Source organism: Gnatocerus cornutus, chromosome 1 (assembly GCF_029298725.1).
Source record: "Gnatocerus cornutus isolate USDA-ARS CGAHR chromosome 1, icGnaCorn1.1, whole genome shotgun sequence".
Lineage (NCBI taxonomy): Eukaryota > Metazoa > Arthropoda > Insecta > Coleoptera > Tenebrionidae > Gnatocerus > Gnatocerus cornutus.
The window spans coordinates 37,545,339-37,817,735 of record NC_142233.1 but is presented as its reverse complement, the minus strand read 5'-3'; the positions used below and the strand labels follow the sequence as shown (position 1 = coordinate 37,817,735).

General features: G+C 33.6%; 7 protein-coding genes and 3 long non-coding RNA genes across 14 annotated transcripts; 8 read left to right on the top strand and 2 right to left on the bottom strand.

Moving 5' to 3' along the window:
- Positions 1-43,226: 43,226 nt before the first annotated feature.
- On the bottom strand, positions 43,227-44,170 carry LOC148182290 (uncharacterized). Its single transcript, XM_088041609.1, has 4 exons — positions 43,877-44,170; positions 43,639-43,821; positions 43,479-43,589; positions 43,227-43,429 (listed from the first exon to the last, which is right to left on the bottom strand). Exons 1-4 carry the CDS (start codon positions 44,024-44,026, stop codon positions 43,280-43,282), a joined length of 594 nt encoding a protein of 197 aa, XP_087897735.1. The 5' UTR covers positions 44,027-44,170; the 3' UTR covers positions 43,227-43,279.
- A 5,343-nt stretch (positions 44,171-49,513) lies between these two features.
- LOC148182289 (uncharacterized) lies at positions 49,514-52,245 on the top strand. Its single transcript, XR_015770863.1, has 3 exons — positions 49,514-49,694; positions 49,741-49,988; positions 50,056-52,245. It is a non-coding gene; the product is annotated as an uncharacterized LOC148182289 (long non-coding RNA).
- Positions 52,246-52,932: 687 nt separating this feature from the next.
- LOC148182288 (uncharacterized) lies at positions 52,933-53,446 on the bottom strand. The gene is made up of 3 exons (XR_015771712.1): positions 53,349-53,446; positions 53,208-53,294; positions 52,933-53,147 (listed from the first exon to the last, which is right to left on the bottom strand). It is a non-coding gene; the product is annotated as an uncharacterized LOC148182288 (long non-coding RNA).
- Positions 53,447-62,205: 8,759 nt separating this feature from the next.
- Gnpat (dihydroxyacetone phosphate acyltransferase) lies at positions 62,206-65,468 on the top strand. The gene is made up of 10 exons (XM_088041011.1): positions 62,206-62,590; positions 62,637-62,813; positions 62,865-62,994; positions 63,044-63,399; positions 63,452-64,088; positions 64,165-64,244; positions 64,311-64,472; positions 64,518-64,690; positions 64,737-64,798; positions 64,854-65,468. Exons 1-10 carry the CDS (start codon positions 62,405-62,407, stop codon positions 64,928-64,930), a joined length of 2,040 nt encoding a protein of 679 aa, XP_087897137.1. The 5' UTR covers positions 62,206-62,404; the 3' UTR covers positions 64,931-65,468.
- On the top strand, positions 65,366-67,803 carry PpD3 (protein phosphatase D3). The gene is made up of 9 exons (XM_088041020.1): positions 65,366-65,468; positions 65,644-65,885; positions 65,932-66,079; positions 66,128-66,249; positions 66,300-66,570; positions 66,722-66,864; positions 67,101-67,408; positions 67,460-67,541; positions 67,594-67,803. The coding sequence occupies exons 1-9, from the start codon at positions 65,375-65,377 to the stop codon at positions 67,651-67,653; spliced, it is 1,470 nt and encodes a 489-aa protein (XP_087897146.1). The 5' UTR covers positions 65,366-65,374; the 3' UTR covers positions 67,654-67,803.
- A 267-nt stretch (positions 67,804-68,070) lies between these two features.
- LOC148182285 (uncharacterized) lies at positions 68,071-81,159 on the top strand. The gene is made up of 12 exons (XM_088044171.1): positions 68,071-68,641; positions 68,693-68,839; positions 68,914-69,137; positions 69,189-69,659; positions 69,709-70,063; positions 70,116-70,496; positions 70,544-70,666; positions 70,720-71,492; positions 71,541-71,656; positions 71,703-71,971; positions 72,026-72,175; positions 80,942-81,159. The coding sequence occupies exons 1-12, from the start codon at positions 68,198-68,200 to the stop codon at positions 81,080-81,082; spliced, it is 3,594 nt and encodes a 1,197-aa protein (XP_087900297.1). The 5' UTR covers positions 68,071-68,197; the 3' UTR covers positions 81,083-81,159.
- Positions 81,160-102,784: 21,625 nt separating this feature from the next.
- On the top strand, positions 102,785-103,583 carry LOC148182284 (uncharacterized). 2 transcript variants are annotated; one of them, XR_015770907.1, is made up of 3 exons: positions 102,785-102,879; positions 102,930-103,050; positions 103,099-103,583. It is a non-coding gene; the product is annotated as an uncharacterized LOC148182284 (long non-coding RNA). The 2 variants fall into 2 exon arrangements; XR_015770906.1 differs by having other exon boundaries at positions 102,930-103,583.
- A 29,746-nt stretch (positions 103,584-133,329) lies between these two features.
- On the top strand, positions 133,330-135,396 carry LOC148182283 (insulinoma-associated protein 1a-like). Its single transcript, XM_088038077.1, has one exon. It carries the CDS (start codon positions 133,386-133,388, stop codon positions 134,187-134,189), a length of 804 nt encoding a protein of 267 aa, XP_087894203.1. The 5' UTR covers positions 133,330-133,385; the 3' UTR covers positions 134,190-135,396.
- A 5,230-nt stretch (positions 135,397-140,626) lies between these two features.
- LOC148182282 (uncharacterized) lies at positions 140,627-159,875 on the top strand. Its single transcript, XM_088048962.1, has 14 exons — positions 140,627-141,139; positions 141,185-141,328; positions 141,412-141,474; positions 141,528-141,593; positions 141,643-141,966; positions 143,815-143,913; positions 143,970-144,080; positions 144,142-144,261; positions 144,314-144,658; positions 146,798-146,962; positions 150,799-150,861; positions 152,322-152,492; positions 152,550-152,612; positions 159,661-159,875. The coding sequence occupies exons 1-14, from the start codon at positions 140,848-140,850 to the stop codon at positions 159,795-159,797; spliced, it is 2,163 nt and encodes a 720-aa protein (XP_087905088.1). The 5' UTR covers positions 140,627-140,847; the 3' UTR covers positions 159,798-159,875.
- A 3,240-nt stretch (positions 159,876-163,115) lies between these two features.
- Ppn (proteoglycan-like sulfated glycoprotein papilin) lies at positions 163,116-268,733 on the top strand. 4 transcript variants are annotated; one of them, XM_088049470.1, is made up of 31 exons: positions 163,116-163,298; positions 222,011-222,068; positions 238,336-238,572; positions 243,147-243,226; positions 243,274-243,424; positions 243,473-243,850; positions 243,902-244,037; positions 244,085-244,422; positions 244,470-244,655; positions 244,702-244,875; positions 246,856-247,186; positions 247,236-247,432; positions 247,485-249,543; positions 249,589-249,945; positions 249,998-250,174; positions 250,222-250,401; positions 250,489-250,659; positions 255,025-255,261; positions 255,317-255,487; positions 255,534-255,743; positions 255,790-255,990; positions 258,944-259,141; positions 259,205-259,393; positions 259,518-259,745; positions 263,052-263,261; positions 263,314-263,447; positions 263,495-263,645; positions 263,750-264,238; positions 267,866-268,021; positions 268,071-268,184; positions 268,232-268,733. In XM_088049470.1, the coding sequence occupies exons 1-31, from the start codon at positions 163,270-163,272 to the stop codon at positions 268,429-268,431; spliced, it is 8,127 nt and encodes a 2,708-aa protein (XP_087905596.1). In that variant the 5' UTR covers positions 163,116-163,269; the 3' UTR covers positions 268,432-268,733. The 4 variants fall into 4 exon arrangements, with proteins under 4 accessions (XP_087905596.1, XP_087905598.1, XP_087905599.1 ...); XM_088049472.1 differs by lacking the exon at positions 250,489-250,659; XM_088049473.1 differs by lacking the exon at positions 259,205-259,393.
- Positions 268,734-272,397: the final 3,664 nt, after the last annotated feature.

Below are 272,397 nucleotides of genomic sequence, written 5' to 3'. Positions count from 1 at the left end.
AAAATCATCACCAAGAAGTAATAATCAGTGAAATGGAATTTGATTAATTTGTCTATTTATTAGTTAATAAATTGTATATATCTAATTAGTTAATAAATTATCTCGTAATTTGTTGTTGATTTTTACATATTTTTTTATTGGTACAAAAATAAATTTAATCTGATATGAATCCACTTAATTTTGAAACCTAACATTTTAATGTATGTTTGACAACTTAAACCAGTAGAAATAAATACCTAAATTTTTGGCCCCCCAACCGTACCGTCATAAAAACCCTTAAATGTCATCTGAGCAGGTCAGCGCTACATTATCTTGACGGCTGCTATAACAGTTGTTTCGCGTAGCATCATTGTAACATGTGCCATAATTTTTGATGTTTTTCCACAGGCAAAGATATGGTCAAATCTTTAGAATTAAATACAAAGCCAAGGTATTTGCTTTGTTGTTCTGGTTTAAGATTTGATTTTTCGTGATTTATGATGAATCCTAAGGATTCTAGTAAGCTTTGAGCTTGTTTGACATGGTAATTACATTCGGTCAAGGGACGGCCGAAAATGATTATATCATCAAGATGCATAACACAGGGAATATTTTTGAGTCTCAAATCTTTAGTGATTGGTTTACTCAGTTTTGTAAAGATGTATAGCGCTGTGCAAGCCCAAATGGCATACAAGTAAACTCGTATATTTTTTCCTCATATCGAAATTTGAGGAATTTTCTTGAGGACGAATGTACAGGTTCGAGCAAAAAGGCATCGGTCAGGTCTATAGTGGACTCTGAGTTGAGTAGAGTGCGGTAATCCTCCATTTTAAAATGGGAAGGTTCATTGAAACTGTTTAATTTCTTGAGATTGAAGATGAATGGAGACTTTCTGTTATCTTTAAGAATAAGGAAGTACGTTGATAGAAATTGGCCTTTACAAGAAGAGCATTCAATAATTGTTCCCTTTCTTACAAGAGACTGAATTTCGTCTTCTAGGGGCTGTTTTAACTGCTGCTTGACTTTGGGGACGACTGGCTCCAAAGTCTGGGTTGGTAGAGTCTTAAAATCAAGTTTATTACCCTTTACCCAACTTAAGATGCGAGGATTTTTGGTTATAACAGTCCAATTCTTGTGGTGATGGCGCTTACCTGATTTATTTCCACAGAAAACGTCTCCGGGATTTGTTGTCCTTTGGTTTGGGGGTTGTCGTTGCTTGCCCCTGGTGTCGAGAGTACCCCCTTGACGGCGACCGGGGCTTGGAGTTTAAAGACTGGATCGGAGCTTCAGAGCGAGATTTGGACTGTGTTGAACTTCCACGTGAAATTGTGGAAGATTCCACAGTGGTGAGACTGTAACGGTACGAATTTTTGTAAGGGATTTTTAGTGCTATTTTAAGTTTAGGGTGGTTAAGCTCTGTTGGCGGGGTTGGAGAATACGCCGACGCTAAACTCTGGCGGGAGTAGAAGTCTCCCAAAGTAACACTTCTTTTAGAGGTCCAGCATCATCCAGGAATCTACCAGCGCTGAAACAATGCGTTTAGTTTTGGTTTGGTTTAGTTGGGGAAGTTGTTTGTTGGAGCCAAGCAACCACCACATTCTTTTTTTTCCCGCTCCAGGGGTGGCTGCCTGGACACCAGTCACCTCAGTTTTAGTGTCCATGACGTACTTCCCCTTTTTTATAGAGGTTTTCGGAGGGCGCGAAATGAGTACCGGATCGGCAGTCATCTTTGTTCTGGTACTCTGACAAGTGAGACGGTGGTGATTGTGGGTGCAGAAATAGGTGCGTGAAGTTAGCGGATTTTTGTAAGCAGAACATTTTTTAAATAGTGCAAAATTTCCTGCTTGTGTCCTGCCTTAAGCTGCTTTATAAAAAAAAGTCAGCGGATGCCCTTAAAAAATGTTATTAAGGATTTTTTTTTATTCTGCCAACTTCACACCTAGCGAAAAATTGTAAGCAGGACATCTGAAATTAGTGTCAATCGATAGAGTTTGCGTCCTGCCTAAACCTGCTTTGAATGTTTTTACCAGCGGACTTTCATAAACAAAATTACAGCATTCCAAAAAATTTCCGCTAACATCACACCTAGCGGAAAATTTTAAGCAGGACATGTGAAATCAGTGTCAATCAATAGAGCTTAAGTCCTGCAATCACCTGCTTTAATTGTTTTTACCAGCGGACTTTTTGAGAAAAAGTTGCAGCACTGTCAAAAATTTCCGCTATCTTCACACCTCGGAGACAACTTAATACGGGATATCTAAAATGCATGTCAATTTATGTAGTTTGCAAAGCTTCCGTCCGCTTTACTTGATTTTTCAAACAACCTTTTGAAAACAAAATGAATTATTTTTAAAAATACCCTGCAACTTCACATCTAGCGGCTAACTTTAGGCAGAAAATTTAAGACTAAAATCAATTGAAAATATTTATAATTTTCGTTTTTCTGCTTCATTGTCTGTAATAGCGGACTTTTCGAAAAAAAATATTGCAAGATTGAAAAATGTACCAAGAACTTTAGTACTTTGTTCAGTATAAGTACCTGAAATTGCTGTCAATTGATGAGTTTGAATCAAGTTTTCACGCTCGTTAACTATTTTTACTAAAAAACTTTTCGAAAAAAGTAGCACCGTTTTATAACAAGTGCAGTATCTGTAAACGCTTATATTTTTTTCTCGTAGGCAACACATTCATTATACTAAGTTAAATACTTTATATATTTATCATTTTTAAAAATGACTAATTAAAGTAGAGGGTATATTCAAGTAAAGACAAAATTGACATAGAAGACATCAAACGCTGTGTTCCACCTAGATTGAAAGTGATCAGTGAGCATCTATATAAATTGGTTTTCTCTAAGTTTTTTTTAACTTTAACGTCATAAATTGATGAATTGTTGAACAAGACGTTTAACGAAAACATTGAAAACCGAAGCAAAAGAAGACCAGTCACACATTGGACCGACTACATTAAGCGACTTAATAAAAACTGGCAACGAATTGTACTAAGACTAAAGCAAACGAATAACCTTATGAGAGATTTTTTGTTTACCAGGGCACAAAAATAATAATTACACTGTTATTATAAATGTCTATTCAAAATTCCAAGGCCTACTCCAAATATAATAATTTTTGTACACCTGTTATATTCCTCTCTTAACACAGAGATTTTGTTTCAACATCATTTTTGTCCTTTCATTTACAGTAATTATTCCATTGACATATTTGCTGTTTTTCCAAATGATTTTTGAATAAATAAATTCTTATGCATTTTCAAAATAATATATCCCACTTACATTAAAAAATGTAATTACTGCAAACATAAACGTATACTCTTTTTCAAAATAATAAATCCACCAACATCGCAATTCCTTTGAAAATACAACCAACAACAGTGTCTACTGAAAAATCTGGTGGCAAATCTAGTGACATTCGAGTTGAAGGATCTAGTTTATTGCAAAAAAAAAATGTCTAACAAGAATTAAAACTGTGAAACATCGTGATGGAGTCTGACAAATAAAAGGACATGCGGTAATGTTCGTTGCATCCATTTTAAAATGTCGTTGAAGTTAGCTTGGGATTGGCTTTTTGGTTGCGCCGTAACATAGGCAACACAACATGCACTCGGTTTTTTTTACAGTAGACCAGACAAATACTGGAATTTCGTGAGTATTTTCATGTTTTCGCTACTTTTCTTTCAAATTTATGGCAATTTGACTTTGGAATAATAACCTCCCATTGTGACAATCAATACTTTGGTGTAAAATATACAGAAAAGGGATAATCAAAGGGGGTTGTGCTGTCGCCTTTTTCATCACCGTTATCGTAAAAATCCAGCATCTACCCCGGTCGCAGTAATCCCAAAAAATAGAGAAAAATTCACTGATAAATCTCCCATATCAAGTTTGTCTCCACCAGCCGTCAGAGGGTTGTAATCTCGCCCCGTTTAAATTCACCCTGTAAAAATGTAAAAAATCGAAAATGTACCCCAATGGCATTAGACCCAAAAAATAGAGAAAAATTCACTGATAAATCTCCCACATCAAGTTTGTCTCCACCAGCCGTCAAAGGGTTGTAATTTCGCCCCATTTTAATTCACCCTCTCAAAATGTGAAAATTTGAAAATGTACCCCAATGGCATTAGACCCAAAAATTAGAGAAAAATTCACTGATAAAGCTCCCATATCAAGTTTGTTTTCACCAACCGTGAGAGAGTTGTAATCTCGCCCAGTTTAAATTCACCCTGTAAAAATGTAAAAAATCGAAAATGTACTCTAATGGCATTAGACCCAAAAAATAGAGAACAATTTATCGAATAATCTCCTATATCATATTTGTTTCTATCAGCCGTTAGGGGGTTGTCAGGCTTATTAAATAAATTATTTTTTTTTTGGCAACCCATAATACACTATCTGTGTATTGTATAGTGCTTATTTAGATTTTCGGAATTTTGAATTTACCGGCACATCGTTATTTTCTATTAATTGAATTTAGAATTTTTAAATTATCTCACAAGTAGATAAAGTTTGGCATCTGAGCATATTTTTTTTAATTCAGAATCAGTAAAATGTGTACATATTCTGTTTTTTTCTCGGAGGAGGCCGTTTCAGTCATCTTAGCTCTGTGTTTTTTAAAATAACTGGAAAACGTAAAAAACACAAAATTTAGAATATACAGTAAAACTCAGTACAACATTAGCATAAAATTATGGCTTATCACTTATCACTAATTGATTGTGTTTTGTGATGCATGAAACTCATACCTGGCGTAATTTTGTATTTAATTTTTGAAATACATTTTTTGAAAATAAAAACTGAACAGAAATTGGAAATTGTAGCTCAAATTTACACAAAATTATGAAGTTTAAACTTATTTTGCGATCCTCGAACTGGACTCACCTAAAATAAATTTGGTTCATCTCAGTTTTAAACCCCTCATTTGTGATTTTTTTTTTAAGTTTTTAACCAAATATGTAATTTTTCTGATAAATTGGTGTTACTCTATCCTGAAGAAAAAACAATTTGCCGGTAAATTCAAACTTAAAAAAAATGACACTGCAACTTATTACAAAGAAAGGTGTATTCTGGGTTGCCAGAAAAACACTCTCTCTTTTGTTTTAAAGGTAAAATAATTAAACATTACAATCTGATAGTTTTTGGAAGCAAATGTGATTAATGGAATTAATTAGGATTTTTTTTTCTATTTTCTAACATTAATTCCATTGGGGTACATTTTCGATTTTTTACAATTTTAGAGGGTGAATTAAAATGGGGCGAAATTACAATCCTCTGACGGCTGGTGGAGGGAAACTTGATATGGGAGCTTTATCAGTGAATTTTTCTCTATTTTTTGGGTCGAATGCCATTGGGGTACATTTTCGATTTTTCATATTTTTAGAGGGTGAATTAAAATGGGGCAAGATTACAACCCTCTGACGGCTGGTGGAGACAAACTTGATATGGGAGATTCATCAGTGAATTTTTCTCTATTTTTTGGGTCTAATGCCATTGGGGTACATTTTCGATTTTTTACATTTTTACAGGGTGAATTTAAACGGGGCGAGATTACAACCCTCTGACGGCTGGTGGAGACAAACTTGATATGGGAGATTTATCAGTGAATTTTTCTCTATTTTTTGGGATCACTGCGACGGGGGTAGATGCTGGATTTTTACGATAACGGTGATGAAAAAGGCAACAGCACAACCTCCTTTGATTATCCCTTTTCTGTATATTTTACACCAAAGTATTGATTGTCACAATGGGAGGTTATTATTCCAAAGTCAAATTGCCATAAATTTGAAAGAAAAGTAGCGAAAACATGAAAATACCCACAAAATTCCAGTATTTGTCTGGTCTACTGTAAAAAAAGCCGAGTGCATGTTGTGTTGCCTATGTTACGGCGCAACCAAAAAGCCAATCCCAAGCTAACTTCAACGACATATTTTAAATTTGATAATTTAATCGTACCGCTCTATTATATGTAGGAGATTTTTATTTTCTACCAACGTAATTCAACAGATAGTGGACTTATAATTTTAAAAAAGGGTATACTGTTGTAGCACTTGTAGTACCAGCAAGGTGCGACTTTTTTAGAAATTGCCCCAGCACCAAATTGGTCAATATTTAAGTTTTCTTTAGCTTTCCGCTGGGAAGACACTGGTCACAAAGAAGCTGGTGCCAACTTTTGCAACTACAAGGATTATAAGTTAGCTTTCCGTCTATTGATATTACACACTTAAGGGTCAATTTCAAGTTATTTAGCGACGTCGCAAAAAGGTGTTTGCGCCGTAGCAACGCCAATGACATCACGGCTACCTTAGTAACCCCTTAGGGCCCAATTTCAAGTCAGTAACGCAAAATTGCGTTCACCCTGTTGCTAAGGTAGCATCAGTTTGATTGGGGTTGCTAAGGCGCAACTCTGATTTGCAATGCCGCAAGACAACATGAAATCAACAATCAAATCCAGAAAAGTCAAACTGACATCTTTGGTCACTTCCAGTTATGAAGTGAAAGTAACACTTCTTCGTATGCAATTTTTGACTTCGTAGAAAACAATTTGGCTCGCAATTACGAGCACCATTTTGAAATATTTTACATCAAATAATCTTGTAATAAAATATCAGTAAAATCAGATTTCTAGTTAGCAGTCTATTAAATCCTCACACTATTCGATCGTTTGGATTTAAACTGAGACTTTGTCTTTTAAACTGTCTATAAAACACCTAGTTATCCTAATAGCTACAATTACAAGGTATGGCTAAAACTAAGCAATATTTGTTAAAGACTGAATCATTTCAATAACTCGACTTTAAATATAATGTACTTTTAAAATTCCAAACATTGATTAGTGAAAAATTAATTGGTAGAAGTAAATTGTCACTGACAAAATGTTTTGTGGAATGTAAAATGTGTTGCCTATTCAAAAAGATTTGGCGTGAACAAATTTTTGGACGCTCAGTAGTATACTTGTTGATTTTTTTTGTCAAGTTGTTTGGTTAATCTTGGTTAAATAAAGGTATGTTTTGCTATTAAATCTCCAAAATACCATTTGATACTTATGACTTTCTTTTCGGCAGCAGTGTGAAATATGGCAAAATTGCCATTTTGTGATATATTGGAATGTCTAATGGCACCATTGACTTTAACTAAATAACCTAGATGGTGCAAAGTACCCGCCATGATGTTCCTACTCATCAGCCATATTGGAAATAGTGGATTCAAATTTTTAGGCAACCCGCAATTTTCAAGTGTAATGTTTTACTCTAAGTTTAAATAAACAACCGAAAAAAGTCTAAAGAAACATGCAAAATTTGATAAATTATGACTAAAGTGGTATACCAAACGACCAAAATTATAAACAAGAGCTTTAATTAATAACTAGGTTTTATTTAACCATTTTAAAAATTTTCAAAACTGATCACTCCTACAATTTTAAACTATTTTTATACATTAAAATTATGCATTATACATTATAAAAACTACAGACCATTTAGTATTTACACTCATTATCATTGGATTTATCAAAAATCACTGAGAATTCTACAACAAAGAAAAGAAAACAGAAAATATTGACTTCTTACAAATAAATTATTATTTAACTCATTATTTAATCAATAACGACGCTTGTCAACTTATTTTAATGCCATCGTTGAATAAACATCTTAGAAAAGTTATAATAACATTTTTTTTACCTTTTAAAATGTAAAACAAATTTTGCAATATAGGCAACATTTGATACGCCGGTGTATCAGATTTATATCATTGCATACACAAATGCTATTTCCAAGATGGCCCATGCCAGGAACACGGATTTCTACCCCCACCACTAGCTTTTCACCGTCTAGGTATATTATAACATGTCACTGAATGGCACATAAAGACGATGTAAAGAAGTCCGTCAATTCGTCTACCGCAGTCATTTGGAACGAAATTCAAAAAAACCTTTCTAACAAAATTACAGCTAAGGCATTATATACATTAGTTCGCGAAAACAGGAATAATTGTTAGGAACATTTAGATCTAATATATGAGGATTTCTCAAAAAGACTTCGCCATATGCACGATAATGGTGAAAAAGATGAAGAGGTGCAATTGGTAATGGAAGGATCAAAATGGGATGAAATTAAACCTCTCGAGCATCAAAATCATCTACAACAAGGTTGGACTGATGTACTTAGCAATTTGCTCCTTGATCAGGATTTGCATTGTATATGGGCTTTCAAAGAAAACTATTATAGCCATGCAAAAAGCGCTTTGCGATTTCAAGGGCAGTGCAAAGAGTGTAAAGGTTTGATAAAAGGTTATGGAAAACTGGTAAGGAGTGCAGATTGTGCTGAAATTATGAAGATTTCTTGCGTTGTTAAGAATATTGACATTATGTTACATACTGGTACCAAGAAACGGCAGTTGTCAAGACAAAGGCGTACCGTAGTAGGTAAACTTCTTACAAATGAAGTTCCCAATGTTTGGAAAGAAGTGAAGACGATAATTTTCATTATTGTCCTGAGTTTTCAAGACGTCTAGAAAGATTTTTACAAACATACGTCATGTGGTCTGCAATTCTAAATCCAATTTTTGGTTACGGAAGACCAACGGAAACATCGTCAATTGTTGAAAGTTATTTTAACGATTTGAAAAATAGGACGCTGCATAGCATATGCAAACCTCTAAGTGTTGACAAGTTAGTCATGGCTCATGTCGAATCAATTAAAGAATTAATCCTCGTGTCCAAATCAGAAGTCTTAAAAAGTGATCGCATTTCAATTGGTAAGTACTTTTATAAGCCACAAATATAAAATATTTTTGTTCGCATTTATTACGATAAGTACAGGGCGTTATTAAAATGTACGCACAAAATTTTTATTTGATTTATTGGATACCGATTAATTGATAGGCAAGAATGTTTATTTTTATGCAATCAAAAACAATTACATGCAATTCTTATAATTTGCATTTGTGGTATAATAGTGATATTTTTTCTAACTTGCAACCAATCGTATCAAAAGTGAGATACCTTCCTCGTACATGACATGTGCACTTGATGATTTTTACTTTGAATTTGTTTTGCCAACTGTGTAAGTTTGTCAAGTTAATTGTCTTTTTTTTTTGTTTTTAAAATTGTCAATTTGTCAAGAAAAATCTTTTTTTTAACTTGGAATATAAATAACCATTTTGTTCTTAGTTTTTCCAGAAGTGAAAGTACAAGAAGATGTAAATAAGAATAATGATTTTAAACTGTGCCAAACTGAAGATCCGCATAACGATCAAATCTTTGAAGTCGTTGCAAGAGAAGAAAATGTAACTGAAATATGCTCAACTAAAGATCAGGATGACGTTCAGACTGTTGAAGGTAAAGACAATATCTTACTCTGTTGAATTACTTTTTTTATAGATTTCTATCTTTTGGTCTGCATCAATTTCGCTCTTTTTATTCCGTTGCATTAAAACAATTTTGCCGTCTACAACTTTCATCACTTTTGTTGGAGAATTAAAACTGGAATAGATAAAGTCAACCAAACAGATTCCACCGATTCTAAAATATTTGAACAACAGTTAAACTTTTGGGAAATTCAAAATTTTGTCAACGCGTTATGGTCAATCATTCTTCTGATTTTTTCTTGACTTATACAGGATGTTCCAGAACTCAAAAATTTTCTAGCTCAAAAAATAATTGAGTTAAGATTAAAAAACGGTAGTCAATCCGGAAGCTGAACAAAATTTGAAAATCGGTAAACATGGACACATACTATCGTCCATTGGTCAGGTGAACATTACATTCTCATTGCCTAGGAAATTGGGATGGCCTTTTACTACACCTCTAGAATACCCTTTCGGGCTTGGTTGCTAATTGTTTATCCTTTCTCGAATACTTTTATAGTATCAATTAATCAATTATTGTTTTTTGTTGAAATTTACCATCTGTATAGGTGTCGGCACCTTCCCTAGCTCTCTGGGTTATGAGTTCTAGGACACCTGTACAGGTGTCCCAAAACTCGCGCCCCAGAGAGAAAGGGCTTATGGAGGCAACAATTTGGAACCACAATTTTGAAACCATAATTTTTTAACTCAAAAAATAACCGAGATAAGACAAAAAATTATAGCCAATCCCGAAGCTGAACAGAATTTGAAAATTGGTAACTATGGACACATACTATTATCCATTGGTCAGTTAAGCATTAGACTCTCGTTACCTAGAGAATTGGGATGGCTATTTACTCAATTTTTGTTTTGAAATTTTTTTTCGAATACTATTGTATACTATTGTATTTGAGAACTGATAAAAAGTTAAGAAAAAAAAAGCTTATTCGAGAAGTGGAGTAATAAAATTTTCAAAACAAAAATTGACTAAGTTTAATAGAACTTAGTCAATTTTTGATTTGAAATTTACAATATGTATTGATATCGGCACCCTCCCTTGCTCTCTGGGGCGCGAGTTCTTGGACATCCTGTATAATGGTTCCTTTGTTTAAAACACATTGGTTTGGAAAATTCATTCAAATCTGATTGAATTGAATTTGATTTGGTGTACATTTCGGAAATTAGACCTATAATACGATTTAATTAGTAATCAAGTTTAAGGATGCTTTGTTCTGTACCAACTACTAAGAAGTCTTTATTAATAATTTTTTATTTTTAAAATTTTAGATAAATGGGAAGAGAAATGGAGGGGTCTTAACTCTAAACCAAACACAAAACGAAAGAGAGAGCGGTATTATGGAATTCCATGGCCGGAAGTTATGTTCTCACAAGATGAGAAAAAAATTAAAATATCGCTACTGCAGAATGGCAACCTAAAAAGTGGTTTAACATTTGCCAGAGAAAAAATTGTTTTTAGAAACACTTGTGCGTTTGATGCTGTACTCCAGTGCGTAGCATCTATTTATTGTGATAGCCAGGAGAGCAGGGTATACATAACTAACGGGGCCACATCAGACAATAATCAATTGCTCAGTCTTCTTCGAGTTCTTCTCGAACAAGGAGTAAAAAATCAAACCTACCGACTTCGTGGAGACATGTTGGCTACTCCAGGGGTATTTACACGAAAAGTCTTAATTGACAAATCAATCCAAATAGATTGCGAGTGTAATGTCTCCCATATAATAAGAAAATTTTTGGTTAATTATCCAACAGCACACGAGGTCTTTTGCTGCCCATCAATAAACCAATGCAACACTCCAAAGGTTGAGTCAACCGTGCCAATTCTGTTTGTCAATCTTAACATGGCATCGAAAAATGATATTTTATCCAACTTAGAAGCATCTATAATTGCTGGACATGGAAGAAACATGGTATGCCAACAGTCCCGTTGTAAATCCAAAATTCAAGGTAAATTGGTGACACGCCCAATGATAATCATCGAATTGGATTATGGAACTATGCATTTAAATGAAATTCCCATCACGATTAAATTATGTAATAGAAGTTACATATTTCGGGGGATAGTTCATTTTGAAGCACCTCTAGAAGGAACTATGGGGCATTATACTGCTTTTTGTAGAAGGTTAGATGGAAATTTTGAAATTTATGATGATTTGAAAAAAGACACACAAAATGCCAACAAGTTTACAGAAGTTCGACCACATTTGCTTTTTTATTCAATTTAATTTTTTTATTGTTTACATTAACTTTTGTCAATTTATTTGTAAATAAACTCTTCCTATTCTATGATTTCTTTTGTAATTGTAAATTATTGGAATTAATAACGGTGTCATTTATGAAAATAATTAAATCAGGTGGAGGCAGGCAACTCCATCAAGTGACACAACTTTCGAATATCCTGCTTAAAAAATAGTGTGCTATGAAAGAAACGATAAACAATGCGTTCATTTTTTGACAGTAATTTAACCCGATGTGATAATATGTAAAAAACGCTAAATGACAAGTGACTTTTATGGTTATTGAAAAAATATTTAATAAAGTTGTGTATGAATTGTATAATGTGTTGCATCTAAAAAAAATCTGGCGTAAACAAATAAAATAAACACTCCATAATAACGACGATACAATTTATTTTAAAGAATAAAAACAGTAGAAGTTAGAAGGAGGCTTCAAATTCTATCGATTGATACCCATTTCAGATACTGATTAAGGTCATCGGCTAGGTCTCAAATTCTAGGTTTTTTTAATCCTGCAAGTTTTCAAAGTGCTCACTAATAAAAACATTTGAAAGACTACAATTTTTTTAACACTATGCCTAAAATTATCCTCTAGATGTAAACTTAGCAAAAGTTTTTTGAGGGCCCTAAGATGTTTTTTAAATACCCTGGTAAAAACAATTAAAGCAGACCGCAAACTCTATCGATTGACACCAATTTCAGATATCCTGCTTAAATTCGTCCGATAGATGTAAATTTTGCAAAATTTATTTTAGAGAGCTCTAATATCCTACATTAGGTTATCCGCTAGGTGTTAAGTTTCAAAAGTCCGGTGGTAAAAACAACTGAAGCAGGTGAAGCCAAGAGTTAAGTTATTGAATGGTATCAATTTCAGTTGTCCTGCTTAAAATTTTCCGCTAGATGTAAAGTTAGAAAAATATTTTGATAATGGTGTAACTTTTTTTCTGAAAATCCGCTAGTATAAATATTTAAAGCAGGTGAAGGCAGAACTGAAGCTCTATTAAATTAAATCGATTTCAGATGTACTGCTTGAAATTCTTCGCAAGGTGTGAAGTTAGCGGATATTTTTTAGAGCGGGGTAATTTTTTTTTAAAAGTCCGCTGGTTAAAACATTTAAAGCAGAACGCAAACTCTATCAATGGACAGTAATTTCGGATGTCCTGCTTAAAATTTTCCGCTAGGTGTGAAGTTAGCGGAAATTTTTTAGAGCACTGTAATTTTGTTTATAAAAGTCCACTGGTAAAAACATTGAAAGCAGGTTTAGGCAGGAAGCAAACTCTATCGATTGACACAAATGTCAGCTGTCCTGCTTAAATTTTTGCGCTAGATGTGAAGATGGCGGAACAAAAAAGAATTCCTAATAACAATTTTCAAGGCCGTTCGCTGACTTTTTTTATAAAGCAGCTTAAGGCAGGGCATAAGCAGAACATTTTGCATCATTTGACAAATATCCTGCTCAAAAAATTGCGCTAACTTCACACATACTTGCCTCAAGGAGTTTGATGAATATTACGTACGTATCATTATCAGCACGATAACGGTAACGCCTGCTCGAATTAATAGGCGATAAATTTTGGAAACACAGCGTAACTAAATACTACCGACTGAATTTCTTCAAGGAATTGGTATTAAAATACGAATTTGTTATGACTAAAAGAAAAAAAATATGTCCAGAATACCTTCTTCTCACTTAGTTCTTCGCAGGCCGTGCTCGTGTAATCATTCTAATCGAACAAAACTTTACTGATAATGAGTGCTAAACGCAAAATACAGGATTACTTTAGTCAATTGACACCCAAAAGACAAAAGGGTGAAAATGAACCATCTACATCATCGAGTTTCCTCGAAGAAAACGAAACTGATGAGAGTGAGAGAAGCTTCGAAACTTCGGAAGACGGATTACTCTGACTTCCAGAAATGGATGACTGAAAAGAGCACCGAAGCACCTTTATTAAAAGTTGTCAAGACACCTGCTGGTCCGACAGATATTTCGCAAAGTCCAGCGGATGGTCCCTAACAACCTGAATTGAAATTGTTTCCGAGAACAAAATTTGGCAAAAAATTTAGACAATTTAGTAGTGCGTGGTTCAAACTGTTTCCAAATTGATTGGAATATAGTGTAATAAGTGATGATGCTTTTTGTTTCGTCTGCAGACATTTTTCTATTGGGAACCAAAGTGACTCATTTGTGGTAAGTGGATATAAAAATTGGAAACGGGCGTTGGAAAGAGATTCTGGATTTAAAAAACACGCTGACAGCATTGAACACAAAAATTGTTTAACTCGGTGGATCAACTATTCAAAAACTAAAGTACATCCGGAACTGTCAGTTGTGTCGCAGGTCAACGAAGCCCATTTAGCTTTGATAAAAGAAAATCGAACTTATATTGAAATAATAATAGATATACTAATTTATACAGCAACTCAGAATATTGCACAAAGAGGACACAATGAGAATGAAGATAGCAGTAATCGCGGGAATTTTTTAGAATTGTTGAATATGTTTGCTAAACACCATCCTGTTCTTAAGAAGAAATTGCTTGAAGAAGTTCAGAAGAATGCAAAATACACAAGTCCTCAAATACAAAATAAAATTTTGTTTATTTGCTCACGACCAAATAAAATAAACCAAATAAGTTCGGAAATTAATCAGTCGCACTGTTTTGCCATCATGTGTGATGAGACAAAAGATATTGGAAAAACGGAACAATTATCAGTGGTTTTGCGTTACTATTTTGGAGGAACAATTTACGAACGGTTTGTAGGATTTTCAGCTGCTCATAAACTTGATGCTCAATCCTTATTTTCGTATGTAAAAAGTGTTCTGGCCAAATGTGATGTTGATATCAATAAGTGCATTGCACAGACATATGACGGAGCAAATGTGATGAGTGGGAAGTCAAATGGGGTCCAGAAACTTTTCCGAGATCAAGTACCAAAAGCAATCTACGTACGTTGCTACAATCACCGGCTGAATTTAATTACTGTTGACGTATGTAAAAGCTTGGATTCTGGAAAAATGTTTTTTGATTTAATAGAGTCTTTGTACATATTTTTGTCAGGCTCTGCAATACATAGTAATTTTATAGACACCCAAAAGAAAATACATCCCAACAAAACACCTATTGAACTAAAACAAATTTGTTACACCAGATAGACGGCTCAGGTTTATGCGTGTTCAGCTCTGAAAAGCCTACTCCCAGAAATACTTGCATTTTTTCAAGTCTTGATTTCACAAAATAGCAACCGAGCAACGGAGGCAATCGGATTCCTGCACCAAATTGATTTTACATTCGTTTTTAATCTGTGTATGTACCATAAGATTTTGAGAATAATTAAAGCAACAAGTGATTTTTTCCAAAAAATTACATCAAATTTAATCGAGGCGAACATGTTAATAGATCCCATGGAAGCAACATTTTCAAAAATGCGGAACAATGACGATGAATTTTTTGATGTATACACCGTGGTCCCCGAGTGATAATGAGCCTGATTAAACTCAAACTGCAACCCAACATACATTTTCATAGCTGCCGTAGATATTTGAAATGAACGTCAAAGTTGACAAATTTTTCAGAACAGTCTACTCACGCTATTATGCCTTTAATTTATGAAGACTGCTAAGTTTTAGCAACGCTTTTACCTGCTTAAGGGTTCAGAGATTCCACATGCGATTAGAAACTGTCTTGAGTGAAAGAATTTGTCGAAACTCTGTCTCTGTCTTATTACTATATATATAAAACGTGTACAGTAAAGTAAGTAAGTAAAGATACTAAGACATTTAGAAAATTTTTAAAATCATTAGTTTATAGTAAATTAAAAACCATTTAATTTGCTTTTTAAATTTTTGAAATCGGTTCATAAATAAAAATTCTACAACGCCTGCCGTTTTAAAAAAATCACCCTGTATAAAAAAAATCCAAGCGCAATTATTTCTATCAGAGTTTCAAAAATCGAAAGACCTTTAAACATCGGAATCATATTTCTTTGCTAATTGTTAAATGAGAGTTAACTACAATCGTAGTAAATGCAGCCTGTATAATTTACCCATTTTCCTGTTCATTTTTTTATAGCGAAGCCCGTTGGTTTTTAATTTATTTATTTTTAGTACTTCTAAGTATTTATTTATTTTTAATATAAAGTTAAAAAACATTGCCAAACGCAATTATTTATATCGATGAGAGTTTCAAAAATTAAAGAACATAACCAACGAAGTTATATTGATTTGTTAAATGTTAAATGAGAGTTAATTAGATGCCCTCGGTAATCTAGCTTTTCTGTGGCCATCTTTGTTTCATAGTATATTATGCATTAATTTCAAATCAAATTTCAAAGCTAGGGAAAGCAAGGTTTACAAAAAAGACGAAATTTACCGATTTTGAAAGGCGACCTAGGTCCTAATTTTGGTAAAAAATTATTGTTTTGCTAGGTAACTGTGGAATTCCATGAAATGAATTGTCACAAACTCACAAAAATTATCAATAGCAGTCTTTTGGCATTGTTGAATTAAAAGTTATAAATTTTCCGCGTACGTTTGATTTTTTGTAGCAAAGCCCGTTGGTTTTTAATTTATTTTCTTTGATACTTTAATCTATAATTAAAAAAAATGTCAAGAACAATTATTTTTATCTATCAAAGTTTCAAATATTGAAGGACATAAACAAGTTTGCTAAATGTAAAATGCGAATTAACTAGGTGGCCCTCGAAAATCGGTAAACCTCGCTTTTTCGTGGATCTAGCTTTTCCGTGACTATCTTTGTTTCATAGTATAACAAATAAGAAATCAAAGGCCACGGAAAAGCGAGGTCCACGAAAAAAGCGAGATTTACCGATTTCCGAGGGGCACCTAGTTGTAAATATAAATTTTGCAACGAATGCTATGAAAATGTATGTTGGGTTGCAGTTTGAGTTTGGTCAGGCTCATTATCACTCGTGGACCACGGTGTATAATAGTGCGGTAACATTGTGCGAAGAAAACAACATCGATTTGCCAAAGCGCTCTTCATCAGCATCGCAAAGAAGAAGAAAAGTGCCAAAACAATTTGAAAATTTTTTTCATAAGTGAAAAAGTGAGTACTGAAGCCGAAGATGAGGATTTTAAGCAAAAGGTGATTTATGTGACAATTGATCTAATTTTAAGGTTAATAAATGATCGTTTCAAAAAAAAATAAAAATATAACAAATTCTATGTGCGCCCTACATCCAGGACAACAAAGTTTTTTAAAATTCGACCAGATGAGACCACTTGCCGAACATTATGAAATTGATTTGGACACTTTAAAAGCAGAACTTAATTTTACCAAAGACGATAGAACAATATGAAAAAGACAAAAGCACGAAGATCACAAACATTATGCAGTTGATTGATTTATTGGAGATTTACAAAATTGTTTTTAATGAAACTTATAAACTCTGTGTGATAGCTGTTACGATTCCCGTGTCAAGTGCTGGTTGCGAACGGTCATTTTCGTGTTTGCGAAGACTTAAAACTTACATTAGGAATAGAATCAGTGATGAAAGACTAACTCATTTGGCAATAATGAACATTGAGAATGTGACTGCGAAGGATCTGGATCGCGAAAAAATTATCGAGCAATTTGACGAAGCACAGGCGTATTATTTTACATTAGTAAATTTAATCTTTGGAACTGAAAAAGCGCTAATGTTTACAATTATTTTTGTGTAAGCTTTATGTTGGATTATTGATGTCGGTATTTGTTGCACATATTATATTGTACATATATGGGCCCACCTTAAAAAAAGTTGGCCCAAAGTGGGCCCACCCGAGTTAAATGTTCTAGCTACGCCACTGGAAGTCAGGGTTATCTTTATACCCAGACCGATAAGCCTTTCCTCGTTTTGACTAAAAACCATGGAAAGACTGATAAACAGACATGTTAGGGAGGAGTTGCTGTGCAATATGCCACTACATCCTAACCAGCATGCCTATCAAAAGGGCAAATCCACAGAATCGGCTCTGCATCAAATCGTAATGAAGATTGAATCAGGGCTAACTGGAGGATATTACACTCTTGGAACGTTCCTAGACATTGAGGGGGCATTTGACAATGCAACCTATGACTCTATGGAATTAGCTCTAAGGAATCATGGGGGAAATCAAACATTAATAAAATGGATCCTAGCCATGTTGACAAACAGATCAATCAACACAAATCTTGGTAAGTGTTGGGTTAAGGTCACCGCCACACAAGGATGTCCACATGGAGAAGTTTTATCTCCACTTCTGTGGCACCTGGTAGTGGACGACTTAATACATAAACTTCACATGGAAGGGGTTTATGTGCAAGATTATGCTGATGACATCGTAATCCTTGTTCAAGGCAAGTTTCTTGACTTGGCTAAAGAGCTCACACAAGGGGCTGTAAGGCTGGTCGAGAAATGGTGCACAGGACAAGGACTATCTGTAAACCCTGACAAAACCAGTCATGTAGTTTTTACCAAGAGAAGAAAGGGTCAATATACGGCCCCAACACTGGCTCGTATGAATAAAGTCGAAGTAAATGCTAATGCTTCAAGTATGTAGTATAGACTTGGCAAATCGAAGTATAAACTTAGTTCCGGTAGAATCTGCTACAAGCACATACTTCGACTGAAGCAAGATGCTACACGGACCAAGCATCCACTTCTACACGAAGTATATACTTTTTTAAATTAGCAATAAAAATGTATTAGAATAAAATATCGTTATTTCACGTTTGACGAGTTTGAGCATTAAATACGAATTAACGGAATATTGGAATGTGTGCATTATCGAAAATAAAGAGTAAAAATGAATAGTGTAAGAGAACAAGTTCGACTTTAACCTCCGTATTATAATCATCAATTCTTGTAATAACTCTAATAATTTCCTATTTACATTTTTTAATATACATCGTTAGTTAAATTTACAGTGTTTTATTCATTAAACAAGAACTTCAGGAAAACTGTCTCCGGTAAACGTACAATTAGGATCCAACTTTAGATCAATAAATTCACCTTTGGTGAAAATAAACACTCACTTCTTTTTCTCTTATTTTTCTTAACCTCTCTTCGTTTCGCATTTAAAAAGTAAAAAAAGGAACTATACGGGGTCCGGCAACACTTGTGTCCACCCCCAAAATCATCTTTAATTTTAAAGATAAAACTTTCAAAATTTGCATACGCTCACAGTTAACAAAGCTCTAGAAGCTGACGCAAAAATTTGTTTTGTATCACTGATAGTTTTGGGGTCGCGACGCTTTGAAAATGTAATTTTTAGGTAATTGTGAGGGTTTGTGATATCAACCCCTAATTTAATTTTTTTTAATATAAATATGTTTAAAATATCTCAGTTGTTATTTTAGATTCAATGCAAATTGTCTTCAAAATTTGAGAAAAAAATGCTGTTTTATCAAGTTAGTTTCCAATTTCATTACGTCAAAATTGGGAACTACGTTGACACCCATCTGTCAACATCTTGTGTCACAAATGACATCTATTCTTTGGCTCGCTTTAGATTGTAACAAAAGTCTTACTTGGTGAAATTGTCGCTTTGTCGATGTTAATTAACGATTTCTGGTGTTCATAAAGTGCAACATGCCCGTGTTAATCAAAATTAACCTTTATAAAAGTGAATGAAGTGACTTGTGAAATTTTGGTGTAAACGTAGTTTGCCACTGCGCCGTCATAATTTTGAAAACTAACTTGATAAAGCAGCGTTTTTTTCGCAAATTTTAAACACAATTTGTATTTGATTTAAAACAGAAACTCAAATATTTTTGTTACAGTTATGTCGAAAAAAATTTGAATTCGCGAATATTTCCGCAAAAACTCAAAAATCGCTAAAAATTAGACTTCTTGGGCGTCGCGACGCTAAACAAACCGTGATAAAAAAAAATTTTTGTCAGCTTCTAGAGCTTCGTCAACTGTGAGCGTATGCAAATTTTCAAAATTTTGTCTTTAAAATTAAGGACGATTTTGAGGGTGGACACAAGTGTTGCCGGACCCTGTATATTCTTTTTTAACAAGAAATACAATCAAATTTGCTTATGCAGGGTGTGTAAAGTAGTATGCAGTATATGTTCAGAGTGTTAGGAATTATGTAAAATGTTTATGTATACGCAGCTTCTGCCCCATAAATGGAACAAAAAAATCCCAATAATATTTTTAACAAAAGCGAAAAATATAATTGGAATGTGAATTGAAAAACTTGTTACAGATATCTAGCAGAACCGACAGTGTAAAAAACTAAAGATGAACAGTAATTTTGGATTTTTTAAGCTGTCTGTTAATTCAAGACGCAAACAATGTCCAATGCAATGAACGCTGTACCAAAACTATATTCAAAATGCTTTTTTGTAAAAACTAAACAGTTGAGAAAAAAATGACGTTTGAAATTTCGATTCCATTTGTTGAGACCAATACATTCTAAACGTCATATATTCTTTTTAGCATATTATATACAAAGAAAATGTTGTAGCATTTGCCTCGAAGTTGCTTGCTTACCAACTTCAGAGAATGCTTCATTTATCGGCCGCAAGTGTAGTAAATACTCCTACTGCATCAAAAAGTAAATACTAAAGCAATGCGTAGTAGATGCTAGACGAAAAGCAAGTTCCGGTAGTACATACTTCATCGTCAAGAATATTCTTCGCGGGTGTAGTATTACCTACACTTTCTGCAAATGCTTGAAGCATTAGCATTTACTTCGACTTTATTCAAACGAGCCACTCTTTGGCAAGACACTAGAAGTTCAAACAGTGGTCAAGTATTTAGGCATCCACCTAGATTCTAGACTCACATGGAGAACTCATGTGCAAAATAAAATTGGAAAAGCTACAGCAGCCCTGTGGGCGTGCAGGAGGACTGTGGGAAAAACATGGGGAATTACTCCCAGAATATTGCATTGGCTGTACGCATGTGTGGTAAGGCCAATGATAGTCTATGGATCCATCGTCTGGTGGGGCGGGACGTCAAGGCTTTGGGCCAAAACTCTTTTGGCTAAAGCTCAAAGATTAGCGTGCCTTACTATAACAGGAGCTATGAAATCCACTCCCACATCGGCCATGGAAATACTGACGGGGCTTACTCCCCTTCACCTCAAAGTGAAGGAGTCAGCTGCGGCGGAATTCTTTAGGTTAAAGAGTACAAGGCAGAGGAAAAATACAACAATGGGCACAGGGCATTGGGCTATCGCCCAACTTGTGACAGACATCAACCCCATCTTCAAGATGAGGGAAGATTGCATGGCTCCCAGTATTGTGATCAATCACTCATATGAAGTGATAATACCTTCAAGAGAAGAATGGAGTGAAAGAGCAAGAGCCATAACTCAAGGGGGTTGGACCATCTATTATGCAGATGGCTCGGTCTCACAAGAGGGCTTAGGCTCTGGAGCTGTTATTTGGGGCACAGATTTCGGTGACTCAGCATCATTGGGTAGATATACCAGTGTGTTCCAAACAGAAACCTTTGCTGTAATACAGTGTGTTGCAGAATGTACTCAGAGAGCTATTGTTAATAAGCACATCTGCTTCTTTACTGACACCCAAGAAGTTTTGAAAGCTCTGCAGTCATGCAGACATACGTCAAGACTTGTCAGTGAATGTCAAATTGTGCTTTGCTGGATACCAGGACACACCGGGGTCGAAGAGAATGAAAGGGCTAACCGATTAGCCAAAAAAGGCTCTGCAAAGGGCTTCTTTGGACCGAAGCCGGCTCTTCCAATTCCGAAAACCCTCCAGAAAAACCTCCTGAAAGAGTGGATTGAATCACTCCTCAGGGAAGAATGGCAAAAGCTTGAACTGCGACAGTCCAGACTTCAAACGCAGTTAAGAACTATTGAAACTCTGTAGGAAAGACCTCAGAATATTAGTGGGACTGTTTACAGGACACTGTCCCCTTAACAAACACATGCACACAATCGGTCTTAAGAATAACGACATGTGTAGAGCGTGTATGGAGGACACGGAAACTCCACTACACATATTATGCCTCTATCCAATTTTTCTGAACTGAGGAAGGAACATATGGATTTTCATATTTTGGAACCATGTGAGATTCGGGAAGCACCTGTAAAGAGCATCCTGGCGTTTGCAAAGACAACAGGGCTCTTATAGGTCGCCCCGTAAACGAGGATTGCACACAATAGGTCAATAGACCTCAGCGTGCGGCTCTTAAAGGGTCTCCTCGGAAAAAAAAAACATATAAGCAAAAACTCGCGCAAAAAGTGTCTCAAGATTCTCTCCAATCTATTCCAGGCTTTAAAGTGTTAAAAACTGACACGATTAGATTTTGGACATTGGAGGTTTCATTACACCCAACCTACAGTCACAATATTAAGACTGGAATGTTCATGTAACGAACAACATTGACGATTAGTCTCTAAATTTGTGCAAAATCAAAAATAATTTCTGGTTTCTGTCAGGTTGACGTGTTTGTCGATATTTCAGATATCAACAGCAAACTCAACAAAAGTAAAAATATAACTAGGTGATACAGTCCTATACACAATTTCGTGTACAGTCCCAAAATTTGGGCATGTATTGAAGTTTGGACCACAGATTCAGTTGAAATATGGTGTAAAACCTCACTTAGAATTTCTAACCTTAATTTTTTGCATTGTCAATTTTGACAGTATTAATTTTTTAATTAAAATACCGCTTGGTACTAAAGACATTATTCTAATTTTACCGACTTTAAATACTTCAGTCATGATAATTCTTAATTGACAACTTGTCAATACTTTGGTGTTTTAAACGTCAGTAATAATAATGACAGTAATGCATAGACTACCTATTTCACGTAGTGATTTATTACCACATAAAAATACTGTCATTAGTTGAGCTTCTTTATATTGGGGGAGGGAGGGCCTCAAACGGTATAGTTACGCCACTGAATTCGTCTATGACTGTAACGTCCAATTCTGTTTCATATTTATTCGAAATAACAACTCGATTAGAGCTCAGTTCCATAGAGCAAGATTTGGCATCTGCTACTTTGATTTCTAGCCGTGGTTTGCCACAAATCACCTTTAACAAAAAAGATAAAAAGATAAAAATTACGTATTTTTGTCCAAACCTGTAGTACTTGTTTCACAAGAGGTACAGGATTCATTATAATAAAAATCTTTAGTAGGAAATAAACAAGTAATTGACGAGAAAAAAGTGATTTTATATTTTCCTACCTTGGTAATGACACTACTTCCATGACTTTTGCAGTTGGGTAAAGATGATGCAATACTTATAGTCAACTTTACGTTGGTAACTGCTGTAACATCTTCCAAAGGCACCACGCTTAAATCGGTTACATCCTCAGCTTTTTGCTTCACTATCCACAGTTACAATTTTTTGATGGTCAGATTGGCGGTCTATTTGAGGCCTAGGTCCACTAGAAAATTCTAAATGAATAGAACTTCCGACAGCCAGCTTCATGAAGTGGAGTCGGATAAATCAACTTGAGTGGATAGTAAAGGCTAATCGTTACAGAATCCTCAAGATTAATCCCATCTTGATAGAAGTCACTGTAACTTTACAGCAGTACCAATCATGGCAATTTTGTGTGATTGAAGCAGTTTTGTTGTAGATCGTCATCGGTTTTCAGGGCGTATAATGCTATGTGGATATAGATTGGTTCCATAATTTCAGCTGCCATGACGAAGTCAACTATTTCTATTCTTACAGGTGGTAATATCGAAAACTTGCAAAACTGTCTGTTGTGGTGATTCGGCGTCATTGCTGGGGAGACCAAAAATGATCCTTGCCCTAAGGTTCTTACGTGTCCCCCGCTTGACTGACTAAACCAAGTGAGTTGGCAGTACTTGACCACAAAAAACGACCATCACCTTCTTTCGCCACCAAATCTATTTCATACCTAAAAGATATCACAAAAGCTGTTACATTTCTACTTTCTTGAAATCATGTAGTTACTTTCCTTGGTTTTGTTTGAGGATGCCATGCCAAAATCAGTCCAGAAGACAGAATTGTTATTCGAGGATAAAAGTTCTCCTTGTGATATTATAGGTTCTAGGAATTTTAATGTAATTTAAGATGAACGACTGATTCTAGTTTGGCAGATACTATAGTTCTACTTTCTTTCAGTCCCCAACCTGAGATCCAACTTCCATTTCGCGGTCGCGCTTCAATGTGGAAACCATCACCGACCTGTGTTGATACCGCAACACCAATGCCCAAAAAAAGTTTATTGTCCTTGCTGTTACAAAAAAAGTGATTAATAATTTAATTATTATTAATGAAGACGCCATGTAGGCCCCAAAACAACATTTTTTTATTATTAGTCGTAGCTGTTATGCAATTGTCGATATAGCTATTAACACACCTAGACACTGTTTACAGCCGCAGATAGCAGTTAGCCCGCTCTTCAAATTTCGGTTTCGGCAGGGAGCTGTTACAAAAATGACCAGGCCAGAGCTTGGGTCTAATAACCGCCATTAAGGCTCTACGCTACGCATATACCTGGTATATGGCTTACGATTTTTCGTTTTTGAAGCGCATTTTGGACTTTGAAAAATCGCTCAACCTCTGTATTTATGTGTCTCAGGTAGAGCTATGGAGGTGACATCTTCGAATTTTAAAAAAGTGAAAAATTTGACTTTAATTAATTAAAAACTGAAATTCCCATTTTTCGTTTAAAGTTTAAAAAAACACCAACATGTGGAGAATTAAAACTTCTATGGAGGTGACATTTTTGTTTTTGTCATTATGCTATAATTTTGAAGTTATTAATAAAAAAACAAATCAAAAATAGGCAACCAACAACTAAAAAGAAAATTTATTGGATCAACTCTTGGTGTTGATATATTATTAAAATTACAATTTTTTCCAAACATCAAATTTTTACAAAAAATGCTGACGCGCGTTTCGATAGCAATGCTATCATCATCAGAGCGATGATTAAACTGAAACTGAACTAAAGCTCAACTAACGCAAATCATCTTCTCCACTAGGGGGCCACTGACGTTCCGTCCAATTGTAATAAACTGCTATCGGGTATAAGCAGGTAAAGACCCAACTGGCCGCTCTCGGCAACAAACATCGAAGACACTTGTAGCAAGTGTATTGAGAAATAATATTTTTTTATCTCTGATACAGGGCCCGGCAACATTTGTGATCACCCCCAAAATTGTCTTTAAAGGTAAAATTTTAAAAATTTACATACACTAATAGATAGTCGAAGAAGATCTAGAAGATGACGCAAAAACTTGTTCTTTATTACCGATAGTTTTGGCGTCGCGACGCCTTAAAAGTGTAATTTTTATCTGTTTGTGAGGGTTTTTGGAAGCATTCTATATAACAGATAAAAATATATACAGGGTGGCCCATCTAAGACTTTCGGGCTCTCAAAACAGCGTTTTTTTCGCAAATTTTAAACACAATTTACATTAGATTTAAAATAAAAACTCAGATATTTGTATCACAGTTATGTTGAAAAAAAATTGAATTCGCGAATATTTTCGCAAAAACTCAAAAATCGCTAAAAATTATACTTCTTAGGCGTCGCGACGCCAACCAAACCGTGATAAAAAACAAATTTTTGCGTCAGCTTCTAGAGCTTTGTCAACTATGAGCGTATGCAAATTTTCAAAATTGTAACTTTAAAATTAAAGACGATTTTGGGGGTGGACACAAGTGTTGCCGGACCCTGTATATACAGGGTGGCCCATCTAAGACTTTCGGGCTCAATATCTTTGTTGTTTATGAACGGATTTTTCCAAAATTTAAAATATAATTTCTTGAATAGGTAAGGATGATGTGACATTACCAGCGTCATCCTTGTCTTAAAAATGTTAATTTTACTTGTCTTATTTTAAATTTTAATTAGTTAAAAGTTATGTCATTTTATAAAACAGCAATAATTATACGCGTGTGCCAAAAATCAACCGTCTAGCAAGTCAAGTTGCCGAGAAAAAGACAAAAAAGGACCTCAACATTTCCAAAAGATACTAACTGATAGTCGGCTATGAAACAATTGACTTCTACAGCGAGTTTAGATTTTGGACATCCCTGACTTGTTGATGAATCCGTGACATTCATGACATTTGTGACATTCATTTGAGGTTATGTTTATTTTTGAGCATTATGATGAGGACTATTGATTTAAACATGCACATTCACGATTTTTTATCTCGATCTTTTAGTAACTAATCACAATGCATTGAACCGAGCATCGTTTCTCGACATTTGTGAATTTCTCGTTTGAGGTTATGTTTACTTTTAAGCATGATGATGAATATCATGCGCAGAACGATTTATCCCGATCTTTTGAAATTGAAAACTAATCACAATGCATCAGACAGCGTTTTGGTGCAAAAATTTCATAGGCACAAGGAAATGTGAGCGAAAAACTTGTTGAAAGTTGGTCGTCACCAGAAAAATGATTGCAGAATGGTTCGTTATGAGGTGCAACTAGTATTTACGACTTCTTTAGCACTGTCACAGGTTTATTGGAAATGGAAATTCAGTGACACGTATGCAGTGAAGCGATTTGACTCATTTATGATTGCATTTGCGTTAAAACAGTAATCTCATTTATGATGAAGACAGAATTAGATGATCACAAGATTTCGTCCTTTTTCAGGAAACTACTTTACTTTGATTAACAAATAATTTGTTACAAGGTATTTTATTGTAAGGTACAAAGTTTTAACACTGAATAAACTATACCAGTGACAATTATAGCAATGTAACACCATATTTTCTACAATAGTAATGAACGAATGTACAAAAATTTACAAATGTATCAGATATTTACACTGTTACAACATGTGTCTGTACTTTGAACATTTATAACAAGTGCAAATAATGCTGGAATATTGTAAGCGTTTGGTCACTGTCATTTTGCTTGTTGGCGATGCGATGAGATTTGGCTTTTTTTTACTAGCAACTCATTTCTTGAACTTTCTTGTAACGAAATGGACTCAAACAATTAGAGGCAGCATAAGTTTTTGGATATGTTCTGTGATGGCGAAGAATGAATTTGAGGCCCCTTGGTTCGAGCAAATCGCTTGTCGCTTTCAACTGGAACAATTGCTTCGATGATACTAGTCATTTTCCTTCGCTGAACACTTACCATGTAATGTTGCGGCGACTCTTCATCGAATTCATCAACAAGCAGGGTTTTGCACTTTTAGCAGCTTGGTTACTGTCCGTCAAACATATCCACCCATGTTAGAAGAATCCAAGTGGCATAGTCGTTCATGGTGGTCAACAACACCGTCCAGAACGTTCTGCAATCGTTCTTAATGCTTGCAGCAGAGTACGATAGGGTGTCAATAAGAGTCCTTTACATGTTTGCATCTTTTGGCGGTTCATTGAGAAAAAACAGGTTCAATATTGAAAGTAACAGTCCGTGTTGAAGTACTGCATCATTTTCAGTCTTGTTCGTCTTTTTTCAGTCGTCCAAGTTATTTATTGGTTGTTTAAAGAATTATCTCATTGAAAGAGTCGACCGACGATACTTTGTTAGAAATATCATGTGTGCAATTTTCATTAGAACGCAGTTATAAATGATGTTCATTGTCATTTTGTTTCATTTTTTTCTTGCACTACTTCTTTGACTCGTTATTCTTTCTTAGTGAGAAATTGTCTTGATACCGTGCAAGCACATTTTTCATATGATAATAGAGGGGGTATAGTGGTCCTAGATCGTTAGGTAGTTCGCAAGGTTTGTTGAAGCAACAAATACAACTGGCAACATCATGCACCATATTCAGTTCGAAAACACGAATCTGAAATATCAGATGTAAACAGTGTTCCAGTGTTCCTACAATTTGCAATGACCTTAGAAAATGTAACTCACTATTATGCGATTTTGGTGATCCAAAACCGCTTAGTTGTCGGTAAGTACATGTATCTGATTTCTATATTACTTATACGTCTTGGTATCATTAGTTGGTTTCCTATTCAAAGTTTCATTTGCTAATCTTTCGAAACGGAATATTAATGGTACTGTACGACCAATTTGGACTTGAAAAAACTTTCATGATAACACCTTTTAGCATGGCGGTCTTGAAAGTGTGCAGAATTGTGCCTACATTTGTCGATTCGACTTTGTTTCTACAAATCATAATTGAAACATACGAATTTATTAGTCGCATAGCCATTAAATACCACAAAACTCCGTTTTGATATGGGTAAGCTTGTCTTTGCCGTTGCTCTTGTAGGTTCTAAGCCACTCAACGATACAGCATTCTTCGTTACTTTTGCATACCAACTATACCGACTGCACCAGCATTTTTCGACAGCAGCACTACGTCCTAGATTTCATACGTATTGTGAACCAATTTTGACTTCTTGACTACGGCAGTTCACATATTGGAGCTTTGAGCTTAATCTACTTTGGATTAATGACATTATTAAACAAAAGAAAAATGTTAAAAGTATCTAGTACCATACATTTTATAGGCGCAGTAAAGAAGTTTGCCGAAAAAGGATGAAATCAGCTAATTCTGTCTCCATCATAATTGAAATAACTGTTTTAACGTAAATGCAATCATAAATGAGTCAAATCGCTTCACTGCATACGTGTCACTGAATTTCCATTTCAAATAAACCAGTGACATTTCTAAAGAAGTCGTGAATTCTAGTTGCACCTCATAGCAAACCAATCTGCAATCATTTTTCTGGTGATAACCAACTTTCAACAAGTTTTTTTACTCACATTTCCTTGTGCCTACGCATTTTTTGCACCAAAACGTTGCCTGATGCATTGTGATTAGTTTCCAATTTCAAAAGATCGAGATAAATCGTTCTGCGCAAGTTTAAATCAATGATTTTTATCATCATGCTCAAAAGTAAACATAACCTCAAATGAGAAATATTACAAATGTCAAGAACGTCACTGACGTCAGCGATTATTGACAGACCGAACGGAGGAGTGCGTTCATAAACATCGCTCGGGTCACCCGAGTTACTCTATGAGCGTTCATATTTTAAAATATGTTACCCTGAAAGAATACTCCACACCGTTCATAAAATCTTGGTAATGGGAAGTAGAGTGTACCCAAGTCTCCTATCTCACGACATGGTTAAGAATCACCCACATCTTTTCTGTGCCCGCGAAGACACAATCTAACCTCAATCAACAAAACAATAATTGGTGCCTTCGAGTTATTTAACGCTAATTATGGATAATTTACCCGAGTATGTGATTGTATATGATAGTGACGGTGCACAAGTGTGCAATGAAAAAGGGGAAGTATTAGTTTGCAATCAAGCTGGTAAGTAACTTTTATACATTCATTATACAAGACAGAAAGTAATTTAAACAAACATTTCAGATAATACTGTAATGTGGACAGTTATTCAACAACCAGACAATGCAGATACTGCGACAGTGTTTACAGAAGACCATGAGCCAAACACATCAAATTCTGTTGACCCAGATGCAAAGTGTAAAGCTGTATGGAATCGACAAAGTACTTTACAATTACTTAAATTCTTTGAAAAGCACAAAGCTAAATTTTCATCTTCTACCATGAAAAACGATAAAGCTTATGATACACCTCATTTATTTTGAATACCACATTTCAAGGTCATTATTCGTCCAAATTTTGGGACTGTACACGAAATTTGACAGAATTTATGTATTGGGTTGTACTGTGAAAGGGTAGTTTTACGACTGTATGTTGGCACTGGTGTTGTCATCATCTTGTCATCAGATGACAGACACTTGACAGAAATAATAACAACGATGAAGTTTATCAATTTTCGATGAATTGCATTACAAATAAAGTGGTATTGCGTTTTATTCCATTGTGATTAAAAGTTTAGGACTTTAACTTCACAACAAATTAGGTAGACGAGACATTTATTAAGGATACAAATGTAGTGGTGCTATTGTTTACAATGAACAGTTTGAAATGTGACAATGCCCGTTAATACAAATTAGGAAGTTCTGAATTTTGACAAAAACTTGAATAGTTGCATAGTTTTTTGTTAAATCTAGAAAGTGTAAAGTAGCTCGATATACGAAATGGTTATCATCATCAGCAAGCTCTTCTAGTTCGTTGTTCGTATTAATCGCATGAATCGAATGAAGATAGTACCAGCAGTACCTTGGTCGTAATTTCAAAAAACAGTCCTCGTTTTTGTAAAAGACATCGCTAGAGTCAATAGATGATGTGTTCAGTACAACAATAAATGAAAAATAATGCTTTTCTTTAGGCGCACGTGCCTTGACTGTATTTTTTCTACTTGTAGTGAAACTCCGGATGTAGAAAGGCTCTACCGTGGATTGTTTTTGAACCAACTTATCAGAGTGTATACGCGAAGTCTACGTGAAATTACATAAAATTAAAAACTTTTCAGGTTATAGTAAACAAATTTATTTTGACGGTGCCCCACTCCACCCCAGTTTAAACGTATTGCCAACGGCCGCTAATTACCCTAAAGTCTACATACACTGCGCGCTCACATACACCTTCCGCCACTAAAATTTGCACGGAGGTATAGGTTCTTAACAAGGAGTAGTACCATACATTTTATAGGCGCAGTAAAGAGGTTTGCTGAAAAAGGATGAAATCATCTAATTCTGTCTCCATCCATCGCCGACTCCATCTTATACCAAGCCTGTTCAATAGCTTCCGAGATCTGTTCCCGCGAAGTAGGCCATGAGTACGTAAGGAGTGCGTAAGCTAGCGCCACTCTCGACGATTTCTTGAAACACCGTTCTGGCATTTTTTGATTTTTAATTTTATATTTCTGATTAGTAGCCGTTTCCGCGAAGAGAATGATCTGTTTTCTTTATGGAAGTTCGGAGAAATCGCTTTCCTTGCATTCCAGATGCCGTAATTTTTGATGAATTTACACGACATACCTAACCTATCATCACTTCAACTTTCAAAGTGACGGAAATGTCACCAAAATGAAAGAATTATCACCAGAATTTGATACGTTTTCTCGTCGTTGGGGTCGCTGGCGTATGTACGGCGATGACCTTGAGGGAACTTTTTGCAAAGGGGAGAAATCAAAATTGAACAGGCTTGGTATAAGATGAAGTCGGCGATGCTCCATCATAACTGAAATAACTGATTTAAAGTAAATGCAATCATAAATGAGTTAAATCGCTTCACTGCATACGTGTCACTGAATTTCCATTTCCAATAAACCTGTGACATTTCTAAAGAAGTCGTGAATTCTAGTGCATAGCGAACCATTCTGCAATCATTTTTCTGGTAATAACCAACTTTCAACAAGTTTTTTACTCACATTTTCTTGTGCCAAGCATTTTTTTGCACCAAAACGTTGCCTGATGCATTGTGATTAGTTTCCAATTTCAAAAGATCGAGATAAATCGTTCTGCGCAAGTTTAAATCAATGATTTTCATCATCATGCTCAAAAGTAAACATAACCTCAAATGAGAAATATTACAAATGTCAAGAACGTCACTGACGTCAGCGATTATTGACAGGCCAAACGCAAGGATGTCCAAAATTGGGCGTGGGAAATTATTTTTTTCATAGCCGACTATGATTTTGCATCTTTTGGAAATGTTGAGGGTCTTTTTTCTCTTTTTCTCGGCAACTTGACTAGCTAGACGGTTGAGTTTTGACACACTCGAATAATTATTGATGTTTTATAAAATGACATAATTCTTAACTAATTAAAAATTAAAATAAGACAAGTAAAATTAACATTTTTAAGACGCTGATAATGTCACATCATCCTTACCTATTCAAGAAATTATATTTTAAATTTTGGAAAAATCCGTTCATAAATGACAAAGATATTGAGCCCGAAAGTCTTAGATGGGCCACCCTGTATATATACAGGGTCCGGCAACACTTGTGTCCACCCCCAAAATCGTCTTTAATTTTAAAGTTACAATTTTGAAAATTTGCATACACTCATAGTTGACAAAGCTCTAGAAGCTGACGCAAAAATTTGTTTTTTATCACGGTTTGGTTGGCGTCGCGACGCCTAAGAAGTATAATTTTTAGCGATTTTTGAGTTTTTGCGAAAATATTCGCGAATTCAATTTTTTTTCAACATAACTGTGATACAAATATCTGAGTTTTTATTTTAAATCTAATGTAAATTGTGTAAATCGCTTTTTTACGCTTAAATGCTGAATTTACGAAACCAACCCTCATTACAGGGTTGTACTCATTTTCTTTCCTTGAAAGGGTACTTCTAACTACCAACACAATGCTACTTGACTCACCCCTTCCGGAACACCCTTATTTAGTCAGGTCCGGGCTTAGCTCGACTGGGAAGTCACGGAATTCTCGCAACAAAACATATTGCCACCTGCCTTATCGGCCTTAATCATTTATTAGTGAAATAACTTACCGGGGGAGCTCCGCCCCCTGCCCCATCGCTGGATAGCGGCTCGGATTACTGGCATTGACCCCTTTTTCTGCAACTGAAGGACACCCATGTTCTCACTCCGACCCTGGTGACATCTTGATATCTTTTTCTTTCTTCGAGTACGGCAAAGTCAACCATTACCGTACCCACCCGCGTACTGGAAATTAACCATCCAGCACGCTACCTGGAAGTCAGCCATCCAGGCCTTCTGGAAGTAAACCATCCAGGCCCTCTGGAAGTCAGCCATCCAGCTCTCTGGAAGTAAGCCATCCAGCCCGACATGTAGCCCCTCGCCTTCTGGAAATCTACCATCCAGAACACTTCCTGGAAATCAGCCATCCAGGCCGCCTGGAAGTCAACCATCCAGACACCACATGTCCCTCACTCAGCGCATTCTGGAAATCTACCACCTAGAACACTTCCTGGAAATCAGCCATCCAGGCATCCTGGAAATCAGCCATCCAGGCCCCGCACCGCGCACAACACTCAATTTCCACCTTCCTCTCCTACGGTCAATTCTTCACTGCCTTAAGCCACACATTCTGACGTCATTCACCCCAACCCGGGGTGCGCACAAGTTACTGAGCCAATCCAAGGGCTCTTAATTACAACATTAATGACTCCCAGTTACGTCATCACCATTATTACAAATACCATATTTTTATCGTCTTACAATTGTGTTTAAAATTTGCGAAAAAAACGCTGTTTTATCAAGTTAGTTTTCAAAATTATGACAGCGCAGCGGCAAACTACGTTTACACCAAAATTTCACAAGTCACTTCATTCACTCTTATAAAGGTTAATTTTGATTAACACGGGCATGTTGCACTTTATGGACACCAGAAATCGTTAATTAACATCGACAAAGCGACAATTTCACCAAGTAAGACTTTTGTTACAATCTAAAGAATAGATGACATGAATAGATGTCATTTGTGACACAAGATGTTGACAGATGGGTGTAAACGTAGTTTTCAATTTTGACGTAATGAAATTGGAAACTAACTTGATAAAACTGCATTTTTTTCTCAAATTTTGAAGACAATTTGCATTGAATCTAAAATATAAATATAAAAGATATTTTTAACACATTTATATTGAAAAAAAATAAATTAGGGGTTGATATTACAAACCCTCACAATTAACTAAAAATTACATTTTTAAGGCGTCGCGACGCCAAAGCTATCAGTGATAAAAAACAAATTTTTCCGTCAGCTTCTAGAGCTTTGTCAACTGTGAGCGTATGCAAATTTTCAAAATTTTATCTTTAAAATTAAAGACGATTTTGGGGGTGGACACAAGTGTTGCCGGACCCTGTATATATTTTTAATATAAATGTGTTAAAATATTTTAATTGTCTTTTTTGCTTGTACAAAAATTGTGTTTAAAATTGTGGAAAAAATGCTATTTTATCAGTAAGCGTAGTAATAAGTTATTTTTCAAAACTCAATAACGTGAATTTGTTATTTTCTTGGGTAAACCTAATAATGTGTAAATTATTGATTATTCATTGAAAAATGAAAAAGCTCTTGCGAAAACACTATGTCCGAATAATTGAGGTAAAGTTGAGCTAAGTTGAACAAAGTATCGGTTTTTTTAATTCTCTGTACAAAATGATAATACATAGTTATTTAGGCAGTAAACCTTCATATTAATCCTGACATTGTAAATGATTCTTTAGCGATGGTAGGGAGCAATTTTGCGCCACTGATTTGAAATCAGGCCCAAAGTTCTTATTTTTCAATGTAAATAATTAATGATTATTAATTATATAAATAATATTTATTTAGTGTACAAAAGGTGCAACAATCAACGTTAATCAAAATTGACTTTTATACCATAGAATGAAGTGACTTGTAAAAATTTATTAAAAGTAGTTTGCCACTGCCCGTCTTACTTTTTAAAACTAACTTGTTAAAACAGCAATTTATGCTCAAATTTTAAACACAAGTTGCATTAAATTTAAAATGAAACTGGTCACAGTTATGTTGAAAAAACAATTCGCGAGTTTAACGCAAAAACTCAAACATCGCTAAAAATTACTCTTCTAACGCATCGCAAATTTTTGCTTTAGATTGTTAAGCTTGATAAAGCGAATGCAAAATTGCAAATATTTATTTTTTAAATTAAAAACGATTTTGAGGGTGATCATTACTGTTGCCGGACTTGGTATAGAATTATACACAAAATTATTAATTTTACATTTCGTATTTTCCAGTTTTAAACTAAAAGACTTTTTTTCCGCAATTATAAAATGTGTATTATTGGCAACATTTTCTGTTTCAAAAACTTTAACTGATAACTTTGACTTAAAACCGCTATTTACATTTTCACTTTCGGAACTATTCCTAATATTTTTCATCACCGTTTTTTAATAAAATTGTTGGCTCAAATCTTGGTGTTGACAAAAATTATCAAAAACACAATTTATTCCCAAACACCAAATTTCGTCAAAAACTGCTGACGCGCAAGTTTGATAAAAGCAACTGACCAACTTTAATAGACAAAACTCAAGAAATTTTAAAAAGTACATTGATTTACAAGTCGAGCACAGTCAAAAATACAAGTATCCAAAGATTGAAAGAATTTGAATATTTTTTCAAGATATTTATTTATAGGTTTTCCGAAATACATTTTTAATTGCTTTTGGATGATTTGAAGTTTTGGGTTCTATAATGTTTTCTTGAAATGAAAATTATGGTGTTAGCTTCGACATTTTTGAAAGCAAATTGTCTTATTGATAACGTGTAAAATCTACCGGTAACAGGTAATGATTAGCTTATTAGAGACGAGGATTTTTATGTAAAATTCGTACAATTAAAGACACAAGTGGATACAGGTTTTTAAAAAATAGTTTTTTGCATAATAACATTAAACGCCAATTTTGCTTTTCCTGAGTGGTTCTGGCTTAAAAAATATTAACCAATATAGAAACTATGATAATTTAAAATGTTAAAAATGAATTAGGGCCACTTTTACAAATCAGGTATAAACCCTGTATAAGCTCAGGGTAGTTATCCTAGGCATAATTTTATACCGCCGGTTAAAAATTCCTGGTATAAATGGTGAGCAATTTTACAAGTACTTTTTCGGTCTAGGTTAGCTATACCGGAAATAAGCGAAATTGGTTACAGTGGAAACAAAATTCCCCAAGTTTTATTTAATTTTGTTTGTCAAATGAACGGGACGAAGACGATTTACGTTGTGGTTTGCAATTATTAAAATCACAAAATGTTGATAAATGATGTACCAATATTTGATTCGGATGATGATGAGGAAATTGTCGAACAACTTTTATAAGTACGAGGCTCTAAATGGTTTGTAGATTGATTTTTACGTATGTATTTATAAGAAAAACTAGTTATCGAAAATGATAAGAAATTTGAAGGTTCCGTTTAAGTAATGAGACATTTGGAAATTCGTTGAAATTAAATCAAAATAAAATTCGTTCTACAATAGGCTACCGGACACAAGAAAAATCCATGCATTTTATTATGTTTATGAGTTACGTATACGCATGAATCAATTACCAAACAGATTTTTTGTTCTCCAAAGGTCGGAATTATTAGCTAAATATTCGTTTGAAATCCAGCTTCGCGCTGTTAGTTTAAATAAGTCTTCAATGACTACGTCATAACTCCTTTCTATGCATATGAATTGAGAAAACGCATACGTCAACGGAATGTTGCATTGGTGAGAGTGAGATAGAGTAATCGTTATAATTCCTAACTGGTTTCCGATTTATAGCACACTTGCGTCAACCAATCAGAAGTTTTGTTTTCATAAGTCAGCTCAGGAATCATCTGCACCGAACGTCATCTGTCTATTTTCGCTTTTCGATTATTGCAGCACTAAAGTAAGAAAGATACAAAAACTACAGCAATTCGCGTTCTGCACACACATTTTATGCATTCATAACCTCAATTCAAACTCAACTTCATCGTTTTCACCAATGACCTCGGCATTACCTGTACAGCCAATAGGCGTCGACTAAGAAGTTGTTACGTCACCAAGGCGCGTGTTTGAAACTATCCATTTTTTAAATATTTTTTTTTGGTATAAATAAAGTGCGCAAAAAAAATGGACACTGATTTTTAATGTTTTCAGACTGGACAGATTTATTTTTTGAAATAAAAAAAAAACAGTCCGGTAGCCTATTAATCGTATTCACGTGATGCGACTGGAACCATGATTCTAATATGTTCTAGCAGACTTTTGTAGCTTCAGTGAATCAGTTGTATGTAATTAATTACACTGTTCGATAAATTGAAATTAATTTTGAGTACCTTTTTTGAAAGTTGGTGTTTTGAAATCTAAGTACTAAACAACACCTTTGTCTCAATAACATCGTAGCACGTATAATTTCTTTTGTTATGTAAAATTAAAAAAGCGTAAAAAAATATAGAAAAAATATTGTTAACATACCTTTATTCAGATTTATTTATAATATTAACCTATTTATGGCTATAAATATATTCTTAGTTTCCTCCTTTTTTAGAACTTTTCAGATATTATTTATCAATCCAAGATTATTTAGAATTAAACAAGTTTTCTAACTTCCACTTTACTAAATTTATTCTTTAAATTTAAATATGATTAAATTTTTTCCTAATTTGCAATTTCAAATCGTACATACATATTTTACACATTTGTACAAAACTTACTAGATCATCCATCTTTTTTAAATTCGTTTACATTCTCTATTTGGAGTTTATCTTCATTTGCTTTAGATAAAGTTCCTCGAAATTTTTGAGTGTTTGTATCTTAATTTTTCTAATAATTTTTGAATACAGGATGTCCGGAAAGTCGCGCACCACCGTGATACTGTATTATCGGACCATGCCATAGATCACAGGAAGAATGTTAAAAAAAAATCCATCTCTTCAATTTTTCGAGATAAGATAGATTAAAGAGTAAAAGTTTAATGTGAAAATTAAAGATTTCTGTGCAATAATTTTAGGTTCAAATAAATTTATTACCTAAAGGACATTTTGCGCAAAGGCATGGTGCAAAAAAAATCGGAAAAATCTTGCAAGAAATGCCTGAAAACTGTTAACAAAATTTGAGAATCAACAATCTCGATTAGAGTTGCATCGTTCACATGAAACCATAGTTACATTACTCGTTCATGAACCGACTTGACTAACGCCAACAATACAACAGCAACGTTACTATGGCTTTGAATACTGGAAATTTAAATTATTGGGAGAACAGTTCAGCAATGTTGCCATTCTCCTAATTTTCTTTTGATTCTTCCGCGAAAACAGAGAGTCTGGAATTTTTTATAACATTTTTTGGTACTCTGGGAGACCACCCAATTGCCTCCTTTCAAGGTGGCGCGCCACTTTCCGGACACCTGTATTTAATTTTTTTAAATTGCTGTTATTTTTGGTTTCTTTATACATTCTCTATTACATTTTTTGGATAAGTTTATATCAGAAAACACAAAAGTTGCAAAAAAATTTAAAATTTCTCATGCAAATCATTATTTTTTAGCCGCCAAATTTGATGCAAAATTATAGAGGTTTTTTGGACTTGCCGCTTGTTTGAAGCACTTTGCAAAAATTTTTGAAGTGAAATATGTTAATTATGACAAGTAAACACGCATACAATTCCCACTTTTACCAGGAATAACTCACTATCCCATCACCGGTCGACCGAATAAGAAATATTATACCCAAGTTTATCTATTCTGCGAACTAACCACTGATTGTAAAACCCATTTCCAGGGTTTATCTAAAGAATAAAGCTATTTTCAATTTATACCTGCTTTGTAAAAGCGGCCCTTAAGGGCCCCACAAACCTCGTTCTTGAACGACGTTTCTGAACGACGGTTTCGACGGTTGGAACGAACGGTCGGAAAAACCGAGGTCTGTGGGCAAAAACCGTCGTGTTGAACCGTCGTTCCAAAATATCAGAAATCTTTGAAATCCGTCTGTCTTCGTTCCATCGGTTCGGGCAAACACGAGGTGTGTGGGCAAAAACCGTCGTGCTTTTTCAGTGTCGTTCGTGCTATTTTGCTTTCAACAGTCTTCTGCTGCTGCCTATCTCAACTCTTCTATAATAATAGTTTAACTGGCCAACAGTCACTCGTTTTGTTAACTCTTTCGTCCATAATTTGGAATAATCCGAGTGCGTTTCAGAAAATATCAAGCGTATTAATTGAATATGTACTCATTATTTAATTTGATTTCGGAAATCATCAGCTGTGATTCAAATTAACCACTTTAATTTTGAAAAACGTACATTTAACTCACCCGTCAAATTAATATCAGAAAACACTATTTGAAAGTCAGATTTGATCATTTGCACATATTTTCTTTCGGATTGCAACTGTGGTAAGTTTTAATTAATTTGATTAGAAATTTAATCAGACTCATCATCACTTTATTTAACGACAAATTAATGAACGAATAATGATAAATTAATTTGACATCAAATTAGAAAGCCCTAATTAATTTCTAATCGAATAAATTAAATTTTGCCATTAATTAATTAATTAATTAGATTAATCTTTGATTGACCTTGAATTGATCTTTGATTAATCACTAATGGATTCTCTTACTACTAGCTCATTTTATATTTTCCGAAATTTATTGATTCATTTTTTTATAATTTGGTTACATTTCACTTTATTTAATTTAATAAATAAATCTTGTTAATCTGAAGTAAAAGAAATCAACGCATTCTGAAATTATAACAATTGGTATTTTCTGGAATTTTTTAAAAACATGTAGGAGCCACGGCGCCGCCACTGACAACACTATGATTCTGTTTATCGCTTCAAAACCGACTAAAAATTACCGAAGGTGTGTGGCGCCGTCCGGCTTCGTTCTTCGTTCCAACAGTTTGAACCGTCGTTCAAAAACGTCGTGCACGAACGAGGTTTGTGGGGCCCTTTAAAGGGCACCACAAACCTCGTTTTTGAACGACGGTTTCGACTGTTGGAACGAAACGGTCGGAAAAACCGAGGTCTGTGGGTAAAATCGTCGTGTTGAACCGACAGTTTTACCCACAGACCTCGGTTTTTCCGACCGTTTCGTTCCAACCGTCGAAACCGTCGTTCAGAAACGTCGTGCAAGAACGAGGTTTGTGGGGCCCTTTAGGCGAGTGCCAAGACTCGTCGCTGGTCAGAATTCGAGCTGAGCTGTCACATCGGGAAGGGTGTCAAGCGGTACCTCTGTTTACAACACCCCATACTGTGCTATCGTAAAGTGATTGTAAAATGATAAACGCTTTCCCTCTGTCTGGTAGAAATACTTTTTCATGGGTAAAATAATATGAATCAAAAAATTTTATTTTAAAATTGAAAGTACATTAGTACGTTGTTGAAAAATAATTTAACTAGTCAAATAATAAATAGATTAAAGGATTATTTAATATTAGAATGCCAAACAGAAATTTTCTAAAAAAAAACTGAAGTTACCTGTTTTATGTTTAATTTTATTTGTTTTCAAATAGATACGTATTTGGTATGAAGGTATACTCAAAAGATACAAAATACATAGTATAATAATGTGTATAATATGTACATGTTACTAAGTATTTATAAGAAAAGTGGTATTTACATAATAGGTACTTATTTACAATATTGACAATTAACTAATACATAGGTAATACAAACTCAGTGACGGCGGATCGGAATATACAATGGAAAATAATTGAAATGGAAATATGTATAATATAAAAAGTGTAGACAAAAATATTAACATTATGTACATAATTTAGCTATCACGAATTGGCATCGACCTTTGTTTCCTAGAGTCAATTAATTCCGGCAACATATGATCAAAATAAAACTTAATCAATTTTGGTTCAATTTTTTCTTTCCAAAAAGTCGTGTCTTCATAAATGTATTCATATTTGATATCACTTTCTTGTCTAAACCAAACACCCAGAATGCACATTTTTTTTCGTGTTATTCTTAACTGCCCTTGGATTTGGTAATACCAATTATGATTTGAATTTATAATGTATGTTCCATTTTTTTCTAGTTTCCAAAAGTCAACCTTTTTATTCTCCACCGCATCTTTAAAGTTTGAATTGAAAGCTTTATACGGGCATTTTATTTCAATAATTCCGTCGTCCTGAAAAAGACCGTCAGGTGTGGCTCCCAAAAATTTATATTCTTTGTCGATAAATAATCCACATGGGCGAATTTCAATATTTAATGCATTACTCAATGCGTTGCGGGCAGTTTCTTCGTATTATTTCCCATGTCTTATTGCAGCAACTCTCTCAAGATTTTTGCTGGAGTATAAAAATTGAGCAACCAACTTTCCCAAGCCTGTGTTTTTTCTACGTTTACAAATTGTGGGAAAATTGGACGCCGTTATTAATTTTCTCCTTTCCTCTCTCCAAATGGCACTATCTGCTTGTAGTAGCGTGGATCGTTCCAATTGTTGAAGTTGCTCATCAGAGCGATTTAGATTTTCCAAAAAAGCTTTTTTATTTTCTTCAAAAACTTGCGTTTCCATATCCGGTTTTTGGCAACTCACGCCATAATCTTTATCTTGGATGTTATTCTTTTGTCCTACTTTTTTTCTTTTGTACGCCCTCAGGTTATTTTTTAAAACTCTTAAATGTCGTCTGCTTTCAAATTTGTGAATTAATTTATTTCGTTTATGAATATTTTTTCGCAAATATGTGTGCGGCTGTCTAGTATTGAACGAAACTACTGCTGCAAAACATCTAGCCTCGAATGAATTACCCAACGAAAAATTAATTCTTTTTCCACCGACGATTTTTGCCACAATTGAATTATATCTCTCTACGGCATTATTATCTACGTCGTGAAGCAAACTTTTTGCATGGTTTGCTGCAAGTCTGATTATAAATTTTAATTGATTTAAAAAACCTTCTGGTAGATCCTTATACACATTCGGTTCATCCTTCTTGGAACAAAGGTAAGTTGGGCAATTCGCATGTTCTCCAAAAGCATGGCATATTGAATTTAAAATATCTTTTTTTAAACTTTCGGAAGCTAGATTTTTATTAATTTCTTTTTTTCTGTAAACTATGGCGAATCGAATTCCAGTGGAAAGCCTTAAAATTTTTTGTTCCAATATTTTTCGAAATTTTATGGGATACCGTTTGTCATTTACTAAGCCACGTAACTTATTTCGAAAATTTCGCAATAAATGATTTCGACATTCGATTTTTTCGACACCAATGTTTCCATAAGGATTCGCATCAACTATCTTCTTGTAAGTACTGCTGTCCCCATCTGCGATTAATATGTTGTATTTAATTCCCTAAAGCTCGACACTTCTTCGGAAGCCTTCCACTATTATTTCGGATTCCATGCTGCTGGAACTGCCCGTATGTGTTATCGAGCAAACATGTTCTTGATCTACATTTTTCGAGTGTGCACATACAAAACAAAATTTGTTTTTTACTCCCAAATACAAAACTTTTTTGCTGTGGAAACCCACAATAAATTTTACGTCCAAACCGTGAAATAGTCGAGAAATTAATTCGTGTCATTGAAAGACTTTAGTTGAAAACATGACTATAAATTGAATGAGTGTTCATAATACATAGTCGTTTCTATAATTTCATACATCAAGCATTATGCAACTTCGATGTGCTTGTACTTATTAGCACTTTTAATAACGCTCTTCTAATTGTAACCATTTTATTATCCTCTGTGCGAAACAAGCAGGTAAAAATTTTAGAAGAAATCCCTTGATTTACAACTTCCAAAGCTGGTCAAGAAACCGCAAATGAGGGTACGCTTATAAATCACCCTAGTCGTAAATTATCTGGAAAGTTCAGAGCTTCGATTGAAAAATTTTTAGTTTATCTCTCTCATAACTAGACCAATTTTAATGATATCGATTTAAATTTAGCGGGAAAGTGATTTTGAAAGTATTCTCTACTAATTCTAAGTTTAAAAATTCACAATAATCGGACATAAACTTCTATTCGTAAAACTACCCCTAAATTATCGAATTTTCAAGTCATTTAACTTTTAAATTAAATGTTTTTTCCAATGTTTGATTCTTAGTTTTAGAAGAAAATGTGAATACAAGCAGTTGAGAATAAGAACGAAACTGATACATGAAAAAATAAGCGAAATATTTAGACGATACTTTACATGGGATTCTCCATAAGAAATATGTCTTGGCACTCGCCTTATTAAAGAAGTAGAACCGCTCGGTTTCTTATTATTAGGTCAAGCGACCTTTTCCATAAAGTTTATGATCCCCTCATTACCAAATCCTCGGTAATCCCTTTTGGCAGCTGTCAATCAAAGGTGTTGTTAAAGTTGCATACTTTTCAAACACAAAATTTACCACATTTGCCACATTCTACGTTGCATAAACCTTTCAAAAACGTTGCATTTGAAACGTTTTAATTCGACTATTATTGCAACATTTCTGAAACATTACATTAAAACGTTTAATTTTGAGTACAAAAAAACATATCTGAAACGTTAACTAAAACGCGCTATTTTGAGTTTAGGTTTGTTATGCTTTCTGTTGGCGGGGCTGGAGAGTACGCTGACGCTAAACTCCCAAAGTAACACTTACTTTTTGAGGTCTAACATTATCCAGGAATCCTGTTGCGCTGAAATAATGCGTTAGTTTGGCTTGGTTGAGGAAGTTGATTGTTTGGAGCCAAGCAACCACACATTCCTCTTTTACCCGCTTCAGGGGTGGCTGCCTGGACACCAGTCACCTCAGTTTTAGTACAGGTTTACGAAAGCAGACTAATACAGACAGAATGAGATTGTTCATAAAGACAAACAGACAATAGAATAAACAAACAACAAACGAATCAAAGAAGAGAGCTTGAAATCCAAAATGCATTGAAATTTTTCAATTTATCGAGGGAAATCGGGAAAAAACTTCAAGTTATCGAGGTTCAAATTGAGAGTCTACTGTATGATAGGTAAATTAAAACATTGTAATGTGATCTGTAAGGAATTTAGGTGCCTTGAAGGATATTTTTGAAATATTTCGACATAATCTTAAGTGCTTATGGAAAAACCTTAATAAAAGGAATGTTCTGATACGAAAGATATTATGTTTTTGATTGTCGTTTTAGACACGAGATAAGATAAAGGAATCATAGTGAAAATGCGAAAATGCTTTGATGTAGGTAAGTACCCAAACTCCAACATTTTGAAAAATCGTTTAATACTAGATAAAGAAATGAATTTTTTTACACTCTGAATCACGAGAGAATGCGATTACGTCATCAAATTTATTTGCAAAAAGTATGTCTGAGTGTTTTGAACAAATCGATTCTCTCGTATTTTGGAGTGTAGTAGAGGGTTTTATTAATTTTTGTTGTTAAAAGGCTAGAAAAACTAATTTAACTTTATGTTGGTGATTTAAATAAAAATTTCGAAATAACAACTACGTATTCAACTTTATGCATGCATAGACTTTCTGAGATCTATATTCCTCTCTAAGGGTGTTTGAGGGACCTCTGGTTCATCCTCTTCATCAATATACCGATACATTAAAAATAATCCCGCACAACCAACTACAGAAAGTACCCCTCCAGCTATGCCTAAAGGCTAAAATAAAATGTATAAATATTATAGCTTTAATTGCTACTATTCTTACCCCTGGTATTTTATGCAAGCTAACATTTTCTTTGCAGTCTGTTTTTGCAACTGTACCAATTACCGCACCAATGATTCCAACGATAGCAAAAATTAGATTTAGAATAATGTCCTATGAAACAACTTATAAATAAAAATTAACCAAACCAAGTGGAACTTACTGCAGTTACCCATTTTCCTGGATGCTTGACAGTACCACCACATGAAAATATCAAGTACAACAAAAGTTCTGCTCCTAAATTACTGCCTATACACGCTATAAATACTGTGTTATACCAATCAGGTTTGGTGCATGTATCCCATGTTTGGGCTAAAAATAAGGCCAAACTGGCTGCGGATACAAGCTGAAAATTGTAATATAAGTAAATTAGAACAACAAAAATGGTAGGCATATCTTACCATTGCAACTACTTTTATCCATCCTGTTATTGTTAAAGGAAATTTTCCACTTTCTAGTTTTTCTCTAATTAGTTCGTCAAGAGTTACACTCACGGGAGCAAAATTACTTAGAAACTGGGCTTTTCGTTGGTTAACTGCCCTTTCTGCCATTTCAATGGTACATAGTTTACAATAACATCGATATGACTGGTACTACTATGTAATCAGTTGAACAGATTTTTATCACTGGAATCAATAAACTTATCAGTGCTCAGCAGGATTCAAATGTGATAATAAAAATTGATAACAAAGTGTGATTAAAATTATTATTGATCAATTTCAGTTTTTGAACTTAATCCTCTAGAATTGATAATCTCATGAATTAACTACTTAAAATTTTTTCTGACAAGAATATGGCAAAGTTTTTCACATTTTTGTAGGAATGATCATGTTTATTTTTGATAATTATAGAATTCCGATCACGAAATTTTCGGCAGTTTTTTGGGCACTTAAAAAAATTGGATGTACTTTAAAGTTTATTGGCATTATGACTTTTGTTTAAAATAATTTTGAAAAAGTTATGCCTATTTTTATACTTTCCAACGGAACGGCAAAAAATTTTAGAGGTCAAAGGGACTGCCATAAATGACATCAATGCTCGAAATTTCGGGACCCGCAAATGTACAATCTATTTCACGAACTTATCCCGATATCTCATAACAGTGTTCAAGGCAAGAAATGAAGTACGCTCATAGTTTTATCTCTTTCTACTCGATGACTAAAGCTGAAGCAAACCTAGAACGTATCGTAAACTTCATTTATTAGTCTTATTACCTATAAAAGGTCCCAATTTTAGTGGCGGAAGGTGTATGTGAGAGCTGAGTGTATCTGGCAAGTTAGGAGTTTTCATCAAAGTTGGTACTAATTTAGCGTGGGGGGGTGTCAAAATAAGTTTGTTTACATTTTGATTGACACTTATGGTTAAATCAAAAAGATTTAAGTCCAATTTGATGAAAAGTGGATAATAAAAAATTTGTACTACGTGATGTGGCTGTTTTTATGACTAGTAAACATGTTTGTAAACAAATCGCCTATTTTTCCAAATTAAACCGTTGAGTGAACATTTTGCATTCTTTTAATCGAATTTGGGTTTAGATTTGAAGCAAATGCAACTATTGACGTTCAGTGAGCAAGATAAGACGAAGTTATCAACGTTTAGATTCTCGGAAGTTATATTTTTCTCCTTTTTTTTCTCAAAGGTCTCAAAGTCAAGGTTTTAATTTGAGGATCTAAACATGTTAAGCCAAAAACTAAACATATTACTTGCACCCACTGCACCCTCTCATGTTAATTACAGTTAAAAACTAGCACGATAGGTTATGTTTAATTACAACTCTTGTTTTTCAGTCTCACTGTGAGTTATGGATATCATCTTTTCATCTTTTGAAAGAAGTTCTACACATAACGAACAAAAACTTTGACGATTTTTGTCTGAGTTTTGAGAAAATGAAATAATTTCTTATCATTGCTAATATTGTTTCTGTCTTTTCAGTTAATTGTAAACAAAGTCAACTGTCAACAAGACAATGCATGCGACCTAATAAACCAAAAAATATCACTGGAGGTATAGTTCAGCCAAGTTGGTTTGAGCTACCATAAAAGCATAAAAATTTGCGGGCTACCGCAACGGGACAGCTTCAAAAAATTTTCAAGTGCACATAATGAGGGTTTATTTGCTCAAGTTTGCACCCTGCGATAAGAACAGCATCCATAAACAGGCCAGATGTCTCGTCATAAATGACAAAATACCGCAAACTGTCCGGTTGCGGTTGCCGACTAATTTTTATGATTTTATGGTGGCTCAGACTATACAGGGTCCGGCAACACTTGTGTCCACCCGAAAAATCGTCTTTAATTTTAAAGTTACAATTTTGAAAATTTGCATACGCTCATAGTTGATAAAGCTCTAGAAGCTGACGCAAAAATTTGTTTTTTATCACGGTTTGGTTGGCGTCGCGACGCCTAAGAAGTATAATTTTTAGCGATTTTTGAGTTTTTGCTGAAATATTCGCAAATCCAATTTTTTTTTTCAACATAACTGTGATACAAATATCTGAGTTTTTATTTTAAATCTAATGCAAATTGTGTTTAAAATTTGCGAAAAAAACGCTGTTTTATCAAGTTAGTTTTCAAAATTCTGACAGCGCAGCGGCAAACTACGTTTACACCAAAATTTCACAAGTCACTTCATTCCCTCTTATAAAGGTTAATTTTGATTAACACGGGCATGTTGCACTTTATGGACACCAGAAATCATTAATTAACATCGACAAAGCCACAATTTCACCAAGTAAGACTTTTGTTACAATCTAAAGCGAGCCAAAGGATAGATGTCATTTGTGACACAGATGGGTGTAAACGTAGTTCCCAATTTTGACGTAATTCAGTTGGAAACTAACTTGATAAAACAGCATTTTTTCCTCAAATTTTGAATACAATTTGTATTAAATCTAAAATGACAACTAAGATATTTTTAACACACTTATATTGAAAAAAAATTAAATTAGGGGTTGATTTCACAAACATTCACAATTAGCTAAAAATTACGTTTTTAAGGCGTCGCGACGCCAAACTATCAGTAATAGAAAACAAATTTTTGCGTCAGCATCTAGACCTTTGTCGACTATGCCCGCATGCAATTTTTCAAAATTTTATCTTTAAAATTAACGACGATTTTAGGGGTGGACACAAGTGTTGCCGGACCCTGTATAATACTGAATAGGTGTAGTAACAAAATCAATCAAAAAATATGTTTAATTACAATCATCACAATTTGAACTTGATTAATCGCTCTCATTTTCCGTCGAAATTATAAATGGTGTAATTTCGCCTAAATCTAAAACTTTCTTCCTTTCCCAATACTTCAAAATTTCGGTTTCGACGTGGTCGATTGTTTTTCTCCAAATTTCCGGCGTAATTCTATTTAGAGCTTCTTTCCACATTTTAAGAACACTTTCATCGCTGTATCCGTCGCGGCCAATATGTTTATCGTAGTAATTTTTACTTATTCCCCATACCATTTCTATAGAATTAAATTCACAATGGTATGAGGGTAATCTCAAAACTTCATGTCCATGTTCCCTTATGATTTGGTCTGCTTCGAATATTTTTTCTTCTTTATGCCTTCTTGCTAAATCCAAAAGCTCAGGTTTTAATAAATAATCTTTAAACTGAATGTTTTTTTGACGCAGCCAGTTTGCAATTTCTTGTTTCCTCCATGCACTCGTTGGCTGGCGATTTGTAACTTCGGAATGGTAGGGCGCATTATCCATGATGATAATTGAGGACTGTGTCAATCTCGGTAAAAACAGATTTCTTAACCAATTGTTAAAATTTTCAGCATTCATTGAGTCATGATGACTTTTGTTTGTAGATGAAAAAATTAAATCTGCTCCATCCACAAAGCCATTTCTACATCCTGCATGTAGCACAATGTATTATACCTTTTTCCTTCTCCACCTGTATTCTTCACAGATCTTACATCCTGATCGTGCCATGTTTTTTTATTCGCACCTCGAGCAAAGATCCATGTTTCATCCAGGTAAACAAACTGCCTAAAGTTTTTATCTGTCATTAGTTGAACTTAAAAATTTGGTTCTGAGGGCCACAACAGAACTTTTCTCACAAAGCGCTCGTCGATTGTTGTCCACTTTGAATCGGAATCCCAAGTTTTTTAAAAGTCGCCATAAGCTCGTTCTGCTAAAGTCGTATAACCCTTTTTCTTTTAATGAATTTAACAACGTATTATGACGAATTTAGATCCTTATTTGTTGGACACTTACGTTTCTTCTGTTCATTTTCTTCAATATTTTCCTTGTCAACGTCCTGTCTTTCAAGAGCATTTTTTACTATTTTGGCATCAATTTTTAGCGCTTCGGTCACCCGTTTCATGACAGAACTAACAGGTACCAGTGGTCCATAATTCTTTTTTTCCTTTGTGAAATATTCCACTAAATTGGAAATCAATTATTCAACACACAACTTTCTTCGGGGCATTGTAATGCTGAATAAATCTATTAAAAAAAAACTTGTTTAATAGTGTAATAACCCAAAAGGCCCGCCAAAAAGACATTAACATGCACACAAAACGTATTTATAAATGGCGCTAAAAGACCGCGAAATTTAAAAATCCAAAGTTTGGCTGTGATCGTCAAAAACGGTTAGGACCTACGTTGTGTTTGAGAAAAACAAAATTACTAAAGAAAATTTAGAAAACGGACCTCGGTTCTTTAGTGTAACGGGCAAAAGCGACACAAACGGAAGGGTGAAATAAAACAACAAATGGGTTGGAGAGCTGGATTAGTAAACGTTGATCTTTGATGTTATTTGCTTTGCAAAATTAGTGTAGTTAGTGACTTAGAATGGAAAATGAAAAACTAGTCATGCAACGGACCGTTAGAACTGTAGTGAGTGTGTTTAGTCAAAACGTGCGAAACTCGCCTACAGTCATGAAAAACAGAAAGCAAAATTTACATGAACACTACCACTCACTACAGAACCGGCTGGACTCAAAACCCAGTGGGATAAAAACCTAGCCTTCACAGTCAACTACTAGCTACCCATAATCCTCGATCTTTTCAAAAACGATTACAAAGATTACAATGATTTGAACAAGAAAATTACAATTATGAAAGTGTAGTAACGTGTCTGTACGATTTGTTTTGGATTTGCGAGAAATTTGGATTGAATTGCAAGTTGATTGTCGTATTGCGGTTTGCCTGCCTCTTCTTCTCAGTTTTCGTCCAAATCATAGCACTGTAGCATCTTCTTAATCAGAACTGTGCAAACACAAAGCAAACGGCAGCTTTTCGCCGGAGAGCAGTCAGGTCGAAGTAAGGACTCTTATAAATTTCCAAAACAGGCCGATAAAGATAATGGGCGCCACTGCGGTTTAACACTATCAGCAACCCCCGCAGAAGGTCACTGAAATAAGACTGAATAAAAGGAAAATTACTAATACAAAAACTGTCTATTAATGAACTCTACATATTTGGTTAAATTTGACTAATTCAAGATAATGTGAAATTGCTAAGTCAGGACATCTGTGAAGCAGGTCCTGATCGAACAATTTATCTATTAACTAAAGACTCAGATCTGTTTCTTTTACAAAATGAAAATAAAAAGAAAATACACAAAAGACACGAGCTTAACGCTACGGCATGTGTCGCTCACTCACATGTCGGTAAGGGCATTGAAACTGCCTACCAACTCGCCCTTCTAAGTCGATAGGAACTTACAGATACAGGTAATTAAATCTCAAGAGGCGTCGATGCAACTTAACTCGACTCGAGGTTCTTGAACGTAAAACTAAGGGGTATCACTTATCTGGATCGCTGGCAATGGGCCGAGGACGACGGCATCCGCAAAAAGGAACGGGACGCCCGAAAAGGTGGACGATTGTCCTACGTCCTCATGGCGCTCAAGGTGGTTTCAAGCGGTATTGTGGCTAGCTAATATTGGGACTCTCCCAAAGAATGACGGTGATTGGGACTCTCCCAAAGAAGTTTCTCTAATCTAGAGAAACTTCTATTCGGTACGCTACGATTATATTGACATCCACTGGCGGATCGACGATAGAAATGAGGATGACTCTTCGCACCTCGTGGTACGATATCGAAAGTCACAATCGGTTATGCGCACTCTCGACGCTTGTCGCCAACACTCATCGAAGAAAGTACCAAGATACTCTAACCTATGACCTGACAGGTGACAAGCCGGTACCTTGTTTACATTTGAGGTTAGATTTTGTAAGGTGCGACTGGACCGATATTAAGAGATGGTAACTAAATGCGCTAACGGGAGATAATGAAATTATAAAATTTTAGATGGAGATAGAAAAGGAGAAGAAGAAGAAGAAGTTCGGACCATTGTACTCGAATGGGACCAAAACATAAACGTTGTGAAGAGATAAGAGAAGATAGGAAAGTTGAAACGGGATTACCGAACCCAACGTGAAGTTCGGGTGGAAAGTTGTAGCACTTCCACTAGCTGAAACTCTGAGGCGGTAACACGTGGTTGATCCGCTGCCTCAAGGCGGCCACAATAGAAAAATAATTCCTAACACGGATGTAAGGTTAGATAAACGGAATGACGGTAATTAAACAAAAATTCATCTCATACTGACAAAATTAACGTTTCAGTTTTGAGATGATAGCTCTACTCTGGCTTCGATGTTAACGCCGTGATGTTATGAACCCAAGCATCTGAAGAAGTCCCTAAAGTATTTCGTTATTAATTATGCCCTTCTTCACCGGCAAATTTTGAAACGCTACAGCACATTAGATTACATCTTTGAAATTTTCGGATAATAAAATACACTCGGGACTGGGTTTACGGGCGACGGCGTTTCCGGGCGAACCCGGCAGACTAGCACCCGCAACACTCCACTGTGGGAGTACCTCAAAGGCCTCCAGTCAGAATACGGACACCCGAAAAGATAAAGCGTTTGAATTTGCCGCTGAAAACCGAACGACCAGTGACACTCATTCCCTACACATTCTCACTCTCGCGGGAAACAAAAGACGGTTTTAGCAATCATACTCTATTATCGACCGAGGATCATTACGATAAATCACCTAAATCAAAGTCCCGCGTGGTATCGGCTGAAACAGACAACACATACATATGACGACTTGGGCCCTCTTCTTCTTTCTTCATTTCTTGAACGAAAAAAAAAAGAACAAGAATTTTGAATCGCGGCATCGTACGACACGTTACGGCTTGTCGGAAAATATAGAAAATAAAAAAAATACAACAACGTTTTAGGATGCGCTCAAAATGGCGCCCCCACCCACCCTAATGGTCACCGAAGCGACCCGCCAGAATTTGCGCGCTTTTTCCCACGCCCATTCTGAAACATGCAAATTTGGAAAAGTCCTCGAAAACCGACATGCGCCCCCCCAACATTAAGTATTTAATCACAAAATTACAAATACAAGAGAAAGTAACAAGTTTCCTGGGAGTACCACCCACGCTTCAATCCTATTTCCCTTAACATTTGAACACGAAAAACCTCCCAGAAACCTGCTAACAATCAAAGCTTTCTCGACCGAAGAACAAATTAATATTTTATTCACAATCAGTTAATTATACATAAGTTTCCATTCCTTTTAAAAGTTGGGAAATGAACCATTACCATGACAGTTTACTTCCTCGCGGATTAGGAAATACCTATTTCCCACCCTCAAAATGCTAGATATCTAGATTATGATTAAAAAAATAGGAAAAATTCTGCAACTAACATTTCTGATAAGTGTCAAACGTAAATTAAATTGGGCTAGCATTGTGCAGATCTTGACTTGTGATGTCTGATTTTCATAAATCAAACACTTTAGATGAGTAAGTACGGTGTAGTAGGCGGAATGAAAACACTAGCGCCAAAGTGTTTGTGGGGAGAATTAAAATTGAATTACGATTAGTATTACTATTATTTTTATTGTAGTTTCACTTAAGATCAAATAACCCAAAAATCGCTGTTGTAATTTTTATTTCTTAGTAGTACGTACACTGCACTTTAACTGATGTTCTTGAATAGTTTTATGTATGTTGGGAACAGCCAATCTTGTTTATTCTTTATAGCTGATGATGGTACCTGGACCTGATGTACGTAATGTAGAAAATTGATGTCCTCTGGCTTCAATTAGTGTTAAATCAATTCTTGGGCTCGGATTTACAACTGATTTGAACGTTTTGGAGAATGATAATGTGACAACACCACACATTTGTCTGCGCAGTTTGTAAGTTTGTAACAACCATAACGACTTAATGCTCCTAGCAACCAGTTCGGCCAATCAGAATCATTAGAATCATTCACGTGGCATTTGCAGCGACCGCAGCGGTATCTCACAATTGTGGGGGAAAGTTTTAGCAAAGTTTCAAACCTTCCAAATTTAATCCCGGCCCTCTTAGGGGAACTTTCTCATCTAAAGTGTTTGATTAATGACGATAGTATCGTATCGTGGCACCAGAATCCCCGTGCTGGTACGCCAACTCGGTAGCCATTTTGTGTCGTAATTTTGGGCCCAGGTCAAACACTCGCTAGGTGTCGCTAGGATAGGGTAGGACTGTCATCGTACTGACAATTGTCAATTAACTGTCAATTTTAAACTGAAAGCCGTTACCTCAACCCGTAACCTAACCGTTACTAATAAAGGACACAGTTTTTGAGTTCTCTGTACGGTGATTTTGTGTTTAAACATTAAACAATAACCATTAACCTTTTCACTGCGCAATGTTTTCATGGATCATGGACGACCCAGGACCAAGAAGAGAACAAATGGTTATTGATCTACTTTGTGACTTTTACTGGTCAGGTGTTATCAAAATTAATTGCAAACCATAATATTATAACTAATTACATGATTTATTAATGATTGTAACTACCAAAATGTTGTTGTGGTCCCAAAATTATACTCCTAATAATTACCGAAAGAATTGAACACTGTTGCCGTTTTTCGCTATATTTAAAGTTATTTTGCTCCCTTAACAAAACTTCAAATAAAAATTTTAAACAGCATTTCCAATTCACAGCGTCTTAGAGTTTGACGTTCTTATTAGTTGGTCCGCTATTTTTTGAACAGCCTGTATATCCCTAAAAGTATTTTTTCTACAGCCAGAATTTTATAACTTTGGTTTAACTCCGCCTACCTTTTGAGCCAATTGAATTTTAGCTGGAAGTCTTTTACTCTGCAACATTTTGATAGTTCGTTGATATTTGCTAGAAGCTGGGATAGAAATGTCCACACATTAGAAGACGAAACACAATCAAAATCGACAAAGGTTTCACGATTAATTGAATTCTCGCAAAACTGCGAATCTTTTTGACAAGTGTGACACTAGAGTTGTCAAATTTTTGATTATGTTGTGTAAAAGAGGTTAGCTATGCCTCGATTCGACAAATTCAAATCGTCATTTGTTCATGTGGGCGGTGTTATAAAATTCCTACTATAATCATTTTCTGCACAAATTTTTTGCAAATAAAAGTAATGTGTTGAGAAAAAATTTTGAAAGAAAAATAATGATTAGCCATTTAATCTATTTAATTTGTTAAAAGTTAATACATTGAAACTCCAATAATTGAAACTTGCGAAAAATTATCTTATACATAGAACATCAAATTGCTGTTAGTTTTCCGGTTGGTTTTAAGTTGATCTATCGTCAAGCCAAGAACAATTTGTGGCTGCTCCATCAATTGTTCCGTCACATCCCGATGTAGTAGAATTTTGACCATCATCTAACAAATTAAAAGTTAACAAAACATTACAAAACCTTGCTTATATTATGATATCATTACCATTGTTCATAATATTAATCTCTAAATTAATATTAACTCCGTCTCCATCTTTGGCAATTTGGACAACTTTTCCAAACACAAAAGGAGCTAGAATTGGAAAGTACAATGCCTAAATGCATATTACGATATTTGCTCACTTACCACAAAGTGCAGCAAACAGTATAAGGCTTTTGAACATTGTGTCGCACAAGTAATGTTACTTCAAATTGTTTACGAGAACTTAACCCTTTTATACTTTTATACTCGATTATACTATCAAGCATGCGAATCCCACTAGTTTAAAGATAAGAGAACCATTATATTTTTACTACTAACGAAAGCGTTGGATTAAAATCCCATTTTTTCCAAATTTGACAATTTTTATCTATGTTGGACAAATTACCTATACCTTTGTATTAAAATCTCTTTTTTATCTAAGTACTGTACTGAAAACTTGTCATAGGTATTCCCAGACTTGGATGATGATTAAAATCATTAGTTACATTCGACAGCTGCAAATCTAGTAACATTGCATAAATTTTGCATCTGCTTTATGCCACTCGGTTATAAGTTCAAATGCTTGATATTGTGCTTCGGTATTTACAGTGAAAGAGTTTTAGAATGTTGAATTTGATCGGACATAAAAGACTTGTGTTGATTCAACTGAATTTGCGTTGTTTTGCGTATTTATCGTTTAAAAAGGCTAGGATAGTGTACTTTTATCATTTGAGGCATTGATTTGTAGTTTTTAATTTAACAGAATTTTATAGAAAGAAACAATTTGTTTGACAGAGAATTTGTTAGTTTGGGATTTAGATCTTGTGTCTTGTAGCACAATTTTTTTTTAATTATATTTGAGTATAGCAGTGGGAAATTCAAACGGTTTTGACGTAATAATGCATTGAAGTAAAGAATTATTTGCAATGCTAATAAATTTGAGGAACAAAACAAAAGTTTCAAATTTAATTTCTGTAATAATAGTCCTCAAATTTTAATTTCGTCAAAGCATTATAAATTAATTAGGAACGTAATAACCAAACAAAATCGGAAAGATAAATGTTTAATATTTATTTTGCATAGCAATAAATTTAGCCAGTGTTTAGATACATGGATTTTTGGAATAAAATAATATACCTACTTAATATCATTTAAATCAGTTTATCGCAAAATAAATCAAATTTATCATTTGAACAGATTTTCTATTCTTAATAAACTGACAGGAGATATTCGATATTTTTTTTTTTACTTTTATTTCATTGTAATCTTAAAAATGTTTAATTCTATTTTGCGATTTCGTGGTTATTTCTGCTAATTCTGTGGTAAGCGATAATCTTTGCACGCGTTTCCACACCTAACTTAACTTTCTTCACCATTTCTGTACAAAACTGTCACTTTTTTTTGAGAAAAACTTGAAGAACAATAAACTTCCGCAACCAAAAATTAAAGAAGTTTTGTTGACAAAGACCTTCACGATATTAACGGTAAACGTCAATCAACACTTTCGTTTTTACATTTATAGACTGATGAATTGTGAAAATATGTGAAACGATAACTTTTTTTAAATTTCTAAAAGTACATTAAAAAAAATTGATATTTTCTAAAACATCAAAAAAAGAAAAAAATTGCTGTTAGCATTGATGGAGTATATAAACATGAAAACAAAAAACGCCAAACAAAAGCGGTAGAAAGAAATTATTTTGGAGTTACATACTTAAAAAAATGTTAGTGGGCAAATACTTTTGAAAGGGAGTGTATGTATTTTAAATATTGATAACCATACATAGGTACATTAAAATCATATAAGTAAAATAGAAAAAGAATCTCTTTTCTATGTTTTTTTAACTACTTATGTATGTTAAAAATTGACATAACAAAAAGAATGTGAAGGTTTCGAGGTAAGGATGTCCTTTGAGTATGTACTTTGTTTGGAATACATAACACATTCAAAATTAATTTGAATTTGTCGCACAGTCTAATTTTGAAAATAAAATTGTGATGGTACACATTTTTAACGAAACATTTTTCACTTGAAACATAAAGTTTTTTAGATCATGCCATCATTTATTATTTCTCATTCTTATATTATTATTATGCCATCATTATATTATTTCTCATTTCTTTTATTATTTTCGAGGGACATAATATTTCGAAATCAGGAAAACGTTCGAAACAAATTCCAAAGCAAGGCAAATTCATCTATACTGTTCCAATTCTTCTAACGTTTTTATGGCAGTACCACCCTTATTAGAAAAGCTAATAACCCACACAATACCCCTCATAAATAGGCTACCGGACTGTTTTTTTTTTATTTCAAAAAATAAATCTGTCCAGTCTGAAAACATTAAAAATCAGTGTCCATTTTTTTGCGCACTTTATTTATACCAAAATAAATTATTTAAAAAATGGATAGTTTCAAACACGCGCCTTGGTGACGTAACAACTTCTTAGTCGACGCCTATTGGCTGTAGGTAATGCCGAGGTCATTGGTGAAAACGATGAAGTTGAGTTTGAATTGAGGTTATGAATGCATAAAATGTGTGTGCAGAACCATCGCCGACTCCATCTTATACCAAGCCTGTTCAATAGCTTCCGAGATTTGTTCCCGCGAAGTAGGCCATGAGTACGTGAGGCGTGCGTACGCTAGCGCCACTCTCGACAATTTCTTGAAACACAGTTCTCGCATTTTTTGATTTTTAATTATATATTTCTGATTAGTAGCCGTTTCCGCGAAGAGAATGATCTGTTTTCTTTATGGAAGTTCGGAGAAATCGCTTTGCTTGCATTCCAGATGCCGTAATTTTTGATGAATTTACCCGACATACCTAACCTATCATCACTTCAACTTTCAAAGTGACGGAAATGTCACCAAAATGAAAGAATTATCACCAGAATTTGATACGTTTTTTCGTCGTTGGGGTCGCTAGCGTATGTACGGCGATGACCTTGGGGAACTTTTTGCAAAGGGGAGAAATCAAAATTGAACAGGCTTGGTATAAGATGAAGTCGGCGATGGCAGAACGCACAAGGATAGTAAACTTATAGAGGATTGCTCAGGCGCACGAATCTGTCAGCCACATGCTATGGTTAACGTGACGTCACACGGGGACCACCGCTCAACTGATTTGTACTCCTTGTTAAGAACCTATACCTCCGTGCAAATTTTAGTGGCGGAAGGTGTATGTGAGCGCGCAGTGTATGTAGACTTTAGGGTAATTAGCGGCCGTTGGCAATACGTTTAAACTGGGGTGGAGTGGGGCACTGTCAAAATAAATTTGTTTACTATAACCTGAAAAGTTTTTAATTTTATGTAATTTCACGTAGACTTCGCGTATACACTCTGATAAGTTGGTTCAAAAACAATCCACGGTAGAGCCATTCCACAGCCCGAGTTTAACTACAAGTAGAAAAAATACAGTCAAGGCAAGTGCGCCTAAAGAAAAGCATTATTTTTCATTTATTGTTGTACTGAACACATCATCTATTGACTCTGGCGATGTCTTTTACAAAAACGAGGACTGTTTTTTGAAATTACGACCAAGGTACTGCTGGTACTATCTTCATTACGAACAACGAACTAGAAGAACTTGCTGATGATGATAACCATTTCGTATATCGAGCTACTTTACACTTTCTAGATTTAACAAAAAACTATGCAACTATTCAAGTTTTTGTCAAAATTCAGAACTTCCTAATTTGTATTAACAGGCATTATCACATTTCAAACTGTTCATTGTAAACAATAGCACCACTACATTTGTATCCTTAATAAATGTCTCGTCTACCTAATTTGTTGTGAAGTTAAAGTCCTAAACTTTTAATCACAATGGAATAAAACGCAATACCACTTTATTTGTAATGCAATTCATCGAAAATTGATAAATTTCATCGTTGTTATTATTTCTGTCAAGTGTCTGTCATCTGATGACAAGATGATGACAACACCAGTGCCAACATACAGTCGTAAAACTACCCTTTCACAGTACAACCCAATACATAAATTCTGTCAAATTTCGTGTACAGTCCCAAAATTTGGACGAATAATGACCTTGAAATGTGGTATTCAAAATAAATGAGGTGTACAACAAGGCGATTCCAAGAATTAAAAATTTAACTTTAACTGTAAAGTAGCCAAAAATTATGATTTTCTATATTTTTATTAAAATCAATTCTACGGAATTACCTAATTTAACTTTATTTTACTCGGTATTTTAGAATTTTATCTTTTAGAGCTCTCGACGATGCGTCACAAATTGTGTAATTGGCTTCAATTAAATGAATAAATCAATTAATTAATCAACAATAGAATTTATCAATTTTTAGGCATAAATTAAACACTTTTACGAATAATAAGCATTTTATTAAAAGTAATGGATTGAATTTAAATTATAGTCGAACAAAAGTTACCTTCATACAACATTGTTTAATTAATAATTTTGGACATCTTTCTTCTTTTTCCACGGTTTTGATCGCTGATGTTCGTAGTATTTACATTTTTTCTCTTTGTTGCATTCTTCTTTTGATGTTGTTTTCTATTACAAAAATTTATTCCGATAATGGGCCTTAGCTTGCAAAAACTTCTAATTACTTCCACAGGCAGATTAGAGCGTTTTGCTATTTTCTCAGTTATTTTTTTAACAACACCCGGATTAGAGGTAATTGAGGCTTTCTTTCCATGTGCATATTCAAAATAAGTGTTCCATTTTTTGATAATGGATGTCCATTCTTGAGTTGGTTTTATAAGACCTCCGTAAGATAATTGTTGCACCCACGACGGCAAGCAGTAATTGTGCACATCTTTAAATTTGTAAGTAAAATCTCCAAAATTAAACTCTGCCAACACAGTTTTGTGTTTCTTCCTGCTATATATTCTAGGGCATCGTGGTTTACCTCATTTTCTATACATTTTCTATTCTTGCACTCCTTGGTCTTGGTCTTGCATTCCTGAAGCACAAGATTCGAATGATGTGCTGTTTGAATTTGACAACTCTATAGAATTTGATGTCAGTTCAAGTCCAGAGTTAACTACAGTAGCCACCACATATTGTTCCAGGTCAGATGTGCTTGGTCTACTGTATTTGTTGCAGATTCCAGAAGTCCTGGATTTTTTCCAAGCATTATAATTCTAATTCTTTGTAGTGCTTCTAACGGTGACGGATGTTCGTTTGGGCCCCTGCTTCTGATTTGAAAGAAGAAATTTTCTAGTGAATCCTGATTCAACTTATGTGTGCATATACAGGTGTCCCAGAACTCATGCCTAGCCGAAAACCGGGGATATCGGGAAAAGGTGTGAATGTGTAAATTGCTGAAAATAAAGTTCCAGCTCCAACAGAAACTGAGAAAAGACATGACAAAGTTGACCAATCACAAGGCCGCGTGGAGATGGTCTGGAGGATACACTGGCGTGTTGCTAAGAAACCAGTTTAAATTTTCTCCTTTGAATTTTGTATGAACAATCTGGTCCACTATAAATTTCACTGACGTTAGAATGACAAGCTTCAATAAATCTAACTCATATTGAACTTAGTGTGCAGAAACGGCTCAGCGTACTTTAGAAATTGACTAGAGGGTTGAAGACTACTGGTTGACGAGCGTTGAATGACAAGAGACACACATGGAGAACAACTGACACAGTGAAAATCGAAGTGGAGTGTGAAATGGCGTTTCTTTTGGTTTCCCTTGCTTGCTGGTTTCCTAGTTGGTGTTTGGTGGTAACAAATATCCTAAAACGGTTCAGGAGTACTCGGCGGCAGAATGCCTCGAAATGCGTCTTATTTTTGAAGAGTGCTATCGAAATTAGTATTAGCAGCAAGAACGTACCGAGGACGTTTTCCAGGTCGTGATTATTATCCGGACAACAAAACGATTCTTAGTGTTGTTTCTCGGGCTGGACACACTGATCAGTTATTAACAGATCGGCGCGAAGTTGGTGGAGCACCAAGACAGGCCAGAACTGTTGAAAATGAAGAAGCCGTTTTGGAAGCGGTTGATGAACACTCCACGCAAAGTATCTGAACTGTGGCACGCCAGTTAGAAATCGGAAAATCTTCTGTACAAAAAATTCTCGCCACAGATCACCGGCACCCGTACCATGTCAAAGTTTGGTTAGAAGAGCTCATCTGTGTGTCCAAAATAATGGTGGTTTGTTCAAGCATTTGATTTAACCATTACATCATGTGCCTTGTTCTGTTTCTTGTTGTAATAAAAGGGTCTTTTTAGAACCGTCATTATGTGGTTTTTATCTGTCAAATTGACATTAGATGTCAGTTATAAAAATGTAGTGGACCAAATCAATTTTCCTTTTTAGGATTTAATTATGAAACCTAGCAACGTTAATATTATTTGTGCTTGAGCGTCTGGGATTGGTCAGTTTCGTTAAGCAATTTCTCAATTTTAATGCACATCAGGACAAAACAAATTGCATTTTTGGCGTCCTGATTGCTGTCGGCATCCGCCCTTTTTCGGCTAGGCGTGAGTTCTGGGACACCCTGTATAGGTAGCGTTGAATCTCGTTTTCATGTCTTGGAACAATAATTTTAATGAATTAATTGACATTATTATCCTTTTTAATGTTTGGAGACATTCTTTTCCAATTGCTCGCATTTTCAATACAATATTTGAAACTTGGTCCAAGTGTGAAATTTGCGTATCCAAATGAACGCCAAAAGCACTTTTCGATGGGATATTTACATCTTTGGTATAGTATTATTATTATAGTATTGAATATGTCAAACCAAGTATTCATGATAGACAAAAATGTTCCCAATTCTTCTGCTTTTTTCTGATCTATTCCTGGCTTGTATCTCAAAAGTGCAGAACCAACTGTGTTTGAAGTCAGTTGAGCAGCCAGCCTAACATTTTGTCTTTCCGTTTTCTCGCAGTAAAGATGTTTTTCTGTTAGCTTATAACAAACATTCACTTCGCCTCTACATAGGTGGAGTAAAGCTTCTAAAGGAGCTTTGTCAATGACTGAACCATTTTCTAATTGAAAACCTTTATCAATGAGCCAGTTTCTCAATAACTTCAATAAGTGCGGGGCGTCGGCAAACATGTAAATATTTTTGATGGTCAACGGATGAATGAAGGAAGTTGTTTCATAAGTGATATTCAGTTCTTTCCATAACCCGACATTACTTCCCCCATAATCGCTCACACAAGCTACCACAGTAAAACCAATAAAATGAAGTTCCTGAATGATTTCCATTAAAATCTGTTTTGTCATTTTCTGATCGAATCCAACAAATATGGGTTGCTTCCAATTTGAAAATAAAGCCCGATCCATCACAATCTGCATATTATTGTATTTCTTGGAGTGATTTTACTTTAACTTCGTCAAACTGTAGAACTACAGATTTTTCAAAATCAGTCATTTGTTCTCCAGCTAACTTGAGAAACAACAATACAGTCTTCAAGATTCCTGGTTGAAGGTCTACATTTAATGCCCATCGTCTTAACGACGACAAACCAGGGAGAGGATAATGTAGTGTGTTTCTCAAAAAAAGATAACACTTCTTGCTATAATAACGCAAAGTAAATGCAATTGACATCTCTTCCTGATTCCACTTGACCCATTTTTTTTGTTGCATATTATGGAAATTTGATTTTTTGTTAACACTTTTTCTAACAATTTTATTTTTTTATCAACATTTTAAGAACTTTTTTGCAACTACAGATATTTTGGTAATATTTAAGTTTTTCATTCAGGGACTTCACTTTTTTCCTATTGAATAAGCTATTTTTCTCATGCTATTCCTTCAATTTATTGTATTCTTCCAAAAAATTTAAATATTTTTGTTCAAAACTGTGAACTTTCAATTGTTCATCTTCCAAATTTTCTCTCGAAGGTAAAGAAGATTCTATCACATTCTCTCCTTGGTTAATAATTTCGCACACTTGTTCCTTCTGTTGCTTTTTTATTAGTCGTTCAGTTCGTAAAATGCTGTTTTATCAGTAAGGCTAGTAAGAAGTTATTTTTCAAAACTCAATAACGTGAAATTGTTTTTTTTTTTGGTAAACCTAATAATGTGTAAATTATTGTATTGTGTAAAATTATTGTTTATTCATTGAAAAAGCTCTTGCGAAAACACTGTGTCCGAATAGTTGAGCTAAAGTTGAGCTAAGTTGAACAAAGTATCGGTTTTTTTAATTCTCTGTACAAAATGATAATAGTCATATTAATCCTGACATTGTAAATGATTCGCGATGGCAGGGAGCAAGAGTATCTTCAATCGAGAGATTTATTTATTTCAGAAATGAATACAATTTTTTTTTAGAAGAAAAGTGGATTTAAAGTTCTTAAAAATAACTCCCCAAGTTAGATTTTTAATTTATTACGTCAAAACTGGAAACTAATGGCCTAATTTCATGTTGACTTGCGGCATTGCAAATCAGAATTGCGTCTTAGCAATCCCAATCAAACTGTTGCTACCTTAGCAACTGCGTCAACGCAATTTTGCGCCACTAATTTGAAATCGGGCCCTAAGTTCTTATTTTTCAATGTAAATAATTAACTATTTCTATTTGGTATCCAAAAGGTGCAACAATCAACGTTAAAATTGAAGTGACTTGTAAAAATTTGATTTGTACGACGCAAATATATTATTATTTTGTGAACACACTGATGCATACATGTTTTTTTTTCTTAAATGATTAGGTAACGATTAGTAGTAGCACAAGCAAAAATTACATTGACCTTCTTTTATACTTGTTGTATTTTACATATTACATGGTAAATTACCTTTGTGTGTATTTACTTGAACTCTTGGAATTGTCAATTATGCAGTACTTAACAATAGAAAGTTTACTCCAAATAACTGTAGTTATTTTATTTAACAAATTACAAAAATTATGCTTTTTTGAGTTTCTACATTTTTAAGATTTATAAAAATTGATTTAAATACGTGATAATTGCACGGTATTAATTATAACCATAACGGTACCTAACTCTCTGTGTAATAAAGGAAGACTCCCTTTCATCTCGCAAAAATTTGAATATCCCATTAGTTATAAAACGCACGAGATATAATAGTCCCTTGTCAAAAACCTGTCACGGTCATTGTAAACTTGTAAACAATGGTTGGAAGTCAAAGTTTATTTACTTTGTACACTTAAAAGCGTTTATCTCTATACATGTACAGAATGTTTTTCAGTATTATTAAGATTAACTTTACGATGTAATGTACTTGTGTGTTTTAAGTGAGTGAAAAAGTCAGGTTAGAAACATGGTTACTCCTTCAAGAAAATTTGAAGATATGTTGGCTCCTAGAAGAGAGGAGACTAGTAATTTTATGTGGGCGTCAAGACAATTATATCCGCAAGTTGCATATAAACAACCAATGAAACCCACACCACAGTTCCACAAAGATGAAGTATTAAGGAGCCCCAAAATTCAAGAATTGTTGCAAACAGTAAGCTAAAGAAATTTACTAAAAGTGTATAAAATGTTTGTTTTAGATAAGTCAGCAACAAAATGTGACCAAAGAAGCTCTAAAATTACAAGTTCAAAATATTTTAGACGAAATAGGGTTTAACAGGAAATTAAAGGTTATTAGATGGCTTGGTTTAGTTCTGGTGAAAATTTGTAGTAAAATTTGTTCTGGAATATACATAAATCGAAATGATTTAGCACTTGTGAGTAACAACATAAAGTTCAAGTATCTACTTATGATTGCTTGTTGTTAGATGAGATCTCAAATGGGAAGTTGTCCTGTTATCTTTGTCCCTAGCCACAGAAGCTATGCTGATTTTATTTTAATGTCATTAATTTGTTTTTCTGAAGAACTTGCAATACCTGCCATTGCTGCAGGAATGGGTAAAAAATTTCTCATTTCAAACTGAAATGCTCTCATACTCCATTATAGATTTCCATGGTATGTGGGGAATGGGGACTGTGCTTAGAGACACAGGAGCATTCTTCATGCGTCGTTCATACAACGATGATAATCTTTACTGGACAACTTTTAAACAATATGTACATCAGCTTGTCACTAAAGGAGAGTTACCAATAGAGTTTTTTATTGAAGGAACTCGAAGCAGAAGTAACAAGTCACTGACACCCAAATATGGCCTGATCCTGATGATTTTGAAGGCGTTTTTCCTTTCTCAAGTTCCAGATATTTGGTTTGTGCCAATCAACATTAGTTATGATCGCATTCTAGAAGAAAAGTTGTTTGCGTTTGAATTGTTGGGTATTCCCAAACCCAAAGAATCCACTTCTGTAATAACACCCTAGAGAATTATGAAACAAAAACTTATGAGTGTGGTTTTAGGGCTTTTTCAAATCTCTGAGCATTGTTAAAGAAAAATATGGTTCTATCTATTGCCATGTAGCTGAACCAATATCAGCAAAACAATTTTTTGGTGATTCTCTTGATAGAACTGCACATAGTTTACAACCACTTTATCAACAAGAAATCACGGACGATGAAAAGAAACTAATACCACAGTTGGCCTATGAAATTATATACAGACAACAAAAGCATTGTGTTGTTACAACTTTTAATTTGCTGGCGGTTCTTTTAAACAATAACTTATTCAATGGAAAGAATCTGTTAAGTTTAGATGAGCTCCAAGATGAGATTTTTTGGTTGAAAACAGTCATTGAGACTCTTGGAGGATATGTGGAGGAAGGTGACCTCCGCTCTAACATTTTATCAGCTTTAAAAGTGCACGGAAATGTTGTACACTTGAATGCAGACGGAAAAGTTACACTAGTGTGGAATAAAATAGTGTTGGATAAAGTAAATGCTGGGAAACTTAAAGCTCATGATCTTTCTGAGAAAACTTTAACTTTTTCTGTTCCATTAATCATGTTACAACTTTATATCAACCCCGTACTTCATTATCTAGTAAATGTGGGAATATTGGTCACAATTTTAAGACACACTCTTCAGGAGCTGACCCAAGGTAATTGACATTAATTTGGAATTTGTGGTGGATGACCTCTAACAGCATGTTGGGTAATATTTTTATTTCTGTGCAGATGAGCTTTTTGGGCGGTATCATTTTTTGAGGGCTCTATTATCCCAGGAATTTGTTACTTTTAGTACCAGGGAAAAAATGGTGTGTGGGATTTTCTTTTCTCCTGAAAATATAGTGTAACTAGATTTTAACAACGGTGTCTTTTAGGAATTTGAAGCAGCTTTAGAACATGCACTAGAATTGGATTTATTGGTAAAGCATGATGGGGTGTATAGATTTGGAGAAAACAAAAAATGCGAAGATGTAATTTACAATTGTTTTGATGGATTTGTTTTCACGTATTTTGTGGTGTGTTCAATTCTTCTACAGGTACTTAATGGTTTTGTGCTTTCTAAGCTTAATTCGGTTTTTTAGACTTCGGGTGGACTTGTAGAGGAAAAAAGTATTCTGACCAAAGTTCAAGCAGAAGTTGAGAGGAGATTAAATGAAAAAGGTTCGTTTATTCATCCTTATTCACTGAGTTTGGATACTATTGCGAATTGTTTAAACAGCTTAGTTAATCAGAGAGTATTACTGAGGAGCAGAAAGTACGTTTTTTTTAATATCGTATATTTTTTACCATTGTTTTTGTAGCAAAAACAGTATTTTATATGAAATTAATGTTAGCAAAGTATTATCAGTGAAGACTACATTGGGTGAGTGATGTTTTCCCGTCTGAAAACGGTATTTTACTTGTTTTTTTTTTCTCAGAACAATATTTGGTGCCCATTCAAGATCTCCAGAGAAAGTTAGAAAGTATTCAGCTTCATTTAAAAAATAAGCTTTAATTGTAGTGTTATTGTGGTTTTGTATTATTTATCTTTAGACCGTTTTAGTCTTCATGCCAAATGAATAGTTGTTGTCAAGGGAGTTTTTAATAAATGAGTTATTTTTCAAAACTTAATAAATCCATTTCATAAATTTTGACAAAAGGTTAATTAAAACCATAATTTGTTCAACTTTGTTCATAAGAGGGTAACACAATGTTTTTGCAAGATGTTTTTCACTGAATACACATTGTTAGATACTCAGTGTCAGCCAAAATTGGATTTATTGAGTTTTGAAAAATAACTCAAATATTTGTGTGATGACGTAATTTTGAATTTAGCGGGCAAAGTTATGTTGGTAGTAACGAGAAACGAAATTCCTCTTTTTTTACCTTGATAGTAATGAAGGGTTTTTAAAGACTTTTTCATTAAATTTCTAAAATTAAGGTGCAAAATTAAATAAAAATGAACACTGAAGTTGCGGAAAACTGTGTAGTTTCGCCAGAAAATATCGAAACCGGTGAGCGCTTAAAAACTGAAGCGAATGAATACTTTAAAAGTAAGTTTCCTCTTTATTTACTTAAAAACCCACATGATTCAACAAATAACCACTTCATGGTTAATCCGCTTAATTACAACATGAAATGACATGCTAATTTCGTGAATGAAATAGGAGAATCATAATGTTCTTGCCGCAAAGTGAAACATAACCTAAAATCTGTTGTCAATTTCAGAACAAAATTACAATGACGCTATAGAATTGTACACTAAAGCAATAGAAGCCAATCCTACAGTAGCGATTTATTACGGTAATCGTAGTTTTGCATATTTGAAGACGGAATGTTTTGGATACGCGTTGGCCGATGCCTCCAAAGCTATAGAGCTTGATAAAAGTTATGTTAAAGGCTTTTATCGAAGGGCTGCGGCTCATATGAGTTTGGGAAAATTCAAAGAAGCTCTCAAAGACTATGAATATGTAAGTTTTACACTGGTTTGGTGTGTTTTTTATTATTTTTATTCAGGTGATGAAAGTCAGGCCTAATGACAAGGATGCCAAGTCTAAATTCACTGAATGTAATAAGATAGTGAAGAAACTAGCTTTTGAGAAAGCCATTTCTGTTGAAGATACCAAAAAGAATATTGCCAGTACCATTAATTTAGATGCAATGAGTAAGTTTTGTGCTTTTCTTTGGTCATTGATTTAATGTCTGTTTATAGCAATAGAAAATGAGTACACCGGTCCTGAACTTGAAGACGGAAAGGTCACTTTACAATTCATGAAGGATTTAATGGAACTGTATAAAAATCAGGGAAAACTGCATCGGAAATACGCATATAAAGTATAACTCAGTTGCTTAAGCTTTTAAATATGTATGTTGTTTTTTTGTAGATCCTTTTAGATGTGAAGAATTTTTTCATGAAGCAGCCTTCACTCATTGATGTGGAAATAGGCGCTGAAAATAAGTTCACCGTCTGTGGTGATATTCATGGTCAATTTTATGACTTGATGAATATTTTTAATTTGAATGGTTTACCTTCAGAAACAAATCCATATTTATTCAATGGAGACTTTGTTGATCGAGGTTCTTTTTCCGTTGAATGTATTTTCACATTGTTTGGATTCAAGTTGTTATTCCCCAACCACTTTTTCATGTCTAGAGGTACTTTGTCGCTGAATAAATAAATTAATTAGAGTAGACAAAGTAGAAACGTTTGGAATTGTAAATGCTTAAAAGAGTTTAATACCTTCTGCTTTCTCTAAGTTGATATTATTTTTGTTGAATAACGCAACTGATCATTTTTTCTTTACAGGGAACCATGAAAGCGCAACAATGAATCACATGTATGGTTTTGATGGTGAAGTTAAAGCCAAATATTCAGGTCAAATGGCCCAATTGTTCACCGAGGTCTATAACTGGTTACCACTGGCTCATTGTTTAAACAAGAGAGTACTTGTAAGTGGTTTTTATGCAGGCGTTGACATACAATTTTGATAAAAACAATGCGCTGATGGCAGTACAAACCAAATTATTAACAGAATTTTTGAACGCAAAAGAAGTTTTCAGTCATTTTACTTTCCACAGTCAGCGAATTTATTGTTTATTTCTTAAAAGTAAGAGAATTATGTAGTGCCACTGTTCATTTCAAAGTAATTAATTCCTACAAAATTTAAAATGTACTAATATTTCAGGTGATGCACGGTGGACTGTTCACTAGAGACGACGTGACTCTCGGTGAAATCAGCAAAATCGACCGCAACAGACAACCTCCAGAAGATGGTCCAATGTGCGAACTTCTATGGTCAGACCCGCAGCCTCAAAACGGTCGTGCCCCCAGTAAGAGAGGAGTCGGCTGCCAGTTTGGACCTGACGTAACAAAGAAGTTCTTAGATATAAACAAATTAGACTACATTATCAGAAGCCATGAAGTCAAAAATAATGGTTATGAAATCGCTCACGATGGAAAATGTATTACTGTGTTTTCCGCTCCTAACTATTGGTAACTAAAGTTGTAAATTTTGTGAAAAAGTGATGACTGGCTCTTTTTTAGTGATACCATGGGTAATCAAGGTGCTTTCATTAATTTAAAGGGCAAAGATATGGAGCCTAAATTTACTACGTATGAAGCAGTGGTAAGTTTCAGGTGATGTTTATTTGAAGGGTGGTAATTTTTTTATATTTTAGCCCCATCCAAATGTGAAACCAATGGCGTATGCACACTCTTTACTAAGTTTAATGTGCTAGTACCTGCCTTTTTTAATGTAGTTAACATAGGTATTTCATCACTTATAATTTTTGTATTAAAATTTAATTTTTATTGTTCTGTTATTTAATTTTGTATGATAATCGAAAAAATACCTCTAGAACTAAACTAAATAAAATATTTATTTATTACCAAGTTTCCTTCATTGTTAGCTACGTTTATTGGCAATAAAGACTTCTACACTTATAGAAAAAAACGTTTATTAATGTAAACCCACAATAAAAGTTAACAAATAAGATTTGAAAATTTAAAACGATTTAATTAATCAGAATTAATTTATATCCCACTCATCGGCTTTCAATTCTATATTTTAGTTTTAAAAAAGACAAAAAGCGCGTTTTTTTAAATATTTGAGTGACTTTATTTTTGTCACCAATTATTGAAAATTGACTGTCATTTTTAACTGGCGCGAAATGTTTTGGAACAAAATGTTAGGTTAAGGAAAGTTTATAAGTTGATTATTTTGATTTAAAGCAAAAAGTAGATAAATTAAATTATTAGTTATAGTGTATGTGAAACAATAAAATGGATATCACAACAGACGTGTTAATATCGAATTTAGAAGAAGAAAATGAAATGAATTTGATTAATACAATACAATCAACCCATGAAAAGAGCGAAAGTAAGGACAGTGTTCCAGAAAAAGAAATTGTCCACATGGAATTAAATGTAATAGATAATGAAAAATCGAATGATTTTAACGAAGACGATGACATCACATTTAAAAAGAAACCTAAAAGATTTGCACTTTTGGACGATGATTCTGATGATGAAGCCCCAAAAAGTACGGAAAACAAGAACACTCCAGGAAAAGACTCCGATATTGTTGAAAGTGACACAGATGTGGCTGAGGAAGAAGAAGTGTGCCCTCACAACAAAAGTTTTCCCAATGAAGTTGCAGCAGTTGAGGCAGTCATTTACACAACAAACAGTAAAGGGAAATTAGTTGACGAGACTGCAATGTTTCAGGTATATTTTTGTTAAAGTGGCTAAAATATTGTTGAATTATTTTAATTTTAGAAGTCATCTTTGTCAGCCTTATGTGATTCTGAATCAGAAGGAGAAGTAGAAAAGGTTGATATTCTAGATACATCAGTTGATCCTGTTGTGCAGCCGAAGTTATACAAACGACTTCGGAAAAAGAATGCAAAAGATAATCCAAAAAAAGTAAGATTATTTGCCTATGGTAGTTACAATTGACTTAGTTTTTATATACTATCACATATTTCTGTTTTATTTAGATGACCGTTCAAGAGGCAGCTAAACAAAGAACTGAAATCCGTTCAGAATCGCAAAGAATGTTGCGCGAAACTAACGTTAGTTTGCCTTACCACAAACCAAAGACTTATACCATCAAAGAATTCTTACAAAAACGTTCCAAGCTACCGTCTGCTGCATCTTTAATTCCGAAAGCGCCGCCTTCTTTGGCCATCAAGATGTCCAAAGACAAACTTGAAGAAATTTCGTAAGTTGTGACTACTTTGTCGCATTCTCTTCTAACAAGTCTCATTTACAGCAAAAAATTAGATGAAAGAATAAAAGAAGTGAAGGAATTTTACAAATCTGAGAGTGAAGATGAAACAGAAGAAGACGTAGATGACCCATCCAAAGACATTAAATGCTGGCTGCACTTACTTGTGGACAACGCTGTGGATGCAGTGGAGGGTAAAATTAATGATGTCACGATGGAAGAAATTCCCGAGCACGAGTCTGAAGAAGTTGAGGTTCCCACAGCGGAGATTAAAGATCAAGAAACTATGGACTACGAATTTAGTCTGGACGATATCAATGAAGATCCCAAGAGGCCCAAAATTGCAGAACTAATAAAAGACAAACTGAACATGCAGCCAAGATTATCTGGAGGACCTGACGAAATCATAGACTTAGAAGAGGGCTCAAACAAAGTCAGCGCTGTTAAAAAGTTGGTAGAGAAATTCTTTCAGCACTCTGCTAAGAAGATTTCACACAAACATAAAGTCCAGTTGAAGTATAATTAAATAAACAATTGTTTCTTTTTTATAACATCTTCATTTCAGCGTAATTGGCGTCAATTCCGGTGGTGAAATCACTTCAGAAACTGTATGTATGAATGTCGACGAAGACGATGAACCTGCAATGGTTGAAACGCCAGGTGCCAAATTAAAAAGACTTAGAGAAGAACTACAAGTGCAAATGGCGCAGAAACGATTAGAATTATGGAAACAGAAGCACGAACAAGGAGATATTTTTACGGTTGAGAAGAAACTCGATGAAGGTGACAAAGAAAAGGATATTTTAGACGACGAAGAAGAATATGAGTTGACGGAAACCGAGTCTGAAGAAGAAGATGAAGAAGACTACGAGTTTTTACCCGAAAAAACAAGAAAAAAATCGGCTTTTGTGGATGAAGAAGTCAATTTTCACATTTGTTAATATACCTGACGTTACATTTTCGGTTTTGTAGGCTGAGGAAGACGAGGACGCTCTTGAGGAGGCATCAGAAGAGGACGATCAAGATGAAAACGATGGCGACCAAAATGATGCAGATGTTGAAGAAGAACCCGAAAAAGATGAATTTAAAAGCCCCAAAAAGAGAGTTTTGAAGAGAATTCTGAAACCATTTTGCGCGGATTCTGATGATGAAGATGACCAGAGTCCGCTTCCTGCGTCTACAAGGATAGTGAAATATTACACGGATGCTAACGACGATGATTTACCACCCAATCTCCCAAAGGTGGGGAAGACTCCTCAAAAACCTCAGGCTGAGAAAAATAAGTCAGAACTTGACTTTTTGACTCCGGTTACATATTTAACAGGTCTTCAAAATTTGAACTCAGACTCTAAGGTAAGTTGATATGATTATTTTAACAAAATAATTATTTCTGGTTTTAGTTCCTAAGAGACTCGCCAAAGTCTCCATTTTTACCAGAACTAAGCTCATTTGAGTCCGAAGAAGGCAATGTGCGTTCTCAGGTACAAAAGAACCTATTCGTGGAACAATCTCAGGATTCACAGGTGTGCTCGCATGAACTTTCTTTGTATTATTTTTAATTTGTTTATGAATTTAGACAAACTTAGATGATTTGGCACAAATGTGCTCAGGAACATTCTCCGACACTCAAAACCAAAAAATGGTAAAACCATTGCTTGAAAAAGAAGTATCCGATGAACTTCCTTCCACTCAGGATCTTGTAAATTTGTGCACTGGTGGTTTCTCCAGTTTCTCTACAAATAGCACTGATCAGACTCCTTCTGAAAGGCCGGTGGTTTACATTCAAAATAACACTGAAAACGAAATCAAAAGTCTAGACGAAGAACAAGATCAAATTATTTCCCAACTTCTCGACGAAGCCGAATTAGAACGTTTCAAGAAAAAGTTCGAATCGCCTCTCAATACTTCCGTGCGTCAAATTCAAGTACTCGAAGAAGTTGAAGAGGTGAATGCTACCGGTCGTATTCATTCTGATGATGAAAATGACGAACTTCAAATAAAACTTAAGAAACGCAAAAAGTTAGTTTTTTCCGACGATGAAGAAGAAGAAGCGGATGAGAAAGATGAAGATGATGAATCCGATGATGATGAAATAGAAGAACAAATAGACTTGCATGCTAATTACGATGAAGATGATGAAGAACAGCAACTAGAGAACGAAATCGTAGCTAAAGAATCTTGCAATTTCAAGTTAACAGACTTTTTGGATAAAGAAGCAGAATTGTCGGAATCAGAATGGGGAAGCGCAGATGAAGACGAGAAAGGTTTAGATGACATGGAATTCGAACAAGCGGACGAAGAGAAGTTTAATGAGAACAAGATGAGGAGCGAAATTGAAAGGATACACATGTTAGTATGCTAAAACTTCGTTGATTTAGATTGATAGTTTTGCTTCAGGCGCCAACTTTTGGATGAAGATAACCGAGAGGTCAAACTTCTTCAAGAGCTGTTGTTGGATGACGGGGAATTACATGGAACAGGACGCAAAAGACAATTTAGATGGAAGGCACTTGGTATGACCGAAATACAATTTTATAATATCTTAAATGAAAATTTCAGACTCGGTGGATAATGGCGAATTTGACAAACGCGAGGATGATGACATATTTTTGGATGAAGAGGAAAATGAAGAGGAGTGGAGAAAAATGAGGCATAAGAGGGAAATGTTTCTTAAAAAGAAGTCAGTGACGGAAAATGATGATCTTTTAAGTGATAGTCAGATTTTAAAAATTGGTAAACAGGTTTTCAAACAGAAATCTTTTGTATCACAAAGCAATACTGTTGAGAACAAAGAAGAAGAAGATTGTAAAACTTCTTTTACTTTATCGGTAAGTTGTCCCCGTTTGCCATTAAAATTTTAATATTTTATCATGTTTTGTTAGAATAAAAGAGGCTCTTTTCTGACTAGAAGTGATGAAGTCTTACAAAGATTAGCAGAGTACAATAAAGTAACCACAAATGTAGGAACCACGGTAAAGAAATCTAGAGGTTTTGTTTTTCAAACTGTGGAAGCCAGTACAACAGTAGTTAAGGTATGTATTTTTATTGTTAGTTTTTTTACACTGATACTTTAGCGGACTCGATTGAGCTGCTTGTACTTTAGCGATTTAGCGGTTACTCCTTGTCCGGGTATTATAAAACGTTATTTTTCGAATTTGCCGCTTTAATAGGTCCATTAGAGTACTCAATTTGAAATCGTTTATAGGTAAAGTCCGTTTTTTTATTAAAAAATCAACAACACCGCAGTCTCCCACCACTTTACAACCGGCAACATCGTCGATAGTGACTTTTTGGTGATAAAATCAAATAGGTTAACTTCCTAATTGACAATTTGATTACACAAAGCGGTCTTTCAGACTGTGCTGAGTCTTTTCACTATTAAATCCTTTGATTTGCAATCTAACAGGCTGTAAAAGAAACATGTTTAACGGAAACACTGCCAAATTTTCAGAAACGTCAAAAATTTTGACAACTATTTTTTCAGATTCAGAAGATTGCGGTGTTGGTGTTTTTTTTTTTTTAAAAAACGGACTTTATAAAAGAACTCAAAGCAGGAAATTTTGTTTTTTTAAGAATTGACAGAAATAATTAGTCTGGCTGTCACTTGTTTCCTGTCAAGTTCTTGGTCAATTTGGATTTTACGATTCGTGTTTAATAAATTGCTGCGTGAATAAAAAATGTATCAATATAATTGAATTGTCCTTTGCGGTCAACAATAATTGTACTACTGCCTGTAAAGTATGCAACCTCCCACTCTGGAGGATCAACAAACCGTGCCAGTCTATTTAAATACAATGGAAAGCGTTGTTTAGAGAATTTAATTATTTTTTGTATTGCAGTTGGATTACAACTTCTTAAAATGTATTGCCTTAATGATAATTTTGATCAGTGAATGGTAAATGTTAAATTTCAGCCAGAATACAAGCTGGTATCTGTGTTAATTTTTGGCATATTAAGTTAAATTTCGTTAAAATCGTAAAGTTCTTTTTTAGGGATATTTTTATGCAACTTGCAACTTTGCAAAATTCATGACGAAACAAAATACAGCAGATATGGTAAATTAAATCCATTAGGATTTTTGAATAAAGCTATTTTCTTGTAATTTACTTCGCGCTAAGAATATCTCTAAAAGTTATGTATTATTCTAAGAGAATTAGAAACGAATTTAAATTCATTTATACCAAATGAGAAGTTTTTAAACGAAAAATTCCCAATTTTTATTTTGTCACATACATAAGTTCTTTTAAGCAGTAATACATTGTATAATAAGAATTCGCAAATCAAAATCTTGAAATTTTCAGTTTCCATTAAGTATAATTTTATGCGAACTAAAAAAATAAACAAAATCATTTGTTTAGCAAAAATGAACAATATAATAATATTTAATTATCAATAACATTATATAACAACAAAAATTATTATGTTATTAAAATATTTTCAAAAATTTTTGTTTTCGCTGTTTGCCTCATTGCGAATTAAAAAGTGACAACAAAAGATGACAATGTAAATTATTTGCGGATCTATTTATCTACATAGGGGGATGTTATATAACAATTAAATAAGAAAAACTCAAAATAATTTCTTCGACGAAATTTTGGAAAGCGTATAAAGTCTATTTTGGCATTAAAATCTTCATAACTATGTCAAGGGTTCTTTTTTTTTGTAAAAATCGCCCCTCGAGTCTAAAGACATGGTATCGGTGAGTCTTTGAAGACAATAACATTTACAAATTCCAGTGTCTTTACAACTTCAAGATCATTTCAGTAACTGCTATTTTGGGTTGCTGTTATTTTTCATTTGCTAACCAAAAAGAAAAGAACAAAGGTCGTGTTTTGAATTTTTAACGTAAAACCGCATTTTATTTTAATAGTTTTTTTAACGCTTTTGTTTTATTTTATGAATATAATTGTTAATTTTCCAAAGCGAGAAACAAATGAATTTATATTCTTTAAAAGAAAGCCAAATTGCAACTATATTAACAAAAAAAAACAGACAAATATGACTTTTCTAAAATTTTGTTACACAGTGTAATTAACGATAAAATTTAAAGATTAATATTAAAAAAAATCAAAATAAGATTTTTAAGTTGAAATTTTGTAAGCAATGTATTCTGAGCAACTTTTCTTAAAAATCGAACATGTCCAACACAAAGGAAAAGTTCACTTTATTCAAAAACTCGTAGACAATCTATCATTTTCAAATTCTTTCTTCTAAAATTAAGGAAGATAAAAGCTTATTCATTTAAAGTACAAAGCACTCTATTACTTTTTCGTTTAATCTGCAGATATTTTAATTTTATTTTAACTTTCATAGTCAAGCGACAAACACCTGTATTTTTTTTGCAATTTTTAAAATATCAAATTTGGAAAGTGGTTTTGATCCCCTAATTAAACCAAAAGTGTCTTAAAATAAACAAATACTACTCAATGGCAGTATAGATAATACATACTAAAAAGTTTCAACCCAACCATAGTAAAAACACAGTCAAAAATAATTAAATACTGCATTTAAACAACGCTCTCAATGGTATTTAAATGGACCGGCACGGTTTGTTGATCCTCCAGAGTGGGAGGTTGCATACTTTACAGGCGGTAGTGCCCACGGTGAATCGAGTAGATACGGTGGCCGCATCTCTCTAGCCGAGCAGAATGATGACGTCACAGTCGCCCTGAAGAGAGGCGCTTGCATGAACATTTTACGATTATTTCAATAAAATTTCGCAGAAATAATGTTTAAACTTTTATTAACATATCAGAAAATTATACAGCGATTCCTTTCACTTTGGGGAAATACATTTTTAACCATATCTTAGCTATAATTTAGCAGAAATATTATTCCTAGTTTTTTAACTGTTGTTACAATTTTTGTTTCTGTAACATGTTCTATCTGTTTTTTGAATTAAATATAACAAAAAAGCACGTAATAATAAAAAAGAAAAGTATGTATATAATACTAGTGTTGGTTTTTTCATTTTTTTAGCATTTTTAGATTTTATGTGTGTTTGTGACTTTCTTTTTGCCCTCGCATATTCTTCTTGACTCGTATTTAATCTTTTTACCTTCATATATGTGCGTTAAAAATATATTGTCAGCTTATTAAGTCGTTAAGTTGCTAAGTCCATTTCGAATTTTTTTAACCGAGGTCGAGATATCTTTTTTTTTGGGGGGAACGAAAATAGAATGATCCAATGCTGTACTATTCTGTTATTCTTTTTATAAAATTGAAAACGCATTTTGTTCAAAAATGTACTTAGCAACTTAACAACTTAAACCGACGATATGTGGCAATAATGCTTTACAGCTTACAGCAGTGAATAATTTACGGCGTACAGTACAATATTTTGTTACAAAAATTATTAACAATACGTCGTACGAAAATGAGGCCAAAATGCATTTTCTAACTTGATAGTTTTGTAAAATACAATGAGTACGTTTTAAATGACCAACCGTTCTGAACTCTATTGTGTTTATTATTTTTTTCTATAGTAGCTTTTAAAGTGTGCTTTATTTCTCAAAAAATGCAAGGCTAACTTGCGTTTTAACATCAAGAGTAGATAAAGTGCTACTTTAACATCAAGGGTAGATAAAGTGTTTTAAATTTTATTTATTTAATTTTTACATTAATTTAAAGTAATGGTAACATTAATGGTACAATTTTCGTTTCCTCAGACGTTTAATATTTTTGAAATAGAACTTGCATTCATGATTTCGTCATGGGTTATCTCTATAGATGACGAAGTCGTGTCTGAATTTGTGACTAAATCTTCGCAAAGAATCTGATTCGAAACTGCAATTTTTCTGGGTACGGACTCTTCTATGTAGTTTTCTGCTACCGAGGATGATTTCCATCCGCCTATTCTTTTGCCGGTGATGAGATCATCACCCTTGTTGGCTAACATCATAGCGGCCGAGCGGCGAAAGCAATGCTTCAGGGTCTGACAGCTTTAGAAAATTAGCAATCATCTTCGAAATCTTGTATAATGTATTGGCTGAACGATACACTTTTTCTGTCTGTAGTTGACGAACAATTTGTGAGGAACGTTTTTAGGACGCAAGCTTGAATATTTTCGTACGATTTCCAAAAAACTAACTCCTCATTCTTTATCGGTTACACAAAACGACCGATCATTCTTGGTGTCAATAAGTGAAACAATAATAACTGACTGCCGATCCTCAATGTTGGAAACTTGTAACTTGTACAATTCATCTGATCTGCAAGCCCCGTGCAAAGCCATTACAGCAACAACCTGTAAGTTAAGGCGAGTGCCAAGACATTTTTCTTATGGAGAATCCCATGTAAAGTATCGTCTAAATATTTCGCTTATTTTTTGATGTATCAGTTTCGTTCTTATTCTCAACTGCTTGTAATCACATTTTCTTCTAAAACTAAGAATCAAACATTGGAAAAAACATTTAATTTAAAAGTTAAAGGACTTGAAAATTCGATAATTTAGGGGTAGTTTTACGAATAGAAGTTTATGTCCGATTTTTGTGAATTTTTAAACTTAGAATTAGTAAAGAATTCTTTCAAAATCACTTTCCCGCTAAATTTAAATCGATATCATTAAAATTGGTCTAGTTATGAGTGAGATAAACTAAAAATTTTTCAATCGAAGCTCTGAGCTTTGCAGATAATTTACGACTAGGTGATTTACAAGCGTACCCTCATTTGCGGTTTCTTGACCAGCTTTGGAAGTTGTAAATCAAGGGATTTCTTCTAAAATTTTTACCTGCTTGTTTCGCACAGAGGATAATAAAATGGTTACAATTAGAAGAGCGTTATTAAAAGTGCTAATAAGTACAAGCACATCGAAGTTTCATAATGCTTGATGTATGAAATTATAGAAACAACTATGTAGTATGAAAATTCATTTAATTTATAGTCATGTTTTCAACTAAAGTCTTTCAATGACACACGAATTAATTTCTCGACTATTTCACGGTGTTGGACGTAAAATTTAGAAAATGAAATTTAATAAAATACTAATTTATTATTATTTTTCTTATTACATATTTTATTATTTATGTTTATTTTTTTCTTATTTCACTAGAATTTGAAAGTTCATCAATGAATAAAAAATGTTGAACGAAACAAAATTGTTTTGAATGGTATGACTCTATGGAGCAACCTGACTGGATGCAATTTACCTGATGTTTGCAATATTGGATTAGAGTTTATCTAAGAAACTGACCGGAGTTTTACTAGGTGATGACAATTTCTTTCATTTTGCCGCCGGCCGGTTCAACTTTTACTGAAAAACCCACTAAATCTTGTTCCTTTGAGAACAATATAAATTTTTTTTGGGAGAATAAAAAGGTTGACTTCTGGTAACTAGAAAAAAATGGAACATACATTGTAAATTCAAATCATAATTGGTATTACCAAATCCAAGGGCAGTTAAGAATAACACGAAAAAAAATGTGTATTCTGGGTGTTTGGTTTGGACAAGAAAGTGATATGAAATATGAATATATTTATGAAGACACAACTTTGTGGAAAAAAAATGGAACCAAAATTGATTAAGTTTTATTTTGATCAATGTTGCTGGAATTAATTGACTCTAGGAAACAAAGATTGTCTATTCCGATCCGCCGTCATTAAGTTTGTATTACCTATGTATTAGTTAATTGTTAATATTGTAAATAAGTACCTATTATGTAAATACCACTTTTCTTATAAATTCTTACTAACATGTACATATTATACACATTATTATACTATGTATTTTGTATCTTTTGAGTATACCTTCATACCAAATACGTATCTATTTGAAAACAAATAAAATTAAACATAAAACAGATAAGTTTAGTTTTTTTTTAGAAAATTTCTGTTTGGCATTCTAATATTAAATAATACTTTAATCTATTTATTATTTGACTAGTCAAATTATTTTTTGAACAACGTACTAATGTACTTACAATTTTAAAATAACATTTTTTGATTCACATTATTTTACCCATGAAAAAGTATTTCTACCAGACAGAGGCAAAATAAGCATTTATCATTTTACAATCACTTTACGATAGCACAGTAAGGGGTGTTGTAAACAGAGGTACCGCTTGACAACCTTCCCGATGTGACAGCTCAGCTCGAATTCTGACCAGCGACGAGTCTTGGCACTCGCCTTAAAACCCAATTTTACATTTTATCCTATCCAATAAATCTACTACCTTTGCTAATAAATAGTCATCATCTGACGCATCTACCAAGAATTTAATATTCTCATTTGGCTCAAAGATCTTGGATTTCTTGGGCTTTTAGCCTTCACTTTGCTTCTTTAGTAGTGAAATTAGTTTGCAATATCTGAAAGTTATTATGACATTACGTTGACACTATTTTAAAAACATCCTACCTTGAAATGTCGCAGTTTTCATTTACCAACAATGTGCTTTATAGCATTGAGTAATAACACCATAAACTTGAAGGTTTGACTTTTTTAGACTTTTGAGAAAAATGGGCAAGGAGCACTTTCTCGCTAACACCACTGATATTTTTTTCTACTTCTCCATCTTTTTGGGGCAACAGCTTAATTACAGCAGTTGCAGCTTCTTCCTCTACGTCTGCAGGAAGTTCTAATTCGATCTCGCACATGGTAGTTTTCGTGATTTTTGAAAATGAAAAATTTGTTTACAGCAACAGTTCCATAACAACCAACATTGGGTATTATGATACATTTTTTTTAATTAATAAATTTAAATTAGTTTTTCTTTAAAAGCTGCTATAGAAAAAAATAGTGTATTATACACGACGATAAAGGATCTTTAACCATCTCGTGAAGTTAATCCACTCGTGGCTGCGCCACTCGTTTATTAACTATCTTCACTCGATGGTTAAAGTGGTCCTTTATCGTCTTGTATAATAAATAACTATTATTACGCGTTGATAAAAAATGCAAGGTGGCGTTTGATCAGACACCGACATCAAAAAGTGCCGAGTGTCTTGGCTTGAGACTGCAAATAATTTTAAATCTTTTCACAGTAAAGCCGTAAACAAAAATAAAAATATTGTTAAATCTATTACTAATGAAATAAAAAAAAATTAAAGAATTTCCAGAGGAAATTATTGCTACATATATTCTTCAACGCACATACAGGGTGATTTTTAAAAAACGGCAGGCGTTGTAAAATTTTTATTTATGAACCAATTTCAAAAATTTTAAAAAGAAATTAAATCGATTTTAATTTACTGCCGATTTTAGAATTTTTCTAAATGTCTTAGTATCTTTTGGGCGATACTCAACTTTCTTATTTTAAATTGGCACGCATATTTTTTTTTAGATTTTTTAGATTTTATTAACTTTAATTGCCTAATTTTTTCGTTTTTGATAATTTTTTTAAAAATATTTTTGTAAAAATAGAACATGAAAATTAATATCTTCCAAATTATGAAAAAAAAAATGACTCCCAATTTAAAATTAAAAAGTTGAATATTGCCCAAAATATACTAAAGGGTCGATTTCAAGTGTGACTTGCGTTACTGCAAATCCCATTTGCAACATAGCAACGCCAATCACATTGCTCATACCTTGGCAACGGTTGCAAATTTGCGTTAACGCAGTGACTTGAAATCGACCCGAAAGACATTTAGAAGCATTCTAAAATCATCAGGTTATAGTAAATTAAAAGCCATTTAAATCAATTTTTAAATTTTTGAAATCGGTTCATAAATAAGAATTCTACAACGCCTGCCGTTTTTAAAAAATCACCCTGTATATAAGAGTTGAAAGATTAAATACGAGTCAAGAAGAATCCGCGGGGGCAAAAAGAAAGTCACGTACACACATAAAATCTAAAAATGCTAAAAAAAAATGAAAAAATTATAACCTAATATATTATCAAAACTTTTTTGTTTTCTTGTCAAAGCTGACATTTTTGGTTTAAATACTAAATAAACTTTTGTTTGATGAATACATTAATTAACAGAAACATTTTTTATTTAAGGTTTTGGTCCACTTTTTCTCTGAACCCCACAATTATAATGTTTTGTGTATTTCTCTGTGTATTCTAGTTTTAGGTCTTATATTTATGTCTTGTATAATCCTTTTAATTCATGGGTACCAACACTAGTATTAGCTACATACTTTTAATTTTTATTATTATGTGTTTTTTTGTTATTTTTAATTAAAAAACAGATAGAACATGCTACAGAATTAAAAATTATAATAACAGTTTAAATAATATTTCTGCTAAATTATAGCTAAGAAATGGTTAGAAAATGCTTTTCCCTAAAGTGAAAAGAATCGTTGTATAATTTTCTGATATGTTAATAAAAGTTTAAACATTATTTCTGCGAAATTTAATTGAAATAATCGTAAAATGTTCATGCAAGCGCCTCTCTTCAGGGCGACTGTGACGTCATCATTCTGTTCGGCTAGAGAGATGCGGCCACCGTATATACTCGATTCACCGTGGGTAGTGCCCGCACTCCACTGGCTGTGAGGTTAGGTTACGTTATGTCAAAATTCAGTGATAATGAAACTCAATAAATGTCAAATTTTAAATTAAATTTGAAAATCAAGTGGCAAGTCGTGGTTACAAAACCATTACCAATCGTGTAACACGAAAACTCTTAGAATTGGAAAATTTAAATGTTTTATTTAAAAAAAGGATGCAAATTCGAAAAAATAGTATAACGGACTTGTTTTATAATGGCATTGGTGCACTCGTCCCATACAAAACTCGCCTACGGCTCGGGAACTCGTGCACCAAATTGGCCATTATAAAACACGTTCTTTAATATACTATTTCCTTACTTGAAACATAAAATATATATTATAATGCAATTTTCCACACTTTTAGGATAATAATAATAAGCGAAAAGCGACTGAAGCAACTCCCAAAGTTCTCAAGAAACTGAGATTGGACAATATTAGTCCAGCTGTTGGAAAAAATAATCCCTCGAAAAGTTCTCGAGCGAAAAAACTTTTTGGAAATTGGTGATATTTTAGTTTTCTATATACATAGTAATTACAGTTCATTTTGTAGTCTTATAAGCAATAAAGTGTCATAAAATTAAATTATTTACTTTTGCACGTAATTAAATGTGAAGGCGTTGATGCCTTTTTCGTTCTATCAGAAAGAGGATGCCAATTCAATTATCCAAGGTGGATAACGGGCTTCACGATTCTCAGAGGATTTGATATAATTGTGGGGACTGTCCAGTAAATGGGATTAGTGTCGACTTATCGCGAAATTTCGTTTTGATGAGAGTAATGCTATTTTGTCCGTTATTAAAAATTAACTTATTTAAATATTTGTCTTTAATCTATTGAGTTTTTATGATTGTTTGTTTTAACAGCAACTTTTACACTCTAAAAAGTAAGTTTAGTCCGTCTTCCAGTTATTTCCCGTAATGGGTTTCTTGTAGTGTCAAGAACAATCGGAATCAACAAGTCCCGCCCTGATTTTCCAACCCAATTATCAATTTGTCCTTTTCAAGGCTTCACAATTTCCACTTATCAAGCGAAATCAAACACTCATCTGTCCGAAAATTGCAGTGTCAAGAGGCCGCTTCCCATCATAGACATTTTAATTAGCAGGGAAAAACTCAATGCACATAAAACGAATCTTTGTATCGATGAGTACGGCAGATGTGAAAGACAAACATCATCGGACATGTGCTTTATTAAATCTGGCGTGCTGTGACCACTGTGTAAACAAGAGACAATCTCCGGTTGCCGACGATGGCAATGGTTTTTTATTTGACGACTTTGTATACCCGTTCCGATTTCACCCAGTTAATGACGTCACTTAGACGCCCCTTATTTTATTTTATTTACTGTTACACTAACTGACCGCGTCGTTAGTAGAAGTTTGCTTTGAAGTGGTTGCGGCCATTTTTATAGACTCTGGTTTTGCATATCCGCATGGGTGAAGGAAATAATGATGGACAAGCTAAAATGTAAGGAGGATGTTTTAACAGTATATTACGTAACGTGTAGGGTAAAAAGCGTATTAAGCACGAGGCGTTAGCCGAGTGCGATAATTCGCGAGTGTACGTAATTCGCCTTACCCTTGAGTTGCATACTATACTTTTTCTACGATTGCGGTGGAAAATTACAACTAAACTTCAAAAAATGCTTTTATTTATTATTTGTGTTATAACAATTATTGATGTTTATTGTAACATTTTTGCAATTAGTGAAGGCAACTGGTGCCGCGTGTGCGAGTGCATTTCCCTTTCAGATAGTTTTAAAAGAGAACTGTCATCATTTGCATTTGCTTACAAATATCATAGAAATGCCCAGAAACAATAAAAGATCTTTCTGTTTTATTTTTACTCTCAAGAATTTTGATGTAAAGTTCGTTTCCCATGTCTTTCACATGATGTACTTGCATATCTTTTAATTCCTTTTTGCGACATGCACCGGAAACAGCAATAATCAGTGCAACCTACAAATAGATAATTATAATAAAATGTCGCGTTTACATGAATGAATTACCTTTGAAAACAAATACTTTTCGTCTAGAGCTTCCTCAATAAAACGTTTAATTTGTTCAGAAGTAAACGTTGACGATTTTTTTTGCTTTATATCTATCTGAGGTTCGTTTCAGGTATGCACGTAATTTCAAATATTTGGTAATTTCAACATTTTCCTTGATGTTAAGAGTACTTCTCATTTGCAAATTGTCACCCCACTAGATTTAATGCCAATCCACAAACCATACACAAATAAATTCTCTAAAAATTGGATATTTAAATCGATAATCTAGCTGATTTAAAGCGATTTTTCTTTTAAATATCTCTTCCGAACACTTTAATGAACTGACCAAACTGAATTATCAACCAAAATTTTTCTTCGGTCGCCATTAATTTAGAATACACGTGTAGTCTAAATAAGCCATTACTTATCTGCTGACAAATACGTAATGAATAATTTATATTAGAAGGAGTAGAAAAAAAATATTAATTGTAAAGAACTGCGACATTTAAATGTTTATTTTCTATTTTTAGAACCATACAGGGTGTTAGGTAACGTTACGGCCATAGAAAAAGGGGTGATGAAGGCAGCCATGAAAAGTAATGTTTCGAATTTTTTTTCGGGTTTTCTTGAACCGTTTAAGAGCTGGAAAGCTTTGAATGTGACCAATCAGGGAACAATTTGCATAAGGTTACAAAAATTTGAATCAGAGTTACTGAAGGAAATTTTTTGTTTGACGTCAAACTGACAGTTCTTATTTTTTATCAGTGGCGTACTTGTTCCATTTTGTGGACATCACAAATCAAGTTCGTCAAAACGAAAATGTGTTGGGTACAATAAAGGAAACATTGTTGCGTCGTTTACAATTATGTATTCAACAAGATGGTGGCCATTTTGAACATCTATTGTAGTGTTGCTTTATTGCCTGTTTTTTGAATAAAATTGCGTTATTGTTTTTCCCTTTTATTGACGCCACTGATTTAAAACTTCAAAAGTGACGGGAAAGTGACATATTATTCGTTTGGTCCGAAAGCTACTTGGATTTCTGTAAAATTGAAAAATTATTTGACGCCATTCTATTGGTCAACTTTAAAGCCTTGTAGCTTTTTAACTAAAACGAAAAAAATAAAATTAACTGCGGATTCCAAGACAGTTTGCCTTCCTTAATTACCCATTAGTCTATATTTTGGGCTTTTCTATAATTTTTTCTACAACCGAAAGGAAAAAAACGCGAACGTCAAACAACTAGCGAAGTTATTTAGCAGCGGAATTAAGTTTAACTGACGACACTCCTAGATTTGCAGATATGTGATAGTGTTAAAGTTTCCGATAGTTTCTATGCAGTTAAATTTATCATAATTGAGCTATTAACGCCCCATGCGCAAATATGAAATATATGCCAATATTGCAGGACGCAAATGCTTTATCAATTAGTGAAGCTTTGAGTCATTACAGCACCTACAAAACACGCACCGTTAAACATTTGGAATTTCATTATACGATTCTTCCGTCCTGATTTAGGCAAAAACATCATTATTTATATTATTGCTAGTTGTAAATTTAATTTCTGCATGATTTATATTCGCGCTCCGCATTACAGCTCGGAAAGTTATTCGTAATCTAATGTCCGGATCAGAGTACAAAGTGAATTACAAACTGATGAAAGCAATAATCAAAAGCTCCTACGTCTCTTTCATTTTAAAGAAGCACACACAAACCAAATGCAATTTCCGCTCCGCGGTTTTGATTAAATTTATGAAAGATGACAATGGAAACGACATCCTTGATGCGAGGCGTCCACAGGTCATTCTCTGATCCTGCCGAGTCCTGAAAAGGACTTTATTCAGACGCGATGTGGTCGTGATCCTTGACGAATATTAGCAGGGTACAGTCGGAGGGGAAAGCTTGCGTGAAGTACGGCGAAAAGGATTTTTTAATGACTTATTTAAGCATCATTTTAATATTAAAGCATATTTTAATTGCTTGCTGCGTAATTGTACGTTTCATTTTATTAATCTTTTCAATCGGTTCTGATAAGAATGAACCGAATTCAAGTCGTGAATTTTATGACACCTACGTAAATTTTACAGCAATCGTTAACCACAACAATCGGATTCCTTCATTCTTAACTATAATATCTACATGCAACATTGTTTGAAGGAAAAAAGTTCTGACTATTAATTTCGGCACGCCGGGTCTGGTTTCGTGTGATAAATATTTAAAAAGACAACATAGACTTTGTCTATAAGGTGGGGATATTTTTTCTTTACTATAAAGTCAGATGAAATGGAACCAAGTTATTTTTATGAGTTTTTTTTAGGTTACACAACCACATTTTTTCAAAAATTAAGCTGTGTAAAACAGGCTTTCGAAGTAGGCATAATGATAAATTCTTTCTACTGTAAAAAATGTAGTATTTTCATTATGTTTAACTTTTTAACACTAATTTTGTCCTGCTATGACCCCCCAACAAGGGGGTCGCCAGAATTTTTAGCCTGAAAAGGAGTCGTGTATTCAAAAAGTTGGAAACACACTGCTATAGTTTATCCGGTGAGAGATTGAGAGATTTCGACAGTTGACATATGGGTTGGTAGCAAATTATGCTACAAAATACACTAAAAACACTAAATTTCTACGCAAAATGGGTTGACAGGGTTGTCAGTAGCTGGGGTTATTTTGTTATTTTAAATTTCGCGCGTATGGTACACTTTTTATCGCGTAGATTTATACAAACTATAAAGTCCGTTTTTTTTTTAAACCACCAACACCGCAATCTTCCCCTGCATTACAACCGGCAACGTTGCCTAGGGAGATTTTTGGTGAAAAAATAATTGTCAAATTTTTGACATTTCTGAAAATTAGACCGTGTTTCGTTAAAAACGTTTCTTTTACACCCTGTTGGCTTACAAATCAAAGGATTAAATAGTGAAAAGACTCGGCACAGCCTGAAAGGCCTTTTTGTGTAATCAAATTAGCAATTAGAGAACTAACCTATTTGATTTTTTCACCAAAAAGTCACCATTGGTCACCGGTTGTAAAGGTTGTAAAGGAGGTGTTGGTGGTTTTTTTAATAAAAAATGGACTTTATATCAGATCCATGCCCGCATCATATTTGAATTCATTGGGCATAGCTTCACTAATAATAGCCCGTTTTAACTAAAGTTTTGTAACTATCAACAAATTAGTTTTTATTGAAAAATATTTTGAACAAAAATTATACCGTTTTTGAATTTATCGGTTACATTTACAACTGGTTCCTGTCGATTTTGCCGAAACATGTTTAATATTCAAAGTGGCATTGTCATAAATTTGACAAAATAAATAAATATAAAAAAAATAATAGAAAATATAAAATACGTAAAATTGACATTTCAGTATGGTATATGTATATTAGAATACATTTTGGCGCCAGACTGTCTTATGAAACGCGTTTTTTATACTCCTACTGTTTTTTTAGTAAAAGTGTTATTTAAACATTTTTTTTTAGAAAAAGTATGAAGTTTTCATTTAGAGACATTTTCCTAGAACGGTTAAAATGGTGAAACGTTTCTAAGCAATCAAGGTTATATTGTTTAATCCAGTGGCGAGCTGGAAATTTTGGCCAAATCTTCCATTAATTTTTTTCTCGAAAACGAACACTTTTACTTACAACATTTTCTGTCAATTGAGTTTATTTGTCTTCACCAATTACCGTGTTTTGTTTGGTAATGTATTTCAAAAACACCCTGTATAAACTGCATTTTTACAGAAGCAAAATTTTAACAAGAGAATTCACGACTCTCCACTCAGTTTGCACATTACGCTTTTCGTGTCAGGTTCAAATTTTTTAAATCCTTTGGAAATATTTAGGAACTTTTGAAAGACTGGAACTGAAAATTAAACAGTATCTTAATAAATCGGTGCTTGCTCAGTCAGTGAAGAATATGTATAAGACAAACTACACTTGATTCTTACTCCCTAAAAATAGTGACTTAAAATTTTATAGTGTAATAAATTGGCATTTTTTTTGTACAAATCAGTATTGCTTTATTTAAAACATTCCCACTTTTGAAATAAATCAGTACTTAAAATATAAATTAAGAAAAAAACTAGCGGAGAGTCATTTATGACCCGGCGCATCCACCAAATTTAAAGTTTACAACCAATAACAACTTTATTCTTGACATTAAAACCAATTGGACCAAATTCAAATTTTATTGTAAATTACCGGTACTGGAGCTTGCACGGATAATCGAGTTGTTCAATAAACATACGTTTAAAGGCAACTGAATTATTTGGAACGTTTTCTTAATTCAAAATATATGAAAACTTTAACAAAGTTTATCAACATCTTAACCACAACAATTTGAAATATTGAAAGAAATTGAAACAATCAACTCTTATCAGACATATTACATAAAAGTAACTATTTTGTAATAAAAAAATCTGGTACTTTCATTTATTTCTTTTTTGGTTCTAAAATTTTCTCTGCCACTTAACTTTTCAGTTTCCTTAATTATGAAGGATTTCATTGCAAAAGACTTTGTTTCAAGCATTTTTCTTAATGTTTGCGAACACAACTATTTAATAACAGAAATTTTAACTCATAATTTTGTTATTGCTTTTTTCACTGACTTAAATTTCATTAAACTACACTACAACTACAACTGTTACTCGTGAAATTCCAAATTGTAACTTTTCTAACATTGGAAGCAAAAATACGAAATAGTTGGTCTTTCATTTGGGCGTTTTTGTAATGCACGGATAATCGAGACACGTATAATCGAACGAACACTCTTGCACGGATAATTCGCACCCGGATAATCGAGGTTCTAACTGTATATGTCGGTACCTCAGAAGCATGAGGGTTTATCTCCATAAATTATAGTTTCGAGAAAATTAACAAAACAGGTATTCTAAAAGATCAGTGGTGTTATTAATCTCTTTTGAAATATGCAATTTAAGAGCGAATTGCGAGTTATTGATGACTATTTATTTTAAATCGTGCGTAATAGTCGTAACCTTTGATCCAAAAATAATTTTTTGGGCATATTTTTACACTTGGTTCCTTATGCTTCTAAGAAAAATTAGATTATCTGTCTCACTTACTAATAGGAACTTTAAAGAAAAATTAACAATGTTTTTACAAAAAAAATGTAATAAGTTATTAGAAATAATGGCTAACAAAGATACAGGGTGTCCCAGAACTCGCGCCCCAGAGAAAAAGGGCTTATGGAGGCAACAATTCTGAACCAAAATTTTGAAACTATAATTTTTTAACTCAAAAAATAACCGAGATAAGACAAAAAAACTGTAGCCAATCCTGAAGCTGAACAGAATTTGAAAATTGGTAACTATGGACACATACTATCATTCATTGGTCAGATGAAAATTAGACTCTTGTTGCCTAGGACATTGGGATGGCCTTTTACTCCACTTCTCGAATAAGCTTTCGGGATTGGTTATTAACTTTTTATCAGTTCTTGAATACTATTAATCTTAGTTAATTTTTGCTTTGAAATTTACCATCTGTATTGCTGTCGGCACCCTCCCTTGCTCTATGGGGCGCGAGTTCTGGGGCACCCTGTATATTAAAATTAACCCAAATTCAGCAACTTCTATGTACTATTTAACCTTAAAAAACTCCCGCAAATTTCGTTCTTGTGACACCAAGAATGTCAAAATTTAAGCGCGTTCAAGTTTTCTTTGTGATTTTTTTTAGCTACTCGAAATAATTTTTTTACAAATTCTCCTTTTTGCTCTAAATTTTTGTAAATCGGTACTGTAAATAATACAGTCAAGAGTGATAATCTCTACAAATTTCGTTAAAATCACATACAAAATAGAGAAATTACAGGATCTTAAAAAAAATTGGTGGCATTTTTTTGGTCTTAAAACGAAATTTTCTAAAAATTCGACTTTTTGATCTAAATTTTTGCATATTATTAGTTGTTTTAGTAATATAAAACTAACAAAAGAAACAACATGCATAAATTTTGCCAGTTTTCGTATCCAAGAAACGTTTAAAAAAGATAATGTCAAATTGACAGTTTGTCTTAAGTCAATTAATTTAAACATGTAACAAAAAGAAAAATGGATATGTACACTGGCGGCCTTTAGTTTGGAAACACCAAAATTTTTCTAATGTAAAAACGTTGGTTACTTGTCAAGCTTGTCAATTTTATAAAAATAAAAATTTTATAAAAATATGCCTCGAAACCTTACAGAAGCAGCAAAAGTACGAGCCATCAGTAAATCAGAAGAAGGTTGGAACTTAAGACGAATTGCAAGAGACCTAAACGTTAGCCACAGCTGCATTTCAAAAATCATAAAGAAATGGAGATTACAGTATACAGTGGCACGTGCTAGAATTCCTGGCAGACCAAAAATTTCGACCAACGTGGAAGATGCAGCCTTGGTTGACCACATCGACCAGGAGCCTTTTTCAAGTGCTGTAAAAGCTCGCCAAGAAACTAATTTTCCAGGTTATGTAAGAACCGCTAGAAAAAGGATTAAAGCAGCAGGTTTGGCTAATAGGGCGGCAGCTAGAAAGCCATTTTTAACTGAGGCGCATAAGGAAAACAGAGTCGGATTTGCTCTTCAGTACTTGAATGAAGGTGTAGACTTTTGGAACAGAGTAGCATTTTCAGACGAAAAGGTTTTTAAATCTTTTTATGATGGTAGAGTTCGGGTGTACAGACCGAGAAATCAAAGATATAACGAAAAATATACGCATAAAATAAACAACTGCGGAAGATTTTCAGTGAATGTATGGGCCTGGATTAGCGCTGATGGTAGTGGGACATGTGTAAAAATCAACGGAAGACTTACTGGTGCTGTTTACCAGAACATATTAGAAAACACCATGTTACCAACCGTCACTGAAAGATTTGGCAATAGAAATTACATTTTTCAACAGGATAACTGTCACACCAGCCGGATAGTGCAAGAGTAGTTACGGACCAATAATATTGAAGTATTAGATTGGCCGTCGTGAAGTCCTGACTTAAACCCAATCGAAAACATATGGAGTTTAATTGTAAAAAAAATTAGAGAATTGAACATCATTCCTAAAAACGCGGATGAATTGTGGGCAGGAATTCAGCAAGCATGGAATGCAATAAGTGAAGATAGTGTAAGAAATACTGTTGAGTCAATGAGCAGGCGATTGACACAAGTGGTAGAACAAAATGGTGCTGCAATTCGATATTAGTGCATTCTTATTGCTTGACGAAAAGTAATATTAATAATTTTAATTTTTTTATTGTTGGATTATGTAATTTAATTAAATACTGTATTATTCCATGTTTTATTAAAAATACAAGAAAAACAATTTTGCTCTAATTTTTTACGTTCAATGATAAAAAGGCTACCGATACTTATACAATAGAGAAAATTCAAAATTTCCAGTGAACGCGATTAGCTTGGTGTTTCCAAATTAAAGGCCGCCAATGTACAGGTAGTTTGTTTTTATTTTTAAAGCAACTGTTCAAAATTTCTACTTACCACTTCAAGATACACTGTTGCTCTTCGAACTAAATTTTGTTTGATTCTTTGAAGCAAAGGACCATTTGTGGTAGCAACGGCTAGATTTATTCTTTGGATCAACTCTTCAACAGTATTTACTGGTGTGGCATAGACAATATTAATAAGGTGACCCCAAAGAAAAAAGTCGCAGGGGTTAAGGTCTGATGGCTCATACACTTAGCCTTAACAACTTCTGTTATAATGCTCACATGGTTAAGAAATTGGGGATACTATAGGAGGTGCAATTAAACGTATTGTTCACAGAACGGCAATAATCAATTCTGCAAAGGATTTCTTCTTGAAAGTAAAAAGAGTTAACTAAAAACTAAAAAATTAACCACCTTAAGGAACTTCCTATAAAAATAACCAAAAAAATTAAACCAGTCATTCAAACCATTCAAGCCAGAATCAGAAATTCTTGATAAACTTAAAAAATTAAAAGACCCTACCCAAGAATAGTAAACCAACCGAACTCTATAACAAACTGTCAGCCCAACTGAAATATAAAAAACCAAATAAATATAAAAATTTAAGTAACTCATAGATATATAACCTCTAAAATTAAATCCTTAGAATAAAAGCCTCTTAAAAATGGAAGCCCACACAAAGCAAGTCTTCTAATATTAAAATATTCGCAAGTTAAAGGTATAAAGTTTAATAACCCACCCATGTACCGAATATTTTGACAATTAAGTAAATTATGAATCATATTTCCAGCACATATGAAAAGTAAAGCCTTAAACAACGCATGAGTTAACAAGCGGAAATAAAACAACTTTTACCTCCCCAATGCCAAAATTCTCATTATTAAACCAAGCTGACTTAAAGTAGACAAAGCAATAATTTTTTTAAATCAAACTCTAATCTAGCACCCAACCCAGATATAAATATCGTTATAGACATAATAAAAAGTAAAAATAACCTCAAAGAACCTCTAAAAGAAAAATTAAAACGAATTAATAAATACACCCTTGCAGTTACTAAAGTAGAAGAATAAACTAAAGAAGATACAGGAGTAGGAGCTGCTGTAGCAACAATTTTGAACCAAAATTTCAAAACAAAAATTTTTTTGCTCAAAAAATAATCGAATTAAGACCAAAAAACGGTAGCCAATCCCGAAGCTGAACAGAATTTGAAAATCGGTGACTATGACACATACTATCATTCATTGGTTCGATGAACATTACACTCTCGTTGCCTAGGATATTTTACTCCATCTCGAATACCATTAAAGTTTAATCAATTTTTGTTTTCAAATTTACCATCTGTATTGTTGACACCCTCCCTTGCTCTATGGGTCATGAGTTCTGGGACACCCTGTATATCAACATTTCTTTCTGTTATATCCAATATTTTTTATAATATTAGGTAAAACACATATTTAAGTTAAAAAAAGCTAAGGTGTATTGAAACTAATGGACGGTAGTGTATACCAATTTTAAAACAAAAGTTTGTGGGTACATAATAAATTAGTTCTTGTGCGTGAACACGAAACTTTTGGTGTAGGTTACATTGTAATTTTGCGATGTAATCTTTGCTCTATTTGTTTATCTGCAAACACAAACAGTGACACGGTGAAAAATGGGTCTTTATTTCTACATATGGCGTGGACAAACGCAAGAAATAATCAGTTATAAATTTCAAACAAATAACCTTCGTTTTCTGAGATATAATTGTTATTAATTATTTAGTTAGTAATAATTGGAGAACTGTAATATAAGGTTACGCATTCTGACTTATTATATGAAAATTTGTCATGTTAGTAGTTTTTTTAATTTCCAGTTCCATAATTTTTTTTAGGCGACTTAAACTGAAAATGAAATTTTTAGGCCTTAAAAGCGGCCTAAAAGTGAGTCTTTTCTGGCCGCAAACATTTTCGGCCGATCTATGGTGGTGCCATCTATCCATAGTTTTGCATATTACATCAAGATACCGATATTACTATCGCGGAAACAAAATTTCGAACATCAAATTGATTTATGTTTAAAAATTGTAAACTGCCCTTTCTCTTTATAACCTTAAAGTTTATAAAAGACTCAGTAAGTGTCAGAAATTTACTTTGTATGTCAGTCACAATGACAATAAAGCTTGATTTACATTGCCATGTCAAAAAGTGATGTTCGAAATTTTGATTCCGCAATAGTACCCTCAATTTTATAATTATTTGGGTAAAATCAAATGGACAAACTGCTGTAAAGTGCAACAAAGACGTGTTGAATTATTGAAAATGAACATGTGTAGCAATGCTGCTGCAACAACATCAAAAAGCATATCAAACCTAATTCATACAAATTGTGAAGCTACACATGCCGAAACTACAAATGTAAATAAAAGAAATATGAACTTTTCTGAAGGATTCATACATATTTACAATTATTCAGTTGTTATAATTGATTAAATCAATAAATCATAATTAAAAATTAATAACTTGTAAATTTAGTGATGTCGTCTAAAAAATCTTGTGTGTATCACGGCCAAAAAGTGCCATTTTGCCCTCGCCTTCTTTTTGGCCTCGGCTAGCGCGTCGGCCTTTAAAAAAAGGCTCGGCCAAAAAGAAACACTTTTTGGCCTTGGTACACAAATAGCTATTTCACTATAGCTAGGCTACTATCGCTAATGAATATTTAAAACGTTTAATTTGCTTTATATCATGTGTACACCTCCCCAAGAATCCCCATTCTAACATTTCATTCCCTCATTTATGCTGTCACAACCTGTCGTTAATAGATTTTTTACATGAATCATTTCAACCATGCGTCATGAAGTTTTAAAGGGTTCGAAATGTGGTATGATCACCTACACGTCTCTATGTAGTTTGCAACATCGACTGTACCGAAACCGAAGGGATTCTGTATTTCTTTGGCGGCTTTGTTAAGAGATCAAGATATTTAGGGGGATTATTGCGTCCCATGTTCGTCTTTAGGGTTTTAGTTTTTGTCCGATTAAAACTATTGAGAGAAATAATTTCGTTTCTTTCTTCCAAGACGAGTGGAAATACTTTTGATATCTACGTGCGTAAAAATCTTATCAAATAATCTCAAGAATAAAGCATAAGCGAATCTCAGCTTCCCCTAATGTAATTCCTCATGTGTTCAAAAGAAATAGTCCTTGAGAAGGAATCTAATAAGTTGCGGGAAAACGAACTGAATAAAATGCTTTCCACTACGGAGATGGGAACTTGTTGAATGTCAACTGTACTTATTTTTCAAAGTGGAAGATGCAGGGTGAAAAAACCTCTTCTAGAGCCTATTTTTCACAATAAATATTTAACTTTATTGAAATTTTAATGTTTTATGCATTAATTCTCTCTTTTTGCGATAACAAACGAATATTTGAAATTAAGTCATAAAATACTCACATATCCCCTACCTCACATTTCGGAAACATTTAATACCCACAAAGTCTAGCAAAGGCGTCGCGACGGGTGGCATCGCAATGACTCACCATAACGACGCCACGTAGGTGACGCCAAGCTCACAGGCGCCAGGTAAAAACGCAATTATGAGGGTGTTTTTATATTTTATTGCAATCACAGCGGTAACGAATTCAAATTTTGACCGTTGGCAAGTGTTGGCTTTTCGATGGTGTTGACGCTCAGATGATTCGGAGATAAGAAATTTGGCGGCGGTGAAGCGACAGTGCGTTAAGAGAATGCAGGAGCGTCGCATCGCGTGTGGCGTCATTCATACCTGCGTCGTGACGCCAAGGTTTATCTACCACTACATCGACGATTCTACTACAGTAATTTGCATAACGCAATCGAACGAATTGCTCTTTAATTTCGCTTTCGATGGCACGAGCTTGAGAATTGTTTTAAATTTTTATGAGGGGTCAGGTTATGAGGTAGGCGGGGACTTGTCTGTGCGATTCATAAATTTTTTGTGGTTTTGAGAAATTTGGTTTGGGAGGTCCATTTTGATTTGAATTTTTTATGGGAAATGAAACAAATATTGGTAATTTTAGCACAAAAACGGAACCAGATCTTGGAAACATAACGCAAAAAGTAAAGATTTAACCCCCATAAGAGAACAATTTTTCCAAATTTAGATTTGTTGAAAAAAAAAGTCATACAGAATAATTTTGAAAATTAGGGTAGTACAGTCAGCAGCAAATGTATTGAGCTCATGGGCGGAATGGGTCGTAACGGGGTGCAGTAAACTCTCAGCGGGTGGTGTTCGTAATCTGCTCCCTCATAAATCAAATTTGCGGGGCCGAAGAAATTTCGAAGCTTTGTTGTTGAAAAACTGACCAGGGATATTTGTGAGGTTTTAATTTACCCAGTCGTGAATTCATGAACGACGAATTTCGCAATTTCGACCGGCAAGTTTTAATTGCTAAAATCTCACGATTTAGTTTTGAAAAACGCAACTTTTAAAATTTTTATTACTTATGATTTCAAAATCCCAAGAAAACATAACCGAAATACTCTCAAATAGAGTTTGCTACATGAAAATTAAGATATAAAGATACTAAAACTTTGTGCAGTTTCAGCACTTTTTTTTCATTTCATTGCTGCGCTAAATTAGCAGAGAATGCATTTAACACGTCAAAGTAGACAATAAGGGCCCGATTTCATGTTGACTTGCGGCATTGCAAATCAGAGTTGCGTCTTAGCAATGTGTCAAGTGCAAAATAAAATTAAACACATGGCGCTAAAGCATGGTCGAGCGTCAATATTTAAAAAAAAATGGGGAAGACAAGTAGTTAACGAAACGACTTGCAGCATTTCATTCTTGTAGTGCTAACCAATTAAGCAAGATTTAACTCCAAAGTTTGGGTAAAATTAATTTGAAGTCAATTTCAAGTTATTTAGCGACGTCGCTAGAGGTATTTGCGACGTAGCAATGCCAACCATATCACGGCAACCTTAGCGACGTCGCAAACGACTTGAAATTGAAGTTGAGCTGTAAAGATGAAAAAACAGTATACTTCACTTAATTAATTAATTAAGGAATTTTATGGTAAGTAAATAATTTACGGTAAATTTGAAAACGCTTGGAACTGTATGACATCAATATGATTGAATATGTTGAAAACAAAATTGTTGGATCAAATCTTGGTGTTGGCAAAAATGATCAAAAATACAATTTATTCCCAAATACCAAATTTCGTCAAAAATGCTGAAATTTGAGAATAAATTGCATTTTCGATAATATGATAATGTTCAGAAATGTATAAAAAATTTATTGTACCGAGATGATTTTGAAAACTACTTTGATGAAACAGCGTTTTTTCTTCTCAAATTTTAAGCATTATTTACCTTTAAGGTTTAATAAAAATAGAGATGTCATAAAAAAATTTAATTAGCGAGTGTGTTCAGATGGGGAATGGATAGGTGGTCGGGCAGAGTGACAGCGTAACGACTTGATTATTAATACTGTCTATTTTTCTAAATTTACACAAATATATACATAATAATAATTAATAACTGACCAGTGACTCTAAAAATTGATGATCCTAACGCTAAAAGCTAACGCGCTATTGATGATGCTGACGGTTTGATTGTTTGGTTGTCGCTGACGGCTTTGGAGAATTTGCTGATTCTTTTCCTGTTGACGCCTTTGATTCTTGATAACTTGCAATTTCATTGAGTGATTGAACTTCTTAACAGGAAATGTCGTAATAGAATCTTTTTACATTGACTTATTTCAGATAAAAAAATAAATTTACGTTAACATTGACTTTCACAAAAAACATTAAATTATTGAAAAGTTACAAATTATACTATTGTTCATCGAAGATTGATTTTCTCAAAAACTCAAAAATCGATAAATATTCCAATTCTTAGGTGTCGCTAAACTTTTACACTAGTAAAAACAAATTTTTGCATCCGATTCTGGAGCTTGATCAACCGTAACGTATGCAAATTTGCAAATTTTTGTCTTCTAAATTAAACACGGACTTGGGGGTGTTTATAAGTGTTAATAAGAAATTATTAAAAAGTCAAAATCGAATAAGTATATTTAAAATTTTTTGTCAAACGACCTTTCAAAAATTCCAAATAGCTGCAAATTATTCTGAAATTCTTAGGAAGGAATACAATGATCCGTTTAGTGGAAATTGGATTACCTGTGTTTAACCTAACCTAATGACTTTACTTTGACTGTTACCGACTGCCGCTGTTTGTCAAATTTTTATACTGTGTTCTGCAACTGATAAACACCCCCAAAATCGTGTTTAATTTAAAAGATAAAAATTTGCAAATTTCCATACGCTTACGGTTGATCATGTTCCAAAATCGGATGCAAAAATTAGTTTTTTATCAGTGTTAGTTTGGCGTCGTGACACCTAAGAATTAAAATATTTATCAATTTTGGAGTTTTTGAGAAAACACTCGGTAATTTAAATTCTTTATGACATAACTAAATAAAAATTTCTATTTTTAATCTAAACCTGCAAATCATGTTTAAAATTTGAGAAAAAAAACGCTGTTTTATGAAGGTAGTTTTCAAAATCATACAGTACAGTAAATTTTTTGTAGTAAAGCTGACCTGACCTGACCGTACAACATCTCAATTACCATTTCAAAATGACTCTGTATGTTGACTTGTTAATATTGTTTTGTTCACATTCACGTGCTTAAAAATAGCAAATGAAAAATATAGTTTCGTGCGCTTTATGAAAAAAAAAAAAATCCCTTGGCGGAGCGTCTGGGGGATTTAATAAATTCTTTGTTATGTCATCAGTAAACTGTTATTTCTAAACGATTTGCATCCATCTCCCTCCTGACCTATCATTCACTGTAATTAATATTTTGCCCAGTTTGCTCCCTTTTTACAAACTCAGTGTTCCATAGACAAAAAGTGCTCCCCCTTTGTCAAAAAATCCGCCGCAAAGAGCCAACACTAAACTAAACAAGGGCGACGTTAGGTAAATGTGTGGGAACGGCTTCATCAGCCACCGTCCACGAAGATTACAACACTCCCGGGACGCCGACGCACGTGCTTGACGAAGGGCGTCATGTCGAAGGGCACGCGTACGAGCTTGCGTTATCGAATTGCGACAAAAAGCCCTTTGTACAAATTATAATAGCGATACACCCTAACCAAAGAGATTCTCATGGTCTGCAATACATTGCTAGGAAAGTATAAGTAGGAAAATAGAGTAACTGACGTCGAGTTCAGCGTCTTATTTGGCTTGCAAATCGATCTGTCGTCACAACAGATTTTTGTTGTTGAAAAGAAATTTTCCAAGATTTATTTTGTGTGATCGCGCACACATCAAAGGACCAATCTGATCGGCTTTCGGAGCGAGCTCTTGATAGATATTTGATATAATTTATTCATGGGGCGAGTGCAGCAGCAACAGCACCAATATGCCACATAAGAGGCTTACGACTCTAGACACATTAAAATCGTATCAAATATGCATATCGCTGGCTGCATTTACCTCAGGATTTGGACCGGGACTGGCAGTTTTCAGACCTAGTAGACATGTATTTTGCAGGAAGGATCGTAATGGAACGAAAAGACGAATCCAATACCATTTATCTTTAAATAAAACGACCAAAATGTACAGTGATTGGGAGAATTAAGCTTATCTAATTTCGAACCATAATTCGTGTTGATGTGTACTTCGAAAATTAATAACGCAAATACATAAATTGATACATATTCGATGAGATCATATAAATGGTATTATAATTTTTTTTTCACTTATCGTAATAACATATGTTTGCATCAAGGATTTAATATAACTAACAAAATTGGATCGAATTATTTTTGGCTTATTGACTAAAGGGTCATAAATTTAAGGTAAACATGATTTTGAGTTTTGTACATCATTTTTGGGTGATAGTGAAGGGCATACATTTTTTTATTTCTTATTTAATTTATGATAAAATTAATTCTCATAATTTTTAGCGTATGTAGATGTGTACACTAATAATAATCAAACTCTTTATATTTAAAAGCTAATAGCAGTCAGATTGGGGCTCTTTATTAAATTGCCTGACAAAGGGATAAATAAATTTGATGGATTAGAGAATTTACTTAAAACTAAATTCAACAAACTATTGCTTCCTGTGATTTACTCAAATTTATATACTATTTTTAAATGTAGATGATAACAATACCTACTTGTTGTCTGGATCAACTTGGAACTAGCTGGTGCAGATGATAAAGTTGGTAGCTTACGAAGAAGTAATCGCAATTTTTTCAATTAACTGCCCTACTAAGCTTTACAAATAGCTTTATAATTATAAAAGAGGTTTGACACGATCACATTTATTTGCAAAAAAAATTTAAAACATGTTTTAAAAATTCACAAATTTGACAATTCTGCGCAGTAACAACGCGCCAAGTGAAGAGAATAAACTCCCAAACCGCCGATTTTGGAGGTTAGCGAACAAAAAAAAATTCTGCATTAATTTTGTGACAAATCTTGAACGTCAATTTGAAAGAAAAATTCTCAAATTTTTACGAATAAAAATCGTGTCTAACCGCCTTAACATAGAATGAAAAACATGAAACCGAAAATTTCATCTTTTGTAATTTTGTAGAAGTAACCTTTTGTTACATTCATTCACAAGTAAATAAATGTCTTATTTTGTCTTGTTTTAAAATTACACTGCCGCTCAAAAATATTTGCCCACTTAAAATTATTATTAATTCTTTGGCGATTTCGCGGTTATTTTTGCTGATTCTGTGGTAAGAGGTAATTTAACTTTCTTCACCATTTCTGTACAAAACTGTCACTAATTTTTTGAAAAAAACTTCCGCCACCACAAATCAAAGAAGTTTCGTTGTCAAAGACCTTCACGATATTAAAAAAATGGTAAACGTCAATCAGCACTTTAGTTTTTGTATTTATAGGCTGATGGATTGTGAAAATATGTGAGACGATTACTTTTTCAAAATTTCTAAAAGTAGGGGAGAGGGGGCATAGGGGGGCAACTCCTGCTGCTCAAATTAAACACCGTGAAAAAAGTCGAATAGCGTGTTTTGATTGGTTGTCAGTTGACACTTGACCATGTGTGTTTTATAAAACAAAGTGTGAAATCTAGTGTTTTCATTGAAAAATTTGCGAAATTAGTTTTTTTCAAATCTAGTCATACAAATGTAGTGGCTAAATATGATGACCAAGTAATTTTAAAATGTTACTTTTCCTAAGTAGGTAACTACAAAAATATTTAAAAATTGGATTACCTCATAGGGTACCCCACTTTACGCCTGTATACGGGGCAAAGCGGGGCAAATCCCATTTTTCAAAATAATGTTCACATGTCATAAGTTTTTTATTGTAATCAAAAAAAGTACATCAAAAATCATCCGCAATACATTAGTCTATGATATTTAGTAAAAAAAATTTGTTAATTCCTATTATTTTAGGATGCGTGACTAATTGATTGTTAAGTTCCTCACTATGCCCCCCTCTACCCTACATTAAAAAAATAAAAAAAATGATGTTTTCTAAAACATCAACAAAAGAAAAAAATTGCTGTTAGCATCAATGAAGTATATAAACAGGAGAACAAAAAACGCCAAACAAAAGCGGAAGAAAGAAATTATTTTGGAGTTACTTAAAAAAATGTTGGAGTGCGGGAGTGTATATCTGACTTTGGATAATCGGATAACCGGAAGTCTAATTTGAGATCGATTTCGAATTATGAAGAAGTTGTCACAAAAACATAACAAACAAACGCAAATCATTAAGGTATATTTTTTTCATCCCATTTCAGAATTACTCAATGGGATTTAAGTCAGGACTGTTGGCTGGCTAGTTCATAACAGGAATAGCCACAGATTTCAGGTAATCTATAACTGTTCTCACTACGTCAAGGCCAGCGTTTCCTTGCATGAACAGAAAATGGGGGGCCGCAAATAGAGCAAAAGGCATTACATGTTCAACAATTATGTTTTCTAGGTAATATGTAATTTGTATTTATAATTTGCGTTACGAATCGGAACTAACTATGTGTGACTCTTGAAAAGGATCCTCCCTCAAAACTTTAAAAAGCCACAGCAAAATAGAATTTTTGCTCATACATACAGGGTGTCCCAGAACTCACGCCTAGCCGAAATAGGGCGGATGCTGACAGCAATCAGGACGCCAAAAATGCAATTTGTTTTGTCCTGATGTGCATTAAAATTGAGAAATTGCTTAACGAAACTGACCAATCCCAGACGCTCAAGCACAAATAATATTAACGTTGCTGGGTTTCATAATTAAATCCTAAAAAGGAAAATTGATTTGGTCCACTACATTTTTATAACTGACATCTAATGTCAATTTGACAGATAAAAACCACACAATGACGGTTGTAAAAAGAACCCTTTTATTACAACAAGAAACAGAACATGGCACATGATGTAATGGTTAAATCAAATGCTTGAACAAACCACCATTATTTTGGAGACACAGATGAGCTCTTCTAACCAAACTTTGACTTGGTACGGGTGCCGGTGATCTGCCGCGAGAATTTTTTGTACAGAAGATTTTCCGATTTCTAACTGGCGTGCCACAGTTCAGATACTTTGCGTGGAGTGTTCATCAACCGCTTCCAAAACGGCTTCTTCATTTTCAACAGTTCTGGCCTGTCTTGGTGCTCCACCAACTTCGCGCCGATCTGTTAATAACTGATCAGTGTGTCCAGCCCGAGAAACAACACTAAGAATCGTTTTGTTGGCCGGATAATAATCACAACCTGGAAAACGTCCTCGGTAGGTTCTTGCTGCTAATACTAATTTCGATAGCACTCTTCAAAAATAAGACGCATTTCGAGGCATTCCGCCGCCGAGTACTCCGAGTACCACCAAACACCAACTAGGAAACCAGCAAGCAAGGAAAACCAAAAGAAACGCCGTTTCACACTCCACTTGGATTTTTACTGTGTCAGTTGTCCTCCAGGTGTGTCTCTTGTCATTCAACGCTCGTCAACCAGTAGTCTTCAACCCTCTAGTCAATTTCTAAAGTACGCTGAGCCGTTTCTGCACACTAAGTTCAATATGAGTTAGATTTATTGAAGCCTGTCATTCTAACGTCAGTGAAATTTATAGTGGACCAGATTGTTCATCCAAATTCAAAGAAGAAAATTTAAACTGGTTTCTTAGCAACACGCCAGTGTATCCTCCAAACCATCTCCACGCGGCCTTGTGATTGGTCAACTTTGTAATGTCTTTTCTCAGTTTCTGTTGGAGCTGGAACTTTTTTTTCAGCAATTTACACATTCACACCTTTTCCCGATATCCCCGGTTTTCGGCTAGGCAGGAGTTCTGGGACACCTGTATATCTACCTACAAATAGCTCTCAAATTTTGCGACACACTCTTGTCTCATCTGAGAATAATAAGACTGTTTACTATTCGTCAATAGTTCAATTTTCATAGTCTCCACTGAAAGGTAGTCTTGCATCGTTTTGCTCCCTGGTGAGAAATGGTTTTTTTACTGGTTTTCCTGTTGCTCAATCTTGATTTATTTAAACGTCTTCTTGCTATTCGAGACGATATTCCAACATTCTTAACAGTTGCGAGCTCATTTTTGAGGGAATTACTTGTGAGTCTTTGATTTCTGGGAGCGGATTGTCGAATAAAACGTTTGTCTATGGAATTGGTTTAACGTTTGCGGCTTTGTCCTAGTCTTCGAGAATTAGAATCTGTATGATTTTTTCGCGTTTCCAGATGACTCATGGTAGAATGATGTTTTCGTATGAGGTTAACAACATATCTCTCATCCAGCAAACCTGATGCCCTTATTACTTCTTCTAGCGATAATACAAGGTGTTTATAAATGTTTCTAGCATCAAGCGTGGCTTTGGAATTCATGTCGTACACTATTTTGCCGCTTTGTTTTCATAGTGAATATAACTATCTTGAAAATTATTTATAATGTTACTTATTTCAATGACGTTTTAGTTACGGTTTTATGCCCAAGTTTTCGATTTTCAGGTTTTAAACTACAACTGGAACAGTTTATTTCTCAAAACTTACTTTGCTTCATGTTTGAGGTAACTGCAAATGTCAGTTGACAAATCGGCACCCACATTTGTAATAAGCGGCACATTTCGTTGACGTTTCATAGCCAGCGTTTGATGCTAGAAACATTTATAAACACGTTGTAGTAGATTTTGTTATACGGCAGAAAAGCGGTACTTTTTGTCGAGCAATTAAATTGCAGTAGCAAGGCGAAGCCTAGCGTAGCCGAGAGCGTATGCAAAATTGCGAGACAGCAAAGCCACTTTTCGGCCAAATAACAAATACTACTTTTTCTCCTAACGTTAGATTTAGTTCCACGACCGACAATGAGTGAACGCAAATTGAATTATAAACATGGATGGCTATGCATGTAGTTGTCATTGATGAAATTTACTGTGAAAAATATTGGTTTCAAACAGTTTCAAAGTTAAGATCGTGCAAGTGCAAGTGCAAATTGTAAGTCTCAAATAGTACAAATAGTCTCAAATAGTTTTCTGCTTAGGTAGCAAAAGTGTTTTTTCACTCATAGATCAGGAACAACGATTTCGCGCATAGCAACCATCACCGGTAACTAAGGCTTTCGAGCACTAGTGCGGGAACATGCACGCAAAAATTTTGCCATAGAAGCCATATAGAAAATATCGGTTACTACAAATTTAAAGAAACACGCATTGGGATCCTCTTCCATTAATATTTATTTAAATAAGTTAACAAATTACAAGAAAATTAATATTTTTTGAAAAAAATTCCATCAGCGCCATCTATTAGCAACTTAATCATTGTTGCTCTTTTGGAAAAACATAACCTCAAAAAAACATTAACAAGTTTTATGATTTTAACGATTAATAAAATTAAGCTTTTGTGAAACGTTTTATTTTACAAATACTCAAGTAATCGATGTGGGTCATCAAGTAAGTATACTGAGTACTTTTAATTTTTATTATTATAGATGTTTATGTTGAATGTGCAGTTGCTGCACGAAGCAAACGACACACCAGAAACTCCAGCAGTGTTTTCAGTTCTCACGGCGTTACTAATATTGTACGAATTGTTGGAAATGGATCTTACAGGTTCCGTGTCTGTCAAAGTGTGTGCTACTTCTATTTTATTTTTTAAAGAATCTTGGATATGCCCTTCCGCTACTGCGGAAGATTTCCAACCACCATGTCTTTTAACGGCTAGAAAGTCAAGTCCCTTGTTTGCTAATAAAGTAGCACTGCTCCTACGAGAACAATGGCCAGTATATTGATGAGGGTTTGGAAGTGCAAGATATTTGGCGATCAATGATGGAATTTTCCCAATGGTGTTTATACCAACTAAATTTATTTAAATAGTCTCCTGTTGTCAGTCACAACTTGTAGTCTTAATTTCACAAATTGCTTTATTATTTCGACCCATTCCCTTTTGGTTATGGCAAATTCCCGTTTAACCTTACCAAAATTATGTAATCTTTAAAGATAACATCACCAATCATCATCTTACAAATTTCTTCTCGGCGGCAGGCTCCAGAAATTCCCATAATCAAAATCGTCTAAAATATAAATGTTAAATTTTTGAATGTAAATTTCTAAATAAAGACAAACCACTCACTTTCATCAAAAAATATTCTTGTTAGGGGCCTCTGTCAAAAATTTTGTAATATGTTCTCCTTCAAGTATTTGTGACTTTTTTGGAATGTGATGTTCCGTTTTCCTTTTAAGAAGGGCAAGCAATTTTGGATATTTCGAGATATCTATATCCTTCTTAATATTCAAGCAAGATCGTATCATGGTATAAATTAGCCACAATGTTTTTTTAGTAGAACTTATTTCTTCAAAATAGGCCACCAAGACGTTTTCAGAGTAATTTTTGATCTTTTTATCTTTGCACCATTTGACAAACTGAGAAAACGGCCTCTCATATCTGGGGCGTGATTTTGTCGGCAATAAATTGTTTATTGCAGCAGTTGCCGCACTTTTCACTTCGGGTGGTGTACACTCGAATTCAAACTCTTCTTCCGAAGACATGGGACAAATCAATACAAATCTTTATTTTTGAACTTTTTGCTTGACAGAATTGACAACTGTCAACTGGAAACTTCAGCGACTTGATTTTTTATACCAACAAATGCGAACTATAAATGATGGCGAAAATTTGTTACAAACTTCGTGCAAAAAATGTTGTACAAGAGACGTGCGGGAATAATTTTGCCTGATTCGTGCGACATTCCTTCACTCGTGCGCGGGGCGCACTCGTGTTGAAAGAGTCGCACTTATCTGCAAAAATTGTATTCTCGCACTAATCATGTAAAATACTATTCCATGTCAACGAGCGCTTTTCATTACTAATAACAAAATTGCCTACTTTACTGTCTAAAAACGACTAAAAAATAGTGACTTTTTGTGACGTTTGGAAAAAAAATATTTACTTGTCATAGAAAACCATGAGATCTTCAAAAAAACCAAGTATAAAGTGCGTTCAAGGATGTGATCTTAAACATCAAAGGGTTGAAGGATATATTCCTTATAATGTAACCCAGCACGACTAAAAGACACCCATAAAAGTGGCTGATTAAAAATAAATATCTTATTTGGGGAGTAAAATTTAATATTTATTTAATATTTATGGGGGCCTTAAACAATATTATCATACCTTACCTCTTTTTTTTAAATTGATCAATGTTGAGTTTTATAAATCACTGATGATTTCAAGAAGGAGCCAAATGTCGATTGGATTGAAATGAATATGCTCTCTGTTACACATTTAGTTATTTCGTTTTAAATACAGGATGTCCCAGAACTCGTGACCCAGAGAAAAAAGGCAACAGCTCTGAACCAAAATTTTGCAACAAAAATTTTCTAGCTCAAAAAATAATTGAGTTAAGACAAAAAAACGGTAGCCAATCCGGAAGCTGAACAGAATTTGAAAATCACTAACTATGGGCACATACTATACATTGGTCAGACCCTCATTGCCTAGGAAATTGGGATGATTTTTTACTCCACATCTAGAATAAGCTTTCGGGATTGGTTGTTAATTTTATATCCTTTCTCGAATATTATGAAACTTAAGCAATTTTTGTTTTGTAATTTACAATCTGCATTGCTGTCGGCACCTCCCCTTGTTCTCTAGGTCATGAGTTCTGGGATATCCTGTATATGATTGCAACATCATCTGTTCCGTCTGTAGATTAAGCTTCACCATTTCCATCCAACAATAATTAAGGTAAGATAATGGTCTTGCTAAATTGGTTTTCATTATTTATTTAAAGGTATAGAGACCTCTTGGAATAGTTTCACCCCATGTTAATAATTCTGGTAAGATGTACGCAAAGTTTAAAAGCAAATTACATGCTGTCTTTCTTTTCAGCCGCGTGAAAAAAAAATGTAGTAGAATGTAGTTTGTAGTATGTAGTAGAATGAATATTAGTAACGTTCCAGAATATACAGGGCTAATCACGAGAAAATTACTTCTGAAAATTATATTTCCGCAACCCAAAATACTAATATCCTGTACTACTCGATACTGCCAGAATTAGAAATAAAATGCTGAATCCATGATTGCTTTGGGGTGGTCAATGTCACTTTGACATTATTTATTTAAATTTCGTCTTTATTCTTAATTCCCCTCCATTAGAGCTCCATTAGTTCATTAGTACATCTAGTAATCTGTCTTATACTGAAGCTGTAAGTGCTCGACCAATAAGTTTTCTCCTTAACAAGCATGATAATATGTTAGGTTGAGTTGAGATGATGAGAAAACTGACATGATTCTCATCTATGGAGAATGCCAAAAAATGCTGTGGCTGCTGCAGACCTTTATCGTAAAGATATCCACATCGAAACTGAACTGGGTTGTCTACGGACACTCACGTAACCTCCTTTTCAGTAACTGTCAAAGTGACACTATCAAAGCCTAAGCACTCGTGGATTCAGCATTTGATTTCTGATTCGAGTTGTATCAAGTGACTCAAGAAATTAGTATTTTGGGTTGCGAAAAAATCATTTTCAGAAGTAATCTTCTCGTGACTAGCCTTGTATTATCTGATAGGGGTAGCAGTAGGGTTGTTCCTACTCAATTTGACCATGTCCCAAAAGTTCCATTTAGAAAACTTAGGAAACTTAGGTTGAAGAATACCATCGGTTTTTATAAAAACTTCAGAAGAGGTCCTGAAACATTGGTAATGTTATGTATATATGTTTTTGGTCTTGTTTTATATTATTTTTGTATTTTAGGAAAATGACGTTTTTTTATGTGAGGGGAGCAGGTTATTTCGAAAACATGTATGCTAATCTCCTAGTTCAACTTGATAGAAAAAATCGCTAAAAAGGCCTGGTTTATACAAGAAAAATGGGATTTTTCATCAGGACAATGCTCCTGTGCACAAAAGTGTTTTAGCAATGGGAAAATTGCGTGGTCTGAACTATGGACTGAATTGGCATTCTCCGTCTTATAACTTCTCGCCGGTCTGCGTTTTTTTTTTCAAATGAAGTAATGATCTGACCTGACCTGACCTGACAGAAAATTATTTTCGAAAGGGAATTATGGCCCTGAAATATCGTTGAACTAAGTGCGTTGATGTACAAGGAGATTATGTTGAAAAATTATTTCAAAATTGTAAATATTTGCTTTCACTTTTCAGACACCCTCGTAGATTACCTATAAACGTATGCAAATTTGCAAGTTTTTGTCTTTGAAATTAAAGACGATTTTTGGAGGTGTCCATAAGTATCGTTGGACCTGTATACACTAGAGAGAATTTGCGCCTGAAAGCTAAAGTCGAGATAGCAAAAAGTCTATTTGTCGCTGCAACTTCATATAAAATAAATAAACAGAAAAACTTTACCAGGATCTAACTATTGGCGGAATTCAAGTCCGGACTAAGGGGGGGGCTAAGGGTGCTGTAGCACCGGGCCCCACTTTCCCAGGGGCCCCTTGCCACGTAAAAATTGCTATAAAAATTGAAAAAAATACAAATCTACGTAAGGCTTTCTTTGCATAATTTTATCGATGGGTCCTCTTTTGGAATTTAGCCCCGGGCCTCAAATTTTCTTAATCCGGGCTTGGGCGGAATTTTGTAACTTTGTAACTCCGCCCACATGAATAAAAGACAATTTGAGTTTGAGGAATCAACACATTATTTTCGTCCATTTTAGTCCTATTTCGTCTTCTAATGTGTCCACATTTCTAACTTATCTTCTGACAAATATTACAGAATGGAAATTTTAATTTTATCTTTATAATACCATACAGGATGTTTCAAAATAGCGAATTTAGAGTTCAGAGTGTTGTAGAGTATCTCTTCAGTGGTTCAAATATGAAAAAAAAAGATTTGAGACTTCCCCACAAAGATACAAAAATTTTAAATTTAAATTAAATACGCAGACATGTATTGGTGTTTTTTTTAATAAAAAAACGGACGTTACACCCGGTTTACCGAAACAAAATTAAATCCTTAATTTTGATCAAAGATTTTTACGAAACCAAATAACGTTATTGGGGTTTTTACATCTAAAAAACTATGTTTGAAAAACTAAAACTCGAGAAAATGTACAAAATGACGCTTCAAAAATTATAAATGCTAGTTGGCCATAATTAGTAAAACATGTAAACAGTTTAGCAAAATTACCAACACTAGTATTGTTGCCAAATTTTTAACAGCACTAGGATTGTTAAATGTGCCTTTATACAATTTCCTGCTAAAGTGACATAAGTAAGTTGCAAGTTTAATTTAATTTCAATTATTGCATTAAACCGGCCTTTACTTAGTTACTTACTATTGATCAGAATTAAAAATCAATTGTTCTAAAATTTACTTTTTTAGCAATGAAAGTGAATTATGTGAAGAAAAATGAATTTTAAGAAATAAATTAGAAATTAAAAATTAAATCTTTAATTAAAATTTATATTTGATTCCATCGTCCATCCATGTCAGCAATTAAACTTAATTAAATGCATGATTAATTTAATCGCAATCAACTTATAGTGGAAATGAGGTCATTGCTTAAAAATACAAACATTGATTCAAAATTTCTTCAATGGTTTTCAAATCATGTTGTTTAGTCGACTCAATCGGCATGAGTTTTCAAGTGAGTTGTAAATAAAATTTGGTTGTCTGACGCACCCTTGTACAAAAACTGACCGCTCAGATCTCAAGCAGACCAACCCAAAAGTTCTAGGGGTAAAATGTATTGTTGGGTACATATTATATTCATACCATGGTGCATTATTTTTGGACGCAATTGTACGCCTATACAGGGAGCAATGGGTCTCTATTATCCAACTCGAAGAATCTTTCGTCGCTGGACGCGCAAGCATTTTTAGGATGAATTCCCACAAGTAAAAGCAGATTCTTACAGTTAGGTGTGCAACTTTCTTTAGTGGACAAGCTGCTTAAAACTAGCAAAATTGACATTACTTGAAAAGTCAGTTATGTGGTTTCGAACGTATCTAAGTAAGCAATACAAATAGAAACCATAAAAATAGGTCAGGACGTGAGTTTTGCAATGTTGTCGCATTGAACAAAATTAAAGTGCTTACTTCTTCTCCAGTTAGTGCGATTTTTTTTAAGTATTTTTGGGCACGACTAGGTTTTCCCTACCCCGTTCTGAATTCGGAATTCGCTAATTTTGTGACATCTATATATTGTTAAATACGGGTTTTCATTTTTTTTTCCAGGGATATAGCGTCACTGTTGTTGTTTCATACTATACAGGGATGTCCGGAAAGTGGCGCACCACCTTGAAAGGGGGTAATTGAGTGGTCCCCCAGACCACCAAAAAAATGTTCAAAAAAAAATCCAGACTCTGTTTTCGCCGGAGGACCAAATGAAAATTAGGAAAATGGCAATTTAAATAAATTTCCAGTATTCAAAGCCATAGTAAGGTTGCTGTTGTATTGTTGGTGTTAGTCAGATCGGCTCATGAACGAGTAATGTAACTTTGGTTTCACGTGAACGATGCCACACTGATCGAGATTGTTTATTCAAAAATCTTGTTAACAGTTTTCATGCATTTCTGACAAGATTTTTCCGATTTTCTTTGCACCATGCCTTTGTGCAAAATGTCCTTTAGGTAACAAATTCATTTGAACGTAAAATTATTGCACAGAAATCGTTAATTTTGCATTAAACGTTGCCTCTTCAATCCATCATACCTCGAAAAATTGAAGACATGGATTTTTTTTAACATTTTTCCGGTGATCTATGACATTGTCCGATGATACAGTTTCACGGTGGTGCGCGACTTTCCAGACATCCTGTATTTAGATTACAAATACGACTTTCAATAAAGGTAATAGTTATTTACCACGACGGCGTAGCCGGAGTGCTTTAATGATTGAGCGCTGTAAAATGGTTAACGCACAAGAGTTGTATTAAACTTTTTGGCCGAAAAATTTTAATTTAAATAATTGGATTTTTCAAAATTTATGGGAACTGTCATATCTGACATTTGTAAATTTCATCATCTGTCAATTTTGTCAATTTTGTAGTTGGTGCACAAAAAGTACACAAGATGGCGCTGTATAAAAAACGTTTTAATATTCCTTTAAAAATAGAAATATTGTCTTAATTGAGATAATAATTTAGGTAGATTCCACTTTGGTGATCAATCTTCATTATGGTAAAGTGATTTTAATTTATAAACGCATGTAAAGAGCAGACGATTTGGGCAATTTTTACAGCACGGCGTGTGTAAACGTCCAGGGCGCTTGTAAATCTAGTGTTTCCGAAGATGTCAATTGAAAGTTAATTTGACGTTTACAATTCATGAGGCCAAAAAAAATATTTATGTATGCTGGACAGATTTTTTTAATGTTTTAATGAATTACATACATCATATTTGAGTAAATTTGAATACTCTTAAATTGACCAATGTGCGAGCAGTAGCGCATGGGTTTAAAACACAGGGTGATGAAAAAAAGGCGCCCATCATGTTGCAGCTAATTTTTTTCTGACTCCAAAATTGAAAACTAAAACGAAAATTGTGCTTTTTTGACTAAGATAAAAACTTTCTTTTATAATTTTATAAACGTTCAAACTTATCTGTTTGGATAAACTTTTTATAACAATTTCATTGTTAGACTTCACATTTTTTACAGTTAATGATATTTTGTATCAAAAAAAAAGAACAAAAAGTGTTTTAAATCAAGTTTCTTAAACTTTTAAAAGTATCATTTTTTAGCTTTGTAGAAAATTTTTCAGTGTTTTGACATTGTAAAGCTCTCAGTATTATTTGCTTAGTTACGGAGACTGTCGAATGTAAAATTTTATTAGAAAGGGTTTAGTAGCATTGCCAAGTTTTTCCTTTAAAAAACAATACATTGTGAAAAGGAATGGGTTTAAATCAATTTTGCTTTGATTTCTGAGAAGGTTTAACAGAAAAGTATAGTACTTCCACTCATGGGCGCTTTTTTTTCATCACTTTGTATAATTATTATTAACCATCTACGTTGGCACATAACTTTCGTTTTATACTATTTTGGTGGCTTTTTAACTTTTCACGATTTTTGTAACTTCTCATTACTAACACAATTTTTTAGATCACAATGAAAGTGACTAATAAAATCGTTTAAAAATGATGCTTGTTCTAGTATGATACAAGCACAGGTTCTCAAAGCTCCTTCAAACTGTTCTAAATTCTTGAAATCTTGAAAGGGGCAAATTACGATACGGTGTGGTACACTCAGCAGCAAATGTATTGAGCTCATGGGCGGAATGGGTCGTAACGAGGTGCAGTAAACTCTCAGCGGGTGGTGTCCGTAATCTGCACCCTCATAAATCAAATTTGCGGAGCCGAAGAAATTTCGAAGCTTTGTTGTTGAAAAACTAACCAGGGATATTTGTGAGGTTTAAATTTACACAGTCGTGAATTCATGAACGACGAATTTCGCAATTTCGACCGGCAAGATTTAATTGCTAAAATCTTACGATTTAGTTTTGTTTTTCTAAGGTGGATAAAAGGTTGAATGTAATGATTGATGAATCAATGTAAATAAAAAAGTCACAAGTTAAACGAAACAAACAAAAAAAATTAACTTTATCGTAAACAAAAAATTAATAAAACAAATTAAAAAGGGGCTTAAATATGAGTAAAAAAACTTAAGTTAAAAGGAAAAAAAATTAATCTTTATTGTTAGCAAAAATTAAATAAAACAAATTAAACAGCAATTCCATATGTCACGGGTGTGACAAAAAGACAACATTTTTTTAATTTATTTACGACTAAGAGCTTTTTCAAGCAGAAGTACACTATTATCAGGAAGGTTAAAGTGCTGCAAATTATCTAAATAAAATTTGTTAAGTTACGATTGCAGATCATAGAGCAGCAAATTAATTTGTGGTGTCACGGGTGTGACGCGTACAAATTAAATTGATTGTTTTTAATAACATTTTTCTATGTTTCTGCGAATCACAAAAGTCAGATTCCTTCTCCTTTAGTACGTTACTAGTACAATGACTTAAAAAATTAATAGTAAATTTAAAGTTTCTCCTGTAGTAAATTTTTTGTAACTTTGAATAAAATCTCAACATAACCGTTGAAACGAAATTGCTATAGTAGGTACCACGTAATTTAATCCTAAATATGTATGTTTAAATAATAATTCGTCTTCCCTTGTTTTTTATTTATTTCCCTAAGTCCCCTCGTTTCATTTCTCGGTAACGCGGCCAATAAAATCAATACACCCATCGTATTTGTCGCGATTCAAATATATGCATACCGCAAGGAATATTGAAGACCACGTGTTGTCCGTTCCCTCCCTTATCGCTTTTTCTCGGAAACTCGGACAACCTCTAATAAACTTTCCTCGACTTTGTAATCGAACAATTTTATCTGTAATAATTATTCTACTTCTGGACTTCGTGCCATGCATTCGATATGCAACGGCTTCGCTATTGTCTCCAAAACGCACATGCAACCTCCATCGATAATACCAGAGACCCGAGACCAATTGCCACATCATCAATATTCTATTAGTATCTTAATATTTTAAATATCGGTGGCCGTCTCGACGATATTAGCAAAAACTGCATATGCATAGATATGTGTATATAGAGGTGTTCTGAAAGACACCTGCGCTATCTGTCGACGGGTTAGAAGGACCGAGAGTTACCTGGGCAGCTGTGCATGACGTCAGGCGACAGATGTGCACCCGACACGGCTGGCTTCCTACATGGGGTGCATGTCCATAGATTAAGACCACTAGCTCGATAACCAAAGCCACGCGAATTTATTTATATGAACCAGTGCCCATGCATTTTGATTTGGATCCGGGTGGTGACAGAGATAATAAGCTCCTGTAGGTAAAAGAAAATCATCAAATTTTATGAAAATTTTCAGAAATTGTTCTTTTTATTCTTTAAAAGTGCTAAGGAAAACTTGAATATCCTTTCTGTTTAGTTAAAATTTCAGCTACAATCGTATACTAGGAGCAACAAGTAGATAATTCGGACGTGAAATGAAGTGCTCCTGAAGATTTTAGAAAACTTTTGAGCTACTGATAACTTTAAGTTACTCTTTGATTTTCCAAATTAACTGGCACAGTAAAGGAATGATTAGATAATGGACTAATAAACAGCTCTTATTCCGTAAGCAAGCAGCATTACTAATCACACATTGCGGATCAGCATGAAACTGTTTGATGGACCGATACCAGGGATCTCGTACAAAAAGTTTGAAGGGGAATTCAAATAATGTTCAATGTACAGTATACTGTAGCCATATGGCCTCTTCAACTCTTCTTAATTGGCCGGGAATGGCACTGATTTGCAATGTAGCTCTTTGTTCATCGACCGCCCCTATCATTATTTACTAACAAAAATATTCACAGATAAAATAACAAAGGTTGTTCAATGTTCGACAAGTTCAAGATCATTGCCGTGCGGGTATTTGCTATTTAGGACTAAACTTCTTCAGTAGCAACGTAGGACGATTTTAATAAAGAGGATATAAGGCTTGTTTTTGAACCGGATATTCACTGTTAGTTACAAGAAGAACATGTGTTAAAATTCGAGGATAATCATAATGCGGGCAATTTTATGGTTCGAAGTGTGCGATTAGGACGCAAGACAATCAAACTTTTCAATGAACAATGAGGGGGAGTAAAATGTTAGAGCATAACAAAATAATTCTGGGATGAAATTGTAATTAATATCGTGGGACAACTTGTTGAGTGGTAGTTGATTTTAATGAATTTTTGTGCAAAGGTTTGATAATCTTGGGCTTAGAATATTTCCACGCTTTGAAGAATCATTCAAATTTGCAAAATAACATGATTTGAAAAAAATTTGAAATTTAATTACTCCAATAATACGAATAACACATTTTTTGTGCCTTTAGTAATTTGCATCATTTCTAGTTAATCTGAGTTTGTTTAATACAGTTATGATAAGAAAAATGCCAAATCGGTAACGATTTTCGAAATAATTAAAAAAGAAAATTTTATTTATCATTGGTAAATATGTATGCCACCAAAATAGTAGATTTTGTTATACGGCTGAAAAGTGGTCCTATTTGTCAAGCAATTATTTGCTATGGACAAATAGAACTTTTGTATAAATTTTACCACCCCTTCCAGGTGTTGCCCTTGTTATGGAAGTCAGTTTATAATTCAAACTTCCATGTTATTTTCCTATGTTTAGCAATCCTTGGATCAACTGGTATACACTACATAATATTAAAAGTTAGATTATTAAAGATTATTAAAGTTAGAATATTAAAAGATTCTGTCGACAGCGTATTTAAATAGTTTAAAATATTGAAAGAATTATAAGGATATAAGTATACAGGGTGGTTTTGAAATGTATGTAGAAAACAGTTTTGTGCTATTTCAGAAGGAATATGAAGCATAAATCAAAAACTGACAAGGTAAAATTAACTTCAATTCACGTACTTTCTACATCACTGGCAAAAAGCGCACCTGGAATGACTTGTTTTCTAATAAGCAACCAGCAACTCGATTTTTTGTTTTTTTTTTAAATTAGTGACGCATAATCAAATTTATTAAAATTTTGGTGTCATTTTATCTCTAAGACAAAATGTCTTTTAGTAAAACTTTTCTCTTAATAGGCTCAATTTGTAACAAGGAATTACCACACTCTTTTTGTAAAGTCCGTTTTTTTTTAAAAAAAAACACCAACACCGCACTCTCCCACCACTTTACAACCGGCAACGTCGTCGATGGTGACTTTTTGGTGATAAAATCAAATAGGTTAGTTGCCTAATTGACAATTTGACTACACAAAACGGACTTTCAGACTGTGCTGAGTCTTTTCACTATTAAATCCTTTGATTTGCAATACAACAGGCTGTAAAAGAAACGTTTTTAACGAAAATACTGCCTAATTTTCAGAAATGTCAAAAATTTGACAACTATTTTCTCACCAAAAATCTCCCTAGGCAACGTTGCCGGTTGTAATGCAGGGGAAGATTGCGGTGTTGGTGGTTTTAAAAAAAAAAACGGATTTTACATGCATATCAAAAACATCTACAGGGTGATTTTTTTAAAACGGCAGGCGTTGTAGAATTTTTATTTATGAACCGATTTCAAAAATTTAAAAAACAAATTAAATGGTTTTTAATTTACTATAATACTATAGTATCTTTTGGGCGATACTCAACTTTCTTATTTTAAATTGGAACCCATTTTTTTTTTTCATAATTTGGAAGATATTAATTTTCTTGATTCAGAAATGTGATGGAGTTCACAAAAGGAAAAAAAACGTAAATTTTCATTTTACAAAAAAATGACAAAGAAATAATATTTTTTGCTTAACTTAAAATAAATAAATCTTTAATTAAAACTTTAAAATTATCAAGCTGTGTTCTTAAAATCGAAAAAAACAAAAAATAACGAAGAACTTTTTTATTTTTAATTTTGCAAAAAATGTCAAAGGAATGAAATTTGTGCCTTAACTCAAACCAGTTTCCACTATTTTATTGACCCATTACCTGTTTCGAATTTTCTCAATTATTGTTAAGGATGCAATTGCATTTTATTTCCAATTTTTTAATACTTACACATTATTGGGTAAATTTTTCTTTAATCTTTAATGCACTATTAGATATTGTGAATCCACAGCCTGCTATTATTTAAATACGACTACAAAATTTAATAAATAAAAATAATGAAAAAAATAATTTTAAGAGTAAAAACTAAAAATTTTGAAATTTTAATTGCAGATTTATCTGTTTTGAAATAAGCAAAAAAAGTTAATTCTTTGTCATTTTTTTGTAAAATGGAAATCCGGGGACATACTGTAAAAAAAAAACAATATTCAAAAATAAAGAAATAGTGATTGATTATGAGATAATGAGCTAAACAATTCAAAAATACATAGAATTTACATAAAGAGAACGGAGCTCAAACTCGTAATTTAAAAAGATCCAAAGAATCCTGAGAAATTGAAAGTTGAAAAATTTCAAAAAATTACGACAGAAAATAAAATATTTCGTTACTGTCAGTATGGATGTCAGTGTCTAAATAACCTTGTAGTTTTGAATTAAATATGTTCTATTTACATTTTTCCGGTTTTCTCATGTATGTTTTTCAAGTGATTAGTTAATATTTTACAGATTTTAACATTTTTAGTAGTAACAACAATTGAGGTTAAAAATAATTTATATTGCACGTAGTCCATTTGAATAAATTTACCTAGTCTTTTTTTTGCCACTTGAATATGTCAAACTGACACTTTTGGTCCATGGCGTACTGTGTTAAAGCTAGCGGCCAAATTTATCCAAATGGACTTTAAGTGGATTTCATATGGATAAATAGAAAGGAGATTTATTAAATACCAGTTATAAAAAATATAAAGAATTCGAAAAAATTGCAAAGGTTGATCCATTCGAATATGTAGTTGGAGGCAAATAACTGAGTCGTTTTAGTCACAATTATAAATTGCTGTGCCAAATTTAGGTCTGAGTTTTGCATTTAAGCGACTCAAATGGCCTAACTGGGAAAAGAACAGAAAAATCTGAATAAGTGGAAGAACTAGAAATTCACAGGAATTCACAGGAATTGTAAAATTTTGAGATTTCAAGAATCTAATAGGTACAGAGAGATTTGAAGATCTGAAATTAGGAATAACTAGAAAATACAAAAAATATGCACTGAATGCGAAGGTCTGAAAGAGTCACAGGGAACACAACACTTCTGAAGACAACTTTAAAACAAAGAACTTGGATAATGCAAAAAATGAAGGGGCCTCAAAGGTTTCGGTTTTTTGCCCAATATTTTATTCAATTTCAATGTCAATTTTTTGTCGTTTTATTAATGTCTATCATTGGTAAAATTAAATGCAAATTAATAATGACTGAAAATTTAGGACGATGATTTAGTAGAATCGAAACTTAATGTACCTAGCAAATTAACATTCTTAGATATAAAAACCGATGTGATCAATGTGCTGCTTCCTTCCAACCATTTTTTATCCATTTCCTGCACCAACACTTTCGTTCCGGAGAATTTCATCAACCGATTAAATAAAGAATAAAAGGATACCCGACCCAGTTCCATTGTCACCCTTATGAAACATAATGCTCCGTAAATCCCTTCAAAGATATTTATCGATAAATAGACAACAAAAAGTGTTTTATTAGGGGTCTTTCTATCCGCACTAAAAATGGCACATGGTCTTCTGCCATCACATTCTGTATTATTAAAAATAGTCGGAAATGTCTTATTACTTCCCACCAGCTCCTCATTTTCTACTTAAAGCTTAGTCACTGATGCGTTTATCATATTTGTAATAATAGATTACAGCAATTCTTCCCCTCACATTTAGACATTTATGCGTCCTTATCCAGGATTTTTGAACTAATGATCACGCAACACAAGTAAGGTTGGTTCAGGGCAGTAAAGGGTCCTGTTAAAATATCCACGTAAATTGCTGAACTGAGGGGTAAAATGCCGTGGTGATTCACTCATTTTCCTGTACTGTACACACGCACAAGACGGGGGTGAACTGGAATAAATTAAGGTAGTTGCGCGTTTGTATACCCCTTTTTAAACCTCTTTCAGGTAATTAACTTAAATATAGACGTTTATTTTTATTACATAGACTTTTTATGGAGAAAAATTGATTCTTATCTTGTTAGCGTCTCCATTGTCGGACGAAAGTTGAAAATTGGATGCGAATTGAATTTTACTATAAGAGGTGCGAAAAGTGAAGGAACATCTTATCGAATGCGCTTCTATTCATGTGGGAGTTACTCAAGGTAAAAGGAAATACTGATAACTTTTAACGCCCTCTAAATTTATATTCAGTATTTTTTTCGCACGCTGGCTGGAAATAAAATTGCAATTTCTGTAATAAAGTAAATAGGAAAAACGGGCTATTATAAGAAAATCAATTAAATTCGCACGGAAATGATGGGACTAAATTAATCTACTGATGTGATAAATAATTATATTAGTATTATTGATCACCTCTAGACGTAAGTATGAAATTACCTAAATACATATTCTGTTGAAGATATATCAAACACGAACGCTAAAATTAACTTAAACATTCATGTTAGAATTTGATTCAAATTACAGTGTGAATAGTATTAATTATCAGATGCAGAGGGTCGCTTTAATTGAAAAATTAAATTATCAAAGCATTTGGATCTTCGTAATTTCGTTAGAACGGCTTAAATCATTTGATCTTTGGTTGTTGACTTGTCAGTACATCTTTAATTTCTGAAATAAAATTAATGTCATTATTATTTAAGCACACAGGCGCATTATTTTTTGTACTTCATTTTATATGTATCGATTTATTGATATAGTAAAGTCAATTTTAATGCAATCGAAAAATAGTTTTGTTTTTTCTATTTAAATTATGTACAAGGTGTTATAAATGTTTTTAGCATCAAGGGGAGCTCTGGAATTCCTGTCATGCACTATTTTGCCGCTTTGTTTTGCATAGTAAATATAACTATGTTCACAATTATTTCAAATGTCACTTAAGCCAACAACTTTTCAGTTACGGTTTTGTGTCAAAAATTTAGATTTTCAGTCTTCAAACCACAACTTGAACAGTTTGTTTTCAAAACTAACGTTGTTTAATGATTGAGGTTAACTACAAATGTCAGTTGAAAAATTTAAACCCACCTTTGTAACGAGCGGCAAATTTATTTGACATTTCATAGCCACTCTTGCTGCTAGAAACATTTATAAACACCATCTATAAACACAATCCAAAAAAAATCATACTAAAGAATCAGAAGAACCCAAACGAATTCAGAAGAATAAAAGAATCTCTGGGGTGTGATTTACAGAATTTCAAGCATCTAAAAAGAAGTTCAAATTGTGAAGAATTTGAAAGAAGAATCCAAGAAGACTTTCTAAAAAGAAACTTGAGAAAGATCTAAAAACATATAATCCAAAACAACTAAAAAAAAGTAGGACAATAAAATATTCTGGAAAGTCTGGACATTCAGTCAGCCCAAAAAAGAATCAATCTAAGAAATTTCAAAACGGAGTTATTCATACAAGTGTCTACAGGATCAAGTAAATCAAAAAAATGTAAAATAGGTAAGTTTTAAAAATTGAAAAAAAAGATTTTGAAAATTTGAAATGAATCAGTTGATTTGCGTTTTCTTTGGAAAATCTACCATTCCGCTGAATGTGGTGTATACTTTGAATTCTTAAATTCTTTAAACTTTTCTAGATTAAAATTTTTAAAATTCTTAAGCTTTCATTCAATGTTTTAAAACTTTTTCGAAATTTTAACATTTTTGGCATTTTTTACATTATTTTAACTCGTGGAGTTTTGTACTTATTATTGGAAGATTAAGACAATTTTACTGTAGGTACACAATAGTTTTATTAAAAATAAAAATTATTAAGTCAAATGCATTTTTGAGAAAAACCTAAGAATTTTCAATAGTCAGCCGAAGAATTAAACAAATGAAATGTCAAAGAAATTTGCCGCTCATTACAAATGTAGGTTTCGATTTTTCATCTGACATTTGCAGTTAACCTCAAATATGGAGCAAAGTAAGTTTTGAGATACAGGTGATTTTTAAAAAACGGCAGGCGTTGTAGAGTTTTTATTTATAAATCGATTTCAAAAATTAAAAAAAAAACAAATTAAATGGTTTTTAATTTACTATAAACTGATGAATTTAGAATTCTTCTGAATGTCTCAGTATCTTTTGGGCGATTTTCAACTTTTTATTTTAAATTGGCAGGCATATTTTTTTTACATAATTTGGAAGATATTAATTTTCTTGATTCAGAAATGTGTAACATGTTATAAATAATTTCAAAAAATATTGCCAATCCTTTGTGTTATTTGATGCTTTTTGACATTACAATAACGGTATTGTGTTATTTGACGGCACGCACCTAGATTTTATTAACTTTTATTGCCTAAATTTTTTCATGTTTAATAATTTAAAAAAAAATATTTTGTAAGAATAGAACATACTACACATTTCTGAATCAAGAAAATTAATATCTTCCAAATTATGAAAAAAAAATATGGGTGCCAATTTAAAATAAGAAAGTTGAATATCGCCCAAAAGATACTAAGACATTTAAAAAAATTCTAAAATAATCAGTATATAGTAAATTAAAAACCATTTAATTTGTTTTTTAAATTTTTGAAATCGGTTCATAAATAAAGATTCTACAACGCCTGCCGTTTTTTAAAAATCACCCTGTATATACTGCTCTAGTTGTAGTTAACAACCTGAAAATCAAATACTTGGACACAAAACGTCATTGAAGTAACTAACATTATAAATAATTTTCAAGATAGTTATATTCACTATGAAAACAAAGCGGCAAAATAGTGTACGACAGGAATTGTAGAGCCATCCTTGATGCTAGAAACATTTATAAACACCTTGTATTATGTTTACAAATATTAAAGAGACAATTCATAAAAGAATAGACAAAACAATCAGTAAAAAATTGTGGAAGAATTGTAATTTAAAAAAGTAATAATTATGAAAACAAAAAAGATGCAAAACAAAAAAAAAGAAGAAAAATGAAAACACCTCTAAAGAAGATACGATTTACTCAAATGATTTTTGTGTTTTATCCTAGATTTTTGAACAAATAATAAATTGGCCCAATCCTTTATCGTTTAAATGAAGGTGTGATTTTCAGCACAAGCTGAAACCTCTACAGCTCCTATTGTTCATTAAACCTCATAGATCAGAACCCAATTAATCAAAATCCTCACGGTGCGAAAAGAAGCCTCCCCAAACGCACCCATGTCTGAAAACATTCCATTAGAAACGGCCGAACGCATCCTGATTAGACCTCATCATCCATAGCGTCCCCTTGTTGAAATTATTTTTGATAGCACTCTTGATTAGGGTTTTTACTCGGTGAAAAATGTACCCATTGGTTATGGTTTGATGCGCAACGACACGCTGTTTTACTCACCACATACGATCATTTGCTTGTCAAAATTATTGAAATCTGCCCCTTTTCATAAAATCACTATGAAGCAAAGGAAGAATTTACCTTAATTCGAACGACGTCTGCCGTGAATGGTAACAATAAAACCTTTAGAAGCATGCACGTGTCGGGATCCGCACGTGGCTTAAGGTATTTTCAAATTCAAAAACAACCCTCTATGTATAAAAATAGAAGTGAGTCAGTGGTACTTAATGGCTGGTTTAAATGTCTGAAGGAACAACGCACCTGTCTTTATTATGACGACAAACCGCCTCAAGGAGGGCCTTGAAGGTAAGGATCTTTACGTCACACTGACGTCATTCATTCAGAAAGAACAGGTAGTTTTATTTTTGCTTGCTCGATTTGAATTTAATAAGATAAGGTAACGTGACTTACAACAATTACTTGAACACAAACACTCGAACAGAATTCAATTACTTATAATAAAAGCCTTGTAATATTTGGCTTTAATAACCATAAATTTCTCTTAATCTTCCCAAGGGTCTGTTATTAACCCGATGTGGAACTATTAAGCCTTTGAGATACTCGATACGCCCCTTTTAAGAAGTCTTTCATTACTTAGCAATAAATCGCGGAATTTTGCTTTTACAGTTATTTTAGATATAAAATTTATAACAGTAAAAAGAATGCGAGGTAATCACAGAGTGATTGTTGTAGAAGACCAGGTGTACGTTGGTAAGGGGGGCTTCCACGTGCCCAGCAGCTGGCTTGGGGTGCCACCCCATTTACTATTATGGCACACATGCCGTGACGTATGTGCGCGTATGTGTCACCTTCATACGCACATTGTCAGCTTCGTAAATATGCAAATAGGTTTTTCGCCCTATTGTTGCTCGTTTTATCTGCAAGGTTTCAGGGACAGCCAGAAGAATTCAAATACTCATGCTAGAAAACTGGTTTGAAATCGAGCGATGTATCGATTTAATATACAAAAAGTATAGGCATGGCAACAAAGGACACTAATAAATGGCTTGGAAAAAATTATAGGTACCTACATTATATTTTTTTTTTGGGACTTTGTTAAGTTACCCACTTACATCAATCACATGGTGTAATTATAAACCATTTTTTTTATCTGGGTTGCAAAATTTTAGTTACCCTTTTCGTTATTTAAGACCTATTAGAAAAAAATTGAAACTAGATTTGAATATGAATCTAATCACAAGAACTTCACAGCTTAAACTCAAAGCTTGTGGCACTTTTATGAAATTTTATGGTTCATTGAAGTGAAGACAAAATAAAATCGGAATCTGTGAGCTTTGGAAATTTAATCAAATCTGTTGGTTTGCCTGTTATGTCCTTTGACATTTTCTTCATTAGGAGTTTCGCAATAGAATCAATTTTCTTAAATTTTTATAAAACTTGATTAAAATTTAAAAAGAGTTCCAATATCTTTTTTATTTTATGAGCTAATTTGCATTTTTGAAATGTCGCAATTTCTAAAATGAATAAAACCTGCAAAAACCTAGAATCTTTGCATAAATACAGTCAGACCTCGCCGTTCGCGAGGGTTAGGTTCCATAAGAAATCCGCGAACCGCAAAAACCGCGATGGACAAGTACAGTGGTGACTCGATAGTCCGGATGATCCCATAATCCGGATCTAATATTTGTTTGCACTATGTATGTTGTATTCCGGATATTTCACGATTTGGTAATCCGAATATAATAAAACTATGGAGCAAACTGTACTTTTAAGAAATTTCTACTAGTTTCGTCCAGTTTTTATATGCAATAATGCACAAGGTTAGTACCAGTAGCTAATTCATACGAAATGGCACCCCAAAAGCGTTTGCACAAAACTCTAACCATTAAAGAGAAGTCCGTAATAATTAATGAATTGAGACGTGGTGTGAGTGGCAAAGTCTTGCTAATAAATATGGTGTAGGAACGTCAACTATTAGTGATATTAAAAAAAATGCAAACAAAATTAAAAGGTACAAAATTTTAAATATGCTTAGGAATTATCTGACTGTCTTTATTTTAGTCTTTTTGGTGAATGTGTTTCTGATCCCGGAAAAAGAAGAACTTTAAGAAAGGCAGAATATCCAAAAATGGAGACCAAGTTGTATTATTGGTTTGTAAATTTGAAAAATAGGTATGTTCCAATTTCATGGGAAGTTTCGTCTGCAAAAGCTAAACAACTATACGTACAATATTATGGCAATGACAATTTTGTTGCTAGCAGATGTTGGATAGTGAATTTCAAACAAAGATACGGTATTAAACGGCTTAAGATATGTGGAGAAAAACTTTCAAATAACGAAGGCGCTGTTCAGCCATTTATTGATGAACTAGATCATACAATAAAAGTTTAGGCCTATTACCACCCAAATTTACAATTCTGATGAGTCGGCTTTGTTTTGGAAATTGTTGCCCGATAAAACCCTTGTTGCTTCAACAGAAAAGACTGCGCCAGGGAGAAAAACAACGAAAGAAAGAATTACTTTTTTAGCATGTTGTAATTCTGATGGTAGTCACAGACTAAAACTTCTTGTCATTGGAAAAGCCAAAAATCCAAGATGTTTTAAAAATGCTACTCTACCCGTTCATTATGAGGCAACTGCTAATGCATGGATGACTCGGGTCGTTTTTAAGGAATAGTTTGAGGAATGCTTTATTCCCCAAGTCAAAAAGTTTTTGAAACAAGAAAATTTACCACAGAAGGCAGTCCTTCTTATTGATAATGCAACTTGTCATAGTGATGAAATGGTTGGTGATGATAGACATTTTCTAGTTAAATTTCTCCCTCCAAATACAACTGCGTTGATTCAGCCAATGGATCAAAATGCCATTCGATTGACAAAATTGTTCTAAGGAAAAGTTTTCTTTTTGAAATTTTAACGAACAATGCTGAAAATTTTGATTTGTTGAAGTATTTAAAAGCTATAAATTTGAAAACAGCAGTTTGCTCTAAAATGCTTGGGCGAAAATTGCTTCGGCTACTTTACAAAAATGTTGGAAAAATATTGTAAAATTTGACAACAATGTAGCAGAATATGACGATGACAATCCCTTTAAGCATTATAAGAGATAAACTGATTTCAGCGGCTCAAGAAGTTGATGAACTTTCAGCAATGTTTGGTGATCTGGCGGACACTGCCTTAGATGCTGGCGAAGTAATAGACTGGATTGATGGTGATGGAAGGCTAATCGGGACTCAAGAGGAAGAAGGAGAAAAAGAAGGAGAAGATAATGAAAACGATGAAAATGAGAACACTGAAGAAATTGGGGAACAGGTCAAAAATGAGGAATCTTTTAAATGCCTTAATACTGTGCTAAAATGGGCATCTCAAAACAAGGAAACAAGTTAAGGAAAATGGCCTTTGAAAATTTCCAACGCAATAAGCGTCAGTCTAAAATTACAAATTTTTTCAAACTTGTAGAATGAACAATTTGTCTTACTACAAAAATTAATATGTTTATGTTCTTTTTTTAAATAAAGCATTGAAAATGATTAATACTTGGTAATTCGGATTATTTGATAGTTCGGACCGGGTCGGTTTTAATTGATCCGGATTATCGAGTCACTACTGTAGTAGTTTATATCGAATGTAAACAAGTATATGTTCACACTGATGAACATAAATGTTAGTCTCTTGGATTTGATGTTGATGGTTCAATGGTGGTCTCACTCTTAAAAAATCTTCTTTTTAGTTTAGACAAAATTTGCCTATAAGATGAAAAAATACCTCTTTGCTTTGATAATACATGGGATATAAACCCGCGAACGGCGAAAAAAAGGGAGCACAACGGTGCACCGCGTAAAATCAAATCAGCGAAGGACAAATCCGCGAACGGCGAGGTCCGACTGTACAGTAAAAAAAATTATAAGAATTTTTAGAAAATTGATTTTTCGTAACTTTAACTGATCTTAATAACGCAGTTTATGTAATGTTGCATTTTCCACATAATTTCACTTACAAATATGAATTTTTCCCTCCCCGTTTGGCTTTTGATTATGCACATAGCCAATTTTCTTCGCCCAATAAATTCCTCCGGCGTCTAATCGAACCATGAAAACTCAAACCCAGTGCCATAAGTGTTAGTTTATGAATATAAATCGATTCATTTAAAATTTCCATAATTCCCTTAATTTTTAATCATCTGTCTCGGAAATAAAAATTGTCTCTCCATCACGCAAATGTCGCTCGACGACATACGACAGTCTTAATAATTCCATACTGACATTTACTAGAAAAAGCTCGCCTGTAAAACCTAATTTTTGTACCTTAATATTGAAGCTTTCTATTAAATTTTTAATAAAACGCCACACTTGAAATTTAATAAAGGCGATGTTTACGGCGAAGATAATTTAGTTCTTGAGAAAAGTGCGCTCAACTGTGTGCTATAAATTAGCTGGGAAATTAAAAATGTTAATTTTAACAGAGACGGCTTCGTGAGATTTGAAGGAATTTCTTGGATGTTATTGTGTTACATGATAATGGTGTAGCCCCAGGACGGAGTGCATTAAAATATCAAATATCTATAACATATTTACATCAACATTTGCATTCCGGTTTGAAAACAAACAAGTCGGCTACAAATAGTTCCGTTATTAGATCAAAATCGATATTAAGCGTGGTGAAAATCGCAAGCAGGGAATTTTTGATATGGACAGGTGTGACGGCCTAATCGATAATGAATCACCTCTCTCTAGTTCTTTGTATCAACTTAAGTGAATCAGTAGAAATTTTGTAGTTTCACCAATTCAGTTAATGTGTTAACCTTAAAAAAAATTAGACGTTTCAAATTGTGTAGAGATAAGTAAGTATATAGGTACAATATCTTATCAAGTAATCATTGAGTAATTGATTAACCCCCAAAATTTGGTAGATATAAATACACATGCATGCTTGATAAGAAATGTTAACGCTTTATCAAATCCCTACTCTATCAATGTTCTTGTCACCTGTCTCTGGATTTTAGAAATGTGTCTAAAAATTTATAGCGTGGGGATGAAAAAGGACAAAATAAAACAAGATTGGTTAGTTATGATAATAAATATTTTAAAGTTTGAATTAGGCGTGAGATACACAGACAACAATCGTAGCAATCATAGGTCCTAGAGTTTTTACTCTCCAAATCTTGCACACACAGACACCGAGTAAAATAAGATCTAGTTGCGTAGAGAGTTGAGGAGTGTTACTTATTCCTGTGAAACAAGGGTTTAAAGTGTACTTTTTCATTTTCACTCAACATTTTTACAAAATGAGTGATATATCAACTGATGATAAAATGTTTGTTCTATATTACACTGCCCCGCAAAATTAATACAAAATCGACTTACTGATTTTGAAATTGTGTATTAAAGAACGTGTTTTATAATGGCCAATTTGGTGCACGAGTTCCCGGTGTATGGGACGAGTGCACTATTGCCATTGTAAAACAAGTCCTTTATACTATTTTTTCGAATTTGCACTCTTTTTTTAATAAAAAAATAAAATTTTCCAAATCTAAGAGTTTTCGTGTTACACGATTGGTAATGGTTTTGTAACCATGACTTGCCACTTAATTTTCAAATTCAATTTAAAATTTGACGTTTATTGAGTTTTACTGTCACTGAATTTTGACATAACGTAACCTAACCTCATAGCCAGTATTCACATCTACAAGGTGTTTATAAATGTTTCTAGCATCAAGGGTGGCTATGAAATGTCAAAGAAATTTACCGCTTATTACAAATGTGGGTTTCCACTTTTTAACTGACATTTGCAGTTAACCTCAAACATGGAGCAAAGTAAGTTTTAAGAAATAAACTGTTCTAGCTGTGGTTTAAAACCTGAAAATCAAAAAATTGGACACAAAACTGTAACTGAAACGTCATTGACGTAAATAACATTATAAATAATTTTCAAGATACTCATATTCACTATGAAAACAAAGCGGCAAAATGGTGTACGACAGGAATGCCAGAGCCTCCCTTGATGCTAGAAACATTTATAAACACCTTGTATTATATTTAGGTACATATATTGTTGGCGCAAACGACAATTCAATTATATTGATACATTTTTATTCACGCAGCAATTTATTAATCACGAATCGTAAAATCAAAATTGACGAAGAACTTGACAGGAAACAAGTGACAGCCAGATTAGATAGTTCTGCCAATTCTTAAAAAACAAAATTTCCTACTTTGAGTTCTCTTATAAAGTGCAGCTCATTGCTATCAGTCCACTCTCCTGTGTAAATTTTCGAAAATTTTTGGGTGTAAATCAGGCTTTCAATTCCTTAGGGAGAAAATTAGGGGAAAATTGAATGTCGCGATTTTTGAGGTTAACACGTTGTCAAAGTTGAGTGTATTAATCAATAACTAATTAAAAATTTGTCTCAAAAGAATGATTTTAATAGAGATTTAACAAGTTTTGGCAATGTTGTGAAAGACGATTAGCTTCTACGCATGCCAGAGTTGCGTCAAGGTCAAACACTTTTGTTGCCAATTGTTACCGATAAAAATTGCTAAGGGCTGCTGCCAACTTAACTTTTTAATGAGTGGACCGATAGTAATGAGCTCTAGTATAGATACCTATAAACGACTCCAAATTGAGTACTCTAATGGACCTATTAAAGCGGCAAATTCGAAAAATGCTTTTAAAAAATTATTGACGATTCACACCAACTTAACAGGACTGTAATTTGACAGAGAATTTATAAGGCAATCCAAAAATGCAAATTAAACTTTGCAGTAACATTCTGCAATGCCTTCAGAATTAAGTTTCATTAACTAAGTAAAAAGTCATAAATTTAATTGACTGTATGCCACAAAGATCACTGACTGTTATATCAGTATTCAAGAAAATAAAAGACTCTGTCAAAACCAAGAGCAATTCTCACTATTATAGGCCAATTTTGAAAAAACTAATATTTAAAAAAAAATTTTAATTTTGCATAAATTTTGCGGCGCAGTGTAGGTATATCTAATAAAATTACAACAATATATTTTTTCTCCAAACGTAACAAAAAATCACTATTTTTTAGTCGTTTTTAGACAGTAAAGTAGGCAATTTTGTTATAAGTAATGAAAAACGCTCGTTGACATGGAAACACCTTTGCTGCCTTGGCAGAAAAAGTACTTTTTGTGACGGCTACTATTTAAGATTTTGTATGGCACTTGCACGATCTTAACTTTGAAACTCTTTGAAACCAACGCTACGCTTCGCCTCGCTACTGCAATTTAATTGCTCGACAAAAAGTACCACTTTTCTGCCGTGTCACAAAATCTACTATTTTTTATTTTCCCCAAGGAGGAAGCCGCGCTTGCACAAATGCGTGCACTCCATCAATCGTCGAGCAAAATTTCGAACCGGTTCGAAATTTCAAACACTCGTCGTTCATTGAAGCGATGATACTCCATTATGCCTTTTGCTGTTTAATGCGAAGCATGCAAACACATGGGTTCGAAATTTTGCTTTATGAAGCAAACTTCCTGAAGTAGTTCAGCCTTTAAACAAGTCGCTACTCAAATTTAAGGAAAAGGTTTTTAATGACCCGGCGCATCCACCAAATTTTATATTTCTTTTATTATTGTTCCCGGAAGTAAATTAAATAAATAACAAATTTAAATGGATCATATATAATACTAACCATTGACTAAACTAAACCTAAATAGAAATATGTAGGTAAACTGAATTTGCATGGACTACCATGTGATTAATTAAACAATGAAAACATGCAACATGAAATTATACGCATCTCTAAGTTTAGATCGTATTAAACTGGACTAATCAAATTGGTTTAGCTCTGAAAAAGACGACAAAGGATGAAATAAAACTATTTTGCGTCACTGAAACTGTAAGGTTTGTAATAAGAAAAACCTCGAAAATACACGGATAGATATACAGGGTGTTTATGAAAAGTATTTATTTGAAGTATATTTGAGTTTTCTTTAACCATTTAAAAGCTGGAAGGCTGTATTTGTAACCAATTAGGCAACACATATTTGTAAACGAACACCGAACTTTCAATCAAAGACATTGTAGGAAAGTTTTTGATTAAGGTCAAACTAATGGTAGTTATTATTTTATACCAGTGGCGTACTTGCACCCTAATTGTAAAGCGCAACTTATTTGCTGTACAATAAAATTATCGTTATTACAGTGGTCTTATGTTTGTGTCGATTAAAATGATGGCCATTTTAAACATTTATTGTTTTTTTTTTAAACAAAATTACAACAACGTTTTTTTTCTCTTACTGATTTCAAACTTCATCAAATCTGACAAATTATTCATTTGGAGGAAAGACTATATTCATTAAGAGAACATTAATTTACTTTTATATGGTTGGCGATGCCAAATCACCCTAAACGGAACAGTTGGTGCGAGTGGTAACCAAATGGATATTTGACAATAATTATATATAATGCCAAAATTTCAAAATGAAATCTTTAATTTTGGCTCAATCTGCAAAAAAGCGGAAGAAATAGATAATTTCTGCATTGGGAAGTTGCAACAAGACACCTTAGTGTTAAACTTCTTAAAGTTCTCTAAGGTAAACTAATATTGAACAAACTGAACTGACATTGATAAGAAACTTCAAAGTACAGTCCCATGAAATGCTGATTGAAAAGTACACTTTAACTTTACAGAAATCATAAATAACTTGATTTTTATGTTTTGTAAATGGATTATACACCGTGTATCAAAATGATTTTCATCTAGTTGCCTTTGGAATGAAATCCTTTTGTGCCGCTCGTATTGTACTAATCCTTTGGACTTGTGTGAATGGTGTCACTTGTCAAACGTTAAAATCGTCAATAGGGAATGAATTTAAACAACAAACAGCTAAATTAAGCAAAGGTTGAGTCAGTTTTATCGCCTTAACGATCCAGCTGTCTTAAATCACTGTCTACCTAATAATTTTTTTAAAGTATTTTAAGGTTATGGAACAACAATCCAATCATTATCTTCGTAAAGCGGCATTTTTTAATTTGTACGGGAAATCAGAGGTGACTAGATGACAATCTTTTTTGAAACACGGTGTACTTGGATTTTTGTAAAGTTCTAAATTGGATTAAATGAATGTAAAGTCCGTTTTTTTTTTTATTAAAAAACCACCAACACCGCACTCTCCCACCACTTTACAACCGGCAACGTCGTCGATTGTGACTTTTTGGTGATAAAATCAATTAGGTTAGCTGCCTAATTGACAATTTGATTACACAAAACGGCCTTTCAGGCTGTGCCGAGTCTTTTCACTATTAAATCATTTGATTTGCAATCCAACAGGCTGTAAAAGAAACGTTTTTAACGGAAACACTGCCTAATTTTCAGAAATGTCAAAAATTTGACAACTTTTTCTCACCAAGAATCTCCCTAGGCAACGTTGCCGGTTGTAATGAAGGGGAAAATTGCGTTGTTGGTGTTTTTTTAAAAGAAAAAAAAACGGAGTTTAATTTGATGATTAAAAAATTGGATTTCCAGATAATTAGCCATTCGTCTATGTATGCCCATAATGTTGCCACTCTGTATACAGGGTCCGGTCACACTTGTGTCCACTCCCAAAATTGTCTTTAATTTTGAACAAAGCTCTAGAAACTGACGTAAAAATTAGTTTTTATCACTGATAGTGTTGGCGTCGCGACGCCTTAAAAATGTAATTTTTAGCTAATTGTGAGGGTTTATGAAATCAAACGGCATTTTTTTTTTCAATATAAATACGTTAAAAACATGTCAGTTGTCATTTTAGTTTTAATCCAAATTGTATTCACAATTTGAGAAAAAAAATGCTGTTTTATCAAGTTAGTTTCCAATTTCATTACGTCAAAATTTGGAATTACGTTTACATCCATCTGTCAACATCTTGTGTCACAAATGACATTTATCCTTTGGTTTGCTTTAGATTGTAACAAAAGTTTTACTTGATGAAATTATAATAAAATATAATATAATAAAAAATGCAACATGCCAAAATAATCAAAATTGACCTTCGTACGAATGAATGAATGACTTGTGAAATTTTGGTGTAAACGTAGTTTGCCACTGCGCCGTCATATTTTTGAAAACTGACTTGAAAAACAGGGTTTTTCTCGCAAATTTTAAACACAATTTGCATTATATGTATAGATTTAAAAAAAAACTAAAATTTCACAGTTATGTTGAAAAAAATTAAATTTGCGAATATTACCGCAAAAACTCAGAAATCAGAGTAAAATTTCCTAGGCAACGAGAGTATAATGTTCACCTGGCCAATGGACGCAAGTATGTATCCATAGTTACCGATTTTCAAATTCTGTTCAGCTTCCGGATTGGCTACCGTTTTTTGAGCTAGAAAATTTTTGCTGCGAAATTTTGGTTCAGAATTGTTGCCTTTATAAGCCTTTTTTCTCTGGGTCACGAGTTCTGGGATACCCTGTATAGTTAAACTTACGCATGTGTGATGTGTTTTGTGTCAAAGTAAACTCAATACAAATTCAGGACTAATTTGTAGTGATCAAACAAAATACCTCCAACATGAGACGGTTTAAACTTGAAAACCTGTTAAATATTGATTGAAATTCAAGCTGAGTGAGGAGAAAGTTTAATAGATTGTATAGTACACGTTCATGTAAAGAATTCCAAGAATGATATTTTTATTCCCGTTCTTCTCCTTGTTTAATCCTATGAGGGGGAATCAAACTTCAGCATGCTTATCCACCTCCCTATAATGCAGCACGTTTCAAAAGAAATAATTTTCTAATGTATAATTTAAAAAATCAATATTATCTTTGCTAGGAGTATTTATCTATTCTTAGTTTTCCTTTCCTCTATGTACTAGACACAATGAACATCGGTAAATATTTTCGTAAATTGCCTGCGACATTCTTCAATAAGGATCGGAATTTGCTAGTAACAGCTCAATTTGTTCCGTAATTTCCTTCATAGGGGTCGAAACATCCCCTGTAGATTTTGTGCCCGATAAAAAATTCACTTTATTGGGAACCACTGATGATAAGTAAGAGTGTTGACCCCCTGCCAGCGAGAAAAGCAGACACACCGGGTCTTAGTTGCAGCTGCGGCTCCTTTGTTACCGATATAAGGGTGAAAGGTAAAGGGTGGAGGGCACGCGTCTGCACACCCCCTTTTCTCCTCAGTGCATTACCTGCAATACACTCCACTAATGAAGAAAACTTTGTTGGGAACTCAACCGTTTAATTAAATTCGAGTTCTTTTAATACACACAAGTCAGGATCAAAGACCGTTACTTTTGATACTTATTAATTGGCGTTTGTGTAGTTCTTATCAATGTCTTCAACACCTGATAAGAATGTAAAACAGGTGTCAAATTATGGATTGGCAACAGGTGTCGTGTTGTTGATGTGAATGTAGTTCAGGAATAATAAGACACCCTCCTTTAAGGTGCGTTCCTTTGAAATCACGGCGACCCACTGAGGGGTTGTTAAGTAGCTTCGGCTGCACTTGTGAAGACACGGATGTTGAACAGTCAATGGTCGGTGACTTGAGGGGATGTTCCAAGGCTTGCCTAGACACAAAGGGAAGATGTCTTTAGCTTATCTCATTAAAATTTATGCATCGACAACAAGCAAGTCGAGAGTGAAAGTGACGGGGGATAAAAGTAAAATGTGGCGACAAATCAATTAACAAGTTTCTACTTAATCATGTGGGCAATTACTATACAGGTTGCCTAAACATTGTGAATATGAATCTTAAGTAGGTACATACTTTAGTAGGTAATTTTATCTACCTTAAAAATGGATCTATCGCGTGATCAATATTGTTTGTAATCGAGTCAGCCTTACAAATTAATTTGTCGATTCGTACTGACAGCTGTCAAATGGTTGTCAACTGCAATGCCAAAAGTGGGCAAATAGCGAATCAACGTTGAAGGTGTTCTTCCATTCTGTGTCTAACACCTTCCAGAATTTCTTTTGATCCTCTTCGCCGCTAGATTTACCTATTTTCACAGTTTCGGTTGCCAAAGTTCAATCTCAGATCGCTAGTATGAATTGTTGATAGACATACGGATTAATTTTCATGGATGACTCGATAACAAACAATAATGATCATACGATATATCAGACTTTAGCGTTTTCTTGAAATAAAGAATTTAAATTAATTATTATTTAGGTGCTTTATTGTAGGTATTACTTGTGATGTTATCTATAATAATCATTTTATAAAAATTATGTTGAGAATATTTGAAATTTTTTAAAATTGTCGATTATTAAAAAAAATTTTATTTTATAAATTTACATTTTTGTTTTATAGGTATAATTTAACATTAGCAGTCAATTTTTGTACTTACTTACATATATGAGAATTAGGATTTTACCAACAAATTAGGTGTGTACCTCTTAACTTATGAATTAAAGATTAACTTTATTAAAAATAATACAGAAAATGTGAAATTTTTCATATTTGATAGGCACCTAACATGGAATTTTTTGGTGTTATTAAAGAATATTAATTTTTATGGGGCTGTAAAAGTTGAGGACAACAATAGAAAAATAACTGAAGAGAGTAATCTTATCAGAAAATTAAAGCAGCACGTCGTGGGCACTTAATTATACCTCCCGGAAATGAGACATCAATAAATCTCAAATAAAATAACGGAAACACGAAATTGGGGTGCAAAAGTGCAATAACTGCCGATACGGCCGATAATGCACCTTGGAAAAATCGACGGTTGAGCAATTAACAAAAAAAATCCCACAAGATAGCACTGCCCCCTAAAAACATCAATCGAGGGTGTAGCTGACCATCTGCAAGGGAATCCCACTAATGATTTGTTGTCGGAAACCGTTACAACACTATATTGTCTTTCAAAAATCAAGCGTGTAAAATCCGTTATAGTGCGAGCTTTTCCGGACAACTAAGCTTCCAGATTTGCCCTCACCAATAGTCACTAAGGGTGGAGTCCGTAACCCCTCCCAGCGCAAGCTTCTTTAGGAACTTAGGCGGGGTGAGCTCGCTTATTGGTGCTGGTATTCGAGCTTTGAAAGCACGACGATTGTAAATGCAATGTAAACTTGGTGGATTCAGTCGGTTGTTGCACACCCCGAGGGATGCCTCGCGTCTATTACCAACATGAGATGGAATTCGCTGCTTTTCGTCCGACTTATAGCCAACCGACAGTCCTCCAACGTTTGGGTCTTGAACCTCATCTTCTGTCTTCTACAGCAGTGCATCTCCAGCAGTACTTGCGTTATTCCGAACCACTAGAACTGACCGCGTATCCTTTGGATTTGAGTTTGAAGAGTCAAGTGCCCATAACACCACCATGCACGCCATCGCCAGGAGTCAAGAGGACCCAATCTCCAACCCCCGAAGTTCCATCTAAAAAGAAACAACTACCCTCGAACCCCACACCTAAGAAAAGCAAAGCCACTCGGAAACTCAACTTTGATGAAGACAACAGCTCTCCTGTTTCGGGGACCATCATCAGAGAACTCCGACCTGATGAAAACCTCGTAGTGCGTAAAGGCGACATTGATCCAGCTTTCAATGTCGTTGAAATCACCGAAGAAGCCAAAGCTGAACTTGCTAAAATTGAAAACCACATCGGAGACTATGTTTGTCGTCTTTGCAAAGAACTGTACGAAGACGCATTTGGATTAGCTCAGCACAGGTGCTCTAGAATAGTCCATGTGGAATACCGATGTCCAGAATGTGATAAAGTTTTCAACTGTCCAGCAAACTTAGCATCTCATAGACGCTGGCATAAACCTCGACCGACCAACAATAACAAGGAACCAAAGAATGAAGACAATGAAGACAGTTCAGAACAATTTCCATGTGGAGACTGCGGAAAGAGATTTAGAAGAATTGCGTATTTAAGAAAACATCAAGCTATTCACCAAATTGACTGACAAAGACTTGTTCCAGTTAGGCCGATACCAAGAATGGCACCTAGATTGTGGAGACCTCCACCTTTGCCACCTGTCAATCAGGTGTCTGTTAACTCTTCGGAAAGGTACGTACCCAGTATTACGTGGTTAAACCACTTTTAAATGTAGATATTGTAAATTATGTAAATATTCTAGTCACACATTCTAGTCCTCGACACTAATCTAGTCCTTTTAGTTTTCTAGTCAACCAGAAATTTAAGTAAATTTTAGTACAAATTAGTTATATCTAGTCATTATAAAATTTAATAGGACTAAATAGGAGTTTTATCAATTAGTATCATTAATTTAAGTATATCTAGTCCAACTAGTCAGTTTCGTACTTCAATTTCTAGTCAATTTTTTTTTCAAATTTAATTGTACACTCTGTCATAATTTTTTTAATTGTAACAATTTTTGTAGGATAAGTAATAAAATGGAACGAGATATACCAAAATGTAAAAGAAACTTCCGTAACAATTCCAAACGCTGAGTATAGGCAATCAGTAATACATTATAGTTTATGAGTCATCTAGTCATGCTAACATGGTCTAGTCATAGGGTATTTTCCAAAAGTCTTTCATTCTTTTTTTAAATAAGTAAAATCTTGTGATAATAATTTATAGCTTTAAGCATTTTTACCAAAATCAAAATAATTTATAGATTGTACGCATTAGGTGCCAAATTATGAAAAGGAAGCAAGCTCGCACCTTTATAAAAAATGTTTAGATTTAGTAAGTGCGGGCGAGGGAAAAAGTTTGCAATAAGCTTAAAGCAGCAACTTATACCACACTTTAAATTATTTTAGTAGCTGTTTTGTAACAAGTGCATTATAAACATGATTTATGTTTTAATCATACAAACCGTCTTCATTTCTAGTCTTAATTATTTTAGTCATTATAAATCTAGTCTAAGTTTAATTCTAAGTTTAATTTAAATCTATAATTATTTCATATTTTTGTAAATCTGTACTTGCGAGTGTTTCTAGTCAAAATGTAGTGAGCCACAGGCACAAATGGTATTTTATTTTTGTAAAAAATAAATTCCAATAATTTTTTGATCTCGACCTGTGGACATTAGTGTAAGCTCTGTATATTATTGTAAATTAAATGTAATCTTGTGTATATAAAAGCACCTCTGTATTTACCAGTGTGTTGATTTATGTTTTTATGTAATAAAGTTCGGAATTTAACCCCAACGTTTTTATTTCTCCCTAGTAAATTTATTCGTTTAGGTTGGTAGTAAGGTTGGTAGTGATCTATTGGTAACAGCGACGCGTGCAATTTTTGGGGGGCTGTGGTTGGTCGCCTAGATAAAGAAGCAAAATAGATAGACCACTCTCTTACACTTATTGTAACCATATGACTTTTATCGCCATCTATGAGATTGACGCAGACATTTAGTGACCCAGCTGCGACACGAATCACTAATGCAATGAGGTTGTTGTCGTAACTTATTTATTGCTTTGGGGTTTGTTAATTTTTTGAAATAAAATACAATATCAATTTAGAATTGTATTAGCAGCACAAGATACATCCTGGAAATAACAAAATCTGTACAATTATCAGTATCATCCACCCTACTCTTCACACATGTTCAATGAAAAAATTTCGATAAAACACCTTTTAAAGCACTAAGCAACACTAATTCAACGAAATTTGTAGTCACCGGCACCAAAAAACAGTTCAAATAAAGAAAACATAGGCTGACATCACACTTTAACTTGTGAATTTGCAGAACTTGTAAAATTTTCAACGGTTGAACCTGATGCTCGAACACACGTGCTTGAAACTATGACTTGTGGCGGCACCTGTGCGATTGAATTTGAAATAATTGCAAAATTTATTTATGCGTCAATCTCAGAGAGGGAGCTCCGAAACGTGATTTCACAAGGCCGACTATATCCTTATGAGGCCTGCCCGCTCGGGCCTTTTAAAAGTTCCAGTCAAAAAGTGCGGATTGTGGCGCCGTCTTGTGAAATTTTCCACTACTACTGGGACAGTCATTGTCACTAACGGAACAAATAGGTTATGTTAATTTGTCAATTACGCCAGTAGTTGCACTGTTTATCGAAAATAGGCACTTTTACGCTATTATTGGGAACGCATGATGACTCTCTACGCTAGGCGCGTGAAGCGGGTTCAAAGAGAAAGTCTGACAGCCCCTATCGGTGCGGAAGTACCAACAGAACCCCCTGCGCGGGACTCCGCGAAGATTTTGGGGTAGTAATCGACGGATACATGAGATTTTCTACAATAAAGCGCAAGCGTTCCACAAAGTGATACTGTTTAATAAGAAACAATCCGTGGAAGGTAGTCGGGTGATGCTATGCCATGGAGATCAAAGAAATTCGGTCTCAATAGTTAAAACCGCGTTGGCCAAAGTGAAAAAAAGGCGAGGTACTCGATCAACAACCCTCCTAAATGAAAATGAACGAGACGCACACCGCACAGCACCTACCGTTTCTTCTAAACTGCGGCATCAAGGTCAAGTGGAGTCCAGAACAGGAAGCAACGAAGACAAAGCAAGTCCGTGGGCAGGAGGATGCAAGGAAGGGTTGGTTTGTAAGATGAGAAATGCTGGTAACCACAAAAGAGGAACTTAAAGACGCCAAAACGATGAATTACGATTCGGAAAATGATTGACAGCGGAGATTTGATAATTTAGTTATTCGAATTGGCAGGTAGGTGACGCCACAATCCGCACGTCCATGGCTTGCTAGACGGGAACCCGTTTTAATAGGGAGCGAACAGGCCTCTTATACGGATAGAGTTGGTCTTGTGATCAGTGTTGCCAGACGTAGCGAAATTCCGCTACCGGTAGCGACATTTCGACCAAAAAGCGACGTAGCGGCGATAGCTCAAAAACTACGAAATTGTAGCGACATTTAAAATGTTGGCAAATATACTAATAATAATAACAAATTACGAGTGCACTGACAAAAAAAAGTAAAAAAATAACTATGTGTAATAAAATTTGAAAACCACATATAACCATCAAACATTACTGGGTGCATAAAATCCATTTTTTTTTTAATCATCAACATCGCAATATTCCCCTGCATTTCAACCGGCAACGTTGTCTAGGGAGATTTTTGGTGAGAAAATAGTTGTCAAATTTTTGACATTTCTGAAAATTAGGCAGTGTTTCCGTTAAAAACGTTTCTTTTACAGCCTGTTGGATTGCAAAACAAATTATTTAATAGTGAAAAGACACGGCACAGCCTGAAAGGCCGTTTTGTGTAATCAAATTGTCAATTAGGCAGCTAACCTATTTGATTTTATCACCAAAAAGTCACTGTCGACGATGTTGCCGGTTGTATAGTAACCTCAGTTGACATATACCTAGTAAACATTTTATGGCTTAAGTCAAACCACCCATAGAAATAAAACTGGGTGTTGTAAACTGCAGCCGACAAAGTTCTAGGTGGAGAGTTGACCGATGGTTGAATAGGCTCGCACTCATTTCGTGCTCACTTATGGTCTCCAATCGCAAGGATTAGTACTGCCCGGCCCTCTCATAATGTGGCCATAAAATTTACTAGGTATATGTCAACTGGGTTTACTATAAAGTGCTGGGAGAGTGCGGTGTTGGTGATTTTTTAATAAAAAAACGGACTTTACTTATATACAGTAGTATTGCTAAGCTGTTGTCCTCTTGTGGCGAATGGCAGACTTACATTTAACGAACATTGATTGGCGAGTTAAAAATAAAAAAAAAACAATTGCGGGACATATTTTTAACGTTCTGAAAAAAATTAGGTTCTTTCCTCAAAAATTACTTGTTTAGAAGTCATTTATAATCCCCTTAGAAATCGAATCCTCCTTTCTTTCACTCTTTCCGCCCTTTTCTTTTATATTTGTCTGTGGTAGCGACATGTAGCGGATTTTGTACCAACGCGTAGCGACAGTTCGGTATTTATCTATGGCAACACTGCTTGTGATTTCAATTGGTTCATAAGAGTGACCACCCCACGGGTGTTCTGTATTACCTATTGGGGGCTATCTTAGATGAAAGAATATATAGATAGCCCACTCTACAGTAAATGTTCGGAAATCCGCCTACCACGACCTGCTGTATATCTACTCATTTATTTTGAATACCGCATTTCAAGGTCATAATTTGTGACAGTTGTGGAGCTTTACGACAAATTTAAGAGGATTTATGTATTGAAAATAATCACGAACAGGTCTTTGGGTGTTCCAGTACTCGTTTATGTTCAATTCAATGGATAAATCTTCTCAAATTTGCCGTAGAGCTCCACAATTTTCACAAATTATGACCTTGAAATGCGGTATTCAAAATAAATGAGGAGTACGACCTGTGCATTCATGTAGTTCTACTGTTTCTCCGCATATGCTTTGGAAAGCGCTGCTGCTCGGGCACTTTTGGGAACATTTTACCATATTGGGTTTATTACCAACATTGTTTTTGACATTTCAAATTTTAAGTTTGAATATTGAAATTATTACACGTTGTTTGTTGCTTTTTCAAGTTTTCATTGTGTGCTTTGTTTACGATCGTTACTTTGTTCTACGTTTGTGTTTTTTGTAGCTTTCAAAAGTCAGAAATCTTACTAACCCCAAAATTCAAAGATCTTTTAGTATAACAGATTCGGGGATGATGTCTTAAGTCTGGGCCAACATCATCGAACAATCTCAGAAAAGCAGCATTAGTTTTGTTTCTTTCTAACACACTGAAAACTGACAACTAAATAAGTCTATCCTTTTCTACATTATCTGAGAATTGATTGGTCAAGAGTGTTGGCGCGTGAATTTAAAGGAAGAGAAACCTTTAAAATAAGAGATTAAAACTTATATGTAATAAGTCAAAAAACAGTTTAAAAAAATTGAAATATGTTTTTCCCGAAATAAATATTTTGTTACATAGCACATAGCATATTTATTTTTTTTAAATTAATTTATTGTTAGGTAAGTATTCAAACAAACAATCATTAAACATTTTTATTTTATTTACTAGTTATTAATTTCTAAACAAAACAGTTTTCGTCAACCGACTTCGCAGAGTCGGGTTTTTATTACAATTAATTAATTTTGTTTCATGGTGAAGCCTGATTTTAATGAACATGTAGCAGACGCATTTTATTAGCTGAATTTTATGGTTATCTAGGACGTCCTGCTCCAAGATGTGTTGGCTCATCTCTGGGGTGTTAAAAAATGATACCGATTTTCGTAACAACAACGAAGTCAAAAAAAGATTAATATTTGTTTTATTTACAGTTTTTGTCCGGTTTTCGCGAATTATTACCTCCAATGTCTTGCAAATATTAATCACATTTTCACTTGGTACGAGTTTTCCCCATTGCTTTATTGCAATTAATAGCGATTTTGTCCCACCCTTATTGCAACGCAACAAACTTTTACAAAATGTGCACGTGATCTTTGGCTCAATTTGTTTTACCACAAATCCAGCAATATATTCGATCACGTTTTCTTTGTATGCAGATAACATGTATTTGGAACAATAATTATGATCTTGCTCCACTACATCAATAGAAAGAAAATCTTCTATTATACTAAAAGATCTTTGCCAAAATTCAATTTGTCAACACTGTCAAAAGCGCCCGAGCAGTGGCGCCCTCCTCGGCAAAAAAATGCGTTTTCTCGGAAACATTCTTGATGCGGGGGCTATTCGGGTGTCAACAGATGGCGCAACTAAACTGGAAAATGGCGGCTTTAACGGTGAACAACAGTATCTAACAAGCAACAAAAATTTGCATTTTTCTTTATTTAAAATGCCATACGATGCAGATAATTGGCTTAAATAAACAAGCATTCTTCGGACATTTAACATTTAATAGAAGGCTGCTGTGGACTTATTGGCGGTTCAGATCAATATTTCTTGGCGATTTCATTCTGTAATTCGGCTCTGGTTTTAAAAGAAAGTTACATATTTATATAATAGTCAGGGAAATGATGCACCGGTGGCAATTGAATGTTTTCCAACAATTTTTTTGCAAGTAAAACTTATAAACCAACATCAACGTAGCTGTATTTGGCTTTTTTCAATTTTATAGTTTTAGTGCGTGCGTTTCTGCCAATTTTCAGTATCTCATGATACAAATTGTTACTAGAAGGCTTCTTCTAACATTTAACATTGTCAGTGAGCCTGATTCGTTGAATTATGTTAACATTTCTTGCCAATTTACTCTTGAATAATATGAGACATTTGACCATTTAAATATTAAACAAAACGACAAATCACTTTAGTCCTAAGCAGGGAAAAAGTCTAGACACAAAGTAGAAGTATTTTAAACTGTTAATTTGCCAAATTCAACAACGAGAACGGTTCAAAAACACTTTTCAAAGACAGGCCGTTTTTGTTGTTCACCGTTTCGGCGTTTTAGACAAACGACGATAGATGTCGCACCCTTCGCCAATTTTCCCAATTCTGTGGTAGCAGCAGCGCGTGCGATTTTTGATGGGCAGTGGTTGGTCGTTGTCATATTTTTGCGCTGTGTTTATTTATGAATTGTGATTACATTTTCAAAAGACAGTTAAAGTGATTAAGTTTTCAAGCACCGATTGTAATTTGCAGGGGGTTACATTTCAACATAACCGGTTTATGCTATTTGTAGCGTTTAACGTAACCGACAACATCATTTGAGGTTACGTTTGTCAAAATGACCGACTCTTCTGATACTGAAATTGGTGCTGTTTCGCGTTATAGAAATTGTATTGTTTACAACCATGATTCTGACACGTTGTCAGAATCTTTTTCACCTCAGCCTAATAAGTCGCCAAGTCGAGCACTATTCCAGGAAACTGAAAGTGATCAAGCTGATCGTTCAGATTCATCAATACATCTTGACCCCGAACTACTTGCTGATGCTACATTAAGTTCTCAAGAATTGTATCAGTTCATTGTGGGAATGCTAGCTAAAACTCAAAAGTATTTAGATTCATTTAATGAAGGTACAGACAATATTTTGTTAGATTTATTCTAAATGATTCTTTTAGATGAGCATATTAATACATTAAAAAGTTATGTACTCTTGATCAAAATTGCTCTTATTAAGCACCACAAGCTGTATGGAGTTGATAAAGTGAAAGAAGTTGATGGAATCCTTTATTTTACTAAATCTAATTCTAAACGTGCAAAAAGTATGTATACTTTCTTCCATTTAATATGCAAAGAAATTATTGGAATATTTAGGTTTGTTGTAATACTGTAAATTTTATTTTAGAGAAGAACAACTTGAAGAAGAAATCAAAAACAAATGAAACACTTCAAGAAAAATTTTACCAAAGTATTATATAAAAACTAGGTACTTTTAATAATTGACTTAAATTTATTTTGCAGGTAATGATGTGCCCTCAACTTCTAGACGTTTATCTGTTTCCCCAAAGTCTCCACGAACCAAAAAAAGTATCTATAGTTAATCTTACGAATTTTAAAATACATTTGTATTTTTTAGAATACAATCGAGGGGTTAATCTAAGTCCAAGGACCCGAGACAAGATTAACAAAAAAGTGCTATCATGGAAACGTAAAAATGAAAGTCTCGCTGGCCCTTCAACAACAGAACAATCAGGGATAGTAAATTCAGCAGTATTCAATACACCAAACACTGACATTGACTTTACGACAGTCGATATGCAAGCTACCAATGCGAAAACTCAAAGACGTAAATCAGTTCCTCTCAAAATTACAAATTCCCCTCGCAGCGTAGAGCGAAAGAAATTTCTGGAGTTTCAACATCGTAGCTCAAAATCACCAGAAAAAAAATCTGGGGGAAAAGGTAATTTGCGCTGAATGTTTATAAATCTAGATGAGAACGAAAACGTAGTTTTTAATACTTAATATAAGAAGTTCATTCATTACCATAGCATCGTAGGAATTTTAAAAAATTGTATTTAATATGCAAATTAGGAAAAATAACATAAAAACTCGTTTTATGATAATATACTTACCATCGCAATAAAAAAATCAAAGACATGTTTCTCCAAACACTTCCAGAACATAAAATTTTAGTTTTAAATGTTCATGTACACACTTTTATTGCAGGTTAAACTTGTCTTCACGACATGTCACTGCCAGACTTGTGTCAGATTTGAATTTAATACAAATTTTTTTTTTTGAGGCAAGAATACTGCTTTTTTCTCTCAACATTTGCGTTTTTATGAATTCATCATAGCCATGTTCACGTCTAAAATAAGTTGCTGTAACTGCTTTTTGTATCCCATTATGGCAAGATTTTATATCTGTCATTTTTACAAATAAATTCTTATAGTTTACTAAAAAAAACACCAAAGTTAAGCAATTAAAAGTTTACTGCCTTTGATTTTTTGGACGCGATGGTACAGAATGGATTAGAAACAAGAATCCAGCCCTTTTTTGTTGATGGATGTAATTTTTTATACTTAACGTGATAGAAATCATTTTAAATAAATTTATCCATTAAAATAGTGGTTAAAATTGCTTTTTAACGTTGAAATAATTTAATGTCTCATTAAGATTCACATATTCAATAATCTTCGTATTAGTTTTCTTAAGATCCGTTCACAAATAACAAAGATTGTGAGCTTTGTTTAAGATACAGGGTGATTTTTTAAAAACGGCAGGCGTTGTAGAATTTTTATTTATGAACCGATTTCAAAAATTTAAAAAGCAAATTAAATGTCTTAGTGTCTTTTGGGCAATACTCAACTTTCTTATTTTAAATTGGCACCCATATATGTTTTTTTCATAATTTGGAAGATATTAATTTTCTTGATTCAGAAATGTGTAATATGTTCTACTTTTAACAAAAAAATATTTTTAAAAAAATTATCAAAATTGAAAAAAATAAGCAATAAAAGTTAATAAAATCTAGGTGCATGGTGTCAAATTAAAAGAATGCCGTTATTGTATTGTCATTGTATTGTATTGTCAAAAAGCAGCAAATAACAGAAAGTATTGGCAATCTTTTTTGAAATTATTAATAACAAAAGACAATAATAATTACAAATGAGAAAAAACATCTGCCTAATTTAATTAAAATACTGTTGAAATGCCATTTCGTTTTTTTCATTGCACAATTGTCACCTACGAGAAATGCATTGTGCATTGTAAGGTGTAGCCCCATCTTGTTGAAAGAAAACTTGTTCTTTCTGTTATTTACTGCTTTTTGACATTACAATAACGGTATTGTGTTATTTGACACCACGCACCTAGATTTTATTAACCTTTATTGCGTAATTTTTTTCATTTTTGATATATTTTTTTTAATATTTTTTGTAGAAGTAGAACATATTACACATTTCTGAATCAAGAAAATTAATATCTTAAAAATTATGGAAAAAAAAATATGGCTACCAATTTAAAATAAGAAAGTTGAGTATCGCCCAAAAGATACTAAGACATTTAGAAAAATTTTAAAATCATCAGTTTATAGTAAATTAAAAACCATTTAATTTGTTTTTTAAATTTTTGAAATTGGTTCATAAATAAAAATTCTACAACGCCTGCCGTTTTTAAAAAATCACCCTGTATCATAATTTGTTTCAAGCATCAATCAAGTCAAAAGGAAAATAACAACTGTATAACATTATTTTTATGATCTGAGACTGCTGTGGTTTTTTACGTCATATGTGTAAATATTTTTTAGCTCAAACATCTGGTAAGAAGCAGCCCCAAAAAAAGTCTAAATCGTCACCTAAATTAAATACCACAAGACGTTCGTCACGCTTAGAGGCATTTAAACGAGGTAAACAATAAAACTTGTAGCTCATTTAAGAATCTTCAATTTTGTAAAAATTTCAGAAAGACAAGTTTGTTATTGTGACCAAGTAAGTGCTGTAGCTTTAAGGCTGGGATTGCAACTGCAAGGTAAACTTACCTCAGGCGACACAGTTTCCAAAACAAAAAAGTCAGGTATAAGAAGCATATTTGATATAAATTAAATATAAAAGTTGTATTGAAAATAATTTTTCAGCTACAAAAACACCGGTAAATCGAAGTAAATCGTCTGGTGCCAAGGTGAAAGAGTCGTCTATTATTAAAGAGACCAGCACCAACAAGCCATCAAGTTCCATTGCCCAGAGTAATAAGTCTGGTATTATCTGAATAATTGACAAGATATGTCAAAGTAATCTCTATGTTTCCAGTGAAGAAAATGACAAAACCAAAAATAATCCAAAAGGTATCAGAAGCCAAGAGTAAATTGCCAACTTATAAAACAAAGTCAACGCGTTCTGAAAACGATCCGAAAACAAGTAAGGCAGCTACCAAAAATGTACGAGATGCAAAGACCAAACTACCGATCTACAAGACAAAATTACCAGCGGCAAAAAAAGATTCAAAAATTAACAAGTCACCTGGTAGAAACGCCTCACAAGCGAAGATAAATGTGTCGAAAAAGACTGTTCTTTCCAAGAAGACTGAAATTGCAGGAAAGTCTTCGTCTAGTTCCCCTGCAAACAAAAAATTGAATAAGACAACTAGCAAGTCAGGTAAGCATTTTATACAGAATGAGTCAAGCTTGCGTAGTTCTTTTGTGACACTTTTATAAATAATATTTTATATTTTTGAAGAGATTAATTAATGTGTTTGAATAAAATGCATATCTTGAAATTAATTTCAATTGTCAGAAGTGCACCATTTTCGCAGGGCCGCATTCAACTTTTTTTCTTTAAATGCAACCTACCACTTTTAGTGGAGGATTTTGATGAGATATTTAATAAGCTATTCAAAATTATCAACTTTTATATTTTTGGTCGTGGCTTTGCAGCAGTTCCACACGAACTGAACCTGACACATTATAAACTAAAACATCTTGCAGAAACATAATTTTGTTAAAAATAGAATATATAAATCTTAAATTAACCAAAACCATGGATGGTTGAATTGTTTGCTTCTTGATACTTGATGCTTCTTGATATTTTAAATAACCACCTTCTTTTAACTACACTTTCGTTCATCTATTTTAATTAAATTTTTCGCTTAACTTCACTTTTTTTTTTCACTCAAAATATAAATTCCAAGAATTTAAAATTAGTGGACAAATCAGTTTGAACTATTTACTTAACTCATCAGATACTGAATACATAAAAAAGTAATTTCATAATTTGTTTTTGAATTAAAACGTTGTTAAGAAAATTTGTCACACCCGTGACAATATTTTAACAAAAGTTGGCAAAACTGGTTGAAATCTGTGGAGTTAAAAATTGATAATTTGTATACAAAGTAACAAATTGATAATGCAGTTTTTGCACTAATTAAAGTTAAAAGATATATCAGTGAAATACTGAAAATAAATGTAACGGGTGTGACAATTGTTAGATCGGACTTTCCAAATTTGATGATTTAAGGCTTAAACATGTACACACAGTTGGTTTTAACAACTCCTATTAAAATGCTCACATGTTAAAGAAACTCTGGATGGTATGGGAGGCACAAATAAACGTATCGTTCACAGAAAGGTAATCAACAATTCTGCTAAGGATTTCTTCTTGAAAGCAAAAAATCAATTTATAATATAAATATTTTGAATACTGGTGAATTCAAAGTCAAAATATCTGAATCAACTAAGTAAAAATATTCAAGCAATCAATACCAAATATCCAACAATATCTCATCTTTTGTCCAAATAAACAAGTTAGTTTAGGGTGGATGTATGTCTAGCGGATATAAGTACACTCGACCAATTTGTGAAACCGAAACTGGGGGCTATGGGCGCCTTCGCCTGTGTAAAATATGACTTACTTTGTTCAAAATGTTACAAGCATTAATAAAATTAGTCTTTCTGCTACATTATTTTCGTTTTTTTGCAACGCTTATTTAACAAGTTTTGCTTTGTCACGCCCGTTACAGTTTTCTAAAAAATACAGTGCATTGAATTGGTTATTCTAATTGCAAAGAGGCTTAAAATGTGTGCCTATAGTTCATATATTTGTGTACTAAAGGAGAAGGAATCTGACTTTTGTGATTCGCAGAAATATAGAAAAATGTTATTAAAAACAATAAATTTAATTTGTACGCGTCACACCCGTGACACCACAAATTAATTTGCTGCTCTATGATCTGCAATCGTAACTTAACAAATCTTATTTAGATAATTTGCAGCACTTTAACCTACCTGATAACAGTGTACTTCTGCTTGAAAAAGCTCTTAGTCGTAAATAAATTAAAAAAATGTCATTTTGTCACACCCGTGACATATGGAATTGCTGTTTGTCAAGTCATGATTTTTTTTGCGAAAATTCTTGAAGTTGCAGGTGTCTGATTTAAAAATTGACAGCACTATTGCCTTTTGAGATATTAAGGTAAAACTTGACACGTTCAATAACTAAACTATGCTTTTTCTCTTGATTTGACTAGAAATTAATTTTATGCTTAAATGTAAGAAATAGACGATTTTAATTTTCGGGATTTACAAATGGCCAAAACTTTGGAACCCTCTGTAAATTTTTAGTGTAATGAATTCAGTTTAATCTTCTCATCATTTTTGTCTTAACCTCTACATGGTTAAAATAGGCAATTTTTGAGATAATTCATAGTATTGTCCCAGAAGGACTACGCAAGCTTGACTCACTCTGTATATGGTTTATGTGTATTAAGCTATATTTTTATCTAATTTTTCTTATTTTTAGTGGAGAAAAATCAACAAACACCAAAAAAAAGAGCGTTAACTTTTAAGAAAACACCAAGAGTCGTTAAAAATGATGAAGAACCAAGTGGATCGTTTAATATGTCTTTGAATACAAGGTCACATAATCAGGCAGTTGAAAAAACTCCCAATAAGCGATCTAGAAGCGGTGAGTAATACTTTTACGTAATTTTTCATTTATTTAGTTACGACATGCTATGAATAAACTGTTTTAATGTAGCCAATCAAACATATTGTCTAACTTTATAGAAGAATTTTAGTCGTTCAATCGTTTCAATCGCATGAAGATTGGTTGTACAATGCGTTTTTAGATCATATGTGATATAACCGATAGTTTAGGCATATTTGATTTATTTTAATGAGTTTACCATTGATCGGAAAAACTCGTGATTAATAATCGCTTTTATTAACGTAATTGCTCGTTAGTTTTTTATGATGGAGTATAATTTTTAATCAAATGAAGTTGGTTCAAAACCATAATCTACAAATTTGGGTGGTTTGAAATCGCCTACTAAAAAATATACAGAGTGTCCCAGAACTCATGACCCAGAGAGCAAGGAAAGGTGCCGAAATCAATACAGGCTGCGAATTCAAAAACCAGATTTATTCAGTATTCGAAGAAGGACAAGAAATTGACGGCCAATCCCGAAAGCTTTTGCATAGGTAGAATGGCGGGGAAATAAAAGTCTATTTCAATTTCCTAGGCAACAGGACCGTAATATCAGCCTGACAAATAGAGAACAGAACTCTTTATTTTGGGTATCCTAGCAATTATAAGAATCCCCTCGCAACACCTCTGGCCATCGTCGGTTCAGCGATCGTGATTGGCTACTGTATTTTTGTCTTCATTCGATTATCTTTTGCCCTAAACATTTTTCGTTTTCAAATTTTGGTTTCGTACGGCTACATGTGCCTGTTTTCTCTGGGTCACGAATTCTGGGACACCTGTATAGTCCAGGCAAATAAGCACGAATCTCGAAATAATTTGCATAAGGCTGATTTTTTGTGTGGGCCTTCATTTTATTGTTCTAAGCAAATTGTCAAAAGTCCCCAACAATAGGTGTGTTGCTAAAAAAGTAACGCCATGGTAAATGTCAAAGAAAACAAAACTTTGCAAATATCTTGTAACTGGTGATTCCAATAGCAAAAATACTTGTTATGAAAATTGTTCCTTATCAAATTTGCCACAAAATAATCTTGTAATATTTTTCGTACCATTTTTGAGGTATTGTGATTTTTTAAAATTTACAAGAAATTGTCTCTTTTTATACAGGGTGATTTTTAAAAAACGGCAGGCGTTGTAGAATTTTTATTTATGAACTGATTTCAAAAATTCAAAAAACAAATTAAATGGTTTTTAATTTACTATAAACCAATGATTTTAGAATTTTTCTAAATGTTTTAGGTTTTTTTTGGGCGATATTCAACTTTCTTATTTTAAATTGGCACATATATTTTTTTTTGCATAATTTGGAAGATATTAATTTTCTTGATTCAGAAATGTGTAATATGTTCTACTTGTACAAAAAATATTTTAAAAAAAAATTATCAAAATTGAAAAAAATAGGCAATAAAATTTAAGTGGATGGTGTCAATTGTGCAATGAAAAAAACGGAATGGCATTTCAACAGTATTTTAATTAAATTAGGTAAATGTTTTTCCTGATTTGTAATTATTATTGTCTTTTGTTATCAACAATTTCAAAAAAGATTGCCAATCCTTTCTGTTATTTGCTTCTTTTTGATATTACAATAATAACGGTATTGTGTTATTTGACAGCACGCATCTAGATTTGATTAACTTTTGTTGCCAAAATTTTGTAATAATTCTTTTTAAATATTTTTTGTAAAAGTAGAACAAACTACACATTTCTGAATCAAGAAAATTAATATCTTCCAAATTATGAAAAAAAAATATGGGTGTCAATTTAAAATAAGAAAGTTGAATATTGCCCAAAAGAAACTAAGATATTTAGAAAAATTCTAAAATCATCAGTTTATAGTAAATTAAAAACCATTTAATTTGTTTTTTAAATGTTTTAAATCGGTTTATAAACAAAAATTCTACAACGCCTGCCGTTTTTAAAAAATCACCCTGTATAAAGTATAAAAATTTGCGGGCTAAATTGTCAGGTTGCGGTTGTCGTCTAATTTTTATGATTTTATGGTAGCTCAGACCAACTTGGCTGAACTTATACAGCATCTTCAAAATAGAGTACTAAAGATCGTTTTTTTTTATAACAGGATACATTGAATAAGTCTAATCCACCAAATATTTTAACATCGTATGAAATTAATCTTCTTCAATTTTTTATTTGGAATTTGAATTTTTTATTTTTACATTTTACATTTTTTATACATGGTTTAACAGAAATAAGTACATTAAATAAAACTGGTGGTGAATCTCGATAAAACAAACAGCTTTTTCCTCTTCGGTTTTCCAAATATTCTCAAGTATTTTCCAAAAAATTTGTGACTTTAAGTGACATTTCCGTACCAAACAACGTGACACAGACCTTGTCCACAAAAAACTTATCTATATAATTCACTTTCCTTTGCGAGTTTAAATTATACAGGGTCCGGCAACACTTGTGTCCACCCCCAAAATCATCTTTAATTTGAAAGATAAAATTTTGAAAATTTGCACTCGCTCACAGTTGACAAAGCTCTTGAAGCTGACGTAAAAATTTGTTTTTTATCACTGATAGTTTTGGCGTCCCGACGCCTTAAAATGTAATTTTTAGGGAATTGTGAGGGTTTGTGATATCAACCCTTAATTTAATTTTTTTCCAATATAAATGTGTTAAGACTATCTCAGTTGTTATTTTAGATTCAATGCAAATTCTCTTCAAAATTTGAGAAAAAAATGCAGTTTTATCAAGTTAGTTTCCAATTTCATTACGTCAAAATTGGGAACTACGTTTACACCCATCTGTCAACATTTTGTGTCACAAATGACATCTATAACTTTGTAACTTTAAAATTAAAGACTATTTTGGGGAAATAAAGATAAAATCCATCCTGTTTTTTTTTAAGGACTCTCAGAAACTAGAGGATGTTTCTCAAGAACGTATGCACCATGAAATGTTATTTGCTAAAGATTATTTTCAGTAATTGCTGGAAAATTTCGTCGAATAAGTTCACTAAATGCTACTTCGACATGAAAAAAGTTCTATACTTTGAATGTCGTGCGTTAAAGAATAAAATTCTTGAAATTTTTAATAATTAATTAATAATTTTTTTTTAGTAACTCCTACAAAAAATATTACGAAAACTTTTTTGTGGCAAATTTGATAAGGTACAATTTTTATAATAAGTATTTTTGCCATTGGAATCACCACTGATGAGATATTTGCAAAGATTTGTTTTCTTTGACATTTACTATGGCGCAACTATTTTTTAGCAGCACACCTATGGATGTGGACTTTTGACATTTTGTTTGGAACAATAAAATGATCATCCACCAACCTTATGCGAATTATTTCGAGATTCCTACTTATTTGCCTGGACTATACAAGGTGTCCCAGAACTCGTGACCCAGAGAAAAAAACGACCTTATGGAGGCAACAATTCTAAACCAAAATTTCAAAACAAAAATTTTTGCTCAAAAAATATTCGAGTTAAGACGAAAAACGGTAGCCAATCCCAGAGCTGAACAGAATTTGAAAATCGGTAACTATGGACACATACCATCATCCATTGGTCAAGTGAACATAATGCTCTCGTTGCCTAGGAAAATGGGATGGCCTTTTACTCCACCTCTAGAATAAGCTTTCGGGATTGGTTGTTAATTTTTATCCTTTTTCGAATACTATTAAACTTAAGCAATGTTTGTTTTGAAATTTACCATCTGTATTGCTGTCCGCACCTCCTCTTGTTCTCTGAGTCATGAATTCTGGGACACTGTATATGTAAAAAAATGATTGAAATGAGTAAGAAATTTTGATTTAAAATGATACATTAATTTTTGTTTTTTATTATACAGACGCTACAATTGTAATTCCAACAAAACGAAGAGCGACTTCTCCTGGGCAATCTCAGAAAAGAGGTATGTCAGCTAAGAGATCTTCATTAAGGAGTTATAAAGGTTGTGCATGAAGGCGAAAACTGGACCAGCAAAACCTCAAGAAGTTATTTCTAAATAACATACAGACTTAGTTTTATGAAAAATTGTTTTTTTTTGTTTGTTGGCATATTTGGCAGCACTATAATTTCAAACTCAAATTTTGGTTATTGTTTACAAATATATTTTTTTATAAGTCAAAAATAAAAAATGTTTTGTTTGATGAACAATTTTTTTCAAAAGTAAATTCAGAACCGTATAAACATGCCTAAAGTCCATTTGGATAAATTTGGCCGCTAGCTTTAACACAGTACGCTATGGACCAAAACTGTCAGTCTGACATATTCAAATGGCAAAAAAAGAGTAGGTAAACTGGGCTGACCGTGGTGAAATGTACTCGTCGAAAATTTATTGGTTTATTGTTTTTGCGATAGAAATAACTATGATTTTTTGGAGCTGAGGAAAAACTATTATCCTAAAATTCGAAAATTACCAATGTATAATACAGGAGAACCACTCGAATCTGTCGAAGTGACAATTCTGGCCATAGAGTACTGCGAGAGAGGTAGCGGCCAAATTTATTCAAACGGACTATATACTTTTTTTCAAAATGATAAATCCACTAACATCGCAACTTACCACTAAAATACCACCGGCAACAGTGTCTAGTGTCAAAGTTGGATGGATCATTTTGAAAAAGAGTATAAGTTTCAATTTCTCATGATAATCTGATGGGAACAAATATTTTAACAATGGCCCAATCACTAAGATTTGCATGTTGGGTTGCATGACAGTTTTTATAATTTAAATTTAATTTAAAAAAAAAGACGATTTAGTTTCAGCCTTAGTAACGAGCAAACCTGCTTAATGTAGGAACCTGGGGTTTAACTCTGCCTACCTTTTAGGCCAATTGAATTTTAGCTAGAAGTCTGATTTACTCTGCAACATTTTGATAGTTCGTTGATATTTGTCAAAAGCCGGGATAGAAGTGTCCACACATTAGAAGACAAAACACGATCAAAATCGACAAAGGTTTCACGATTAATTGAATTCCCGCGAAACTGCGAATTTTCTTGACAAGTGTGACACTAGAGTTGTCAAATTTTTGGTTATGTTGGCTAAAGGAGGCTAGCTATTCCTTGATTCGACAAATTTAAATCGTCATTTGTTCATGTGGGCGGAGTTAAACCAAAGTTACAAAATTCCGACTATAGTATATTTTCTAACGATCAAGAAAACAGGTGCGTTTTGTAAGAGTGGGAATATTAGTCCTTGAGACCAGACGACCACAAACCACAAAATCAGCCATTAATATCACATTTTCAAAAATTGCATGAATTGAGAGCAACAAGAGTGAAATGTAATTTGTGGCAAGTTTACGGCTGCCCACATTGTGAACGCGCTATAATTCAAGAGACAATGTAAGTGCACTGTATCTTTTTCAGTTAAAAAGACACCATTGAGAGGAAAAGATAAACCACCTGTAAATAAGCGAACTCCGAAATCTAATGAAAAGAAAACAAAGGCTGATAAACCATCCACTAGGGCATCTGTAAGTCCAAAGAATCGAAAGAAGCAGTCTCCCAAGGAAAGACGTAAAACTTTTGGGGGCGCAAGTAATAATTACATGTAGTCTTAGGAACGTTTCTTGTATTAAACTTTTTTATTTGCAGCGTCTAATGCGGATTTTAAAAAAAGAGGAACGGTCAGTTTGGGTGGAGGACTTCTGAAAAAAGGTATATATGTACCTACTTTAATTTTTAGATCTCAATTTCATAGCTTCAGCAGAGAAATTCGTAAAAATATGGCAAAAGGAGTCTTGGCTTAATGATATTAATTTATTACATACTAAGTTTTATTAATACATACATAAATTCTGTACTGAACTCGTTGTTAATGAACGACGTGGTGCAATTTTTCTAGTAGTTCATTAAAAACTCACTACAGTGTTTAATAAAATAGGATGAATAAAATTATTTAGCTATTAACATACCTAGAAATGTTATGGCATTTCTTACAATCGAAAATAACAGGTTGAAATCCGAGCTGAATGGCGAGGATTTTAAGCCATCTAAGGCTGTAATAAAACCAAAACATTGTGGGTTGCATTTTTAAGTAATTTGCACTAAATTACATTACAATTATCAGCACATACATTTTTTGATGTAGTTTTTGAAAATACTTTCAAAAAGTTTGCATCATGTCTAGATTTTAAGAAATGTTTAATAATAGTTTCGATAATTTCTTCTACAGTCGCGGACAAAAAATCTTAGACGTCAATGCCATTTAATTGTCGCATGGTGTAAAACCCCAATTTTGATTTATAATTTTTTAATTTCAAAATTTTCTACTGGTCGAGATTGAAAAACGACTCAATAATCAATTTTTTATCAGATTTGGTGCTTTAAGAGTTACATTATAGCATTGATTTTAAATTGTTTCCGTTGCTTTAAGGAACTCATTAAAGTCAACGATATAAATAATTATAGACAGGGTTATTCACATAAGGTGACAAACCTGACCACAAACAAATGCAACACAAAATACACATTTCATGGATAACTTTACAAATTTTCTGTTTCCAATGAAGAGGAATCCAAGTGTACGCCTTGAAGAATTTAATCAAAGAGATTAAAGAAGATGATGATGATCAATGATCAATGATCAAAGATTTGATCAAAAATCAATTTGTCAAGTTTTGACAACGGAAACCAACGAATGGCAGGTCAAGAACGTGTTTTATAATGGCATTGGTGCATTCGTCCCATACAAAACTCGCCTACGGCTCGTTTTGTACACCGGGAACTCGTGCAACAAATTGGCCATTATACGTACGTTCTTTAATATACAAGGTGTTTATAAATGCTTCTAGTATCAAGAGTGGCTATGAAATGTCAAAGAAATTTGCCGCTCATTATAAATGTGGGTTTAGATTTTTCAACTGACATTTGTAGTTAACCTCAATCATAACGCAAAGTAAGTTTTGAGAAGAAAACTGTTCTAGTTGTGATGTGAAAGCTGAAAATCAAAAATTTGGACACAAAGTTGTAACTGAAACGTCGCTGATGTAAGTAACATTATAAATAATTTTCAAGATAGTTACATTCACTATGAAAACAAAGCGGCAAAGCAGTGCACGGCAAGAATTCCAGAGCCACCCTTGATGCTAGAAACCTTTATAAACACCTTGTACTATTTGAGTTCCAAATTTTAGTTTCAGTTCCCAAGAAATTAAAACGAATATCGAAAGCCAAATTTTATATTATGTATCAGGGCAGGACAAAGTAATAGTACATTATTACACGTATTTCATAAGGCGAGTATTGTAGCACGAGTGGTCAAATAGAATGAGTGCTACAAGTCGTCTTATGAAATGAGTGTAATATACTATTTTTTCTACTTTGCATTGTAAATAAATTTAAAAATTGCATTTGAAAGAAATTATTTTCGATTAGGGATTTTTGACAAGTTAGGTTGGTGACAAAAGAGGTAATGACATTTGTCTAACAAAATTTCAATTCATAGTTATTTGTTCCACTAGGCTAGAAAATGGTCTTTTGGAACTGCGAGGAAAGTATTGAAATCCGAGCATTTCCAAAACATTTTCTAGCCGTGTCAAACACGAAATTTTGTGCGCCGACAATTATTAATAGTTATTTATTTTGACTTTTGGTATGAATTTGAAACGCCATTCCCTCATTTAGGGGAATTTCATCAGCTGGAAAATAGGTTGGTAGCGCCCCATTCAAATCAAATGATTGCAGATTAATTTAAATTCAAATGTGTTTCAGCAAATTTTTGTGGTATCTTTGCTTAATTAGTCTACCTTTATTATTTTCGAAGGTCATTGGCCTCCAAATCGGCACACAAATTGACACAATTGACATTTATGCAGCGATGCCAACCTGCAAAATAAAACCAACTATTCGAAATGTCACTTTTGACTGCCTAGACATTCAAAAGGTGATTTTCTTGCCGCAAATGAGTATCACAAATGCTATGAAAAATGACGGAGGCGCACAAAATAATTACTGACGTTTTCTGTTTAATTTTGCAAAATTAGGTATTACAACCTTTGCTTTTCTTCTGATTCATTATTCCTAAATTCACATTTTCATGATCATGATGATGATCATCATTGAGGTTTTGATTCAACGTTTAAGTGTAGGCATAAAAACATAGCCAACATAACCAAAAAAAATTACTGTTTTGCGTGCTATAATAAAAACAATTGTTTTTATTGTGAAACGCGTTTGCGTTTCACAATGAAAGTATTGTCAACGCAAAGTAGAAAAAAAAAAGACATTTATAGTATATTAAAGAACGTGTTTTATAATGGCCAATTTGGTGCACGAGTTCCCGGTGTACAAAACGAGCCGTAGTCTTTTTGTTTTCGAGACAAAATTATACAAAAATTTCAATAAATTTGCTTGTGCGGCACTGATTTAAAAATTAACAAAATCGAGTTGTTGGTTGCATAGGAAACAGTCATTCCAGGTGTAGTTTTTGCCAATGGTGTAGAGAGTATGTGAATTGGGGTTAATTTTACCTTGTCAGTTTTTTATTTAAAAATTGGTTTTTCATTCTTCATGCTCCTCCTAGAATAGCGCAGAACTGTTTTGTACATGCATTTTAAAAACACCCTGTACAAAAATATATATCATGATTATTATTGTTTGTAATCGAGTCATTCATGAATGAATCCATATGTCTATCGACAATTTAATTTAACTTTAATTCAACCAAGACTGTGAAAATAGGTAAATCAAACTGAAGAGAGAATCAAAAGGAATTCTGGAAGCTGTTAGACACAGAATGAAAGAACACTTTTAATTTAGATTCTCTATTTACCCACTTTTTGCATTGCAGTTGAGAACCTTTGACAGCTGTCAGTACGTATCTATCAAAGACATACCCACAAATTAATTTGCAAAGCAGACTCGATTACAAACAATATTGATTGCAGGATATTACAAAAATAATTCAAATTGCAAAATTGTTTGAAATTACATATTATTGGTCTTTTGTATTTACAACTTGTAGAAGGAAATGCAAGAGAAAATCTGAAATCAAAGACAATATAATACAGGTGTCCGGAAAACAGAGTGTAGAATTTTTTTAAACATTTTTTTGGTACTCAGGGGGACCACCCAATTACCCCCTTTCAAGGTGGTGCGCCAATTTCCGGACACTCCCCTGTATTGGTAATTTGATTATTGAAATTTGATTAATAAAAAGTACTCCTAAATAAACAAACAAAAATGTGTTTTTCACTGTTACACTGTACCTCAGTCTTTGTAACTCTGAAGAACCATTACTGCAATCCAATATACACATTCCAAGAGTACTTTGAAAATTTTAATCGCGTTTGTTTATAATAGAATTTTGGACATCTCTGACATTAATGTCAATAATTTGACATTAATTTTTGTCATATTTTCAAGTATACCAGAGCTCATTACTATCAGTCCACTCATTAAAAAGTTAAGTTGGCAACAGCCCCTAGCGATTTTTTTCTTAATAGTTGGCAGCAATAGCGTTTGACTTGATCTAACTGTGGCATGCGTAGAAGCTAATTGTCTTGCGCAAGATTGCCGGAACTTGTTAAACCTCTATTGAAACCTTTCTTTTGCAGCAAATGGTTAATTAAATATTGATTAATGCACTCAACTTTGACAACGTGTTAACCTCAAAAATCGCTACATTCAATTTTCCCCTAGTTTTCTCCCTAAAGAATTGAAAGCCTGATTTACACCTAAGAATTTTCGGAAATTTACACAGGAGAGTGGACTGATAGCAATGAGCCGCACTGAGTTTTTGTATTAAAACATGTATTGATGAAATGATTGGTTAGGTGTTTTATTATAGTCGATCTGTCGCAATTTTTTAGCTAAAATCGTCCAGGTCGAGGTTTATTGAGGACCGTCAAGTTTGAGCATCATACATCGCAAAAAAATTCAAACGTATGCCATAATTTTGTGCTAATTCTATGCCAATTTGTGCTGCGATTTTTAAATTCTGTGCTCTTTTCGTTTTCGAGTTATTCAAGAAACAAAAATGATGCTCAAACTTGACGCCTAGCATCATATGTCATCAAAATGAATCAAACTAGTCTTATAATTTTGTGCTAATTCTGTGCTAATTTGTGCTGCAATTTTTAAATTCTGTGCTCTTTTCGTTTTCGAGTTATTTCAAAAAACGTAAAAAAATAGCAGGCAACCCAAAATACAGATTTTAACGAATTTTCTTTGAAGAAGCGTCAAGTTTGAGTATCATGCATCACGAAACAACTTAAATAATATGCTATAATTTTATGCTAATTCTGTGCTGATTGAGGGTGCAATTTCTGAATTTTGTGCTCTTTTCGTTTTTGAGATATTTCAGTTGCGTCAAGTTGGAGACAATGCATACTCCTCTGATATTTCAAATAATTGAAGTAGTTGGTAAATACCTGTTCTAGATATAAAGACGGAAAACATTTTAATAAAAAATAACTTGTACTTTACAGATTTTATTGTTGAGAAATACAAAAATATTAATATGCATTCATAAAAACACAAACATTATAAAATATGTCTATAAACGATTCACGATCACGGTTGCTATGAACAAATGAATTTCTAATTAGAAAAAAAAGATTTTTACGACAGCCATTAATTTGTAGACACATCAGTATCTCGAACCTTTATTTGATTTAAACAAAATAATTTTGAGTAAACCACAACATACACATCCATGGTAGACAATTGTGAAATTTTATCAACTTTTTCTTTTAGATCATTGTAGGTTTCCCAAGAATTGTCAAATCTTCGACAATGAGAAATGAAGTGTCCCAACGAATTCGGTACACCTGCGCCTTGATATTCGACAACGCCCCTTAAATACCTAGGAACGGAATCTAAATTCAAAATTTTTGGTATTTCAGCTAGTGTTATTCGTTGTGGAAATTCACGATTGTTTACATATTTTGTAGTTTCAATGAAAACGATATCATTAAAAATTCTATTTATTGTAGATTTTTTCCACAATTTTTACAAAACTTTTTAATTTGATTTAAATAGATTAAAATAGAGTCATTTAATGCTGAAATGCCTTGTTCATTTAACGTATTTACGTTGGTCGGGATTGTCGGAAATTTCGAATTGTTATCAGTACCGCAAGAACACGTATATGATTCTTCCATACTACAAATGTTACATCTCGTAATAGCAGAAAAAATAGTAGTTTCGCAATTAATAAAACTGATTCCAAGTATGTTCTATTCGTTAGGGAAAATTCCGTAGAGAATTTCGGCACGGGCATTATAAATTTTAGTCATGTTGTCATTTCGAGCTAATAAATTAGCAAGTACAAAAAGATTGTTAGAAGCAAAATTTAAATTTAAATTTTTGCTGTCACACAGACAGCCAGCCAGTATTTGTAAAATGCTATCAGCAGCGCAAGTATTCGCTAAAGACACTGTGCTAAAGTTGACTTTTTTTGTTTTTGATTTTGCTAATCCACCGTTTCTCAACAATATATTTTTATAGGAGTGTCCATTGTTTGATCTTTTTCTAATCTTTTTGATTTTTGTTCTTTTAGGTGTTTCCGTGATCCTGTTGTCGCATTTTCCTTTCCAGTTGTCTATTTCGTTCAACAGTTTTTGTTCTTCACTCAAACTTGACGCTTCTTCAAAGAAAATTCGTTATAATCTGTATTTTGGTTGCCTACAATTTTTTTGTACATTTTTTTAAAATATCTCAAAAACGGAAAGAGCACAGAATTTAGGAATTGCACCATCAATCAGCACAGAATTAGCACAAAATTATGGCATATCACCTAAGCTCTTTTGCGATGTATGATGCTCAAACTTGACGATTGTTCAAATTTGTTTATTAGAATATCTCAAAAACGAAAAAAGCACAGAATTTAGAAATTGCACTATCAATCGGCACAGAATTAGCACAAAATTATGGTATATTACTTAAGCTCTTTCAAGATGCATGATGCTCAAACTTGACGCTTCTTCAAAGAAAATTCGTTAAAATCTGTATTTTGGGTTGCCTACAATTTTTGTACATTTTTTTAAAATATCTCAAAAACGGAAAGAGCACAGAATTGAGAAATTGCACTATCAATCGACACAGAATTAGCACAAAATTATGGTATATTACTTAAGCTCTTTCGTGATTCATGATGCTCAAACTTGACGCTTCTTCAAAGAAAATTCGTTAAAATCTGTATTTTGGGTTGCCTGCTATTTTTTTACGTTTTTTGAAATAACTCGAAAACGAAAAGAGCACAGAATTTAAAAATTGCAGCACAAAATTCTAAGACTAGTTTGATTCATTTTGATGACATATGATGTTAGGCGTCAAGTTTGAGCATCATTTTTGTTTCTTGAATAACTCGAAAACGAAAAGAGCACAGAATTTAAAAATCGCAGCACAAATTGGCACAGAATTAGCACAAAATTATGGCATACGTTTGAATTTTTTTTGCGATGTATGATGCTCAAACTTGACGGACCTGGTTTATTGAGGTTATTTTAATCCAAACTGTCCAAACTACACAAACAAGTTGCATATGAATAACAGATTACTTATTGCATTTCAATTTTGTAAGGGTCGTAAAGTTATGTGAATCCAACTGTATCAGTAAATGGCAAAATAATTCGCTCTGCAGTTTATATACAAGACTACTGACGAGTTGATCAATCATGTTTGAGGCACCCTGTTTATAATAGTTTTAACTTGAATGTTTAATTTTGTAATATCTGCAATTAAATTTGAATTTCTTTTCTAGCAAAGCCCAATAATGACACCAGTTTTACTCGATCTCCAGAAACTTTTAGTGAAGACACAACTCTATCAAGTGGAACTAAAAGAAAATTGTATTCATTTAACGAGTGGATGTCACAATTGGATATTGGCCTATTGTAATGCATCTATCTATCTTAAGAATTTTATTTTAATTTTATATCTTTTTATAACCATTTTAATAAATGTTTTTTAATTTGCTACTCTCAACTTAAGATCTTCGATAAAATTTCGTTATGTTAGGTATAAATATAATTTTGTGAGGAACCGGACCATGCGATACTGATAATTTATTCTATTTATAATTGGTAAAGTCAACGCATCTATGAATGATACAGTGATAAAAACCTACCACTATATATCCGGTATAGTACGTTTCGAATTAGCTCGTGTGCTAAATAAAAAGAATGTAAAGTATTCATATAATAGGGAAATCAAAAGATTAATTATACACGAGGTAACGTAGGAGTGGGAAGCAACTTTGATAAACGCTTCCTCTTAACCACTTCCGTTAATATTCTGCCCCATCTATTCTTGATTTAATTTTGCAATTGCTGTATTAGTTCAGATTCTCAATTAAAAAATTGTAAGCTTTGTCGAGTTACTTTATTCATGCGTTTTGGAGATTTCTAACAACAAATTAACAGCAGGTACACTTGTGGTCATGCAATTCTAAGCAATGTTAAGTGTCAAATGAGAAATGACTTTCATGTTTCTTTTGAAAAATCTATATTCTAATCGAAGTTTCTAAATACATAATCATAATACGGTTCAGATTATTTATTCTTAGAATGACAGAAAAAACCTACCCTAAATTGCGTTATACAAGGTGTTTATAAATGTTTCTAGCTTCAAGGGTGGCTATGAAATGTCAAAGAAATTTGCCGCTCATTACAAATGTGAGTTTCGATTTGTCAACTGACATTTGCAGTTAACCTCAAACATGAAGCAAAGTAAGTTTTGAGAAATAAACTATTCCAGTTGCGGTTTAAAACCTGAAAATTGAAAACTTGGGCACAAAACTGTAACCAAAACGTCATTGAAGTAAGTAACATTATAAATAATTTTCAAGATAGTTATATTCACTATGTAAACAAAGCGGCAAAATAGTGTACGACAGGAATTCCAAAACCACGCTTGATGCTAGAAACATTTATAAACACCTTGTACAATGTACACTTTGAATAAAATCGGCAAATCTTAAATTTCTGAAAAAGCAAAAATTAAAAAAAAAAGAATATAAAAATATATTTTTAGGAGACTTAAACTGAAAATAAAATTTTTAGGCCTTAAAAGCGGCCTAAAAGTGAGTCTTTTCTGGCCGCAAATATTTTCGGCCGATCTATGGTGGCGCCATCTATCCATAGTTTTGCACATTACATCAAGATGCCGATATTACCCTCAATTTGATAATTATTTGGGTCAAATCAAATCGACAAACTGCTGTAAAGTGCAACAAAGACGTGTTGAATTATTGAAGATGAACATGTCTAGCAAAAAGCACATCAAACCTAATTCATACAAATTGTGAAGCTACACGTGCTGAAACTGCAAATGTAAATAAAGAAAATATGAACTTTTTTGAAAGATTCATAAATATTTACAATTATTCAGTTGTTATAATTGATTAAATCAATAAATCATAAATAAAAATTAATTAACTTGTAAATTGAATGATGTCGCCTAAAAAATCTTGTGTGTAACACGGCCAAAAAAGAACCACTTTTTGGTCTTGATACACAAATAGCTATTTTAGGCGACTTAAACTAAAAATGGAATTTTTAGGCCTCAAAAGCGGCCTAAAAGGAAGTCTGGCCGCAATCATTTTTGGCCGGTCTATGGTGGCGCCATATATCCATAGTTTTGCTTATTATATCAAGATACCGACATTATCCCCATTTTTTTAATTTTTTGGGTAAAATCAAATCGACAAACTGCTGTAAAGTGCAACAAAGACGTGTTGAATTATTGAAAATGAACATGTCTAGCAAAGCTAGTTCATGCAAATTGTGAAGCTACACATGCCGAAACTGCAAATGTAAATAAAGAAAATATGAACTTTTTTGAAGGATTCATAAATATTTACAATTATACAGTTGTTATAATTGATGAAATCAATAAATCATATATAAAAATTAATTAACATGTAAATTTAATGATGTCGGCTAAAAAATCTTGTGTGTATCACGGCCAAAAAGTGCCATTTTGCCCTCGCCTTCTTTAAAAAAAGGCTCGGCCAAAAAAGAATCACTTTTTGGTCTTGGTACACAAATAGCTATTTTTAAATTTAATTACTATTGTAGACGAGACTTCAAACTAAAATCATTCTTTTTGTACATCAAAAACTCTATAAAGGTGCTTTTACACACAAATCGACTTGCACCCACCAGTTTGTGCAATTAAATCGTTATGCGTAAGAATTTAAATTATGCAAATTTTAAAAATTGGCTTATGCAAAATCTGTCTACAGAAAATTGTAATGTTTTCGATATTTATTTGGTCAGATGACATTGCTTGTACTTTTGGCGACACCGAAATGTGAACCACTTTTTCGTTGCTATGGATTTTTCTCTGAATTTCCATAATGTAAATCAGACTTTGACCAGTGGCGTTCTTTTTAATTTTTCTCTAAACATTTTATTTTATTTATACAACTACTAATTTACTAACTCGTGCTCTTAGCGACCGATTTTCATCAAACTTTGCAATAGCTCTTGATTTTTCGACTGCAGTTCAATGTTTAGGCGATTTTAACTAACTACTCATTGTCATAAATGACAATTAGAAGTGCGCCTATGATTTGAAGTGAAAATTACGCTAGACAATTTTGCCGTACAAATTTCGTTGTCGTCGATAGTAAACAGTGCAATAATTATATTGTTGAAGAACCTACATATAAACTATGAAGTAAAGAATAAATACAAAAAATCCTTTGGTTCAATAAAGTAATTGAAAGTTAATCATTTAATAATGAAAATCTGTCAGAGTAATGTGAATCAAAGCATTGTTTTTTTCTCCACCAATCGCAAAACAAGAAATTTCAGGCAAGGCAGTTAAATTCCGACAGAACGAAAAACATGATTGCCCTTATTTCCTTCTTGAAGAAATCTCCCGTCCACTCTTCTAGAATTCTCCCGATGTCCAAATCAAATCTCGCTGCACATTCCGCTCATCGTCTCTATATTTATTCGTCCACTTCTCACTTATTCTTCCGTCCTTTATTTACGTTTCATAATCTTTTAAGCCTTTTTGTTGTGAAAACACTCCACAAGCACGGTACTAAAAGCCGAAGCTTGTCAAAGTTTGTCGCTTGAAGTCGAGTGATGATGTGTGCAGATAAGAGTTGCCCTTTTGGTCGGCGTGAGAATGAAGGCGAAGAAATTGGAAGATGCCGAGTCTGAAGGGCTCCTTGTAGTTGCTATGAACAGAGGGTATAAATAGAGGTTCCAGTACTAGACGGTCCATTCCATCGTGTTGTACTGCGAAAGCGGTACCTCGAGTCGCGTCTCGGTTTTCTCGGCGATCATCTCGCGCCACTTTGTGTGTGTTTCAAGTGCAAGATCAAGCTAAGGAGCACTAAGGCGATTTTTTAAGGATGCAGTTTCATCGGAGGCGGCACTTTATGTAAGTACTAATTTTTTAGATTTTTTTTCATCTGATTAATTTGCTAGTTGTGACAGCTTTATCGCTTTTTAATAGCTTATATTTCAAGCGTTGAAGTTATTGGTACTTAATATCGGTCACAATTCAATCACCCGTTTTATATCCAAGGATATCTAAATTAAGTTTATTGGTGTGATCAGATTTTGATTACGAAGACATGCACGTATTTATTTATCCTATTAAAAAATACGATAGAAATAAGAAATAATTAGGTAGGTACAAATTTTTAGTGCTAAAATTCATCAAATCAATTCAAGCAATAATGGATTTATAATACATTTTATAAGTAGATGGAATCTGTTCTCTTTATTATTAGCTCACTGATTCTTGTATCTGGAAAATAATTCTGTCGAAAAGTATGTTCCGTTTGTTTAATATTGCATTTATTATATTATCTTGTTGCATGATATGAAGGTCTTCACCATTTATATATTTTCTCGGTGTATTTTAATTAAGATTAAATTTATTTTTGTTGGATTGTGAACTTTGAAGCTGTGCGGATCGAGCAAATGCTCCTGTTTTATATCATATCGGTTAATTTAAATAGAACACCTACTTGTTCCAATTTTATCGATAATGAATTCTTGAAAAAATTTAAATTTGGTATCTGTAATGAAACTAAGAATAATTACGTACAGAGTGCAGAGACGGTAATTTTATTGCCGGATGAGTTATTTTTAGAAAACATGTTTAATTTTACGTTCATGCGGAAGGTTAAAATAAACGGATTTTTAATAATCTGAAAACCATTAATTTTTCTCTAAACTATTGTGGCAGTTTGTCTGTTTATCTACTTGATTAACTTTATTTGAAATACTTGTAAAATTTAATTAGATTTGGCTTGTTATTACAGTCAGTTTCGCGAGAAAAAAAAAGTAAAATATTAGATATTAAAACCTCACAACTCATTCTTTCAATTAAAATTAAAGATAAAAAATAAATGGCAACTCATTATACTAATTAATATCTATTATAATAAAATCGAAAAAAAGTATATATGTATAATACCATTACTTGAGATGGTGTGGAAAATATATGGCACTGCTTTAGAACGACCTGATACTTATGTTTTCTTGTTCTACAGGGTGATTTTTTAAAAACGGCAGGCGTTGTAGAATTTTTATTTATGAACCGATTTCAAAAATTTTAAAAACAAATTAAATGGTTTTTTATTTATTATAAACTGATGATTTTAAAAATTTTCTAAATGTCTTTTAGTATCTTTTGGGCGATACTCAACTTTCTTATTTTAAATTGGAACCCATTTTTTTTTTCATAATTTGGAAGATATTAATTTTCTTGATTTAGAAATGTGTAATATGTTCTACTTTTACAAAAAATATTTAAAAAAAAATTATCAAAATTGAAAAAAAATAAGCAATAAAAGTTAATAAAATCTAGGTGCATGGTGTCAAATAAAAGAATGCCGTTATTGTAATGTCAAAAAGCAGCAAATAACAGAAAGGATTGGCAATTTTTTTGAATTCATTAATAACGAAAGACAATAATAATTACAAATCAGAAAAAGAATCTACCTAATTTAATTAAAAAACTGTTGAAACGCCATTTCGTTTTTTTCATTGCACAATTGACACCTACGAGAAATGCATTGTGCATTGTAAGGTGTAGCCCCATCTTGTTGAAAGAAAACTTGTTCTTTCTGTTATTTGCTGCTTTTTGACATTACAATAACGATATTGTGTTATTTGACACCACGCACCTATATTTTATTAATTTTATTGCTTAAATTTTTTCATTTTTGATTTTTTTTTTAATATTTTTTGTAAAAGCAGAACATATTAGACATTTCTGAATCACGAAAATTAATATCTTCCAAATTATGAAAAAAAAATATGGGTGCCAATTTAAAATAAGTTGAGTATCGCCCAAAAAATACTAAGACATTTAAAAATTTTTTAAAATCATCAGTTTATAGGAAATTAAAAACCATTTAATTTGTTTTTTAAATTTTTGAAATCGGTACATAAATAAAAATTCTACAACGCCTGCCATTTTTAAAAAATCACCCTGTATATTTATTTTCTCAACAACTATTTAAATAGGAGAATTTAAATAAATTCGAAAACTAATACAAGGTGTTTATAAATGTTTTTAGCATCAAGGGTGGCTATGAAATGTCAAAGAAATTTGCCGCTCATTACAAATGTGAGTTTCGATTTGTCAACTGACATTTGCAGTTAACCTCAAACATGAAGCAAAGTAAGTTTTGAGAAATAAACTATTCCAGTTGCGGTTTAAAACCTGAAAATTGAAAACTTGGGCACAAAACCATAACCAAAACGTCATTGAAGTAAGTAACAATATAAATAATTTTCAAGATAGTTATATTCACTATGTAAACAAAGCGGCAAAATAGTGTATGACAGGAATTCCAAAGCCACGCTTGATGCTAGAAACATTTATAAACACCTTGTACAGTTGCGGCGGATGAAAAGTAAGACAAAATGACAAGTTCAAAATTTTGTCTTTGTAAAACCACCTATGAATGAAGTTTTTGAAATGTCAGTTCGATTGTCATTGAGACAGGACAAGCTTGATGCTAGAAACATTTATAAACACCTTGTACATGGATGATGGATGATAATGGATGATTATTCACAGAAGTAATCTTTATTTATCAAGTAAGGCATTAAAATAAAAAAAATCGTCAACATCGATAGAACCGGAAGCAAATTAATTTTTCGAACAAACTTGTAACTTTTATTATTTAACAACTAATTAGTCAAATATTTATCCAGCAATAAATGATTATTGTGTTATTAGTTATGTATATATGATATAGGCATCGTCGATTTTAAAATCCTTCGGCAACAAATTGCACCAATTTATTGTGTTATAATAACGGTGTGTACACGCATTTATTTGTTACACAATTACAGAACAAAATAACATTATCTGGTTAATAATAATAATGAAATTACATAATGGTAGGTGTTTAAACGTACTCATTATCGAACGCTGGTTCATTTTAGTTAAGTCAGCTTTTTGCTGCATAAATGTCTCCCCGATATAATAACAAATGTAAATTGCGAGATGACTACATTAAATTTCCAGGTCTGAAAATTAAATTGCATGAAAAATTGCAGCGTGTCAAACAACCATTACAAATTTGATATTTGCATGGAACATGAAAGAATTCACGTTAAGTTGAAGAAACTCGAAACAAAAATCCAACAGTCGCGAGGTTGGTTGGCATTGATCCGTGTTTGCCTAGTCAAATCAAATATTATGTGCAGTCGATTTGTTCAACGTTCTTTACAAGGACCTAATTTTTGCATGCGTTTGAATATAATTGGCGAAAGGAATGTTAAATTTGACATCCTGGGTGCTAACGAAATCCAATCAGGTTCTCAATGGATTTTTACGACGTTCTTATGAAGGATGAGTGTCTTGTATGGTCTCTTATGTAACGCTGGCGAATTTTTAGCAGAAATTAGTATGCAAGAGACTGATTCAAAGAACTTCAAATGCAAGATTATGCGCTATGACCATTTGGACGGACGGACAGACAATGCATCTCTGTCCGAATTTGTGGCCTTGGACGTCCAACAAGAACGTCTGGTGCAAAAAATGAAGAAACACGACACCATCCGGTGGGGTTCCTCGAAGTAGAGGATTTCAATGGGGTTAAGATTTGAATGGTGCAACTCATTATGGTTCTTTATTGTACCATTTTAATTAATCTTCGTCGTCGGGCGCGTTTGCGGTTATTTCATCCAGAGATTTCGCGGATTTTTTGTATGCTCAATTAACAGAATCTGTTTTAAACGACAAGAGAAACTTCATTCCTGTGAACAAATTGAAGCTGAAGAATATTAATGATGTGTGCTGCTTTTCTTATTGTAAAACAATAAAGTTTAATGGTCACGTTATTATTGGAATTAGTATTTCCTTGCAGCGGTCTTTACAAAGATCATTTAAAAAAACATTTAACTCATTAATTTTTAAGCAATAAAGCCTGCTATGCTTGATGATATAAAGTGTTTTCGTTGATCTCTGTAATTTAATGCTAGTTTAATGAAAGGGTAAATTGTGTTTAATATTGGTGGGTGTTCTGCAAAAAGTGTTATAAAATGGCCAAGTTGTCGTTACAATATAACGGCACTACACATTCAAGTGCATGAATTTGTGCACTTGCAATAACAAAAATTCATTAGCAGAAGTCAGATTTTATTACACGCTAATATTAACTCTTTTATGGTGCAATTTCTGTGTTAGTTAGAGTTAACTCGAAGCAGCAGAGTTGTAATCAGTTTAATGAAATTAATTTTGTTCTTAATTTTAAGCGCATCTCATGTGGTGTAAGTATTGGTTTTTTCAAAAACGAAGACTCACGGTCATGATATTTAATTAATGAATTACGAACAAAACACCTCTTTATAGTCGTAAATAATACAAACTGGCTATTTTGCTTATAGTAATGACAGTCTTTACGATTGTGTGTCAAAGCAATTTTTTTAGTTGTACTTTCTTTCCCATAATCGTTATTTAAACAAATAATCGTATAAAATATTATTATTTAATCAAATGAATTTAATGAAATTCGATTATAATTGTATTAGGTTTCTCGTCCGAATAATCACTTATAATAACTTGTAGTAACGCTCTAGCGTGGCCCAAATCCGCGCATATTTCTAAGGAAAAAAAATCAAAAAATAAAGCAATTCAAATATACCGCCACATTCTTGCCAACCCTGGCACAACTATATCTCTAGGCGGCAGCCATACTTCATTATGTTTAAAGCATTAAGCCCTATTTAGCTAAAATTGCAACGTCTCCAATTGGGGCAGATATGTTGGGATGGGAGGGAAGTGATTATTCGGACGAGAAACCTAATACAATTATAATCGAATTTCATTAAATTCATTTGATTAAATAATTGTATGGCGGTTTCTCGTCCTCTAATCACTTATAATAACTTGTAGATGTTTAAAGCTGCGTTGCGATTTTTCCCTTAGACAATCATCAAAAAATAAAAATATTTAGTGATGTGTGGAAGAATACATGAATACGATTAAAGGATTTACTAAAAAATTAGTGATGCTACCCTACATTAATTATGCTCCTTCCAAAGGTGGTATGTACCTTGTACAGGTCAATTATAAAACCCTTCGAAGGACAAGGATTGTTCTGCCTAACCAGCGGTCTTCCAAATTACATCTATGGAAATTCCCTGCCTTTTAACAACTAAGTTAGACATATGTCTTGCAAAATGAGAATATTTCTCAATATCAATACCAGCTGCAGAGAGAGAGTACTCTTGATCCATCTACTGATATTTTGACTAGTTGCCTTCCTGAGGTTTATCTGGGTACCTAAGAATGAATATTCAATACCTCCATGAATGAACTCTTGTAACGTAGTAAAATGGACGCTACGAGTGAGTTTTCATCTTCTTAAAAAAAGAGAAGCTGTAACAGGGGTGAATATCCGCTTGTGAGCTAGTGTTTAATGCATTTAAAATCTTGATTTTATCCTCTCCATTTTGGTAACAAAAAATTTGCACCCGATGAGCAGTACCCAAAAGTCAGTGTTTACCTCGCTTGTAGGACAAATTAATGAAACAATTTAAGATTTTAGAATTAAAACCAAAAATAAGATATATTGAAGCACTTGAGAAAAGCTGCATCCATACGTCTTCATATTTGAACTTTCCTGTTCTCAACTTACAGATCCTTTAGGTACATATATTATTAAGAGGGGATAATGACAGACAATCTGGTATAACCAAACAAAGCAACGTGCCGATCTGTGACATCGTAACTATTGTTTTGAAAATAAAAACATTTTGTAGGAAAGACAAGCATGACTTCATTCTCCTTCTTCTTTTCACGATAGTCCTACCACCAATTGTGTGTGTTGATCTGTAATCGATACTAAAAAACAAGGTTTACTTCAGCATCAAAACCATGCTTGTAACGGCCAGTTGGGAACCACTAATATGCCTTCAGCTTGGTCGTTAAAGATCTATTTAGAGTAAGAAAAAATTTGTCAAAGTTACTGTAAATAAATGCATCTATCGCTAAGGAATTTAAATCTCTTAGCCACGAAAAATATGTATCATATTGGTATTTCAAATTGAACACAAACTGATCCAAAAACCTGTACAATCTGATTAAAAATTGTATAATTTGGTTTCCATCGAGATCATTCAAGGATCGAGATCAGCGAAAACATTTCGTTAGAAGAAATGTACAAAGCATCCAACCATCTTCCTATGCTCGCAAAATTGGCAATCCTTCTTGTTAGCCTGAAAAGTTGTGAATTCCTATTCAATTTATGTAAGAGAAGACTGTTGTGTTGTCCTTTCTCAATGAAAAACATTACCTCATTACAGCTTCGCAAACTTTGACGAAGCACTTGGTACCTAAATAACTGTCAAAAGTTCAAGATCATTGTTGTAAAGGGTTTTTGGTTCATTGCTGAGCCTCAGCGACATTTTTGTTTCTATTTTGGAGTTCCTAACTGTGGAAATTCCACAAGACAAAAAAAAAAACCATTCATATATCCTCAGTTTATACCTGCAAACTCCTAAAAACCAGATTCTGTAACCAGCAGTCGGTACGAACAGTTTGGTCACTGCGTCGTCACCCTCGTCACCCTAGTTTTTAACATAGAACTCCACCAGCCATAGTGCCCGACCTGAGCTGGATGCAGCGTACTTTCAATTTCCAATGATTCATTTCGTATTGAATTATATGCTTTTGCAATATTCGAGTGCCACCCTTCAAGATCCTGTGAACTGCTTTAGCAATCAACATATTGGAGTTATATTTTCTGAGGACTTGGTGAAAAATAAGTAAATTCCCCTTGAAAAATTTGCACATAGAGCTATCCGTATTTTACTGCTGGATATGCTGATACCAAAAGTGCTAACCAATAAGTAAATGTCCCAACGGTACATGTGAAGTGTCGTTGAAAACATCAAATCTTCTTGGAGATTTTAGTTTTCTTGTCGTCAAGTAAAAGAATAAGAATGTTGATAGTATCAAAAACGACGACCTAAAAATTTGTCTTGGAAGAGAAGTGGATTACTTTTGTCTCTGTTTGTAATGAAACCAAGTTCCTCTAATAGAGTTGTTGTTAGTATCGGATTGGATGAACACTGTGTGTGAGTATCTTCAAGTATCCTATCGGGGTAACATCTAAATAGATGATACAGAGGATGCCTTTGTTTCCTAGCCAAATTGCAACGAGTTTCATTATTTTAGTAAAAAACCAGTAGAGCTGAGTTCAGCTCAAAATCAACCAGCCAAATTCATACAGTATATCCTGAAACCAAAATCTGAAAGATACTTTCGGTGTCCACTACGAACGGAAACAAAATAGGTTAATTTTGCCATAAAATTACTTCGCTTCAAGGACTTGATTCTGTACGATAGTCCTCCATTATAAATGAAAAGGATCAACAATGTTTATCAGCTCTCTAGGGTTCAGTATGAACCGATTACTGTCACAGGGCTTTTCTACTAGGAAGTGGTAGTTTGGGGTGAGGTTCCATAATCAGATTGTCCCCTTGCGAATTAAATCGTCAATGGCCTTGAAATTCCTATGTGTTTTGTTAAAGAGACTAGTGATTGAAGAACCAGATTGTTATGGAGTTTTAAGAAAGGGAATTTTTAACCCTTAATCCATCAGAAATGACCAAGTGATTGGTAATTTGTTTCCATTTCTGAAGAGTGCTGTGGCACCTACAACGAATATACTTACGGTATATTTCCGTCTTGTACCACGACTCTCTCGTTCAATACGACGAGGCTCTCCGGTTTAACGATGCCCATGGCTGTCTCCTTAAGTTCGCTTACTCCCCCCCCTTTTCTTTGAACAAACCTAGCTGGAAACCTTGGTTGAGAGACACCCTGAACGTTTGGCGTGCTAGCTCCATAGCCCTGGCCATTTTGATACGTTCTCATAGACCTGAACAAAAAACTTGGTTTGATGGAAGGGACAGCTACAACGGCGCTACAGAGGCATAAGCCTAAGGCGACGCTTTCAACAGTATGTAATACATCTTTGTCTGTATTGTTTACTTTGACTTGTACATCTGTTGAATAAAATACATTTTAGTACTACTGTTACAACCTGTCCTACAGATGTTGAAGGGTAAGTAAGTAAGCTTTGCCGTCGTTCGACGGATAATTTCGACAGGGGTCAGTTAGTAAACGACATGAGTCTACATGGTTCATGGTACTCATAGTTTCCTTCCTTATATTGTAATTGTTGTCATCGTTTTTTCCTGAAAGACGGTTACCTTTTCCAACTGGTTTTGGAAACCTGCAAAAGTCAAATCCTGGCGTAGTTTGTTAGCGGATGACAGCAATTAGTTGTTGGCAGATGACAGCAGGACGTTCTGAACCAACTTACGGGGCTTTGAGGACTGAGCAATTTGTTGAAGTGGCTATTTTGGACATCATTGTCTCCCTAGGACCATAGGACCCGTTTTACTGAAGATTGATGCAGTTGAAATTCTTAAAGCTGGGGACGTGATGGGTCCTCTCCAAGAGTGTTCAGGATTTCCGGCCCCAGCAACTCGACAGTTTTATTTCCAATCTTGAGAAACTGGAGTTAATTGATGCCACTTTAACACTATCCACGAATTTGGGGTGAAAGAGGTTTGCCACGTGGATAGTGCGGGGTTCTGGGGTTTGTACTCTGCAAGAGCTTTACCCGTATGTGACTGGGATCGCCACGCGAACCCCCTAAAACCCACGATGTTGAGGTTCTGGATGGCCCCGTTCATCTAACCTCAATTCCCGGGTTTTCAAGCGCTTTGCAAAATTCCTGCGGGAAACATGCTCGTCCTCTGAGTCGGAGGTGACTCTATGCTGTTTATGTTTGTCCATTTTTGCTTCTAAAGCTACAAAAAAACGAATTAATACCTGAATATAGTGACAAACACACTTGCGGTTTGGGCGCGCAAAACGTAATGAAGTATGGCTGCCGCCTAGAGATATAGTTGTGCCAGGGTTGGCAAGAATGTGGCGGTATATTTGAATTGCTTTATTTTTTGATTTTTTTTCCTTAGAAATATGCGCGGATTTGGGCCACGCTAGAGCGTTACTACAAGTTATTATAAGTGATTAGAGGACGAGAAACCGCCATACAATTGCTGCTTGTCGCACATGTTTTCTATTTCTAACATAATTATATGGACAAAATAGTTATTTATGTACCAAGGTCAAAAAGTGTTTCTTTTTTGGCCGAGTCTTTTTTTAATGGCCGAGGCGAGGGCAAAATGACACTTTTTGGTCGTGATACACACAAGATTTTTTTAGGCGACATCATTAAATTTACAAGTTAATTAATTTTTATTTATGATTTATTGATTTAATCATTTATAACAACTGAATAATTGTAAATATTTTTGAATCCTTCAGAAAAGTTACATTTGCAGTTTCAGCATGTATAGCTTCACAATTTGTGTGAATTGGGTTTGATGTGCTTTTTGATGTTGTTGCAGCAGCACTGCTATCCGTGTTCATTTTCAATAATTCAACACGTCTTTGTTGCACTTTATTGCAGTTTTTCGATTTGATTTTACCCAAATACTTATAAAATTGGGGGTAATAGCGGTATCGTGATGTAATATGCAAAACTATGGATAGATGGCGCCACCATAGATCGGCAAAAATGTTTGCGGCCAGAAAAGATTTACTTTTAGGCCACTTTTGAGGCTTAAAAAGTCCATTTTCAGTTTAAGTCGCCTAGAAAAAGTTTTTTCAAACGTCATAAAAGTGACACATTATCTAGCTCGATTGTCAGGGTATACGTTTCACTTATATGCTTAAGCAGAACACAGCACTTTATATGCTTGGGCTCCACCGCAACCATAGAAATGTTTCCATTGCACTACGATTCTGCATGAAAACATTTTTTTTTATTGTTTGCAAAAAAAATCGTATATGCCATTCAGAGCAAAAATGGCTTTGTGTGCTTCGCCTGTTAATGTCTGGCAGACACGAACAAGCTCAGCTCACAAAGCTTCATTTTTACTCTTAATGACATAATATACTATAATTTCAATTAAAAATTTAATTTAGCTTTTGTAAACCGGTTCAAAATCCAAAATTTGTAACTCCAATTTTTTATTTACCTCTAATTACATCTTAAAATTCTTAATATTTTTTAACATTATTCTTAACTACCTTTTAAATTTTTTTTATTAACTTTTAACATTTGCATAACATAACTATTTACACTATTCTAAAAGAATCAATTTGATTGTTTACTTTAGATGATAAGGTGATTTCTTCTGACTCCATGATGTAACAAAGTATGTAAAGTATTTATTCATAATATCATAATCTAATAAATTATTTCTTTTATGACCACATACTTCAACCTAATTAATTATTGTAATTTCTAGGATATCTTAACTCACTTTAATAGATATTTATATACAAAATAAAAAAAGAAAGAAAAAGAAAAATAATGTACATAACTCGTCGGAAAGTCTTTCTTGCACTCGTGCGAAATTGGTCACTTTCCGTACTCCTTATGTAAATATCTATTAGGATACAAGTTTAAACAGTCATTCTTTATTGCATGAGTGGCTGGTTTAAAGCAAGAGTTTACGAGTTTACGCTTTAGAAAATGTTTAAATAATTAAAATTTGACAGCTGATTTGTGGTTCCATGTAAGATGTGTGCAATAGACAAAGTTTATTAAACGGCTACTTTTTGAACCAAAATCTGTTCAAAAAACACCTACTTTTGCGAAATTTGCGAAATGGTACTATTTAACGCACGGGTAGAAAACAAGATTTTTCTCACAATCACAGAAAATGAGATGTAAGAGTTTTGACAATTATTTTTTTGACACTTCATTTGGCAAAATGCCTGCACAGTTTGCCGCAAATAGAGGAGAAGATCTAAATTTTGATTACCACTTTTTTTTGCCTGTAGATCATACAAAATTAATGATAAAATTACAATAACACTGAAAAGTACTAACTCGAACGGTTGTATTTCAATTGACCTAATGCACTGTTTCAGACTCATTTCACTGGGTGGCAGCCTTTTTTTGTACCTTAAACTTTGCTAGTCGGATTTTAGACCCTAGTCGATATTTGAATCTTTTCCTCTATGCATGAAATCTCACAAAAGTCAATAAATCATCTACAAATGAGGTACAAAACGATTATTTACTATTAATTTCATTGCCTCTCAAAATTATTGTAAAAAGCCCGAATTTTTGTGAGTGTAAAAATTCGCATCAAAGTACGCGGTTCAAACCAATTATGATTTGCATAGATTTTCATCATTTTTTATATTTTTTATAGCGAAATTTTGTCTAAACTAAAAAGAAAAACATTAGAAAACAATAAGGTTTTTTTAAGAGTGAGATCACCATCAACATCAAATCCAAGGGACTAACATTTATGTCCATTAGTGTGTACATTTACTTGTTTACATTTGATCTAAACTAAAGTCAGTTTTTTTTTCAAAAAACCACCAACACCGCAATCTTCTTCTGCATTACAACCGGCAACGTTGCCTAGGGAGATTTTTGGTGAGAAAATAGTTGTCAAATTTTTGACATTTCTGAAAATTAGGCAGTGTTTCCGTTAAAAACGTTCTTTTACAGCCTGTTGGATTGCAAATCAAAGGATTTAGTAGTGAAAAGACTCGACACGGCCTGAAAGGCCGTTTTGTGTAATCAAAATGTCAATTAGGCAGTTAAACTATTTGATTTTATCACCAAAAAGTCACTACCGGCGATGTTGCCGGTTGTAAAGTGCTGGGAGAGTGCGGTGTTGGTGGTTTTTTAATAAAAAAACGGACTTTACTACTTGTCCATCGTAGTTTTTGCGGTTCGCGGATTTCTTGTGGAACCTAACCCCCGCGAACGGCGAGGTCTGACTGTATTTCATTTCAGTTCCAATTATCACATCATGAGATTTCTCAATACTTTCATCGATTTTTGGTGGCAGCATTTTAAAGTTAGTGAAAATCTCTTATAAAATGTTGTCCTTAAAAATATGTATTAACAGCGACGATATGTATAATAAAATATGCAAGATGACTAAAACATTATTTTTCTATTTCGCGTTCATAATGAAGATATTTCGATACGCGTTTGAGCGTATTTCGGTATCGTAACGGACCAATCCCGTGCCAATATTTCCAGGAACTTATATTTTTCTTAGGTTTGCAGCAGACAAACCGTCACCCTGCCGTCAACGTTGACAATTTAGATTTTGGTTTTGATAATCCATGATAAATCGATCAATACACTATTATTTCTTGTTATACTTGGCTTAATAATTCATCGGAGAAAAACTCTTTGGATGCAAGAGAACCATCATGATCATGATCAACTTCTTTGCTCTCTTGGCTCTCTTGCGCTCCGGTAACCTCAAAACGTCACACCTGTCAAACTGACTGAAATTGGATTTGGCTACTTCGATTTTTTTTCTCGAACATTTTGCTAATGCCAACTACCCTAAAATTCCCTAGATTTCAAATTAAGTTTTTTCGTTTAAAATAAGGCGAAAATGAAAAAATACCGTATGATACTTGTTCATAATGCATTTTGCCGCACTTACTACTTTACTTAAAAACGTGCGTGCGGCAAAGTGTTTATTATGAAACGCGTTTCATAATATACTAATATGAATTTGTACGATTAGAATTCAAAAGGTGATATAACTCCATTGAGAATATTCTTGTGCATAGAATGAAATGAGCAATTCCTTCAATAACCATAAAGATTTTCCTTTTGAACATTAAAAAACATTACACATTCCCGTAAACAATAAATGGTTATTGTGGCTATTAAAAAAAAATCAATGAAACTGTTTTTGCATTCTAACTCTGCACTGTCAATTTAAATAGGTTCTAACTTTAACACCCCAGAACATATGTGCTATTCACACACCTTCGGTACGAAAGAACCAATAGTATTATAAATATCATTATCAAGATGAAGGTTTAAACCCACACATTAGTTATTAGCAACAGGTACCACAGTTAGGTCCAACTCGAGCAATGCACTTGTACTCCAACGGTAGCGACCTTTAATGTTTACATAAAGCAAACAATTAAATAACATGCAATGTTGGCAACGGTATAACGGCCTTTTACCTGTTTTAAAGAACCTTCGCAAAGCTCTGGCTCGTGCCTCCACATTGTGTGCTTTTTATGACTACCCGGTGCTAAATAATTCTTGTGTATCTTTCGATTATAACCTTCAAGAACATGTCACTAGAGATGATGGGAATTTAACGGGTTCATAGTAAAAAACACTCCTATAGAATCTTAGCAAGGGTTACATGACATGCTGTGTTTCTAAAGGGGTTTATAGGGTAGGTGTGGCGCTGAAATATAAAAGAGTCATTAAGGTGACCAATAAAAAGTTTATTCTGGCATGTCTCGTTGTAAAATTCGTTCAGAACAAGCTATTGTCTTCATATTACCAAGGTAATAAGACCCTGTTTGATATGACAGAGGAATTTATTTATTGGATGTGAAGTGAAATTGCTTGGTTGGAGTGGTAGACAGCGCGTCTCGGAATCTTCCCACTCTTCGATAACGTGCACGATGACACTCGCGGTGTTTACAAGTCGGAATGCTAATAACCTCGTTGTCATTAAACATGTTCACAAAGCTTCGAGTTGAGTCGTAAAATGTAAAAATATAAGAGGCTGTTGTAAAAGGACTTGGAATTCAATTTATCGTTACTTTCATTGATCAAAAGAGATTTCGTGCTTTACTAAGTTAAAATTGCACACAACTGGTTGTCGGACTTGACGTCTCAAGGTGCATTCCCAAGCAAACGATAAACGAAGATCTAGGGAAGATGAAGTAAAGTGATAAAGTAATTGGGCGTATTTTTTCATCATCCTAATTAGTTCAAATCATAATTCACGTACTTAACGAGGATTTGAATAATTTTGGCTTTCGATATTCGTTTTAATTTCTTGGGAACTGAAACTAAACTTTGGAACTCAAATAGTACATTAAAGAACGTGTTTTATAATGGACAATTTGGTGCACAAAACGGTGTACAAAACGAGCCGGAGGCGATTATAATGCCATTATAAAACAAGTCCTTTATACTATTTTTTCGAATTTGCACCCTTTTTTTAATAAAAAATTGAAATTTTCCAATTCTAAGAGTTTTCGTGTTACACGATTGGTAATGGTTTTGTAACCACGACTTGCCACTTGATTTTCAAATTCATTTGATTTTAAAATTTGACATTTATTGAGTTTCACTGTTACTGAATTTTAACCTAACCTCACAACCCATATTCACATCTATTATATTTAGGTACATATTATATCATATTATTATATTATTATTCACGCAGCAATTTATTAAACACAAATCCTAAAATCCGTAATGGTGAAATTGACCAAGAACTTGACAGGAAACGGGTGACAGCCAGACTAATTAGTTCTACCAATTCTTAAAAAACAAAATTTCCTACTTTGAGTTCTCTTATATTATAAATGTTTCTAGCATCAAGGGTGGCTATGAAATGTCAAAGAAATGTGCCGCTCATTACAAATGTGGGTTTCGATTTGTCAACTGACATTTGCAGTTAACCTCAAACATGAAGCAAAGTAAGTTTTGAGAAATAAACTGTTCGAGTTGTGGTTTAAAACCCGAAAATCGAAAACTTGGGCACAAAACCGTAACTAAAACGTCATTGAAGTAAGTAACATTATAAATAATTTTCAAGATAATTATATTCACCATGAAAATAAAGCGTCAAAATAGTATACGATAGAAATTCCAAAGCCACGCTTGATGCTAGAAACATTTATAAACACCTTGTACCTATAGTTCATACAGTGAGAGTTTGAATGACAGAAAAGTCACTAAATCTACGCAATAAAAAGTGTACTATACGCGCGAAATTTAAAATAACAAAATAACCCTAGTTACTGACAACCCTGTCAACCCATTTCGCGTAGGAATTTAGTGTTTTTAGTGTATTTTGTAGCATAATTTGCTGCCAACCTATATGTCAACTGTCGAAATGTCCCAATCTCTCACCGGATATACTATACAAGGTGTTTATAATTGTTTCTAGCATCAAGGGTGGAATTCCGGTCATACACTATTTTGCCGCTTTGTTTTCATAGTGACTATTTCCTTCGAAAAATTTAAGCCAATCAGAAAGCTGCAATGTTTTATTTTCAACCAATCACGATCAAGTTTTAGCGATAATACTGCACTAGTGCAATTATCGATAATTTGCATTAGTGCATATTATCAGATCCGGCATTTATGAATAAAAAGACTAAATTTAAAATTTTATTTCTTTTAAGAGAATGAACAATTGTTAAAGACACAGTTTGAATATAAAACTTTCTTTGATGTTGAAACCGATGTGTTTTCATTGCTGGTTGCATCAATTCCTGTTATTTCGCTGTTATCATTTCTTTAACGATTTCCTCGTAATGTTCACTATTTACTTGGAAGTAACTCTTTATTAAAGCATGATTTGAGTGTCCTGTAACCTTCATAATTAAATTTTCTGAAACACCAATCTTCGCAAGTTGGGTAACTGCTGCTACACGGTTGGAGTGATTTGATACTTTTACTCTTTTCGTGTCAATTCCTATAGCTTCTGCTACTTGCCTCGTCCTACAGGGCAGTTTTAAAAAAAAACCTTTTGAAGTTTCTTTTTCCCACGACGGATTAATGGTTAAGAAGAGACGTTCGCCTGTAATGTGCGGTCCTCTCTTTTCTTTTAACAATTTGAAAAGCCTGAAAAATTAGAATGAAGAAGTCTTTTGTTATCGTGCACTATTTTAAATACCTGATTGAACATTTGCTCAGGTCGGTGGTGTTTTGCACTAACCATCTCTTTTCTGTCAATCTGTGACTCCCTCCTTGCGCTGTTTTTGAAAATACGGGGTTATACGCTCTCTTGACTTGTTTATTATTTGTTCTGTATTCTGGCCAAAACGCGAATTTTTTTACAAAATTGTTGTCACAACAAACCCCTTGGATACCGGTCAATGAAAATGTGATTACAGTCAAGAATCGTTTAAAAATTTAAAAGAAACAGAATTTTTTAGTATCGATGAAATTTTTCTCAGGAAATAGTCTGCCAAAATACCCCCTCGTGCATGCCAAATTGCCTCCTAATTTGTCGACAATTTGACATGCACTCGAGATATTACTAATGAATATAACTATCTTGAAAATTATTTATAATATTACTTACGTCAATGACGTTTCAGTTACAGTTTTGTGTCCAAGATTTTGATTTTCAGGTTTTAAACCACAACTAACACTTTATTTATTTTGAATACCACATTTCAAGGTCATTATTCGTCCAAATGTATTGGGTTGTACTGTGAAAGGGTAGTTTTACGACTGTATGTTGGCACTGGTGTTGTCATCAGATGACAGACACTTGACAGAAATAATAACAACGATGAAGTTTATCAATTTTCGATGAATTGCATTCCTACCCCACTTTAAACGTATTGCCAACGGCCGCTAATTACCCTAAAGTCTACATACACTGCGCGCTCACATACACCTAGGTATAGGTATAGGTTCTTTACAAGGAGTAGAACAGTTTATTTCTCAAAACTTACTTTGCTCCATGTTTGAGGTTAACTGCAAATGTCAGTTGCAAAATTGAAACCCATATTTGGAATCAGCGGCAAATTTTTTTGACATTTCATAGCCACCCTTGATGCTAGAAACATTTATAAACACCTTGTATAAACGACTCCAAATTGAGTAGGTACTCTTATGAACCTATTAAAGCGGCAAATTCGAAAAAAGAATCTTGTAGTAATTACCACATCGAGTTCATCTTTTGGTCTAAGTCCTGACACTAAGTAATGAGAATATAAAGTGTGAAAAACAGTGATGAGGTAATGAACGATTAATTATAGTCCTGGAGTGAAGTAATTTAATGACAGTATCTAGAACGTGTTGTGTAACTCCCATAAACAGATTTCTTTGGATTTACCTCTAGAATTTATGCCCAAGTAGCATTTTATTTCTTAATTTTCTATAGTTCTTGAAGTTTTTGAGTGATTTGACGTTTATTTGATTTTGGGTGAATGCCAGTTCATTATAAATGAACGCAAATGGCAAGTGTTTGATGCCTCATTTTCACGAAAAACAGCTTGTTATATTTATGCCATCTGGTGTCAGTCTCTGAATGTGTTCTGGGAGAGTAAACAGTTAACCATAACGAGGGAATAAAAATAATTTTTTGAAAAATTTACTTTTTTTAACTGTATTTTTCAGTTTTGATATTGCAGCGTAATTACCGCTTAGCTGGTTCGTTCAAATGAAAAACAATTTCATATCTTAGTTGGTTTGTCAGCGTTGACAGCTGCCTGTCAAAATATAATTTAATGATGAAGCCTTTGTTGTTATACCAGAGGCATTTAAGAAACTAAATAACATTACGACCTTTAATTGACTGTACTTACCAACCCACCAAAGGACAATGAACTTGAAATTTTTGTTATATTAAGCTACGACATACGTTTCGTAGTTCAAAGCTTTTGCGATCGTTTTTTTAATGCATCTAAATTCGTATTTCCTTTGAAAATCACTGATTATGTTAATCAAGTGCATGGAGGATTCTCTTCGCTTCTTGGACAAGTGACTTGTGCTTGAAGTACCTCATTAAACGTCCAGCGATCTTAAGATGGGTTACATCTATTAGTGTTCTTTTATCGACTTTGAATATGCACTTTCTGACTTGGCGTCTTGGATTGTGTAAAAATTGCAAAATGAGTAAAAAATAGTCCATTCAATGATTAATCAGTTCTTGGAACAAAGAAATATATTTATAGTTTATAGTCGACAGATAATGAGAGAATAAAATTTGGATTGTTCCTTCTATATTGTTCTTGTGTTATTTTCCTTTAAATTTTTTTCCAATTATTTAGTCTCTACGGTCAGTACGTGAGTGATTATGTAAATTGAAGATGGGAATTTCAGCACATGACTGCGTTGTTCGGGTTATGGCGCTGAAAAAAAAATCGAAACAGATCCCAGAGTCCATATAATATGATGATTAGACCCTGTGTAAACTTGTTGACAGGACAAACTATTATTCGAACTCTCGTGCTAATTTAATCTTCCAGAACCCTATTGATACGATGACTACAATTTGCCATTCTTTCCAAAGCTCGCTAATAAGCAGAGTTGTAGGAATTATGTGCTCTTTCTGCTACATAATTTTCGGATTATTATGTTCGTTTAGAGATTACCATCTTACACGACGGCATCGTAAAGCAATTGCAGCGTACCTGTTTAAGTCGCTAACAAGACGAGTAAAGTACCTGAAAGCTTTGGTAACTAGTTGCACAAAAATAAATACTACAAACGTTAGTAGTTTCTTGACTGATTGGAAACAACGAGAGTTTCTTCGGAAAGAAAAAATAAACAGTTGTATTTTTGAAACAGTGACCGACAAAGAAAGAAACCCAAGGCAGCTTGTTAGTGGCTACCATGAGGGAGTTACAATAGAGGACCGAAACAGACGAGATATCTGCCGAACGCTTCTTCAGATTTGTCTAAGCCGGTAAAAAATGGTAGACTACAAGTTGCAGATGGCCAGGAATTTTAATGGTTTTCAGAACTCCGAAAGGGTTGTTGACTGCGGCTGGTTCAGATTCTCGACAAACGAATTGGAATTGGTGTTCAGGAAGAACTTCTGCCTAATTTATAATACGCACGATTTAATTTACAAGATGATTAGCTAACCAGTGGGAGCTCGCCTTAATAATAAATGCAGTCAAGGGCGAGCCTGTGACTTGGCAAAATCAAAAATTTAATTAAATTCCATTATCAATTTGCATAAAGACAATCTTGTCAGCTCATTTATATTGCATGAAGGTCGACTTACCTTCGACCAAAGAGTCGTTTTGGAAATTCCTACTCGAAAGTCACTAATTTAAATACGGTGCAGTTGATTTTTTACACTGCTGTCATCGAAAATTCAATTTCAACTAGATCTAGAGCGGCAAAGTGTGAAAGTGTGAATTAATTATAAAATTCGCGAAGATGCCAAGATTAATTTATCGATAAACAAACATATTCCTAAAGGCATATTATCGATATTTAACATTTAAAAAGCATTTTTCTACTCATACTAGCGTATTCAAACCACCATAACTCCGTTATTTGTTGACGAAAATTGAAAATTCTCATGTTTTTGGATTCAGCGTGATATTCTGCGTAAAATGAGCCCAGATTTGTTGAGTTTACTTAATAAATAAATGAGGCATTGATAAAAAACTGTTTTGAAGACGTTTTAGGGTGATTTTCAATCAATGTTTTCAAAATGAAAACCACGTTTACTAGCTTTTTACATTTAATTATACATCACTCGAAAGAGAAGCTCGAAATCTATCTACTGGCTAAATTTGAGATCGATCGGACAAATAGTTTACAAGCTATGGCCAAAAATAAAAAAATTGAAAAATGTTCATTGTTTGAGCCGGAATTTTTTTTCGCGAAAAATCGACTATCGAATTTTGAGATTTTGAGAACATTTTCTAGGGTAAAATGAGCCGAGAAAAAGAATGGCGCAAACCGCATCTCAAATAGTTTCCGAGATATTTAACTTTAAAAAATTACGAAAAATGAGGAAAAATGAAAATCAACTTTCCGAAACTTTCATCGGTCATACCTCAGTTATTTGTTGTCGGATCTGAATTTAAATCCCATATTTGGAATCTACGGAAAATTCTGCGTACACTGATGTATAATAACTCAATTTTACTCGAAAAATAAGCAAGATATCGATATCAGAAGTTTGGCATAGTTTTAGTCGTGAATTTTTGCAAAAATTTTTAAATTTCGACTCTAGAAAAATCAAAGAATTTTTTCTTATGTAAAAAATCGCGAGAAAAACGATGGCGCAAACCGCATCTCAATATATGAAATAGTTTCCGAGATCGAACACGAATTGTTTTGAACGTTCAAAAATTTGGCCCTCTGGCGACAACCCAAAAATTCAAACGAACATATCTTAGTTATTTGTTGACGAAAATTGAAAATTCTCATGTTTTTCATTCTGCGTAAAATGAGTCCAGATTTGTTGAGTATGCTTAATAAATAAACGAGGCCTTGGTCAAAAACGGTTTTGAAGACGTCATTTTAGGGTGATTTTCAATCAATGTTTTCAAAATGAAAACGACGTTTAATAACTTTGAATTATGCATCAGTCGAAAGAGGAGCTCGAAATCTATCTCCTGCCCAAATTTGAGATCAATCGGACAAATAGTTTACGAGTTATGAGCAATATTAAAAAAAAAATGAAAAATTTTCATCGATTGAGCCAGAATTTTTTTTTGCGAAAAATTGACTATCGAATTTTGGGCTTTCGATAACATTTTCTAACGTAAAACGTCACTTTTAAGCGCGAAACCCAGAAATTGACAGAGTTGCAGTCTAGCCAACCGTGGAATCGCAGGGAAATACAATAAATCGACATATAAAACAAGGTAGATCTCCCGTTTTAATGTTTTGAACTCGGTTCATTTAATCCTCACGTGAATTTTATTTGCGAAATGCGACGGTAGGTTAACCCTGATTCAAAATTTGAACTGAATCAATTGAACTAATTCAAATCGAAATTTGAACCGTGTTTTTGCAACCGGCCCTTAGTGTTTTAAAGGCCCCTTTTTTGCACGCTTTTGCGTGTTTTAATTTAGGATTATGATGCAGGTATAATAAAAAAGCCTTTTTTTTGAAAAATTCATAACTTTTTTTTGGGTTAAGAACAAAAATGTGAAAACATTCTGTAAACTGTTTTATAGGGTAGAAAAAAGATAAAAAAAATTCAGCCAAATCGAAAAGGGTCGGGGCAAAAGTGGTCGATTTGCTATAGAATCCCCCATAGGGATGTATGATGTACGAGGAATTATTCTACTGAGAAGAATTTATGGTATACACATTTTGGTCAGTTATTTGCCGTAATTTACCACTTATCTCAAATCTGAACAATTTTACAGCGTCAAAATTTGAAGTCCAGACTACGCAATCGCAAGAAAAGCGTTGGAAAGATCAATTTCTGTGTACAAATTGACCAAATCAATCCAAAACATGCAAAGAGAAATTAACTGTCAAATTTTGACAGTTAACGATTCTCACATTAGTAAAGTTCACGTTTCCAAAAAAGCGTTCCATTTTGAATTGTTTTCTACGCCAAGTACGATGTTATATTATAACACAATAATTTCGAAAAGTTCCACCTTTTACACATTATTGACATTATCAGTTGACTATGCTAACAAAAACTCTCACATTAGTTTCGACTATTACGATTTCCCTATCAGGTGTTTATTAACAAAAGTTATTTTATTTTTTTATGTTTGATTAAGTTTAATAGAGTATTATTGGCAACACTGAAATGTGAACGACTTTTCCGTTGTCATGGATTTTTCTCTGATTTTTCATAACGTAAATCAGATTTTGACCAGTGGCGTTCTTTTTCATTTTATTTTACCTATACAACTCTTAGTAATCAACAGCCACTGCTCTTAGCGACCGATTTTCATCAAATTTTGGAGTAGCTTAGGCTCTTGGTTTCTCAACTACAGTTCGATTTAGAAAAATTTAGACCGGAAAAGAGAATTTTTAGAAATTTTGATTTCGAGGAGCAAAGAAAAATTTTTGAAAATGTGGCCAAAAATTTTAAACGACCTGTAAGTTCTTCATTTTTAATGCCATTATAACCAAATTTGTGGAGTTTATAAGTCTTGACTGTCTTATTAAGAGTACCGATTGAGAAAAATTTAGACCAAAAAGGAGAATATTTATAAATTTTTATTTGGACTACTGTGAAAATGTCAATTTTTTTCAACACTGCAATTTCGTTATTTTCAGTGCGACAGGAACGAAATTTATGCATGTTGTTTCATTTGTTTGTTTTAGTAATATCACTAATTTGCAATAATTTTTATCAAAAAGTCGAATTTTTAGAAATTTTCGTTTTAAGACAAAAAAAATGCCACCAATTTTTTTTAAGATCCTGTAATTTCTTTATTTTGTATGTGATTTTAACGAAATTTGTGGAGATTATCACTCTTAACTGTCTTATTTACAGTGCCGATTTACAAAAATTTGGAGCGAAAAGGATAATTTGTAGAAATTTCCCTCTTAAATTGCATATTTGAAAAGAGATTAATAACACCACCGTGATTTTTTAGAAAACATGGTTTGTTAATTTTCTCGAAACTATAATTTATGGAGATAAACCCTTATGCTTCTGAGGTACCGATATATTCCCATTTCTTGTTCCTCTCATGTCTTACTCCTTTTATTTAGATAGTGCACGAACATACTCTCGACTCCAACATCCAACTAATGGAAGCTGCAAGTAAATAACATAATCACAGCTTAAGAGCACAACTATTAAGATGTTTAGGTATTGGTTTTACGTTATCAACACCTCCTCCAACTGAAATAACCCAAGAATGCGGGATTAAATCCTAAACCGAGGAAGAAATAGTCACGTTCAAGTCTTCTTCAGACGCCCAGTACAATTTATCACGTAACCAGATAAAATGAATAATTTGAATACCATCCAAGAATGAACCAAGTCTGACTGCTACAAGTTCTCCAATGTTTATAATCCACTAAATGGAGCATTACACTAATAATACCGATCTTCCGGACTTGCATGCTGCATATTATATCACCGTGTGTTTTCTCACCATTTGTCAAAGTAGGCCCACAGCATGTCAGTCACAATTTTCAAGTTTTTGCCACATGAAAGAAGATCCAAGAGGTTTGCATGTGTCTGTGAAGACTTATAACTTCCGTAACGTTGCCAATTTTATGTTATGGTTTTTGCAAAAGGTTGGTCCTTGACCTCTAACATAAGACGATCACAAATTGGGAGTCCAAGTGTGTTGCACTTCCTGTTTATGCTCTTTTTACATTTATTATTCACCATATTTATATGTTGACGTTGTATTATGTATAAAAAAAATTCACATTTATCTTCTTCAATAGAGACTTGTCTCACAAGCTGTTAGAGTACAATCTGCATAAAAAATTTCAGTTATTTCAAGTTCAGAAATTAGAAATTTTTTTAATGATTCTGAACACGCGCCTGAGAATCAAACACAATTGATGGAATTACGACGTGAAACGTGACTTCAATAAGCTGCTAAGTTATGTATTGTACAATAATTGAGTGAATGATTTGGAGAAAATACTGTTGTATCTCACCTATAATAGAAATGCATCCTTAGCAGACTTGATATGCAAATGAATTTAATAAGATTTTGTTTTTTTTATATTTTGAATTCTATATTATTATATAATAAAATGTTCTTTCAATAAGATATTATGTAAGTGAAAATGATAAAAAGTTTATGTGTTTAGAGTGATTTTTAAAATTGTTACTTAAATACAATACGTTGTCTTTGGAATACCAGAACGGGTGTTTGATTGTCACTTTAGCAACTGTCAATTTTAGAAGTATGATATGGAATCTGTCATGAAATTTAACAAAAGCATGTGTAAATATTATCATTAATTTATCATAAAAGGACTTTTTGGAAATATGAATGCTCTGAAAATCTTTCATTAACATTTCCACAAAATTTTCAGAGACGTCAAATTACTTAACAGAAATAAATTTTTAATCAACATGACTTGAAATACCAAAAACATGTTCCCTCTCTAGTTATCCATGGAAAATTTACGTATATTTGATCAAAATTATTTTCTAACCTGAATTTTACTTCAAAATTTTTATTTTCAAACAGGGTGCAATACACGCCTTAGTGAACCTTTACCCCCCCAATTATTATAAATTCTGGTGAAAATAATGTTTAGAATATCTAAACCCGTGGTTATTTATTTTCATAATTTACAAAGCCATTTATTTTTCTCTTTGAAACCTTCTTTAATTGTAGACAGATTGTATGACCATTTTATGGTGCATTTCTTATTAGAACATAAAACCAATTTTGTTCTCCATCGTCGGTGTGCCATACACTAGCAATGATGGATATAGTATATTAAGTATTGAGAACGGTAAGGACACTTTACCGATCGAAGACAATGTTCCAATTATTGTCTGAGATCGGTATAGTTCTTAACGTTCGTGATGCTTATAATATTTTTTGCACGATAGACAAATTTCGATTATTTTTATAAAACTAAAAATGTTACAAATAATTGACATTAATTGTTCTTCAATAATTCCTGAAAAGTCAAAATTTCGGTATGACAATGGATATAAATCCTTTTTTTTAAATGACTATTTTTAAATTTTTACTTACCGTTTTGTTTATCTTGGTAATCAGTAAACTCAACTTACTGTTCCAGCAGCAGGCGCGGTAACTAAGCAAAATTGTTCTATCGTGCAAAAAAGCAATAAATTATACCTTTACATAATTCATTCAAATATTTGGTTTTTCAATACTGGAAGGCTGCTCCTCTGTTCTTCCAATAGTATAATATATATTCAGAAAGAAGCTCAGTTAAGATCACTTTTTGGTGAAAATTCCAGTAATTACTGATCAAAATCTTTTTTTTTTTCAACAAAAAATCCAAAGTAACACAGTGTACAGCTTGCGCGTTTTACGATGGCGAGAGCGATGGATGCACAGGGAAAGCGCGCTCAAATTCCGTTTGAATATTATCAATGGCGAAGTTGCATTACAGATCAATAATAATAACCTAATAACCTCAGTATTGTCTGAATGTTACGCCACTGATGCGCGATCGCTGGTTGTGAGCGGCTGCCGAGAGAGACTTCGGCAGTGTTCGGCCTGCGCCGACTCTCGCCATCCTAAAACGCGCAAGCTTGCGCATCAGTGGCGTAACATTCAGAATAATACTGAGTTTATTAGGTTATCATAGGGAAGTTGCATAAATTGTTTGCGAGCACCGCCTAGCGGCGAGCCTTGACGTTTGTGGTTAACAAACACACCAATTTAACCTCACAATAATCCGTTTTTAATGAATAAAATAAAAGTGAAATTTTTTGAAAATAATTTTCGTCTGGTTTGAAATAAACATAAAAAATTGATGCTTTCTTGTTTCTATGATTATTGATTACGCACCCATTTTTCGTGTTAAAGTAACCCAGAAGGTATAAGGCTATATAGCAGCAGTAAAATTATCCCATTGTGTAAAAGTTAACTTGTCTACAATAGAAAACATCCCAGAGTTGTAAACCATCTGGTTGTACCGCAGCGCTTACTTTGGTCACTTCGACCAGTCCCGGCTTAATAATATTTAAAAATTATGGAAACATGTGCAAGAATTACATCAAACTTGGACAAAGAGATTATTATTAACCGCAGATTACCCCCATTTCTATTGTTTTTCTTAAAGAATGTAATAAATGGTAAATTTAGCACCGCAGGTAAATCCTAATTTTATGATTACTAAAATATTTTAAGCCGGTTCTGGTTAGTTCAGGCAAACCATGATTTATTGTTGGGACACGCGCTTGCCGATAAGGGTACAAAAGAGATAATAATTGACGGTCAAAATTTTTATTAGTGCAATATAGCCTTATACCTTCTGGGTTACTTTAATAAGTGAGCAAATAATGTTTGCCTTGACTTCGAATATCACTTCAGTTTTTCACAAATAGTTGAGTACTTACTCTAGAAATGAGTAGTTCTACAGTTTGTTGAAAATGTCAGCAATTAAATCTCGATAAAGCCGATAACCACGTAGCATGTTTTTTACTTAAATAACGTCACAAAAACGTTCTCAGAACAGATCTTCTGTTTACAATACTCTTAGGAACAAATTGTGAAGTTTTTTATGCAAAGTTTACCCCAAAATTGTCTTGTACAATAATTTAAAAATGTAGTTATTAAGTAGATACAGGGTGTTCAATAAATAGCGGACCAACTGATAAGAACGTCAAACTCTAAGACTCTGTGAATTGGAAATGCTGTGTAAAATATTTTTTTAAGCTTTGTACGGGAGCAAAATAACATTAAATATTGCGAAAAACGGCAACACTGTTCAGTTTTTTCGGTAATTATCAGGAGTATAATTTTGAGAACGCAGCAACACTTTGGTAGTTATAGTATATCCTGTGAGAGATTGGGAGATTTCGACAGTTGACATATAGGTTGGCAGCAAATTATGCTACAAAATACACTAAAAACACAAAATTCCTACGCGAAATGGGTTGACAGAGTTGTCAGTAACTAGGGTTATTTTGTTATTTTAAATTTCGCGCGTATGGTACACTTTTTATTGCGTAGATTTAGAGACTTTTCTGTCATTCAAACTCTCACTGTACGAACTATACAATTATTAATAAATCATGTAATTGGTTACTATGGTTTGCAATTAGCTTTGATAACTGGACCTGACCTGACCTGATCTGACTTGACCAGTAAAAGTCACAATAAATCAAGAACCATTTGTTCTCGACTATTTCCTTCACGTGTCGGTATATTCAGTAAAATTATACATCATTAGAGAAATAAACTCCTCTAGTTTGTGACACACAAAAGATTTTTTGACAAAAAAAAATTGTCATTGTCAGCCACTAGGCAACAATTAATTACTGAATTCTTGAAATGAAATGTTGCCAGATTAATTTTGCGCTTTTGAGCTTAATTTTAAAAGTGCTAAATAACGTTTTGTATCAACACTTAAGGCATTTAAAAACTGTAAGTATGTAAATGTCATCCAAAACATAAACTCTAGTAGAATTTTGTAAACCTTGAGTTCATTAAAACGAAAAATTTGTGCAATAATTAGCGCCCCTTGAAGTGGCTTTAGATTTCCAACGAAGCACTCAATAATTGAAAAAAAATTAATTTAGTTTCTAGCTATTATCTGAAGATTCACGTAGTGAATAGTTGGTCCGGCATTTTTTGAACACCCTGTATTTAAATTATGTAGTAGAACTGTATAACAATCAAAAATATATTGACTTCTAGAATATGCTGAACAAAGATATAATAAATTTAATGTTTATACATATTTATTTGGTTCTTAGAGCAAATATACCAAATATACCAAATACATATCACCACTTTATTTGTCCATTGTATGTAGGTTTCGTTTGTACAAGGTGTTTATAAATGTTTCTAGCATCAAGGGTGGCTATGAAATGTCAAAGAAATTTGCCGCTCATTACAAATGTGGGTTTAGATTTGTCAACTGACATTTGCAGTTAACCTCAAACATTAAGCAAAGTAAGTTTTAAGAAATAAACTGTTCTAGTTGTAGTTTAAAACCTCAAAATCGAAAACTTGGGCACAAAACCGTAACTAAAACCTCATTGAAGTAACTAACATTATAAATAATTTTGCTGATAGTTATATTCACCATGAAAACAAAGCGGCAAAATAGTGTACGACAGGAATTCCAGAGCCACGGTTGATACTAGAAACATTTATAAACACCTTGTATAACTATTTGTTTGATTCTGGAATAGACATTTTTTTCGGAATTTTTGTGCTCGTTTGTTTAAAGAAAAAATGATTATTTATTATGAGGATTTGAAACTTCATTCGTTAATTTAGTTATGTTTAGTATTTATTTATTTGTTAAATTTATTTATTAGTGTACGTTTCCTTTATGGACTTTTTATGTCTGTTGGAATAAACATATTATTACATATTATTATTTACTATTTCAAAGTTAGATTGTCTTTCAATTTAGCCCCTTGCAAAGAAAAATTAAAATAATTTAGAATTAGTTCAAGTAAATTTACTTACTGTTTGTAGAAAAATGAAGAGCAATGTAAGAAAGTTCAAACAATTCGATAACGACAAATATTATCCAAAGTAAGGTAAACAAACTGTTTGAGAAAATTTTATTTTCTAAAATTTTTAACTAAATATAAAAATAAATTTTTTTTAAAAAAATGGTAAAATGTACGTATCTTCAGTTTCATTTAGGTTAACAAATATTCTGTATGAGCCACGTTAAGCGACTTTAAAAATATACGTGGCTGCTTGATAAACTATTAATGTATGATAATCACTGATTTAACTTACCTTACCTTTGAGTCCAGGAACACGTGGTTAAAGTTAAGGGCCACTTGGACCACAACTATTGATTAAAATACATTGGGAGGTTCGTTTCCGCCCAACGTATAGTCCTCTACCATTTATTCTGGGGCACTGAGGGTTAAACTGGGTGTAGTAAAACATTTATTTATACACTATTTAAACTACCAACACCTACATAGAACAAATTTGTTTTAAAAAAGGTGGGTAGACCACTTTGATTTTGGATTATTTTAGTATGGTCATAACAATCATCAAAAAAATGAAAGAGGATCATAAACTACTATTTTCAATTAAACTTCACTTCGTAGTAAAACCTTCTTCTTTCTTTTTGCGTGTAACATGCTGTGAAATAAAAATCAAAATTGCGGCATAAACCTATACCTAGTTAACTGCAGTCACATGAGAATTCTTCCGGCACTCCTTGTTATCTGTCTCTAGCAACCTCTAAAAGGCTTAAGTACTTAAGTATTATGTAACAACAATTCCTGCATCTCATCCAATTCTTCGTGCGCATGAGACTGACATGTCTATTATTTGTTGATACATAAATATTGCGCGATATTCATCAACTGTCAAACATGATCTGTTTTAATAAAATTTTTGAAGACGTGAACCAAAATACAACCTATAGTTCCATGTCAACATTTTTGCTGCGACCTTCCGAACGGTAAATTTACCATAAACACAAGAATGAATGAGCTTGGTAACTTTCACATAATGTACTACACACACCCGGCACGAATACGTAATATAATCGTATTATTAGTGAATGAATTGTGACCGTGACCTCTAACCTGCGGTCCTTCAGAAAAATAACATGAGAAGACGTGAGAATCCTTGCGGTGCACTCCCTAATTGCAGCGTCCCGCATCGTTTTATCGGCGCATTTAATTACTAATAAAAACAGGCATTCCCTTCGACCATCAAACTAAAAATATCGTAATTAATCCCTCCGTTTTGGTGCAATGTAATTATATCGAAGATAGCCAGTCTCAGGGTATGCACAGCCAATAATTAATGGTAATGGATTGAGATTGCCCAATAAAAAATCATTTTGATAAAAGCACTACGTTCCTAGGCAAATAACCGAAGACAAAGAGCTCTTGAGGTGTCCTCCTTATAAGGAGCCAAGAACTCCCATGTTAACGTTCACTTTCAGTAAATCATGTTGGAAGCGGAATCTGTCCTAAACACCTGACGAAGACTTAAAATTCTTCACATTAACCCCCTTCATCTATATTTAGTCAAAGGGACAACCATAATAGGATTAGGCTCTTTGATAAATGTGAAGCTAGCCTAATGAAATTGTATTAAAGAGCCAGTCATCCAGGGCTGTAAATTACATTATTATAAACCCTTCATTGACATAAGCCCATGGGAGGCCTCGACTCGTCGTCATCATTATCAAGAAGTGATTAAAGATAATTGCAGTAAAATTGATACTTTTAGACGTGATGGGTGGCAAAAACCAAAGAAAAGGTTCTCGGAGTGGTTAGATAAGCCATCTGAAGTGTCTTTCGTACTAGCACGATGCAGAAAAGCCGCCAGCTGGATGCACACATGTTTCCCGGATTTTTACTGCTTGGTCCCACGACTAGAGACGCTTTATTTGTAGAAACTCCCATCTGTTTCATCGGGTTTCTGTGTCTGTGGCGGTGGAACAATGAAATGGCCATTTGTCCGTTTCTGCAATTCTTTCTCGCAAAATCACGCGTTGCAACAGAAGATAAAACTTATATTCCTAAACATGCATTGGTGCATAATATCAAATCTGTTGGAAATTTGATATATTCGTCCCATTTTCCACGTCATATCACTAATGTAAACTAATTTTTCATTCGCATATCTAAACAACTACTAAAAGTAGCATTAATCATTGATACCCAAAGTTTTCATTTAAGATCCAATATGCAACACATCATGTAAAAATGCAATGACTCCTAAAGAATTTTGTGAGCAAAAATATCTATAAATTAGTTAATTAGTTGAATGTAATTCTTCTTGACCAATATTCAATATTAAAACTTCCTAACTTTTTCGCAATGACGTTCAAAATTCCTCAAGCGCCAGCAAGAGATAATAACCATTTTCAAGTGACTGTCTTGGATATGGGTCATCATCTTTACCCACTACGCCGCCTCGAGTCCTTCCTTTAAAAACGCAATTTTATATGTCGGCAAGCCTTCAAAAGTATTCTGCTGGAGGACCTTTCCGAAAGTGAGATGACGGATCCGAGATTGCAAGTGCTGGAGGCTCACAATTTTTGTTTTGATTCTGAAAGTCATTCACCTAGGTATAGTTGTTTTAAACTTTGAAATTCTATTCACAGCATTACTAAAAGAATAAACCAGCATCGGTTTGTGTCCGTTATACGCCAGTTATTAAAAATTTTAATAAAGCGATCGTGAAAACGATGATTAAAACGAAAAATAAAAAGTAAACAAACTGACAGAACAATAAGCGGAGAATACAAATTACAGGGCGAGTTCATCGTGCATATATTATAGACAGGTTACTTACACTTCCAATTACATGCATGTGCTGCTGTCAGGGAGGCAAAAGTTCCATTTACAGGACTATACGGTTTTGGGTGCTATAAAAATTCCTATGGTAATTTTAAAATTTATGGGTACACAATCATTTTGGTCATTTATCTCAAGCGATTAATTTCCTTCACCGCGAATTATGTGAACCAGACTCGGCGAATGGGAAATCATTGCCGGAAGCTAGATAACTTATTTGGAATTAATTTGTTTTATTACTCTGAAATTGTCATATGGAAATTTGAGCTACTGCATCGATGTAAAAGCTTAGTCTAGCCCACACAAACAATAAAACAAATGAACAAGGAAATTCTTAACATTGTCGGAAACTTTGACGATGAGTTAGGACAGTGCCGTAATAGTATATTACGCAACAAGAATGGTAAGTAGCCAATTACGCACGCAGTGAAGCAATTGTGCACGAGGCGTAGCCGAGTGCAATAATTTCACAAATGCGTAATTGGCTACTTACCATTCTTGCGTTGCGTACTATACTTTTTCTACGAATACGACTACATTTTGTCACCGTATTGATATTTGAAGTTAGCTGATTATGTGCACACAGTAAAAGTATAATAATTAATGTTACGTTGGAACAATTATTAAAAATTAATGGGGGATGATTGTTAGTGCTAACTAACACACTTACCTAATTAAATACACAAACTGCTGTGATTTGATGTTAAACCAAAATCAACTTAATTCTTTTTGTAAATGAATAAAATCACGTTATTATTATTAAGTTTTATTACAAATTAAAAAAATAGAAAAATTACAACAGTGTTTATTCTGTTATTTAGCACAGATGTCCTCCAGCTACTGACTAATTTGTATTACTTTTGCGTTATTACATAGTAGGGAATACTTCAGCATTACTACACTAAAAAACTATGTTTGCTAACCCCTCATTCAATGAAGTGTAATTCACAAACACAAATCCTACAAAACAACAAATTATTATAAATATATTATAAATTCGTGCTCGGATATCTCGGAAACTATTTCAGATATTGAGATGCGGTTTGCGCCATTCTTTTTCTCGGCTCATTTTACGCTAGAAAATGTTCTCAAAAGCCCAAAATTCGATAGTCGATTTTTCGCAAAAAAAAATTCTGACTCAATCGATGAAAATTTTTCAGTTTTTTTAATATTAGTCATAACTCGTAAACTATTTGTCCGATTGATCTCAAATTTGGCTAGTCAATAGATTTCGAGCTCCTCTTTCGATTGATGTATAATTCACAGCTATTAAACGTCGTTTTCATTTTGAAAACATTGATTGAAAATCACCCTAAAATGACGTCTTCAAAACCGTTTTTGACCAATGCCTCGTTTATTTATTAAGCATACTCAACAAATCTGGGCCCATTTTACGCAGAAGGTCACGCTGAATCCAAAACCATGAGAATTTTCAATTTTCGTCAACAAATGACTGAGTTATGGTCGTTTGAATTTTTGGGTTGTCGCCAGAGGGCCAAATTTTTGAAGTTCAAAACAATTCGTGCTCGATATCTCGGAAAGTGTTTCAGATATTGAGATGCGGTTTACGCCATCGTTTTTCAAAAGTCGAAATTTGCCTGGCTTAGTTTAACACCGTGCTAGCTTGTATTTGAACAGCTCAAAAATGTTTGTGCAATGCAAAAATCATTTAAGCCTGGGTTAAGTCAAATTTTGAACCGTGTTTCTGCAACCGGCCCTAAAGCTTTAAAGTTGTCTAGGTAACAAGGTACAGTGAAATGTCAGGACAAATTTTTATTTATAATATGTATATAAACAAACATGAAAATTACAATTACTATTGTTTGATAGTATTCAAATAATTTCAAAATTTCAAATTTCAAAGCCCGCCGCTTTAAGCTGGTTACTGTTGTTTGTTGCTTCTAATTGATAACTAGTAGAAGCTTTTTCATTTTCATTCTTCTGTTGGACGTCCATAGCTCTTGATGAAGTTGATTTAGCAACCGATGTGTTCAGAACACCAGCAATGCGTTTGGAAACAACTACATATATTTTGTTTGAAGTGGATTTTTCAATATTTGCCATAATCGTATGAAGTTTGCCGGAAAGCATGACCAGTATATTTCTCAGCGTCGGGTAGATTCAGAATTAATCGCAGTTCTGCATGTTCTGCTAGCCTTTTGATATCTTTACTCATTGTTTTTACGAAAACGATTCACAACAAAAACGATTCACAAACAACCTTTGATAATTTTATTGTGTAAATTCACATTTTTTCAATGCTCCTAAAGGATTGTAAATGGATAGGTATAATAAAAAATAGCGAATAACACTCATTTATAAGCGCCTTTAAAACACTTACGACGTTAAAATAATAATAAAATAATTAAAATAATCTTAAACTCGTCGTGCGTGTTTTAAAGGCTTGCTTATATTATACTTGTATTATAATATACTATTATATTTTCAAATTGCTATAACTTTTTCAAAAATTAACTTATTGACACGTTTTTTTTTTCAAAATTGCTACAATTTTATTAGTGTTAAATTTTCGGGTTAGAGTTTTTAATTAAAGGTTAGATATACGCTCGAATTTAAGTATTTTTATGTTAGGTACTATATTCTTTTATACAAACCCGGTACATCTATGAAGAAGTTGTTTTCCTACAAATTGCCCTTTTAACAAAGTTGTGAGATAGGTTCAAATGAAAGGAATGAACAAATCACGATTGATGAAACCATGTTCGTTCTTTTCAGGGAAATTAAAAATCCTCATAAATTTGCTCCATGCTCGTACTAGAAAGCGTGTCGAAAGCTCCTATAATTTATATTAATGTTTCCAACACAAGGAGCATTAATTTATTAATCACTATCTGCATTGAAGTCCGTTCTGTAGTTTCAAGAAAAGTTGAAAATTGTACAATTTCACCTCATAAAATTATGACAACTAAATGCCAGTAATGACATGACTGAACATTAAACACGAAGGTACATGGTGTATCATCATCAACCTTGAACAGATTTTCTTACACTTCTATATTTTTCTCTTAATTTTTTTCCAGTGGCAGCATCTTGTTCCATTTTTTGAAATTTGATAGCACATTGCAGTAATTAATCGAAGTCTAGGGTGAGGTGTAGACAAGTCGAGCCATCGGTGGGCTTGTTGTGTGGTCCGACCATCAAGTCTGGCTCCACCTAGACATCGTTGGGCCACCACAAGCCATGGATGACTGCTTCGCAGTAATAATCAGCTCAACTTGTACCGTGACTGACCGTTTTCACAATGTCTAAATTAGAAGTGTCTGTGAAAAAATCTGATTCAGAGCAAAGGCGATACGCCGAGTTACTAATTAACACTTCATTCGAGCCAAGAACCTCACTGTTTTGACAATAGACTAAATAAATTTCGAGTGGGTTTTCCTCAGTGAAATGTGCCGGAAAAATTACGATCCTTATAAAAAATAAATAGAAGATAAGTAAATAGATGGAATAGACTACAGACACGTCGCGACGGCGACGTCTAGGTTTACATTTTTTTGCAAACTTCTTTAAATAACGCTCAATATAAACAAGTTATTTCTGGAGCTCTAAACAACCTGTTGGAGGTACATTTGTTTATTATCGGATTTAATTTTTTATTTTATTACTATTACAACGAGTGAACAGTTGATTTAAGTAAACGAGCTGCTACAATTTCAAACAAATGTGATAACCGTTTGACGTCAATTTTGATGATTATTCAAAAGTTTGTACAATTATTTAACTCTTTTTTTTACGAGAGAAACATATTTCTTTATTTTGAACCAAATTGCTCGGACATTTCCACATTTACTTCACACAGTTTTCACCTACTTACAATTTTGTCGGTCACATAAAACCGCAATAAATTTAGGAAAATTTATTTTCGAGTAGGGGAGAGGGGGGCATAGTGGGGTACTTAACATTCAATTAGCCACGCATGTTAAAATAATAGAAATTAACAATTTTTTTTTACTAAATATCATAGACTAATGTATTGCGGATGATTTTTGTTGAACTTTTTTTGTTTACCATAAAAAACTTACGACTTGTGAGCATTATTTTAAATAATGGGATTTGCCCCGCTTTGCCCCGCACATAGGGGTAAAGTGGGGTACCCTATGGGGAAATCAAATTTTTGAATTACTGTGTACCTACTTAGAAAAAGTAACATTTTAAAATTACTTAGGCATCAATTCCAATTGCACATAAATGAGCAGGTTCATCATAATTAGCCACAACATTTGTATGACTAAATTTGAAAAAAACTTGCTCCCTAACTTCGCGAATTTTTTAACGAAAACACTGAATTTCACATTTTGTTTTATAAAACATATAGGTTTTCACATTTTGATTTATAAAACACACGTGGTTAACTGTCAACTAACAACCAATCAAAACACGCTATTCGACTTTTTTCACAGCGTTTAATTTGAACAGCAGGAGTGTTACCCCGCTATGCCCCGGTACCCCACTATGCCCCCCTCTCCCCTATACATCCTAATTTCAAAAGTTTGCGCTATTTCATATTTAATGTTTGTTGCCGTTAAAGTGATTTGTTATGAGGAGGAAAATTAATTTTCTGAAATAAATCAACGCCAATAATGTGAATTTTGAAAGCTTCTTAATTGAGGTTAAATTGAATTCGGGCGGATTTTCACGTCTTTGATGTTTGGGAGATGATTCAGTGTATTATTACTACATAATGTTTTGTATTTACATAATTACATGGATTCGTCGGTCCACAACAGATTTCTGGTTATAGCGGGCAATAATTCAAAAAATGTAATTAAATTTTGATTATATCTCATTACTGTCATAATATTTACCAATTCAATAATTAATAAACTAGGAAAGAACAAACAACAAGAAAAGTTAAATTGCAAAATTAATGATACAATCTTTGTTGATCTTGGCAAATAAAAAGTAAAATTGATTAAAATTATAGAATTGCTTGTAGATGTAAATTCAAGTTGAAAATTTAGAAACTCTAAGAATTAAACGATTCTAAAGAATTTGGGAAAAATCTAAAGCATTTAAAAGATGTTAATAAATTAGACATTTAACACTGTGTAACAAAATTTTACAATAGTATATTAAAGAACGTGTTCTATAATGGCCAATTTGGTGCACGAGTTCCCTACGGCTCGTTTTGTATGGGACGAGTGCACCAATGCCATTATAAAACAAGTCCTTTATATATTTTTTTGAATTTGCACCCTTTTTTTAATAAAAAATTTGAATTTTCCAATTCTAATAGTTTTCGTTTTACACGGTTGGTAACCACGACTTGCCACTTGATTTTTAAATTCAATTTAAAATTTGACATTTATTGAGTCACTGAATTTTAACCTAACGTAACTTAACCTCACAACCTGCATTCACATCTAGTATACAGGTGTCCCAGAGAAAAAAGGCTTATGAAGGCAACAATTCTGAACCAAAATTTCTAAACAAAAATTTTCTAGCTCAAAAAATAATCGAGTTAAGACAAAAAAACGGTAGCCAATCCGGAAGCTGAACAGAATTTGAAAATCGGTAATTATGGACACATACTATCGTCCATTGGTCAGCTGAACATTACACTCTCGTTGCCTAGGAAATTTTGCTCCATCTCTAGAATAAGCTTTCGGGATTGGTTGTTAATTTTTAATCCTTTCTTGAATACTATTAAACTTAATCAATTTTTGTTTTGAAATTTACCATCTGTATTGCTGTCGTCACCCTTCCTTGTTCTCTGGGTCATGAGTTCTGGGACACCCTGTATTTAGGTGAATATATTGTTGGCCGCAAAGCACAATTCATTTATATTGATACATTTGTTATTCACGCAGCAATTAAATGTGAAATTGACCAAGAACTTGACAGGAAACATGTGACAGCCGGACTAATTAGTTCTGCCAACTCTTTAAAAACAAAATTTCCTACTTTGAGTTCTTATAGATACCTACAGGGTGATTTTTAAAAAACGGCAGGCGTTGTAGAATTTTTATTTATGAACCGATTTCAAAAATTAAAAAAACAAGTTAAATGGGTTTTAATTTACTATAAACTGATGATTTTAGAATTTTTTTAAATGTTTTAGTATCTTTTGGGCGATATTCAACTTTCTTATTTTAAATTGGCAAGCATATTTTTTTGCATAATTTGGAAGATATTCATTTTCTTGATTCAGAAATGTGTAATATGTTCTACTTTTACAAAAGAAAGTTGAATATCGCCCAAAAGATACTAAGACATTTAGAAAAATTCCAAAATTATCAGTTTATAGTAAAGTAAAAACCATTTAACTTGTTTCTTAAATTTTTGAAATCGGTTCATAAATAAAAATTCTACAACACCTGCCGTTTTTAAAAAATCACCCTGTATAAACGACTCCGAATTGAGTATTCTAATGGACCTATTAAAGCGGCAAATTCGAAAAAAGTCATATTTTTTTGATTTTTTTTGTTAATACAGTTGCAATTTGACTTTCTTTTAAAGAATATAAATACCACTAATTAAAACAAGGGTTAAAAAAACAATAAACTATGAAAATAAAATGCGGTTTTACGCTAAAAATTCAAAATACAATTTTTGTTCTTTTTTTTGTTAGCAAATGGAAAATAACAGCAACCCAAAATAGCAGTCAGTGAAATGAACTTGAAGTTCTCCAGATACTGGGATTTGTAAATGTCATTGACTTCAAAAACTCACGGATATCCATGGCTTTAGACTGGAGGGGCAATTTCTACAAAAAAAAATTAACTCTTGACATAGCCGATTTGGAGATTTTAATGCCGAAATAGACTAAAAATGGAATTTTTAGGCCTCAAAAGCGGTCTTTTTTGGCCGCAAACATTTTTGTCCGAACTATGGTGGCGCCATCTATCCATAGTTTTGCATATTACAGCAAAATACCGATACTACCCCCAATTTTATAGTTGTTTGGGTAAAATCAAATCGACAAACTCCTGTAAAGTGCAACAAAGACGTGTTCAATAATTGAAAATGAACATGTATAGCAGTGCTGCTGCAACAACATCACATCAAACCCAATTTACACAAATTGTGATGCTACACATGCCGAAACGGCAAATATAAATAAAGAAAATATGAACTTTTCTGAAGGATTCAGAAATATTTACAATTAATCAGTTGTTATAAATGATTAAATCAATAAATCACAAATAAAAATTAATTAACTTGTGAATTTAATGAAGTCGCCTAAAAAATCTTGTGTGTATCACGGTCAAAAAGTGCCATTTTGCCCTCGGCCAAAAAAGAAACACTTTTTGGCCTTGGTACACAAATAACTATTATACGCTTCCCAAAATTTCGTCGCAAAAATTATTTTCAGTTTCACTTATTTAATTGTTATATAACACCCCCCTTCGTAGATAAATAGATCCGCAAATAATTTACATTGTCATCTTGGGCCCACTTTTTAATTCGCACTAAGGAAAACAGCGGAAACAAAAATTTTTAAAAATATTTTTTTTCTCTTAATATAACGACATTTGACAAAACCAATAACGACATGTCAAATTGTACGTCAGTATGTAACGATAAATATGAGAAAAATAACATAATTATTTTTGTTGTTACATAGTGTAATTTTAACAATATTTATAAAAGTTTTTCCATTTTTAGTTAACTTACAGTTTTAATTAACTAATAGTTAATTACCATATGAGTATTTTTCCATTGTCTTAAACTAATAGTTCTGAGTTAACTCACAATTTAATTTAACTAGTACATGAAGTTCGAGTTAACTTGTAGTTTAACGTTAATTTACAGAATTAAGAATTTACAAATTTTACTACAAGTGTCACAATAGATAATTCATATTATATAAATGTGTACAGTAATGGTGACGATTATTTGCCTATGAGAAGACGTCGTCTGTTAGAACAACGAGTAAACCATTTTGAAAAATGGGAGGCAAACGAATTTTCCCAATGCTTTCTTGTCAATTGTCTTTAATTTTAAGGATCAAATTTTAAAAATCTGCATACGCTTATAGTTGACAAAGCTCTAGAAACTGACGCAAAAATTTGTTTTTTATCTCCGATAGTTGTGGCGTCGCGACGCCTAAAAAGCACTCCCCTATAACTTTTTACGATTTTTGAGATTTTGCAGAAATACTTGCGAACTCAAATGGGCTTCATAAATTCACTACGTCGAAGACAATAAAAAAAGGTACTGAGGCCTTGGCTTCTCTTAGACCTTAATTTATACAATTATACAGAAACCAAAAACTATATTTTTCATTCAATGTGCAAATTATCACAAATATTTTTGATATTGTTGATGTTTTGTTATTTTTTACTGATGCGTAGGTTTGCAGCTGGTAATTATAAAAATTGTGTTCTTTTGGGACTTTTGGGAAATGGCGGTTATCTTGTTAAGTCGGCTAAAAGCTTACGCTAAACTTGAAATATGGCAGAAAATTTATACAACGAATCACAGATCAAAACAAAAAATGTTGTAAAAGGCAAAAATTAGCTAAGAAACCGTCATTTAAACTTTGGCAACATAACAATGTTTTTGGTTAACTATCAGTTTACTAACTCTAAGCTGAAATATTGTGGAAAAACACTTTTAAAAATCATTTTTACTTAGAAGTTACCTTCTAGCTATTTTTAACTGTTAGTTGCGTAACTATAAGTCAACTAAAAGTTGGAAAAACCCACCCTTAATGGAAAGGGGTAATCAACACAATTTAGAAATTAAAAGATCCAAATTGCCGGTGGGCTTATAAAAAATCTACAGTATTAAAGTATTACAGATACAAAAAGTCTAAAGACAACTTTGAAGCTCTAAGGAAAATAAAAGGGTCTTGAAAATGTAGAAAACCTACTAAATATACTTTTTGATAGAAATAAAATAAATCAGAAATCACCAATAATCGAAATTTTAATAGACGTAAATTTTTTTGCAAGAACTAGCACTGCTACTTTTTCCACAAAAATTTTTAGCATCTGAAATCACCTCCTAGTGTGTCATATCCTATTCAGAACAATCACACTTCTAAAAGCTAATTCGAATTAAACTCCAGATAGACACATCATCTTGCAATAGAAGACTTAAATGGATAACAATGTGATCAAAACTAATTTGCACAGACGGATTTTTGTGAACAAAAAATGTGTGAAGTCTATTTGAATTGAAACTGGTTTCTCTTTATGAATTTAACTCGAATATAATTAAAATCACAGACAAAAACATTCCACGCAATATTACCATCAATAATAAGAGACCTAATAAGGTATACTTGATTTCAAGAATTTTTTGTTGGTGTTCTGAAGCATGTACATACTATTTTTGTACCTCCAAGAAAGGCCATCATCGTTCTTACACCTGAGGGCATCGGAAAGCTGTGATAATAATAATAAAGTCGCTATGCCAAAACTGAGAAAAATCGTAAAAGTTAACTTTCAGTTTTCGAGCTTCGGTTGTGGTTGTGGTAATAATAAATTTTACGTTCCCATTGCAACTCAAAAACTACAAAAGAAATCCATCCTGGTCGCGTGATGTAACAAAGGCCATTGGTCTTTTTATCTCCTGCTCAAATTTCCAGGATTGACATTAAACTGTAAGTGTGAAAGACTTTACGATGTAAATACTGAAGGAAATTCCGACACTTTTCCAAAGTTCTCCCGACAAAAAGCAACCATAACAAAGGGTGATGTAAAACGACTTCATTCAGTCGTAAAGAATAATGTAACACCATCTTCATGGACTATGAAAAATGTAAGCTATTCCGTGTCGGAAATCACAAGAAGCGTCTTCCTACGCTCCCAGAAACCAGTTCAGTGTTATAGTCGCGTTACACTTCTCCAAGACAAGATCGGGAAAGTGACTTTAACCCTATTTGGAAATGATTCTCACGGACTGGGTTACTGGAAACATCATTGATGCTCACACATGTCCGTTAGGTTGGAAGGAGTTATGACACCTCTTAAAAAGCAGTTAAACCGAATTACACCGGCAGTGATACCATGCTGATAACAAACGTAATGAACATTATAAATTTCCACTTAATTGGAGGAAAGCATTTGTTAACGAGACGAAAAAACTGAGTACTACAAACCGCAGAAGATTTATGTTCATCAGGTTGCGCAATCCGGCCTCCAGCCGCAAGCGATAAGTCTGCTTAGTGTCTGCGAAGATGAATAATTTTAACACTTTAGAAGCGAAGTTCACACCTCCCGATCTCATCTAATGACACCGCACGATTAATCCTCTAGGCCCCAGATGGTGGAGGGCTTCACCAGTGTCAATTAACAAAAGTTTCCCTCGATGGGTGTCCTTGTCGATTTACAAAACAAACAGTTTCTGGGATATCCAAATCGTTCTTCACGCTTGTCAAAGACGGGACAACACTTGACAAAGGAACCCATATTTTATGACCAAGGATAATGAAAGAAAGTTCTGGCAGTGTTCTAGAGTTTCTGGACTCTTTCGTGCTAACACACGATTAATTACTGGTACTGCGATGGGAAAAGCCTTTTGATGACCTTGCTGCACCATCCAGCCACATGTCTTACATGGTACTGGTGTAATTTGATTTATTACGTGACTTAGCCTCTATATCGTAAATACACTTTTATTGTTATACCACTCGCTGATCCTTTATTTAGTCATTAACGAGCAAAAATTCCTGCTGAATTCGTTAAGAAAACCTATAAACACGACTTAAATTATTATCCAGTGGTTGTTTTACCTTTACCTTCATATACTTTCTTGCTCTAATTTACAGCTCTTAATTGCTCGCCATTCTCTGTATATTATTCACTTCGTAACTTGTAAAGAGTTTAAATTGAATTCGAATTCCAGTAGCTTGTTTCGGCGGTTTTACAAATAACTAAAAAATTAAATTAGCTCAAGAAACTAATGGACACGGAATTTTACTCTGATGGTTCAGCTTTTATCTCATCATTATCACTAAAAGAGTTGACATAAATCGTGATGATAACTAAACTTGTTAAATTTATTTTACCGTCATCTTGGAAATATCCTAACGGGAGATCGCTTTCTTTTTTTGAAATAATTAGTCTCTTTTTGTTGAAAGCTTTATTTTTTAAAAATAATTAAACGAATTTCAGGAGTGGAGCAAGTTGGTTTAAAAAATTCGAAAAATCTGACATTAAATAGTAATTGTACATACATATTTATATTATATCAATATTTAATAATGTAATGATGATTAACTTTTCTACCTACCATGATATTATCGTCTTTGGCCGAGTCCCAAGTTCTTGCTTTTTTGAAAAATTACCGCAAAAAAACATGGGAAACAGAAAGCTTAATATGAGCAATATTTTTCCTCTGTGATGTCTATGCTTTCTATGTAGAATTTGTATTTTAATACAAGCCATTTGTTTTGTGTTAATTGCGCATTTGAAGCGGCTAAATTCGATTCGATTTAAAACTTGTGTTGTAGGATTGTTGAGTTCGAAGGTCCGAAAGACCAAAGAAAAATGCTGCCAAAGAATGAATGTGAATATGAATTAATGAAGAAAGAATGAGAATAACAGTTGAGTCTGTACATTATGGTAAAATGACGACTGAACACCAATAAGAATAGTTATTTTCTAACTATTAGTAATCCCTGAAGATCCTGCTTTTCACCAAGTTTAAAACTCATTTTACTGATTTCTAGTCAATGCATATAATTGCAATAACAAACTATGAAAGAATCGTTCTGTAGTTTTTTGTGAAAAATTAGTTAAATAATGTTTTTTATTATTCTGCACATCTTTAAGCCAGAGAAAAATAATCCCCATGACCAAAAAAATGCCACCAATTTTTTTTAAGACCCTGTAATTTCTTTATTTTTTATGCGATTTTAACGATATTTGTGGAGATTATCACTCTCGACTGCCTTATTAAGAGTGTCGATTTAGAAAAATTTAGACCGAAAAAGAGAATTTTTAGAAATTTTGATTTCTAGGAGCAAAGAAAAATTTTTGTCTTTTAACCAAAAAAATGTGGCCAAAAATTTTAAACGTCCTATAAGTTCTTCATTTTTAATGCCACTATAACCAAAATTATGGCTCTACAAATGTAGAGTTTATAAGTCTTGACTGTCTTATTAAGAGTACCGTTTTAGAAAAATTTATACCAAAAAGGAGAATATTTATAAATTTTTATTTGGACAACTGTGAAAATGTCAATTTTTTTCAACACTGTAATTTCGTTATTTTTAGTGCGACAGAATCGAAATTTATGCATGTTGTTTCATTTGTTTGTTTTAGTAATATCACTAATTTGCAAAAATTTCTATCAAAAAGTCGAATTTTTAGAAATTTTCCGTTTAAAGACCAAAAACATGCCACCAATTTTTTTAAGATCCTGTAATTTCTTTATTTTTTAAGCGATTTTAATTGTTTCGTATTCATGGAAGGTTTTGAAAAAATCGTAGGTGAATTAAAATAAAAGTCTATTTGAAAACTTCAATTTTCTACCTTAAAATTTGAATCCTTGAAGGAGAATCATTCACAAAGAATTGTTTTTTTCGAAAACTACTACAGTTCCATGAGTACCGTGATTTACAAAAAAGTCGTTTTCAAAAACTTTAAAATTTTTAAAATTCTTCAAAAAAACAACCTAATTAATTTTTCTAAATTTCTTAATAGCACCTATTCTTTCTTAAAAGGTACTTTCTTAATATCTAGACATTCGGAGAAAACTCAAGGACACTTTAAATACCGTCGGCTTAAGTTATTAAGATGCTATAAGTCCATTTTTTAACAAAATGCGTTTTCAAATTTATAAAAAGGATAACAGAAAGGTGTAGCATTAGATGTTTTTATGTCTTGTTTCAGAATTAAGAAACTGTTTTCATTCCTCAAATTTTTGAATCTCAGATTTGACGATAAATACAATGTAAAAAATTAAGATTTCTCAACCTCGATTAAAAAAATTCAAAATGGACTTAGCAACTTAACGACTTAAGCCGACGATACGATTTTCTTATAAACTGTATTGTAGATCGATTTATAATTTTAGGTTTTGCAGTATTACATTAAATTTTCATAAAATTTCTGGTCATAAACCCAATCTTATAATCAATTTTTTTTAAACGTCATAAAAATGACACATTATCTAGCTCGATTGCCAGGGTATATATGCCAGTTTCACTTATATGCTTAAGCAGAACAGAGCACTTTATATGCTTGGGCTCCACCGTAACCATAAAAATGTTTCCATTGCTCTATGATTCTGCATGAATTTAATGTTTTTAAAGTACACGGTGTTTATAAATGTTTCTAGCATCAAGGGTGGCTATGAAATGTCAAAGAAATTTGCCGCTCATTACAAATGTGGGTTTCCATTTGTCAACTGACATTTGCAGTTAACCTCAAACATGAAGCAAAATAAGCTTTGAGAAATACACTGTTCTACTTGTAGTTGACAACCTGAAAATCAAATACTTGGACACAAAACTCTAACTAAAACGTTATTGAAGTAAGTAACATTATAAATAATTTTCAAGATAGTTATATTCACTATGAAAACCAAGCGGCAAAATAATGTACGACAGGAATTCCAAAGCCACGCTTGATGCTAGAAACATTTATAAACACCTTGTACCTAAAATAGACTAATTTTCTATCGTTTGCAAAAAAAATCGTATATGCCATTCAGAGCAAAAATAGCTTTGTGTGCTTCGCCTGTTAATGTTTGCGTCACTACAAAGCTTCATTTTTGCTCTTAATGACATAATGTACTATACAGGGTGTTAGGTAACGTTACGGCCATAGAAAAAGGGGTGATGGAGGCAGCCGTGAAAAGTAATGTTTCGAAGTTTTTTTCAGGTTTTCTTGAACCGTTTAAGAGCTGGAAGGCTTTGAATGTGACCAATCAGGGAACAATTTGCATAAGATTACAAAAATTTGAATCAGAGTTACTGAAGGAAATTTTTTGTTTGATGTCAAATTGACAGTTCTTATTTTTTATCAGTAGCGTACTTGTGCTATTTTTGTGGACATCACAAATCAAGTTCGTCAAAACGAAAATGTGTTGGGTACAATAAAGGAAACATTGTTGTGTCAATTACAATTATGGGTTCAACAAGATGGTGGCCATTTTGAACATCTATTGTAGTGTTGGTTTGTTGTCTGTTTTTTGAATAAAATTATTGTTTTTCCCTTTTATTGACGCAACTGATTTAAAACTTCAAATGTGAGAAATTAGAAAGTGACAAATTATTCGTTTGGTCCGAAAGCTACTTGGATTTCTGTAAAATTGAAAAAATATTTGAAGCCATTCTATTGGTCAACTTTAAAGCCTTGTAGTTTTTTAACTAACACGAAAAAAATAAAATGAATTGCGGATTCCGAGACAGTTTGCATATTTGTATACACCCTGTATATTTAAAAGCGTAATATTTTTAGAAGATTTTGATTTATGTCGTTCTGTGACTTGCCAAAATAAACTAAATAGGACAAAAATTAAACTGAGTGAATGACCCCAAAATACCTTTCAAATTTTAATGTTTGACTAGAATTATTAAAGTTTTTTTATAATTGAATGTCAAAATTCTAAGCAGCTCGTTCGGCACGCCCCACCAATTACAAATTAAAAATAAATCATTAAAACATTGTTTATTAATTGGTTTGCGTGTTAAGATTCCATGTTTTAAGAAGTTAACGAAGTGGGAAGAGGGACTACTTTATTATAAAAAAAAGAAAGTAACACCAATGATCAACTACTAACTAAAAAGAATTGTCAGAAGATATAAAGCGTATACAGGGTCCAGCAACACTTATGTCCACCCCCAAAATTTGTTTTTTATCACTGATAGTTTTGGTGTCGCGTCGCCTTAAAAATGTAATTTTTAGGTAATTGTGAGGGTTTGTGATATCAACCCCTAATTTAATTTTTTTTCAATATAAATATGTTTAAAATATCTCAGTTGTAATTTTAGATTCAATGCAAATTGTCTTCAAAATGTGAGAAAAAAATGCTGTTTTATCAAGTTAGTTTCCAATTTCATTACGTCAAAATTGGGAACTACGTTTACACCCATCTGTCAACATCTTGTGTCACAAATGACATCTATTCTTTGGCTCGCTTTGGATTGTAACAAAAGTCTTACTTGATGAAATTGTCGCTTTGTCGATGTTAATTAACGATTTCTGGTGTCCGTAAAGTGCAACATGTCCGTGTTAATCAAAATTAACCTTTATAAGACAGCAATTCCATATGTCACGGGTGTGACAAAATGACAACATTTTTTTAATTTATTTATGACTAAGAGCTTTTTCAAGCAGAAGTACACTGTTATCAGGTAGGTTAAAGTGCTGCAAATTATCTAAATAAAATTTGTTAAGTTACGATTGCAGATCATAGAGCAGCAAATTAATTTGTGGTGTCACGGGTGTGACGCGTACAAATTAAATTTATTGTTTTTAATAACATTTTTCTATATTTCTGCGAATCACAAAAGTCAGATTCCTTCTCCTTTAGTACACAAATATATGAACTATAGGCACACATTTTAAGCCTCTTTGCAATTAGAATAACCAATTCAATTGTGCACTGTATTTTTTAGAAAACTGTAACGGGTGTGACAGACATTTGTAACGGGCGTGACAAAGCAAAACTTGTTAAATAAACGTTGCTAAAAAATGAAAATAATGTAGCAGAAAGACTAATTTTATTAATGTTTGTAACATTTTGAACAAAGTAAGTTATATTTTACACAGGCGAAGGCGCCCACAGCCCCCAGTTTCGGTTTCACAAATTGGTCGAGTGTACTTATATCCGCTATACATACCTACATCCACCCTAAACTAACTTGTTTATTTGGACAAAATATGAGATATTGTTGGATATTTGGTATTGATTGCTTGAATATTTTTACTTAGTTGATTCAGATGTTTTGACTTTGAATTCACCAGTATACAAAATATTTATATTATTAATTGATTTTTTGCTTTCAAGAAGAAATCCTTAGCAGAATTGTTGATTACCTTTCTGTGAACGATACGTTTATTTGTGCCTCCCATGCCATCCAGAGTTTCTTTAACATGTGAGCATTTTAATAGGAGTTGTTAAAACCAACTGTGTGAACATGTTTAAGGCTTAAATCATCAAATTTGGTAAGTCCGATTTAACAATTGTCACAACCGTGACATTTATTTTCAGTATTTCTCTAATATATCTTTTAACTTTAATTAGTGCAAAAACTGCATTATCAATTTGTTACTTTGTATACAAATTATCAATTTTTAACTCCACAGATTTCAACCAGTTTTGCCAACTTTTGTTAAAATATTGTCACGGGTGTGACAAATTTTCTTAACAAAGTTTTAATTCAAAAATAAATTATGAAATTACTTTTTTATGTATTCAGTATCTGATGTGCTAAGTAAATAGTTCAAACTGATTTGTCCACTAATTTTAAATTCTTGGAATTTATATTTTGAGTGAAAAAAAATTAGTGAAGTTAAGCAAAAAATTTAATTAAAATAAATGAACGAAAGTGTAGTTAAAAGAAGGTGGTTATTTAAAGTATCAAGAAGCAAACAATTCAACCATTCATGGTTTTGGTTAATTTAAGATTTATATATTCGATTTTTAACAAAATTAGGTTTCTGCAAGATGTTTTAGTTTCTAATGTGTCAGGTTCAGTTCGTGTGGAACTGCTGAAGAGTGAATGAGGTGACTTGTAAAATTTTGGTGTAAACGTAGTTAACCATTATTAATTTTGAAAACTAACTTGATAAAGCAGCGTTTTTTTCGCAAATTTTAAACACAATTTGTATTTGATTTAAAACAAAAACTCAAATATTTGTGTTACAGTTATGTCGAAAAAATTTGAATTCGCGAATATTTCCGCGAAAACTCAAAAATCGCTAAAAATTATACTTCTTAGGCGTCGCGACGCCAAACAAACCATGATAAAAAACAAATTTTTTTCAGCTTCTAGAGATTCGTCAACTGTGAGCGTATGCCAATTTTCAAAATCTTGTCTTTAAAATTAAAGACGAATTTGGGGGTGGACACAAGTGTTGCTGGACCCTGTATAATATGATGTTGATAAATCTATCTACAGTACCTAATGACAAAACAAAAAACTCTTTGTCAGGTCATTAGACTTGGATATGAAAATGATGAAGTCTGATGTATCCAAAAAAAGGCAAGTATAGAAAAACGAAGATGATTGATTGGATCTGACACGTGAAGTCAAGGACAGTTAAAAATGGCAAAGACTGGTTGTCTGCACAATATAACGTCAAAATTACCCAGTGTAACCAAGCACGAAAAAGAAATTTTGAAGGTTGCAACTAGAAAGTGGTAATAACCCGAAAGCTTGAGTTTTGGGAAGTCCAAAACAACCAAAAACGCTGTTATTATTTGTAAGAGCGCGCTGTAAGAAATAACGTCAAGAGTTGCCTCAACAATTCCGTTTTTTCAACAAGCTCGAAAAACGTATAATTAGATGGCAATTTAGAATTTCGATGGAAGAACGAGATTCGTACGACGCGACGTGCTTTCTCAGAAGCGACATGTTTGATTTCGTGATCTGGAGTAATTTTTATCTAATCTCCCATCTCTTGAATGTGTCAACCTTTCTCTACATCGATGTGTACAAGTGTTCATCCCTTCTATCGACGTAGAGTAATTTAAAGCTGTCATATTTTAACAAAACATACAAAACAATGACCCCATAAACAAGTCGGCAGTATCAGATTATGTGCCTTGCTCATCCATCACAAAGGATAATAAATGTTTCACAGTGAGAGCCCTAGCGAGGAATATTAAAGAGAAGAGCAATCACGTAGATTATCAATGAAACGATCCCATTGATTTTTATTTTTCCCACTAACATGACCCGAAAAAAACAATCTCCATTGACATTCCAAGATGCACCAGATTTGCATATTTATGTTGGAGCACAGTTTACGACGTTAAACAGGAACGCCCCAAGTTACTGCATCGTAAAGACGTGTCAGTGCCCCCACGAAATATTACGAAAGAGTGGTAAGTTTGCAAATATAGGTTAATCAGGATTCTTTGACACATGGTACTTATCGATGGTAGCAGTCATTGGGATATCTCTTCGAACTTCCTAGCCCCACGCAAACCTACGCTTTCCGGACAAATCGAGAACATCATTTAGTTTATTATTTCGAACTTGTAACAATTACCAAGAAGGTTTTTTTATTGCAAAAATGGGTTTTTCGGTGACATCATTTCAAATTGTTTATATCTGCAAAGATTTTGTTGATAATAAGAAATTACGAAAGAATAGAATCGAATGATGAAAACAGTAAGAGTGAGTTTAAAATATTACCTGTGAGTGAAATTAAAAAAAATGTAAACAAAACTTACCTGTGGCATTTCGCTATCCGAGTGATAGGATAGCAGAGGTGAGAAGAGGTAGGCAAGGTACACTTTGCATACCTGGTTGGATTATACCTGCGTGTGCTGGTGCGCTATCGAATTACGGAGGATGAAATTTGCACCACGTGTGTTTTAGATTCATTCGCAGGGAAAATCAAGCAGGTCTTTGAGAAAAATAATTCAATCTCTTTAGCAAAAATGCAGAAACATTAAAAAAAAAGTCCTCATGAAAGATTTAACGAGTGCTTACTATGTACTGAGATTGGTGAAGTATCGATTGATTGAAAATTATTCAAAAATTGCATTCAAAATTCAAATACAAAAAATCAATAATATGGAATTTCGAAAATTCGCTTAAGGGCTTTATTCTAAAAAGGACAAGTGCCCAAATTGTTTTACGAAACGTGTTTTATACTTGTTCTGTTTAAACATTTTGTTTTTCTTTACAAAAAAACTAATTTTCATTTAGGGATATTTTACTAGAACAGTTGAGCTGATGACGTCATTCAAACGTCAACTGACAAGAAATAACTCATTTATTGGATCTATGAATACTGTATATCGTACATGTTGTACAAGGTGTTTATAAATGTTTCGAGCATTAAGGGTGGCTCTGAAATTTCTTTCATGCACTATTTTGCCGCTTTGTTTTTACAGTGAATATAACTATAATAAATATTTATAATGATACTTACGTCAATGACGTTTCAGTTACGGTTTTGTGTTCAAGTTTTTGATTTTCAGGTTTTAAACCACAACTAGAACAGTTTATTTCTCAAAACTGACTTTGCTCCATGTTTGACTGCAAATGTCAATAAAAAAATCGAAACCAACATTTGTAATAAGCGGCAAATTTTTTTGACATTTCCAAGCCACTCTTGATGCTACAAGGTGTTTATAAATGTTTTTAGCATCAAGGGTAGCTCTGAAATTCCTGCCATGCACTATTTTGCCGCTTTGTTTCATAGTGAATATAACTATGTTTAATTACACTTAAACTGTCACTCACGTCAATGACATTTCAGGTACGATTTTGTGTCCAAGTATTTGATTTTCAGGTTTTAAAACATAATTAGAACATTTTTTTCTCTCCAAATGCACTTTGCTCTCTGATTGAGGTTAACTGCAAATGTCAGATGAAAAATGTAAACCCACATTTGTAATGAGCGGCAAATTTCTTTGATATTTCATAGCCACCCTTGATGCTAGAAACATTTATGAACACCTTGTAGAAACATTTATAAATACCTTGTATCTCAGTGCTCATTACTATCGGTCCACTCATTAAAAAGTTAAGTTGCCAGCAGCCCCTAGCAATTTTTATCGGTAACAATTGGCAGTAAAAGCGTTTGACCTTGACGCAACTGTGGCATGCGTAGAAACTAATCGTCTTGCACAACATTGCCAAAACTTGCTAAATCTCTATTAAAAACTTCCTGTTGCAACAAATGTTTAATTAGTTATTGATTAATACACTCAACTTTGACAACGTGTTAACCTCAAAAATCGCTACATTCAATTTTCCCCTAATTTTCTTCCTAAAGATTTGAAAGCCTGATTTACATCTAAAAATTTTCGGAAATTTACACAGGAGAGTGGACTGATTGCAATGAGCTGGACCTTATATCTTCTTGTATGAATATTACTGTAGAACTAAGGATAGCCTATGCATTCAATACATGCACTAGAAAAGGTAACAACAATCGTGTAGGTTAGAGATGTCGCTACTGTTACCACAGCTTTAAAGGTACTAGATTCTTGAATCTAGTAACTAGAATTTCTAAAATATTGACCTTCTTGATAAAACTAAAATTAAAGTTTAAAATACGTTAAAAAATTTAATTTCTATTTTAAAATGTTAAAAACCTATTGTTTTGGAGTACTGATTATATTTTGTTATATGTATTAAAAGACTCGTATTTCCTGACCATTTTGGGTCTACCTATGGAATCTAAAGAGCTATAAAATGCAATATAAAAATGAGTAATATTTCGCAGATTTGTGCAGTTTTTATTGAAGTTACCTAATAAGAAATAATTTTAATGAGATCAATAAAGTTTTGTGACGTGTTAAGTAGTACATATTATTGTAAAACAGTACGAGTATGAACACGGCAATTCGTATCTACGAGTGGTAAATGGACATTCCATGCGAGTTTAACATTGTACTTTTTCTACGACTGCACATCTTTTTTTATTCTTGCAAAAGAAACACTGGACGACGACTGATGTCAATTGTTAGTGCGTATTTGCCATTTACTGCCGTTAAATTTTTTTTGACCTGTAGAGAATACATTCATTTCGCACTATGAAGTTGCTACAGCAACGAGTAAGGAATGAAAACGGCCGTATACCAATAATGTATTACATTAATTTACTAACAATGAATTGATTTACAATGAATGCTTTTCAAACAGTGGTAGAAAAATGTAATTATTTATGAACTTATTGTTTAATAATATATATTGTAAATACAAGGTGTTTATAAATGTTTCTAGCATCAAAGGTGGCTCTGGAATTCCTGTCATGCACTATTTTGCCGCTTTGTTTTCATAGTGAATATAACTATCTTGATTTTTTTTTTTATAATGTTACTTACGTTAACGACGTTTCAGTTACGATTTTGTGTCCAAGTTTTTAATTTTCAGGTTTTAAACTACGACTAACATAATTTATTTCTCAAAACTTACTTTACTCCATGTTTGAGGTTAACTGCAAATGTCAGTTGAAAAATTGAAACTCACATTTGTAATGAGCGGCAAATTTCTATAACATTTCATAGCCACCCTTGATGCTAGAAACTTTTATAAACACTTTGTATTTAATAATTGGAATTGTCATAATGTACATATTTTTATGTTAATTACCGTTTTCAAAGTTACACGTTAATAACAGAGTTATAGCAGATTATCCGGAGGTGTTAAATGAAAACTACAGCTACTATTTAGGTACATGTCTAACGACCGATTTAACAAATTTTGTAATGTTGCTGTAATTGCCGTCAGCATCATAAAACCGAAACGGTTTTTAGTAATAAACATTTTACACAGTGGGTTGGTATAATTATTTAAATGACCAATAAAATTAAAATTGCTTACTTTTTGTTTAAATTGATGGAATTTATACATTTTATAGATACACTGAGAATATACACGGAGAATCCGAATAAAATACAAAGCTGAAAGGCGGTAACAGTTCATAATAAGTTGTAGTTTCACAATCCAAGACATTACCGTTTCTGAGAAAAAAAATGTTTAAAGTTTGGTAAAATTTTCGTTGGTCACTCATGAAATTTGGGGTTATTTGCTATTATTCAATGTCGATGGCAGCCGGATACATCAAAAACGCTAATAAACATACTCAGTTGACAGGTGCACATTTGTATAACAATATGACAATGGTGTTGTAAGGTTGCTTTTACACTGCTAAGTTGTTTAATTTTGGAATAATTTGACTTGATTTCTTTAAAAGCGTTGTGATGAAATTAATTTTCCAAAATGTGAATTGTTTCCGGATAAGAATGGATTTATCTACGTGTTTGGCAATGTGGGCTGTGAATTTTTTTTGCTGATATCTAATCTACAGGGCTAACTGATCCTGTGGTTAAGAGCTTTGCTTTATTTTTATTATTCGGGTTCACCCTATAGAATCGTTGGTATTCAAAAGAAAAATATGATGACAAAGTTTTATTTTATCGGTCGTTTTACAAGGTGTTTATAAATGTTTCTAGCATCAAGGGTGGCTCTGGAATTTCGGTCGTACACTATTTGGCCGCTTTGTTTTCATAGTGAATATAACTATCTTGATAATTATTTATAACGTTGTTTACGACAATGACGTTTCAGTTACAATTTTGTGTCCAAGTTTTTGATTTTCAGGTTTCAAACCACAACTAGGACAGTTTATTTCTCAAAACTTACTTTGCTCCAGATTTGAGGTTAACTGCAAATGTCAGTTGAAAAACCGAAACCGACATTTGTAATGAGCGGCAAATTTCTTTAACATTTCATTGCCACCCCTGATGCTAGAAACATTTATAAACACCTTGTATATTCTATATAAAACTGGTGACGCGTTGAATGAATCGATTTCAATTTAAAGAATGCAACTATGAATGCGTCTTTAACACGGAATAAAAAAAGTATATACCTATAAATGTTGGAAAAAGTTTTAAATACCTAAAATGATGGTACTTTAAGAGATAACATTCCTGCTTGTAATTTACAAGAATAATATGTAAATCTTGAAGAATGGTGTTAAACAAAGCGGTGCACCGTTAAAATAACCTGGGGTCACTTTTGATTTAGGCAGTTTCCAGTTCGTTTCGTAGGTACGACAACACCTACTTAGGTTCCAATGACAAATTCTTAGTAACTGCTTCAAAAACTGGTCGCATCAGCATCATCCCTAAGTGATTTCCCCAATTCAATCAAACTCTCAACTGATTTAAAAGGTCATTACACCCTCATTCGCCTCCGGAAACCTTCTTGCTCTTCACCTAACAATAAACAACAATCAACCAGTAGTAAAACATGTAAAGAACTTATGTACCACTTTTGTCAACGACTAATAAAGCCAAGTCTGTTCATTTTACGACCCTGTTTGTTGTTGTTACTTGATATAGATTTATTTTCGTGTCAAATAATGGCGCTTTTACTTCGAAACGCGACGAAAGATTTAAAAGATTCGTATGTTCTCTTGCCGCCCGGCTCAACTTCTGGTGCAAATGTGGTTCTCCAGGTGAAAGCAAATACTGTGTATCGCGTTATTCGCTCAGTTTAACACGACAAATCGACCTCTGTTCATTTCTGCGTTCCTTTTGCGCGGACCCCAACGTTAAAAGCGAATTCTAACAGGTGTTAATTGACTTTTTGGCTGTTACGTAATTATTACAGGCTCTTACGTATCGACGGAGGTCTCGATTATTCCAGCGAGCTGCGAGCATTGACATTCGTGGATGTCCACCGAATTTAAAGAGGAGAGAAGAGGTTTTCTTTGATATTGTCAGTAGCGCCGGTGACTTGAATAATTAGTTATAATCAATTATAATTATCTATGATTCAGAATTTTTTTCATAATTAATCTCTCATTAATCAACACGTAGGTTTCTCAGAAGGGGGCATCGCAAGATCATGCCTCACAATGCCCATTTCACACATCTTTGAGCAACTTTACGCAATCAGTGAGCGGTAATTACGTATAACTGCGTTGCTTGCACGATCTATTAGCATGCTTGATGTGGTATAACGGATCGTCTGATTGCATTTTCGTGAAGATGCGTTGTTTAGACACGCATTGACAACGAATGTGTTATCATGTTATCAACAACCGTTTGATAAATATTTTTCCAACATGGGAACGGCATTCCCACACCTCATCTTGACCTAAGCTAATGCAATAAAACGCGGTAGGTAAAATCCTGCGATCCCCAAATAGCAGGAGAACATCCTCGCAGGAAAGTTGACGATCCTGGCGCATGACAACTTCGCATCGATCGCAGGACTCTTGGATTTTTCATGAATATCCTCGTGCATGTCGCAACACGTCACACCTGTAGCGCACTTCCAACTGCAACTTGTCAGAGCGTTGCGGATGATGCAGACCAGGGTGCAAAAGACAGAAAGAGGAAGAAACATGGGCGTGGTCCTGTCTGAAGGAGTACAGGATAAAGGATAAGGTCCCGAATTTGCGGTCAGAAACCTCTGCTGTTCGCGGTTCTCCTGATCATCAGGAAGTAATAATAACCCGTGTGTCGACCCCACACAAGGTTATTCGCAATTTTTGATGGTAATTTGGGTTTGCTGCTACTATTAAACGATTAATATGTTTAATATCGACAGGAAATCGCTAAACAAGATGTGACAGAAATTTCTGATCAATATTGCCTCATGTTAAGGCCGTTTTAAGAGGAGTCTTCACCTAAACCGAGTTTCGAAAGCAATAAAAATGAAGACATCATAAAACGTCATAAAGTGATAATCACTACATTACTCGCAAAGTTGAGACCGAATATGATTTACAAGGGGTTTCTGCAGCCCACAAAAGTGCAATAAGTTTGCCAAGGTCTGCTCTTTTATGTAAAATCTCTAAAAACTGTTTTGGTTCAAATACAAGCAATAATTCTTCTAGTCCGAGAGCTTGAATCGTAAGCTAAATTAACCAAACAATTGTTTTTTAATGTTTTGTGAGGAGTTGATTAAAATCTACTGGAGTGACTAATCGCAACTTAATCGAGGTGCCTCAATTATCTTAATGCTAATTAGTAATTAGTCTTCCTTTTATACGAACACAAGTAACAATTCTTCTGCTTTGACCACTATCGCCTAAATTTACTTAACCTTATGAACTTTTGGTAACTAAGCATTCGAAGTAAAATTAATGAGAAAATACGATTTCGTCTATGAATTCCAAAAAGATTCAGTACTTTCTTACTTATTTTATTATTAAAAAGATAAAGATAGTAGGTGACAATTTAAAAGCACATACAGAGAAAATACAAACGTAAAAATGCCGTAAAACACGGTATAATTTAAACAAATAACAAAAAAATAATTGTACTATTCGTTTCTCAGGGGAAAGATTTAAATTGTAAGCCGCAAATGGACATTTTATTTCAACAACCGTGTTTTTATCTACGAGCCCGTCTGTTGAAACACCCAAAAAACACATATTTTCGCCTATGAATAGACCACATGGTTGTATAGAAATTTTTCTTTTTTTGTAAATCTGCCTTCGCAATTTTTTCAAATATTTTGTCGTGGTTTATCGATTTGGCATTTAAATTTAAAGATTTGTATAGAATAGAGTCAACAAGTTCTGATGTGTTTCCAGTTCTACGTTTACAAATTTTTGTAAAATTTGATGTTGTTCATCATCATTAACCAAATTAGGGCCCGATTTCATGTTGACTTGCGCCATTCCAAATCAGAGTTGCGCCTTAGCAACCCCAATCAAAGTGATGCTACCTTAGCAACTGCGTCAACGCAATTTGCGTCACTGACTTGAAATCGAGCTCTTATTAGTGCACTTCGGTAAAACTGCGATTAGACACGCCAATAGATCTTGAATCTGCTCAAAACCGAATTCTGTTAAAAAGTTACGTTTTGTAAAAAAGATAACACATTTTGTGGTCTAAATTGTCACTAACGGTTATTTTTATATGATTGTAATAGGGCGCAAATTGTGTCAAGACTATAAAAATGATGACATACCAACGACCAAAATTACTTGTATAAAAATTTATGTTGTGCTAGTGGTAAAACTAAATGATTTTACAAATATAAATCCAAAAGTTCCGCAATTAAAATTAAAAGTTGACTTGTTTTGCATTTTTTACAATAGGATTGGTTTTTGTGAAATTACAGATTTAATACACGAAGTCATTTTCCCGGTGTATAAAAATTTTGACTGTTACTTGTGACTTCATCACGAATCAAGCTTTTATCAAAATCAAACTGTAGCTAAAGAGCTCTAAATATTCAGACAAGGGAATGGAGGGTTGGTAACAAACGCAGGAACCTACAAAATGACCCATGGAACTTGTAAATCTTTCGACGGTTTACTGCTTCCATTAGTTTAAGGTAATAAATCAATCTTTGCTCCCAGAATAAGATCGAACTTTTAATAATGAAATTGAACGGAATCATATCTCCTTTATTTATAAAGCAAAATGAACCGATTTTGTAAGATGTTGTTTTGATACATAGTTCCACGTAATGCTTTTTTCAAAATAATAAAATAACGTCAAATATTGTGTGAAATGGAAAACTGTTAAATTGTGCATCAAATAACTTCAATTTCAAGAAAATTCCGAAGATTTTTAAAAAAACTAAAAAACCAGTCTTTTAGTAATGGAAGTAACAAACCTATACTCGAAAACTGAAGTCGATATCTTTTTTAATAAAGAAGTTATTTACCCGTTAATTTACATGGAATCTCCCACAAGAGAAATGGGTGAAGACTCCTCTTAAGGGCTTGAGGGGTGTTTAAACGGCGCCCTGGACCAAAATAATTAACATTCAAAACGATTTTATTGTGTTGTACTGATTTGTAAATGCATTGTAGATCAAAAAGGTTGTAAATTTGATATATGATAACATTGCTAACTGTTGATAAAAAGTAGGAAAAGCGAGTTGTTTGTCAGATTAAACGCGCGAAGCAACAGTCCTGTAATTACTGAAATTAAACTTAATGGACAGCAAATGTGCAAATACAGGGTTCGGCAACACTTGTGTCCAACCCCTAAAATCGTCTTTAATTTTAAAGATAAAATTTTAGAAATTTGCACACGCTCATAGTTGACAAAGCTCTAGAAGCTGACGCAAAAATTTGTTTTTTATCACGGTTTGGTTGGCGTCGCGACGCCTAAGAAGTATAATTTTTAGCCATTTTTAAGTTTTTGCGGAAATATTCGCGAATTCAATTTTTTTTCAACATAACTGCGATACAAATATCTGAGTTTTTATTTTAAATCTAATGCAAATTGTGTTTAAAATTTGCGAAAAAAACGCTGTTTTATCAAGTTAGTTTTCAAAATTATGACAGCGCAGCGGCAAACTACGTTTACACCAAAATTTCACAAGTCACTTCATTCACTCTTATAAAAGTTAATTTTGATTAACACGGGCATGTTGCACTTTATGGACACCAGAATTTGTTAATTAACATCGACAAGGCGACAATTTCACCAATTAAGACTTTTGCTACAATCTAAAGCGAGCCAAAGGAGAGATGTCATTTGTGACACAAGATGTTGACAGATGGGTGTAAACGTAGTTCCCAATTTTGACGTAATGAAATTGGAAACTAACTTGATAAAACAGCATTTTTTTTTTTCAAGTTTTAAAGACAATTTGCATTGAATCTAAAATCACAACTAAGATATTTTTAACACATTTATATTGAAAAAAAATAAATTAGGGGTTGATATCACAAACCCTCACAATTAACTAAAAATTACATTTTTAAGGCGTCGCGACGGCAAAACTATCAGTGAAAAAAAAACAAATTTTTGCGTCAGCTTCTAGAGCTTTGTCAACTGTGAGGGTATGCAAATTTTCAAAATTTTATCTTTAAAATTTAAGACGATTTTGGGGGTGGACACAAGTGTTGCCGGACCCTGTATATAAATTCACGATTAAAATCAGATTAGATTTCCGATTTGAAGGTATGTATCATTAGTCTATCGACTTAGTGCCTTCTAACTGCAATCAATATTGATCCCTTCATAAAAAGAAGTAAAATTAGATCAACATAAAGATTTAATAAGACCATAATCGAATAAAATGGTACAGCACAATACTAGAACAAGCTCTTGTATGTAACATACATTAGCTCAGTACTTCAGTTACGTAAGTAATACAAATAATTCAAATTTTTTGCTGTTTATAATACCTACACATATCAAACAAGTTATCAACATTGTGGCGATTTGACTTGGCGTCGCTGTAAACGTTTGGACTAGTGGTGATGCCTCCCGGGGATCGAAATATGACTCCAATTATTCAAATCCAACTTCCCGAGAATTTAATTACCAGGTGCGATAAATTCTTTAGCATGTCAAAACTAATTTCAGCCTTTGTCTCCAATTAAGAATGTTGATTCTTGTGCCGACATATACTTGACTATCCAACTAAAATTCAAATTTCTTGGTGCGTGAGGTGCATACAAGCCTGCACTATTAATTATCCTTCCAGAGATAGGAGTCATCAATTACTTCAGTTTCCAACTTGTTAACTTAACAGCCCCGATAATTAAATGTCTCATTAAATCACTGCATTGTAAGAAGATTTCCACGTTTGTTCTAAACTCTTGCTTTTTGTTGCAGGTCGCCGCTGATCCTCTTCGTATTTATCACATACTTCAGCAGCGTACTAAGCACACATGTAAGTACATGGTATATGAAGCAGTCTTAATTCTTACCTGCAATCCAGAAGGTTTATTTTCTTCGCCATTTGAAAATTTGGGTCAGTGTCCTGCAAATTTTATTAATAGACTCGTTTTAAAACAAATGTTATTAAGTACAGAACCAGAGCCGTTAAGTAACCAAACAAAACCAAATTAAACAACCATCAAACTTGTTTCAAATTAAAAATAGAGACATCGTTTAATGAAATCAGCTAAAGAATGATGTATTTTAATCGTCATTATTACGGGACTAATTGAGGGTTTTTTACAGGTTAAATATTTACGTTATGGCGCACGCTTTTTTCCCAGAAACCAGATGTAACGATATTGTTATTAATATGTGGTTACTTTATTAACCGGATCAATCAGACCGTCATAATTTTATAGAGAGCAGAAATTTTGTGACGCGTCGAACCGTGACTCTTTTTCTTCAGAAACCAACGATTTATTGCGTGTAAAGACGTGAAATTAAATGTAATTATCTACGAAAAAGCAATCTCAATGCTCCCGTGTGGTCGACTCCACCAGCGACGATAAAATAGATAATTGGCTGAAGAGGTGCATGTAGCCAATAAATCTCGATATGATTTATGTATCATGCTTTTTGTTTACCAATGCAAGTTCATTTTTTATATTCGAAGATAATGTGCATAATCGTAAATATGCAAGATCATAAAATACGAATGTGTTTTATGTCTTTGGAATCCTTTCACACATAGCTTTGGTTAGGAGGAGACATTTCATGAGGGTATAGTTTGTAGCCGTGGGAACAAAAGTGGAAATTATTTGTCTACAAGTTTTCTTTTGTTAGATAACTAACTATTATACACATGACTTTATGAAGTTTTCTATAATTTAAATTTTAAAGATGGAGACAACGATTGAAATTAGGTAATACATATAAATTTGTTAGAAATTAATTTTAATTTTAATTTTTTATACCTTTCTGGTTCATTGAATATAAGTAAATCTGTAGCATAAAGGCCTATACAGGGTCCGCCAACACTAGTGTCCCGGCCCAAAATCGCTATTAATTATGAAGCAATAAAATTAATTTTTTTTGCACATGAAGAGGAAACGGAGCGCTACAAACTGATGTAATCAGTTTTACTCTTTTGTTAACCATATGTGAAATAAACGCAAAAAACTACGTTTTTTAAAAATCAAAACGAAGAAAATGGTGGAGCACCCAACCTGTCATGTTCCATTTTTCACCAAATGGATGAAAATGATATTAAAATGTGAATTAAAATATGTGGTACCGAGATATTAAATGATTCTTAAAAATCGTTTTAACTCCCTTATAAGATTTATGATCTGGCTTCCAAGCCGCAAACTGGGCCCTAAGTACCTAGGAGATTACCAGGGAACTGATAACAAACAGTCGGTCCGTCCGATGGAAGATTCAGCCCATTGTGGGTAAAAATATTACCCATCATAAATGGCTTAGAAGGGACTAGTTTGCGGTGAAGAATCAATTGTCGTAAACCTGTCTAAATTTTAAGAATTATTTAATATCTCGGTACCAGATATTTTAATTCAAACTTTAATATCATTTTCATCCTTTTGACGAAAAATGGGACAAGACAGGTTGACTTTTCCACTATTTTCTCCATTTTGATTTTTGAAAAACGTAGTTTTTTGCGTTTATTTCACGTATGGTTAACACAAGAGTAAAACTGATCACATCAGTTTGTAGCGCTCCGTTTCCTTTTCATGTACAAAAAAAATATATTTTTATAGCTTCAAAATTAATAGCGATTTTGGCCCGGGACATTAGTGTTGGCGGACCCTGTACAGACAGGGTGATAAAAAAAAGACGCCCATGAGTGAAATAATACTTCTTAAAACTGAAACCATCTCAGAAATCAAAGCAAAATTAATTTAAACTCATTCTTTCTCACAATATGATTTGTTTTCAAAAGAAAAACTTGGCAATGTTGCTCAACCATGTCTAATAAAATTTTACATTTGGCAGTCTCCATAACTAAGCAACTAATACTAAGAGCTTTACAATGTTGCAACATTGAAAAATTTTCTAGAAAGCACAGAAATGGTACTTTTAAAAGTTTAAAAAACTTGGTTTAAAGCTCTTTTTGTTTTTTTTTTTAATACAAAATATCATCAACTCTAAAAAACGTAATGTCTAGCAATAAAATTGTTTTTTCTATTTCGCGTTCATAATGAAGATATTTCGATACGCGTTTGAGCGTATTTCGGTATCGTAGTGGACCAATCCCGTGCCAATATTTCCAGGAGCATTTATTTTTCTTAGGTTGGCAGCAGACAAACCGTCAACCTGCTGTCAACGTTGACAATTTAGATTTTGGTTTTGTTAAACCTTGATAAATCGATCAATACACTATTATTTCTTGTTGTACTTGGCTTAATAATTCATCGGAGAAAAACTCTTTGGATGCAAGACAACCATCATGATCATGATCAACCTCTTCGCTATCTTGGCTCCCTTGCGCTCCGATAACCTCAAAACGTCACACCTGTCAAACTGAGTGAAATTGGATTTGGCTACTTCGACTTTTTTTCCCGAACATTTTGCAAATGCCAACTACCCTAAAATTCCCTAGATTTCGAAATCAAGTTTTTTCATTTAAAATAAGGCGAAATAGAAAAAATAGCGTATGATACTTGTTCATAATGCATTTTGCCGCACTTACTACTTTATGACACTCCTCGCTGCGCTCGTCGTGTCTTAAAAACGTGCGTGCGGCAAAATGTTCATTATGAAACGCATTTCATAATATACTATTTCGAATTTGCCGCTTTAATAGGTGCATTAAAGTACTCAATTTGGAGTCGTTTATAGATATCTATAAAAAAACTCAAAGTAGGAAATTTTGTTTTTTAAGAATTGGCAGAACTAATTAGTCTGGCTGTCACCTGTTTCCTGTCAAGTTCTTCGTCAATTTGGATTTTACGATTCGTGTTTAATAAATTGCTGCGTGAATAAAAAATGTATCAATATAATTGAATTGTCCTTTGCGGCCAACAATATATGTACCTAAATATAATAGATGTGAATACAGGTTGTGAGGTTAGGTTAAAATTCAGTGACAGTGAAACTCAATAAATGTCGAATTTTAAAATCAAATGAATTTGAAAATCAAGTGGCAAGTCGTGGTTACAAAACCATTACCAATCGTGTAACACGAAAACTCTTAGAATTGGAAAATTTAATTTTTTTATTAAAAAACAACAACAATGTTGGGCTCAGGAAAGAATTAGCTGCAACATGATAGGTAGCATGGGCGCCTTTTTTCCATCACCCTGTATATTACAGTAGAAGTTCAAAAATTCAGAGTGATTGAATTGGCCTTTGCAACCAGTTTTAGACTCCAGTTTTAATCTTATCTTACCTCAAAGAACTACATATTTTAAAAATTGTATATTTACTTCTTTGTTCGTAGATTTTTAATTAACATTGTTAACTTACACAAGCTAAAAACAAGCCAAAGATGTTGTAAATATATTGAAATGAGAGTTACAACTGTAACTTCCATTCATTAATTTCTGAGATTTATAACGTCCCGTTTACACGCTCATGCCATTTGCACACACTGATTTGCGCAAATTTCATGCCAACGTTTACACGTTAAGTTTCATTTACTCAACATAAAAATATAGAAAAATTCTGATTTTTTTTCAAATCAAATTTAGTAGATTGCATAAATTTCATGCCAGCGTTTAACGTGATAACGATATTAATTGCACAAACTGACTTGAAGTCATTATTCTAAATTGTAAAGATGAATTTCCATAATTTTAATAGGAATTTCTACAATTACAATAATAATAGCATCTAACAAACGCAACCGGTTTCATTTCAGTTTTCCATTTTGCACTCAGTGGGTGACGAATGAAGTTAGCAACTGATACTGGAAGAATTGGGTGGTCGTTCATTTCAATTACATTAATTAGCTCGATTGTAGCATCATTAAGCCGTTATAAATGTCCGCTTCTAACATTTCAGAGGAAAAACGAAAGTCTGAAAGTGAAGCACTAATAACGGTGACATTTTCTCGAGTACAAAAATTACCGTAATGTAAATACAAACATTGACAGGACGTTCTAACGAAGAACATTATGCAAGAGGAAGCTGTATTCACTTAGAGAGTAATTAATTGTCCTGAGAAATTTTAACATTTGTTTGTCACGCTCTTCCAGTATATTTAAAATAATTGGATTAGAATTATGCAAATCAAATTACAGCTAGTTTGATTTTTCCTGGTTACTTTTATTTTAGTGTGAAGTAAAATGCGGTAATAACGAACGCAGTTATGTCGTTTTACCTGTCTCATAACAAACACGAGTACGAAAAAGAATCTACTAATGTTAGATGGCAACATTCCATCATGCAGGATTTTTACGAGTTCTTTCTTTTGAACTCACCGAATTTGTTAAGTGTTCCTTTTCTCAACAAACTATGAAATTCATCACAGGGTTGAAGGTAATAAAACGATATCAATATAATCTACATCGTGATTGTTTGCTTTGTCGATTGAAATGAATTGTGGTGTCAGTTTTGAATGAGTACATTGCAGAACAGCCATCGGTAATGTTGTGACTTATCGAGCGCAAACAAAAGGTATAAAACTATGAAAAGATTCAGAGCAAGTATCCACGACTCTTTGTTCTTCAGAATTTAAGCCCCAGGCGTTCTCTCATCAAAGTTGTAAGAACATAAATATGTTTTAATTCAGAATAAATGATAAACGCGCTCTGTGGAGATCGTATTGTTAGAATCTAGTTTAAATCTTTTTGATCCGATATCGCAAGAAACTGGATTTAACCCAAAGACAAATAGCATGTGTCTTCCGGAATACGGTTCTTTACTTCAAAAAAGCTGCTGCTATCGGTTATGAAACTCATTTGTATGTTGGGGAAAATCGATTGCATATGTATTTTGATTCCCTAAAATACAGTTCTTCAATTAAGAAAATTAATTACAAAAACATAAAAATTGACTGTAGTAACTACAGGGTCCGGCAACACTTGTGTCCACCCCCAAAATCGTACAATTTTGAAAATTTGCATAACGCTCATAGTTGACAAAGTTCTAGAAGTTGACGCAAAATTTTGTTTTTTAACCCGGTTTGGTAGGCATCGTGACGCCTAAGAAGTATAATTTTTAGCGATTTTTGAGTTTTTTCGGAAATATTCGCGAATTCAAATTTTTTTTTCAACATAACTGTGATACAAATATTTGAGTTTTTATTTTAAATCTAATGCAATTTGTGTTTAAAATTTGCGAGAAAAACGCTGTTTTATCAAGTTTATTTTCAAAATTATGACAGCGCAGCGGCAAACTACGTTTACACCAAAATTTCACAAGTCACTTCATTCTCTCCTATAAAGGTTAATTTTGATTAACACGGGCATGTTGCACTTTATGGACACCAGAAATCGTTAATTAACATTGACAAAGCAACAATTTCACCAAGTAAGACTTTCGTTACAAACTAAAGCGAGCCAAAGGACAGATGTCATTTGTGACACAAGATGCTGACAGATAGGTGTAAACGTAGTTCCCAATTTTGACGTAATGAAATTGGAAACTAACTTGACAGGAATTCCATATGCCACGGGTGTGACAAAATGACAACATTTTTTTAATTTATTAACGACTAAGAGCTTTTTCAAGCAAAAGTACACTGTTATCAGGTAGGTTAAAGTGCTGCAAATTATCTAAATAAAATTTGTTAAGTTACGATTGCAGATCATAGAGCAGCAAATTAATTTGTGGTGTCACGGGTGTGACGCGTACAAATTAAATTTATTGTTTTTAATAACATTTTTCTATATTTCTGCGAATCACAAAAGTCAGATTCCTTCTCCTTTAGTACACAAATATATGAACTATAAGCACACATTTTAAGCCTCTTTGCAATTAGAATAATCAATTCAATTGTGCACTGTATTTTTTAGAAAACTGTAACGGGTGTGACATACATGTGTATCGGGCGTGAAAAAGCAAAACTTGTTAAATAAACGTTGCTAAAAAATGAAAATAATGTAGCAGAAAGACCAATTTTATTAATGCTTGTAACATTTTGAACAAAGTAAGTTATATTTTACACAGGCGAAGGCGCCCACAGCCCCCAGTTTCGGTTTCACAAATTGGTCGAGTGTACTTAAATCCGCTAGACATACATCCACCCTAAACTAACTTGTTTATTTGGACAAAATATGAGATATTGTTGGATATTTGGTATTGATTGCTTGAATATTTTTACTTAGTTGATTCAGATATTTTGACTTTGAATTTACCAGTATACAAAATATTTATATTATTAATTGATTTTTTGCTTTTAAGAAGAAATCCTTAGCAGAATTGTTGATTACATTTCTGCGAACGATACGTTTATTTGTGCCTCCTATACCATCCAGAGTTTCTTTAACATGTGAGCATTTTAATAGCAGGTGTTAAAACCAACTGTGTGTACATGTTTAAGCCTTAAATCATCAAATTTGGAAAGTCCGATCCAACAATTGTCACACCCGTGACATTTATTTTTAGTATTTCTCTAATATATCTTTTAACTTTAATTAGTGCAAAAACTGCATTATCAATTTGTTACTTTGTATACAAATTATCAATTTTTAACTCCACAGATTTCAACCAGTTTTGTCAACTTTTGTTAAAATATTGTCACGGGTGTGACAAATTTTCTTAACAAAGTTTTAATTCAAAAATAAATTATGAAATTACTTTTTTTATGTTTATATGATGTGCTAAGTAAATAGTTTAAACTGATTTGTCCACTAATTTTAAATTCTTGGAATTTATATTTTGAGTGAAAAAAAAATAAGTGAAGTTAAGCGAAAAATTTAATTAAAATATGTACAGTAGAGCAAAAGTTTGTCATATTTGGTTTTTGATATGAAATATATTTTTTTGTTTTAGTTGTTAGATTAAATCTTATTCAAGCATATTTAGAAAAGATTTTTACAATAAAAAAAATTAATGACACATTCGAAATAATAATTTAAGAATAAAAATATTTTTTTTTATAATTTACGAGAGCAAAAGTTTGTCATACCAATTTTCTGATTACTGGTACATTTTTCTTATCGATAATAGGCTATGTTCTTTATAACCTGTGACTGTCAATTAACAAGTGCGTTAGTGAAAAAGTGTTACCTGACAAAATGGTAAATACTGGTAAAAATGTTACCCCTGAAGTTCGTAAACTAATTGTTGGAGCTGTTCAATCTGGAAAATCACAGAAGGACGTTGCCGGACAGTTTCATATCACCCAAAGTGGTGTTTCTCGCATTGTTAAAAAGCAAAATGTTTATAATGACCTGAAAGATCTTCCTCGCTGTGGTAGACCGAGAAAAATTTCAAATCGATTGAACAAAATTATTAAAAGAAAATCGGTTGCCGACCCAAACAAAACTGCCTTCGATATTTGCAAAGAACTGAACATGGAGATTGGCCTTACAGTAAGCAGATAGACCATAGGACACATTTTGTGTAGTGCAGGATTAAACGCATACGTTCCTGTGAAGAAACCATGGATATTTCGAAAAAACCGAAAAGCGCGAATCCAATTTGCATTAAGGCATCGGGACTGGACTGCCAATGATTGGTCCAAAGTGCTTTGGTCAGATGAATCCAAGTTTAAATTGTTCGGAAGCGATGGTAGACGATGCATTATGCGTCCAAGAGGAGAAAGATTTAATCCACGATACATGACACCAACAATGAAACATGGTGGTAGCGGCACTAATGTTTATGGGTGTTTTTGATTGAGGGTAATATGGACGCCCTTATGTTTAAAGCTATCCTAGAAAACGACATGCTGCCATATGCCCGAAGGAAAATGCCTCGTGGTTGGATCTATCAAATAGACAACGATCCGAAGCATCGATCCAGACTTGTGACAAACTGGCTCCAGACAAAGAAAATCCGTCTTCTTGAGTGGCAAAGGCAATCTCCGGATCTCAATCCAATAGAGCATTTGTGGGATGAACTGGCTAATCGTGTTGGCTCTAGAACTCATAAAAATACGCAAGAATTGTATGAGGACTTGTTAAGCGAGTGGGAAAAAATTCCACAAAAAAAATTGATACCTTTATTGCCTGGCAGTAAATGCCTCAAAGGGTTATCCAACTAAATATTAAATACATTGTTTTAAGACTATTGTTTACTTAGTTTTTTCTGGAATAAAAAAATATGACAAACTTTTGCTCATGAAATTTGCAAAAAAAAAATATTTTTTTATTATTGAAGTATTATTTGGAAAAAATGTTATTTTTTTATTCTAAAAATCATTTATAAATGTAGTTGAATAAGGTATAATTTGATAACCAAAACGAAAACAAAATAATATTTCAAAAACCAAATATGACAAACTTTTGCTCTCTACTGTAGTTGAACGAAAGTGTAGTTAAAAGAAGGTGGTTATTTAAAGTATCAAGAAGCAAACAATGCAACTATTCAGGGTTTTGGTTAATTTAAGATTGATATATTCGATTTTTAACAAAATTATGTTTCTGCAAGATGTTTTAGTTTTTAATGTGTCAGATTCAGTTCGCGTGGAACTGCTGTTGATAAAACAGCATTTTTTTTCTCACATTTTGAAGACAATTTGCATTGAATCTAAAATAACAACTGAGATATTTTTAACATATTTATATCGAAAAAAAATTAAATTAGGGGTTGATATCACAAACCCTCACAATTAACTAAAAATTACATTTTTAAGGCGTCGCGACGCCAAAACTATCAGTGATAAAAAACAGTTTCTAGAACTTAGTCAACTGTGAGCGTATGCAAATTTTCAAAATTTTATGTTTAAAATTAAAGACGATTTTGGGGGTGGACACAAGTGTTGCCGGACCCTGTATATTTTAACAACTTACGAAACGAGAATGCTTCTAATAAGGTGTATTTGTTACCAACTGTATTATCAAAGCTTCAAAATACAAAAACAATACCTGAATCTCTAAATATATTTTCTTTGCTTTCAAACAACAGCGAGATCTTAAGGAAATATTTATTTAAGCTCCACGAAAATAAGATATCGATTCTAGAGAAATTACACCCGCGCGCTGAACCCACACCACTTGGTGATGGATGATATCTTTAACTCCCCAAGTTCGACCTGAATTCGTTAATGAATATTAAAATATGATAACATAAAATACTGACAACCCATGACCATTTATGTAACTACAGCTCCTGTGGCGTCGTTAAAAACCATAGTTTGTTAGCTTAACGAGAAATATTTTTAGTCAGTGATATTTCGAATTCCGGGAGAGAAAGTATATATCGTGCTAATCTAAGCAAAGTTTTATTTACATTTCGTGGAACATGTGAGCTATTTAAAATTCCAGATTGATGTAATGCATTGTCCATAATCGTAGCACATGGCTCTTCTTTGCCGACAGCGAGCGGTGAATAGAAAGAAAACGAGATTATCGGTTTATTTATAATTCCCTTGGGATTTTCGTATCGTAAGTTTTACTGCCATTTAATAGTCATTAAACAGTTCTAAATATTTCGATACAAATTGTAAAACAAACTAATTAGACTATTATCTTAATATCTAATTGATTAAGTTGTAACACTTATGGTAATTAAAATATATTTCCATCCCAGCGATCCTTATTTGGATACCTGTGGCGCTTTATGTCCAAAAATTGAGATATTAATTAAACCGACACCTCTTAATTGCTGTTGATTTCAACTTTACCTGCTGAACCATCAAAATCATATTTTATCGCATGTTCGAACAGATTGAAGATTTAATTAAATAGCCGATGATGACATTATTCAAATGAGATGGGATATTAATATTAACTCATATCAATATAACAAACGTCTAATTAAGTGGGTGCTTGAATTTACTTTTAGTGCTTCAACTAAGAGTATAAATCACACAAGTAAATGCGGTCTTCGTTGTGAAGAGAATTAAAATTCCTTTCTCAAGACATTATTGAAAATTAATTGAATCACATTTACGATGAATTTACAAAATTCTTTAATGTAAGAGAGTTGTTTAATGAATAGTGAAAAAAATACTGAAATTCTCACATTTCAGCGTAAATTTTTCTAAGCAACATTTCTAGCATAGTTCGGATACGTTTTTCAGATTGTAGGGCAAAGAATGTCAATTTTATACGATAAAAAAATTAGAGCGGTTTTAATTTAAACAACGATATGGTTTTGTCATAAAATGTATAGCACCGTTTCAATTTTTCTGCTTGTGGGCATAAAACCAGCAGTTTTATTGCAAAAGTTGATAGTGACATGACTAACAAGCAATAAAATTTATGTTGTCAACAATGGTATAAATTGCTACAATAACATACAGTGTTTAAACTGACATTGATTCTTTAAAAATTATTCTCAAGAAGAATTAAGAATTATTTTCATACTAGACGGCTAATTAAAATTAAATCAAATACTGATCTAGATAAATCAGTTAAAAACAAAACTACTTGGTAATCGTAAGTAGTGTCCTATAAATTGACAACTAAACTAAGTTTGTTTAAATTAAACAAGCTTTAAACTTTTAAAGGTTGTAAAGAGTTAATTTGTAACAAAATTCTCTGAATGTCTAAACTAGGAAAGTTTCGCAAGTTTTATTTTCAACCGCATACCAATAAACATTATGCAGTTACGATTTTGTTAAAAAAATAATCGTATCCATTAAACTAAATCTACACTAACGTTCAAAACTTTTGCACGCCTCCTTTAAAACTGATATAATAAATATTTAAATTTGAATTGGAGCTCAATTGTTTTTTAAACTAGATATAACTAAATATCAAAATTACAAACAAAGCTTTCTTGAAAGCGCTTAATTTGATCGAATTAGATCGAATTAGAAACCTAGATAAGTGAAGAAGAGCTCTTTAAAAGGTATCGAGAAATAGCGAAACACAATATAAATCGTCTTCTAGAAAAAAGATTCATAAAAAGTATCCAGCTTAGCTGGACTTTCAATGTTTTGACTGGCACTGGTAGCTGATCTTTAGAAATTCACATTTTTTTTAACATTACTGATAAACTTTTTTCCGATTTTCTTTTTTGCGGGTTTTTATTAAAATGGAATCGCAGACCCCATATGTATTAAAATGGTAAATATTTTTCCTGAAACTGAAGAAGTTTTTCAATCGTCTTTATAATACACACTCATTTCCAACCTTCTTTCATAAATGCTTTAATCAACCTTAAAACTAGCTTATCCTTCAAAGTCTTTTTAATTAGATTTTAAATTACTTACGTCGCGCGTCGTGTTCATCTTTCACTCCATCATAAATAAATTTAAACTTTACGCTCTGAAAATAGAAGTTTGATTATAATTCAGTTTTTTGCAAAGTGAATTCAGTCCTTGTATATTTTTGGTCCAATTGCTCATCGTATGAAAGTCAAAACAAAATGAGGATGTTTAAACTCATTTTAGCATATTACCTTGCTTCAAAATGGTGCTTAAAAACTACTCAACAAATTAATCAGTTCGATCATCTTGAAATTAGGTCATTATTATTACCCACTGACTGGATTGATTTCAGTACAGTGCAACAAAGTTACCTTTAAAACGGTGTTACTAATGGGATTACTGGCAACTAAGTACCTACAGTTATAGTGCGTATTATTCGATTTCTGCAACGAAAAAAGTATTTGATGGAAACCGGAATGTCGTTCTGCGCAAAAGGACAATCGTCTAGTCCATGTCTAGCGAGTTCTCCATTGATTATTTATAGCTTGTTTGACATTCCGATCAGTTCGAGTTATGGTCTGTTGAGTCCCTTTGTTGCCACAATAAAGCCATTAAACTTTAATAAAATTGATCAAGGTTAAAACGCTCATTTTTCGCATGCTGCGGTTTATAAAAACTGTTTTATTGCTTTGAAGACGGGGACTAGCAATCAAGAGCGTAATAGACAGATAAAAACAAAAATTAAATATGTATATTTTTTATTTATTTTTGCAAAATTGAAATTATAGGAAGACAAATTACAAAGTATATGAAGCGAAACTATCATTCAACTGTACAGTTCTCCCAACGATCTAGTGAGATTTAAATCGTTTAGTTCTTTCAGATTTTGGTTACGTTAAACTTTGTAATTCTGAAAAAAATTAAATTTGTAATTAGAAATGTTATTGAAAGTATAAAATTTTATATTATCAGTGCAGGACAATGTAAAAAAAATAAAATGACATTTATAGTATATTAAAGAACGTGTTTTATAATTTTGCCAATTTGGTGCACGAGTTCCCGGTGTACAAAACGAGCCCTAGGCGAGCCCTAGGCGAGTTTTGTATGGGACGAGTGCGCCAATGCCATTATAAAACAAGTCCTTTATACTATTTTTTCGAATTTGCACCCTTTTTTTAATAAAAAAATTAAATTCTAAGAGTTTTCGTGTTACACGATTGGTAATGGTTTTGTCACGATTGGTAATGGTTTGGATTTTCAAATTCAATTTAAAATTTGACATTTATATCACTGTCACTGAATTTTCACTTAACGTTACCTAACCTCACATTTATTATAAAGTGCAGCTCATTGCTATCAGTTATGAAGCCTGGAAACAGGAGAGTAATCTAGGTCACGTGATTGGTGGCAAAAAGCGTCGCGAGCTGATGGGCCGCTGCGCGGTAGCTACTGCGCAGCTTTCAAAACTGCGCGCCACCGCGAGCCAATAAAAACACTCACGGTCGAAAGCCCACCAGGGAATCTGTCGATACTGTCAATGATGACTTTTTGTTTTGTTGGTTATGGTCACATTTTGTTGATGACAGAAAAGTGTTTCTTTACTTTATCTACGTTATATGTGAATATTTGTCTAAATATTCCGATTATTTTATGGTTAATTCCGCCATTAATAAAAAACTATGTTGGTAATTTTTTAAATTAATCATTTTTTGTTGTGTACAGAAGTACAGCTTACACCGAGGCTCACGCGTTTTAGGATGGCAAGAGTTGTTGCAGCCGAATAGTAATGAATTGTGCTTTAGTTACCGTTCGCAACTAAGTGTTTCGAATTCATCGTCAATCAAAAAATGTGAGCGCGCTTTTACTGCGCATCTACTGCTCTCGCCATCCCAAAGCGCACAACTTGTACACATAATGTAAGAAATTAAAATGTATCGAATGGCATGTTAAAATGGCTCGAGAATTTCCATCAGCAGAAGCTTTGTTTTTGCAATTTATTAAACAGCAAAGATGAGCACGTTATGAGTTGACCATGTGATGCCCAGTAGCCAATAGCAGAGAAGATGCGCAGACGCTACCGCGCAGAACCCGGCAAGCTCGCGACGATTTCTGACTCGCGTTTTTCGACGCGCGGCATACAAGATTGACCTCCTGTATACATATCTCCTTGCTATCAGTCCACTCTCCTGTGTAAATTTTCGAAAATTTTTGAGTGTAAATCAGGCTTTCAATTCTTTAGGGAGAAAATTGAGGGAAAACTGAATATAGCGATTTTTGAGGTTAACACGTTGTCAAAGTTGATTGTATTAATCAATGACTGACTAATTAAAAATGTGTTGCAAAAGAAGGATTTTAGTAGAGATTTAACAAGTTTTGGCAATGTTGTGAACAACGATTAGCTTCTACGCATGCCACAGATGCGTCAAGGTCAAACGCTTTTGCTGCCAATTGTTACTAATAAAAATCGCTAGGGGCTGCTGCCAAGTTAACTTTTTAATGAGTGGACCGATAGTAATGAGCTCTGGTATATTTAGGTACATATTTTGTTGGCCGCAAAAGACAATTCAATTATATTGATACATTTTTTATTCACGCAGCAGTTTATTAAGCACGAAACGTAAAATCCAAATTGACCAAGAACTTGACAGGAAACAGGTGACAGCCAGACTAATTAGTTCTGCCAATTCTCAAAAAACAAAATTTCCTACTTTGAGTAAAAATAATATAGTCTGTCCAACGAATAAATAGATGACAGTTTTCGAACCAAATCTGCGCGATAAAAACTAGTACCAACAACCGCCAAATTTAAAATAGTTGTCATGATACTAATTTTAAAATTCATTATTTTTACTAAATTTACTACTATAAAAATGGTTCCTATTACTTGGTTATAGAAAGGGAATCAACAAACTAACTAATTCGGTGTTTTGTCATTAATTTGCTAACGTAGGAAAACCTCAAAAACCCTCATTTTTTACACACTTTAAAGCTGTGTGCCAGGTAAGTCCTTCCACCAGGAAATCGAGAGGCACACAAAACTTTATTGGCAGTCCAGTTGTTACAAATCTTTCATTATCAATATTCTAATTAGGAAACTTCGGTCAAGTTGACCAACAGATCTTGAATCTACTCATCATGAAACTTGCAAAAGACAATTTGTACAAGAGAAAAAGCGAAAAACTAGTAATTAGACACTATTTTACCAACAAAACTCAACGAACAGTGCAAACATCTTAAAGTGGTCAAGAATGACGAATGTCAGTGAATGTCAAATCATTGACAAATTTCTAAAAAAGGCGGGAAGGCGTAGTTGCATAACCAACTTAAATCGAGATTAATATCCCCAAAAAGACGGAAAATTCTAGAGTATTTCAAGTTGCCATGTTTCATGCCATACAATTCAAATCATCCTATTTACTCGCTGGATTTACTGTAGTAAAGTCCGTTTTTTTTTAAAACCACAAACACCCTGCATTACAACCGGCAACGTTGCCTAGGGAGATTTTTGGTGAGAAAATAATTGTCAAATTTTTGACATTTCAAACAATTACGCACTGTTTCCGTTAAAAACGCGTTAAAAACGTTTCTTTTATACCCTGTTGGATGGCAAATCAAAGGATTAAATAGTGAAAAGACTCGGCACAGCCTAAAAGGCCGTTTTGTGTAATCAAATTGTCAATTAGGCAGCTAACCTATTTGATTTTATCACCAAGTCACCAATGACGATGTTGCCGGTTGTAAAGTGCTGGGAGAGTGCGGTGTTGGTGGTTTAAAAAAAAAAACGGACTTTAGATTTTGTTATACGGCAGAAAAGTGGTACTTTTTGTCGAGCAATTAAATTGCAGTAGCAAGGCGAAGCGACAAAGAATTTTTGAACAATGAGTGAACGCAAATTGAATTATAAACATGGATGGCTATGCATGTAGTTGTCATTGATGACATATACTGTGAAAAATATTGGTTTCAAAGAGTTTCAAAGTTAAGATCGTGCAAGTGCAAGTGCAAAATGTAAGTCGAATAATACAAAATATACTCGATTTCAGTTCTTAGCGAGGTCCAAAGGTCGAACCTGGCCCGAAATTTGGGACTGTACCCAAAAACTGTGTCGAGGAATGTACTTTTTGGGGACCTCGACATTTTTAAACACCAAAAGTTGCCGACATGTATGACAGCATTTTGACAGGAACGTCATAATTGTAAACACCGATGAGACATTTACATTTCGCGTTGGAATAATATCAAAAACTGTTGAATTCTTCCGAAAATATGAAGTTATTGTCTTACAAATTGAGATGGTTTTTAAATAAGTGGTTTCTTTGTTGGTTATTAACAGTGAAGTAATAAAATCTCGCTGAATTTTTTGAAACAGGAATGCTTACTCAATTAAAGGATTGAAGAATTTTGATATATTTTGATATAATCTTGCTCCAAATTGCCTTTTTATAAGTTTGGGGTACCTTTTTGTACTGGACGTAACCTATCATTTCGAAGTCTTCAATGGCAGCTTACGTATCGGTCTAGTTAAAGAAATGGCCGGTATCTTACTTTTTAGTGTTTTAATACGTACTTTCAACTTACAGTGCACTTTTTAAGAGCCAGAAAAGTTTAAAAATTTAAGCTTGTAGGTTAGAGTAAACAAATCTATTTTGACAAATTGACGTATGACATGATATCTCCCTCTTCTTCAAAACATTCCAATTAGTACCAACTTTCATGCATTTTACTAACATAATACAATATACTGGTCACTCATGTAAAATAGTTGACATTAAAATGGGGGCCTCGCTATGAATTGAAAAGAAGTGTAGTAGCCGTCACACAAAGTACTTTTTCTGCCTAGGCAGCAAAAGTGTTTCCATGTCAACGAGCGCTTTTCATTGCTTATAACAAAATTGCCTACTTTACTGTCTAAAACCGACTAAAAAATAGTGACTTTTTGTGACGTTTGGAGAAAAACATTTTTATAAGAGATTATAGATAAGCGGCAAATTCAAAAAAATTATGTTATCCCGATGATATATTTTTAATTTTTAATTTTTCTTATTATTTTTAGCGTATTCGTCACCACCGAGATCGGTTCAAAAGGCAGCAAGGCGAGCACCTCTATTTGGCTGGTAGTTACGTATACACAGGTGGCGAAGGTCCCGATCTTGGCCCTTGGTCCGACTGGTCATCCCCGAGTCCTTGCTCTAGGTCATGCGGAGGCGGCGTTTCCACGGAAACCAGACAATGCACAGGAGGCTACACGTGCCAGGGGCCCACCACTAGACATTTCTCATGCAATACCCAGGTAATGAAAGAGAGACATTGGCACAATTAAACTATTTATAGAATATTACATAAGAAGCCAACGACCTCGCTCGGCGCTTTGAAACCCATCGAATAAACCGATTCATTAGAAATTGCAATGTTTGTTATTGGACTTCCGCAAAATTAAGCAGGCAGTGGCCGATGAGCTAAATCATTGGATGATGCTTGAAAGATCTACTTGTAGATAAAATAAATTTTGAGACAGTGTTTGAGAAAAAATTGTAACAATAAACATGAAGTAAACTGCACGTAATCTGAAATATTTTACTCTATTTTTAAAATTAACTTTCATTAGTCACGAATTGATGGTATGTAGGAGTATGTATGTCACGTCCGTTTTTTTTATTTAATACGATACACATTACAGGAAGTTTTAAAAACTTTGCATTATTTTGTACCCACTCAAACTGTCATTATTAACTAGTCTTCCGTTGTAAGCGGAACATCAAAGAAAAATGTTTTTATATATTTTTAGGGTGTCAGGAGGAAAGGTGGTATTTATCTTTCCGGACGTACAGTAAGATTGGAATTACACTCCTACCATTAGTGTCATTTTCTAAATATAGGGTTCGTTGGATTTATTAAATTCCACTACTATTTCCTACTATATTTTAAGCTTTAATTACAGTGCACTTCTTCGTCAACAAATCAGAATAAGTGTTGTAGTTATTAATGTGTAGAGGGTTCATTGAATTTATTTTAAGCATAAAAATTGATTAGGTATAATTTTTAATTTAAAATTTTCGTAATACTTTGAAGGGGGCTATTAAACACTGATCCCAGCCCGAAAAAAAAAACGTATTTGATTTCCATCTGTCGTGACGGGCTATAAATTGTTTTATCACCTTGAGGGTAATCAACGGTGTACAGGAAACGGGACCAATAAGAAGTAATATAATAAACAGAGAAATTACAAACTTGCAGTTTACGGTCGATGGTAAATGCGTATTTAGGTAGGCAACCCATTAATCAATAATATAAACCATCGTACCAAAGTTACCGTTTTTGAATAGATTTTGGTTCAAAAAGTAGCCATCTAGTGAACTCTTTTATCTTTAATACGAAATTAAACTGTCTAATTTTATTTATTTTAACATTTGATGATAACAGATTTTATATTGAACGTCTTTTTCAAATTAGAAATGGAGAACAATCGTAGACAAGACGTTGTATGATACATGTTTAAAGAGTTTTTTCATGGCATTCGTACAATAAAGAATGACTTTTTAAATTTGCATTTTAAGTAACTATTTGCTAATTTACAATACCACTATTTTTGTAATAGTGCAAAATTGTTTGATGCGTTTCTTATTGTTTTTTTTATTGCTTTTTCTCTATAAATGTTTTCATGATATAAGATGGCATAAATTATTCTGACTATTACGATTCACATACATGTGTTTTGTCGGCTTATCCAATATTCGAATGTCATATAAGTCTATAATATGTATACATGTATTTTATGACTTTAACATTTGAAGTAGTTTACGACAATTCAAAATGAGGGTTGCCATAAAAATTTATCTGTCGCCTCTACCCTCCTTTTATTCGTTTTCTTGAAATAAACAAGGGCAAAAAGCCAAGTTACGATTTTCCGTAGGTGAATCATAAACTGAATGTTGGTATCAGCTACTCATAAAAATTTGTCAAAATTTACATAATATTATTTTAGTATTGTTATTTCCGTTATTTATCATATAGAATACAAGCCATAAAGTTGTTGTTGGGGGATTTCAGTAGCAAAAAATACCACTTCTGTAAACAACACCAATTTGGACTAGCAAAATTGAAATTTTAATTTTGTGGGTTCAAGCTCATTTTTGGATAAAATTCAATTCAACGTGGAGTGAGCACTTGGTGGAAGTTGGTAATAAATTTCCCGCATCATTACAAAACACCATAAAAGCAACCTGTCGTGGTATGTAGTTTGGCAAATTTCCAAAGTTGGTTGGCGAAATTTAATTAAATTTTGAGGAACTAATTCTTGAACATATTGTTACAACCCACTTAAAATATCATAAATAAACGAAAATTTTACGATATGGTAAAAGTTGAGCGCTTTATAGTCAAGAATGTTCTTTTTCTCCTTCCTACTTAAAGAGCTGAAAATAAATATGAACGTAATAAAATAATAAAAAAATATCTATATTATTGTAAAATGTGCAAAAATTTATTTAAAACATAACAAACAAAAATATTGTAATATGCACAATCTAGAAGGAAATAAAAAAAACAAGGAAAATTAAGAGAGAATTAAAATAAAACTCAAAGGCATCAAAAATAAACCTAAATATTTTAAGAAAATCTAAATATTCTAAAAAACTGAGACAGAATTTAACGCAATTTTAAAGAAAATTTGAATTGAATTTGAATCTTGAACTATTTAAAAGGAGTTTAAGTTAATTTTAAAAAAATATTGTAGAGAACCTGAAAAACATTAAAATAATTCAGAGTGAATTAGACAATACACAATAGACAGAAAATCTAGAAAAAACAAGAATCTGAAAAATTTAATAAAGGCGAGAAATAATTTAAAAGAATTAAAGAAACCCAGAAAATCTAAAGAATCTACAATGAATTGATAGAGGCACAAAGGAAATGTATAATTTCCACCAAATAATACAGGGTGATGAGAAAAAGAAAGAAAGTGGTGAGTGGCATTGCCAATTTTTTCCTTTGAAAAAAAAAATCATATTGTAGAGAGGAATAGGTTTAGATTAATTTTGCTTTGATTTCGGAGATGGGTTAACATAAAAAGACATGGTACACTTCCAATCATAGGCGTTTTTTTTTCATCACCCTGTATAATCTTTCCATCATTCTTTGCGGCAATTGTGAAGCACTCTGAATCAGGAATATGAATAATGTGTAGTTTTATTTGTAAAATTTGAAGGCAATATCTATCGTTTTACTAAATGTCCATTTCGAATTTTTACGAAAGGTAAAAACTTATTTTATTTTTCATATTTGACATTTGAATATTTGTGAAACGAAAAAAGAATACTTCTTAATTTTAAAATTATCCTCCTAAGATTTAAATTTAAACAACGATATACAGTAGACTTTCGATAATTTGAATTTCTCGTTGATTTGAAATTTTTCCCCGGCCCTCGATAAATTGAAAAATTTTAATGTATTTTGGTCCCCTCATTAATCTGAAGTAAAACCGAGAACTTTTTTCCCGTCAACATTCTATATTTTGGATTTTTCCCTTCCGAATTCTCCTTAATTTGAAGTCCCTTGCGTCGGCGGACATAAAAAACAGAAAACTTCTGAACAAGCCATCCTTAAAAATTCCATTGCAGCTTTAAATCAGATTTTACATTTTTTTTACTCTTTTCTTCTTCACCAGAAGAATTCATAGCTTACCAAATAGAAGTTTTACGATATTTTATAAGTGAAGTCAGTGGATTTTACGCTTTCTTTTTGATTGGTTTGTTTATTATGATTATTGTCTGTTTGCCTTTAAACTCTCGTTTATTTGAATTTTTTCTTCTCTTTCGCTCAATTATTTGAATCGCACTATATTTTGAACTCTCGGTCCCTTGAATTTCAAATTATCGAGAGTCTACTGTACATATGTTTTTCTTATTCTTTTAATAATATTGAAAAATCATTTCAACCCTAAATGAAGCAAGATTAAGCCGACGATATACAGGTGTCCCAGAACTCGTGACCCAGGCAAAAAATGCTTATGGAGAATCAAAACTTTGAAACAAAATTTTTTTATCTCAAAAAATAATCGAGTTAAGACGAAAAAACGGTAGCCAATCATAAAGCAGAACAGTATTTAAAAATCGGTAACTATGGACACATACTATTATTCATTGGTCAGATGAACATAACACTCTGGTTGCCTAGGATATTTTACTCCATCTCTAGAATAAGCTTCCGGGATTGGTTGACAATTTTTTATCCTTTCTCGAATACTATTAAACTTAATCAATTTTTGGCACCCTTGATCTATGAGTCAAGAGTTTTAGAATATTCTATATGTATATTTCATAAAATCCGCTGTTTATCTATTACCAGTACAATAAAGATGTATCATTTATCACTGAGCCAATACTTTTTAATTTGTCTCATCAGACAAAACATATAAAAATCAATTACATTACAGACAGTTAACGATTCAAATAACCATTACACGGTTAATACCCTTTTGTCATAATCCACATGTAGACAATAGAGTCAATCATGTGTCTAGTTATTTCAACCACGTGTCGGCTTTTCAAAAAAGAAATTCTTCCTCACACAGCACACCCACCGCACAAGAGGAGCCTTTCATTAGTGTTACCCAAGTTCAAGGACGCCCATTTTATCTTGGTGAATTATTATGTTTATGGTCAGTTAAAAATTTAATATAATCACAGAAATCATTCAAAAAGCACATTTTTAAAAATTTCTCGGTGCCGCTAGGACGCGTAAATGGGTGGGATTATTAACGCATAACTCTTGACAGCAATTAATAACGAGATCTACCTCTTTCTTGTAGATAAAATCACACCGCTGACTGTAATCGTATTATTGTATTTAAACCGGCTATTTTTACAGGATTGCCCGGATATTGGGGATTTCAGGGCGCAACAATGTTCGGAATTTGATAGTGTTCCATTTAATGGGGTGTCATACCAGTAGGTAAATTACTGTCAGTGGTTAGGGGAAACTAAAGGTTTTTTAGGTGGATTCCTTACACAAAAGCACCGAAGCCGTGCGAACTGAATTGTATGCCTAGAGGAGAACGATTTTACTACAGACATCGGGAAATGGTAGTAGATGGTACCAGATGCACCGAGGAAAGTCCAGATGTCTGCATAGAAGGAACATGTCAAGTAATCAATCAATCTTACTCTTATTCTAACTAAATGATTATCTTATAGCCAGTGGGCTGCGATATGATGTTGGGCTCTCCTGCGAGAGAAGACCGCTGCAGAATCTGTGGAGGTGACGGCAGTACGTGTAACACAGTGACTGGACGCTTGGATATGCAAGATCTGCAAGTGGGCTACAACGACATTCTTTTGATACCAGCAGGGGCTACCAACATTTTAGTAGGAGAAGTAGCACCTTCGAACAATTACCTAGCTGTGCGAAACACTTCTGGACATTACTATCTCAATGGTAATTGGAGAATCGATTTCCCCAGAACCATGGAGTTTGCTGGGTGCAATTTCCACTACGAACGAAGTCCACAAGGATTCTCGGCTCCTGATAAGATCACATGTTTAGGTCCCATTGATGAACCGCTCTTCATTGTTGTATGTATAGAAACACTTCTGAGTAACCCAAGTACCAGTAAGTTCTTTTAGATGTTGTACCAAGATCATAACGTTGGAGTAGATTACGAGTACAGCCTTCCAACTAACATCCAACCAGGATACGAGACGGAAACTTATGCTTGGACCTTCGACCAATACACTCCTTGCAGTCAAAGCTGTGGCGGAGGTACTTACTCTATTTTGATATAACATCCGTGTTAAACTTTCTTACAGGTGTTCAATACAGAAATGTGACTTGCGCTGGTCGCAAGTCTTTGGAACCGGTAGAAGAAGGTCTCTGCGACAGCAACAATAAACCTGCAACTTCTCAAAGATGTGCAGAAGTACCTTGTCAAGCTCAATGGGTACCGTATCCTTGGGCTCCCTGTTCAGCACCATGTGGTGAAGGCGGCGTCCAAACTCGAGAAGTAGCGTGTCAACAAATCATCTCCAACGGTTACCCATCACTCGTAGACGAAGCCGAATGCAGCTCCCAACCTAAACCTCCTCAACAACAAACTTGTAACAAAGGCAGACTTTGTTCAAAGTGGCACGTTGGACCTTGGAAACCGGTAAGTACTTCCTTCACTACAAGAAGCTATACTGATTTAGTACTTAGTGTGACCACTTGTGTGGTGACGGTAAAGAAAAACGACAAGTTGTTTGCTACCGCAAAGAAAGCGACAAGATCGAAGTTGTGGATGACTCTGAGTGTGCTGCCGGTGAGCCGAAACCAGAAGCGGAACGCAAGTGTAATATAAGACCATGTGAGGGCGTCGACTGGATTACTTCAGTTTGGAGTGGGGTGAGTTAATTTCCAGACACTTGACGAATCTAAACAAAGCTTTCAGTGCGACAAATGCGGACTGACTAATGAAACTAGAAAGGTCAAGTGCGCGACAGCCACTGGTGAAGTATATCCGGACCACCTCTGTGACGAAGAGCAAAAACCAGAGATGGTGCGACAATGTAATGGGACCAAGGCACAATGCGACTATAATTGGTACGCGTCGCAGTGGAGTGAGGTGATTATAAGTTTATTCGAGAAATAATTTACAGTAAACCTAAATACAGGCTGTCCGGAAATTGGGTGGTCCCCCAGAGTACCAAAAAAATGTTAAAAAAAAATCCAGACTCTCTGTTTTCGCAGGAGGACCAAAAGAAAGTTTGTAAAATGGCAACATTGCAGAACTGTACCCCCCATATTTTAAATATCCAGTATTCAAAGCCATAGTAACGTTGTTGTATTGTTGGCGTTAGTCAGATCGGCTAATGATCGAGTAATGTAACTATGGTTTCACGTGAACGATGCCACACTGATCGAAATTGTTGATTCAAAAATCTTGTTAGCAGTTTTTAGGCATTTCTGACAAGATTTTTCCGATTTTCTTTGCACCATGCCTATGCGCAAAATGTCTTTTGTGCGCCTCCGTCACTTTTCATGAGATTTGTGCTACTCATTTGCGGCAAGAAAATTATCTTTTGAATGTCTAGGCAGTCAAACGTGACATTTCAAATAGTTGGTTTTATTTTGCAAGTCGGCATCGCTGCATAAATGTCAATTGTGTCAATTTGTGTGCAGATTTTTAGGCCAATGACCTTCGAAAATAATAAAGATAGATTAATTAAGCAAAGATACCACAAACATTTGCTGAAACACATTTGAATTTAAATTAATCTGCAATTGTTTGATTTAAATGGGGTGCTATAGTCTGTCCAACGAATAAATAGATGTCATGATGCTAATTTTAAAATTCATTATTTTTACTAAATTTACTGCTATAAAAATGGCTCCTATTACTTGATTATAGAAAGGGAATTAACAAACTAACTAATTCGGTGTTTTGTCATTAATTTGGTAACGTAGAGAAAACCTCAAAAACCCTCAATTTTTACACACTTTAAAGTTGTGTGTCAGGTAAGTCCTTCCTCCAGGAAATCGAGAGGCACACAAAACTTTATTATAGTATATCCGGTGAGAGATTGGGAGATTTCGACAGTTGACATACAGGTTGGCAGCAAATTATGCTACAAAATACACTAAAAACACTAAATTCCTACGCAAAATGGGTTGACAGGGTTGTCAGTAACTAGAGTTATTTTGTTATTTTAAATTTCGCGCGTATGGTACACTTTTTAGTGCGTAGATTTAGTGACTTTTCTTTTCAAATCTTTCATTATCAACATTCTAACTAGGAAACGTCGGTCAAGTTGACCAACAGATCTTGAATCTACTCATCATGAAACTTGCAAAAGACAATTTGCACAAGAGAAAAACCGGAAAGCTAGTAATTATAAATAGACACTATTTTACCAACAAAACTCAAGGAACAGTGCAAAAAGTGGATCTTAAAGTGGTCAAGAATGACGAATGTCAGTGAATGTCAAATGATTGACAAATTTCTAAAAAAAGGCGGGAAGGCGTAGTTGCATAACCAACTTAAATCGAGATTAATATCCCCAAAAAGACGGAAAATTCTAGAGTATTTCAAGTTGCCATGTTTCATGCCATACAATTCAAATCATCCTATTTACTCGCTGGATTTACTATACCAACCTATTTTCCAGCTGATGAAATTCCCCTAAATGACGGAATGACGTTTCAAGTTCAAACCAAAAGTCAAAATAAATAACTATTAATAATTGTCGGCGCACAAAATTTCGTGTTTGACACGGCTAGAAAATGTTTTGGAAATGCTCGGAAATTAATACTTTCCTTGCATTTCCAAAAGACCATTTTCTAGTGAAACAAATAACTATTCGGTAACAAATTCATTTGAACGTAAAATTATTGCCCCGAAATCGTTAATTTTCGCATCAAACTTTGCCTCTTTAATCCACCATATGTCGAAAAATTGAAGACATGGATTTTTTTTTTAACATTTTTCCGGTGATCTATGGCGTTGTTCGATGTTTCACGGTGGTGCGCGACTTTCCGGACACCTGTAGTAACCTACAATCATTTCTTTTTGTTGAAAATTGTTTTCATTGTGATGGATTAGTAGTGTTCTGCTCAATGTGGACAAGGAGTTCAAACACGAACACTCTTCTGTGGACTACTGGGTGAAGAAGGCACCGTGACGAAAGTAGAAAATGACAAATGCGATTCAAATAAGACGTACGAGACGATTAGGAACTGTACAGGAGAACTTGAGAAATGTCCTGGCGAATGGTACAGTGGTCCTTGGACAGAATGCTCCAAACCTTGCGGCGGCGGCGAACGAAGCAAGAAGGTTGTTTGCTTAAAAGACTTTCAAGTTGTTGACGCCAGCCAGTGTAGTCCCGAAGACATCATCTTCAGTAAAGAGGAATGTAACGAACAACCGTGTTCTGAAGGTTGTATCTTAGACGTCGCTTTCATTACTACAATGAAAATCTTCTGCAGATACCATCATACCGACAGATGTTACCCAACCGATCGACGAATCTGAAACTCCTACGACTAAAGAAGATACAACCTTAGCAGATGAGCAACCAGAAGACGAAGATTACGAAATCGTGGAATCTGATGAATGCGAGGACGGAGAATGGGTGGATGAAGAAGATCTGTCAGGGGACCTTAAAGAAGCTACCGAATCAACAGTATGTTTTAAAAATGATAGGTATTACGATCAATGCTTTTGGTGTTTCTTAGGGTGAAGATAAACTCGGATTCAGTACAGAGCCTAGTGTTACCGGATTGTCAAAAGAAACTGATTTGTCCATGGACGACCTTATGCTCAGTGACGCACCAACATCTCCTGAAGGCAGTGAGGGAACAGAAGTTACCGGTTCTGGGGATCAAGAACTGACAAGCATGCCCAGTTCTGATATGACAGGAAGCACAATGGAAGGTTCTGGTGATACTGCAGGTTCAACATTTGAGACAGATACACCAATAGAAGTGGACAGTGTTTCTAGTCTTAGCAGCGAAAGTTCTAGTGAAAGTGGTACCGAAGGCACAGATCAAAGCACTGAAAGCAGTAAGAGTTCTGACGAAGCTACCGAAGCATCTACTGATTCTTCTGGTGCCACTTCTGGTGTCACTGAAGAATCATCAGAAAGGGGAACAGACATCACCACTGGCGCTTCAGGTGAAACAGACGCTTCGTCGGACGTCGCTGATACAGAAATAACCACAGAATCGGCAACAGATTCGTCAGATTCAAGTTCTCTTGAGTCTAGTACCTCATCGGATCTTGATGAAACATCTGACACTCCCACAGAAACAACAACGGAGAGTAGTGACACCACCGCTAGTAGTATGAGCTCAGAGAGTACCGAACAAACTGACTCCTCAGGAAGCACATCAGATTCGGTTACAGAAAGCAGTGCTTCAACAGACTTGTCGGCAAGTGAAGAGACAACAACAGATTCGTCAGGGGCGACTGATGGTGATACTACTACAGTAGAAGGAAGTACGGTAGCTGCAAGTACTGAACTAGAAGAACCGGATATTGTAGAAGTGGAATCACAGCGGGAGACTACCACAGGAAAGAGTTCAGAAAGTAACACAGACATTACTGAAACTGGAGTTACTACAGAACAATCTGGTGGATCCGATATTACCACAGATGTTGGCCGTACATCCGAATCTTCAGGTAGCGAATCAAGTGTTGGTTCTTCAGAAATTACAACCGAAGCAAGCGGCCCCACGGAATCCACTGGTCCAACCGAATCTACAACAGAATTTACAGGAAGCACCGAGTCTTTTAGTACTGATTTGTCATCTGGTTCTACCGAATCAACAGAATTCGACATTTGGTCATCAACTACCGAAAGTGGTGCCACTGAGGGAAGCACAATATGGGAGACCACTCCATGGTCGGACATCTTCCAAACTGAGAAACCAAGAATGTGTCGACGGAGGAAACAAAAGAATTGTACGGAAACAATCTATGGTTGTTGTTGGGATAACATCACACCCGCTGAAGGTCCCTTTGACATGGGCTGTCCGAACCCCAAAACCTGCAACGAATCTAAATATGGCTGTTGTGAAGATGGAGTTTCACCTGCCCTCGGTCGGAAATTTAAAGGGTGTCCGTCTACACACTGCAATGAAACACTTTTCGGTTGTTGTCCAGATAATAAAACAATTGCTGGAGGCAACGATAAAGAAGATTGTCCACCACCACCGCCAGCTTGCGCGAAATCAAAATATGGTTGCTGCAAAGATAATGTCACCAAAGCAAGTGGGCCCAGGTATAAGGGTTGTGAAAAAGAAGAAGAGATGCCTACTACTACCTCAGCAACATCAGAAGGTGAAGAGTGTAATTCTTCAAAATATGGTTGTTGCCCCGATAGGGTTACTCCTGCGGAAGGTCCCAACTTCAAAGGATGTAAAACTCCATGCGCCGATGGTCCGTTTGGTTGCTGCCCTGATGGTGTGACTCCAGCCCACGGATACAGCGGCGAAGGGTGTTGTTTGGCGAGCCCATATGGCTGTTGTCCTGACAACATTGTGCCAGCTAGAGGACCAAACTTGGAGGGATGTGGATGTCAGTATTCTCCTTACAGGTGTTGTCCAGATAACGTAACAGCTGCAAGAGGACATAATAATGAAGGTTGTGGCTGTCAGTATACAGAACATGGTTGCTGTCCAGATGCATACACACCAGCTGCTGGCCCAGAGTACCAAGGGTGTCTATGCCATACCTTCCAGTTTGGATGTTGTCCTGATGGTGTCACAGTGGCCAAAGGACCTCATCAACAAGGTAATAAAACACCTTCTACAAATTAAATCTATACGAAAATTTTAGGCTGTGGATGCAGAAACACCGAATTTGGTTGCTGCAGCGACGATAGAACGCCAGCACAAGGACCCAATCATGCTGGTTGTGGTTGCGATTCCAGTAAATATGGATGTTGTCCGGATGGAATCACCGAAGCAAAAGGCGATAACTTTGAAGGATGCGAAAATATTCCGCAAAACCTTCAAGAAAGTTGTATGCAACCTAAAGAACGAGGAACGTGTCGGAATTATACTGTTAAATGGTTCTTTGACATGGACTACGGTGGCTGCTCGCGATTCTGGTACGGTGGTTGTGATGGTAATGATAATCGTTTCAAGACTAAGGATGAATGTGACAACATTTGTGTCAAACCAGAAGGCACTGGTAATTATTCACAGATTCTTTCAGCCTGTGAGTTCAATAAACATTTTTTCAGACAGATGCAAACTCCCGAAAGTTCCAGGACCATGCGAAGGGTACTATCCTCAATGGTTCTACGACACAGAAAGGAAGCATTGCGCACAATTTATTTATGGCGGATGTCTTGGTAACAACAATAGATTTGAAACACGTGAAGAATGTCTTTCTCTTTGTGTAACGGATGATAGCGTTGGTAAGTACTCGAATTAAAAAAACAAACAAAATCTAATGAATTTAAAGACGCTTGTGATCAAGATAAAGAAGAGGGACCTTGTAAAGGTAATTATTTGAGATGGTACTATGATAAGGAAAGCAAAAAGTGCCAAGAATTCATTTATGGTGGATGCAAAGCAAATAGTAATAATTTCCCAACTGAAGAAGCCTGTAAACAGCAGTGTTCACAACCGGGTCGTAAAAAAGGTAATTATTTCTTGAATTTTCTGCACGTTATATTTAACATAGTTAAAATAGCACGATGTAAATAACTTACTAACTTGCATATATTAGATCACTGCTCTCTTCCAAGAGCTCAGGGTAATTGCACGGGGAGGGAACCCAGATGGTTTTACGACTTTCCTGAAAAACAATGCTTGCCTTTTTATTATTCTGGTTGTAATGGTAATAACAATAACTTCAATAGTAGAGAAGCATGTGAAACTGACTGTCCTAGAGAAATTGGTAAGTGCATGGAACTTAAAAGGAGTCTTCACCTAAACCGAGTTTCGAAAGCAATTAAAATTCGGACAGCTGTCAAATTTGCTTGGTCCCTCTTTGCTTGGACACATCATAAAATGTCATAAAGTGATAATCACTACATTACCCGCACAGTTGGGACCGAGTATGATTTACAAGGGGTTTCTGGAGCCCACAAAAGTACAATAGGTTTGTCAAGGTCTGCTCTTTTATGTATAGAATTCGCAGTGGAATAAGGTTATTCGGCCTCCATAAACCTATTTAACTTCGTTTTAAGGACCCCACAAACCTCGTTCTTGCACGACGGTTTTGAACGACGGTTTCGACGGTTGGAACGAAACGGTTGGAAAAAACGAGGTCTGTGGGTAAAACTGTCGGTTTAACACGACGGATTTTGCCCACAGACCTCGGTTTCAGGAATGACTCCACAACAATAGCATAAGCAATATAACCTTAGGAAACTGGGAATACTATAAAATCTTCTTGTTTTGGTTCAAACACAAGCAACAATTCTCCTAGTCCGAGAGCTTGAATCATAAGCTAAATTAACCAAAAATTTTCTTTAATGTTTTATGATAAATTGATTAAAATCTACTGGAGTGGCTAATCGCAACTTAAGCGAGGTGCCTCAATTATCTTAATGCTAATTAGTAATTAGTCTTCTTTTTATACGAACACAAGTAACAATTCTTTTGCTTTGACCACAACTATCGCCTAAAACTTAACCTTATAAACTTTTGGTAACTAAGCATTGGAAATAAAATTAATGAGAAAATACGGTTTCGTCTATGAATTCTAAAAAGATTCTGTACTTTCTTACTTATTTTATTATTGAAAAGATAGTAGGTGATAATTTAAAAGCACATACAGAGAAAATACATACGTAAAAATGCCGTAACACGGTATAATTTAAACAAATAACAAAAAAATAATTGTACTATTCGTTTCTCAGGGGAAAGATTTAAATTGTAAGCCGCAAATGGACATTTTATTTCAACAATCGTGTTTTTATCTACGAGCGCGGCTGGTGAAGCACCCAAAAAACACATATTTTCGCCTATGAATAGACCACATGGTTGTATAGAAATTTTTCTTTTTTTGTAAATCTGCCTTCGCAATTTTTTCAAATATTTTGTCATGGTTTATCGATTTGGCATTTAAATTTAAAGACTTGTGTAAAATAGAATCAACAAGTTTTGATGTGTTTGTTCATCATCATTAACCTAATTAGAGCCCGATTTCATGTTGACTTGCGGCATTCCAAATTAGAGTTGCGCCTTAACAACCCCAATCAAAATGATGTTACCTTAGCAACTGCGTCAACGCAATTTTGCGTCACTGACTTGAAATCGAGCTCTTATTAGTGCACTTCGGTAAAACTGCGATTAGACACGCCAATAGATCTTGAATCTGCTCAAAACCGAATTCTGTTAAAAAGTTACGTTTTGTAAAAAAGATAACACATTTTGTGGTCTAAATTGTCACTAACGGTTATTTTTATATGATTGTAATATGGCGCAAATTGTGTCAAGACTATAAAAATGATGACATACCAACGACCAAAATTACTTGTATAAAAATTTATGTTGTGCTAGTTGTAGAACTAAATGATTTTACAAATATAAATTCAAAAGTTCCGCAATTAAAATTAAAAGTTGACTTGTTTTGCATTTTTTACAATAGGATTGGTTTTTGTGAAATTACTGATTTAATACACGAAATAATTTTTCCGGTGTGTAAAAATTTTGACTGTTACTTGTGACTTCATCACCAATCAAGCTTTTATCAAAATCAAACTGTAGCTAAAAAGCTCTAAATATTCAGACAAGGGAATGGAGGGTTGGTAACAAACGCAGGTACAGTTTAACAAACGCTCTAGTGCGGTTATGGCTTTGACTTTTTAAATCGTTTACAGCCACCTTACCGCAAACCCCCATAAACATAATAACGCTCAAATGGTTGGGTCTCATGTAATAAATATTTTCTCCCAGCTGGTCAGTCTTACAAACCAACTCCTTAGAGGTCTACATTTCGAGGTGATTTTGTTACTCAACTGACCCAAACTTACTCAAATTGATGATAAACGCAATTATATTAATTGGGGATATTAAAGAAAAAAATACGTGTACTGGAACATTTGGAAATTTGTGGAGTTTATAAGTCTTGACTGTCTTATTAATAGTACCAATTTAGAAAAATTTAAACCAAAAAGGAGTATATTTAGAAATTTTTATTTGAACAACTGAAAATGTCAATTTTTTCAACACTGTAATTTCGTTATTTCTAGTACGAGAGGAACGACATTTATGCATGTCGTTTCTTTTGTTTGTTTGAGTAATATCAGTAATTTGCAAAAATTTAGATCAAAAAGTCGAATTTTTACAAATTTTCGTTTTAAGACCAAAAAAATACCACCAATTTTTTTTAATCCTATAATTTCTTTATTTTTTATGCGATTTTAACGAAATTTGTGGAGATTATCACTCTCGACTGGCTTATTAAGAGGTCGATTTAGAAAAATTTAGACCGAAGAAGAGAATTTTTAGAAATTTTCGTTTTAAGACCAAAAAAATTCCACCAATTTTTTTTAATCCTGTAATTTCTTTATTTTTTTATGTTATTTTAACGAAATTTGTGGATATTATCACTCTCGACTGCCGTATTAAGAGCGTCGATTTAGAAAAATTTAGACCGAAGAAGAGAATTTTTAGAAATTTTCGTTTTAAGACCAAAAAAATGCCATCATTTTTTTTTTAATCTTTCTTTATTTTTTATGCGATTTTAACGAAATTTGTGGAGATTATTACTTTCGACTGGCTTATTAAGAGCGTCGATTTAGAAAAATTTAGACCGAAAAAAAGAATTTTTAGAAATTTTTATTTGGACAACAGTGAAAATGTCAATTTTTTCAACACTGTAATTTCGTTATTTTTAGTGCTACTATAACCAAATTTGTGGAGTTTATAGGTCTTGACTGTCTTATTAAGTGTACCGATTTAGAAAAATTTGGACCAAAACGGAGAATATTTAGAAATTTTTATTTGGACAACTGTGAAAGTGTCAATTTTCTTCAACACTGAAATTTTGTTATTTTTAGTACGACAGGAACGAAATTTATGCATGTTGGTTCTTTTGTTTGTTGTAGTAATATCACTAATTTGCAAAAATTTAGATCAAAAAGTCGAATTTCTATAAATTTTGGTTGTAAGACCAAAAAAATTCCACCACTTTTTTTTTAAGATTTTGTAATTTCTTTATTTTTTATACGATTTTAACGACATTTGTGGATATTGTCTTTCTCGACTGTCTTATTAAGAGTGTCGAATTAGAAAAATTTAGACCGAAAAAGAGAATTTGTAGAAATTTTTATTTCGAGCAGCTAAAAAAAATTACAAAAAAAAACTTGAAGCGCTTTAATTTCGACATTTTTGGTGTCACAAGAACGAAATTTGTGGGAGTTTTATTTAAGGTTAAATAGTCCATAGAAGTTGCTAAATTTGGGTTAATTAATATATCTTCGTTAGCCATTATTTCTAATAACGTATTACCTTTTTTTTGTAAAAACATTGTTTTTTTTTTGTTTCACTTACTAAATGGGACTTAGGTCCCGATAATCTAATTTTTCTTAGAAGAATATGACCAAGAAATATTTTTGGATAAAAAAATACGACTATTACGCACGATTTGAAATAGTCATCAATAACTCGCAATTCGTTTTTAAATTGCATATTTGAAAAGAGATTGAGAATATTTATTGCGGTTCATTTCAAGCCAGATGAGGCCCAACCACTCGAGGGTTATTATGATTATAGAGGTTTTCGGTTAGGTAACTGTACCTACAAAATGACTCATGGAACTTGTAAATCTTTCGACGGTTTACTGCTTCCATTACTTGCGGTTTAAGGTAATAAATCAATCTTTGCTCCCAGAATAAGATCGAACTTTTAATAATGAAATTGAACGGAATCATATCTCCTTTATTTATAAAGCAAAATGAACCGATTTTGTAAGATGTTGTTTTGATACATAGTTCCACGTAATGCTTTTTTCAAAATAATAAAATAACGTCAAATATTGTGTGAAATGGAAAACTGTTAAATTGTGCATCAAATAACTTCAATTTCAAGAAAATTCCGAAGATTTTTAAAAAAAAACTAACAAACAGTCTTTTAGTAATGGAAGTAACAAACCTATACTCGAAAACTGAAGTCGATATCTTTTTTAATAAAGAAGTTATTTACCCGTCAATTTACATAGGATCTCCCATAAGAGAAATGGGTGAAGACTCCTCTTAAGCTTTACTAACTTATTTTGTTGTCACAAGTCAGAGTACTTACACTTTTTATTTAGAGAAAGACTTGTGTCAATTGGCTGCCGACGTTGGTACTTGTGGCAATTACAGCAGCCGCTGGTACTACGATACAAGGGAAAAAGGCTGTCGCCAATTCTATTACGGCGGCTGTGAAGGAAATGGTAACAATTTCCAAACAGAAGACCAGTGTGAACAACGATGCGTCAACAACAAACAACCACCGCCAAGACTTACAGGAGCACCGCTTTCTCCAACAGACGAAACGTTCACTACAGGTAAATATAGAATACCAACAACAATAAAGATGAAATATCAATAAGAGTATTGTAGATTCCTGCTTTTTGCCGAGTGAACCTGGTAACTGTAGGAACCCAGAGTTGCGGTACCACTATGATCGCGCTGATGGCGTTTGCAAACGCTTCAATTACGGTGGTTGTGGTGGCAACAAGAACAATTTCGCCTCTGTAGAAGAGTGTATACAACATTGCGGCAATGCTCAAGGTACTCTCATTTATTATACTTTTATATGGTTAATTCGTCCTTAAAGATTTATGCAGACTGCCTCCTGTCGTTGGTCCATGCGACTCAGAATATGTACAGTTCTACTACGATCCAAACAGTGATTCTTGCCAGACATTCACATATGGAGGTTGCGAAGGTAACTACAATAGATTCCCTGATAAAGCGTCATGTGAGCAACGATGCAGAAGTACTCCACCGACTCGGGAAGTGCCTCTTCAAACGCAGTCACCTCCTGGTAAGTACCATTCATTAAAGAAGAGATTATTAATGATGAAGTTTAGTGGTACCACCTCCAAGTAACGTCGCAATGTGTTACGAGCAAGCGGATCCCGGCAACTGTACCGACAATCTTTCGGTATTCTTCTTCGACTTTACCACTGGTGTATGCGTTCCATTCACATACACGGGCTGCGGTGGCAACGGTAATCGTTTCAACAGTGAAGAACAGTGTGAAAGACAATGCGGCAGCTTTAGAGGACAAGGTATTTCAGTGTTTTGATTCGTATCTAATCTTGATTCGTTGTCTAAGCCACTGTCTGTTATAATGACGTCATCAATGGTCGAAGGTATTTTATCCGAGCAATGGCTTAAAGCGACAGTTACTCCGTTGTACAAATCAGGAGATAAGCTGGATTCAAATAATTGCAGACCTGTAAGTCTTACTTCAGTAAGCTGTGAGGTTATGGAAAAAATAATAGTTAAGAAATTGCTCATGCACATGGAAAAGAACAATTTAATACCAAAAAATCAACATGGATTTTTACCAGGCAGATCAGTTGTGACAAATTTATTGGTTTCTACAAACATTTGGTCCAAAATAATTGATAGTGGTCAACCACTTGACATAATTTACCTAGATTTTAGCATAGCTTTCGACAAGGTGCCGCACAAGTTATTAATACAAAAAATGTATAGCTATGGTGTCGATGGTTACTTGCTAAGATGGATTGAAGCCTTTTTAACAAATCGAAAATTCTGTGTTAAAGTTGGAAAAAGTTTTTCTATTTACAAATCTGTCTTGAGTGGTGTTCCGCAGGGTTCCGTTTTAGGACCGATTTTGTTTATATTTTACACTACAGACTTATTCATTGAGCTTGATAAATGTTATTCGGCTTATGCAGATGACATTAAGTTATTTGCAAATCCATTGGAAATTAAATTGCAAAATAAATTATCTCTTATTGAAAACTGGTGTCAAATTTGGAAAATACCATTAAATTTGTCAAAATGTTGTGGTCTACATTGTGGCAACCGTAACCCAAAAACAAAATATATAATTAACAAAACACCATTGGAAGTCAAAACATGTCAAAAAGACCTAGGTATAATTATCACAGACACATTGAGTTGGAGCAACCATGTTTGGCCGCTGTAGGCAGAGCCAGGAGAATATTGTTTATGGTTAAACATGTCTTTACAAATCCATCAACTCAACTGGTTTCTACGCTATACAAAACATATATTCGTCCACATTGAGGCTGGGTTTTTTCCATCTTTAGTTAAGTTACAGTTTGAATTAACTAAGAGTTAACGGCCATATAGGTGTTTTTCCATTGTCGTAAACTAATAGTTTTGAGTTAACTCTCAATTTAATTTGACTAGCACATGAAGTTCGAGTTAACTTGTAGTTTAAAGTTAATTTACATAATTAAAAATTTACAAATTCTACTACAAATGTCACAATGGATAAATGATATGATATAAATGTAAATAGTGTTGATGAGGATTATTTACCTGTGAGAAAGATATCGCGTCGTGTGTTACAACAACGAGTAAACTATTTTGAAAAATGAGAGGCAAATGATTGTTTCTAAGCAGAAGAAATTGAAGGCACGATCAAATATGATTCAGATAAGTTAAAATTTGAATTTAAAAAAGTGCTTCACGCTTTTAAAATTTATATTTTAGAAATTAAAAAATTTTTAAAATTAAAAATGTGGAAAATAGAAAACTATGTAAAACTTTTCGATTTACTGAAGACACATTTAATTTCAAGACCTTGCAAATCCTACTCCAAAAATTGCGGTGGTTTTAGTGTTATCATGATATTTTTCTTCTGCAACACCACTGATTGGAAAAATACTATTTCTTTAAAATCTAACACATTCTGTTTGACTGGATCATTTCGTTCTGTTGTCTGTTGGTGTTTAATTATGCCTTATTTTAAATTTTGAACTAAGTTTTGCCACGCCTGATGTATTTTTATGTTTTTTCTTTTCTCCAAAGTTATTGGGCATTTTTTCATGTAAAGATAGACATAAACTTGTCTTGTACAAGAACCAAAAGTTGTTCAGAAAGTTTAGATGATTTCTAACACGCAAGTTATACTTTTTACCCTGCGCTAAAGGTTTGGATCCACGATGATCCTAGTCTAATGAGATTATGGTTTCACGATTCAAAAATCGTATCAAAAAGTAGGAAAAACTATAAAATTTGTTCATTTTGCAGTGATTTTTTGTGGGGGACTTCAATGCTACATTTATTTTTGTTGAACATTTGACTGGAAAGGTTAATTTTTTGAGATCAGTCAGCCTGACAAACTGTTTTTGCGATGTTGCCAAGATAATATTTAGACCGCACTAAAATATTAGTGCACTTTTTAGTTTGATGATGGAGAATACACTATTCTTGATACCACACTGATTTTCTCGTACTAAAAATTTAGTCCACTAAACTTTTAGTGCGATTTCGAGAATCGCACCCCTGAGCTAGATGCAAGATTTAATAGAGCTGACCTTATTCAAATGTTTAGAATTACGCACGATTTATATCCTGTCAAATGTAATGAATTTCTAGAATTTGCTTTAGACACTAGATTGCGTGGACATTCATTTAAATTGCAAAAAGAAAAATTTAATTCTTCCTTACGTCAAAATCTTTTCACCAACAGAACCTTTTCTTTATGGAATTGAATTTTTGATAATATAGTTTCAGCGGATACAGTGCATAAATTTAAAAAACAATTTGATCAATCAAACTCGCGTTAAAATTAGACAAATTTGCGATATAGGTTTCCTTCGCAATTAATCTTCCTTATTAATAATAATAATTAATAATACAAGGTGTTTATAAATGTTTCTAGCATCAAGCGTGGCTTTGGAATTCCTGTCGTACACTATTTTGCCGCTCTGTTTTCATAGTGAATATAACTATAAGGAAAATTATTTATAAAGTTACTTACTTCAACGACGTTTTAGTTACGGTTTTGTGCCCAAGTTATCGATTTTCAGGTTTTAAACCACAACTAAAACAGTTTATTTCTCAAAAATTACTTTGCTTTCATGTTTGAGGTTAACTGCAAATGTCAGTTGACAAATCGAAACCCACATTTGTAATGAGCGGCACATTTCTTTGACGTCTCATAGCCACCCTTGATGCTAGAAACATTTATAAATACGTTGTAGTATCTAAATTTTCATTCTTTAATTACCTTAGACGTTTGCAACTTGCCACGGGAGACCGGTCCTTGCAGAGGCTATTTCGTCAAGTACTATTACGACAAAGGCGTGGGTCGCTGCGGCCAGTTTGCTTATGGTGGTTGCGGCGGTAACGGCAACCGTTTCAGTTCCACCGAAGAATGCGAATCGTTATGTGTGACTCACGAAGAGAAGCGAACCAACGTCACCAGCACCTGTGAGTACTACAGTTCTTCTCTTAGTTTTGGGGATGGGTGAATAAATCGCACTTGTTCTTTAGCTGTCTGCGAATTACCCGCGGATTCGGGTTCCTGTCAGGATGGGTACCATAAACGATGGTATTTCGATAATGCACGTGGGGAATGTGTTGCCTTCATATTCAGTGGTTGCGGGGGCAATTTAAATAACTTTAAAACATTCCAGTCTTGTGTTGAATTCTGTAACGATTATTTGACAGTAACTCAGCCTCGTAAGTTTGTTGTTTTGTTACTAACAATAGCACACAAAATGCACACGCTGCCATTGAAACCACGCTAGCTTTTTCATTCACTCTTGTTATTTAGTGGTGATTGTTAGTAATATTTTTGGTGTAGCGGCGGGCCCTCAAGATCATCCTTGCCAAGCACATTTCGATGAGTGTGCCACCTTGAGATGTCCATATGGAATTGAAGCCTACGTTGATGAAAATCTGTGCAACAGATGCCAGTGCCAGAACCCTTGCAGTAAAATAAATTGTGCTCCGGAAACCCAGTGCGCAATTGATCTCAATAGAAACAAGACGACAAGCCAAGATCCCGATTTCATCGCAATTTGCAGAAAAAGTAAAAATTTTACTAATAGGGAGAATGCAAAAAATGTAACCTATATGTTTTTGTACCAAATTTTGTAGAATATTGTTCAAATAACGCAGTGGTGCAAAAATTTTTGAAAAATACATGACGGTTTTGCCAAAATTGGCTAAAGAAATTTAAATATTCAGGCGGGAGCTAAAACACTTTTTCATTGGTTTGACGTCACATCTCAGCTGCACGCTCCGCCTACCAATAGAATTCCGTATGCAGAACATTTGTTTAACACCACCGTTGCAATTTACGGTTGTTTTTGCAAAAGAATTTATACACAATGGAAACGGGATTTCAAAAAGCCGACACACAAAATTTAAGACACGTAGATGTGCGAATGATATGGGATTTTTTATCAAGAAATCCTAACATTGCGGTGAAAGTGTCGCGGTAACTACATCTTTCTTTAACTTGATATGTCAGTTTAGAATCAATGGTTGAATTTTTATTATCCAAGAGAAATACAATTATAATCATTATGTTGATGTTTCTTATTCAACCGGTATACTTTCACACTTTTATTCACATTTTTGCTTTGCATCATTCTCGGTCGGCGGGCGCATTTATCGCATTTACCGCATTTAACGATAATTTCTACGAATACACAGTCAGATTTATTATTTCTTTCTCTCTCATGACACCTTTGTAGAAAAAATTTGGTTTTTACATTTTGATCTATTCTGATTTGATTGAATTTTATTTATTTACGATATAATAACCATCTATTTTTTTCTATATTTGGAAATGATTTGAATGAAAAATGCGCTCTCCGTAATCGCAAGAAAATTTATAATTCAATAATTTGGTAGAAATTAAATAGGTGGTTTACTGTATTTAATTTTTTGATAATCAGACCAAATTAGTAACAATAACTGATCCAAAGCTTTTGTTGTTTTTTTTAATTTTCAATTTCTATACAATCCACTATAAAGTATGTCCCCGGATTGAGTTCACAAGAGAGAAAAAAAAAGTTATTTGACATTTTACCAAAAAATGACAACAGAATAACATTTTTGCTTAATTCAAAACAGATAAATCTGCAATTAAAATTTCAAAATTGTTAGTTTGTACTCTTAAAATCATTTTTTTCATATTTTTATTTATTATTTTCTAATCGTAAGTACAAGTAGTAGGCTGTGAATTGAAAACATCAAATAGTGCTTTAAAGATTAAAGGAAAATTTACTCAATAATAGGTAAGTATTAAAAACTCGGATAATAAATGCAGTTGCATCCGATAAAATTCGAAACAGTAGAATTACGAGTTAGAATTATTGAACTATGTGCTGAAAGAGGTGTGGGTTAATCAAATATTTAAAATTGGTTTAAATTAAGGAATAAATTTTATTTTTTTGGCATTTGTTGCAAAATTAAAAATAAAGAAGTTCTTTGTTAGTTTTTGTTTTTTACGATTTTAGAAACACATTCTGATAAGTTTTAATTTAAGCAAAAACTATTATTCCGTGATTTATGCGTAAAATTAAAAATAATGTTTTTTTTTCCTTTTGCAAATTCAAACTCATACTGTAGACTACTTTATAGAATAAAAGTCGCAACTAAATTGGTAAATTTCTTCGAATAGTTTTTTCGTTAGACCAAAGAATTTTTTTTATTAAAACCCCCAACGCTTCAAGTCTTTGAGAAAATGTACAATTGGCAGTTGTTTCGGATATAACAAAAGTCTTCAGTTTAAGCAAAAAATTCATTGTTTTTAAGTTTGTTTAAAGCACTGTAATAAATAAAGTCAGTGTATGTAGTATGTGGACTAGAGTTAAGTCAATCAAAAAATGTAATACCTGCATGTATCATTAGTAATAACATAATTAATTACAATAAATTTAAAATATTACACTTTAAGAAAAATCAGACATCGAACATCTCGCGGCCTAAAAGCATTTTTTTTCTTCTTATTGTCTTAAGGAACTGTTATAATAGTTATTTGTGTACCAAGGCCAAAAAGTGTTTCTTCTTTGGCCGAGCCTTTTTTTAATGGCCGAGGCCAAAAAGAAGGCGAGGGCAAAATGACACTTTTTGGCCGCGTTACACACAAGATTTTTTAGGCGACATTATTAAATTTACAAGTTAATTAATTTTTACTTATGATTTATTGATTTAATCATTTATAACAACTGAATAATTGGAAATATTTATTAATCCTTTAGAAAAGTTTATATTTTTTTTATTTACATTTGCAGTTTCGGCATGTGTAGCTTCACAATTTGTATGAATTAGATTTGATGTGCTTTTTGATGTTGTTGCAGCAGCACTGCTATCCATGTTCATTTTCAATAATTCAACACGCCTTTGTTGCACTTTGTCGATTGAGCAGTTTGTCGATTTGATTTTACCCAAATAATTATAAAATTGAGGGTAATGTCGGTATCTTGATGTAATATGCAAAACAATGGATAGATGGCGCCACCATAGATCGGCCGAAAATGTTTGCGGCCAGAAAAGACTCACTTTTAGGCCGCTTTTAAGGCCTAAAAATTTCATTTTCAGTTTAAGTCGCCCACGACCTGCTGTATATTTACCACCTGTGCATTCGTGCAGTTCGACTGTTTCTCCGCACATGCTTTGGAAAGCGCCACTGCTCGGGCACTTTTGGGAATATTTTATCATATTGGGTTTATTACCAACATTGTTTTTGACATTTCAAATTTGAAGTTTGAATTTTCAAATTATTACATGTTGTTTGTTGCTTTTTCAAGTTTTCGTTGTGTGCTCTGTTTACGATTGTTACTTTATTACACTTTTGTGTTTTTTGTAGCTTTCAAAAGTCAAAACACTTACTAACCCCAAAATGTAATTTGTCAACAATGTCAAAAGCGCCCGAGCAGTGGCGCCTTCCTCGGCAAAAAAAGGCGTTTTCTCGGAAACATTCTTGATACGAGGAAATGAGATTATGCACAGGCCGTAGATATACAGCAGGTCGTGAAGTCTAATAATAGCACTTTTACATCCTGGCACAAAACACCACTGTTTTGACCCCATTTTCAATTATAAAGACGGCAATCGAATTAGAGTAATACAAACGCACGGCTCCGCTAAGAGCGAAGCTGAGATGTGACATCACAAAGCTAGCCTCGCTGATAGGTATGTTTTCCAATCTCGCTCGAATCGGACTTTTAAAAACGCTTAAAAAATTATAAACATTTTTTTTGCAATTTTTCTACTAGCGACATCACATTATACGACATGAAAACTATCCATTTTCGTCAAAATTCAAAAATTTGCATTCTCCCTCCTATTGGTCTTAAAACAGCGTACATGGTGGTTGTTGTAGTAAACAAGGAAGGACAGTGCCCGAATTTGGAACATCATGAACAGAATAACTGCGAACAAGAATGCAGAAATGATGCAGATTGTCCTCTTTATCTCAAGTGTTGTAACACTGCATGTGGTACTGCCTGTGTAGAACCCATTTCGCACGTTCCAGCTGAACTTGTTACACACAGTTTACCTGCGTACACAGAATCGCCAATTCAAAGTGATTGTAAGTAATCGCATTGACCACTCGTGCGAGTCCAAGTGATTTTTTTTTTTAGATTCTCCTCCTAAAGTTGACGTAGAGACTTACGAACCTGAAGTTAAAGGCCTCATTGGAGACCACGTAACTCTGCGATGTGCAGTTGTCGGAAGTCCCACTCCTAGAATTACGTGGAAAAAAGATGACTTATTGGTAACGAGCCACTTAAGTACAGTCTTTGAACTAATTTTTGTTGTTAGATCGACGGCACGCAAGCAAAATATAGGATAAAATTGGATCAATCTCTTCAAATTATCACTCTTCATAAAACGGACGCTGGAACATATTTGTGCACCGCAGATAACAGCATTGGAGAGCCTGTAACAAACCAGATCAAACTTGACATCCTTGGTAAGATTGGTCGCATGAATTAAGTAACTGTTTGTTGTTAAACTAATCTTTAATGTTGTAATCTTTGTGGTAGAATTTGTTCTAATCTTAACCTAACTAACCAGACAGCGAACCTCGGCCTGCAAGCGTTCTAGAACCTGAAACTCAACCCAACGTTATGGTGTCACTTAACGCTCCAGCAACGCTCAACTGTCTAGCAGTGGGTTTTCCTTTCCCTGCTGTAACTTGGTGGAAAGACGATAGTATGATTCCGTTAAAAACCAGTCAGTTTGAAGTCCGCAAAGACTATTCCCTCCTTATCCATTCTGTGAAGTTGTCAAACCTTGGAATTTATACTTGTCAAGCTTATAATGGTGTTGGTAAAGCGGCCAGTTGGTCTGTAGCCGTTAGAGCTAAAGGGCCGTACCATAGCAATAACCCTAAAGATCAGAAATATCTTAAATATATTGTTAATCCGCCTGAGTTACCTACTACTATGGCTCCTCCACGGATACCCGTTTATAGACCTACTCCTCCACCTTACTTACCACCTGCAAATAACGAAATTAACCCGAATCAGGAACCGCCTGCGTCGCCTTTGGGAACATATATCGGTAAAGTAGCCGGAATAACATTGACAAGAAAGAGATTTTGATGAGTGCAATTTAAGTTTTTATTGCAAACTTGAAAACTCTGCCTTGATAAATTTATCAATAACCCAGTAGTGTATTTATTAGCGATTCACGTTCCGGTAGAAGTAACTAATAGATACTTTTGTGTCGCTACGTTGAATTTCTAAAATAACTAGGAATTAAACATTGGCATCATTGTCTATCAAATAAATTTGTCATTCAAATTTGACAATATAACGAGATGGAATCAACTATTACAAGACTAGTAGTTTCAAAAGGAAGTAAACAGGATCGGAAAGAACAAAGTCAGAAATTTATGGTTAAAATCAATTTCGCAAAGCGCACCAGACAACTGCGAAAATTTAATTAGGCAAGACTGGACAGCACTCATGGGAGCCGCAGCTGTAGACAATATTCCACCAGTCATTGTAACACTAACAGAGTTAGATTCAGAAGGTGAAATCGATGAACTAGTTTTGAATCTGATTCGGAGCTTTGATGGTTGTCTTCTTTTTCGTTTGGAAAATAAATATTTACCTTTAAGGCTAGTACGGAGTAGCGGCCAGTACAATGTAAAACGGAATTTCGTTTTAAGAGCTCAATTTTACATTTGAAGACTGGCTCGAAGTTTTGAAATGTTTAGAATCACGTATTGTATTGCGGTATGTTTAATTTTTTGTTTTATTGCAAAAAAACGTCAAAACTAACTTTTCGTTTTTCTTCGCCTGTTTTCAACCAGTTCGTTTGAAATTTAGCTCAAAACATAGATAATTAAAAAGTGCATTGCGGTATGAAGCCCTTTTTCGGTTATAATAGTTTGTTTTCTCATAAAATTAATTTAAAAAAATCATATCTATGCAAATTGTTATACATCTTGTTGCACGTTGGCTTCGAATCTCCCATGATTTACGATGTGCTAAATTGCCTAGCCAAACGCTAATGACAGCAATGGTCATAAACGACCCATCCGTCCAATTCAATCACTTGAACTTGAAAAGAAGCGAGAATAAATGGTATTTATGGTATAAGTGAATAAAAAAAGAATTTCATCAAACGAAAAAACAGTTAGCACACGAGGTGAAGCCGGGTGTGATAATGTTTTTGAGTGGATAAAATTTCTTTATGTTTATCCATCGCCGACTCCATCTTATACCAAGCCTGTTCAATAGCTTCCGAGATTTGTTCCCGCGAAGTAGGCCATGAGTACGTGAGGCGTGCGTACGCTAGCGCCACTCTCGACAATTTCTTGAAACACAGTTCTGGCATTTTTTGATTTTTAATTATATATTTCTGATTAGTAGCCGTTTCCGCGAAGAGAATGATCTGTTTTCTTTATGGAAGTTCGGAGAAATCGCTTTCCTTGCATTCCAGATGCCGTAATTTTTGATGAATTTACCCGACATACCTAACCTATCATCACTTCAACTTTCAAAGTGACGGAAATGTCACCAAAATGAAAAAATTATCACCAGAATTTGATACGTTTTTTCGTCGTTGGGGTCGCTAGCGTATGTACGGCGATGACCTTGAGGGAACTTTTTGCAAAGGGGAGAAATCAAAATTGAACAGGCTTGGTATAAGATGAAGTCGGCGATGGTTTATCATATAAAATTTTAATCAAGTTAATCTCGCAAACTAATTGCAGACATTTGATTGACGGAAAAACGATCACATGTCACTTTAAAATAATGTTAAGTATTTAATTAAAATTCAAGATTTAAATTAGCTTCTGTAAACCGGCCCTAGCAGGTAGAAATAGTCTAGTCTTATAGCAGTAGTTAGTAGTTATTTTTAATTCTTTTTTAATGGTATAATGAAAAAGTAGAAAACAATTATTAAAACTTGCGAAGAAATCTAAATTTCTAGTAACGAACATTTATCATTAGTGGGCGCATAATAATAAACATTCACACTTTTAAAATTTTAAAAAAATATTAAGCATAATTATGGTTTTGATTGTGACTTTTTAAATGTTGAAATCATAAAAGAAACAAGAATAGTGAGTTGACTCTCAGAAACTCGCGCGAGATTCTCTCTCCAAAACAGGTTGGGTGCCGCACCATTTTCTTCATTTTGATTTTTTTAAAACGTAGTTTTTTGCGTTTATTTCACATATGGTTAAGACAAGATTAATTAAAACTGATCACATCAGTTTGTAGCGCTCCGTTACCTCTTCATGTACAAAAAAAAATATTTTTATAGCTTCATAATTAATAGCGATTTTGGACCGGGACACTAGTGTTGGCGGATCCTGTATAGTTCCACCAAGTTGGTCTGAGCCACCATAAAATCATAAAAATTTGAGTCCTACCGCAACTGGACAGCTTGTGGTATTTTGATATTTATGACGAAACAGCTGCCCTGGCCTGGGATGCTGTTCTTATCGCAGGGTGCAAATTTGGGTAAATAAACCCTCATTATATGCACTTGAAAAACTATTCAAGCTGTCCGGTTGCGGTTTTCCGCAAGTTTTTATGATTTTATGGTAGCTCAGACAAACTTGGTGGAACTATACAAGCATTTTTAATCTCGCGCGAGTTCTCTCAACTTTTCCAAATTAGAGGTCTGTGGGAAATTACAAAAGCCAGAACTCACTAGATTCTCGCGCGAGAAACTCACCGTATTTCTAACAAACATAAACAGTGGAACACGGAAACAAGTCTATTTTCCCCTTTCCAGCAATGTTTTATTTAATGGTATCAAGTATAAAAAAGTAATAAAAAAAACACAAAGAATTACTTCGGTCAAGCTGCGATTAGGCACACAATCTACTCATCATAAAATCTTCAAAAAAGTTTGTTTAATAATAAGCTAATGACCCAGGTTTTTATGTTATGGGAGCTTGGATTAAAAATAAAATTAGGAAAATAGCAACATTGCTGAGCTGTTCCCACAATAATTTAAATTTCCAGTATTTAATTTTTTATTTCATTTTTGGTGTTAGTCAGATCGGCTCATGAACGAATAATGGTTTCAGGCGAACGATGCCACACTGATCGAGATTGTTGATTCAAAAATCTTGTCAACAGTTTTCAGGCACTTTTCACAAGATTTTTGCACCATGTCTTTCTGCAAAATGTCATTTAGGTGACTAATTCATTTGAAAGTGAAATTATTGCACATAAAATTGTTGATTTTGACGTTTAACTTATACTCTTCAGTCTATCATATCTCGAAAAATTGAAGACATGGATATTTTTTTTAACATTTTTCCGGTGCTTTATGGCATTGCCCGATGATACAGTATCACGGTGGTGCGCGACTTTCCGGACACTCTGTAGATACAATCTTCTGTTTAAATACGATTAACTTAATCGCAATCAAATTATTGCATAAACTAGATCAGACTAGTATTTAGTTGAACTGGTTGCATATTTACGAAAACAGATATTTAGGTTGGCTCCGGTGCAGCCTTAATGACAAACCAAAAACTGTCATTTGGATGACATCTGTTTTACAAGACGTTACACTAGAAAAATTATAACCTTAGTTACACAGCTCAAAAATAAAAGTTACTAAATTTAGTTACTTCTACCGTACGTGAATCTTTAATAGTGTGATTGCTAATCCAAACGCAATGCAATTGTTTCTAAATGTAGTTTATTTCAGTGCCAGTGAGAACAAATATCACCACGGATAGTCAGAGGTACCCAACTAATACCGACATTACTTTACCATGCATGGTAGATGGGTACCCAACACCACAAGTTAAATGGTATAAAGATGGCATAGCAATATCACCATCCGAGCAAATCCAGATTTCAGGTGCGCGAAAAGATCTGTTTTTACAAAATCTTGACTGTATTTTTTGCAGAAGACCACATATTAACAATTTTGAGGGCAACAAAGGCAGATTCTGGCGTTTACCAATGTGAGGCCGCCAATGCTTACTCGAAATCTTCAAGTAGTGTTACAATTCTAGTTGATGGTATGTTATTTTATTTTATCAAAATATGAACTGAGGAGATTTTTTAGGAATGTTCATCCATCCCAACTGCAAAGACAACAGATTCTTTGCCAATTGTGATCTCATCGTGAAAGCGAGATTCTGTTCGCACAAATATTACGCCAAGTTCTGCTGTAGATCTTGCACAGAGGCAGGTTTGTTACCAGCGGATGGATCGCATTTATACAGTAACGAGAAGCAGACCGCCCTCAGTAATAATTTAGTATAAATTTTTTAATTTGTATTTTATTGCTAGTCTCATTATTTTGTTAAGAGTTACGAAAAGTATTTTTTTTACTTGACTAACAAAAATTAGGATTTCTGAGAATGTGTATGCTTCTTGAGTATTTTTGTACTTAATGTCTCTCTCCTCCGTAAACAATTGTAGATATATTTTTACAGTGTGTGCAATTTATTAATGTAACTCATGTATGTATATAAAATTTACGTTAATATTTTTATGATTTTTCATGTAAAAATGTGTTCATTACATTGTAAAATTTAAAATTTTTAATATAAATTTTTCGCGTATGTTCCTTTCCTCCATGTAATTTCCAAATTTCCATGTCAGTACATACAAGAATGTCTCATTATATAGTTGTATTTTTTAGAGAAATACACATTATTGAAATTTTTCTTTAATTTTTAACACACTATTTGATATTTTGAATCCACAGCTTGCTATTATTTATGTACAATTTCAAAATTCGATTTATATAAAAATGAAAACATTGAATAAACAGTACAAACTAATAATTTTGAAATTTTAATTGCAGATTTAACTGTTTTGAATTAAGCAACAAATGTTATTCCTTTATTATTTTTTTTGTAAAATTGGGAATAAAGTTGTTTTTCCCTCTTGTGAACTCAATCTTTAGGGTATTAAAGATTTTTGTTTTCAAATAAAAGTCATTACACAGCTCAAGTACAATTCATTCAAAATTAGTGTAAAAAGTACGAATTTTTGTGAGTGTAAAAATTCGCATCAAAGTAGGCGGTCCAAACCAGTTATGATTTGCATAGATTTTCATCATTTTTTTGAATTCTTGTTTTTTCTGATAACTATGTTAATATCTTAAATAAATTTGAAAAACAAGCTCTTTTCTATGTTTTTTTAACTATTTTTTAAATTGACAACAAAAGAATGGTACGTAATACAAACTTTTTAAATGAAAGATTTTGTTTAGATTACAGAACACCAGCTTTCAAAAAAGGCATTCAAAATTAATTTGAAGTTGTCGCGCAGTGTAATTATTATCATTATACCTACTTTAAAAGTTTATTTTACCCAACTGAATTTTTGAAAAGCTGTGGTCCAAGACTTGTACCATTTTATTTTGGCCGCTACTATACATACAGTATGTCCCTGAATTGAATTCACACGAGGAAAAAAAACGTTATTTTTCATTTTACAAAAAAATGACATATAATCTTTTTTTGCTTAATTTAAAACAAATAATTCTTTAATTAAAACTTTAATATTATCAAGATGTGTTCTTAAAATCGAAAAAAAAACAAAATATAACAAAAAACTATTTTATTTTTAATTTTGCAAAAAATGTCAAAGGAATGAATTTTGTTCCTTAACTTAAACCAATTTCCACTATTTGATTGACACATTACCTGTTTTAGCACATAGTTCAATTCTAACTCGTAATTCTTTAAGAATGTTTCGAATTTTCTCAATTATTGTTAAGGATGCAACTTCATTTCTTATCCAATTTTTTAATACTTACACATTATTGGGTAAATTTTCCTTTAATCTTTAACGCACTATTTGATATTGTGAATCCACAGCCTGCTATTATTTAATACGATTACAAAATTTAATAAATAAAAATAATGAAAAAATTAATTTTAAGAGTACAAACTAATAATTTTGAAATTTTAATTGCAGATTTATCTGTTTTGAAATAAGCAAAAAATGTTACTTCTTTGTAATTTTTTTGTAAAATGGAAAAAAAACTTTTTTTCCCACTTTTGAACTCAATCCGGGGACATACTGTATGTATATGTATAATGAAAATTGGTCAAATAACAATCTGAGAAAAATGTAAAGAAATTCTCCAAAGTGAGTATAGAGTATACTAAAAAGAAATAGACCGTTTTTAAAAGTAAACCCAGAAAATGGCGCAACTAAAAACAATTTGAAAGGAATCTTACAAAAAAATAGATCTTTCAAAGAAATTCTAAGGAAAATCTGAAGAGATATAGACAATTTAGAAAATCCAAAGAGAACCAAAAAAGAATCTGAGAAAGATTCAAAGAAAATCTAAGTAAATGGAATTCATATCATAATTTAGAAAAAACGTAAATAAAAACTAAAGGAGATCGAAAAAGAACACAGACAGTCCAGAATTTAACAAGAATAGAAGAAAAACCTAATCTAGAAATCTCAAATAAAAAAACAGTGAGAATCAAAAGCAAATCTTTAAATTTTTTACTTTCTGCATGTAATACAGGGTGATTTTTAAAAAACGGCAGGCATTGTAATAATTTACAATAATTTTATTTATGAACCGATTTAAAAAAATTAAAAAATGAATTAAATGGCTTTTAATTTATTATAAGCTGATGATTTTAAAATTTTTCTAAATGTCTTAGTATGTTTTAAGTTATATTCAACTTTCTTATTTTAAATTGCGACCCATATTTTTTTTCATAATTTGGAAGATATAGAATGCGGGCACTACCGCCTGTAAAGTATGCAACCTCCCACTCTGGAGGATCAACAAACCGTGTCGGTTCATTGAAAGATTTGTTTAGACGCAGTATTTAATTATTTTTTATATTGTAGTTAGGTTGCTTCTTAAAATGTATTGCCTTAATGATAATTTTAACCAATGAACGATAAATGTTTAAGTTCAGCCAGAATACAAGCTGGTATATCTATTAATTTTTGGCATATTAAGTTAAATTTTGATAAAATCGTAAAGTTCTTTTTTAGGGATATTTATATGCATCTTTCTAAAATCCATGACGATACTAAATACAACAGATATGGCGAATTCAATCTACATATTAGGTTTTTTTTTAATAAATTATGATAATAATTAAGCTATTTTCTTGTAATTTACTTTGCGTTAGGAATAGCTCTAAAAGTTAGGTATTATTCTAAGAGAAGTTGCTTAGAATCGAATTTGAAATTCATTTATACCAAGTGAGGAGCGAGGAGAGAATTGATCCAATAAATTTTCTTTGAAAAATTTTCTAATTTTGATTTTATCATTAACAGTATTTATTTTAATTTTCATCGTCAAGCGACAAACGCCTGTAACTTTTTTTTGCGATTTTTAAAATATCAAATTTGGAAAGTCGTCATTCGTTGGCGTTTTTCGATCACTAATTACGCTAAAAGTGTTCTAAAATAAACAATTACTACTCAATGGCGGTATATATTGTAATACATATTAAAAGATTTCAACCCAAACATAGTAAAAACAAGTCAAAAATAATTAAATACTGCATCTAAACAACTTTTCAATGGTATGGGTTGATCCTCCAGAGTGAGGGGTTGCATACTTTACAGGCGGTAGTGCCCGCACTCCATTCATTTTCTTGATTCAAAAATGTGGAATATGTTCTACTTTTACTAAAAACATTTTTAAAAAAATATTAAAATTGAAAAAAAAGCAATAACAGTTAATAAAATCTAAGTGCGTGGTGTCAAATCAGACAATGTCGTTATTGTAATGTGAAAAACGACAAATAACAGAAAGGACAAGTTTTCTTTCAACAAGATGGGGCTACACATCATAATGCACGAATTAACACGCAATATCTCGAACAAAGGTTCAGAGAAAGATGGTTTAAAACCCACGGTTTCATTCGGTGGACATCCATGTCATCAGATTTAACACTACTAGATTTTTTCCTATGGGAAGATTTGCAAGATCTTGTCTATATCACTCGTTCAAGAAGAATAGAAGTTTTAAGAGAAAAAATTGTGACCGTTTGTAGAGAAATTCACCTGATACTCTTCTACGTTCCGTAATGCAAACTTCTCGTAGTTGTCAATTGTGCAGTGAACAAAACGAGATGGCGTTTCAACAGTATTTTAATTAAATTAGGTAGATGTTTTTTTCATTTGCAATTATTAATGTCTTTTGTTATTAAAAATTTGAAAAAAGATTGCCAATCCTTTCTGTTATTAGCTGCTTTTTGACATTACAGTAACGATATTCTCTTATTTGAC

Excerpts from the sequence above, each read along its gene's own strand:
- LOC148182285 (XM_088044171.1), top strand. The coding sequence starts at position 68,198 with ATGGATATCACAACAGACGTGTTAATATCGAATTTAGAAGAAGAAAAT. Across the intron at positions 69,138-69,188 it reads GACAAACTTGAAGAAATTTC|CAAAAAATTAGATGAAAGAA; the intron begins GTAAGTTGTGAC and ends TCTCATTTACAG. Across the intron at positions 69,660-69,708 it reads AAACATAAAGTCCAGTTGAA|CGTAATTGGCGTCAATTCCG; the intron begins GTATAATTAAAT and ends TCTTCATTTCAG.
- Gnpat (XM_088041011.1), top strand. The coding sequence starts at position 62,405 with ATGGTTACTCCTTCAAGAAAATTTGAAGATATGTTGGCTCCTAGAAGA. Across the intron at positions 62,591-62,636 it reads TTCAAGAATTGTTGCAAACA|ATAAGTCAGCAACAAAATGT; the intron begins GTAAGCTAAAGA and ends TGTTTGTTTTAG. Across the intron at positions 64,245-64,310 it reads TTAGTACCAGGGAAAAAATG|GAATTTGAAGCAGCTTTAGA; the intron begins GTGTGTGGGATT and ends GGTGTCTTTTAG.
- Ppn (XM_088049470.1), top strand. The coding sequence starts at position 163,270 with ATGCAGTTTCATCGGAGGCGGCACTTTAT. Across the intron at positions 259,394-259,517 it reads TTTGACAGTAACTCAGCCTC|CGGCGGGCCCTCAAGATCAT; the intron begins GTAAGTTTGTTG and ends TTTTTGGTGTAG. Across the intron at positions 264,239-267,865 it reads GCCTTTGGGAACATATATCG|TGCCAGTGAGAACAAATATC; the intron begins GTAAAGTAGCCG and ends AGTTTATTTCAG.
- PpD3 (XM_088041020.1), top strand. The coding sequence starts at position 65,375 with ATGAACACTGAAGTTGCGGAAAACTGTGTAGTTTCGCCAGAAAATATC. Across the intron at positions 66,250-66,299 it reads ATCGGAAATACGCATATAAA|ATCCTTTTAGATGTGAAGAA; the intron begins GTATAACTCAGT and ends GTTTTTTTGTAG. Across the intron at positions 66,865-67,100 it reads GTTTAAACAAGAGAGTACTT|GTGATGCACGGTGGACTGTT; the intron begins GTAAGTGGTTTT and ends CTAATATTTCAG.
- LOC148182290 (XM_088041609.1), bottom strand. The coding sequence starts at position 44,026 with ATGGCAGAAAGGGCAGTTAACCAACGAAAAGCCCAGTTTCTAAGTAAT. Across the intron at positions 43,590-43,638 it reads CAGGAAAATGGGTAACTGCA|GACATTATTCTAAATCTAAT; the intron begins GTAAGTTCCACT and ends GTTGTTTCATAG. Across the intron at positions 43,430-43,478 it reads GCTTGCATAAAATACCAGGG|CCTTTAGGCATAGCTGGAGG; the intron begins GTAAGAATAGTA and ends ATTTTATTTTAG.
- LOC148182282 (XM_088048962.1), top strand. The coding sequence starts at position 140,848 with ATGACCGACTCTTCTGATACTGAAATTGGTGCTGTTTCGCGTTATAGA. Across the intron at positions 141,329-141,411 it reads TAATTCTAAACGTGCAAAAA|AGAAGAACAACTTGAAGAAG; the intron begins GTATGTATACTT and ends ATTTTATTTTAG. Across the intron at positions 144,081-144,141 it reads TTCCAAAACAAAAAAGTCAG|CTACAAAAACACCGGTAAAT; the intron begins GTATAAGAAGCA and ends ATAATTTTTCAG.
- LOC148182283 (XM_088038077.1), top strand. The coding sequence starts at position 133,386 with ATGCCTCGCGTCTATTACCAACATGAGATGGAATTCGCTGCTTTTCGT.